Source organism: Schistocerca cancellata, chromosome 2, assembly GCF_023864275.1.
Source record: "Schistocerca cancellata isolate TAMUIC-IGC-003103 chromosome 2, iqSchCanc2.1, whole genome shotgun sequence".
NCBI lineage: Eukaryota > Metazoa > Arthropoda > Insecta > Orthoptera > Acrididae > Schistocerca > Schistocerca cancellata.
Window position 1 is genome coordinate 429295269 of NC_064627.1, and position 243793 is coordinate 429539061.

The 243793-nt window shown below is 40.5% G+C and overlaps 2 protein-coding genes and 1 non-coding gene across 4 annotated transcripts; 2 read left to right on the forward strand and 1 right to left on the reverse strand.

Annotated features, from left to right (window-relative positions):
* Positions 1-27946: 27946 nt before the first annotated feature.
* Positions 27947-94030, forward strand: LOC126161902 (uncharacterized). The gene is made up of 5 exons (XM_049918062.1): positions 27947-28044; positions 54328-54630; positions 82515-82706; positions 85885-86005; positions 93719-94030. Exons 2-5 carry the CDS (start codon positions 54335-54337, stop codon positions 93968-93970), a joined length of 861 nt encoding a protein of 286 aa, XP_049774019.1. The 5' UTR covers positions 27947-28044; positions 54328-54334; the 3' UTR covers positions 93971-94030.
* On the forward strand, positions 29044-29117 carry Trnat-ugu (transfer RNA threonine (anticodon UGU)). The gene has a single exon. It is a non-coding gene; the product is annotated as a tRNA-Thr (tRNA).
* Positions 94031-144307: 50277 nt separating the features above from the next.
* Positions 144308-236411, reverse strand: LOC126161899 (forkhead box protein K2). 2 transcript variants are annotated; one of them, XR_007534970.1, is made up of 11 exons: positions 236000-236411; positions 226009-226203; positions 207714-207878; positions 206798-206978; positions 204134-204280; positions 193903-194093; positions 186078-186262; positions 175269-175403; positions 147580-147700; positions 145423-146710; positions 144308-145328 (listed from the first exon to the last, which is right to left on the reverse strand). XR_007534970.1 is itself a non-coding variant. In XM_049918053.1 (10 exons), exons 1-10 carry the CDS (start codon positions 236356-236358, stop codon positions 146548-146550), a joined length of 1842 nt encoding a protein of 613 aa, XP_049774010.1. In that variant the 5' UTR covers positions 236359-236411; the 3' UTR covers positions 144308-146547. The 2 variants fall into 2 exon arrangements, 1 of the variants encoding a protein (XP_049774010.1); XM_049918053.1 differs by having other exon boundaries at positions 144308-146710.
* Between the last annotated feature and the right edge of the window lie 7382 nt (positions 236412-243793).

A 243793-nucleotide genomic window follows, 5' to 3' on the forward strand; every position in this document is an offset into this window, starting at 1 on the left:
ATGCGAAGCAAGAAGGCGCTCAATACATCAATGTAGGCCTGTGCTGCGATAGTGCCACGCAAAACAACAAGGGGTGCAAGCCCCGTCCATGAAAAACACGACCACTCCATAACACCACAGCCTCCGAATTTTACTGTTGGCACTACACACTCTGACAGAAGACGTTCACAGGGCATTCGCCATACCCACACCCTGTCATCGGATCACCACATTGTGTACCATGATTTGTCACTCCACACAACGTTTTTCAATTACATGCGTGATGTGAGGCTTATGAGCAGCCTCTCGACCATGAAATCCAACCTCACCTCCCGCTAACTGTTATAGTACTTGCAGTGGATCCTGATGCAATTTGGAATTCTTGTGTGATGGTCTGGATAGATGTCTGCCTATTACACATTACGACCCTCTTTAACTGTCGGCGGTCTCTGTCAGTCAACAGAGGAGGTCGGCCTTTACCCTTTTGTGCTGTACGTGTCCCTTCACGTTTCCACTTCACTATCACATCGGAAACAATGGACCTAAGGACAGGAGTGTGTAAATCTCGCGTACAGACATACGACACAAGTGACACCCAATTACCTAACCACGTTCGAAGTCCGTGAGTTCCTCGGAGCGCCCCATTCTGCTCTCTCATGATGTCTAATGACTACTGAGGTCGCTAATATGGAATAACTGGCAGTAGGTGGCAGCACAATGCACCTAATATGGAAAGCCTATGTTTTTGGGGGTGTCCGCATACTTTTGGTCACATAGTGTGTATTACTACACTACTGGTCATTAAAAATGCTACACCACGGCGATGACGTGCTGCAGACGCGAAATTTAACCGACAGGAAGGAGATGCTGTGATATGCAAATGATTAGCTTTCCAGAGCATTCACACAAGGTTGGCGCAGGTGGCGACACCTACAACGCGCTGACATGAAGTTTCCAACCGATTTCTCATACACAAACAGTAGTTGACCGGCGTTGTCTGGTGAAACGTTGTTGTGATGCCTCGTGTAAGCAGGAGAAATGCGTACCATCACGTTTCCGACTTTGATAAAAGTCGGATTGTAGCCGATCGCGATTGCGGTTTATCGTATCGCGACATTGCTGTTCGCATTTGTCGAGATCCAATGACTGTTAGCAGAATATGGAATCGATAGGTTCACGATGGTAATACGGAACGCCGTGCTGGATCCCAATGGCCTCGTATCACTAGCAGTCGAGATGACAGGCATCTTATCCGCATGGCTGTAACGGATCGTGCAGCCACGTCTCGATCCCTGAGTCAACAGATGGGGACGTTTGCAAGACAACAACCATCTGCACAAACAGCATCATGATGGTCACATCCGTGTCTGGTGACATCGTGGTGAACGCACATTGAAAGCGTATATTCGTCATCGTCATACTGGCGTATCACCCGGCGTGATGGTATGGGATGCCATTGGTTACACGTCTCGGTCAACTCTTGTTCGCATTGACGGCAATTTGAACAGTGGTCGTTACATTTCAGATGTGTTACGACCCGTGGCTCTACCCTTCATTCGATCCCCGCGAAACCCTACATTTAAGCAGGATAATGCACGACCGCATGTTTCAGGTCCTGTACGGGCCTTCCTGTATACGGAAATCTTCGACTGGTGTCCTGGCCAGCACATTCTCCAGATCTCTCCAATTGAAAACGTCTGGTCAATGGTGGCCGAGCAACAGGCTCGTCACAATACGCCAGTCACTACTCTTGATGAACTGTAGTATCGTGTTGAAGCTGCATGGGCAGCTGTTCCTGTACACGCTATCCAAGCTCTGTTTGATTCAATGCCCAGGCGTATCAAGTCCGTTACTGCGGCCAGAGGTGGTTGTTCTCGGTACTGTTTTCTCAGGATCTATGCACCCAAATTGCGTGAACATGTACTCACGTGTCAGTTCTCGTATAATATACTTGTTCAATGAATACCCGTTTTGCATTTCTTCTTGGTGTAGCAATTGTAATGGCCAGCAGTGTATCTGTGGAGAAAATTAAAACAAGAGATCTATTAGGAAACACTGACGAGTCCCAAAGACATGAAAGTCTAGTGACAGGGACCTGTGGTGCAGTTAATTCCGGATGAAATTCAACGTCCACTAGTATTGTTTCTTCAGAATCACTTTATAGTGTGTAACAATGCTCACGGTCAACATTCTGAGCTCTTACGAGGAGAACACGGCAAGTGCCCTAACCCAATTTCCCAGAAACTTTCCTCAGTGGGAGAGGGGTCAAAATAAGCGAGTACGTGACTCGGCTTATCCGTAGATACTCGACCGTTCCTCAATGAAACAAACGACGGTCAAAATTTTCGAGATATTTTATGTGCCTTTTACTGTGGGAAATCCTCTGCTGAACTACTGGCACAGTGGTTAGCGTCCCAGCTTTCTAATTTTGCTCCCCGTGTTCGAAACCCGATATTGCTTTTGTTTTTCAAATGGTTCAAATGGCTTTGAGCACTATGGGACTTAACTTCTGAGGTCATCAGTCCCCGAGAACTTAGATCTACTGAAACCTAACTAACCTAAGGTCATCACACACGACCATCCCCGAGTCAGGATTCGAACCTGCGACCGTAGCAGTCGCGCGGTTCCAGACTGAAGCGCCTAGAACCGCTCGGCCACCTCGGCCGGCTGTGTATATTATACAGCACTTAAATGTGCAGAGCGTGAAATATTTACATATGCAGCGCAAAATACAACCTCATGTCTGACAAAAACAAGAACTGTAGAAAATGGAAGAAACTGCTACACTGAAGAACCGATCAAAAAACCTAGTGTATTCCTATGTGCATTAACCTCTAACTACCACAATCCCTCCTGCAACATTCCAGAAGCGTGATGGAACTTTTTATTTTATACAAAGTCGCCCGCAGTTAACGTAGAATGATTAGACCATCGTTTAAAACACATGCAGATCTCGATCTACCACATCCTCATAAAGTCAGTCCCGTATCGGTCGACGTCCGCAGCTAGTGGTCGTGCGGTAGTGTTCTCGCTTCCCACGCCCGGGTTCCCGGGTTCGATTCCCGGCGGGGTCAGGGATTTTCTCTGCCTCGTGATAACTGGGTGTTGTGTGATGTCCTTAGCTTAGTTAGGTTTAAGTAGTTCTAAGTCCTAGGGGACTGATGAGCATAGATGTTAAGTCCCATAGTGGTCAGAGACATTTGAACCATATTTTTGTATCGGTCGAAAACGCCTACATATCACTACGTACCGCATCCCGGATGAGCTCAGTTCTGTTTTCTACACTGAGTGGTTATTGAAGACAGGCTGGCAATTTATATTGTCCTGTCTGTCACTTAACAGCGAGAGGGCTGACCATGTGGCTTGGTATCTCCGTGGTTTCGACTTACCACCGAGTCGAATCTGTAATTGGTGTCATGCGATTGCCTCTGTTGTTCTCAACTTTCTATACGAAGAACAAACACAGGTATGGAATTAGTGCGTGTCGTTGCTGTCCGAAGCCGCAGGACAAGAGCGAACAACATGTGTCTCCTCGGGCGCTAGTCGCGTGAGCCCGTTGAGAACGCGGATGTCGTTGAGTATGGCCCTCCTGTAACTATCAGTTCCATAATCTCTTGGGATACCGAGCAACGCGATCAGCAATCTCGTAGAACGATAAATCGCAGTATCGATAGGCCACGGTCCTAGCGCTGTCATATTCCAACATGTGCTTGGAGGGAGTTCTCCATCTTACGATGAAGCCACATTCCTACGAAGGAAGATAGACATACAAACCACTCTTTCCCGTTGCGACATCCCAAATCGACCCACGGCACTACACAAAGCTGTAGCCTGACAATACCTCTGTTACGACTTTACGACGTCTAGACTCGTGCGCAGGATGTAAAAAGAAATAACTGTGTAGGCTCTGGCAGTGAGTGAAAGATTCGATCACTCAGGAATAAACTATAAAAGCTGCAAGTGAGTGAGGCAGATGTGTCACTTACAAGATCCACAAGCGAGCATGAACAGTAGATGTTCGTGTTGTTTTTCAAGTGCTCTGTCATATCTCCCCGTTTTCATTCATCTGCATATGGTATACCAGAAGAGCCAATTTTCAGGCCCTGTGGCAGTGCTACAATGTATCAGCGGAATATCTCCAAAGGGTGAACCATTTTTAGTCTGATGTGCTTGACGTGCAAGTTAACCTAACAAGTTTAGCGCCTGCGCTGAGCGCAAGATGTCTATAACAGGTCAGAATGACAGACGATGACGAGGGTGAAACCCAGCTCGCGCTATTCGTCCAATAGACTCAGAGGGCCATAGACACGGGTTCCCAGGTAGATGCCGTGTTTTTTGACTTCCGCAAGGAGTTCGATACAGTTCCCCACAGTCGTTTAATGAACAAAGTAAGTGCATATGGACTATCAGACCAATTGTATGATTGGATTGAAGAGTTCCTAGATAACAGAACGCAGCATGTCATTCTCAACGGAGAAAAGTCTTCCGAAGTAAGAGTGATTTCAGGTGTGCCGCAGGGGAGTGTCGTAGGACCGTTGCTATTCACAATATACTTAAATGACCTTGTGGATGACATCGGAAGTTTACTGAGGCTTTTTCCGGATGATGCTGTGGTATATCGAGAGGTTGTAACAATGGAAAATTGTACTGAAATGCAGGAGGATCTGCAGCGAATTGACGCATGGTGCAGGGTATGGCAATTGAATCTCAATGTAGACCTGTGTAATGTGCTGCGAATACATAGAAAGATAGATCCCTTATCATTTAGCTACAAAATAGCAGGTCAGCAACTGGAAGCAGTTAATTCCATAAATTATCTGGGAGTACGCATTAGGAGTGATTTAAAATGGAGTGATCATACAAAGCTGATCGTTGGTAAAGCAGATGCCAGACTGAGATTCATTGGAAGAACCCTAAGGAAATGCAATGCGAAAACAAAGGAAGTAGGTTACAGTACGCTTGTTCGCCCACTGCTTGAATACTGCTCAGCAGTGTGGGATCCGTATCAGATGGGGTTGATGGAGGAGATAGGGAGGATGCAGCGGAGAGCGGCGCGCTTCGTTACAGGATCGTTTGGTAATCGCGAGGGCGTTACGGAGATGATAGATAAATTCCAGTGGAAGACTCTGCAGGAGAGACGCTCAGTAGCTCGGTACGGGCTTTTGTTGAAGTTTCGAGAACATACCTTCACCGAAGAGTCAAGCAGTATATTGCTCCCTCCTAAGTATATCTCGCGAAGAGACCATGAGGATAAAATCAGAGAGATTAGAGCCCACACTGAGGCATACCGACAATCCTTCTTTCCACGAACAATACGAGACTGGAATAGAAGGGAGAACCGATAGAGGTACTCAAGGTACCCTCCGCCACACACCGTCAGGTGGCTTGCGGAGTATGGATGTAGATGTAGATGTGGATGGAGATGATGGTGTCCTTAGGGCTGTCATCAGTGACGGGTGGCGCCCGTGAGACGTAAGACGAGAGGTGGACCGGGATCAAGCGAAGTGAGACAGAGGCAGACATTGCGTAAGCAGTGTCTCAACGACTTTCTCACGAAGGCCGCACGTGTGGCGTTGCGTGCGCTGTCCACATCTCTCTTCATTACGTGGCCCGATTAAAGACTCCTTTACAAGGACCACCAAACATTATCAGCCATCATGAAAGTGGGATGCTGATAAATATACAGCTAAGGTCGCACGTGTAACGATGTGCGTCCGATGGCGAGGTCCAACTAAAAACGCCCACAAAAACTTCGAAACGCGATCTCCAAAAGCAGCTTCTATCGTTGGTGCAGCACACATCTTCTCTATAAGCGTAAGATACAAGCGCAACCGAAGTCTATATCTGCACTACGCAGATCATAATACACAACTGACATACGTTGCTTCTTTTTCTGCGACTTTAATGGAGCATTTCGAGTTCCTCTTACATTCAAAACCCGCGATTAATGGCAGCTTACATGGAGAAACGTCCACGTTTCTTTCTATTTACAGTGACGTCATTATATATGGATCTTTCGGCCAGCTTTTTCAGTAGAATCAACAAGAAGTGATCCATTTTTGGTTTCCTCTTTCTTCGGAAGAGCTAATTCAGGCTCTTTTTCTGCGGCCGTGCTCCTTTCCTTTTTCCTCTATTTTACTATTTCCCATTCAGGTTAATCTAACAACTACGTTTCTTTTCTTGTCCAGTAATGTGTATGAGGAATCTCATATTGTTTGTTGTGGTCTCCAGTCCGAAGACCGGTTTGGTGTAGCTCTCTCTTTTGCGAGCCTCTTCATCTCCGAATAGCTACTGCAACTTCCATCCTTCTGAATCTACTTGCTGTACTCATCTCTTCGTCCCCTCTACGATTCTTACCCCCCACCCCCACCCTCTCTCCCACTTCCCTCCAATACTAAACTGGTGGTCCCTTGATGTCTCAGAATGTGTCCTATCAACCGGTCCCTTCTTTTGGTCAAGTTGTGCCACAAATTTCTTTTCCCCCTAATTCTGTTCAGTACCTTCGCAATCCTCTTCTGTAACGCCACATTTCGAAAGCTTCTATTCTCTTTTTGTCTGTACTCTTTATCGACATTGTTTCACTTCCACACATGGATACACTCCATGCAAATACCTTCAGAAAATACTTCCTAACACTTAAGTCTATATTCGACGTTAACAAACTTCTTTTCTTCAACAATGATTTTCTTGCCATTGTCACTCTACATTTTATATCCTCTCTACTTCGGCCGTCATCAGTTATTTTGCTGCTCAGGTAGCAAAACTCATCTACTACTTTAACTGTCTCGTTTCCTAAGCTGCTTACCTGAGCATCACCTGATGTTCGACTACATTGAGTTACCCTTGTATTGCTTTTGTGATGTTCATCTTATGTCGTCCTTACAGGACACTATCCATTTTGTTCAACTGCTCTTCCAAGTCCTTTGCTGTCTCTGGCACAATTGCAATGCCATCAGTAGATATTAAAGTTTTTATTTCTTCTTTATGAACTTTAATTACTACTCCAATGAAACTTCCTGGCAGATTAAAACTGTGTGGCCGCACCGAGACTCGAACTCGGGACCCTTGGCTTTCGCGAGCAAGTGCTCTATCAACTCCGCTGCAGAATGAAAATCTCATTCTGGAAACTACTTCAATGTTTTAAGTCCCATAGTGCTTAGAAGCATTTGAACCATTTTTTCCTACCTTTTTTCAGTTTCTTCTGTTTTAATCTACAGTTCATGACCAATACATTGTGGTCAGAGTCCACAGCTGGAAATGCCTTGTGTTAGCGGTGATGAATTATGATCTGTACAAAATTCTACCAGACAGCTTCCTCTTTCATTCCTTTCCCCCCAGGCCATATTCACCGACTATTTTTCCGTCTCGTCCATTTCCTACCATCGAATTCCAATCCTCATCACAACTTCAGTCTTCTCTAACTACCTGAATAATTTCTTTTATCTCATCATACGTTTCTTCACTCTCCTCGTCATCTACGGAGCAAGTTGGCATATAAACTTTTACTGCTGAGGCAGGAGTGGGCTCCGTGTCTGTCTTAGCAACGATAATGCTGCTCATAGAGGCTTACTCGCGCTCCTATTTTCTTATTCATTATTCAACCCACTCCTGCATTACCCCATGTGGCTTTGTATTTACAACTCTTTATTCACCTTACCAGAAGTCCTGTCCTCCTGCCACCGAACTTCACTAATTCACGCTGTATCTAACTTCAACCTATCCATTTCCCTTCTTTAATTTTCTAACCTATCTGCCCCATTAAGGGAGGTAACATTCCACGCTCAGATCCGTAGAATGCGAGTTTTGTTTCTCCTGGTGATGGCATCCTCTTGAGTAGTACCCACTAGGAGATCTGAATCGGCGACCATTTTGCATTCTGAATACTTTACCTAACTGGACACCATCATCATTTAACCATAAAGTAGACCTTTATGCCTTCGGGAAAAATTACGGCTGTAGTTTCCGTTTGTTTTCAGCCGTTCGCTGTACTGCCACAGCAAGGCCGTTTTAGGTTACAGGGCCAGGTCAGTAAATTATTTAGACTGTTGCCCCTGCAACTACTGAAAACGCTGTTGTCGTTCTTCAGCCTGTCTGGCCTCTCAACAGATACTTCTTTGTTGTGGTTACACCTACGGTACGGCTATCTATATCGCTGAGGCATGCAAGCCACCCCACCGATGGCAAGGTCCACGGTTAATGGGTGGGGCCTCTTGTACGTCCTACATATTCTCTAGCTCTTATTTTATCGACATTGAAGTCCGTTATTTATTTTTTGGCTCAAGTGGCTCTGAGCACTATGGGACTGAACATCTTAGGTCATCAGTCCCCTAGAAATTAGAACTACTTAAACCTAACTAACCTAAGGACATCACACACATCCATGCCCGAGGCAGGATTCGAACCTGCGACCGTAGCGATCGCGCGGTTCCAGACTGAAGCGCCTAGAACCACTCGGCCACTTCGGCCGGCATTTGTTTTTTGCTACTGCTCTTAAATAATAGAATGAAAATCTATTCACACGTTCTGACCTATTAGGCACGCATGCTGTCGCATGCATATCGATGTTAAACTATCAGAAAAGTGTTTCTTTGAGATATTGTCCAACGCGTGCGTCATATTGGCTTGAAGGTCGGTTATGTCGTCAAAGTGTGTACCCTTCATAAGAATTTCTGCACTTGTCTATTTGTGGTAGATTCGTATTGATAAAATCAAGTCTTGTCATCGCGATGTTTGTTCCAGAAAAGAATTGTTCACACTTCATATTTCAATCAAGTCGCGACAGCGTCCATGCGCCATTGTTTGTAACCTTCACACACACTTTTCTCTTCTACAACACATTCTGGAGAATGTTGCAAGAGACTATCGAGAGTGTTAATTCTTTTTATGCTGAATCCCCTAGACTATATGGCCTTCCGAAGATTCACAAGGAAAAGGTTCCTCTTAAGCGTGCTGTTAGTAACGTTGGTGCTCAGAGACATTCTGCAACAGAGCACCTTGCTACTCTGTTGAGCCCACTACTAGGAACTTTTCTTCCGGAGGATGCTAGTCTTTCTCTCAGCATTAGTAGGCCACTGTACATCAGTGTGTGCATCGCAATGAGAAATCGGAGGATTTCTTACGTCGGTTAAAGGGGCTGCGTTTCATCGACTCTGATATTTTAGTAAGTTCTGATGTGGTCCCTCTCCTCAATTGAAGGTCGGTACGTATTTCGCAGAAAGTACGGAAAGCTGGCTATAAGGTAGCCGAACTTATCGTAAAGGCCAAAAATCCACACACAATAGCAGAAACGTCGTTAATGTCTGCGCGTACAGAAATGGTAAAATAATTCTTGGTTGAGAAGCTGTTACTGAACCTTTAAAAATTCCTCACTCTGCTCACACAATCAGCCATACAACATCTTTCCTACATAAGGTATGCTGATGAGGATGTAATTGCAAGTAATTTCTTTTTTGTAAAGAACTGTCCGAACGAGCAACCGGTGAAGAAATACGTATTTCGTGTGACCAATGAACATTTAGTCCGTAACGAATTAAAGTAAGATGATTGCCTTAGTGTTTCTAGAGACGGAGCTTCTAATGCAGGCCGAATGAATGGATTCGCGGGTAAACTACGCAAAGTAGATCCTGATGTCCTTGCCTGTAATGGACTTAGTAATAAAAGTCCTCAACTTCATCACAACGTGACCCCTAAATATGTAGCTTTTTAAAGTTTTATGTCAAGAAATGGGATCACAGCATACTACAATTCTGCTACACACAGAAGTACTATGGTTACCTCGAGTAAAGTGTTGACGTCAATGTTCGAACTTAGAAATGAGATCTCCATTTTTTACTATTGAGGGGTATGAGTATGCTGATTTATGGATACAAACAATTAAAAATGGATCGTGTGAGGTGTTCTCACTATATGACCTCTTACTGACGATAATAAGGTGTTGATGGACTTAATTAAACATTTATTATTCGTTCAGCAGAATTTAAACAAATACGGGGTGTGATCAAAAAATACGGTGAATAATATTATTAACATTATTATTAGCAATAAAGTAATAAGTTTACATGGGATCTGATTTAACCTCCTTCAAAGTAATATCGTAATTATCCCAGTGTTGAAACCATGACTGCAAGCATTTCTGAAAGGCTTCTTTGCCGGCCGCGGTGGTCTCACAGTTCTAGGCGCGCAGTCCGGAACCGCGCGACTGCTACGGTCGCAGGTTCGAATCCTGCCTCGGGTATGGATGTGTGTGATGTCCTTGGTTTAAGTAGTTCTAAGTTCTAGGGGACTGATGACCACACCTGTTAAGTCCCATAGTGCTCAGAGCCATTTGAACCATTTTTTTGAAAGGCTTCTTTTGTATCGAAAAAAACAATGAGCGTGATGTTGATACTCGATTTTGATTGACATGTCTTTTTAAGGAGAGGAGATTTAGTCGTTTTCCATTGGGAACTCTGAATTTTCGTCTCAGCGTCCTACTCATAGAAATAAGTTTCATCTCCAGTTACAATTTTGGACATGAAGTCCGGATCTGAATGAAGACGATTCTTCAACTCCATGTAAACTGGCACAAGATTTTCTTTCTGTTCATTACACACGTCTGGGAACTAATTTTCCACTCGTCTCATCTGCAAATTATCAGTTAAAATCTTTGCACGGACTCGTACGAAGTGCTAAGTTCTTTGGTAAGCTCTCGAATAGTTTTCCGCTTGTTTCGACAAACAAATTTTGCTACTTCACACGTTTTCTTCTGTGTTTGAGGTTAATGCACATCCCGAACGTTGCTCATCTTCTACTGACTCATTTTCGCTTTTAAATCTCTCATATAACTTTTAAACAGTTTTCAAAGATACAGCGTTATTTTCATGCAATGATTTCAGCATTTCATGAGTTTCTTTGAAAATTTTTTGTAATATGAAACAGAATTTAATGTTCACACGTTGTTCGAAAACCATGATGCGTGACAGACACGGTAATCACAGCCTCACTCTCTGGACGTTGACTGAGAAGTCAGAAAGTGTTCCAACTTCACGCTGCATTTCTCAACGGATCAAGCAATCGGACAAACTACACACATCCAAAAAAGTTTTGCATCACCCCTGTTCCCAGAACTCCTGAAGATAGACGTTGACTGTGTATATTTTATCACAGATAGTCTCTTTGACTGTTCAGAGATTTCACTAAACCCGCCCAAAGATGTAAACAACCATGCATGAGCAGCGCCTATTAGGCGGAGGGGGTCCGACAGCCGATCAGTTCCAGTCATTCCACCAGGAAGGAGGTACACGGCTTGTGTTGTCGTTACTTCAACCATGCCTTGCCGGTCAATACTGCAGTTCGATCGCGTCCGCTTTGTTACTGTGTGCCAGGAAGGACTCTCGGCAAGAGAAGTGTCCAGGAGTCTCGGAGCGAACCGAAGCGATGTTTTCGAACATGGAAGAGATACAGAGAGACAGGAACTGTCGATGGCATGCCTCGCTCAGGCGGCCCAAGGGCTACTACTGCAGTGGATGACCGCTGCCTACGGATTATGGCTCGGAGGAACCCTGCCAGCAACGCCACCATGTTGAATAAAATTTTTCATGCAGCCACAAGACGTCGTGTTATGACTCAAACTGTGCACAATAGGCTGCATGTTGCGCATCTTCACTACCGACGTCTATGGCGAGGTCCATCTTTGCAAACACGACACCATGCAACGCGATACAGATGGGCCCAACAACATGGACCGCCCAGGATTGGCATCACGTCCATCTTTGCAAACACGACACCATGCAACGCGATACAGATGGGCCCAACAACATGGACCGCCCAGGATTGGCATCACGTTCTCTTCACCGATGAATGTCGCATATGCCTTCAACCAGAAAATCATCGGAGACGTGTTTGGAGGCAACCTGGTCAGGCTGAATGCCTTAAACACACTAGCCAGCGAGTGCAGCAAGGTGGAGGTTCCCTGCCGTTTTGGGGTGGCATTATGGGGAGCCGACGTTTGCCGCTGGTGGTCATAGAAGGCCCCATAACGGCTGTACGATACGTGAATGCCATCCTCCGACCGACAGAGCAACCATATTGGCTGTGTATTGGCGAGCATTCGTCTTCATGGACGACAATTCGCGCCCCCGTCGTGCACATCTTGTGAATGACTTTCTTCAGGATAACGACTTCGCTCAACTAGAGTGGCGAGCATGTTCTCCAGATATGAGCCCTATCGAACATGCCTAGAATAGATGGAAAAGGGCTTTTTACGAACGAGATGGCCCACCAACCACTCTGAGGGATCTACGCCGAATCGCCGTTGAGGAGTGGGACAATCTGGACCAACAGTGCCTTGATGAACTTGTGGATAGTATGCCACGACGAATACAGGCATCAATCAATGCAATGAGTGCAACGAATCAATGCAAGAGGACGTGCTACTGGGTATTAGAGGTACGGTGTGTACAGCAATCAAGACTACCAACTCTGAAGGTCTCGCTGTATTGTGGTACAACGTGCAATATATGGTTTTCATGAACAATAGAAAGGGCGGAAATGATATTTATGTTGATCTTTATTCCAATTTTCTGTACAGGTTCCGGAACTCTCGGAACCTATGTGATGCAAAACTTTTCTTGATGTGTGTACATCAAATGGTTGCAGCACATTCATCCTATTTTTTGATCACGTCGTCTGTTTTGGAGAAAGTGTTGAAGATTTTTACTGGGTTCGTGATTCATTTGTGGAATGCAAACATCGAACGAATAATTTAGGTATAGGCTAACAAGAGTAACTGTCAGGTTTGAAAGCAGGCAGAAAACTGAAATTTTGACTGGTTAACCATTTGTAACTTTCAGCGAAGGGCCATCAAATTTTGACTCAAAGCCGTGTTAACATTTGTTTATTTTCCTAAAAAATAGTGGATTTCACACAGTGTCACCTGCTAATATGTTGAGCAGACGTAATTGCGTCAGAATTCCGAAACAGTAGTTTACTAAGTTTATTACGTGAGGAACTGAGGACAAGCAAGGTGAATAGCTCATCCTCGGTACAAAAATAAACGTGTAATGCCTTCACGTATGATGATCCATCAGCTATCGATGCCCCTTAAAAACTGCAGTCTTTCATCGAAAAAACCTGCAGTTAGTAGAATAACGTAGTAGATAATGAAGTTTCGCATAATAACCGTGAGCTGTGTGACTGCTCAAGTTACGTGCTAGAGAAACCAAAACTGCAATTTAACCACAGCTACTCAGAGGAGATAGGAAGCTAGGGATCTTTGCTGATGGACAAACTTGTGGTTGGTACATAATTTTAATTTCAACCAAAGAACAAATTTCATTATTACAGATTACAGAATCAGAATAACAACATAAAAATTTAATTCTTTCCTTTCAAAACAGTATTTAAAAAATGGCTCTGAGCACTATGGGACTTAACTGCTGTGGTCATCAGTCCCCTAGAACTTAGAACTACTTAAACCTAACTTACCTAAGGACATCACACACATCCATGCCCGAGGTAGGATTCGAATCTGCGACCGTAGCTGTCGCGCGGTTCCAAACTGTAGCGCCTAGAACCGCTCGGCCACTGCGGCTGGCAGTATTTAAAGATAATAATTAGATCTGGTTGCAAAAGGATCACAGACAGTCACCACCATAAGCACACTGTTAAATTCGTTGCTTACATAACCAAAATTTACACAACACTAATGATTCACCTTGAGTTACTTGTGAAAAGATCTCGTCCGTCCCGGCGGACAGGCCGGATATTTAACTAAAGGGTGGAAGCGCGGCTTATACACGGTGGTACTCGGAACAAACGCGTAGAAAGCAACCGCCAAGCAATTTAGAAGATGATTACGCTGCAAGCCAGGGCAGAAAACACGCCGCACACACACACGATCTCAGCCTGCCATCAAGGCGACAAACCCCATCTGCCCCACATACCAGACCATTTCTGCAGCAGCAAATAATTCACGGGGTTGACAAATACAACTCATGATTCACCTTCATCAAGACCATGCAAGGCTTAGTACCTACGTGACTACCTGTAACATAACTGGAAACCAAACTGAGACATTTACCAAATAAAGGAACAATTAAAATTACACTGACTTAACAAAGCTCTGCCCTTCATATTAAAAGAAAGTCTTAAACCAAAACTGGGCGAAGAGCACACTAATTAACATGCTACATGAAATTAACACTGCAAGGAACCTTTAAAACATGCAGTAAAACTCTATTCCCTTTCGCATTTGCAGAAATAATCAGACTCCGCTCCGCGGGAACAACACTTGGAAGCCTTAGACTTCAAAAATGGTTCAAATGGCTCTGAGCACTGTGGGACTTAACTTCTGAGGTCATCAGTCCCCTAGAACTTAGAACTAATTAAACCTAACTAACTAAGGACATCACACACATCCATGCCCGAGGCAGGATTCGAACCTGCGACCGTAGCGGTCACGCGGTTCCAGACTGTAGCGCCTAGAACCGCACGGCCACTCCGGCCGGCGAAGCCTTAGACTTCGTAAGTTCAGTATAACACTCTCTTATTCAGAACCATCCTTGACTGATCTCCGGCAGATACAACATGCCACCATAAGTTTCACAAATCTTCATAGGTTAACAGCAGAATATGAATCATACGTAACTTAATACTTCCAGTTACGCGATGAGAAGACGTCCAGAATGAGATGACGGACCCGCCACCGTTTCGCACGCAAGATCAGGCGAGTGTCGATATCAGAGACGCAAGTGGGGCCTAAGTAGCGCCAGTCGCCAAGGCTCAAAACGTGTCTCCTCTTTGTATGCTATCATTAACCAAAATCTCTCTTCGATGTCTCTGCCTTCATCGTTAGCGCGTGCGATCGCAAATTGGCACGCTACATATATTCAGTTTTCCCGAAATTGGTGACAGATAGAGACCTCCAATTGAGTCTAGAGAAATATTTAATATGTTAGCTAAATTCCACATGCGGCAACATATGATTTAATATGCACCAAAGGCAACCTCATAGTGCCTCCTATTTTTCATTGCAAACTTTTTAGAATTTTGCGGAATGTCTTAGTTAAAAGCAAATATCACAATAACTGTGACTTAACCAAACGATGGGCTCGTTGTAATGCAGCTGACACATAAAGCTGTACGCAACGCAAAAATGATTCTTTTCACCGAATATTTTCCGTAAAATCGTCTGAAAAAGATTACAGGGCGCGCGTCTCGATTCCGCCAGCGCAGCGCGTAGCGTGTGTGTGTGTGTGTGTGTGTGTGTGTGTGTTTGTGTGTGTGTGTGTGTGTGTGTGTGTTTGTGTGTGTGCGTATGTATGTGTGTGTATTCCTAAGGGACCAAACTGCTGGGGTCATCTGCCCCTAGACTCACACACTACTCAAACTAACTTAAACTAACATATGCTAAGAACAACACACACATCTATGCCCGAGGGAGGACTCAAATCTCCGACAGGAGGGACCGCGGCAGCGCGTAGCCAACCGGCCGAAAGTGGGCAATGTTGGCCTCGTCTTCTGAACAAACGAATGAACTCTCGCATTAGTCATCGTATCCTGCGCAGACTCCAGCAGTTGCATGCAACGTCTTTAATTATTTGTTGGGCGTAGTTCAATCTCTGTCGCCCCCTACAGTTTTTGCTCGCTACAGCTCCCTCTAGCACCACAAAAGTTTTTCCCTGATATCTTAACACACAGCCTATCATGCTGTTTATTCTTCTTCTCAGTGTTTTCTATTTGCTCCTCTCTTCGCCGATTCTGCGGACAGCCTCCTCTTTCCTCACATTATCAATCCACCTAATTTTCAACATCCTTCTGTAGCACCATATCTCAAACACTTCGTTGTCCTCTTTTTCTGGTTTTCCTACAGTCCATAATCTAAGTTCTCAAATTAAGGTCGATATTCGATGTTAGTATACTTCTCTTGGCCAGTAATGCTCTCTTTGCCTGTGCTAATCTGCTTTTTATGTCCTCCTTGCTTCGTCCGTCATCCATTATTTTGCTCCGAAGATTGTGGAGTTCCTTAACTTGGTCCACTTCGTGGTCACTAAATTTTGATGCATTTATAGGTTATCCCATTTCTGCTGCCACTCATTGCTTTCGCCTTCCATCAATTTATTCTCAGTCCTTATTCTGTATCCATTAGACTGCTCATTCTATTCAGACGTCCTGTAATTATTCTTCATTTTCACTGAGGATAGCAATATAGTCAGCGAATCTTATCGTTGATATCCTTTCACCCTGACTTTTAATTCCACTCTTGAATCTTTCTTTTATTTCCGTCATTGTTTTTTCGGCGTATATATTGAAGAGTAGGGTCTGTCTATCATCCTTTTTATTCTGAGAACTTCGCCCCTGTCCCCTCTGGGTTCTTGCACACATTGTGTATTATGCTGTCCTTTCCTATAGCTTACTCCTATTTTTCTCACAATTTCTAACATCTTCCACAATTTTACATTGTTAACCGGGATTTCCAGGCCGATAAATCCTATGAAAGCGTCTTGATTTTTCCTCAGTCTTGCTTCGATTGGCATTAGCAATGCCAGAACAGCCTTCTTGGTTCCTTTACCTTTCCGAAAGGCCAAACAGATCCTCAATTTTCTTTTCCATTCTTCTGTATGTAATTCTTGTCAGCGACATGGATACATGAGACGTTAAGCTGATTGTGCGATAGTTTTCGCACTTACCTGCCCTTCCTGCCTTCAGGACTGTGTGGATGACGTTTTTGCGACGGTCTGATAGTATGTGGCCAGTCTCATAGATTCTACGCACCAATCTGATAGTCCTCTGGATGCCGCTTTCCCCTATTATTTCATAAATTCGGAAGAAGTAATGTTATCTATGACTTTCGCTTTATTTGATGGCAAGTCTTCCAATCTGTTACACTGTATGTATCATCTATGTCTTCCACATCGACTCTAATTTCTTGTGCTATTACGTCATTAGATAGTCCCTCCCCCTCGTACACGCCTTCAATGTACTCTTTCAGCCGGTCAGTTCTCTCCTCTGCGTTTAATTGTGCAATCCGTCTTGCACTCCTAATGCTGACACCTTTGCTTTTAATGTCATCGAAGGTTATGTTAAGTTTTCCATATGCTGAGCCAATGTAGAGGTGCGCAACCATTATGAGTATAATTATTAGAAACAATTTAAAAAGACTCTGTGATTGCTTAAACAGTCAGTGGTCTTTTCTGAATTTGTTTATTAACAGCCATGACGTGTTCCGGGTTTATCCCTCATCTGATTAACTTTTAAAATAGACAAAAGTAACAGCTGGTATTTTAGAAATTTTAAAGACACGCAGATTTCTTATAAAAGTGAGTTCTAAAGGAACAATATTAAAGAACAAACGGTTCTTTGATACAGAAGTACATGTCATTTAGATACAATACATGAGATTGTTGTAGACGTGGAATACTGTCATTGCTAATACGACCATAACTGTTGAAATACCATATAAGCAACGACTAGCTCACTGGTCACGCTAGTTGGCCTAACCGTGTCGATGCACGTTTAAAGAGCGCCACACGGATTCGTGGCCAATGTATTACAATTAAATTTTTAAGGCACAATTGCCTAAAGAGCGCTTCAGTATATAAAACATTTAAAAACTGTTTGCCCAAACACAGGTAAAAATCCTATCTTACTCATAAAAATTCAAGTGACATAAAAACAAGCGTATAAAAATCTTTTCAGGGCTTTTAGTTTGTGTACATATGTAAAATTTTCAAGAAATGAGCAACTGAAATATTTTACAGTGCAAACTGGCTATGTAACTTAACTACAAATATATTTTCATTTTTATTAAACTTCGCAAATGATTTTGCAATTTCAGTTTCAGAACATATTCATGGGTCATCACTTACCTGGCCTAGTGCAAAATAGGTGTAACATTAGATGAAGTTTAAATTTCATAAATGAAAGGTTGTCAATAGCTCAGATGATGGGATAAGCAGGAACGGGATACTATTTTTTTTCTATGGAAAAACATTTCGTTGAAAAGGCTAAAAAAACCGGTTACGACTGCTCGTTAATCGAAACGGTTGAGTTAGACCGGTTATTGACGTGTATTTCCATGTTTTCTGCTATATTCAAATTATTACTTTTATTTTCAGTGTGCAATGCTGAGAAACAATTTTCTGTGGAAGCTAACTGATGATTCTGTTCCCTTATGTGGTCCCCAGGGTATTACCATCACTAGTATATCCCTCTCCCTGTAACGTATTTTGAACTCCATTTCCGTTTGGCCGAAAGGCCACAGGATCCATATTCGATTCTGTATGCACCGGCATTAGAAAACTTCTTTTTTCGGGCTTCCAAATTATGTCGCAGATTCTGCGGATGAGCAACGACCCAAGAACTTTTACTTTGTAATAAAACTGAAAATGAAAATGTATTTTGTGATAAGCTACGAAGCCAATTTGCACTGTAAAACACTTCAGTTGGTCATTACTTGACAATACAATTTTGTTTACAAATAAAAAGCGTTGTAAAGATTTTTATACGCTTGTTTTTGTGTCGCTTGAATTTTTATAAGTAAGCTAGAACTTTGCCGTGAGTGGGCAAAAAGTTTTTAAGCGTTTTATATACTGACTCGCTCTTTTAGGCAACTGCGCTTTAAAAAATTAAATTTAATGCTTACGTTGGCCACAAATCTGAGTAGCGCTCTTTAAACGTGCGTCGACATGGTTAGGCCACCTAGCGTGACAGAACCTTCCTCCCGGCACGCATGGTGGCGCTGGCCATTGCTTTTATGGTATTTTAACAGCCAGGGTCAAACTGTGCAATTAATAGTGCATCTTGTTATTCTACATATTAGTAATGACAGTATTTGACACCTACAACAAACTCTTATGTATTTGTGTCTAAAATAGCTTGTATTTCTGTATCAAAAAAGTTTTGTTCTTGAATATTGTTCATTTAGAACTGACTTGCATACGAAATTTGCGTTTCTGTGAAGTTTCCCTCATCTACAACCGCCGTCACAAAGTTGAACCCTCAAAATCTCATTCCCGCCCCCACACGCTATAGATTCCGAAAATGCCTCCTCTATAACCACCACCTTACCGCTGATTGTAAGAATCCTCCCTCCTGCCCCCACTGTAAGCAATCCCACTTCCTTAAGCAATGTCTCAAGCTCGCCCCCCCCCTTTCCACCACATCCAACACCTGCAATAAACACCCACCATACTTAACTCTGCTAAGTGCGAGGCCAAACCACCAACCGTCAGACCTGAATAACCTGGCCACCCATCCACCCCAACAACTCCTTCCACCTGCCTCCCATTGGTGCATACATTATCTGTGTCCTCACCATCATCTTCCAATATATCCACCACTTCCAACAACCACACACCCTTCAGCCAATCTTCCTCACTGCCCGATCAGTATTCCACCTCAACACCCAAGCCACACACTCATGATACTAGGTCCACTTCATCTTCACCTGTCTCGACACACTTGTACAAATCTCTCCACCCCTAACCCTCACACCCCACTTGCTAACATTGCATCGTGTCATGACAGCACTGCAGCATGCTTTATAGCAACATCCGCTTTACCCACCAACAGGCCCCACTTTATGCATGCCCTGTCCCAACACAACATCGATACCTTCATCCTCAATGAAACTTTCCTCCATCCACACCACACGATCTGTACCTCTCCCTGTATCCTCTACTGCACTGATAACCCCCTCCTCTTTACCAGAGGTGGAGAAGCAATTGGCCATCACAGGAAAATCCCTTTTTGGTCACAACCTTTACTCAATGATCCTACTGAACACCTTATCCTCAGCCTCTTCTTCAAAACCCTAACTGTTACTGCTATCTACATCCAACCTAATAATCCTCTCCACTATCAATTCCTCACCCACATCGACCACATCTTTTCCACCTATATTATTACCACAGACCTCAACATCCATAATAGATCCCCTACAGAACTCCAGCCATGGTGTCAGTTTACAGACTTCCTCTAAGGTGACATTGTCCCCATCCTGCAGCACACACATCCTGACAGCAACACCACCCCAGATGTCGTCCTAGCATCTTTAAAACTCCTTGGAAGCCTCACTGCAGAAGTCCTTGATACAGATGGAAGTGATTGCCTGCCTGTACTCCTCACCATATCCTAGGCACTACCTCAATCCTCATGCAGCCCATCCCAGTCTTCATCCAAAAGTTGTCCACAACTACTCCCATGCCAATTGCAGTGCCTACCATGCAACCATAGATACCCAGATTGGAAACCACCCCTAACCTCCCAGCAACCCAATGATATGCCCCAAACCACAGTCTTCTTACAACAGGCCTTGTCAGATGCTATCTCCATGCTTATCCCTACTGAAACCATATATCATCATCACCCCACTCTCCCACCACAAGCTGTCCTTATTCTCTGTGGATCCTATAGTGCCGGCCGGGGTGGTCTAGCAGTTCCAGGAGCTACAGTCTGGACCCGCGCGACCGCTTCGGTCGCCAGTTCGAATCCTGCCTCTGGCATGGATGTGTGTGATCTCCTTAGGATAGTTAGGTTTAGGTAGTTCTAAGTTCTAGGGGACTGATGACCTTAGAAGTTAAGTCCCATAGTGCTCAGAGCCATTTGAACCATTTTTTTTATCATATCGTTAATATCGCTCCTTCCTCCGGACTCGTAATTGGGATACACTCACATATCACTGGCAACTATAGTGATACATCAGAAATTTGCTCTATGCCGAAAAACATCAGGACTGGCGCCAGACATGCACCAGACTCCATGCTACACGCTCATTAACTCATCCAAGTACTGGAAAGCATTCCGCTGACTTACCGGTACCCATCCCCTTCCCTCACTACCCAATCCTTCACAACAACCTTCCCTTACCAGACGACCTGAGCAAACCTAGTCACTTTGCATTCTATCTCCGACATCTTCTCTATTCCTGTCGGACATCACTTTGACTACTCCCAATTCCCTACTGTCCATGAATGCACAGATATCACAATCCCACCACTGTCTCCCAGCTTCCAGTACTTGAACAACATTCCAGAAATAGAAGTAATTACCCATATCACAACACAGGGCATAGAATATATTCTGCACAGAAAACGTAACACCTCGTGGTCACAAATGTACTACCTATCGCCATCTCAAAAAATGCCCAATCTCCTCTCTCATCACCCTTGCAACCCTGTATAACACTATTCTCTCCACAGACTACTATCCTGACCTGTGAAAAACCTACAAAATACTGCTTTTCCTCAAAACTAACAAGCTCCCCACTTATACCTCCTCGTACTGCCTCATCTGCCTCACCTCAGTGTTCAAGGGGGGGTTGGACGTCAAACGGGCCGACTTGGAGCAGGAGAGGCACCACAGGGCATTTTAATTTCCACTGTCAATACTTTTACATATAAATTCATAAATATTTGTAAGCATGACCAGGAAGGATTCAGGGTTCATACTCATAGCAGTGGAAGTTCAAAAATAACAAAATAAATTTTTACATGTCAAATTTCATCATTTTTTCACTCACTATTGGCTGCATTTGTTGATATAGATACACTTTTCTTCATAAGTAAGAGAGATTCTTCGATGAATTTTGCATAGCATACAAAACATACCTACAGCTGTATGAAACTCTAGAATTTATGCAATTTATGAAAAAAATGAATGAGCTGTTACATTTCAAAGTTCATGTTCAGAAAAAACTCAAATTTTATAGTTAATTATCTCAATTCTTACCACAGTTTTAATAGATTTGAAAAATTTTAATGTTTCATACACCTGTAAGTATGGTTTATATGCTGTGTAAAATTCATCGAAGAATCTTTCTTACTTATGAAGAAAAGTGTACCTGTAGCAACAAATTCAGTCAATTTTTAATATTTTTGAACTTCCACTACTATAAGTGCGAATCCTGACTCCTTCCTGATCAAGCTGACAAAGTTTTTTGAATTTATTTATAAAAGTATAGACAGTGGAAATTAAAATGTCCCATGGTGCCTCTCCTACTCCAGTATGGCCAATTTGACATCCTACTCCCCTTAACAAGGTTTTTGAATCCATCCTCCCTCATGGCATCACCGCCATCTTCATCAACATCATTTGCTTCCTGTTATGCAGTATGGCCTCTATCCCTCCTTCTGTGGTGATTATCAATTCCTGAATCTCAACCATTTCCTATCCCAACAGCTCAACAACCATAACTCTGTCATCTTTGTCTTCTTTGACCTAGAGAAAGTATATGACCGCCTATGGCATTCCAGTCCCCTTTTCAAACTCCAGACGTTACACTTCCTATCAACTATGTCTGCCTTATTGCATCCTTCCTATCCAGTCGCCCATCCTATGTCACTGTAAACAACATCAGTTCCTGTCCCTTTCACCCCACTGCAGGAGTGCGCCAAGATTTCGTTCTCTCCCCCCTTCTTTAACTCTTATACACTGCTGATCTGCCCAAACTAACTCCTCCTGTCCACCTCCGTCGGTATGCTGATGACACAGCTTTCCTCATCCTCTATTCTGTCCTCCAGAAATCCCAACAATCCCCTCCAAATCCGCCTCAATCAGTTTACCTCTGCTGTAACCAATGGCTCCTTAAGATTAACCACTCCAAAACTTAGGCAATAACTATAGGACACACTATCCACACCTTCCATGACTACTACCTCACCATTTATGACTGTCCCCTCCAGTTAACTAACACACTAAACTACCTTGGACTAACCTTTGATCAACACCTAAAATGTAAACCTCATCTACTAACCGTTCAAAAGGAAGCCCACAATAGACTAAAACAACTAAAACTACAAACTGGTCAAACATGGTGACAACGTCCCTCCACTGCCCTTCACATGTACACATCCTTGATCTGCCCCATCCTTTGCTGTGTAAATGCTGCATGGATCCCTCCCAAGTTCTATAAATCCCTCTAGATCCTCGAACGCCATGCTCTCTGCCTCGCTTTCCCCACCCGCTTACCTTCCCCCATGGGGATGCTTTACCAACTCATCAAATTCCCACCTCTTCTCACTCACATTGAACGCCTCCAAATAACCTACACCATCTGTAATCTCAACTCTGACCCCTCTCCTTCCAAATCCTAGTGTGCTGCTGTGCCTTTACCTACATATCCCACCAGTTCTTCATCTGCACACCCTCCTCATTCTCTCCTGGACCTTGAGCTCCACCCCACCTCCACTCCATCCTACCAACTCTAAACCCATCCTAAGCTATCCACCTCCCCTTCCCCCCTGCCCACTGTTCCCTCCTCCTCCTCCTCCTCTTCTCTTACAACCCCTCATCCTTTTCTCCTTTCCTGACGCCCCCCCACTCTGTTTTACTCACTAGTCTACAGCTCCTGTAACCAGAGCCTTTCATCTCTGTATTTGCTGCTACCAGTCCCCATAACTCTTGTCTTCTACTACAGTGTTCCAATCCCAACGATTATCAGATTCTCACTTCATTTTACATGCTGAATTACCCGCTTGATTTCCTCACATATTTTTCTCTGTCTCTTCATCTTTTCCTGCGATATTGGCTTGTACACCTGAACTGTTGTTGTTGATATTGGTTTACTGTTGATGAGAATAATTCTCTAAACTGATCACAGTAACTCACTCTCTGTCCTACACTTCTGTTCATGAGGCATGACGAATCCTACTCCAGTTAAAACATTTTCTGCTGCTGCTGATATTACCCTGCATTTGTCTGATCAGAAATTCTCATATTCTTTCCGTTTGAGTTCACTGAACCACACCCCATGTATATTGAGGCTTTGCATTTTCCTTTTGAGATATTCCGGCTTTCCTATCACATTCAGCTTTCTGTCAATCCATACTACGACTCATAGAATGTAACCCCTTCGTTGCTTACTCGATCGTTTCTCATGGTTACCTTTCCTTTGGCACTCCCCTTCCGGAAATCCTAAATGAGGCTAATCCGGCATCTTTTGCCAATAGGGAGATCATCATGACGTTACAGGTGACATGGCCTGTGGATACACATTAACTATTTTTAATGCAGTGATTTCCTTTGTCTTCTGCATCCTCATGCCATTGGTCATTGCTGATTCTTCTGCCTTTTAGGGACAGTTTCCTGCCTCAAGAATAAAGACCGATTAGCGGCAGTCCTTGGCCCGAACCTGTGCCGGCACGACTCCGCTCACCAGCATTCGTGGGATACTGTGCACAGGAAGTATAATCTCTTACCTGCTTTCCTAGCAAACGGCAACCAATATTTTTAGATAGCTGAGTTCTCTCTCAACACTCCTTGATAAAATTTTTCAACTTAAATTTTCGAACTGTTTTCATGTGTGCAGAGGTAACAGGCCATATTTTTCCTGGCATAGTGCCACTCGACGTGGCACAGACTCAGCGAGTCGTTGCAAGTCCCCTGCAGAAATAAGAGTGCTGTCTATCTGCACTTGGTATGGTCAAGCAAAAACTACGTCACACCATTTCATATTGGAATACTACTTTTTTGACAGGTTAAAATTGCTGGGGACTTCAACGCAAATGACATAATGATTCATTTTTGTAAAAATCCTGAGAATGGAGGTAGACATACAAATCACTACTTCCAAGTGAACCTTCTCATCTCTACTCATGGCACGACTTAAAGCTAATGCCCGACATATCTGTACGATGTCTAGCTATACATGATGATTCCGTGATGTTGCTATAAACTTTCAAGGATGATGGAGAACGGTGAATGTATCAATTTGGGGTAAGGGACCGTGGTCTGAAAACGACCAAGTCAAAAGTTATAACAAAAAGTCGTGCTGATACATCTGACACTGGACCTCTTTTACTGGAAGTCTTTGCTTTCCAGATTTTGGGAGGAGGTAGTATGCGCCAAAAGAAGAAAATTTTTTTAGTAAACATGTGTTCTAAAATGCATAACCTCAGAGTTATGAGCACTTGTTTAGAAGAGACGTGTTTCACAGTAGGAAAGATGAACAGGTGCTCATAGCTCTTAAGGTATGCACTTTGCAGCGAGTGTTTACTAGGCAGTTTTCACTTCTTTTGTTCCGTACTATCTTCTCCCAAAATATGGAAAGTAAAGAGATTGCAGTAGAAGAGATGTGTTTCACATAATCGAAGATGAACAAGTGCTCATAGCTCTAAAGGTATACATTTTAGTGCCCATGTTTACTATGCATTTTCTCTTGTTTTACTCCGTACTGCCACCTCTGAAAGTTGCTTACCCTACAGTCTTAGTAACACTAGTAACGGTTCATGTTTTCCACCGTCAAAGGTATCAGAACGATTTTCGCTTACAACTTTCGACTCAGTCGTTTCCTGACCAGAGTCCCTTACCTCAGACTGATACATTTACCATTCTTCATCATCCCTGAAAGTTTGTAACATCGTCACGGAATCATCCTGTGGCTGCTGGATCGGCATCAGTTGCGTATGCTTTCCTAGAGAGCGAAAAACAAGTTCATGTAGTGATCAACTGTAGAAGGTGCAGATGAGTGAGCCTAACGCGGCCTCCAAAAGTGAGCACGAATACACAGGTTGCTTTTCAAATTCTCTTGCATACTTCCACGTTTTCATTCATCCGTTTATTCATTCGTACGTTAATGTAATATAAAATTCTTGACTACACTTATTACTCCTTCTCCATTCTGGCCTATGGTTTAATTCCCTGATTTACGTACAAAAACCAAAGGAAAAAACCGCAACACAAAAAACTTATTGATGCTGAGCAATGAAATTTCGGGAATACATCTGTCTAGGTAACATATTTCAGTGATTAACATTCTAAGATCACAGGTTAATGTAAACGCAAGACAAACTATTGAAAATGTGAAATTCTGGAGCATTAATAACCGGTGTACGCGCCAGAACGTTGAATGAAAGCATGCAAACGTACATGCACTGTGTTGTGCAGGTGCTGGATGCCAGGTTTGTGGGATGGAGTTCCATGCCTGTGAAACGTCCCCTTAGAAAAATTTATACATGACTATGCTTGTACTGACACACAATATTTTTTAGCGCAACGCAATCTGACTTTCAGAAATCCCTACAAAGGAATGGCCCTGACTAACGTTAACCTGTACCTTTCACAAATCACTTACCTCACAAAAATCTTCGTTACTCGAACTACTGCAATACAGCGAGCGCCACTACTGCCAGCTAAATAAAAGAGTCAAACTACTGAAGGCACTAACTACTGATAGGCATAGTTAGCAAATGAAAGATTTTAATAGAGAACAAACAATGTATTTACCTTAATAGTCATCAAAAGTCATAATATATACAGCAGTTCATGATATCCAGTATTGAAAATTTCAAAACTCCGCCATCTCTCTCCCCACATCCACCACTGCTGGCGGCTCACCTCCAACTGCGCAACGCTACGCGCTGTTCACATCCAGCTGCCGCTGCCCAACACTACTGCTGTTTGTAGATGACGCTAGAGTTGTCGTCTGATGTCCCACGCGTGCTCGACTGGAGACAGATCTGGTGATGGAGCAAGACAAGCCAACATATCAACACTCTGTAGAGCATGCTGGGTATGTGAGCGAGCGTCATCGTGTTGGAAAACACCCTCTGTAATGCTGTTCATGAATGGCGGCACAACAGGTCGAATCACCATACAGACATACAAATTTGCAGTCAGGGTGCGGGGATAACCACGAGAGTACTCCGTTTGTCATACGAAATCGCACCCCAGGCCATAACTCCAAGTGTTGGTGCAATGTGTCTAGCACTCAGACAGGTTGGTTGCAGGCTTTCAATTAGCCACCTTGTAATCAACACATGGCCATCTGTGGCACCGAAGCAGAACCAGTTTTCATCATAAAACACAATAGACATCGACTCTGCCCTCCAATGAGCTATCGCTTGACACCACTGAAGACATACATGGCGATGATTTGGGGGTCAGTGGAATGCACAGTACAAGGTGTCTATTTCGGAGATGTCCTTGAAGTAACTGATTTTTCACAGCTCTTTGTTTCACTGCCGTGCCAACTGCTGCTCAAATTGCTGCCCTCGATGCAGTTCGATGCGCCAGTCATACGCTGAACACGGTGGTTGGTAGTGCAGGGGTCCGGTCTTCTTGCGTCAGTACATTTTCGTGACCACCACGGCCAGTAGTCATGTGCAGTGGTTACATTCCTACCAGATCTTTCTTCAGTATCGTAGATGGAACATCCAGTTTCTCGTAGCCCTTATTAAACGACCTCGTTCAAACTCAGTGAGGTGTTGCTAATGGCATCTTTGTCGCTTTAAAGGCATTCTCGATTAATACCAATTCACCACGTCCAGTCTCAAAGGTAATTAACGCTCACGACCTTCACAGCGTGTATTTAAAGCAAACCTGATTTACACCTCATAGTGGCGCTATTAGAACCACCGTTACGCGAAATTTCAACAGACATCATCTTTCAGATGAAAGTTCGCCCTGATAGCTGAGTGGTCAGCGCGGCGGTCTGTCTCGCCAAGGGGCCCGGGTTCGATTCCCGGCTGGTTCGGAGATTTTCTCCGCTCAGGAACTGGGTGTTGTGTTGTCCTCATTACCATTTCATCATCAGTGGAAGGCAACGGCAAACCACCACTGGAATCACTTCCCTAGACGCTCATGCGGTGGACCTCTCGGACGAGGCTTCCCCCATGACAAGACCTGCCGTAAGGCGGAACACAAAGTTAAAAAAGTTTCAGATGTAGAACGACGCCTACCAATTTTCGTTTATGTCGCATAACTCCCTCTTGGCGTTGCGATTTCCTTTCCATAAGTATATATACCTGTTTCTTTGTTTTCCCCCCAACACAGGTTCTGTTCTATGAATGCATTTTCTCTTACTGAACTTCTCCTTTAGTTACCGCCCACATCTTCGACCTGTGACTCATGAAGGTTGAAAGCGTTTCCACGCACGTTTTCAAGATAAATCTTTACCAATAGCTGTTAATGGCCTGAAAAAAAGTAGCTCCCTTATCACACGTTATATCACGCGATTTTTATCGGTGCGTAATAACACACGCTCTGGGAGAGGTCAGATATAACTGGATACGGAGATATATATTGACAGATACACGCACGCTCGAAATGTTGGCTGCGAGCTAGAGAACTGGTACCGTGTTCCCTCAGGTAAGACACAGAAATTTGAGATCAATTAATGTTTATACAACTTCTTAGAAGTATCCATTGCAGATTGCTGTCATTGGCTCCACAGTTTTCCTCACCTTTATTCTCAATTAAAATGTTATTTCGAAAACGCCTCACAGCATGACTGTTTCTGTGATCTGTCGGGACACTGATGTGGAGTGTTGCGAAGAGGTTCTCACGCTGTGTGCCAGCCATCTTCGTAAGCACAGCTTGCAAACTGGGCGTGTTTTGAAAGTCGCTGAGAATGTTATGTCCTCAACAGGAATTTTACTTTATCAATAATAACTCTATATTGCAAACCAAACTCCACTAATTTTTGCAAAACATGGATTAAATCATTTTCAGTTGCAGAGAATTTATTTTGGTAGTACCTTCTGTTGTGAGCAGGCGAAGCTACTTTCACCCGACCACAACTGTGGGATCTTTGATTGCTCGGTGAAGCAGCACATCAAACTAGAACACATGAAATATTAGTTCTCTTTATTACAAAAACGAATAACATGATTACATAAATGAATAACTTTGACACACTTCATTGCTACTGGATTGCTGGGTAATTTACAACTGACATGGACTAGCAAAGCATCACTTGACGTACATATTAACTAACTGTTCTCCTACAGTACAATGTTTCATCGTTAAATGAACAAGTCCATCAGAAATATTAGCTATCACGTTGTCCTATACTGTAATATTGACTCATTCAGAAGAATATCAAGATGGTATCTGTTCTTTCGGACATGTTCGAAAGAACAGATACCATCTTCATATAGTTCAGGCTAGCCGGCCATTGAACTTCTTATGTGCGGATGCACACGTGTTGCCCGAACTGTTATAGGACTCGGTAAGATTGTCTGCCGCGAGTAATGTGTGTAATGGGCACGGACACTACGAATGTAGTGTGTGGACATTAAGTTCGGAATGTGCGTCTCACGGAGAGCGTGCAAGGGATAAGTCCCTGCAGTCGCACTATCCTCTGTGTCCCCGGTGGCTCAGATGGATAGAGCGTCTGCCATGTAAGCAGGAGATCCCGGGTTCGAGTCCCGGTCAGGGCACACATTTTCAACTGTCCCCCTTGATGTATATCAACGCCTGTCGACAGCGTAGGGTCTTGATTTAATTATCATTTCATTCAGATGAGGTCGCGAACTGAGCAGAGGTCTGACTAACTCGACTTGCAGCGGCGCGGTTCCTTTCTGGGATTAAACCAGCACCTACCTGTGAACTCGTCGCAGCAGATTGCCGGTAGGAAAGCCGAGCAGGAACCTAGTGTGCTGCAACGAGCACCAGGCTGTATACGACGTAACTATTCCAAGAATCGGCAAAAGGTCTTAATTTTGAATGAAAGGTGGAAACACTGGCAATATCTTGGTACATTCTGAAGTAGAGAATTACACGTTCACTGCCAAGCCCGTGGTAATCCTAACACAGTCATGCACAATCCCTTTCATTCACGTTATCAAGATCATGGTAACGTATTTCCCGAAATATGAACAGCTACTGAGCACGGATTTTTCTTAAATGAAAATGCTCGCCATACTATTAAGTTTATCAGTGTCTAAAGCACTCCAGTTTTTAGTCACCATCCAGCTCAATATGCCACGCGGAATTACTGTCTTTTTTCATATACAAAATTTCTTAAAAATCCGTACTTTCTAAAAAAAAAAAACACGCCAGAATAGGTATGCCATCACTTTAAAGCACTTTTGAGGTATGTAGCACAACTAAAACCAGCAAACTATAACTTCCTTCGGAGCTCACACTACACACGACTGTACCATTGAAAGGCTGGGCAGCGACTACTTAGACTGCTGTAAGCATTCTATATCTCCAAGAGAAAAGACGCGCGTAGAATACTCCGTCCTGATCGGTCAGTTTTCTTTAAGGTCAATAGAAGAATATTATTCTCCCGCGTTAGTCCGCGCTTTTCATGACTAACCAGTCAACAAATAACACATTTTCGAATTGTACTTTTTCGCGAAATAAATATTTAACATTATGATATTTTATTTATACTTTACATTATTGAGTATTTTCATCTGCACTCGAATTAGCTTTCCTTTTACCATAAACTTACTTAACATATTATGATACAAAATTCCATGTCATCTGCATTCACACTTAAAAATTTCTCACGCTAGTTCGTACGGCGTCTGTCAATATAACAATGATCTACATATTTACTTTAGACCACATTCACGCATCATTCACACTACTAAAACATATACAGAACAGTAGAAACAAAAATAAACAAAAAAGCCTTCAAGAAACAAACAGAACAATTCACAAAAACACTCTGTTGACCTATTTCTTGAACGTCTCTGTCCGCTACTGCACTTTGGCGGGTGAAAATTAGAACTACGTACTCGACTAAACCCGCTCCAGACCATCTGTCAATACAATAGCATCTTGCATTTGGTTCTAAACTTTAGAGAGACGACAGAAGTGCAATATAATGACAGGTAGAAGTTGCTTCATGGTATTACTTCTAGCTTTCATGCCTGAAGCGATTGAGGGAAGCGTTGCAGCCCGGAATCAACATGGGTACGACCGGACACCATTAATCCGATACATAGCACAACTAAAAGACTAATGCATGACGCTAAAGTTTCTGCAGTGTCTTACTTCTTGTAGCCGAACAAGTCCCTTCTCTGACGTCACTTGCTGTAGTTCATCACAGACAGCGCCGAACAGTATGATGTTACAGTGCAAACACCTGTTAGCTACACAACTACTCACAGGAAATTTCTGTTACTTCAGAAAATCTGAACCCCTCTGTGTGACAACGTGGACAGCTTTTCTCATTGTTAAACAGAAAACATGGGTTGAGTCCACGTAACATCTGACAACTAAGCTGCGAAGGATAAGTCTGCAACCCGTCGTTAACGGTTGGCGAACCTCCAGTATTGGCATTCAGTAATTGCTTGTTTAGAGTATTAAGTAGCTTTTAATCAGCAGACCAATGACCAACATAATGATGAGGCTGCAAGACTAAGACGAGTTTTGTTTTGTCATATATGTTCCTCTACGTAACCCGCCAAGCGGGGTAGCGCCTTGGACAAGACACTCAACTCGTGCTCGTTAGGAGTAAGTTTCAAATTTCGACCAGCGATCCAGATTTAAGGTTGCTGTGGTCTCCGTAAGTCACTTGATTCGAAAATCGGGGTAGCTTTTTAAATAGGCTACAGCCGATTCACTGTCCCATCCTTGTCCAACGTGAACTTGTGCTTCGTTGCTGATGACATCGTCGTCATATGCATTTCTGACTGGCTGTTCTAGCTGGCTGTTGGTTCTGTTTATGCTGTAAAGCAGTCGATCGGTAATGTAGGTAATCATGTTGGCTGACGCCTCAGAAGCAATACTTGGTGACTGCCTTTGCAGTTTTCGCCACAAGTATTTCATTGTGGTTTCTCCAAGCGGTATAGAAACAAAAAAAATTTACAAGCTAAGAAGGACAGGAAAAAATGGCAGTTCGTGGCAGTATTGAACTGTGATCTTAGAGAGGGTACTTCAACTGTTTAGTGTTGAAAGAACTGTTGATCAAAAAGACGAAAAACGAATATTTAGCCACATGGTGTGTTTCTGAAGTGCACTGCACTAAGAAGTACAGGGTTATTACAAATGATTGAAGCGATTTCACAGCTCTAAAATAACTTTATTATTTGAGATATTTTCACAATGCTTTGCACACACATACAAAAACTCAAAAAGTTTTTTTAGGCATTCACAAATGTTCGATATGTGCCCCTTTAGTGATTAGGTAGACATCAAGCCGATAATCAAGTTCCTCCCACACTCGGCGCAGCATGTCCCCATCAATGAGTTCGAAAGCATCGTTGATGCGAGCTCGCAGTTCTGGCACGTTTCTTGGTAGAGGAGGTTTAAACACTGAATCTTTCACATAACCCCACAGAAAGACATCGCATGGGGTTAAGTCGGGAGAGCGTGAGGCCATGACATGAAATGCTGATCATGATCTCCACCACGACCGATCCATCGGTTTTCCAATCTCCTGTTTAAGAAATGCGGAACATCATGATGGAAGTGCGGTGGAGCACCATCCTGTTGAAAGATGAAGTCGGCGCTGTCGGTCTCCAGTTGTGGCATGAGCCAATTTTCCAGCATGTCCAGATACACGTGTTCAACCGTTTCTTCGCTCACTGCAGGCCGACCCGTTGATTTCCCCTTACAGAGGCATCCAGAAGCTTTAAACTGCGCATACAATCGCCGAATAGAGTTAGCAGTTGGTGGATCTTTGTTGAACTTCGTCCTGAAGTGTCGTTGCACTGTTATGACTGACTGATGTGAGTGCATTTCAAGCACGACATACGCTTTCTCGGCTCCTGTCGCCATTTTGTCTCACTGCGATCTCGAGCGCTCTGGCGGCAGAAACCTGAAGTGCGGCTTCAGCCGAACAAAACTTTATGAGTTTTTCTACGTATCTGTAGTGTGTCGTGACCATACGTCAATGAATGGAGCTACAGTGAATTTATGAAATCGCTTCAATCATTTGTAATAGCCCTGTATGTACGTTTGTTACAGCAGCTACGGTTTGCTGTGAAAATGATGTAGGGCTACAAAGCCACATGGGAAATGCTTCAAATGATCACCAAATTCTCGCTGAAAGATATTCCGGATATTTAACCGGTATTTCTTTCCTTGCAAGAACTAGCAAACGCAAGACATAAAAACCATCGTGTAATGCATTTACAAAAATCCAGAAATTCGCAGCCATTTTGCATTCTTAATAACCATCTCTGCTGTATTGTAGCCAACGACAGAAACTCGCAATAAAAAAAAAGAGAAACACGAAAATAAATCTTGCTTAATAAGTGTCACCATATTGCCCCTAAAACGTTGCGGTGAGATATCGTCGAACGACCTGTAGAAAATCCGGTGGTGACCCGTCGTACATAAACCAAACTCGTTGTCTACAAGGTAAAGTTCTCCCGTAGCGCAGGTAATTCATAGCGCAGAAATCGGTGACACATAGTACCTGCTAATCTATTTGGTGAATTGTATGGCCCTATGAGTCTGCCACCGACAATTCCTGCCAATACGTTAGCATAGACGAGGTCCTGATACCTCACCTCCATGATTGCTCGAGCATTTGCATCTGCCCACGGTTGTATATAGTGGTAATTTACTATACTACCTCTTGTGAATCCTGTCCCGTCTGTAATCAAAATGGAGGCTGTGAACTCCGAATCTTCCACTGCCCATATCTCAACAGGTATTGGTTTCTGGACAATTCATTACAGGAACTTGTCTTCTAGTTTTTACTGATAATGCGTCCTGTAGGAATACGTGACACATTTTTAAAACACTCATTGCAGGCTTGTAATGTACTCATTGTACTGGCTTGATAAACACAGCTTTGTGAGAGGTTGCAACGCTTTGTTGTTCCCCTATGTTTTATAAAAAAAAAAAAAATGGCTCTGAGCACTATGGGACTTAACTCCTGAGATCATCAGTCCCCTAGAACTTAGAACTGCTTAAACCTAACTAACCTAAGGACATCACACACGTCCATGCCCGAGGCAGGATTCGAACCTGCGACAGCAGCGGTCACGCGATTCCAGACTGAAGCGCCTAGAACCGCAAGGCCACACCGGTCGGCTATGTTTTGTAATCTCACCTACATACCTTTTATTAGACCGTCTTTTTGGTTTTTTCTGAGCTCTCTTGGAACCCAGCAAAGAACTTCCTTGGTCCAGATACCACCCATCTGCCTAGTCACATGTCCCTCTTACCTCCAGTTCTTTCTCATCACTGTCAAAAATACGTCTCCCAAGACAGTCTTTTCCCAGACTCATTTGTTTGTTTTCATATCTCTCCCATTAATGATTCTCTGTTTTAAATGTCTCACTACCATAAGTCAAAACTGATAATACACAGTGGCTGTAAACCTTTCCTTTCACACACATCTGAAACATTGTTCTGAAAACTGTATTTGCATATCAATTGTGTTCCATGCTAATCTTATGTTGATTTCTGTCCCTCTCCATCCACACACTGTCATCAATCACTCTAAATATATACCCTCATCCATTGATTCTATGACTTCACACTGTTAATTTGCATTTTGTTTCCTTTTCAGTACGATGGTTGTACCTTACCTTAGTGTTTTTGCAATTCACTTTTAATCTTTGCTGTAAACTTGCTCTAGTAAGTTCTTCCATTTCTTGTTGCAGTTCGACTGGACTAGAGGTAAATAGCACTGTATCATGCGCAAAACAAATCTGGTTCGCATATATTCCATTAATGTATAACCCTTCTTCGTTTTCCTAGTTGAAACTTTCTCCAAGTTTGCCAAGAATAGTTTTCATTGGAATCTCCGTGTTTGATTCGCCTTTCAGTTCCGAATTTCTCTGTCCTGGTGGAAAACTAATGGGTGCTGTAGCACTGATGTATGCATTCTTTCTCAAGAGTTGCCACTACAAGTATTTCTGAAACTTAACTAAAAAAATTAAAACTTTCGAATCCCAGACGAAGTGGTAACTCTTACACCATTCTATAGTTTTGTTCAGATCTTGTAAATGGTCGCCCGTGGTGTATCCACATCTAAAGCTTGCTTGCTACTTTGCCCGATCAGAAACATAAGTTTATGTCTGTGTAATTGGTGATACAGACATGAAGCTTGTAGAGCTATAGTTCTGTATCTCGTCTGTCTCCTTTCTTACGAAGCGTAATAATAACAAACTTCCAGTTTCGGAGAGTTGCCACCTTTCACAAACATACTGCAAATACTTTATCATGTTCCTTTCGTGTAAATTTTCCTCCAGCTTTATTCGTGTCTATTGAAACTTCGTAATATCCTGATATTTCTCTTTTATTCATCTAGTGTTTCATAATCAGAGCACTTAGCGACTTCCAACAAATTTTAAACATTATTTCTCAACTTTTTTCTCGCTTACATGCTTAAAGTGAAATATTTAAAACATGAACTCATTTGTAAAGTAACCAGACATTTGAAGCAGTTTCATACATGGCACTTTGAATCTTTAAAGAATCAGGGGCTTACTAGTCATCTCCAAGACATCTGCGAGTAGTCTTGTTTCACTCAGTTTATTCTGTGTTGTTCCTGTTATTGTTCGCTTGAAACTCTTGTCTTCTCTCAAACAGCTGTCACGTTCCATTTTAGTTTCCTATGTGAAAGATCTTTTGCCTTTGTAAAAGCACTTCTGTTAAATAATTGCCCCTTTTGTCTTATCTGTATAATCTATATTTTCTAAGACGCTGAACTTGTTTCTTCATTTTATGTAGTATATCTACCTTACTATTCACAGCTAAATTCTCATAATCTGACTTTTGCTTGATGAACCTCCTTTATTGCCTCTTTATCTGTTTATACACTGTAATTAAACTACTTTCAAATTTCAAGTGAATGCAGATACTAGCAATTTGAAAGTAGTTTAACATCGTCACATCATGCAGAAGTAACATTGTGAGGAACTTAAACTAGGAAATTTACTGTGTTTTTCCTTTGTACTAAAAACAAATACAAAGCTTGTGCTTATTCGCGACATTCTCGCCTGATGGAAACACGTAATGAATTTATCATCTTCGCCACGTGCCCAGTTGGTTTTTTTGAGTGCTTCGGCAATTTTCCACCAAACAAATTTCTTCTCTCTCGGCATTTTTACTGTGGAAGTCTTGGATCGCAAGAGCACCTGTCATATCAATACAGAGTAAAAACTATGTATATAGCATTTCAGAGCGTTTAGAGGAGATCAAAAGATATGCTTTTTGTATGCGACAAAAATGTCACAAGTTCACCGTTTCCCTGCTACGGATCTGTGAAGATTTTGATGCTAGTGATGTTCAGAAGCGATATTCAAACTGCCATGTATCTGATGATATTTTACAAAATAAATGAAGGAATCATGATGTGGCGGTCCTAAACTACTTTCAAATTTCAAGTGAATGCAGATACGTAAATTACAGAAGTAACAACAGATACAAAGGAAGAAAAAGCAGGTTCATCAAGTAGAAGTAAACACATCTGTTATGCTGATATAATGTATGAAGAACCTCATCATTTTCGTTATTTACGTTCACGACAGCTGCAATTACTTGACTGACGTAGCACTGTAAAATTAGAGATGTTCGATGATTAAAGAAAACTTTCATCCGGGATCACACAGACTACCCTCCAGCAAACTATACAGCAGACTTTATCAACTAGACTATTTGATAGGTCGTACATATGTTTTTCATTTCATTAATCATATTTTTATTGACATCATCTTCCTGGCGCGTACTTTAATAAAATACTTGAAGTGCTTCCATGTGTCACTGAAGAAATCAGAAACTGAGATATAGCAGCTACTGACTTGCGAAATAATCGCTAACGTAAATGTCTTCAGTTGCTACTAAATAGAGTGTAAGCTTTCCTCGCATTTGCTGGACGTCGGTAATTAGTGCTCTGTTTTTAAACTGCCTCCTCAGCTGCTATGGGAAGTCAGCGAAAAGCGTCAACCGACATACGTACAAAGTTTTGGAATAATTTTAATGAAAGCTGGAGCTGCAATTCAATGTCTAGTGCACTACTTACACGCGTTTCTCGCTTACCTACAAATTCGGACACCCAAATTCTTCTTTTCCTACACCATTCTGCTTACTTCATCTAATACATGGCACTCGCCGAGCAAAATAATCCTTTCTAAATATCGAAGATCTCCTTCCTGGCTCTAACTATACAGGATATCCCAGGAGGAATGATCAGTATTCAGAGATATGACAGCAACGCTAATTTCAAGCAAAATACTTATTACGGACATAGTCTCTATTCGGAACGTAAGATACAATACATTTAATGCACATTTCCAGAGGTTGAAAATACAGCTGCAGTTGTAAGGTTCCTTTATTTGGGCGTATAAGAGCCCGAAACCTGTAGTGTGTTAAATAAAAGAACCTCACAACTGTACCGGTATTTCTAATCTCTGGTATACTGCTCAGTTGCGGATGTTCCACCGACAGGATTGTTTGTAATGCACATTTGTTTCTGGGCAAGTGGCGTGCACACATGTGTCTTACATACCGAACCTCTTTGACGTTCTATTCTAGCCCAACTTACCTTGTTGCTTTCAACCTCACTGCTCGGGATACCTTTCTGCCATTATACTAGCCCGTTGAACACCCAGTTTTCCATGGTGCATTGTGAGTGACGTATTGCGTGGGACTGAGAATGTATCAGACAAAAGCATCGGTTAACTGTGTTTTTATACACACTGGCTAAAATGCCACACACCTACACTGACGAAGAATATACAGATACGGCGTACCTTTACTGCTTCTGCGATGGTAGTGCTCCTGCTGCTGCAGCGCTTTCCGACAAGTCGAATTCTCGATCATGTAGTGTTTACGAGAGTTTTCAGCACACTGCGTGGAACAGGTATTCTTCCGAGTTCCCACTTTCTTCCAACCGTGTAGTTCAACAACCAGTGCAGGAACAGCAACACATTGTTGAAGTGGCCAGCACAGTGCTACTACCACCACACGGCGGCGTTCTGCACGTGTCAGTGTTCCACCAACAAGTGTATGGCGAACATTACATGGGGAAAAGGTTCTTTTATTCGGGCATATAACAGCCCAAAACCGGTCGTGTGTTAAATAAAAGAACCTTGCAACTGTAGCGGTATTTTCAACCTGTGGTATAATGCTCAGATGTCGTTGTGCGAAGCCCTGTATCTACTCGTAGCCTCCTCTACTGCTACTGCGGTTCACTGTGCAGAGGCAGGACGGCAGCAGGTTCAGTGAATGTTCGAACTTACAAGCTTCACGATGTAATGCACGCTGCTGGGGTGGATGGCCGTTGAGGCTAAGCACTCGTTACCTAGCTACTTGTGGGACGATGGTTCAAAAATGGTTCAAATGGGTCTGAGAACTATGGGACTTAACATCTGAGGTCATCAGTCCCCTAGAACTTAGAACTACTTAAGCCTAACTAACCTAAGGACGTTACACACATCCATTCCCGAGGCAGGATTCGAACCTGTGACCGTAGCGGTCGCTCAGCTCCAGACTGTAGCGCCTAGAACCGCACGGCCACTACGGCCGGCAATCTCAAAATAGATCGAGGCACAGGCATATCTGTGAAGATTCTTCATAAGTTTCTGACAGCATCTGAAAAGTCTCAGTTGATGTTTTATTTATTATTGTTATTGCCATTACTTGCTTCTGCAGTGAAGAAAAAGTTGTGAGGATGAATATAGCAACTCAGACTCAGGCAGTACAGTACTTTATCACTGCACAGATACAGATCTAGTACGGGACCCTTCACAAAATCAACGTCATTCTCCAGGAAATAAGCATCAAGTGATCAAGCCATGTGGCATTTAGTTTTTTTTTTTTTTTTTTTTTTGTGGTTCTCTTGACAATACTGCAGCAGAAAACACAGAATCCGAAATCTGTTGAAGGAATGTTTCAGTCTCAAAACAAAACCTCCATCTTCATTTCAGTGTAGGAACAAGCAGACGGACAAAGAGAAACCTCACCAGTGATCTATATACTGGAGCAACACGAATCCCATGTAGAAACTGAGATTCTTGCCTCAGTGAATACCCTTGTTCCATGTCTCTAAGAGACTCGTTTTAAGGCCCCTGTGTTAACGAGTATTAGACTACACAGAAAGGCCGATCTTGATGAGGTGAAAGTTAAGGGGGAGTGGGCCAATTTGTCAACGATGAATTGCACTAACACTATCTAGCAAGCAGTGGCTATTACAGTTGTAATATATCCCACCATAAAACGACTAACATTCTACCAGAACTTTGGTAAGATTAACACAGGCTATGGTTCTCCGGATGATTTCTTACGGGGATGGTAATCTTGTTAGCTGCTCTCTCATCCAAAATGAAACGAACATTGCCTCCAGGGTTTGAAAGTGTTAGCAGCGGACTGAAAAAGCGTGACATTGATGGTTCAATTATATGCCACTCAAGTATCTGTTTTATTTCACTGCAAACTGCCACTTTCTTAGACCATGGGATGGAATCGCTACTGCAGCAGTATATCTCATGGGGGCAGATATTGGTATGATGATCCTAAGAACTACAGTGGGAGTGGAAATGACTCTGATTAATTTTAAACCGAAATATGTTTTTAATAGAATTCACGCAGTAGCTGACTACGCATGGTTTACCGTTCTGGTTTTACTCTGGATAAGTAAGGTGCACTGTTCGATAGCGATAGGTTGGGTGGTGTGTGACCACGTAAAAATGCAGTACAGTGCAACAAAAAAGGTCGCAGTGCATAGCAAGAAAAATCGGTCTTCATATTTAAAACAAATCAGATCGTAGACTCTAAAATAAATTATGTAATTAAGAATATAGCAGTGCACGGATGGCGTGGAATGATCAAATCACCAAATTCATGCTTCACTGTGGAAAGAAATAGCTAAAACGTAGAATGCATGTATATAGATAATTAGTGATACATAAAGGGAATAGCCAATGAACTTTTACTCATTGTATCTCCCCCCCCATGAACCATGGACCTTGCCGTTGGTGGGGAGGCTTGCGTGCCTCAGCGATACAGATAGCCGTACCGTAGGTACAACCACAACGGAGGGGTATCTGTTGAGAGGCCAGACAAACGTGTGGTTCCTGAAGAGGGGCAGCAGCCTTTTCAGTAGTTGCAAGGGCAACAGTCTGGATGATTGACTGATCTGGCCTTATAACAATAACCAAAACGGCCTTGCTGTGCTGGTACTGCGAACGGCTGAAAGCAAGGGGAAACTACGGTCGTAATTTTTCCCGAGGGCATGCAGCTTTACTGTATGATTAAATGATGATGGCGTCCTCTTGGGTAAAATATTCCGGAGGTAAAATAGTCCCCATTCGGATCTCCGGGCGGGGACTACTCAAAAGGTTGTCGTTATCAGGAGAAAGAAAACTGGCGTTCTACGGATCGGAGCGTGGAATGTCAGATCCCTTAATCGGGCAGGTAGGTTAGAAAATTTAAAAAGGGAAATGGATAGGTTAAAGTTAGATATAGTGGGAATTAGTGAAGTTCGGTGGCAGGAGGAACAAGACTTCTGGTCAGGTGACTACAGGGTTATAAACACAAAGTCAAACAGGGGTAATGCAGGAGTAGGTTTAATAATGAATAGGAAAATAGGAATGCGGGTAAGCTACTACAAACAGCATAGTGAACGCATTATTGTGGCCAATTAGATACGAAGCCCACACCTACTACAGTAGTACAAGTTTATATGCCAACTAGCTCTGCAGATGAAGAAGAAATTGAAGAAATGTATGATGAAATAAAAGAAATTATTCAGATAGTGAAGGGAGACGAAAATTTAATAGTCATGGGTGACTGGAATTCGAGTGTAGGAAAAGGGAGAGAAGGAAACGTAGTAGGTGAATATGGATTGGGGCTAAGAAATGAAAGAGGAAGCCGCCTGGTAGAATTTTGCACAGAGCACAACTTAATCATAGCTAACACTTGGTTTAAGAATCATGATAGAAGGTTGTATACATGGAAGAACCCTGGAGATACTAAAAGGTATCAAATAGATTATATAATGGTAAGACAGAGATTTAGGAACCAGGTTTTAAATTGTAAGACATTTCCAGGGGCAGATGTGGACTCTGACCACAATCTATTGGTTATGACCTGTAGATTAAGACTGAAGAAACTGCAAAAATGTGGGAATTTAAGGAGATGGGACCTGGATAAACTGAAAGAACCATAGGTTGTACAGAGTTTCAGGGAGAGCATAAGGGAACAACTGACAGGAATGGGGGAAAGAAATACAGTAGAAGAAGAATGGGTAGCTTTGAGGGATGAAGTAGTGAAGGCAGCAGAGGATCAAGTAGGTAAAAAGACGAGGGCTAGTAGAAATCCTGGGGTAACAGAAGAAATATTGAATTTAATTGATGAAAGGAGAGAATATAAAAATGCAGTAAATGAAGCAGGCAAAAAAGAATACAAACGTCTCAAAAATGAGATCGACAGGAAGTGCAAAATGGTTAAGCAGGGATGGCTAGAGGACAAATGTAAGGATGTAGAGGCTTATCTCACTAGGGGTAAGATAGATACTGCCTACAGGACAATTAAAGAAACCTTTGGAGATAAGAGAACCACTTGTATGAACATCAAGAGCTCAGATGGAAACCCAGTTCTAAGCAAAGAAGGGAAAGCAGAAAGGTGGAAGGAGTATATAGAGGGTCTATACAAGGGCGATGTACTTGAGGACAATATTATGGAAATGGAAGAGGATGTAGAAGAAGATGAAATGGGAGACACGATACTGCGTGAAGAGTTTGACAGAGCAGTGAAAGACCTGAGTCGAAACAAGGCCCCCGGAGTAGACAACATTCCATTAGAACTACTGACGGCCTTGGGAGAGCCAGTCCTGACAAAACTCTACCACCTAGTGAGCAAGATGTATGAAACAGGCGAAATACCCTCAGACTTCAAGAAGAATATAATAATTCCAATCCCAAAGAAAGCAGGTGTTGACAGATGTGAAAATTACCGAACAATCAGTTTAATAAGCCACAGCTGCAAAATACTAGCACGAATTCTTTACAGACGAATGGAAAAACTAGTAGAAGCCGACCTCGGTGAAGATCAGTCGATTCGGTAGAAATACTGGAACACGTGAGGCAATACTGACCTTACGACTTATCTTAGAAGAAAGATTAAGGAAAGGCAAACCTACGTTTCTAGCATTTGTAGACTTAGAGAAAGCTTTTGACAATGTTGACTGGAATACTCTCTTTCAAATTCTAAAGGTGGCAGGGGTTAAATACAGGGAGCGAAAGGCTATTTACAATTTGTACAGAAACCAGATGGCAGTTATAAGAGTCGAGGGACATGAAAGGGAAGCAGTGGTTGGGAAGGGAGTAAGACAGGGTTGTAGCCTCTCCCCGATGTTATTCAATCTGTGTATTGAGCAAGCAGTAAAGGAAACAAAAGAAAAATTCGGAGTAGGTATTAAAATCCATGGAGAAGAAATAAAAACTTTGAGGTTCGCCGATGACATTGTAATTCTTGTCAGAGACAGCAAAGGACTTGGAAGAGCAGTTGAACGGAATGGATGGTGTCTTGAAGGGAGGATATAAGATGAACATCAACAAAAGCAAAACGAGGATAATGGAATGTAGTCGAATTAAGTCGGGTGATGTTGAGGGTATTAGATTAGGAAATGAGACACTTAAAGTAGTAAAGGAATTTTGCTATTTGGGGAGCAAAATAACTGATGATGGTCGAAGTAGAGAGGATATAAAATGTAGACTGGCAATGGCAAGGAAAGAGTTTCTGAAGAAGAGAAATTTGTTAACATCGAGTATAGATTTAAGTGTCAGGAAGTCATTTCTGAAAGTATTTGTATGGAGTGTAGCCATGTATGGAAGCGAAACATGGACGGTAAATAGTTTGGACAAGAAGAGAATACAAGCTTTCGAAATGTGGTGCTACAGAAGAATGCTGAAGATTAGATGGGTAGATCACATAACTAATGAGGAAGTATTGAACAGGATTGGGAAGAAGAGAAGTTTGTGGCACAACTTGACCAGAAGAAGGGATCGGTTGGTAGGACATGTTCTGAGGCATCAAGGTATCACCAATTTACTATTGGAGGGCAGCGTGGAGGGTAAAAATCGTAGGGGGAGATCAAGAGATGAATACACTAATCAGATTCAGAAGGATGTAGGTTGCAGTAGGTACTGGGAGATGAAGAAGCTTGCACAGGATAGAGTAGCATGGAGAGCTGCATCAAACCAGTCTCAGGACTGAAGACCACAACAACAACATCTCACAAGTAATTGCTATTATCAGCAATTAGCTTAAAAGTGCAAGGATGAACGTCTTGCTTTTAAGAAGACAGACGAAAGAAAGACGAGTCTGAAGGACTCGAAACTACCTCTATTTTGTTTCGTAAAAAGGACGAACGAAAATATGTCACTGATATTACTACATCGAGATCAGAGAAGCTCTTCCTAATACTCAGTTTAATCACCAAAAAATAATACGTCACGTAGGGTAACATTTTCTCTTTACATTTATGTGTATGCTCTTCAAGCCACCTCTCAATGTATGGGGGAAGCTACTTTCTGTACCACTGTCACTTTCCCCCATTTCCTGTTCCAGCAGAGAACGGTCTGCTGGAAGGACGATTGTTGGTAAGCCTCCATGTTAGCTCGAATATCTCTGGTTTTACCTTCATCGTCTTTTCGCGAGATATATGTAGGTGGAAGCAACATATTGGTTGACTTTGCCAGGTGGGTGTGCTCTCGGAACTGTAACAACAAGTCACACCGAGATTCACAGTTCCTGTCTTGCAGCGTCTGCCACTGTCCCTGTGACGATTTCGCGCTTATTAAATGAGCCCGTGACGAAACGCGCTGTCCCCATCGTTACTTCACGTCCTGAGGACTCTTCCAGACAATCTCAGTTTGGCGCCTGCCTTAACTGCGATTAGTTTCATGTAGTCTGTCTACTTTACTCTAAATGACTCCGTATGTATACTCCCAGATATTTAATGGAAGTTGCCTCTGTTTCAGTGATTGCGCTGCAACTGTGCAATCACTATTGCCTATTTATGTGCCACACGCTGTATTTTTTTTTTTTCAAGGGTCAGCTGCCAATCCCTGCACTAAGCTTCTACCTTCTGCAGGTCTTCCTGCATTTTGCTACAGTTTTCTACTATTGCGACCTCTTTGTAAACATATAACAGTGTCGTCCGCTCTTGACGCTTCCGACGTTATCAACGATGTCATTTATGCAAAAAGGTGTGACAGCAGTGGATGGTCTCCCCGACCGCTGCAAATCGAGCAGCTCCGCCGAACCGCCTTCTAATGACCTCACCCTCTATGCCTAGCGACTAAGTGTAATTCTGTCGCTAGCAGATGATCCATAGACTTTGCACAAGCGTTTGTGAATATTCCTCACATTTCTTTTTCTGCAGTAACAAATTCAATGACGGCACGTTGGTTGTAACGTACATCACCTACAGACGCCATTTTGAAACTGTCCTACATCTACGCTATCTGTCGAACGTGACGGAAACTTGGCGCGCTCACTCAGGAGACTTCTAATAATACATACGTAACGTTTCGCATTCGTAGCATTGTTTTCGGCTGAAAAAAAAAAAGCTGTGCATTACTTTCTGCGCAACCCTCGTACGTGTGTGTGCGTGTGTGTGTGTGTGAATTCCTGAGGGACAAAACTGCTGAGTCATCGGTCCCTAGACTTAGAAACTACTTAAACTAACTTATGCTAAAAACAGCACACACACCCATTCTCTGGCGGAAGTGGCCGCGCAAACCGTGACATGGCGCCTCTAACCGCGCGGCCACTTCGCGCGGCCCTCGTACATGTGCTGACAAATAAAGTTCTGATCATGAGCCTACTGCGCATGCCGTGTCTATTCTCCCATTCTGTCCTATAATTCATTCCCTTTCAAAACATTCTAATAACAATGAAGAGGCTGTAATATGTGAACACTTGTAATATGTGAACACTTTTGCACGACATGATTTATTACACTTTAAATTCAAGTATCACGTCCCTACTTGTCTGACAGCACTAACTCTACAACTGCAGTTAACCGAGTCACGAGCTTATATGAGTTTACCATTGCCGATTCATTACTGTATGATCGCATTTTCATTACACAACAAATCCTCCGATACAGAATTTATCCTGAGCTTCAAAATTATTGTTTTTAACAACGATCACTTTGCTTACACTCATGTTATGGCACTAGCCGACTTCATGTAATATTTTCACAAAATATTCCACTTTTTGGCGGGAAGCGCAGACACTTAGCCTCTGTCTTGCAAGCGCGCTACAGCTCGACTGACTCACTCCTTTGCGCCATAAGATCTCCAGGCCCCATACTCTGCCTTCTAAAACTATGGGGCGCCCCCATCAGTGACGCTGCTGCGCTGGATCGAGGAAACGTAAAGATCGATTCGATACTTTAAGTATAGCGTCGATATCGGTACCCTTACAATGTCATTAAACGCTTCCAAAATAAACAAATGTAATTTAGAACGAGAAAATAGACAAAATTACACGATATTAGGCCGTTGGTGCACTCGGTGCTATGCATCATTTGAAAAGAGGCGAAACTACGACACGTCGGACTGCACTACACACTTTCCGCTAGCAACTGTCCTGTTTCTGCGTTGCTTGGAGCGCAAAAGACGAGCGCCTGTGTGTGCTGCTACGAGCAGTGCACTTTTGCGCGGTACCCGCAGTAGTTCAATGCGTGCAATTTCTTTCGCTGTTCACTAGAAAACTGGTTGAGATGTACTTGCATTCACTCACACCAGCAATTCCCGTCGGTTTCGAAATCGACTGTCGTTAACAAGGCATGAAACTCGCCTGCAGTCCTTGTTGGTTAGGATTGTTTTACGGCATCTGTTCCTTATCGTGTTACGTGGCTCAGAATGGTACAGCACTGCTTGTAGACACGTTGCACGGTCCTCGTTGACACACCAACAAATCGGGCACCTTGATGGTGTGGCCAGGGGCATATTCAAACAGGACTGCTCCTTTCTGTCACGTCTATCCATCTTAATGCTCTGATTCCATATAACCGCCTGGCGCACACACACACACACACACACACACACACACACACACACACGCACGCACACCCACACACGCTTCACTGCCATGACATATGTCAATGGTGTAGCGTCACATGACCACCTGATACAGGTTCTCCACCATATACAGCGCTCCCGAGCGATAAGTATGCTTTTTTAAAGGGTGACTAATACGAGAGGCGTTCAATAAGCAATGCAACACATTTTTTCTAGGCCAATTTCTGTTGAAAAAAAAGCGGAATTCGTTGTGGGACACCGTGGAGTATTTCCGCTCCAACCCCTATATCTCCATGAAGTTCCGATAGTTGGCGGTGTTATAGGTAACCTTCAAAATGGCGTCTGTAATTGATGCGCATACCAAGCGGAGAGCTGTCATTGAGTTTCTTTTGGCGGAAAACCAGTACATCGCAGATATTCAGAGGCGCTTGCAGCATATCTACAGAGACCTGGCATTGAACAAAAGCATGATGAGTCGTTGGGCGAGCCGGCCTGTGTGACCGAGCGGTTCTAGACGCTTCAGTCTGGAACCGCGCGACCGTTACGGTCACAGGTTCGAATCCTGCTTCGGACATGGATGTGTGTGATGTCCTTAGCTTAGTTAGGTTTAAGTAGTTCTAAGTTCTAGGGGACTGATGACCTCAGATGTTAAGTCCCATAGTGCTCAGAGCCATTTGAACCATTTCGTTGGGCGAGGAGTCTGTCATCATCGCAATAAGGTCGCACAAACCAACTCTCTCATTCGAGCTGATATACGGATCACAATCAAACACCTCGCTGCTCAGCTGGACGTCTCTGCCAAGTGCTGACACACTTGCCCACCAGTTGCGGTACTCGAAGTTTTGTGCCCACTGGGTTCCTTGTCGCTTAACGGAAGACCATAAAGAGCAATGAACGACCACCTGTGCGGAATTGCTTGTGCGTTACAATGCTGATCGTGACAATTTTCTGTCGAACATCGCCACAGGCAGTGAAACATGGTTTCATCACTTCGAACCGGAAACAAAAAATGGCAATCCACAGAGTGGCGCCACATCATCTCGCCTCTGAAGAAAAATTTCAACGCCGCATCCTCAGTCGGTAAAGTTATGGTGACGGTCTTCTGGGATTCTGAAGGGGTTTAATGTCCTCGTGGTGCAATGATCAACCCTGAAGTACGAGGGTCACTCCAAAAGAATGCACACTATTTTTGTAAAAATACAGCTTTCATTCTGCGGGTGTGAAAGTCTTACAGTGTATAGATACATCCTTCCCGCTTGTTTTCAAACTTAGTTCAACCTGTACCCGTGAATGGCGCTGTCTCAGCATGTCTTCAAGATGGCTGCTACACTTGACGTTCGTCAGAAGCAACGTGCTGTCATAGGATTCCTGTGCTGTGAAAACGAGACAGTGGGAAACATCCAAAAGAGGTTGAAAAAGGTGTATGGAGATGCTGCTGTCGATCGCAGTACAGTTAGTCGGTGCGCAAGCAGGTTACGTGATGAAAGCGGGCACGGTAATATTGAGGATTGTCCTCGCAGCGGCAGGCCTCGTATTGCACACACTCCAGACAATGTGCAGAGAGTTAACGAATTGGTGACTGCTGACAGACACATGACAGTGAACGAATTGTCACGCTACGTTGGGATAGGGGAAGGAAGTGTTTGCAGAATACTGAAAGTGTTGGCGTTAAAAAAGGTTTGTGCCAGGTGGGTTCCCAGGATGTTGACAGTGGCTCACAAAGAAACAAGAAAACGATATGCAGCGAACTTTTGGAACAGTACGAGAATGGTGGAGATGAATTTCTTGGAAGAATTGTGACAGGTGATGAAACATGGCTCCATCATTTTTCACCAGAGACGAAGAGGCAATCAACGGAGTGGCATCATGCAAATTCACCCAAGAAAAAAAAAATTCAAAACCACACCTTCTGCTGGAAAAGTTATGGCTACGGTATTTTTCGATTCCGAAGGACTCTTGCTTGTGAACATCATGTCAAGTGGAACCACCATAAATTCTGATGCATACGTGACGACACTGAAGAAACTTCAAGCTCGACTGAGTCGTGTTCGACCACATCGGCAGAAGCAGGATGTTTTTCTGTTGCACGACAATGCACAGCCACATGTCAGTCAAGAAACCATGGAAGCTATCACAAAACTCGGATGGACAACACTGAAACACCCGCCTTACAGTCCTGACCTCGCTCCATGTGACTATCATCTCTTTGGGAAACTGAAAGACTCTCTTCGTGGAACAAGGTTTGAAGATGGCTCCAACTGTTTGGTCCAGAAGTTTACCGTGCTGGTATACAGGCGCTGGTTCCAAGATGGCGTAAGGCAGTTAAGAGGGATGGAAATTATGTGGAGAAATGAAAATATTGTTCCTAAAGGATGTATCTACATACTGTAAAACTTTCAAACATGTAGAATAAAAGATGAATTTAAAAAAAATAGTGTGCATTTCTTTTGGAGTGACCCTCGTATATGGTGCTACCGTCAGCACATCGAAGAAGGACTTCAGCGTTTTCGTCATCACAAAAATAGAATTGAACGTCTCGGCGTTCATAAAAACATGAGGCCTCAAACAAGTCTGCACCCCCGAGAGGAGCTCACACAACTTCGTTGGCTGTTCTTATTCATCCGCCCTACAGCGTGGATCTCACACCTTCTGACTTCCATCTGTTTGGCCCAATGGAGGATGCGGGGAAGCAGTATGTGGATAATGGGGACGTTGTTGATGCAGCAAGACGTTGGCTCCGACGTCGACCAGTAGAGTGGTACCATGCGGACATCAGGCCCTCCCAGTGTAGTCGCAGTGAACGGAGATCCTCTTGAAAAATAGGGTTTTTTAGCCGAAAGAGTGGGAATAATATGACGTAGTGGAATCCTAAACAAACCAACCTGCTTTCAGAAGAAAATGTGTTGCATCATTCATTGAACGCCCCTCGCATGTTACCCGGCGAGCTGGGGTTGTCAGAATGCTAGAAGGTCTTTGGAGAATAGTTGCTTATTTAACAAATTCTACACTGCTGTCTCTAATCGTTGACTGTGTAGGTGAACTGGCGATTTTCTAGAAATTTAAAGAGTAATTAGGCAATAGTAAACATCTGAGAGGCATACTGTCGCCTCTGTAGTTTCCTGTGAGCGGATCAGGATGGGAGTTAGACGCTAAATCCAGTAATGAGGTGGCTCGTCCAACTCGAAGCTGGAAATTCTTTGCAGATAAGGGAACTCGGTGGGACAAAGGACGTATACTTCTGATGAAATAACTGACACGAAACACGAGGTAGGATAAGACCACTGTCGAACCCTAAGAGGCACAAACACATTGAATGTAAGTTGTGCAATCCTGCTTGTACCCTGTGCAGCTAAGTGCCACGAGAAACTAAGTCCCATCCCGAGGGCAGAGTAACAAGGTCCAGCGTCTGAGGCTGGAATCCCCCAGTAACACCAGCGGCCCTGCTTATATAGGCTCGTCTGATGCAACCCCCGCGATCACGCGCTTCTCCCGTGTCCTGTCGTCCTTCTAGAACATTCTGTCGTAGCTGGTCACGTAGCTCCACCGTCCCTTCCACAAAAACGCAACCTCTCGTGCTTCGCAGCGTCCTGGCTGACGTTAGGTTTCTTCCCTACAGGTTCATCTTATGCAATGTTATGCATTTCTACTCACATCCGCGATCCATTCACGACAATACATCTAGCATCATTTTAACACCATATCTTATAGATTAGGTTATACTTGCTTATAGTACTGGTGTATTAACGTTGCCAAATATATAAAAAAACTGCCTCCCCCCTCCCTGGAGATAAGTTTTACATCTGCTAACATATATTTCAAGTAGAAATTGAAACTAAAAAATAACTTCATTGAGTCATTGAGTGCACCAACGCAGGCGCTCCTGTCTGTGGCTCTGAGCACTATGGGACTTAACAGCTGTGGTCATCAGTCCCCTAGAACTTAGAACTACTTAAACCTAACTAACATAAGGACATCACACACATCCATGCCCGAGGCAGGATTCGAACCTGCGACCGTAGCGGTTACGCGGTTCCAGACAGAGCTCCTGTCTGTGATGCAGCGTCAAGGATAACCACAGCCATGGTCTCCGAGCTGATAGTTCATGCTGCTGCAAACGTCGTCGAACTGTTCGTGCAGATGGTTGTTGTTTTGCAAACGTCCCCATCTGTTGACTCAGGGATCGACACGTGGCTGCAGGATCCGTTACAGCCATGCGGATAAGATAACTGTCATCTCGACTGCTAGTGATACGAGGTCGTTAGGATCCAGCACGGCGTCCCGTATTATCATCCTGAACCCACCGATTCCATATTCTGCTAACAGTCATTGCATCTCGACCAATGCGAGCAGGAATGTCGCGATACGATAAACCGCAATCGCGATAGGCTACAATTCGACCTTTATCAAAGTCTGAAACGTGATGGTACGCGTTTCTCCTCCTTACACGAGGCATCACAACTACTTTTCACCAGGCAACGCCGGTGAATTGCTGTTTGTGTATGAGAAATCGGTTGGAAAATTTCGCCATGTCAGCACGTTGTAGGTGTCGCCACCGGCGCCAACCTTGTATGGTTCTGAGCACTATGCGACTTAACTTCTGAGGTCATCAGTCGCCTAGAACTTAGAACTAATTAAACCTAACTAACCTAAGGACATCACACACATCCATGCCCGAGGCAGGATTCGAACCTGGGACCGTAGCGGTCGCTCGGCTCCAGACTGCAGCGCCCAGAACCTCACGGCTACTCCGGCCGGCGCCAACCTTGTATGAATGCTCTGGAAAGCTAATCATTTGCATAACACAGCATCTTCTTCCTGTCGGTTAAATTTCGCGTCTGTAGCACGTCATCTTCGTGGTGTAGCAATTTTAATGGCCAGTTGCGTATTTCATTCTCTTTCCAAGCGGCTAGCAGCGAGTTATAGCTAGACAGCAAAAATCTCGCTCCCACATGCTGCACTGTTGCCGTCCTTTGCGACAACTGAATTATTCAACTGCCAGTTTTTTTTTTCTTTTTTTTGTTGTACCAGTATAAGTGTGAATGTGTAACTGTAAGTGCTCAAGTACGATTAAAAATAAAAAAAAGATGCCAGGTGACAGCAATAAATGTGAAGCGCTTCACAAGCGGGCTAGACATTTGAAGACACAAGAACGGACTGCAGGAACATGTTGCGTCGGCAAGAGAACTGTAAAGAGAATTATAAACGAAAGTGTCAGAGCTGCAGGAACCATACAAAAAGTTGGTTTCATGTCACCTAAAAAGCATCGAAATTGCAAGGCTGGTTTTAACAACGATGTTTTTAAGTGCTCTATGTGAATGATGAATGCCCTGCATCGCAAAAACGTGTTACAATTATGTCGGAAGAGATTAGCTTCAAAGATAAGCGCTTTGTCAATGTAAAGAATTTTAAAAGACGTTGGTTGGTGATATGCGTATTAGGAAGAGAGTTTTTAGTTCAAAGAAATGACATAGGTGCAGCTCAAACTACATCACATATAAAGATTCACAAGTTCAACAGTGTATTATTTTGATGAAACATGGGACAATTAGAATCATTCCAGGAAGATCTGCTGGAAAATGACTGATGCTACTGGTGGTTTTAAAGTTTTCATGGGAATAGGTTCTCAGATAACTATTCTGCATGCTGACTCTTCTTCTGGTTTTGTTTCTGGGAGTATGAGTAAACTTGTATTTACGTGTAAGAAAAACAGCAGAAAAGGACGCTGTCAGTTTCGTGGCGTGATTCACAATTCTTGTCATACCTTGCGTCGGTCATTGCCAGTTATAATTCAACTGTCACAGAGAAAACACCAAGTATAAACACCAGAAAAGCGGCAAGTTTTCCCTGGCTTAAAAAATAAATTCATTAAGCACAGTATAAATCAGATTCCTGCTGGTCTCCTGTAGCTCGTTAACTTATACAAGTCACATGACTTACTGTCAGTGTAGCCCTATGGAATTAATTTTGGCAAAGGATAAGGCTACTTGGTACAAAAAAAGTTCAAGATAACATTCACTGAATCACTTGTGCATGAGGCAATAGACAACATCCTACCTGTAGCATAGGCGCAGTCTGTGCGGCATGCTGAAAAGAACAATTTGACTGGGAGGTGATGATGGCTAAAAGCCATTAACCTATCATCGTAAATTTATAATCAGATTGTTCGGAAACAGACTCAAGTAGAAAAGACGGTGGTATTACGAAGCAGACTTTTGAACAAAGTAATGATATTTCTTACTTTGAAAGACACGTGGTTTAAAAAATGTGTTTGTCAACATATCAGTTACATACATAATAATGAGGACATCCTAGCCTTTTTGATTATGACTTTGTATCCTTTCAATTATGCAGACTATAATGTTCAACATATTTCCCAAGGAGAAGTTAAGCTTCTCCCACCATGTTGTATGCTCTAATAACACGCGAGAATGCAGCTGGATAAATTCGTCAAAAGTCCGATATTTCCACATGTAAACCCTGTCATTTTCAAGGCACGAACTGGATAATGCCCTAAAATGACAGTAACTGTTACTGGTCGAGGTATTGGTGGTTTTCGATTTTATCGTTCATCGTTCCCTGGAGTTATTCACAGATGATAGTTAATTGCTTGCTTGTTCAATGGATTATAAATGCGCTCTGTCACTTTAATGTCGAAAGAGTTAGTTTATACTCATAATGCACGGCAACAGCGAAAAATAGTCTTTTCATTAGTCTTTCCTACCACTAATTTTTTTTACGCTCAGTGATTACACTTAACTACAGTCAAATGCATCGACACACACACCTTATACACATTTTAAAAAATTCTATTGAGTAGAAGCAGATGTCAAGCAAATATAATGATTTCGGTTTGTGCTTGAAGTTAATTTTGTTGTGTATTAAATTTTTACTTATAATACACTTCAAATCGCAATAAATGATAATTATGACAAACAGTTTCAGCGATCTTGTCGTTAGACAATTGTCATTTAAAGAAAAATTGTACTTCACATCTTCACAAAGCTGTGTCAGTTGTTCTCGCCTCCCAACGTCACGCAGAATAAATCTGTGGAGCAGTGGACACAACATCATTTCTCTCATGACGACTAATCGAAATTGGTTTTAATATTTGTTATTCCCCTCATAGATTTCAACGTATAATACGATATAACGTAGGCAGCAATGCAGTTCGGCAAGGTGGACTTCGTTTGCCCGCTCTCTGCTACCGTGCATGCGCAGTTCTTATCTCTCCACTGCTCCGCCTCTATGCACGGAATCCCCGTCTTATGCGACGTGAGCTAAAGTAACATTTCAGTGAAAGGGAAAGCCGTCCATACGGCCAACAAAAGAGCGCCTGTTTGGCATACGGGCATAGTGCTGAATGTATTTAAAAAAGTGCCTGTGATTTAAACAAATTATTCTCGCTTACGTCTCATATTTTTTATCAACCCAAGACCTTTTTGAACGTCTGTCATGGTTGTTGTTGTTGTGGTCTTCAGTCCTGAGACTGGTTTGATGCAGCTCTCCATGCTACTCTACCCTGTGCAAGGTTCTTCATTTCCCAGTACCCACTGCAACCTACATCCTTCTGAATCTATTTAGTGTATTCCTCTCTTGGTCTCCCTCTACGGTTTTTACCCTCCACGCTGCCCTCCAATACTAAATTGGTGATCCCTTGATGCCTCAGAATATGCCCTACCAACCGATCCCTTCTTCTAGTCAAGTTGTGCCACAAACTCCTCTTCTCCCCAATTCTATTCAATACCTCCTCATTAGTTGTGTGATCTACCCACCTAATCTTCAGCATTCTTCTGTAGCACCACATTTCAAAAGCTTCTATTCTCTTCCCGTCTAAACTATTTATCGTCCACGTTTCACTTCCATACAGCGCTACATTCCATACAAATACTTTCAGAAAAGACTTCCTGACACTTAAATCTATACTCGATATTAACAAATTTCTCTTCTTCAGAAACACTTTCCTTGCCATTGCCAGTCTACATTTTATATCTTCTCTACCTCGACCATCATCAGTTATTTTGCTCCCCAAATAGCAAAACTCATTTACTACTTTAAGCGTCTCATTTCCTAAACTAATACACGCAGCATCACCCGATTTAATTCGACTACATTCCACTATTCTCGTTTTGCTTTTGTTGATGTTCGTCTTATATCCTCCTTTCAAGACACGGTCCATTCGGTTCACCTGCTCTTCCAGGTCCTTTGCTGTCTCTGACAGAATTACTATGTCACCGGCGAACCTCAAAGTTTTTATTTCTTCTCCATGGATTTTAATTCCAACTCCGAATTTTTCTTTTGTTTCCTTTACTGCTTGCTCAATATACAGATTGAATAACATCGGGGGGTAGGCTACAACCCTGTCTCACTCCCTTCACAACCACTGCTTCCCTTTCATGTCCCTCGACTCTTATAACTGCCATCTGGTTTCTGTACAAATTGTACATAGCCTTTCGCTCCCTGTATTTTACCCCTGCCACCTTCAGAATTTGAAAGAGAGTATTCCAGTCAACATTGTCAAAAGCTTTCTCTAAGCCTACAAATGCTAGAAACGTAGGTTTGCCTTTCCCTAATCTATTTTCTAAGATAAGTCGTAAGGTCAGAATTGCCTCTCGTGTACCAACATGTATGTGTCATGGTAGTGCAGTAAAAAGGAGGAGGAGCCAGTTACGGATACGAAGCGTGTGTTCTGCTGCAGGTGAAACATGAAGTACTTGACAGTGACGTGCGTACTGGCGGCGCTGGCGGCGGCGTGCAGCATTAGCGCCGCCAGCGCACCCCCGCGGCGGCCCTCGCTGACCGTCAGCAACGCCATTCTGCGCTCTCTGGCCCGCCTGCCCAGGGCCGAGGCGGTGCGTCGTTTCCGCAGCCTCGTGCTTGGACACCAGCGCAACGCTATCGATGACGCCATCATCCAGCTGCTCGAAGAGCTCAGGTCCATCATCCCCGAGCCTGTATCCATTTCTCACGTCGACGTCGATCTCCAGTCGTCTATCTTGGAGTAAGTGCAGTTTACCGTTTTGTGTGTTCTGTGGATTATATACGCACCAAGTTGTCACGATGTGAAATGTGTCAATAGGTTTACAGGTAAAAAACATTTTCTCTGTGGAAATACGACTACGTACTGGCCATTCACGTAACTTGATTTTTTTAAAATCTTGTCTACAACAAAATTTGCTAAGTGTTCCCACGCCATATACACACACTGAAGTGACAAAATTCATGGGATACCTCCTAATATCCTGTCGCACTTCCTTTTGCATGGCATAGTGCAGAAACTCGACATGGCGTGTACCAGGTGTACCGGTATGAAATGAGCGTTAAGATACAAATGTGTCGATAGGGAACACTTGTTGTGAACGAGCCTTAATTTTTTTTTTTTTTGGTTGGTATGTCAAAGATATTTAGAATACATCAAGTCGTGGAACAAACAACATCATATGTTTTCATCATGTTAACAATGTCGAATTTTGTACCAGAAAGTGATGATTTGTGGAAAGCATTAATTTTTTTGTTTTAATTTGAAAAAAAGTGCTGCAGAGTCGCGTCGAATGCTTGTCGAGGTATATGGTGATCATGCTCTATCAGAAGCAACATGCAAAAGATGGTTTCAACGGTTCAGAAATAATGATTTTGATGTAAGAAATGAAGAACGTAGAAGACCACCAAAAAAGTTCGAAGACGCCGAATTGCAAGCAATATTGGATGAAGATGATACTTTGAGTCAGAAGCAAATGGCAGCAATGCTAAATGTTGCACAATAAACAATTTCTGACCGTTTGAAAGCTATAGGAAAGATCCAAAAGTGTGGAAAATGGGTGCTACGTGAATTGAATGAAAGACAGATGGCAAACCGAAAAACCATTTGTCAAATTTTGCTTCAAAGACATGAAAGGAAATTAATTTTGCATCGAATTGTTACTGGCGATGAAAAATGGATTTATTTTAAGAATCCTAAACGAGAAAAATCATGGATTAATCCAGGAAACCATCGACATCGACTGCAAAATCAGATGGATTCGGCAAGAAGACAATGCTGTGTTTGGTGGGATCAGAAAGGTGTGGTGTATCATTAGCGTCTAAAACCTGGTGAAACTGTGAATACTAATCGCTAAAGACAACAAATGATCAATTTGAACTACACATTGATCGAAAAAAGACCAGAATGGGCCAGAAGACATGGCAAAGTAATTTTCTTACACGACAATGCACCTACACACAAATCAAAACTGGTTCAGGATACAATTAAAACACTTGACTGGTAGCTGCTACCCCACCCGCCGTATTCACCAGACTTGGCCCCTTCCGACTACCATTTGTTTTCATCAATGGGACACTCATTGGCTGGGAACACTTCGATTCCTACGAAGAAGTCGAAAATTGGGTGTTTGATTGGTTTGCTTCAAAAGACGATCATTTCTATTGGCATGGTGTCCACAAATTGCCAGAAAGGTGGTCAAATGTATAGAAAGCAATGGTCAGTACTTTGAATAAAATGTTTTTACTTTTCAATTCAAAATTAGTGTTTCATTTTCACAAAAAAAAAACGCTCATTTCATACCGGTACACCTGGTACTTAATAGATCAAAGACCCCTGCAGAAATATTGAGCTTTGCTGTCTATAGAGCTGTCCATAATTGCAGAGGTGTTGCTGTTGCAGGATTTTGTGCACGAAATGATCTCTCGATTATGTCCCGTAAATATTTGATGGGATTCATGACGGGCGATCTGAGTGGCAAAATCATCTGCTCGAACTGTCCAGAATGTTCTTCAAACCAATCACAAACGTGTGGCCCGCTGACATGGCGCATTGCCATCCATGAAAATTCCATTGTCGTTTGGGAACATGAAGTCCATAAATGGTTGAAAATGGTCTCCAGGTAGACAAATATAGTCATTCCCAGTCAATGATCGGTTCGTTTGGACCAGGGGACGCAATCTGTTCCCTAAAAACAGGGCCCAAACCATTATGGAGCCACAACCAGCTTACACAGTGCCTTGTTTACAACTTTGGTCCATGGCTTTGTGGAGTCTGTGCCACGCTCAAAACATACCATCAGTTCTTACCAAGTGAAATCGGGACTCATTTGACCAGGCTGTCGTCTAGGGTCCAACCGATATGATCATGAGCGCTGGAGAGACCTGCAGGCGCTGTCACGCTATTAGCAAAGGCTCTCATGTCGGTCGTCTGCTGCTATAGCCCATTAACGCCAAAATTTGCCGCACTGCTGTAATGGATACGGTCATCGTACGTCCCACATTGATTTCTGCGGTTATTTCACGCAGTGCTGTTGTCTGTTAGCACTGACAACTCTACGCAATCGCCGCTGCTCTCTGTCGTTAAGTGAAAGCCGTTGACTACTGTGTTGTCCGTGGTGAGATGTAATCCCTGAAATTTCGTACTATCGGCACACACTTGACACAATGGATCTCGGAATACTGAATTCCCTAACGATTTCCGAAATGGAGTACCCCATGCGTCTAGCCCCAACTAACATTCTGCGTTGAAAGTTCCCGTTGTGCGACCATAATCACGTCCAAAACCTTTTCAAATGAATCATCTGAGTGCAAATGTTATCTCCACTAAGTACTGCCCTTTTACACCTTGTGTACACAATACTACAGTCATCCGTATATGTGCATATCACTATCCTATGACATTTGTCACGTCAGTGTAATACCAACTCAGGAATTCATGTATGGGATATGAGTTGTCAAGTACAAATGATTTTATTTTGTACAACTTCGTAACACACAATGGAGGTGGCCAAACGTCTGTATTGCTGCATACTTTGCTACTTTCTGGGCAAGAGTAAGAATAAGATTAAATATAGTGGAGAATTTTTTTGTTCCTAGTGTTATACTAATGAATATTACTATTATATTGAAATTTCACAGCAAAAATCATAAGAGAGCAAATGCACCGCGAAACTGTAGTTGATATGCCTATATCTTTAAACGGCTGCCTACATGACGTTCGCAAATGATCAACTGATATTATTCTCACAGCAAGTTTATGTACAATGAATAATTTGTATGTCTACGGAATTGCACCAGCAAATTATTCCTTATGGCCTCACTGAATGGAAGTATGCAAAATAACCTAATTTTCTAATTCCTTCATCACCAAAATCAACAATTACAAGTGCAGAACATTTTGGTGAACTCAAGCATTTGAGAAGATCTAGACTATGGGATTTCCAATTAAAGTTGGGATCAATAATCAGTTTTATATATATTCCCTTTTCCAAGGATGTATTGGCACTGATGACTATACACTCGCTGACAAAATTACTGAAGCATCCAGGAGGGGAGGAAGGAACAAGACGAAACTTCATACGCTGAGATCGTAGTGACGTTATTTCAGTGATTACAGTATCGAGTCAAATTTACAAAGAACGTGGCAAGACAAGCCCACTTATCCGTATGATGTTGCACCCACTCTGATTGCTGATTCAGTTGGGAAGGATGTCATTAACCCGCTGCATCCTCTCCTGAGGCAGTTTGAAGCACAACTGTTGTAATTAGTCCTTATAATCGTGGATACTTGCATTGTGATTGTGACGGATGGGCGTTGATGACCACGCTGTTTAGCGCCCGAAAACCTCAAACCACACACACACACACATTGTGACGGAGTTCATGTCAGAAATGGTCCCACATGTGTTATGTCAGGGCAGCTCTGAGGATCTTCCTGGCCCTGGGAGTACCTCAACATCATGCAGGCAGTTCCTTCAGACACGTGTCATGTAAGGACGAGCATTCTCACGTTGGAAAATGGCAACACGAAACAGTCACCTGAGAGGTAACAATTGAAGACACACGATGTTCGTGACGTACGAACTCCCTCAGTCACTACAGTGACCTAAAGTCGTAAGTAACGGCTCCACACACCATGATGCCAAGATTAAAAGTGTTGTGCCTCTCAAAAACATTAGAAGTATGGCGCCTCACCCTAAGTCGCCGCCACACTCGCCAACAATGACCATATGGGTAGTGTAGAACCGTAATTCATTGATGAACATAATGCAATGTCATTCATCAGCAGACCTTGCTCCCTAGTTGCAGCACCACTCCAAACGCAATCTCCTTTTGGACTGTAGTACATCTACATCTACATCTACATCCATACTCCGCAAGCCACCTGACGGTGTGTGGCGGAGGGTACCTTGAGTACCTCTATCGGTTCTCCCAACTATTCGCCCGCATCTCGTGGTCGTGCGGTAGCGTTCTCGCTTCCCACGCCCGGGTTCCCGGGTTCGATTCCCGGCGGGGTCAAGGATTTTCTCTGCCTCGTGATGGCTGCGTGTTGTGTGCTGTCCTTAGGTTAGTTAGGTTTAAGTAGTTCTAAGTTCTAGGGGACTTATGACCACAGCAGTTGAGTCCCATAGTGCTCAGAGCCATTTGAACCATTTTTTTTTTCTCCCTTCTATTCCAGTCTCGTATTGTTCGTGTACCCTAGTCCTTCTGCTGCTAGTCTTTGACAGATGTTGTGAGATAACACAAAATGTTGCAGAGCATCCATTACTTGTTCTTGGATGGCAGGGCAGTTGTGGAGGGATTACAATGTGCTTGGCGCGCACAGAAAGTAATCGACCAGAAAGTTGACAACGATTATGCCTGCCCTCACGTTCCCATTCAGTTGAACATTGGGCCACTAACACAACCAATGTCCCACAAATCTGGATATTATACGATTCAACTAGCCAGCCAGATGGAAACCCACAATGAGGACCCTTTCAAACTCTGTAGGGTGCTGATAACGCCATCTCACATGAGTAGATCGCATCTCCGTGTCATTTACAGTGATCACTCCCCGTATGCACCCTACGAGGCCAAGGAATAACATAACACACGAGCAACGTTAATGCATTCTGGTAGTCATTCTTCTACCTGTCTCAAAGAACTGCAACTGTTAATCATTTACATATCTACTGGTGGCGTGTATATGGACGAAGTTAAAATTACACTCAAATCCGACCATTTCTTCCAGGTGATTCACTTTTTTTGTCAAGCGGGTGTTTTTCCTAAGTCAAATGATATGCCATTTACCAAGAACCGATAAATAATAATTCAAAATTTTTCATTTACTGCTCATTCTGTTGTCAAATCTCAACTTGCTTCATTATGAGCTTGCATCCTTGAAACCCACCTGGGCATTCTACACACACACACACACACACACACACACACACACACACGTACGTTCAGTGTTTCTACACTTTCAAAAAGAATGAAAGTAGCACACAAACGCCTGCTTCAGAACTTACATTTGCGTGTCATAAGTAATCCCGTTCGCGACTGGACGTCGAACTTGTTGCTGAAGGGAACATAATGTGATATTTTAATGTAGTCTTGCAGATACACGAGTTCACAGTACGCGTGAGAGGCGTGATAGTCGCTAGTGTTGTTGTTTATTTATGAGGATAGCGTTAGCTGCTATCTGACTTCCCACAGGCGACACGATCGTCTAGAATAAAAATTTACCAATCAAAATTGTAGTCATCAACTCTCAGAAAGACCTTGATGAATTATCCGATTGGTGCCAAGATTGGCAACTAGCTCCTGTCATAGAGAAACGTAAAGTTGGGAACTTTACAAATTGTGAAACTGTAGTTGCCTTGTAGCAGGCGATTAAGGAGTTTAGTTGCAGTCAACCTTCTCACAAAAATATCTGGAAGAAACGAAATGTGGTGATGTGAAGTGTAATGGTCGCATAATATCAGCTGTCGGTAAAGCAAATGGCTATAATTGGAAGCAGCCACAGTTTGCCTGCAAAAAGACTTCGGTTGCAGACCACTTTGATGGATTATACTATAACACCGAAGCAACCTACATCTCCAGAATGAGATTTTCACTCTGCAGCGGAGTGTGCGCTGATATGAAACTTCCTGGCAGATTAAAACTGTGTGCCCGACCGAGACTCGAACTCGGGACCTTTGCCTTTCGCGGGCAAGTGCTCTACCAACTGAGCTACCGAAGCACGACTCACGTCCGGTACTCACAGCTTTACTTCTGCCAGTACCTCGCCTCCTACCTTCCAAACTTTACAGAAGCTCTCCTGCTCCTGGTTCGCAGGAGAGCTTCTGTAAAGTTTGGAAGGTAGGAGGCGAGGTACTGGCAGAAGTAAAGCTGTGAGTACCGGACGTGAGTCGTGCTTCGGTAGCTCAGTTGGTAGAGCACTTGCCCGCGAAAGGCAAAGGTCCCGAGTTCGAGTCTCGGTCGGGCACACAGTTTTAAACTGCCAGGAAGTTTCAACCTACATCTCGTTTGCCTAACAGGAGAAATCGAGCTTAAGCTTATACAGAGATGACAGCACGAATGAATATAATTTCTTTGACTCGCCAGAGAGCGTAACAAACAGATTCCAGATGACAATGGAGCATGTTGTTCGATTTTATACATGGAGGTAAGAATAAGGGGAGATGGCGCTACGTATCCCAGCCGTACTACGTTTTGAAGCCATGGGGGCGTGGCTCGCTGCCATGACACTCTGACCAAAACATTGCCAGTGTGCTATAGCGCTGCGTGTATTACAGTCGCTAATTGCACCATATACGCATGTAACGTCATCAGATTGGTTGTTTCGAAGTTTTTGTTTAAAATAAAATCTCGTAAAGGCGAAATTCCGCATTTCTTCTGATTAAAAATAGTTTTTAATGTAACATTACGAATAGCTAGCCTTCAATGTAAACGATACAATTTTGTTAATTCAGGAATAAACGTGTATCACAAACTAAATAATAGAAACAGAAAACTAAGTTAGCTATACCCTCCCTCCAAAGCCCCATAAATACATCTTGTTTGTAATATGTACTGGGACATTTCAGTTACGTTACACTACTGGGAAACACTGTTCATTACCACCAATATTTACTGAAATACGGTACATAGAATGGCAAATCTACACAGTGTCCTGTTTAGGCCTATACTTTACGCCAGTTAATGTAGTGTAAGCTTTTAATTTGGTACATGATGAAGACAAAGTGAGTTACTCAACACTTCGGTTATCGACGATACGTACGTATTATACTGAAACGTGAACTTGAAAACTAAGAATTTAATTCTTTGAATTAACATACCTTTTGCAAATGTTTTGGGTGTGTAGGGAAAACTGATGGTACAGCATTTTCTCGGAGCCTTACTGTTGAAAGGGAAGTTCGGTCTATGTCCTCTTCTCGGAAATGCTGAGAACATATAGTGCTCCATTTAGACGCACGCCAATTCTTCCTCCTCACGGCATTCTCCCACAGAGCTTTCCGACTTTCATTTTTAGGAAATCTAAAATCATACAGGAGAAAAACACGCTATAGTACAAGTACCGATGTAGCACTCGTTCATTCACAATGAAGTTGTAAAATCACACTTAACGAGACAACTTACACATGAAATGTTATTCCCTTCGATTTCGCATTACAATCAGAACGATTCGTACATCCGAACACGACACAAGTCACCATAATAGCGCAAAATCCTTCCAAAAGCGAGCGACAAGCCTATGCACACAAGCTTACAGCAGCAATGTTTTGGTAGGATTGAGATGGCTACCATCGGCTTCACATAGCTTCACAGCTGTGACGTCACGGTGTCTCCCTCTATTCTTACCTCCATGATTTCATACATGTTAGAATGTGACCATACTTCATCGGAATAAATTCTTAACACACTTGAGGATAACTGCTAAGTCACAACTGAATGTGTAAATAAAAGTACAATGCAATTGAGAACTAGACAATCTGATTTAAATAAAAATACTGAAATCCCCATCTGTCCATAGACCATATATAACATAGACCGCACATGTCCCCATTCTGCCACGTTAACGCTTGAAACCAACATCTGTTACGTGACTCGAGGCAGAAAGCTGAGTTCCTGTCATTACGTCCTGTGTGAAGTGGAGCTGACAGTTACAGTTTCCCTCATTTATAGCTAAAATCAAGCATTGATTTTGACAATTCGACGAACTGTAGTACGAAATCTTACGTATGTAGTAGTGCAGTTAACCAAATTTCTCTGAAATTCCTGATAAAAAAGCAGTGGTGATCATTTTTACATGTGGTCAAGTTGAGACGTATTGACAGTTATTTTAAAAAGCGACAGAATGACTGTTCTTTTGTGAATACTTTTCTTTCGCGGTGAATTCTTGTAGTTCACCACTTCCACGGGAGTAGAAGACAAAATAATAATTTCGAACGCAGCATTAGTTTTCTAGCGATTCCACAATGAAATGATTCAGTAACCTCTGTAAGAAAGGAAATTCGTTTACGTACATAATGTCAGGTAATTACACAAAATAAGCACATATGCTTTCTGACTTTTGCTTAATCCAGTACACATACCGAAACGGTATCAAGATAGGAAGCGTAATATATTACAAAACGTTGATTATACTGGTGTAGTGAGTTAGATATTATCGATATGTCATCTCACAAGCTTAGTCACTCATCAAGTTTTACATCCAAGGACCAACATCCTTCCTAACTTTCAACTTGCGGAAATACCTCCGCAAGTATTTTAAAGTAATTCACTTAAACAACTGAGAGTTTCGTCACATTACCTAATCTGTAGGATACAAAAAAGACTTATCTGAGCATATGTGAAGGTCTTTACTTCTGCATCTAGTAAAAAGCACAACATTTGATCTGTAACATGGAAAAAATATCATAAATTGTGCACTCTAAATGAGTAATGACATACTCGGCTCCGTGTCTCGAGTCACTTGAGTTAGATATTGGTTTCAGTAAAATGACGTAATGCGCAGTCTACGCTATCTATGGCCTATGTATCTGTCAGACACTTGAAGAAACAGCCGAGCGACCGCTATGGTCGCAGGTTCGAATCCTTCCTCGGGCATGGATGTGTGTGATGTCCTTGGGTTAGTTAGGTTTAAGCATTTCTAAGTTCCAGGCGACTGGTGACCTCAGATATAAAGTCCCATAGTGCTTAGAGCCATTTGAACCAAACAACCGAGCAAATAGGCGCAGTGGTCAGCATAATGTACTCGCATTCAGGAGGACGACTGTTGCGATCTACGTCCGGCCAACCTGATTTAGGTTTTCCTTGATTCGCCTAAATCGTTCCAGGCAAATGCCGAGATAGTATCTTTGAAAGGACACGGCTGATTTCCATCCCCACCCTTGAAACATTCCGAGCGTGTGCTCCGTCTCTAATGACTTCGTTGTCGATTGGACGCTAATCCCTAATCTTTCTTCCTCGAAGAAGAAAGATTAATATCGCGTGGTAATATTACAAGAATATTTTCTTGCTCACTACATATAATTCAAGTAGATATCACGAAGATAACGTAACGTAACATAACATAACAGATGCCAAAGGTCCATAAGTTATTATTGATACCATCTAAATTGGAAAAAAACCTTGATTTGTCGTTCATTAAGAATATCCACATTACAATGATTTCTTGACTGTAGACCAAGATGTAGAATTGCTTCTCTTTGCATTCAAATGCTGGTGCAGTGAGCCTGGTTTAGATTTTTCAGCTGTTTAGCTAAATCACTTCACAAGCTGCGACAGTGTCGCGAATAAAACAGTGATCCATATTTAGAATACATTTCCTTTTAATTTATGTCTATGGTCACAAACTTTTCGTTTACACATTACTGGCTTCGGCCTATAATGACCATCTTCAGATCTGTGTTTTAGGACACTGTTTTTATAAAACGCAGATCTGAAGATGGTCATTATAGACCGAAACTGGTGATATGTGAACAAAACGTTTGTGACCATAGACGTAAATTAAAGGAAATTTAAATAACTTCACGCAATTCTTTCACCTCTCATTGAAAACCATGCTGGACTTACATTTATCTGCTGTGTGTTAACATCATCTGTGACTGCATTTTTCTGCAGCATATTTTTGTTTGTAACTTTTACACTAATTCCCCTCTGCCCTAGATAGTCATTACACTTACACCGCCGGCCGAAGTGGCCGTGCGGTTAAAGGCGCTGCAGTCTGGAACCGCAAGCCCGCTACGGTCGCAGGTTCGAATCCTGCCTCGGGCATGGATGTTTGTGATGTCCTTAGGTTAGTTAGGTTTAACAAGTTCTAGGGGACTAATGACCTTAGCAATTGCGTCCCATAGTGCTCAGAGCCATTTTGAACACTCACACCTTGCATAGCGGTAATAAGAACATAAGTTGTTGTAGCTAATCAGTCAAGCTCCAGAACTTTATAAAGTAAGTACATGACTTTTTTAATAAAAATATCTACACTGCTTGTTTTATTTCTTTATTTACAATCAAGTTTCTGGTACTGCCAACATCATATCCGCTGAGATTAAATTTTACCGCCATGTAATATCTTTGGTGTATATCAATGTCGCTAAGTGCAATTTTCACACTAATTGACAGTATTTCTGTGTCACTCTTCGCACAGCGTTTTGCGAATAAAGTTGTTCGGTATTTATGTGCATTGTCTGTATTGTCAAACCACATCCCAACAGGTTATGCGCCCACAACATGCGAACGGCAATACGACTTTTTTCGATTAGACAAAAACTTAAATCCATGAGCTTAAAAGAGCGGGAATTATTTACTTGGTTTCACGATGAATATGGCGCATGTGACTGCTGCATACGGAGTTCGACTAGAAGCGCTTTCAGGAGATAATTACGACACATGGAGAATACAGTCCGAAGCACTATTCATCGAAAACGACACTTGGGATACGTATCTAGAGATATATTGCAACCTGCGATGTCTACTGAAGCTAAAGTGCTCACTGCTGCAGAAGCTGCATACAGTGCATGGTCAGTGGTTAAAACTGCAGTCTACCAGAACTACGGTTGGATAATTTTGGTGCACTACATAAATGACGCAATAAATAGTAGAGTTACCAGTAGTATTGGTAACACCGGTAGGTAAAGAAACATAAAAGAATGTGTAAGACAGAAACTGGGACGTCTCATGTCTACGTAAATAAGAGCTAAAAGTCCCTCCCGGAAATAGTAAAGTGTCGCAGAAATAGTTAATGGATTCCTTTGTTGTTGTTGTAGCTTTTGTGGTGTCTCAGCTTGTCTGCATGGAAATTCTTGCCCTAACAGGAAAATGTTCAAATGCGTGTGAAATCTTATGGGACTTAACTGCTAAGGTCATCAGTCCCTAAGCTTACACACTACTTAACCTAAATTATGCTAAGGACAAACACACACACCCATGCCCGAGGGAGGACTCGAACCTCCGCCGGTACCAGCCGCACAGTCCATGACTGCAGCGCCTAGACCGCTCGGCTAATCCCGCGCGGCTCCCTAACAGGACCTGTTTACGAAAATAGTCCAAAATAACACTGAACGCATTCTTCCTGATGGTCCTAACGAGGCATCCCATGCTACCTTTCCTGGAAATCTTGACGTCCTGCTTTCAACATATGTCTCAGAAACGCTAAAAGTTCTCACCACTGAAAGTCTTCGTCATGTATGTGCACGCTATCGAAAACACCATTAATCATAAAAGCATTCTTGTTGTTTGGAAAGAGAGCACTGTCTAAGCACAGACGGGAAAATCAGAACAATTATGCAAACAGCATTCGAAGCACTGTTCTGCAGAAGAGAAAAATTGCTGGAATTTTCGATGTCCTACAGCTTTTGGTCTGGAGATGTCCTAATGCCACAATAGCGGATGAGGGACAGCATCCCGCCAGAGATGGATGGTCTGCTTCAACTTGTCTTGAAACATTTGAACAAAGATGAAGACATCACGTTACTCTCAGAACTTTCCATAGACACCTTGGCCCTATTTTTTTCGAACCAGTTCGGAGAGGTTCCTATGACCCAGCACAAACGATGTCTTGCGAATCAATGGAATATTCTGTTTGGCTCTTACTGAATTTACCCATCAAATTACTGATGCTGCCGGTGTAGAAGCACTGTCCGCCCTTTTTTCCTGCAGACGAGACTTTCAGTGTCAAAACTATTTTGTACAGATTGCCATATTGCACTGGCAGTTAAACCTTGCGAAAGAGGTCTACAGATCATGAAATAAAGGGAGACACTTCGTCAATTACACTGCTCTGTCACTGACGACGGAAGCTTGAATAATTCAGTATGAGACTGATCTCCAATCCTGCTATATATCACAACATACTGTGTTGATGTAGTAAAGACGCAATTCATATCCTGCACCATACAAAATCATCACTTCTGCATCCTGCATATAGGTAGCGACCACCAGACACTCGTAAGTATACTGCGAAGAGAGATAGGATAAGCACATGGATCGTATATAGTCCTCGCAGCACCAGATATTTCCTACAAGGTCGGTAGGTCATCCACTGCAGCCGACGGTCACAAGTCATCTGCCCCCGCACACATACTGCCCTGATGTGTCACCAGAGCACCCTCAGTAGAATGAGACCACTCTCTGAACTGCTGTATAAAGGCTGGGTCAGTTTCCCTTGGCACAAAGGCGTTACTGTTTCTGACCCTGACCTGCTTGCTTTCTTGCTTTCTACACCTATTTCCAGATTCCAGGATTACAAAAACACATTTATTTTCACATGTTTTGCCAGAATATCATACCATCTGCGCGATACTTCTCGAAATCAAGCACATAGCAGTATGCTACTGGTCACTTGCACAGTATAGTTCCAACGATGCAGACTGGAAATTATTTCTCTGGAAAGCCAAAACTTTAGCGAGGTGCAGCACTGGGTAACTAGGAACCTATCCCATCTGTGAAGATCTTTACATGAAAACTCAAAAGAATAGAGGAAACTGATATTTCCATTCACGAATACCGACGTTGGTGATGTAACAGATTCCAAATCATTCCTATAATTTACAAAATCAACTAAGGTGTTTCTCATGTCTAGAGAACCAGCAAACATGACGTTACACTCTTTTTCCACCTGCTAGGTGCATACATCACAAGCAATGTTCTCTCAACCAAATAAAGGTGGGAAATGTGCAGAAGCAGTCAATCAGACAATTTACATGGGAAGGAAAATTGTCCTGTGCAAACACACATCCATATTGAATGTTCTCAAATTTCCATAGAGAACACATGTGTCCAACACATAGTGAGTACTGATTCACCATTCAGCCGTCTAGAGGGCGACAGGGTTAAGTCAGCTAGATTCCTGTACCCCAACCGGTCTTTCCATTCGGATGGCTCCTACCGTTAGCTGGAAACATGAATCATTCTCGCCACAGTCTACCGCCATCACGTACTCCCCGCACACCAGACAGAATCGTCCTAGGAAACCAGCCACATATATTTTATCACTGTAGTTACAATTAAATATTACGATCTCAGTCTATATTGGACAACATTCAACAATGAGCGAGGTATCGGAAATAACCCCTGCTGATGGCAGTAGCTCTGTAAATAGAAATATATATATCATTCTTATCAATAGACATACTTTTCCAAGTAAAAAAAATTCTTTCATTCTCTTTGCAGCTACCACAGTATTCCACATCAAATCCATACCTTCCTTATGACTGGTCATAGTCTTTTCTTTGCACATGATGGCACACACACACACACACACACACACACACACACACACACACACACACATGCTTTATAAAATACTTCGTCGGTAACTGACACACACACGCATGCTTTATAAAATACTTCGTCGGTAACTGATTGCAAGGCAATAAGAAACAATACTGACCGAAAATCAGCGATGGGTAGACATACGTCATAAGTTTTTCTTGTGAGTGGTACCATAGTGTCTTAGAAAGGGAAACATAATGGTCTTATAAGCCGCCAGATGTTAAAAACTACTATGTTACTGTCACAAGCGGTCTTGGTGCTACAAGTGCTCACAAGTATCACTAACGATACCCATGACAAAAACTATACAAGCCTTATAAATCGAGATATGGCATTATCTCCTAATGAAGAGGTTTCTCCAGAAAAATACCGCGACACTGAATACAGACGGTGATCGCCAAAGTATATATCAACAGACCAACAGTGCAGTTACACATCGCTGACGGTGTAAGCTCGTAATAAAATAATCGAATTTAGAAAGTGATTTGGCTAAGGAACGCGGTGAGAAGTTGATATTTGCAACTCCCTCACGGCACCGCTAGATATTTCTCCAGTATTTGTATCACATTTTGTCTCCACGTCAGAGGATCTGCAATACATCCACTGGGTTGTATGTGATGGTTGATTGAGAATGACCACATACAGTAGACAGTGTGCTGATTGAGGTTGTAAGGAATGTACACTAGCTTTTTCAGATCTCTAGTGCTACACTTTCCGGTAGAAATGCTGTCTGTGATTTGGAATCAAGTCTTCCATTCATCCACATACCTGCATTGGATCCTATGGAAAAGTCTTTTAATGATTACAGCCACTAGTGGATCAGTTTCTGGCACTATCATGTCTCGAAACGAGTCACCTTTTTCGAACCTATCTGCTACAGTAAAATTGTAGATAGTCCCTATGCACCTTGCTACTGCCCCTCAGACTCTGCACTGCCATCCCTGCAGTTCTGTGCATGTGATCATTCCAGTTTAAGTCGGAGCTGAGCAGAAGTCGGAGAAAGCTATATCAACCACATTCTGCAGTCCATGTAGAAACAGGCTAAGCTGAGTTAGTCAACAGCACCATGTTTTGACCATTTGATGGAAATGGGAACATGTTGTCGTAGGTCTGCCAACTGTGCACGATGTGTAGCTTAGGCGCCAAATGAAGCCCGCACCTGGAGCACAAGGTAGTGTAAAGACAGGACAAACAATTATGGTGGTGTTTCTTATCGGGAAAACTAGGAAGCCTCAATATCATACAGGTACTGCAGTCCGAAACAGATTCACATCCCTCAGGGTACATTCACGTCTACCATCCCAACATGCTATCATCGTTATTCTGTACCATCCAACAGAGAAAAATTACGAACTATAAAAGCTCCGCTAACTTCATCCAATAGAGAACTTGATAAGGTTTTTACCGCACCTCTGTCCGCAGCTCGTGGTCGTGCGGTAGCGCTCTCGCTTCCCGCGCCCGGGTTTTTTTCAGTATTTGTACTATACTGTCTAGGAGATAAGCTTTACTTAGTGGAAAGTGCCAACTACTCATAATTACTATTATTATTTTTAAATGATTTCCTTTACTTTGTGCCTATAACATTCTATCGTTTACTCACACTCTCCTTTCTGCTTCTCTTATATAATATGACAAAATTTTCTCTCTTCTTCAATTTAGGTATAATCTGTAGTATATGTAAAAAATTTTCTTCCACTTCTGCTCCATCTATCATGGTGATGTTTCCCTCATACTGTCCCACCTAACAGTGTAAACCAGAGGAAGAGATCAAACCAGAATACACAATGTGCCTGTGGCATCACAAGTGCATCACATACAGAAACATAAACTCAAAATCAACGCATCGATGCTAAATATAAACTGTTATGCCTGTCCTGCAATGTCTACCCCCCCCCCCCCCAAAAAAAGGTGACAAATGGCCATGTAAAAGAGTTTAAGGAACAAAAATAAGAGAAAAACGAAAAAGGAAAATATAAAAACGAAAAACTATAAAATGACAGTAATATTAACCAACACTAGGAATATAACAGGTTAATAGAATAAAATTTCTTTTTTTTTTTAAATGTATCGTTGGTTCCCGGGTTCGATTCCCGGCGGGGTCAGGGATTTTCTCTGCTTCGTGATGACTGGGTGTTGTGTGCTGTCCTTAGGCTAGTTAGGTTTAAGTAGTTCGAAGTTCTAGGGGACTGATGACCATAGATGTTAAGTCCCATAGTGCTCAGAGCCATTTGAACCTTTTTTTTTACCGCACCTCTTTCTCTCTCTCTCTCTCTCTTCCGATATATCAGAAACAAGCACCGTCTGCATGCCAGCATCGAGCACATGCGGCAATGCTATTAAATATACAGGTATCGATCCATTGGAGCAGGCAGCCAGTAATCGAAGTCGCTTGCACAGACCGGTTAAGGTGTCAACGGCCGTACGCTAGGAGGAGGAGGATGACCATACCCCACAGACTATACCGTCAGTCCACTGTTTCGGTGATAGCCATCCCCAGAAGCTGTTGCCCCTCCACCAAGACTCTTTCTTCACCTCAAACAAGCGATGTCAGTCAATCATTATGTGGTAATCAACAGCGTACCAGTGGATGGATAGGATGGAAACGACATCGTCGATGTACTGTAATAATAAGCATCACAGTTGATAGTGCGAACAATTTTAGCAATTTTACAGTAATTTCAACACCGACCAATGACGCGACAGCATGCTTCCCAGTTTCAGTATCATTGCTAAACTGCCCCTTCTTTTACTTTGCGAATACCACTGCGAATGTAGATAGATGACTGTGCAGTACGTCCATTCATTGTTAATTCTCGAACATATATATCATCATAGTACAGCAGACAGCGATCAACATATTTCTAACACGTCGAGCATAGTGCGTAATGTACGATCTTTCTCTATGTGGATGGGAGTCACAGGGCATTCTCCCAATCTTAGGATGGTGTCTGAAAGATCCCCTCGCTCTGTCTTGGACCAACACGCCCTGCAGCACCGTTACTAATTTAACCTGCAGCTGATCAGAAGTAGACCATTACATTCCATGTCTCGTGATTAATAAGGATCTTGCAGAGTCCGTACCCATCCAAGTGCACAAGATTTCTCCAGATGCGCCGACGTCGAGGGGTATCGGTGTATAGTAGTAGATTTGAAAGTATTGTCATGTAATAGGACACCATTAAGAAGAACAAGAATGGGTGGTTTTTTATGCACGATGGAGCTCCAGATGGATGGAGTTCGAAGCATTTTACGTAAATCACCTACGCTGTATACTAAGTTTTATGTATACTGTTTACACTGCATCTCTAAGTATATTTTTAAGGTCTTGCCAAAGAACTTGATCTTTAATTGTATACACAGAACCATACCAGTATATTACACATATTAAATTCCTACTAAATTACAATGAACCATGAAATTTTAGAGATATTTGGTGATGCGAACGTAATTCATCGGCAGTCAGTGTTAAGGCCAATCGTTTCAAAAGTAAAGCATACAAAATTTTTGAAAAGAGAGTCAAACGTTCTGTGTAATGATTTGTCTAAAAGTATGAAATAAAAAAAGAAATTGGGACGTTTGGTGCACCTCATTTTCTGTTCATAATTTCGAGCATCATTCAAAGGCACGTAGAACGTTTCTCTGATCTACTTATTTCCTTTGCACAAATCATTTCATAATATATTTGACTGATTTCTTTCATTTTTATTTTCAAGTATTATTCAGAAAGAATGATCTTACGGACTCCTCGTTTGCCTTCCTAACATACTTGATACGAAGGAAGCCTTTTTGACATTTAAATACCGCACCAATGTATCTTTTTGTGTGCAAAAGCCGCGCGGGATTCACCGAGCGGTCTGAGGCGCTGCAGTCATGGACTGTGCGGCTGATCCCAGCGGAGGTTCGAGTCCTCCCTCGGGCATGGATGTGTGTGTGTTTGTCCTTAGGATAATTTAGGTTAAGTAGTGTGTAAGCTTAGGGATTGATGACCTTAGCAGTTAAGTCCCATAAGATTTCACATACATTTGAACATTTTTTTGTGTGCAAAATAGCTAGGCCTCGAACAGATGAAATTTTTGACACTTCATTTACATAGCTTGGCAGCAGCTTTTCGTGAAATATTTCAATGTTTCCTCAACTCATTAATTAAGGTTTCGTTAATTACCCTGATTACGTTTATGCAGTTAAATATTTTCATGAAAAACTACACCTCACGTTGGTCACTTTGATACCTCGTATACCTTTTTCTCTTCCTTTGTTTAGCTACGAAAATTCGGAAAAACCTCATGGTGTAATTTATAAGAAATCTTGTTTTCGCTCTGCTCACGCGTTTACAAAAACGTATCGAGTGTTAATCATACGATAAAATAATCCTTTCTGCGTGCTGTCATTTACAAAAATCGTCGTTTCGTTATCTTAAACCGTTTATGAGATACGACGATTTGTACGACTACTTGGTTCTCGAAGCGTAGGAAAGCTTCGGACGCTCCGCGAGCGACCCGTCCGTGGATATAACAATCAATATCTCAAGAATGAAAAGAGATATCATTCCGGTCTCAACTTTAAATACAATTTAGATATATTGGTTACATTCCATACGCAATAACGTATGGCCTTAACGGAATGTGATTTTACCTCTGCAAAATTCTTCAAATTTAGTGCAGTCATGTACTCAATTTCGTGCGGCACAGTCACTATGACGAATAACGAAAACAAAAATCAGACCTTTATCGTTTAAAGACAGTAAGCTATAAGATGCAGAAGAGTCAATTTTTTTTCCGAACAGTTTTTTTTTATCGGATGATAAGTACACTCCTGGAAATGGAAAAAAGAACACATTGACACCGGTGTGTCAGACCCACCATACTTGCTCCGGACACTGCGAGAGGGCTGTACAAGCAATGATCACACGCACGGCACAGCGGACACACCAGGCACCGCGGTGTTGGCCGTCGAATGGCGCTAGCTGCGCAGCATTTGTGCACCGCCGCCGTCAGTGTCAGCCAGTTTGCCGTGGCATACGGAGCTCCATCGCAGTCTTTAACACTGGTAGCATGCCGCGACAGCGTGGACGTGAACCGTATGTGCAGTTGACGGACTTTGAGCGAGGGCGTATAGTGGGCATGCGGGAGGCCGGGTGGACGTACCGCCGAATTGCTCAACACGTGGGGCGTGAGGTCTCCACAGTACATCGATGTTGTCGCCAGTGGTCGGCGGAAGGTGCACGTGCCCGTCGACCTGGGACCGGACCGCAGCGACGCACGGATGCACGCCAAGACCGTAGGATCCTACGCAGTGCCGTAGGGGACCGCACCGCCACTTCCCAGCAAATTAGGGACACTGTTGCTCCTGGGGTATCGGCGAGGACCATTCGCAACCGTCTCCATGAAGCTGGGCTACGGTCCCGCACACCGTTAGGCCGTCTTCCGCACACGCCCCAACATCGTGCAGCCCGCCTCCAGTGGTGTCGCGACAGGCGTGAATGGAGGGACGAATGGAGACGTGTCGTCTTCAGCGATGAGAGTCGCTTCTGCCTTGGTGCCAGTGATGGTCGTATGCGTGTTTGGCGCCGTGCAGGTGAGCGCCACAATCAGGACTGCATACGACCGAGGCACACAGGGCCAACACCCGGCATCATGGTGTGGGGAGCGATCTCCTACACTGGCCGTACACCACTGGTGATCGTCGAGGGGACACTGAATAGTGCACGGTACATCCAAACCGTCATCTAACCCATCGTTCTACCATTCCTAGACCGGCAAGGGAACTTGCTGTTCCAACAGGACAATGCACGTCCGCATGTATCCCGTGCCACCCAACGTGCTCTAGAAGGTGTAAGTCAACTACCCTGGCCAGCAAGATCTCCGGATCTGTCCCCCATTGAGCATGTTTGGGACTGGATGAAGCGTCGTCTCACGCGGTCTGCACGTCCAGCACGAACGCTGGTCCAACTGAGGCGCCAGGTGGAAATGGCATGGCAAGCCGTTCCACAGGACTACATCCAGCATCTCTACGATCGTCTCCATGGGAGAATAGCAGCCTGCATTGCTGCGAAAGGTGGATATACACTGTACTAGTGCCGACATTGTGCATGCTCTGTTGCCTGTGTCTATGTGCCTGTGGTTCTGTCAGTGTGATCATGTGATGTATCTGACCCCAGGAATGTGTCAATAAAGTTTCTCCTTCCTGGGACAATGAATTCACGGTGTTCTTATTTCAATTTCCAGGAGTGTATTTCATAGTTGCCGTCGCATCCACTCCACTGCTTCGCGAGAAGACACGTGGCTGTCGCTCTCTTTCGCGCATGCTGCAGCAGCGACAAGATACAAACACGTTTGAATTCAAATGTCGCCAGTTGCAGCGGGTGACAGGCAGCGACACAGATGTCGCTCACGTAGGACACTTCGGTAATTGGACGAGCGGTTGTATTTTGTCGCCTGAAGCTGTCAGTCGCTTCTGTCGCTTACGTAGGACGCGGCCTAACATATAAACGGTCACGACATTTCGCCTCGATTTTGTTGCCTCTTGCGTCAGCATCGCGCCAAGCGGCCAATAAGTAAAACTGTTGAATTCAGCACGATCGTGAAGGCGAAAGAGAATAGTTCCTGTTTATTTTGATTTTTACAAATGGGAGCGTAGCGTAGCGCAATAAATTGCAACGACAACAAGAAGGATATATTACATTTGTCTTTTTTTTTTTTTAGGTTTCCTAAGGAACCTGGAAGGTATACACCATCATGTTACTAAATTGTATCGTCAGGATTCGCTTGCGCCGGAGGTTCGAGTCCTCCCTCGGGCATGGGTGTGTGTGTGTTGTTCTTAGCATTAAGTTAGTGTGTAAGTCTAGCAACCGATGACCTCAGCAGTTTGGTCCCTTAGGAATTCACCCACTTTTGTACATTTTTTATTCGCTTGCAAACTACATGTATAACGATGATTGACGTTTCGTTTTAGGACGGCTGAAAAGCGGCGCCTATGCTGCTGCCAGCCCGCCCCGTATGGGGTACTGAAATACAATAAGGGAAAAAAAACGTTTTAGGAGCAGAAAATGGCTAGTGATTACCAGACAATAAGATCTTATGAAAAAGACCATGTTTACCTTGATAATAATTTCAAGTTTTGTTCGCTACACGCCGAACAAAGCCAGTTCATGAATGCAGACAATAATAAACTCGTCTGGAATGCAGTAACCACACTATTTGACATCCCAAATAAGCCACCTGAGCTGACGATGAAGAGGAAACTGCCATAAAGGTTCGACACTCCGTGTAAAGCTGTAAAATACTTCTATGACGCAGAAGCAGCCAGTTCAACTTTCCATATATCAGTACCAGGTTCATCTGAATCGTCAACACAGACCTGCTTTGACGATGAAGTGGTAGAATTAAGTGCAGTTATTCGTGGCTACAAAAAGCGTGTGATGTATCGAAATGTGCAGGTCGCTAGACTTCGTGCAAAACTATTACGGAACAAGGAAACTGCCTATCATTCTCAGTACAGATAGCAACAGCAACTGTATCAGAATTATCAAGAGAAGAAGGACAAACAAATTTTGAAGACTATAGGATCCCGGTATATAAAAAAAGACACCCTTAAGCCAGATAAGCTGTGAGATGGAAAGACTACAATAAGCTGTTTGCGCTCTTATTATTATATTACAGCACTCAGGCATACATATTTTGTCAGAATATTTTATGTTTCTCTCACTGTATACATTAAAGAGGTATGTGGAAGGCATACAAATAAAATGTGGGATAAGTGAAATGTGTTCCACCTTTTAAAGCAGAAGGTACAGCATTTCTCAGATACTGATAAACTAGTGCAAATGTCATTGGATGAAAAGTCTCTAATGGAAAATATAACATATGACAACACTTCTGACAGTTTTATTGGCTTTGAGGACTTGGGGATTACACTCACAGTATATTTCTCCCACTATGTGGCAGTTGCTTGTCCCACTTTGAATAATATAAAGATGAAGATCGTACTTGTGGCAACAGGCGACAATGACTAATAAACAGTAGGCCTACGGAACGACAAATGGTGTGTCGATCCCTTTTGCACGTAGAGGTACCTGACTGTACTTCTTACGTGTGAATCTGTGTTAATAATCCATTGATATCAACATGGTAAGCTGCAGTTCTATCCAATGTCACAAGTGTTTCTTCACGAACTTGCCACTGGATTCATGATTTTTATCCGCACTTGCGCTAATTTTAGAATCATTTTTAGAAACATCTATGTCTTCTGATATTACACGAACTCTTGGAGGCAAGAAAATATTCAAAATATTTCGTATATGATAGGAAAGAGATGCAACATAGGTTCTCCTTTCTCACCGCTTGGAGCGCTAGTGTCGCTCCAGCTGTCAAACGGTAACAACTAACAACTTTTGGGTCTAGTGCAGCAGGGGATACAACCCGTCGGCTTTGAACAATGACGTCATTCCTTAGTCATAGATCGCAATGTCTTCACTTCGAGGCATAGATAATAAAGCAGTTCTGGTTCTAATAAGCACTATCATTAAAATAATTGAATGTTAATCTAAAAGCGATCGCTTGATATTCGGTACATCATTAAACGTGTGATTTAATTAACTTAATTGTTTGTTTTTTATTCGGCCGGTACTTAATATTTTTCGTAATGATATTTAGGTAATGTGGATTGTGTTTTTTGGCTTTTTTAAAAAAAAAAATCTCACAAGATAGAATAAACTGATCCTACTTTATTAAGAAATCAATAAAAAAACTAAACTAAAACATAACAGCTTTTGCTGTTATGTTTCAATTTCTATGCTTCCACAAAGACTTGCAAAAGACTAAATTAAAAAATGGGAATTTTAATTTATCAAACTTGTTTTCAAACCATTTTCCCGAAGCAGAATATTATTTATGGAATATATTATGTTCTTCACTGACAGCAAGTGGATCGAGTACATTTTTCTAGTGTGTCAGTACATTAATTTTTCATTTGTTAGTCCTCAATTTTTCATTTATTAGTCGTGTACTTTAGTTTCAAGTATTTACACAATGTTTTTTCGAATCTCGATCTGACTATAGAAGTGTTGTGAATAGCAGTGCTACTGATTACATAACTCTTTCCATAAATTGTATGAGAGAGTTATCACTATAGCTGCATAATATATTTGTCGTCGTGCGAGGTGGCGCAGTGGTTAGCTCGCTGGACTCGTTCGGAAGGACAGCGGTTCAAACCCGCTTGCGGCCATCCAGATTTAGGTATTCTGTGAATTCCCTAAATCGCTTCAAGCAAATGGTTCCTTTGAAAGGGCATGGCCGATTTCCTTCCGCATTCTTCCCTAATCCGAGCTTTATTTCTAATAACCTCATTGTCGACGGGACGTTAAACACTAATCTCCTCAACTTCTTAATGTATTTGTCCTGAACATTTAAATTAAAATGTTAATTAATATTATGGTACGTCACCCTGTTTAGAAGACAGACTTTAATCATCTCTGTAATTGCTTCATAAATGACTCAAATTCATCAGCTAGAGCCCAGCGGATACTGACTGTTTCTATGAACTTCCAATCAGTTCTGCTTCTACATAACAAGCTTCAAAACGTTGATCACTGCAAAACTGGAGGGTTTATTTTGTATTACTGCTTAATATAAATGGCAGCTCCAGCCTCAGACTCGCTTCTCAGGGTAGTTCATGGTCCCTGAATAACCATAAATTCTAACGTAAAGTTTTTGCTCAACGCAGGCAAAGTAAAGCGAAACAAAACTGGACAACTACACTTATAATTAGATGAGTCGCAGCCATAATGCAATACATTGCTGCTAACCAGCCAGGCAGCCTTATTGCAAGCTTGAATCGCATGCGAACCATTAGTTTTCCTGAGAGTAACAAGCAATCAGTGATCGATCGCTGTGATTGGGCCATACATGTGCGATCTATGAAGCGATCAGTCACCCATGTAATGGATTGCAGCGATTCATTACTCTTGTGTGGGGCCCTTAAAGTTTGACATGTTGTTTGATCGTTTAATCCTCCCACAAACGATCTAACTTTTTTGTCAAATTTGCTCTTATCTAGCCAGGTATCTGTCAAACAAGCCATTATCATTCGATTTAACCACACTTTTGAACCAAACACCATTTCTGTATGCTGTATTTTGGCACTAGTGGAAATGGCTATATATGCAGATTGTGGAAGTAGGGTACTAAGGTGTGCTAGAAACAATACTGAATAATGTCTAACATGATCATACATTAATCATTTAATACACTGAGCAAAATTACAGAGCTTTCACACAATAACAACGTAAAGAATGCATTGATTGTCTCTGTTTTTTCGCCTCCAAAGATCCTCTCCCTGGGATGTCAGGGGAGTTTCGACCTCTTGATGTTCTCACAGAGCCCCTGTGGGGTGTACAGAGCACTGTGTGCTGCATTGACAGCAAGCGATAGGCGAGATCATCAGACCAACCATGCCACGGCTCGCGCATGAGCAAGACATTGTCAGGCTGTTTCTCATTGAGGCGTTTGTTGGATGGCTACTGTACAGTGGTTGTGAGCTCATTTCAGGCCTCCAGTGTGTGTAGGTATTTGTTGTCTGTCACGGATGGGGGAGGATCATGCTTGAGAACGATGTACGTATGTTATTGCACAAGGTGTTGAGGCAGCCCTCTGAAGTGACTGTAATGTGGTCAGTGGCGATGGCCTGTGCAGGTGATGGAGACAGTAGTTCCTTGAGCAGCTGAGGAGGTGATGTTGGTGCCAGGGGAGAGGTTGTTGGCATCAGCTTAATCTGTTTGCCCGCGTTGGAACTGGGTGGTCCAATGTCCATCTTTGAGGGTCGTAGTGTGGTTGTCCTGCAGAACCAACACAGATCTGAGCCTCATAAATGACATTGTTGTTGGTATGTCGTGCACTAGTACACTGAATGTTTGTTCACCATGGGAGAGCATTTTGCAAGGTCCTGTTTATGGTGGCTGGATGTATGGTGTCATCACATATCATTACGAATTCACACTGGCAAAGGTCCTTATGAACGAAGACTTTTGGCTGCATGTTTGGTGATGGTGGCAGCATGAACATGTTCTGAATATGTGTATGAAATCAGTCCACTAATGTCAGCAGGGCAGTGTGCATTGTGGAACGTAGGCTGTACAAAGTCCACAGAAAGTGATAGGGTTTTGCCATACAGGATCTCAGCAGGTGACAAATCAATGTTATCATCATACGACACAAAGGAGCACCCATCGAAGTGCCTCAGACTATGATCCACCATGACACATCAGAGCTGCCTTTGTACTCCTATGTCATTGCTTAGCAGATGGTAAGATATGATGCACATGTGACAGAGGCCACACAGGCAACACTGGGCTGTGAAGAGCAACAACTCGAACTGCCAGCCCTGGTCCACGGTGATCTGCTCTGGGATTCTGAAGCACTTGATCCACATTTCTATAAACATGCGCACCGTCATTTCTGCTGTAATATCGCAGATGAGTACTGTCTTGGCCAATCTCGATGTTCGATCGATGGTTGAAAGCACATATTGGAAGCTCTCCAATCAAGGAAGATGTCCTACAATGTTGATAAGTATTTGTTTGAAATGTGCTTCAGTTTCGGACAGTGTCTCAGTTGTGGCAGGGCATGTCAGCCAGTTTTGCTTCATCGATAGGCTAGGCAGCCCTGTGCGGTCTTGCTTAACCCCATGCCACACAAACCTGTCCATTACCAGGTGTAGTGTTTTCTCACTCCTGGGTGGCTCAAGTTGTGTACTCTGTTGAACACTTCCCATTGCATGCTGAGTGGCTCAATGGGGCGTATTCTCCCTGGGGACACATCGCACAGCAGTAGTCATTCAGTATTCAATAATGTTTGGCGTTCAGTCTGAAGACTGGTCATCCAATCTGTCATTGGGCTGCTTTGTGGTCATAAGTTCATGGTCGTATTGTAACGAAATTGCACCAAGAGGTAATCTGCAATTCCGTTGACTGTCCCTTGAACGTAGCAGATGTCAGTAGTGTTCTGCAAAATGAGGTCGAGGTGGAGGAAATGGTACCAGCTAACTTCTTGAGGTGGGTTCTTGATTGTGTCCACAAGTGTCTTATGTTGGGTGTAAACCATAACATTGTGACCTTCTTCCTCTCAACAAGAATGTTTGATCACAGTGTAGATCACAAATAGGTCACAATCAAGGACAGACCACATAAACTGGGGAGGCGTGAGCTGCTTGGAGAAGAATCTAAGCAGCTGTCGTATGTCATCAACGATTTGCTGCAGTACAGTCGCCACTGTGGTGTTGCTAGTGTCTGTGTAAGGATGGTTCATACAGCTGGGTCAGGATCAGCAAGGGTGAAAACATTAACTAGCGATCTTTTTTGAGGTCTGGAATGCCTCTTGCTTGCTTGCCGTCCATTCGACCATTTTCTTGCTGTGTTTGTCCTTTCCAGCCAGCACATCTCTCAGTGGTGGCTATGAAGCTGCCACATTTGGTAAGTTTTGGCAATAAAGTTTAGTGTGCCAAGGAAATGACACAAGTAACTGTACATCTCCAGTAGAGGCAAGTTCTGGACCATAAGTACGCACTCCGCTGTGGGGTGGATGCCACCCGGGATGTGGCTCAGGAATATGACCTCAAGTTGTTTAAATTGGGATTTAGCTTCATGGAGGGCAGCTAAGACCAGCTCTAAATGAACAGAGTGGTCTTCGATGTTACATAGCTGCTGAAGGTGTGTAGCAGTGGGAGAGGCAGAATAAGAGCTCCTTGATGAATTGCTGCCATGTTTACAGTGCAAAGCTGTATGGCACATGCAGGTACTCAAATAGACCAAATGGGGTAATGATGACACGTTTCAGTGTTGTCTGGGTGCATTAGAATCTACAGATATACCGATTTACAGTAGATGACACTGAACACTATGGTGCCCATGAGTGTATGAGTCAAGTCTTGCATGTTAGGAATTGGGTAACTGTAATGGATTGTCTTGGAATTAAGAACCCTTTAATCAAGACAGAGTCTCATGGTACAGTCTTTTTTCAGGACAAGTGTGATGCTAAAGGCCCATGAACTGTCCGATGGTAGCACAATTCCCACTTGAAGTAGTTCATCAATAGTGTTCTTAATCATCTGCAGATCTGCTGGACAGAAGCCCACAAAAATGATCACATTTGTTTGTCAAATTTACTCTTAGCTAGCCATTGACCTGTCAAAGAAGCACGTACCAACAAACTTTGTCAATTTAACCTCACTTTTGAAGCAGACACTATTTGTATATACCGTATTTTGATACTTGTGGGAATGGCTACAAATGAAGTTAAAGCATTTCTATCATTGACTTTGGCACTGTGTTTACTGGTCCAGGGAATGGTTTCAAATAAGAGAGAAATATACACATGCAATCCTGTTAAAGGAATTGTTACATTCAAAACCTGATTATGATTACATCAACCTTCTATGAATTGACAGTGAAACAGACAAACAGAACAAGTTATTAGAAACTTATTTAGAATTATTTCACCCTCACATTAAAAAAGAAGATAAGTAGTGAACATTTGTTTTCTACCTGCCCCCTTCCCCCAGTGACAGTTCATTAAAATACTACAACATGGGAACATAATTTATAGCTTGCATCTGCCTCTGAAACAGTCATTCTCAAAGTGGGCTTTGTTTGCTGCACTGGTTCAAAATTCCATGGAAGAATCAGAGATCTTTGACTTATTTTTATTTTATAGCACTCTTCGTTGTACGTTGTGTGCAGAATATTGATTCCTTCTTAATCTCCTACTGCATAATAAATGGCTAGTAAAGATGTGTCACTTCTACCAGTCTGGTAACTGCCAGTGCTCTTTTATTTTTATCCTTGATTGTATTTTCCATAGTTGTAGAAAACTCACGATACAATGAGATAAATTGTCATGAAATTGTTTTTCAATAAACATATGTGGTGAAATGTCAACACAACCAACCTCTGCCACCTTCTCAAACTTTTCCCCATTCAAAATTTCTGTCAGATATGCTCTATGTTTTGACAGAAATGTCAAACAGCACCATACATGGTCAAATATTTTGCAAACAAAACAAAATTTGACAAACTGTTTGATCGAATACTTCTGTGTTATAAAGCAGTTCAGTTATCAGTGTCAGTTTCAATAAAATCTATGCAACTGAACATTGTTTTATACGTCCTAAGTTTTGACATGATTATGGCAGTAGCCAAAATGTCATTACAAGTAAATATACATATGATCTAGAAAGCCTTATTTACAAAGAACTCCACAATAATTGTTATACTCATTCATTTTGCCTATTGATGAGCATATGGTTGAGTTAATTATGTCTGGCACTGGTAATGACTTATTGCTGTAATGTGAATGGCTTTTCTTTTTTTTTCAGACTGACAGGTGCTTTCGATAACGTGACAATAAATGGTCTCACGTCGTATGTCATCAACAGTGTAAACAATGACCTGGACAACCTGCAGGCCAACTTCTCAGTAGGTATCCCAGAGATCAACTTCGCAGGGCAGTACAATCTTGAAGGGTCAGCTGGAAGCATCGTTGGCCTCTACGGTGAAGGGCCTTTCACGTAAGTTCACCATCTTAGCACGCTACTGTGCTCTTTGTTTAGAGTAATGTACAACAGGTGTAGATTAAGGTACATATTTGGAGCAATTTTGCTCTGTTTTTAAAAATGAGGTTGAACAGAATACTGTGCATCTGAAACAGTCACTCTCAAAGTGGGCTTTGTTTGCTGAGCTGGTTCAAATGTTTTATTGCAACTTCCATCATGAATCTCTTCTGAAGATTCTGCATACACCATGTCCATTCTTTCATCAACAGTCTATTACCATGTTAGCTAAAACATAATTGTGAACAACGTGTAATGAAAAACATATACACTCACAGCTAACAGGTTTCAATCCATACTAGGGGTTAAGATCTTACTGTACTGGTTTATTAATGCAGCTTTATGCTTTCTTTTCATTTTATGCAAACATAATGTTATACCCACGGTTAGCCATAATGTACTACATGTTACTGCCCAGTAATATTTATATATATTACTGGGTATTAATATATGTTAAACTGGCATTTTGTCAACCACAGAACAAGTGAATAGGGAAATACAGGTATGACAAAAGGCTGAAAGAGGTTTTTGAGGGTGGTAGACGCCCTGTAACCAGACTTCATGGCTGACTGTTGAAGCATAGGCTTATCCTGTAACCACATTAAGTCTTCACATTGCAAATAAAGTATTAATACTTGAAATGGACTTTAGTTCTCTTTATCGACCACACCACACTATTACCATTTGCGAAGGGGTCATTTATCTGCACTTACAATACAAGAACATGGACAAGTTAGTTACTGAGGAGTACAGGCTGCCTACCTGCCAGGAAAAAATTTTGTCTGCTCTTTAAATAAACACGTGATTTCCGTACTGACAATGGGAATTAGTGCATAGACCAACAGATGTTTTTTTTTATTAATTTCTGCATGCTAATTACTAACATATCACATGGCACTGTTCCTAACAAGTGGAGTGTTCCAATTCCTACTGAAGGTAACTAGCAGCCTGCCTTCCTAAATGCCATTCATTAATTTCTAGTGGCTTATAATGGGTCATCGTACAAGGGGCATTCAATAAGTAATGCAACAAATTTTTTCCTTCATCAACTTCAGTTGAAAAAATGAGGAATTTGTGTGGGATATCACAGAATATTCCCACTTCAGCCCCTGTAGTTTTATGAAGTCCCAATAGATCGTGGCACAATATGTAGCCTTCAAAGTGGCATCTGTAATGGAGGTGCATTCCAGGCAGAGGCCTGTCATTGAGTTTCTTTTGGCAGAAAATCAGAGCGAGTCAGGTGAGGTATCTGTCATCATTGCAACAAGGTTGTGCAGAACTGTTGGATCTCCCGCATGTCAGCCAGTTGCATACGGCTGTGATTCTTGCAACATTGGAATGTGTGGACACTCTCATACAAGGGGATTGACAGATCACAATCAAACATCTTGCTGCTCTGTTGGACATCTCTGTTGGTAGTGCTGACACACTCGTCTACCAGTTGGGATACTCAAGGGCGTGTGCCAGCTGGGTTTCTAGTTGCCTTACAGAACGAAATAGAGCAGTGAAGGGCCATTTGTGCAGAACTGTTTGCATGTCACAAAGCTGATTGTGGCAAATTTTTGTCAAACATCGTCACAGGCACTGAAACGTAGATTTATCACTTCAAACTGGAAACAAAATGGTGATCCATGGAGTGGCACCATACCACCTGTCCTCAAAATAAAACGTTCGAAGCTACAGCCTCAGCCTGTAAAGTCATGCCAATGTTCGGACCCTCTCAGCCTGTAAAGTCATGGCGATGGTCCTCTGGAACTATGAAGGGGTTATTCTATTTGATGTCCTTCATCAGGATGCAATGATCAAAACTGAAGTGTATTTACAAGAGTTGTCCAAGAAGCAATGCACCACATTTTTTTCTCAGCCGAAAACAATGCTACGAATGCAACACATTACATATGTATTATTTGAAGTGACGGGAATGTGGGCATACAGCCTCTCCCAGTAAAGTGGCATAAGGCTGTCACATGGAATAGAAATTATGTTGAAAAATAGGGTTTTGTAGCCAAAGGAGTGGGGAGTAATGTGGTGTAGTGGAATCCTCAACAAAACCAACCTGCTTGCAGAAAAAAACTGTTGCATTACTTATTGAATGCCCCTTGTACAACACATTTTCAGTCACGACTTTTCTTGGGCTTCTACGGGCCTCAGAAATCAGTTTAATCCCTGTGTCAAAGTATGTTTGCTATGTAAGTGTCCTAGGGACTGAGCTCACTTGGGATCTTTCCTCTTCTGATACTCTTATAGAAGTAATGATTCTATGCAGTGAGCTTTTACAGCTGTCTGACATTTCAAAGATGACAATGATCAGCATTGCCAAAGGCTAGATAGTATTCTTTAACTGCTGTTCTTATGTGACATCCTACTTTTTTGTCTTTCTGAAAGCTTTTTGAAATACTTCCACATTGTCACTTACTAAAAAAAACATGTTTACAAAGTATTGTACCAGATATAGTTTGGACGAAAAACTTTCTTACAGACAGAACTCAACAGGTCTTCCTTAATAAGGACACACATGAAAGGAGTGTGGCATCATGTGTATCACAAAGCAAGTCTGATAGGACTGCTGCCATAACCAAAATACATAGTGAATATGCACAGCATTTTTAGAGATGGATCAGGAATGTCTGTGAACTGTATTGAGTTCATTTTGCTACCCCAATTAACATTGTATCGAAAAATGCATGGCACATGAAGACTGTTGGTCAGATCAAATCTGGACACAGTTCCTTATTTTTCACATATTCTGCCCAGTACAGAACATGTTTTAACTTATGTAGATGGCAACTTCACACAACTGCAGCTTGACATCCACTGCAAAATGTGTACTTGTTATGCGATCTTCTCTACCTCAAGATTTCCACTGTACCCCATATTTGCCTTTGCTTTTAGATCATCTTGTATGGGGAAACAGTCAGTGGAGATGTAAACCACAGCAGTACCAGTGATCAGATAATCAGACGTATCCCTCACTTGCAAAACAGGTATCAAAGAAAATGTTGAACAACGAAAATCCAGATCCTTTTAAAAAACCTGCACTTTGTGTTTTTGTAATATGTAACAGTTGTATATCCACTGTTCTGTCAATTTCTACTAAGTTAACACTGTTTCAATATCACCTGACTAATGTTTTCAGATTGCTGGTGCAGGATTTCCAAACATCTGGCACGGTGCACATTGGCACTGCAGATGGTTCCAGCAACTCTGCTGTATCAATCACAGCGATGGAAGTAAGCTTCTCTGTTGCAGTCTTCCGGGTAAGTCCTGAAGAACATCAACTATTTTTATACAGCAGAGAAGACTGCTACATTATGACTGCTCCTGTAATTCATGTAGTTCAATGGTTGCAGTTTCTCACATGCCCACATCTGTAAAAACGTATACTGAATCATAACACCTCTGTGATGGCATTGGTGAACTTGTCATTTAGCGCCATAAGACACTAATCACTAACCATCTCTGAGATGATAAACACAAAGGGTCGAACAGGTGGTGGAGCAGTCATAGTGTCAGCTTTTAGGTATTAAGCATGAGAGGGTAACAGGTGGAAGATGTCAAAGTTGATTATGACTCAGTTCCAAAGGTATCTTATGCTTTTTTTTTCTCTAATTCACCTTAAGACTGAAATGTCCCTCTTCTTTGGAGGGTCAAAGAAGAAGCTCGCAGTCATGATCCACATGAGCCAAATGACACATGTGTGATTCTGCTCTTGACATAATTACTCCACAGCCACTAAAGCAAACATTTATTAGGTGCTCATGGGTTTTCCTCCCCTATCATTACACCCATTAAATTGTTTTAATTAGGTTCACAAGCCTTGTTTTTACTAATTCAACCAATAATTTGAGTTCTGTTGGTACCAGCCCTCAGAAATCCCTCTTGTGATCATTGGATGGAGAGGTCAGAGATTGTTGTCATCAGTGCTTAACCACCGATTGGTGATCCTTCAGTTCACGTGATAGCATGTAAAAGGACAATAGTCTACATTACTTTTCATAGAAACAACTCAGATTATTCTCTCTCCCCAGATAAACTTATTCCCAAGGTACACTTATCGCAATAACAATGTTCCTGACCAAGTGCCTGTGTGACATGTGCCTCTCACAAGAAACCCCTTGGGTGCAAGGTCACAAGTTCAAATTTTTCCTCTTCAAATCCTGGTTGATAATAGCTGAAAACAATTTCCTTACTGAACTATGGAATAGGTTTGTTTATCTCATCTACAAATTTTTGGCCCAATTCCGCAGTTTGCTGTGCATCATCAAGTTAATGCTTTAAAATTTTGTTATCTTACATCTTCCAGTTCTTTAGCACTGTTTGAAGTTATGCAACCATCCACTGCCAGCACTGAAAGCATCGTAATCTATGTCATACACAATTTGCTGTGCATAATGTAGTAGGTCACTGTCATGGACATTCTGTAAATTGTATTGAGCATCCTTGAAACATGCAAACACCAGTTTTTGTAACAAGTGTGCATTGTCCTCCCTTCAATATCTGTAGATTTTCTTATGCACTACACAGTCGTATTAATGTGGACTTATTCAAAATTTGTTCATAACGATTTTTTTACTATGCTGCAGATGATTTTCCACATATACAGGGTGTTACAAAAAGGTACGGCCAAACTTTCAGGAAACATTCCTCACACACAAAGAAAGAAAATATGTTATGTGGACATGTGTCCAGAAACGCTTACTTTCCATGTTAGAGCTCATTTTATTACTTCTCTTCAAATCACATTAATCATGGAATGGAAACACACAGCAACAGAATGTACCAGCGTGACTTCAAACACTTCATTACAGGAAATGTTCAAAACGTCCTCCATTAGTGAGGATACATGCATCCACTCTCCGTTGCATGCAATCCCTGATGCGCTGATGCAGTCCTGGAGAATGACGTATTGTATCACAGCCGTCCACAATACGAGCACGAAGAGTCTCTACATTTGGTACCGGGGTTGCGTAGACAAGAGCTTTCAAATGCCCCCATAAATGAAAGTCAAGAGGGTTGAGGTCAGGAGAGCGTGGAGGCCATGGAATTGGTCCGCCTCTACCAATCCATCAATCACCGAATCTGTTGCTGAGAAGCGTACCAACACTTCGACTGAAATGTGCAGGAGCTCCATCGTGCATGAACCACATGTTGTGTCGTACTTGTAAAGCCACATGTTCTAGCAGCACAGGTAGAGTATCCCGTATGAAATCATGATAACGTGCTCCATTGAGCGTAGGTGGAAGAACAAACTAAAATGAGCTTTAACATGGAAATTAAGCGTTTCCGGACACATGTCCACATAACATCTTTTCTTTATTTGTGTGTGAGGAATGATTCCTGAAAGTTTGGCCGTACCTTTTTGTAACACCCTGTATAATTATGTTTAGTACCTGCTTCTTTGACAACAATGTCCTTTACTTCATTTCAGTGGCGACACAATTTGTGGCTTCCTGTTCAACAAGGATGATGGCCTACATGGCTTGACACCTGTTTCAGTATTACTTTAAATTGTTAAGCACATATCATCATTACTGTACTCCTCATGTACATTTTCTGCGCAGTTGAATATGTATGACACCACACATTCCACTGACTCATCTCGCAAAAATGGTATTATTTCACCTTAGACTTCTTTTTCACTCTGCAAAATTCCTTGAGTTCCATTCTGAAGAAAAGTCAACTTTGGCAAATGTTACTGTAGATACAATGCAATATTTGCTTTGTTTATTGTTGCCATTGCTCTGCTTTGTATCAACACTAGTAGCACTGTGGCACTGTTGCGAGTTACTCATTGAATACCGTATTTACTCGAATCTAAGGCGCACTCGAATCTAAGCCGCACCCGAAAAATGAGACTCGAAATCGAGGAAAAAAATTTTCCCGAATCTAAGCCGCACCTGAAATTTGAGGCTCGAAATTCAAGGGGAGAGAAAAGTTTCAGGCCGCACCTCCAAATCAAAACAAAGTTGGTCCATTGTAATACGAGACACAATTTAGGTCGAATGAATGACGATACAGCTACAGGAGTTTGGTTCGAGTCGTAAGCTTAACAGTTAAGTTTTACCAGGTAGCCATTGCTATACGTCAGGCGCTCCGTCCGTATTTATACGGGTACCCTTCCTTTTCACGTGCTTCGTCTGGTTTGAATCGATTGCTTATTTTGCTTTGATCTGATAAGTGCCGTTTTCTTTGTTATAGGTGTTAACGTCACTCTGAGCTGAAAATGCATTACTGTACTGTGTCATGCATTGTTTGTCTCATTCTGATAGTGCGTGTTTACGGCCTGTCGCTGCGCGCGGCATGGCTTGCTTTTATGCGCGCTACCTCCGCTTACAATTAAAAAAAAAGAAGAGAGAGGAATCGTCTCACTAGCGAAACAATGGCAAGAGACTGCTATTTGTTGTTACTTACACTGCTTTCTTTGATAATGATCAACAAGAACCAAATAATAGACTGCATATGATAGAAGATGTTCTGAACGAGAGTTAGGCGAAAATTTTTCTCCGTTTGAAAATCTTTGCGGCCGCTTCTCTAGTACGTCAAATTCTGCACAGGAATTAGTCATCTTAGATTTAAAAATCTAATCAGTTGCCGTGCTTAATTTCTGACTGTATCACTATTAGGCATAAGAAAAATACGAATGTACACGATACGTATATTCTTCCGCGTTTGCTGTTGTCTCACCCTAGTTTCGTAGTTTATTAGGCAGATAGGATTTAAATGAAATAGCAGCAAACACGAAAGAATACGTGGCATAATGTTTACATTCATATTATTCTTATGGTGAAGAGAATACTGCATGTGATTCACATTTCGTCAGGTTCCTATTAGCAACCACCTCTTCTCACAGGTAGTAAAAAATTCAACACGTAGAGTTGGCCATATTGACAAACATCCCAAACAGTCTGGCCAGTCGGATTTTCGTAGTACATTGAAATTATGCTACATTCGAAGATGAACAATACGGAATTTGTATTTACTTCGTTGGATAATGTACGAAAATGCAGTGGTCGAAACTCGGGGCGGAGAAAAAAGCTCGTCTTCCACTTTTTTTTTTAATTTATTTACTGACGCAGAGATTTTGGCGCCAGTATTTATCTCTGTGCCTACAAAGCATCCCCTTGTAGCGCTACATATATTCGACGGCAGAAGTTAGTTGTGGCGGCACCTACCAACATTTTTCAGAACTTCCGCTTGCTTTGCACTCGATTCTAAGCCGCAGGCGGTTTTTTGGATTACAAAAACCGGAAAAAAAGTGCGGCTTAGATTCGAGTAAATACGGTAAGCAGTTCAACTGTGCTCCATAGCTTCATGCTGTGCTCACTATTTTATACCTCCAGTCCCACCCCCTGTTGCTATCAGTTGCCAATATTGTGGCTGCACAGCAGACATCATTTGGAGTGCTGAATGCTGTAAACATCATTGGCCTGTTTGCAACCTCACACTCCAGGGGATCCTTGCCAATTTTGAGACTTCCTATTTTCAAGCATCTTTCTCACTACATATACTGTCATGAATAAAGCTACTGGAACTGAACTGTTTATAAGTAATACTGAGTTTATTATATCTCTGATCCATCAAAATGCACCCTACATCAATCTAAAAACTAACTTAGTTACATCAGCACACACACTACTTGTACTTTCATGCAAGTTAGCAAGTTCCCCACACAGCTGCTCTAAACAAAAGCATACTGATTCGTGTGACACAAGTTTACTCAAAATGAATACTTAATGACACTATTTGTGACAGACGGGATGCAGCCCAACTCATACATACTCACACGATGATGTCACTCTAGAGACTGCTTACTGATGTGGCACCCCCACACCATCTTTGCTCATCCATCCAGCAGAGACGGGTAAAGGTAAGATTTGACATGGAGCAGCAGTATTGATAACTGTTCCCTTACAGGACTGATGACAGCTTTACCTTTCATCAAGTTAGTTTCTTCCATCAGACTTCCACAGCTAAAAGTGCTCATATAAGTCTACCACCAGACGTTTCTTGCAGTTATGCTAAAATATCAACACTCTTCTGATGTCTGTTCCACATTAGCTGCCCACAACAACAAATGAAACCACTAATTTCTGAGCAACCACACACTTTTGTCTCTGAATTCATGACTCCAGAACAAATTCCTACAACTAGAATGGGTTACCTTTGGAGACCTGCAAGTCTGATTCACATACTTACTTAAGCTCATGGGCTGGCTGATCACGTGATGTGACAGTAGCACTCTTAGCGCATAAAATCATAACTGTGGCATCCGTGACATTAATGTTTTTAGGACAACACCCTGACATGAATGGCACCTCTTTCCCAACACACCATGCCAACAAATTATGCTTCAAAACTCATGTTTTTGAGAGTACTTTCATTTTATGCTCACCCACCTTCAGATGTTCATATTTATTTACTTGTTGTTCCTTTAATTACAACATTTTACAATAGGTCTCTTAAAAAGTTCCATTGCAAAATTATGCAATGTTGTTGGCACAGAAAAGATGTTTATGACATCTGCAGGTGGGGTGCCAAGGATCATGAAATCTAATTGTTGAAAAATGAACACCTGTAAAACAACCGGTTGCAGGTAATTCATTATAAATTATCTTCAGTCTCAACAGTTGCGATGTCTAACATGTCCACAATGGGCGTGAATTATTTACTAACGTTAATACAAGAAAGAATATCAAAACAAAATATGGCAATGAGATAGGCCATCCCAATTAACAAACAATTAGCAGTAACATTGTGATTTCTGACCACAGGAAGGTAACTGGAAGTTTTGACATTTAATGTGTTAATAACCATAAACACTATTGAAAAACATTTTTAAATACTTATCCAAAAATGCTTTTGATGATTGTTCTCACAGGTGTGGGTCTTTCTGTAACACTAAAAAAATTATGCCATCATCTCTTTGCTCATTTTAAAAAGTTTATAAGTCTAAACTGCTTGAACTTAACTTATATTTGCTGCAGCTTATGGAAACCAAACTGGAAAAATTCAAAGAACGGAATGGAAAGACCTGAAAATGCATCACAGGCCTTGCTTTCCCACGCATTTTTCCAAGGTCTGAACTGAAATCAAATCATGGGCTGGATCCAGCCTGAAGGCCACTGGTTGCACACCCATGGTTTAAAATGAAGCCGTTTAGTCAATAAGCACTGCAATTACAGTGTGATTAGCTTTTGCCTCCAAAGTGAACTTTCCTATCAATGCTGCTGCTACTTATACTAGTTAGAAATGTCTGTGTTGTGTTGCAGGTGTGGATCCATGGGTGGGAGGGGGGGTCAAGACTCTGCCCCCTTCCCAAACAACAAATTTTTTAGCTAACTTTTGGAGAATGCAGCACCTAGAGAACTAAGAATCTCAAAAATGACAAGGAATTCTAAAAAATTACAAGCTTCATTTAATACAAGGTACTTTTCAGTTGAATTCCTAAGGGTTAGCCTACATGAATTGGTTTGTGACCCCACTGGGAGTAGGAAATATTCCAGCCAGGAAAATTTCACAAACTAATCTCCAGTATTTATATGGGATCAACAGATAACTTGCAGTCCTGTACATGTGACTCTAGTGTATATCACGATGCTACAATTAGTTTCAGCATAAACAATCATCTCCCTCTGCTCCACCTAAAGAAAGAGCAAATAGAACAGTTAATAAATGGTATGACAAAAAATGCCCTTAACCATGTACATGAAAGTGTTTTACACAGTACTCCATTAAAATTGCAACACTTGGTAGGATAACCAACAACAAAATTTTATTTCTCATGCACATACAGTATAGTGCTGTGCTAAGAACAAACAGTTTAATTTTGTAAGTGATTTGGGAGTATACAGAAGTCAGCTGAGCTAGAATCACAAATAGAAGCATTTCATTCCATGCTGCTTCAACTCTATCCCAGAGTTCATCAATCATAGTGGCAGGTGAGTTAGTCTCTCGGCAATCTGTGACCAGATGTTTGCAGTGGGTGAGCGATCTGGACAATGTGTTGGTCAGGCCAACAAATGAACACCCTTTGTATTGAAGCCTGTCACAACATCAAAAGCAACATCCAGTCTGCATAATCTTGTTGAAGGATAATGCCATGGAGGCTTCAAAATTGGGCATAGCCAGCAGGCTCAACACATCAGAAATGTAACAGCTGCTGTCCAAATTACTGGATGTGCAAACCACAGGTGATTGTGTTGTGCACTCAGTGATACCCCCCACCATCATCACGAGCAGACCTCATATCACTATGATGAATGCAGTCTGGCAATGTTTGATGTCCTCAGAGCCTCTGCACAAGGATATGTTGTATGGGATGCTCTATGCAGAACTTGGAATTGTCAGAAAAGACAGTGTAGTACCACTCCTGTGTCTAGTATCATCGCTGGGTGCACTTCTGTTGATGTGCCTCTCTCTGACTTATCTAGCTGTACATTAAGCCCTTATCCTGACAGAAGGTACATGATATGGTCGTACAATCTTACATGGATGATTGAGCAATGTTATCGTTCTCTCATTGATCGGTGCCCCTGAAACCTTTTATAGGGTTAAGTACAGCCTTCCTGAACCCATCATATGATGGCTGTGAGACCCCAAGCAATGCGAGTAGTAATGTTGCAGGGCAATAAACTAAACTACAGTCTTGATGAGCCACGATCCTAGCACCATCAGATTCATTAGCATGCTGGCAGACATTTTTCCTTCTTACATCTGGAATTACACAATCTTCTCACAAACAACTTTTAAATGTAACACCTGGATGAGAAACCTGCTCCATAATCTTTCCTTACAAGTAGAATATAGATGGCATTGCTCTCACTTACTTTGTGCAGTTACACTGAAATGCTAATGATTTGCATATCCAAGTATGTAGCATACTTCATGCCATTTTGACAAGCTTTGTTTCTCAGTGTACACATAGTAAGAAGAGGGAAGGACATGTCTTATGTGTGTATTTTGGTATGCAGGTGAATTTTGAAAACCTGAATGGTGGCGGTTTGATGGGTGATCTGCTCAACGAGCTCATCAGCGACCTGGCACCAGAGTTCATCGCACTGAACCAGGAGCAGCTGGGCGATCTGGTGGAGCAGATCGTGCGTGACCTGGTCAACCCCTACCTGGGCACGTGCACGCTGCAGGAGCTGCTCGACTTCCTGGGCTATGAGGGCCGCAGAACGCCCAGGGCCGACTCCACCTGCATCCTCTACCAGCTACCCTAGTCACCTCCATTTTTATTGTACATATGCTAAGAAAGAATAAACATTTCATTTACCAAATCATTCAACTTTTCTTCTTTTTTTGTTCATTTGATTCTCTTAGTTGCTAACTAATAGAGACTCTAACACCGAAGCTACTACATCCACAAGGGATAGTCAGAAAGGTTAATTATCACCTTGAAAAAGTTGTGCAACAACTATGAAACTTGATGCTGCTATTAGTCCTTCTCTATACTCACCTTTCAATGTTACATATTTTTCTCAATGACAGCTGACTTGCCAGATACCTTGGTTATAGATGCAATATTTTGATCATTCAGGAAACCTTGACAATTACCTTCTCACCATTTTGGAAATGCATGCCATGCAGTGGTTTTTTCCCCCAAGTAAAGAGGAAGAAGTTAGTACCCAAGAAAAGAAAAAAGAGTTAGTGGGTTACAGGCCAAGAGAACTGAGTGTGGGTCAAAATTTGGTAACATGTATGACTGTCTCCAGTGCAGAACGAACTGGAGTGTTGTCATGGAATAAATACAGCCCCTTGGAGAGCTTCCCTCGATACTTCATATTGACTTTACCAGTAACCTCATCAGAAGATTTCAGTAGTATGCTCCTCTCATGGTTTCACCCTTACCAGCATAATTTATTAGCACCACACCATGACAGTAACAAAAAAAGTTGTCTGATGACAGTTGAGCCTCCAATGTTGAATTCACATCCATGTTCCTTTGTCTTGGGGCCATTGTGGTACACACAGCACTTGTTCATGGTATATAGGTGATTCAAGAATCAATCCGTATTGATCTGATACATCTACATTTCTTCTGCGGCTTAGCAGGTTTTTGGGAAGGATGTGAGCTGTCACTCAAAATTTCATGCAAAATGTTGAGAACAGATCCATCGTTGGTTTACATTTTTCCACTATTACCTCGGTAACACAATTTTCATATTTTCCACTATCATCTCAACAGTGATACGCCAGTCTTCAAACAACAGGGCTTCCACTTCTCTTATGATTCATGGTTCTTCATGGAGAGGTGGTCTACCCGTTTTTTTGAGCACAGTGGAAGTGTCTGTATCACCGATCCACTGTGTTATATGATGGTGCCTAGTTGCCACACACTTCCACCATCTCAGCATGGATTGTTGCAGAAGTTTCCCCTTCAAATGCAGAAAACATATTACTGTACAATATTCCACTTCATCAATGGGCTGCACCAATTTGTTCAAGCTCCCCTGATTGTGTGGTGTGGCACTATAGCCCACAGATTTCATTGTGTACCATGACTGCAGTGATGTATCTGTAATCAAACAAAAACTACATTAATTAATTTTAGTTTTTTAGGTGATAATTAAACCTTTATGACTACTCCTCATACACTGCTTTCCAGAGAAAAATAACAAACGTTGCAATAATTTGGGAAACTAAAGCAATTAACACAAAAGTTAAGCACAATGCTGGTGCAGTAGTGCTGCACAAAAATATTGTATGCAAACCAGGAGCACAACTATCTGCTTACTTTCAACGTACTGTAAAGAAAAGCCATTTTAAGATAGAACAAGGCCCATAGCACTGATGAAATTCAGGGCCCATATTCAATAGTACATACTCATATTTTGTTTTAAGTGTTATTTTAATAGATATAATGTGTGAACGTGATGTCTAATAACATTTTATTTTACTAATTTAAGCACTAACAGATTCTATGCCCTTTAATTTTTGACACAATCATCTAACCAAAATAAGAAATATACCTGTGAACTAATGACCTTCATTAGCTCCATTCACGTTACACAGAGATGATAAAAGTTATGGGATCTCCTAATACTGTGACGGACCTCCTTCTGCCCAGCACAGTGCAGCAGCTCAACATGGCAGGGACTCAGCTAGTCTTTGGAAGTCCTGATGTCCCTATAGCTCTCCATAACTGCAAATGTGTTGCGGTGCAGGATGTAGTGCACATACTGACCTCTCAGTATGTCCCACAAATGTTCAATGGGATTCATGTTGGGTGACCTGGATGCTCAAATCATTCCCCTGAATCCTCTAGAATGTTCTTCAAACTAGTTGCAAATAACTGTGGCCCAGTGACGTCCTGTATTGTCATCCATAAAAATACCATCATTGTTTGGGAATAAATGGTTGAAATAAATGGAAATAAAATGGAATAAATGGCTGAAAATGGTCTCCAAGTAGCCAAACGTAATCATTTCCAGTCAATGGTTCTTTATTTGTGTCCCATATCAGTAAGCAAATCATGTGACTGTGCAGTAATGTGTCATGACTGTCAGGTTGTCTAAACAGTCGCTGTCTCTGTTTGATGCCAGGTCATTCCCAATCAGTTCTGCTCATAAACCACAGTGTGGGTTGTATAGGCATTTATTCCTGAATTACACTCCACATGGCCAGAAAGAATACAAAAAAATGCTTATTCATAAGAAAACCAATACAGAGAGAGACATCTACATTCATCTATAGATTTAATCATTAGTCATCTTTTTTTAGACTATACAAGCACAGAAGAACATTTATAAAAGGGAAAAGAAAAGAATATGTTGGATACCCATCTGTGCAAACTGTCATGTGTCTCAGCACTCTTATAAAAAGGAATAAGCCATCCCTTCCACACAATATTATGAGGCGCATTCAATAACTAATGCAATATATTTTTTGTCAGCCAATTGTGGGTGAAAGAAATGTGAATGTGTTGTGGGTCATAGAGGAATATTCCTGCTTCAACCCCTTTAGTTTCATGACTTTCCGGTTGGTGATGGCACTGTACGTAACCTTCAAAATGGCATCTGTAATGGAGATGCATTCCAAGCAGAGCTCTGTTATTGAGATCCTTTTAGTGGGAACCAGAGCATCGTAGATATTCATAGGTCATTGCAGAATATCTATGAAGACCTGTCAGTGAACTGGAACATGGTGAGTTGTTGGGCAAGGTGTCTATCATCACGGCAATAAGGTCACACAAACCTGAGTGATCTCGTACATGCCTGCCAGCTGCACATAGCTGTGACAACTGCAGTACTGGAACATGCAAGTACTCTTGTTCAAGGTGATTGACAGATCACAATCAAACATCTCACTGTTCATGGATGAGGCCACACACAAGTATGCGCACCCAAGAGGAGCTCACAAAACTTCACTGAGCTGTTCTTAGTCATCCACCTTACAGACTGGATCTCACACCTTCTGACTTCCATTTGTTTGGCCCAATGAAGGATGTACTCCACAGGAAGCAGTATGTAGATGGTGGGGAGGTTATTTATGCAGCAAGACATTGGCTGTGACATCAACTAGTAGAAAGGTACCACGAGGGCCTACAGACTCTCCCAGTAAGGTGGCATAAGGCTGTCACATTGAATGGAGATTTTTTTGAAAAACAAGGTTTCTTAGCCAAAAGAGTGGGGAATAATATGGTGTATTGGAATCCTGAAAAAAAAAGAAGAGAGAGAGTAATGTTTAACGTTTTTAAGACATGTTGAATATGGCCTCAAGTCATTCTTAGGACAACTGATACATTGTGGAAGATTATGATGATGACAGACAGTTAAACATCAAAGCATGCTTGAAAACTTTACTGAAATGTGTTTAAACACACTAGAGAAACGTACTATAAAAGTTCACCTTTTCTTAACTTATGGTAGGGAGATTATTGTTTAACATACCACCAATGATGAGACCATTAATGACAGAATAAAGCAGGGGTTGAGGAAGGATGGGGAAGAAAATTGGCTGTGAACTTTTAAAGGAGCTACCCTGACATTTGCCTTACATGATTTAGGAAAAGTCAGACAGAGGTGGTCGGACTGTCAAACGTTCCTTCTCCTGAAGTTCACAGAACATGAAGACAGTTTGTGGTCACAGCTTCGGTACTAAGAAAGATCAGCCAAGAATTATACTGCACAACAATGGCACATATTTTCAGCTACACATTTGAATAACTAGGACCACTGCAATCACAATGCATCTACCATCTCCCTTTCTGGAACCACCATATTGTCAGGTAAGGGAATGAATAGCAGTGCCCCCCACCCCCTACAAACAACTACACTGGAGTGCATATCAGTTTAACGGTGTTCTCTTCATGGATGGTCCTCAGTTTAGTTTGCGAGGTAACTCTAGACTTTTTTTTTTATTTGATGAGCAGTGTAACTGTGATATTCATTAAACTGTATAAAATGGTTGCCTTTGGACCAGGTAGTGTCCATTAGAGAGATGGCACTTCTTAAAGTGGATGCACACCTGTCCATGGCTTTTCTTCTGGCTGTGCTGCACAGCTCTGTACAGATGACATTCTCATTTCTTCTATATGTCCTTACACTGATGGAATGAGCAATGACTTCATCCTACAGGGGAATGACTGTTGACCACAAGGTATCTGTGTCATCTGACATGTTTCAACAGTTACTGTTCAGCACACTGACTGACCAGCTGCATCTCTTGCTCTAAATCCCATAGAGTATCTACACCTACAACTACATTTATATCCATACATTGTAGACCACTGTGAAGTGCTCATCACAGGGTACTTTTCATTGTATCACATTCCATCCATATATGAAATGTAATGTGTTTAATCTTGTGATCAGTTTAGTCTTAAGATTTCTAAGTTTTTTCTGCATGATTGATATAACATTTACTTTTGAGTGTTGAACTAATTTGTTGATTCCATTTTTGAGTGCAATATTTCTAAGACTGACCCAGTCATCTTTTTCAGGTGCTGCAAGCTGGTTGTTATGTGAGCTTGCTGCCTGATCTCCAGTACTCAAGTAGGAGTTCAGGCAATGAATGCACATAATATTACACCTTGCAACACCTGCAGAGGATGGCAGGGTCAGTCTTCAAAGGACCGTACATAAAAATAGATCAACAGCTCAAGTGAGCATCCAAAAGCACACCATTATTCTATGCTTGCCTTTGCAGCTACTTTGAACGTAATACACAGGAGGCTGCAGAATTGTCCTATATCCTTCACTTAATACTGGTTCTTGAAACTTTGTGAGAGGGTACTTGGGAAGTTCTCAGTAGGCATGTTTCTGATCACAGGCTGCCTTCCTCGATTTTTGACCTGTTGAGACCACTTTTATAAGGCAGTGTTTATGTACAATAAAGCTTATAAACATCATTATTAACAGCACCCAACATCAGTGGATGTGCTCTATTTTCAAGCCTTTGGTGAGACAGGGTTGGTCTGAGGTCTCTCTCATTAGGCCTCCAGACTTGATTTTAAGCCTTGTCAGAGTGTTATCAAGCCATTGGAAAGTAAGTAGGACATAAGACCTACATTATATTCCATAGTATGGTTTAGTGACATACAGTTTCTTACATACTGTACCACATAACATGCTGGCACATTGGACAAAAAATTATCACCCCAGGAGACATCACACTAATACTGTGTAATACAGCATTGATAATGGTTTACCAAATTATGAGGATATTGGTTCCTATGTTTCACCTGTTATTAAAAATAGTCCCAAATATTATCCATGAGATGAGATTAGGTAATTTAGTGTATCATTCAAGGTGTGGTAAGAAGTCTGAGAGTTCGTCAAACCAGGAACGTATGTATGCAGCCCTGTGAGCACTACTGCTGTGTGATAGCCCTTTTACAAAATCAATTGCACAATTGATCACTCCACAGATGGAATGACACAACTTATTTAAAAACAGAAACAAATGATTCTTTAGCAAGGATCTTCTCTTCCTCATTTTTCTTCTGTCTTAGCCTCGGCATACATGCACACAGTATTTTCTCATGCTTGCACATTTTATGACAATATGTGCTTTAAACTTGGAAATGTTCTTGTTTGAAAGAGGTTATCATTTCTCCCTTGTCCTAACCCACATTCCTCTGTGTCAGAATTTGTCAGACAAGGCAACATGGAAGTTTGGTAAGAAGATGCAACTGATTGGCTGCAACTGTAGCAGCCTATATGCAAATTTGCATGACCACTCATAGAATCTGCCTTCATGATTTATGAAGTCTGATTACAGTTTCTTGAACACATTTTTATACACATCACCATTGGTGACACAAATCTTTATTACCAATACATAGTCTATCTTCACCCCATTAATGACTGACCAGGAAAACCAGCTACGTCAATCATTTCATTTTCTTTGACAAAACATCTTGTCATCCTAGACAATAATAATAATAACAACCCTGCTCTCATCAATCCCACTGTAAAACTATTACTATTATTATTATTATTATTATAAACATTCATGGTTGCCTGAATGAGTGGGTGCTAGTCATGGCACATCATAAAACCGGCTCTGGCTTAAAGCACAACCTCCACATACTGCAGGTTAAATGCCGTATTGGGGTTTCGGTGTATTCAATGTCCTGCATCACTTGGAATGAGGTAGAATCGTAGCCTCTCTAATGACATTACACACACCCAGTTGGCTAATGGCCAGTTTCTGTGTTGTTTGTCCCACTGCAAGAGTGCTGCTTTATATGCCACAGTGAGATACACAAACCCAAATGTCCATTGCTTACAGTTCCTTTCACTATGTTTGCTTGGAAACTGGTTGAGATGGACCTGCATTCACTGACAGCAGCAATTTTGTATCAGGTTTGAAACTGACTGTCACTTGTGATGAAGCAAGCTGGGATCTCTTTACTTCTTCTCTTGTTTTGCCATCTGCCTCCTTAAATTCATTTTATTCTCATTTTTGCCTAATTACCATTAACATGCATGAGTATAATCTGCATTTCCATAAAATAGAAAGGTTGGCCCTTATTCTTAAGGAAGATAACACCAGGTCTAATTTTATGCTTAGTTTTTTATATGTAATTAATTTCCTAATTTATTTTGACTATTCCAATACATGTTTTTGTTATAGGGTGAAATCAGTAGTTGTTCTGTGACTTAGATTCTATTGTTGACTTATATATAAATTCTGTACTAATTGTAAACATTTGGGAGAAGAACTACTAGGATTCTTAAAGTATTTATTTGTCTCTTTTTTAAAACATATTAGCAAAGCTAACACATAATTAATTCCAAAATAATTACCAGGTTTGTCAAAAGTATTTCATTATTTAAACAAATAATTTGGCCTAACCTTTGTAGTAGAAGCATCTATTAAAAAGAAGGAATTTTTTTATGTATTCAGTTAACTGAATGAGTTATGTTTTAATTTCTGCAATTTAAACATCCAACATGTACAGTTTCATTGCCTATTATTGTGAGGATATATATAAAGGACTGATATTTGATCCCAAGACAGTCAGTCCATGGCCGATTTTCACACATGAAATGCGTATTGGCTAGACTAACAATGATGCATTAACTTAACCATGGAATAAGTGCAACACAAATAGACTGTGTGTTAGAACAGTTAATGACAATGTCTGTTTAATTTATTTGAAAAATAGTGTCACATGTACCATATTATTCTGCAGGAACTGTGTGATTAGGTTTTTACTGCTCATTTACCAGTGGTGAACTGGCCATATAATTGTGTAATATTGGGGGATTGTGAACAGTGAAAGTAAAGAATTGTGAAACACAATTGTGCAACTGCTGGCTACATCATTTACAGTATTCAGTGCTGAACTTCTACGCTCTATTTTTCAGCCAGTATAACTATGCAGTACGTCAACTCTGAGAACTATCAACGAAGAAATAAACAGGCAAACGCACAGGCTGATGAGACTTGACACTTATCACCAATACCTATAGGTTAGGATCATCCTACGACCACTGTTCTTGTGTCGTGTTATGTGGCTGCGAGTGCTACACCATTCCTTGCATACACATCTTTCAGTACAAGTTTATACACCAGCAAATGAAGCAACCTCATTAACATAGCCACCATGAGCTGTCCAAACATGAGAGCTCATTTATGCCATTCTGTCACTTTTTCAGCTTGACCCATTATAATGGATGGATTCTGTAGAACTGCCTGGCACACACTCACCATTTCACTGCCATGACTGAAGTCATTGGGTGTAAGTTCTATTTGAACAACAGCACTCCAAAGTGACCAGTGTACCCTAGAAGAGGAAAATTAATATTTCGTCCAGTGAACTTAAATTAACATAACAGAGCTATACAGGTAACAGATCATTTAGGTCATAAAATGACTTTCCTAGCTTTCTTTGTCGGCTAATACATCAAATTGTCCTTCTCCATAGCTAAGCAAACAGCACACTGGGCTGCTGTGTGGAGCATCCAGATTCGCTTCGTGGTTCTACTGGGGATTTTTCCTTGGTAGGAGGATCAGAATGAGGTGCAGTTAATCTCATGAGGACAAATGAGGATCAATTGGAAGCAGTGGCTCCAAGATGACACTGGCTGGGAAAGCAGAGTGCTGATACTATGCCCCTCCATAAGGCATCCAAATTGTGCATAAGGCAGAGGATGTCACAGGCAGTTATCATCATCTAAATTCAATAAATCACACAATGTATTCTGTGAAGCCAAAAAATGCTTTAGGAAGTTTCTATAGCTGTCATTCATTACCAGTGTATAAGAAGACTGGATAGAGAATTTGACTGCAGCAACAGCATTAACACTGTAACTCTCCTCCTCAATGTTGAAGAAAAGTGGCATTTAATTTTGCTATAATTGCAGTTTACTGAAATAGCGCGAGTTTCTTGAAATATATTCATGTTCAAGCTGGCTCTGAGAACTGAGTTTCTTGCTGTGGAGTGGTGCACGTATTCATGCTACCTTTTGCCTGATGGTGCTGCTTTTCTTGTTTCTCACCATGTGGCGTGTTGTATGCAAACATCTTAGACAACTATTTTAATATACTGAGCTTTTATTTGAAAGTGGTGCAAGTCCATTTTTTAAATAAAAAGAGAGATCACATAAAACAGTTTTACACTAATCACAAATTATGTGGTATCTCATTTGTTATGACTACTCTCTCATTGAAAGCTCACACCAAATTTTATTCACAGCTGTTTGTTGTGCCTGGCTGATAGGTTATACACCACACATTAGTGTTTTGATGGTAGCATAATTTGTAGAGTTGAGTGTGAGCCACAAATGGTAAATGCACCTGCTGGGAGGGTCTAGTGAGAGCCACTGATGATACATGTCAGTGTGAACATCTCAGAGTTATTTAAGAGAAGTAGATGAAAGAAATTTAGAACCTAACTTAAAGGATTGATGCTCTCAATGATTGTTGTTTTGTTGTTACTTCAAGTTTTTGCTAAGAAGTCCTGTATTTTAATTGTTTTGCACACAACAGGTGCCTTTTTAAATAAATTTCAGCAGCCAAATTCAGTAATTCTTCCATTTATTCATAAATTTTTGCACCACCACACCACCCAGATCATTCACCTACTCCATAACGGCTAAGTTCAACTCAGTGCTACATGTGCTCTCTGCTCAGTCTTGCACCAGATCTTATACAGACACATGACAATTGCTAACTGCTTTCATATTGTTACAGTTTTAATTTATTTTGATTTATAGTGAGGAAATTTTCTTTTATAAAGCTTTAAATGTGTCAATTTATTCTGCAGAAACAAATATGAAATACGTATTTTTGTTAAACACAAAACATTCCTGCACGAAGTTTTGTAAAACATTTCATTTCAATAACCAATTTACAGACAAGTATATTTCAGAATATACATCAGAATATACAAGCAGACATTTGCTTGTGTCTGTGTATGTGCGGATGGATGTGTGTGTGTGTGTGTGTGTGTGTGTGCGAGTGTATACCTGTCCTTTTTTCCCCCTAAGGTAAGTCCTTCCGCTCCCGCGATTGGAATGACTCCTTACCCTCTCCCTTAAAACCCACATCCTTTCGTCTTTCCCTCTCCTTCCCTCTTTCCTGACGAAGCAACCGTTTGTTGCGAAAGCTTGAATTTTGTGTGTATGTTCGTGTGTCTATCGACCTGCCAGCGCTTTTGTTTGGTAAGTCTCATCATCTTTCTTTTTAGATATATTTTTCCCACACATCTATGGATATGTGTGTGTGTGTGCGAGTGTATACCCGTCCTTTTTCCCCCATAAGGTAAGTCTTTCCGCTCCCGGGACTGGAATGACTCCTTACCCTCTTCCTTAAAACCCACATCCTTTCGTCTTTCCCTCTCCTTCCCTCTTTCCTGATGAGGCAACAGTTTGTTGCGAAAGCTTGAATTTTGTGTGTATGTTTGTGTTCGTTTGCGTGTCTGTCGACCTGCCAGCACTTTCATTTGGTAAGTCACATCATCTTTGTTTTTAGGTATATTTTTCCTTCATGGAATGTTTCCTTCTATTATAACTATATATATATATATATATATATATATATATATATATATATATATATATATATAATTTTTTTTTTTTTTTTTTTTTTACCATTATCATACACGTGCATACTGTACAAGGTATAAGAACAGACTGAATTAACATGGCGGCTCAGATGAGTGACCTAAGTCCCAAAGATTAATGTTGTTTCTGGTCGATATGACCTATCGATGCCACAAGTGCTTTTTAGTAACTTCGGTTGAAACATTCTATGTACTTAATACAAAATTTGCCTTGCATGAATAGATCTTTATCTTCCCGTACTTAAAATTATTCAGATGACTGAATGGAAATATGTATGCACAAAGTCTCAGCTTGTACAAAATCATAATTTTTCCTATGATATAAGATGATGAACTTTCCTACTGCAGGTCATGAATTGCAAGTGTTGTTAAACAGTGATTAATATATGTAACAGACTCAAATATTATTGTAAATATACAATAACATAATAAAAATTGCAATATGAGATGTACTCTAATTAAAACATGAATCGCCTACTCTTATATGAAAATTTCAGACTTTTATGATACTACACATCTCACAGCCAACTTGACAACATTATGTCAAAAATGTAATAGAGCAAGTTGCCACAAATTGGCATTTTTTTCCAGTTTTTTTGTTGCTTGATGAAGCTTAATAATGTGTAAGGTAGACTAAATAGGAATGAAGGGAGGTTGTGCTTCATAATTGAGTACCATTCTGACAGGGAATATGGTATTCTTCTCCTCATAAATTGTTAGGCAATTAAATTTGCCTGTCTTATACTCACACTTTTTAAAGAAAAGTTTATAAATGTCACACATATCAACAAAGTGGGAAAAGATAGGTTGTAACTTAATGTGTCATCTTTACAGTAATTAAAGATGACTCCTTGCACTGTGTAGTTTTAACCTCCCACAAATCATCATTAAATTTCTCTTAGTCTCTTCATTATTTTCAAAAGCATCAAGAGGCATAAGATACACAAAAGAAAAACTTTTCACTTATCTTCATTTTCTCTTCTTGTTGGCTCCAAGTCTTGCATCTAGGGATACATTCTCGTGGCTGAAATTTCGATTTAACATTGTGGGTTCCTGATAACCAAATAACTGATGAAGATTTTGCCTGTATATTTCCTGAATTTTATTCTTTGTCACATTATTATATATCCCACCATTTTTACAATTTCCCCTTAATATTCCAAATTACACTGTTAGTCTCAATCACATAAGTACATCTGTCTCCATCACAGGCATGTCCACTACAACTTACATTCTGCGATACTCACAATATTCCAAAGAGTTTACAAAGCAAAAGAGTTTACAAACTTTCTTGACAAAAGAAGAAGCTTCGCTAAAATATATCATTATTTTGTAAATGAGTCCAGTAATAAATTTTATAATTATCGTCAGATTGTAAATTAATAACAGGAATTTGAAGTATACCAGAAATTTCATAATTTCAAACATTTTTAAAAGAAGAGTAATTTTAACTGTATGTACATAGTACTACCAAATTAAGTTCTTTTTTATATTTTAGCCTGAAATATAATACATTGTATACAAAATCATATGAAATTCTCTTACTGAAATAGCCGAGAATGTTCTCCTATACCAGATTCGGGATTAATCCTGGTATTGGCTACTTTTACATATGAAAAAAAGGTTATGTTAGAAAAGGGTGTCCCTTTACAAGCGTAATTAAAGATGACTCCTTCCAGCAGTATGGGTCAAAAGTGGTAGAACTGCTAGGTGGTATTATGACAAAGTGAAAGGCATCTGAACCATAAAATACAGAAACAACATCAAAGCATCATTAAATCATTGCCTAAAATGAACTTAATAACTAAGAAACTTATAATCTCATGTTTAGGCACTTGAATTAAGGGTATATCCAGTGAGGGGGGGGGGGGTGAGAGGGCAGACCCCCCACCCCCCGTCCTGCCCCCATCCCTAGAATAAGAATCTCCATCATTCAAACTGGCAATCAGCCTGCCAGACAGGTAGACAAATTCACTAGCAGTTGAAGGAAGCTACAACATCTAGTTGCTGCCCTGTTCTCTCAACCCGTGCTGCCCCCCCCCCCCCCCCCCCCTCAAGCCTTGGGTAATCTTCTGATTTGAACAATGACCTGCTGCCTTTTCATGATTTTGCAAATGTCTGCCAGTGGCAGAAAAGAGAGGACACTCTAACAACCTACTACAGTCATTTGGCCTCTAACAATACTCTACACAAAATATTAAATACAGTAATCCTACCATCCTATTTATGTAAGAACAGTTTTTATTTATCAAAAGAGGCTATTTCTGTGACAAGCTGAAAATTTTCTCCATTAGCAAGCACACTACATAGAATATACTGCACATGAGAATTAAGATAATTTAAAACTTAATGCACTGATCAGGCAGAACATTATGACCACCGACCTACTATTGATATAAACCTGTCCAGGTGATTGCATTGTCACCTGGCAAGGAATGATTGCTACTCAGACACATACACAGTGCCTGCAGTATCAGTGAGCGCACTGTCCATGTGTATAATGGGGAAGGTGCACATTCTATCTGAGTTTAATTGTGGTCAGATTGTGATCACCTGGAGGCTTGACACGAGCATTTCGGGAACTGCACAACTTGTCAGATGTTTGAAGAGTGCTGCAGTGAGTGTCTTCAACACATGGCAAAACCAAGGAGAAACCATGTCCAGATGTCATGGAGCCCTCATTACAGATGTCGGATTTCATAGGCTGGGCATATTGGTAAAACAGGATAGACAGCCAACTGTGACAGAACTAACATCAGACTTTAATGCTGGGCTGTGTACAAATGTGTCTGAACACATGCTGCACGGAACACTCCTAATGATGGGCCTCCACAACCGATGATCCATGCATGTGCCAATGTTAACATGACATTGAAAACTATGACTGAAATGGGCACATAACCATCAGAACTGGACGTTGGTGCAGCGGCAGAGCACTGCATGGCCTGATAAATCCTAATACCTTCTTCATTGTGCTGATGGGATGGCATTAATCTGTTGACTTCCAGGGGATAGCTGCTTGACACCTGTATTGTGGGATGGAGACAAGCTGGTGGTGACTGCAGTATGCTCTGGGGAACATCCACGTGGTCATTCATGGGTCCAGTGGAGCTTTTGCTAGGCACAGTGACTTCCAAGAAGTATTGTACACTGGTTGCAGGCCATGTACAACCCTTCATGACGATATTTCCTGACAGCAGTGGCAGTTTTCAGTGCAATAATGTGCTATGTCACAAGGACAGGAGTGTGATGGAGTGGTTCGAGGAACACAGTGGTGAGTTCCAGTTGGTGCGCTGACTCCCCAACTCACAAGATCTGAAACCGATCGAACACATCTGGATTGTGGTTGAACATGGTGTCACAGCTCATTGTCTCCCTTCCGGGAATTTATGGGAATTAGGTGACACGTGTGCACATGTGGGGCCAACTCCTTCCAGCGAGCTACCAAGGCCTCATTACTTCCATGCCATGATGCGTCGCTACTGTTATGCATGCCAAAGGTGGACATACTGGCTGTTAGGTAGGTGGTCATAATATTCTGGCTGATCAATGTATAACATTATGCATCTGCATAAGGACAGGGTTTAGATGCAGATATGGTCCAAGGGTATACTTTCCAAGAGGAAAACATTCCACATGGGAAAAATATATCTAAAAACAAATATGATTTGACTTACCAAACAAAAGCGCTGGCAGGTCGATAGACACACAAACAAACACAAACATACACACAAAATTCAAGCTTTCGCGACCAACCGTTGCTTCATCAGAAAAGAGGAAAGGAGAGGGAAAGACGAAAGGATGTGGGTTTTAAGGGAGAGGGTAAGGAGTCATTCCAATCCCGAAGCGGGAAGACTTACCTTAGGGGGAAAAAAGGACAGGTATACACTCGCACACACACACATATCCATCCGCACATACACAGACACAAGCAGACAATGTCACATCATATATATATATATATATATATATATATATATATATATATATATATATAACGGTTGCCTCGTCAGGAAAGAGGGAAGGAGAAGGAAAGACAAAAGGATATGGGTTTTAAGGAAGAGGGTAAGGAGTCATTCCAATCCCGGGAGCGGAAAGACTTACCTTAGGGGGAAAAAAGGACAGGTATACACTCGCACACACACACATATCCATCCGCATATATATATATATATATATATATATATATATATATATATATATAATAGAGGGAAACATTCCACGTGGGAAAAATATATTTAAAAAGAAAGATGATGAGACTTACCAAACAAAAGCGCTGGCAGGTCGATAGACACACAAACATACACACAAAATTCTAGCTTTCGCAACCAACGGTTGCCTCGTCAGGAAAGAGGGAAGGAGAAGGAAAGACAAAAGGATATGGGTTTTAAGGAAGAGGGTAAGGAGTCATTCCAATCCCGGGAGCGGAAAGACTTACCTTAGGGGGAAAAAAGGACAGGTATACACTCGCACACACACACATATCCATCCGCATATACACAGACACAAGCAGACATTTGTAAAGGCAAAGAGAAACTATACATACAAACTATATATACAAGCTTTCGCAACCAACGGCTGCCCCGTCAGGAAAGAGGGAAGGAGAGGGAAAGACGAAAGGATTTGGGTTTCAAGGGAGAGGGCAAGGAGCCACCCCAATCCCCGGAGCGGAAAGACCCACCCTAGGGGGAAAAAAGGACGGGCACACACTCGCACACACACACACACATCCATCCACACATACACAGACACAAGCAGACATATACAGACTTTGCCTCTGTATATGTCTGCTTGTGTCTGTGTATGTGTGGATGGATGTGTGTGCGAGTGTGTGCCCGTCCTTTTTTTCCCCCTAGGGTGGGTCTTTCCGCTCCCGGGATTGGAGTGGCTCCTTGCCCTCTCCCTTGAAACCCAAATCCTTTCGTCTTTCCCTCTTTCCTGACGGGGCAGCCGTTGGTTGTGAAAGCTGGAATTTTGTGTGTGTGTTTGTGTGTCTATCGACGTGCCAGCGCTTTCGTTTGGTGGGTCGCATCATCTTTGTTTTTAGATATGTTTTTACCACGTGGAATGTTTCCCTCTATTAAAGAAAATATTAACATACAATGAACATTCTATCAATAACTAACTGAAATAAATTTGTTATCAACATACTATGGGAACTGAACTTGCAGGTGCACAAAACAAATACAAGAGTTGGAACTTAAATAGTGACAACTATTTATTCACAACCAATACAAAAGAGTGACATGTTTGCACCTGTTACTGTCCTTCAAAGTAGTCACCAGCATTGTGTAGAGCCCATGGCCAGTGATGTGGAAGGCATAGTATACTGTTAGCAGAGCCTGTTCTGTTGATGGTGCAAATGGAGCGATCTACTGACTGTCGAATCTCTTGAACAGTTCTTAAGCGAATGTCATGAAGTGGTTCCTTCATCTTTGGAATCAAATCAAAGTCACAAGGACTTAAGTCCGGGGAGTATGGTGGATGGTACAGTATTTCCCGTACTTCCCAGTCCCATCGACTGAACAGAGCAGCTACAGCTTGCGCTGTATGTGCCTGCGCATTGTCATGCAAAATGATGGGTGGTTGCACAGAGTGTCACTGCTTCTTTTGCAAAGCTGGTCACAGCTGATGCTCCAAAAATGAACAGTAATACCATGCAGTGATGGTCTGCTGTGGAGGAATGTAATGCATTAGGATAACACTATCACAATTGTACACAAGAATCACCATAACTTTCACCATACTGAGGCTCTGATGCACTTTCGACTTACGCGGCGATCCATAATGACGCCATTTGTTGGATAGGTGTTTCAGTTTTGGCTCGTACGATGTGGTCCATGTCTCATCCAGTGTTATGAGATGGCTTAAGAAAGCCTCTCCTTCGCACTCATAGCATTCCAAGTGCATCTGAGCAGCGTCATCATGCATCCATTTCTGCATTTCCGTCAAGTCATGCAGAACCCATTGTGATGGAATATTTTGCATGCCCAGCTGTTCCTTCAGGATGCAAAGCACAGTTGTATGTGCTAATCTGGTTTTGTGCATGAGCTCACGAATCATACGGCATCAATCACCGTCCATTAATACTGCAACAGCATGCTCTTCTTCTTCAGAGACGCTAGGATGACCTGCCCGATGCATGTCTGCCACACACAAATATTGCCTTTAAATATGTCTCCTTGTGTCCGTATATGTGTGGATGGATATATATATGTGTGTGTGTGTGTGTGTGTGTGTGTGTGTGTGTGTGTGTGTGTGTGTGTGTATATATATATATATATACCTGTCCTTTTTTCCCCCTAAGGTAAGTCTTTCCGCTCCCGGAATTGGAATGACTCCTTACCCTTTCCCTTAAAACCCACATCCTTTCATCTTTCCCTCTCCTTCCCTCTTTCCTGACGAAGCAACTGTTGGTTGCGAAAGCTTGAAATTTTGTGTGTGTGTGTTTTTTATTGTGCCTATCTACCAGCGCTTTCCCATTTGATAAGTCTTGGAATCTTTGTTTTTAATACATTTTTGTGTAAAGAGAATGACAACTCAGCTGCAAACCCAAATACTTTAAAACCTCATATTGGGGAATCCAGTTAACCATATATTTACACTCTAGAATTGCTAGCAAAAGCATAAACCAGACTGACTAAGCTGTTAATGAGAATATGAGAGAACCCTAAGAATTTAATTGCAGCACAGTGGTGTGTGCTTAGTGAAGAGAACATTTCATTTCAGAAGTTGTGTTTGCAGTCAACATTATTCCGCTATTGTTTCTATATTACAAGGCTCACTGGCATGATTTCTATCAAAATTATGCAGAACAGAACAGTTTACACACTATGTACACATGATGTGCAGGTGTGTGTGTGTGTGTGTGTGTGTGTGTGTGTGTGTGTGTGTGTGTGTGTGTGTGTGTGTGGCTACCTATTTGCATTTGCAGATTCGTAACTAGCACAATGGCTTAAAGTGGATAACAGCATAAAGTACTAATCTTTGACATTAATCAATGGAAAAAGTAAAATTCTTTGTCTTCTATATTACAGATGCTGATGTTTCAATTTCAAAAATTTGTCTATAAATTAGGAGATTCCCAGAAGATAAGTTCTCAGTGTATAGGGTACTTCAAAATAGATATAACAATTACAAATGATTATAACTATGTAATTCATAGTGATACACCAGTAAAGAGAATCTAAAAGAAAGTTCATAATTTTATTGATGAATAGGCAAAGTGAAAAGTTATGTGCCACGAGTGAAATTAGCAGATCCCATACAAAAGGTATTTTGTGTGTTAGAATTTAACGATTATCATTACATCATCACAATGCAGTGAAAATATTGTCAGAAACACAATTAAGCCCCTCCAAATGCCAAATATTCAGTTGTTTGAACATAGTCCACAGAAGTTGACACTCAAGACTATTGGGGAGCTAGAAACGGCACAAAAAAGGGTTTAGCATCTTCTCAAAATAACCTGGAAATGTAACCGCACATAATACAAATTTTACATGAATTGAAACAGGAAGACTATGTCAAATGTTAAAACTGTGTTACAGCAATGCTGGAAGCCACTGTGGAATAGACATTTGCTGTGTATCTATTTTTAATGACAAGGTAATCTTCTACGTGATGGTAAGGTCAGATGATACAACATTTGATATGGTGCACAGAAAAGTCTTTGTGTGTAATTGCACATCCACATGACTCACCAAAAGTTAATGTGTTCTGTACAGTGTCAACACAAAAACTGTATGCTTCATTTTTCTACATTAAGGTTGGTGATTTGGCAAACATTTACTAGGATATGCTTGGGCAATGGATGATACCACAACTTGATACGGATTCCATGGACAACATTTTTAGCAAGATGGAGAACCCCAAATTGGTGTATGGAGGTTCAGAAATTTTTAAATCAACATCTTCCAAACCTTTTGATCAGTCATACTGGAAATGGTGACACTGTGTCCTGCTCTTGGCCACATAGATCTCTGGCCTGGCACCCACTGATTTCTTTTTTCATGGGATTATGTGAAAGAATTTGTGTGTAGGCCTCCTGTCCCACAAATCAATTTCAGAATTCAGCTTGTGCATTTCTAAAGTGTTCACTCTGGTGAATCCACATATGATTCAGAATCTATTATGTAAATGGATTATTGCTTGTCTGTACAACCAAAGAGAGTTCTATAGAACACCTAGAAAATACGCAAAAAGAAACTTGCTTTTATGTTGTCTGTAATTCTTACTGATGTATTACTACACATTAAACAGTAATAGCCATGTGCAATTGCTATATTAGATCTGAATTGTTTTGTACATTTTTTGATGATTTTTAAACAATGTATGCACTAGCCATGATTAATTATGCTCTGTGCAAAATTCTACATGTCAGCCTTCAATTTGATTTCTTTCCTTAGTTCATGTTCTCCTATAATTTTTCCTTCTCTTCCTTTTCCTGCCATTGAATTGCAAAGCACCATCGCAATCCAATTTTCGCCTGCCTTAATGATTCGAATAATTTCTTTTTCTCATTATACATTCTTACAATCTCTTTACCACCTGCAGAACTAGAAAAGCTTTATTCTTGCACTACTGTGGTGACTATTGGGTTTTTTCCCATCTTGTCTGTGATAATCCATTCACTGTAACTCCACCACTTTCTTGTTTTCTTATTCATTATTAGATCTGCTCCTGCATTACAGATATTTGATTTTCTGTTGATAACAATGTACTCACCTGTGCATAACTGTTGTTCTTCCTGTGACTGTGTTTCACTTATTCACACTATATCTCACTTCAGTGAAACCATTTCTCTTTTTAAATTATCTAATGTACCCACAAAACTAAGAGCTCTAACATTTCATGCTCCAACTCATATAACACCAATTTCATTTTTCCTACTGGCAAAATTCTGTCAATGGCCTTACCGCAGTGGTAACACCGGTTTCCGTCAGATCAACAAAGTTAAGCACTGTTGGGCTGGGCTAGCACTTGGATGGGTAACTGTTCAGGTCTGCCAAGCACTGTTGTCAAGCAGCATGCATTCAGATCGTATGAGTGCAACTGAGGAGCTATTTGACTGAGACGTAGTAGCTCTGGTCACGAAAACTGACAATAGCCAGGAGGGGGATGTGATGACCGCTTGCCCTTCCATACTTGCATCCATTGATGTCTATTGGCTGAGAGTGACACTGTGGTCGGTCAGTACTGTTGGGCCTTCTGAGGCCTGTTCGGACAGAGATATTGGTAAAATTTTCCTGAGTAGTCCCATTCTGGAGATCTGAATGGGGGACTGTTTTACCTCTGGAATATTTTACCCAAGATGACGAAATCATGATACAATCATACACCACAGCTGCATGTCCTTGGAGAAATGTAGAGGTTGTAGTTTCTCCCTGCTTGTAGCTGTTCGCAGTGCCAACATAAAGCCATGTCGGCTAATGTTTCAAGGCTAGACCAGTCACTCATCTAGATGGACGACCTTGCAACTATTTAACAGGCTGCTACCCTTCTTCAGGAACCATATGTCAGTCTGGCCGCTCTACAGGTATCCTCCATTACGATTGCACCTACTGTACAGCTATCAGCATCAGTGAGCATGCAAGACACCCCATCTCAGTATGGTCCATGGTTCGTGGGAAGCCTCTTACAATCTTTCATTCGGTAAGCTATTTATTTTCTATCCTTCTCTGTATAGGCAGAACACAGTTTCTGGTCACTCACACTGACAATAACGCAGAGATTGATGGAGTTCTCAAGGTCAATGAGAGCAGAATTCATGAAGTGAACGGCTAACCAAAAGAAAAGTCAAGAGTGAAGCGAGGTTTTCTTAAGCATGTAACAACAGTTCAGCTGCAATCTCAAACATCTTCTGTCCCCTTTTGCCAATACAATGCCTTGGGTCCACTCGCTGTTCTGGATGAAAGTACGAAACACAATGTGGGATCCCTCACAGTAATACGGCTGTATGAAAATGCAGTGGACCCGTGGAATCAAGCACAGAAGATCAGACAAGGTGTGGTGTCTGCTTGTGTGTAAAATTTCCACTGGACTTTGTCCATATATGATGGTGGATTGGTAGGTGGTGAGGAAGATGATGAGTGCTACTCCCAAGTCTGTGTTTTTAAGGCCTTGACCAACTGCTAAGCATCTGAAGTGGACAAAGGATGGAAAGGGGCAGTGGCCAGCTCCTTAATGCAGTTGCATTGACAAAAATCCTGGAACGCAGATGCAGTGAAATGAGGGCTGTTGTTGAAAACCAGGGTGGAAGGTGTCCCCTCTAATTGTACAGCAAAATCAGCAAGCACTCTTTGCCAGCATGATCAGGACAAAGCCAAGGGTTGAAATGCTGTGGTGGGGCTGACTGAATGTAGGCACAGGGCTGGCAGTTCTGGGTGGTGCGTTATATGGTGGCGTCAATACCAGGCCAGTAAACATGATGCTGCAGCATTGGCTTCATCCTGTGCAATCCCCAACGAGGAGGAGCTCCAGTATGGGGGGTGGGGTATAGGAGGAGCCGCCACCAGGCATTCAGAATTGTCCATCAATGTAACACCATCAGTGACATTAAGCCTGAGTTGTAATGAAAAACTGGAGCTTCATTAGGGGTTAATGTCATTAGGCAGGTGCTCTGGCCAACCCACTGTACAGCAAACATCAGCCTGTGGAACAATGGAACATGGCCTGTTTCTGCAGCCACTTCAGACACCTTAATAGGGAATTCTTGGAGGCTGTGTTGCTGATTGGCATCTAAAACAATTCACAGACCTTTGTGCCTGTCAAACTCTGCATCCGGGCCACAGGACAAGTGGGAAAGTGTGTCTGCATTTGAGTGCAGCATGGTGAAGCAATAATGGATCTAATATGTATAGTTACTCAGGAACAATGCCCACTGTTGCAGATAATGTATCATGAAGTTTTAAATGGGGGCTGCATAGCGGGGTTTGTGACCGTTGATCATGTGAAACTTAGTACCCCAGAAATATACATGAAACTTCCTGACTCAGGAAATGATAGTCTGTGTATCTTTCTTAATTTGTGAATAATTCCTCAGTGCCACAGAGAATGCTTTAGCATCAAATACAATGAGCTACTCCATACCATCTGCATATTTGTGGGATAGCATGGCACCAATATGAAGCATCAGTGTCAAGTGTTAAGATTTGAGGGAATGGAGAGTTGCTAAACAAGGCGATGACCTAAGGTACTTTTCAAGCTGCACTAGAGCTTTCTGGCATGCCTCTGACTACACAAATTTAACACTTTTTCTCCCCCACAAATGATTTATTGGGTGGGAATTCTGAGCTGCACTGGGAATAAATTTTGCATAATAATTGACTTCTCCTAGGAATGGCTGAAGTTCTTTGCAGCTGGTAAGTTAGTAATTATGTTCACATGATCTTGTTGCTATGAGAGCGAGCTCTTCTTTATGTAAGACATATTCCAAGCACTTTACGCTTGGCATAAAGAAACTACATTTGCTGAAGCAACAGCTTGGTGCTGCTCATACAACATGTATAGGTTATGCAGGTGCTGCTCCCACAAGCAAGTAATCTAAATAATTAACACAGTTCAGGACACCTTGGATAAGTTGCTCAATGTATATCTGATTTATCACGGGTACATTTGTGACTCCAAAAGGCAACCTGTTATAACAAAACATGCTGAATAGCATATTAACCACAAATAAATGTTTCATCATATCATCAACAGGCAACTGAAAGTAGGCATCAGAGAGGTCTATCTCTGAAAAATAGACCTTTAAAAACAATGTTTCCTCACTCGGTTTTGCAACAATTCCTCCAGCCTAGCAATTGGATGAAGATCGACATTTGCTCCCACATTAACAGCGTACTTAAAATCACCACAAATTCAAGATAATCCATTTTGTTTCTACATCTACATAGATACTCCGCAAGCTAGTGTACGGCGTGCGGCAGAGGGTACCATGTACCACTATTCATCATTTCCTTTCCTGTTCCACTCGCAAATAGAGCGAGGGAAAAATGACCACCTATATTCCTCCGTATGAGTCCTAATTTCTCGTATCTTAATTTTGTGGTCCTTATGTGTATGTTGGTGGCAGTAGAATCATTCAAGTCAGCTTCAAATACTGGTTCTCTAAATTTTCTCAATAGTGTTTCTTGAAAAGAATGCTGCCTTCTCTCAAGGGATTCCCATTTGAGTTCCCAAAGCACCTCCATAATATTTACATGTTGTTTGAACCTACCGGTAAACAAATCTAGCAGCCTCTGAATTGCTTTGATGTCTTCCTTCAATCTGACAACAATCGAGCAGTACTCAAGAACAGGTCACACCAGCAACCCATATGTAGTTTCCTTTACAGGTGAACCACTCTTTCTTAAAATTCTCCAAATAAACCAAAGTCTACCATTCACCTTGCCTACCACAGTTCTCACAAGCTCGTTCCATCGTATACTGCTTTGGAACGTTATGTCCATATATTTAAATGACTTGACTGTAGCAAGCAGGATACTAGCAGTACTGTATCTGAACATTACAGGTTTGATCTTCCTACTCATCCGCGTTAACTTACATTTTTCCACTATTAGGGCTAGCTGCCATTCATCACACCAACTGGAAATTTTGTCTACGTCGTATCTTCCTTCAGTCTCTCAACTTCGACACCTTACCATGCACTATGGCATCATCAGCAAACAACCGCAGATTGCTGCCCACCTTATCTTCAAATCATTTATGTATATAGAGAAGAACAGTGGTTCTATCACACTTCCCTGGGGCATTCCTGACCATATCCTTGTCTCTGATGAACACTTGCCACTGGGGACAACATACTGGGTTCTATTATTTCAGCAGTCTTCAAGAGACTCACATATCTGTGAACTTATTCCATACACTCGTACTTTCATTAACAGCCTGCAGTGGGGCACTGTGTCAAATGCTTTTCAGAAATTTAGAAATATGGAATCTGTCTGTTGCCCTTCATCCATAGTTTGCAGTATATCTTGTGAGAAAAGGACAAGCTGAGTTTTGCACGAGTGATGCTTTCTAGAACCGTGCTGATTCCTGGCTATAAGCTTGGCGGTCTAAAGAACATTTTTTTATATTCAAACTGAGAATATGTTCACAGATTCTGCACCAAACAGAAGTTAGGGATATTGGTCTGTAATTTTGTGGGACCATTCTTTTACCATTCTTATAAACTGGAGTCACCTGTGCCTTTTTCCAGTCACTTGAGACTTTGTGCTTAGCGAGAGATTCACGATAAATGCAAAACAGTTAAGGAACCAATGCCGTAGAGTAGTCTTTGTAAAATCAAACTGGGATTCCATCTGTACCTAGTGATTTTTTACTTTCAAATCTTTCAATTGTTTCTCTATCCAGGGATGCTCATTACTATGCCATCCAAATGGGAGTCTGTCTAATGGTCAAATGACAGTATGTTTGTGCAATTCTCCTGAGTGAATGATTTCTTGAACATGAAATTTAAAACTTCAGCTTTCGTATTGCTACATTCAACTGCCATACCAGACTGCTCAACAAGGGCCTGAGTAGAAGCCTTAGACCCACTTAGTCATTTTACATAAGACCAGAATTTCCTCGGGTACTCTGCCAGATATTTTGCTAAGATGTGATGGCGGTACTTGTATGCTTCGGGCATAGATCTTTCCACAGACGCCCGAATTTCTACTAACTTTTACTTGTTGTCATTTGTACATTCTATTTTGAACCAAGTGTGCAACAGCCTCTGCTTCCTCAGTATTCTCCGAACTTTGCTATAAAACCATGGTAGGTCTATTCCATCCTTTATCAACTTAATAGGCACATGACTCTCCAGACCGTGATTTACAATCTGATTTAACTTTGCCCATAACTCTCCTACATCCATCTTACTGGAGCTAAGGGATGCCAATTCACTGTCTAAGAGAGATGCATTCTGTTTATATGCTCTATCCAGAAGAAACACTCCCCTAGCCTTCTTGAATGATTTATAAACTTTTGTAATCACAGTTGCTATAATGACATTGCAATCGCTAATCCCCATTTCTATACTGACATTGTCGATAAGGTCTGGCCTTAGCTACAAGGTCTAAGATATTTGCATTGTGTGTTGGCTGCTGAGCTAGCTGCTCAAGACAGTTTTCAAAAAACATGACAAAAGTATTTCGCATGACTGTCTGTCTGTACCCCCTGCAACAAATCCATAGACATCCCAGGTGATACTCTGTAGGATAAAATCTTCTCGGTTCTCAAGCCACATCACTTCCAATAAAATTCTTGAGCTTCCGATTGCTATCTCCGCCATCATCACCAGGAGTAAAGCTACTGACTGCTGGGACTGGCTCTATTTTCCACTTACACACCTATGATTATGGTGGCTGGCACCAATTAGAGAGGGCTGAAATGATGCGTGTGCAGAAGGCAAGTTGGGCAGCTCCTAGCAGCTCCGGCCCACCGTGGGACCAAGTGATGTCAGGTGGTGCAAGTGACTGGCGCCACATTTGGAAATGCTGCTCTCACCCCCCTACAAGCGTTAAGCATCCGCCATTGGTTCCTTTCGGATCCAAAGCCTGCCCCCATGTCCTACTTAGTGTGCAGCCCTGGTCTCTGTTGAAATTTTTGCTGTTCGTTCTTATCTTGGCTGCCTCTTTTATGCAGACACGTGGGCCAAGACTTTAGTGTTCTCAGACAGTATTTTGTGTCTGTTTTCAAGGCAATGCTCAGCTAAAGCTGACTTGTCATGCTCCCTTTGCGTAATATGTCTCTTGTGTTCGGTGTAACGCTCTGCAACTGTGTACATTGTCTGGCTTACATGATGCTATCACACTCACTAGAGACGCCATACACACAGGGCACATGAAGAGCTGTGTCACGTTTAACAGGGCACAACATATTTTGTATCTTGGAGCGGGCCGGAACACTGGTCTCAGTTCATATCTCTGCAGTAAATATCCTAACTTCCTGTTCATTGCCCCACAGTATGGCAGGAAAGCCACCGGCTTGGCTTCTTCTGCCGATTCACAAGGTGTCCTTCTTCGGTGACTCCTGAAAGCATTTGCAATTTCTCTTTTGCTGTAGCCATTCTCCCTGAACATGTGCCTCAAGTGCTGCAATTCAGACTGTAGGTGGTTGTCATCATAAAAAACTTTGGCTCCATATATTAACGTGTTTAGGACTACTTTCTTGTGTACTGGATAGTGAAAACTACTGGTATTCAAACATTGACCAGTGTGTGTTGTTTTCCTGTACACTGAATGACCAAGCCAGCCTCCTGCCTTCCACTCAACTGAAACATGTAAGAATGGTAGCTTGCCATCCTTCTCCATCTCGATGGTAAAATTTAATGTTGGACACTGTTCACGAGATCCATGAAATGCTGCAGTGTATTTCCACTGTGAGGCCAAATCGATGTACCTAAGGAAGAAAGATGGATACAACACCGCAGAGTTCAGAGCCTTCTCCTCAAAGTGCTCCATGAAGAAATCGCGACGGCAGGAGACAGTGGTGACCCCATTGCTGTGCCAACCATCATTTCATAATATTTGTCATGGTACAAGAAATACGTTGTCATTAGATCATGATGGAATAACTTGACAATTCCGGGTGAAAACTGCTGGGCCAAAAGATCCAGTGTGTCTTGTACTGGCACCCTCATAAAAAGTGACACAATGCCTAGAATAACCAATACATCAATTCGGCCCAACAATTAACTTGCTTTCACCTATGCCTCTTATACATGACCAGATAACTTCACTGTCACACTTAATCTTGACCTCACTAGAGACAATATTTTTGTCGAATGCAATGAATGCTCTATGGCCTCTAATCAGTATTTCCTATAATGTTCAATGACTCATTAAATATCTCAGGGCTTTCCACTTCGGATTTCAGCCAGTTCTTGGGCCCAAGAATAATTTGAGTGCGAGAACTTTCGTGGAGGGCAGTAAATTTGGGAACCTTACTACGAATACTTTGACAGTTTGCTGATACAATTATGACAGTCGAAGCATCTTTATTTGAATGCTGTTTGACTTCCCTTGCTGCATATCGACTGGCGAGTGTTCGTCAGAGCACCTCAAACTACTGCCTAGCCCAAAAAGACTTGAAGTGTACTCCACAAGTACTCTGCTACTTGAGTAGCTGTTTCCTTTGTATGCTGCACCCCTGACCTATCAAGGAGAGTCCTACAAATCTCCACATAATGACGCAGGTCTAGAAATGTGCAGAACCCATGCGACAGGCGTCGTTGGTATTGACGTGAGCCACAACACGCAGATAACTGTTGTATTGCTTGATAGCCGCAGGCAAGACCATCTCCACATCTTGGGTGAGGCCCCCTGGCATACATACCGAGCTTGAATTGGCTTTCTTTCCAGTCCTGAATGCTATCTGCCTAAGGGGCTCCATAACGCCCCTAACACCGGAGCTCTCAATAACTAGTAAACCCCTGCCCACGTCTGCCTGCTTAGACCCTTCTGAAGAAGCGGCCACCTTTCCACTCACAGGGTGAATGTGTAAGGCCAGTCTCCACAACGGCCCTCCACCTTGACTGACGTGAATGCATTACCACCCACCACTCATCCTGCTGTGGGGGCAGATCCACCTCATTGGGTGCACTAGGAGGTGCCTCAAAAGCAGAGTCCATGGAAAAAACAAGCAACACCTGAGGTGTCCCATGCAATGCGCCATATTCTCCGCCACTGCTACACCCCAAGGCAGCAGCCTGAAGGTGACTGACCATAGCCAAAAGTGCATTCAGCTGTTTGCGAACTGTGGCCAGCTCCTCCTACATCTGCACACAGCATGCACACATCCTAGCCATACTAGCAAGACTAATTGAAGAAGTAAAGTACAAAAGCAGACAGAATTCCAAATATGCAACTTGCTACGTTCCTGATGGTTCACCAATAAATGCTGATGCGTTAATGGGCTACGTAGCTGGCTGTTCAGTAAGCAACTAATGCACTATAGACCAAATGAATTTACACTTACAAAAATTGGAGATTAAACATCTTAAAATGAAGAAGCATGCATGAAATTTTATAAACATACTACAATGGAAACACAGAAAAAGATAAACACTTAACTTACTGCTCTGTAGCCGTAATCAGCTGAGAGCTGCATTACTGTGACAAAGGAATAGCCCACTGGCTAGACAATACGGGGGTTATCACTCCTTTACTTTGCAACCTATCTAATGCTCATGGATGGCAAAAGGCACTGGATGATCTCTACAAAACATAAACACTGCTGACTGCTTTAAGCATATGTGGGCGTGGAACCCTGCCGCACAACCTAATGTACATCAAACAGCTGCTTGAAACTCCACTCAAAAATTACGGAGCTGCGTGAATGGTGTCACAGCTGAAACTAGATTCAGTTGGTTCTGAATTTGAAAACCAAATAGCAAGAAAGCATCTAAGCAGAAACTTTTAGTTGTTGTCGTCCTTGTGTTGACAACTGGCAACCAGTATGTGTCCTCCTCAATCACAGATATGGCCTTGCCTGCATCCAAATGGAAATATGCCAGCACTCCATTAACATCCAGTTGCAATATGAGCCTCTTATCTTGTCTGCTGCCGCTATCGGCACCAGCAAGATAGCACGCAGCACTGACAGTTGCATCTGTGGTAACACTAAAAACTTTTCTGGCAGTGGCAGACTTTTTTAAGCTCCATACTGGAAAGCCGTAATTTTTCCCAAGGGCATGCAGCTTTACTGTATGGTTAAATGATGATGGCGTCCTCCTGGGTAAAATATTCCGGTGGTAAAATAGTCCCATTCGGATCTCTCGGCGGTGACTGCTCATGAGGACGTTGTTATCAAGAGAAAGAAAACTGGCATTCTACGGATCGGAGTGTGGAATGTCAGATCCCTTAATCAGGCAGGTAGGTTAGAAAATTTAAAAAGGGAAATGGATAGGTTAAAGTTAGATATAGTGGGAATTAGTGAAGTTCAGTGGCAGGAGGAACAAGACTTTTGGACAGGTGACTACAGGGTTATAAATACAAAATCAAATAGGGGTAATGCAGGAGTAGGTTTAATAATGAATAAAAAGATAGGTGTGCGGGTAAGCTACTACAAACAGCATAGTGAACGCCTTATTGTGGCCAAGGTAGATACGAAGCTCACGCCTACCACAGTAGTACAAGTATATATGCCAACTAGCTCTGCAGATGATGAAGAAATTGAAGAAATGTATGATGTGATAAAAGAAATTACTCAGAAAGTGAAGGGAGACAAAAATTTAATAGTAATGGGTGACTGGAATTCGAGAGTAGGAAAAGAGAGAGAAGGAAACATAGTAGGTGAATACAGATTGGGGGTAAGAAATGAAAGAGGAAGCCTCCTGGTAGAATTTTGCACAGAGCATAACTTAATCATAGCTAACACTTGGTTCAAGAATCATAAAAGAAGATACTAGATACTAGAGGGTGTCAGATAGATTATATAATGGTAAGACAGAGATTTAGGAACCAGGTTTTAAATTGTAAGACATCTCCAGGGGCAGATGTGTACTCTGACCACAATCTATCGATTATAAACTGTAGATTAAAACTGAAGAAACTGCAAAAAGGTGGGAATTTAAGGAGATAGGACCTGGATAAACTGAAAGAACCAGAGGTTGTACAGAGTTTCAGGGAGAGCATAAGGGAACAATTGAAAGGAAGGGGGGAAAGAAATACAGTAGAAGAAGAATGGGTAGCTCTGAGGGATGAAGTAGTGAAGGCAGCAGAGGATCAAGTAAGTAAAAAGACGATGGCTAGTAGAAATCCTTGGGTAACAGAAGAAATACTGATGAAAGGAGAAAATATAAAAATGCAGTAAATGAAGCAGGCAAAAAGGAATACAAACGTCTCAAAAATGAGATCAACAGGAAGTGCAAAATGGTTAAGCAGGGATGGCTAGAGGACAAATGTAAGGATGTAGAGGCTTATCTCACTAGGGGTAAGGTAGATACTGCCTACAGGAAAATTAAAGAGACCTTTGGTGAAAAGAGAACCACTTGTATGAATATCAAGAGCTCAGATGGAAACCCAGTTCTAAGCAAAGAAGGGAAAGCAAAAAGGTGGAAGGAGTATATAGAGGGTCTATACAAGGGCGATGTTCTTGAGGACAATATTATGGACATGGAAGAGGATGTAGATGAAGATGAGATGGGAAATATGATACTGCGTGAAGAGTTTGACAGAGCACTGAAAGACCTAAGTAGAAACAAGGCCCTGGGAGTAGATAACATTCCATTAGAACTACTGATAGCCTTGGGAGAGCCAGTCCTGACAAAACTCTACCATCTGGTGAGCAAGATGTATGAGACAGGCGAAATACCATCAGACTTCAAGAAGAATGTAATAATTCCAATCCTAAAGAAAGCAGGTGTTGACAGATGTGAAAATTTAATAAGTGATGGCTGCAAAATACTAACGCGAATTCTTTACAGACGAATGGAAAAACTGGTAGAAGCCGACCTCTGGAAAGATCAGTTTGGATTCTGTAGAAATGTTGGAACACATGAGGCAATACTGACTCTACGACTTATCTTAGAAAACAGATTAAGGAAAGGCAAACCTACGTTTCTAGTATTTGTAGACTTAGAGAAAGCTTTTGACAATGTTGACTGGAATACTCACTTTCAAATTCTGAAGGTGGCAGGGGTAAAATACAGGGAGCAAAAGGCTATTTACAGAAACCAGATGGCAGTTATAAGAGTCAAGGGGTATGAAAGGGAAGCAGCAGTTGGAAAGGGAGTGAGACAGGGTTGTAGCCTCTCCCCGATGTTATTCAATCTGTATATTGAGCAAGCAGTAAAGGAAACAAAAGAAAAATTCGGAGTAGGTATTAAAATCCATGGAGAAGAAATAAAAGCTTTGAGGTTCACCGATGACATCGTAATTCCGTCAGAGACAGAAAAGGACTTGGAATGAACATCAACAAAAGCAAAACGAGGATAATGGACTGTAGTCGAATTAAGTCGGGTGATGCTGAGGGAATTAGATTAGGAAATGAGACACTTAAAGTAGTAAAGGAGTTTTGCTATTTGGGGAGCAAAATAACTGATGCTGGTCAAAGTAGAGGATATAAAATGTAGACTGGCAACGGCAAGGAAAAGCGTTTCTGAAGAAGAGAAATTTGTTAACATCGAGTATAGATTTATGTGTCAGGAAGTCGTTTCTGAAAGTATTTGTATGGAGTGTAGCCATGTATGGAAGTGACAAGTGGACAAGAAGAGAATAGAAGCTTTCGAAATGTGGTGCTACAGAAGAATGCTGAGGATTAGATGGGTAGATCACATAACTAATGAGAAGGTATTGAATAGAATTGGGGAGAAGAGGAGTTTGTGGCACAACTTGACAAGAAGAAGGGACCGGTTGGTAGGACATGTTCTGATGCACCAAGGGATCACAAATTTAGTACTGGAGGGCAGCGTGGAGGGTAAAAATCATTGAGGGAAACCAAGAGATGAATACACTAAGCAGATTCAGAAGGATGTAGGTTGCAGTGAGTACTGGGAGATCAAGAAGCTTACACAGGGTAGAGTACATTGGAGAGCTGCATCAAACCAGTCTCAGGACTGAAGACCACAACAACAACAACAACTGAGACTTAATTAGATATGCCTCTTACACAGTGAAAAATGCTAATTATGATATCAGTAACATTCACTACTGACAGATGTTAAGAACATGTTACGTTGTTGTTGTTGTTGTTGTTGTCTTCAGTCCAGAGAGTGATTTGATGCATCTCTCCAAGCTACTCTATACTGTGCAAGGTTCTTCATCTCTGAGTAACTACTGCAACCTACATCCTTCTGAATCTGCTTAGTGTATTCATCTCTTGGTCTCCCTCTACGATTTTTATCCCACAAGCTTACCTCCAGTACTAAACTGGTAATCCCTTGATGTCTCAGAATGTGTCCTACCAACTGATCCCTTTCTTTACTCAGGTTGTACCATTCATTTCTCTTCTCCTCAAATCTATTCAGTATCTCCTCACTAATTATGTTATCTACCCATCTAACCTTCAGCATTCTTCTGTAGCACCACATTTCACAAGCTTCTTTTCTCTCCTTGTCTAAACCATTTATTGTCAACGTTTCACTTTCATATATGACTACACTCCATACAAATACTTTCAGGAAGGACTGCCTGGCACTTAAATGTGTACTCGATGTTAACAAATTTACGTTCTTCAGAAACGCTTTTCTTGCCATTGCCAGTCTACATTTTATATCCTCTCTACTTCGACCATCATCAATTATTTTACTCCCCAAATAGCAAAACTCCCTTACTACTTTAAGTTTCTCATTTTCTAATCTAATTCCCTCAGCATCACCCGACTTAATTCGACTACATTCCATTATCCTCGTTTTGCTTTTGTTGACGCTCATCTTACATCCTCCCTTCAAGACACTGTCCATTCCTTTCAACTGCTCTTCCAAGTCCTTTGCTGTCTCTGATAGAATTACAATGTCATCGGCGAACCTCAAAGTTTTTATTTCTTCTCCATGGATTTTAATACCTACTCCGAATTTTTCTTTTGTTTCCTTTACTGCTTGCTCAATATACAGATTGAATAACATCGGGGAGAGACTACAAACCTGTCTCACTCCCTTCCCAACCACTGCTTCCCTTTCATGCCCCTCGACTCTTATAACTGCCATCTGGTTTCTGTACAAATTGAAAATAGCTTTTCAGTCCCTGTATTTTACCCCTGGCACCTTCAGAATTTGAAAGAGTATTCCAGTCAACATTGTCAAAAGCTTTCTCTAAGTCTACAAATGCTAGAAACGTAGGTTTGCCTTTCCTTAACCCATCTTCTAAGGTAAGTCGTAGGGTCAGTACTACCTCAAGTGTTCCAACATTTCTATGAAATCCGAACTGATCTTCCCCAAGGTTGGCTTCCACCAGTTTTTTCCATTTGTCTGAAAAAGAATTCGCGTATTTTGCAGCCATGACTTATTAAACTGATAGTTCGGTAATTTTCATACCTGTCAACGTCTGCTTTCTTTGGGATTGGAATTATTATATTCTTCTTGAAGTCTGAGGTTATTTCGCCTGTCTCATACATCTTGCTCACCAGATAGTAGAGTTTCGTCATAGCTGGCCCTCCCAAGGCTATCAGTATTTCTAATGGAATGTTGTCTACTCCCGGGGCCTTGTTTCAACTTAGGTCTTTCAGTGCTCCGTCAAACTCTTCACGCAGTATCATATCTCCTATTTCATCTTCACTTCAATACTCTTCCATTTCCATAACATTGTCCTCACGTACACTGCCCCTGTATAGACCCTCTATATACTACTTCCACCTTTCTGCTTTCCCTTCTTTGCTTAGAACTGGTTTTCCATCTGAGCTCTCGATATTCATACAAGTGGTTCTCTTTTCTCCAAAGGTCTCTTTAATTCTCCTGTACACAGTATCTATCTTACCCCTAGTGATATATGCCTCTACATCCTTACATTTGTCCTCAATTCATCCCTGCTTAGCCATTTTGCACTTCCTGCCGATCTCATTTTTGAGACTTTCGTATTCCCTTTTGTCTGCTTCATTTACTGCATTTTTATATTTTCTCCTTTCATCAATTAAATTCAATATCTCATTTGTTACCCAGGGATTTCAACTAGCCCCCAACTTTTTACCTACTTGATCCTCTGCTGCCTTCACTATTTAATCTCTCAAAGCTACCCATTCTTCTTCTACCATATTTCTTTTTCCTGTTCCTGTCAATCGTTCCCTATTGCTCTCTCTGAAACTCTCTGTAACCTCTGGTTCTTTCAGTTTGTTCCACCTTGGCTTACTAAAGGAATAAAAATATCTTGTAACCACAAAAGGGAATTGTATCTAACAAGAAAGAGTAATGACCCAGAAACAGCCAAATATTATAAAAACTACTTGTGCTACATTAAGAAAGGTTATTAAAAAGTCCAGAAGCATGTGCATCATGTCTGAGATTAATACCTCTGATAACAAAATGAAAACAATTTGGAATATTATTACAAGGGAGACGGGGCAACCGAGAGTACAGGATGACGGCATCACCATCAAAGCGAATGGAAACTTGATAAACAACATTTTGAATAATCATTTTTTAAATGTTGTAAAGAAAATAGGATCTAAACGTTCATTAGAAGAAGCAAGGCAGTTAATGGAAGAGGCCTTACATACACCATTTGATGCAATTGAAATTCCACCCACTTCTCATTCTGAAATTAGGAAGATAATAAACTCTCTCAAGAATAAAAATTCACATGGAATTGATGGCATTTCCAGCAGGATAATAAAAGCTTGTTCCCAAGAAATAAGTGGGATTCTTAGCCACATATGTAATAGATCTCTGAAGCAGTGTATTTTCCCAGATAGACTGAAGTATGCCATTGTTAAACCACTGCATAAAAAAGGGGATCCGTCTGATGTCAACAACTACCGCCCAATCTCTCTTCTGACTGCCTTATCCAAAATTCTTGAAAAAGTTATGTGTTGTAGAGTAGCTTCACACCTTTGTAAAAATAAAGTTTTAACAAAATGTCAGTTTGGTTTCCTGAAGGGTTTTTCAACGGAAAATGCTATATATACTTTCACTAATGAAATATTAAATGCTCTGAGTAACCAGAAGTCACCCACTGGGATTTTTTGTGATCTATCAAAGGCTTTTGATTGTGTAAATCATGGAATACCTCTAGATAAGCTCAAGTACTGTGGTATGAATGAGACAGTGCTCAAATGGTTTAAATCATACCTAACTGGAAGAGTGCAGAAAGTTGAAGTAAGCCGTTCACATAACATGCAAAAAAACTGGTGATTTCTCAAACTGGGGAACAATCAAGAATGGGGCGGCGCAAGGTTCGGTCTTGGGTCCTCTGCTGTTCTTCATATATATTAATGACTTGCCATTCTATATTCACAAAGATGCAAAGCTGGTACTTTTTGCTGATGATACAAGTATAGCTATCACACCCAACAGACAAGAATTAACTGGTGAAATTGTAAACAATGTTTTTCAGAAAATCATTAAGTGGTTCTCTGCAAATGGGATCTCATTAAACTTTGACAAAACAACTGTATATACAGTTCCACACAGTAAATGGAATGACACCATTAATAAATATAGACTTCGATCAGAAACTGGTAGCTAAGGTAGAATATTCAAAATTTCTAGGTGTATGCATTGATGAGGGGTTGAACCAGAAAAAACACACTGAGGATCTGCTGAAACATTTGAGTTCAGCTACTTATGCTATCAGGGTCATTGAAAATTTTGGCGATATACATCTGAGTAAATTAGCTCACCATGCCTATTTTCATTCTCTGCTTTTGTATGGCATCATATTCTAGGGTAACTCATCATTGAGTAAAAGAGTGTTCATTGCACAAAAGCGTGTAATCAGAATAATTGCTGGAGCTCATCCAAGATCACCCTGAAGACACTTATTTAAAGAGCTAGAGATCTTCACTGTAGCCTCACAATATATATATTCACTTATGAAATTTGTTATTAACAATCCGAATGAATTCCAATGTAATAGCAACGTACATGGCTACAACAATAGGGAGAAAGGATGATCTTCACTACTCAAGGTTAAATCTAACTTTGGCTCAGAAAGAGGTAAATTATGCTGCCACAAATGTCTTTGGTCCCTTACCTAATAGCATCAAAAGACTGACAGATAGCCATATAGCATTTAAAAGGAAATTAAAAGAATTTCTTAATGGCAACTTCTTCTACTCATTAGATGAATTTTTGGATGTAGTAAGTGGGTAATTTCCCCAATCCCAACAAAAATAAATAAATAAATAAAATAAAAAATACTAAGTGTCATGTAATATTTTGTGTAATGTAATATCTTGTATAGACACCTTTTATTAACCTGACATGTTCCACATCATTACGAAGTGTCATATTCATGATCTATGGAACAAGTACTAATCTAATCTCTAACCATGTTCCATCTCCTTTAATTCCCACCTCTTTGCAGTTTTGCTATACACTTGATAAACAATAGATTGTGGTCAGAGTCCACATCTGCCCCTGGAAATGTCTTACAATTTAAAACCTGGCTCCCAAATCTCAGTCTTACCATTATATAATCTATCTGAAACCTTCCACTGTCTCCAGGCCTCTTCCACATATACAACCTTCTTCCATGATTCTTAAACCAAGTGTTAGCTATGATTAAGCTATGCTCTGTGCAAAATTCTACCAGGAGGCTTCCTCTTTCATTCCTTATCCCCATTCGACATTCACCGACTACTTTTCTTTCTCTTCCCTTTCCTACAATCGAATTCCACTCCCCCATGACTATTAAATTTTCATGTCCCTTCACTATCTGAATAATTTCTATTATCTCATCATACATTTCATCAATCTCTTCATCATCTGAGGAGCTAGTTGGCATATAAACTTGTACTACTGTGGTAGGTGTGAGCTTCGTGTCTATCTTGGCTGTAATAATGCATTCACTATGCTGTTCATAGTAGCTCCTATTTTTTTTATTCATTATTAAACATACTCCTGCATTACCTCTATTTGATTTTGTATTTATAACCCTTTATTCACCTGACCAAAAGTCTTGTTCCTCCTGCCACCGAACTTCACTAATTTCCATTATATCTAGCTTTAACCTATCCATTTCCCTTTTTAAATTTTCTGACCTACCTGTCTGATAAAGGAATCTGACATTCCACACTCCGATCCATAGAATGCCAGTTTTTTTCTCCTGATAATGACATCCTCCTGAGTAGTCCCCACTCGAAGATCCGAATGGGGTACTATTTTGCCTCCAAGATATTTTACCCAAGAGGAGACCATCATCATTTAACCATACAGTAAGGCACAGACATTACAGTATAAAATATCGTGGAATGTTTCCCTCTATTATATTCAGTATAAAATATTTCTTATTTCTGTAAGTAATTGTGCTTTCATGGTTAAGTGGATGTTTATTCCCATCCCTCTCCCCCCCCCCCCCCCCCCCCCTCCCCTGTCACAACCCATTTTTCAAGTATACCTTTGCATAGGGTTACACTGAAATATCTAAATAAAATTATTCCAATGCTTAATCAGGATCTTCCAAAAGCTAACTACATCTAATTTATGTAGCAGCAGTTATATCTAGGTTTCAAAACAATGTAAAACGCTATCAGTTGCCATGTAGCATCTCTGACAACGAGAAGTATTTCTCAAACGAGTTCAAAATACAAGGGAAGGGTTTCAAGGTGACATGTTTCACATAAAATAGACACATCGATAACAGTGGACAATCATAATGGCACAAGAAAACATAACAACTTCCATACAGAGAAAATACTGAGTGCACTCTGGATAGGAACACAAACCAAAACACTGGAACTTGGCATTCTGTAGCCATCTATCGCTCAGTCATCTATATAGTAAGTGGTTTTTGTCTCTTACCACGCCTTTTTCTTCTTATTATTTTTTTTTCCCCTCAGACTTTTCCATTATCACATTAATGGAGACTCAGGAATTTTAGTGTATCTGGTAACAGATGGTTTCATGTAAACACAAATTATTTGTTTCCCCCCTTGAAATGCGACAAAAACTATGACAAACTCTTTGCAGTCTCCGTTTTCATAATATGTGATGTTCACAATAACCCAAGATACACTCTTCACACAAGTTCATTGATGAAGCCTTCTTTCTCATAAGCTGTACATTATTAATAGCTATGAAGCCTTAATCACTACCTTAGTTCCACAAAGGTTTTTCCAAAAATTTCTTATTATTAGAATAAGTTTCATTAATGGTACTCTCATGCAGTTTATTATTTATTTGCAGTTGCACAGATACCGAAGTAGTAATCCAAATCCCAAGGAAGGCAAGTCCCTACAGATGTGAATATTACTGAACTTTCAGATTAATAGGTCATGGCTGCAAATACCACCACAAATAATCTGTAGAAGAATGAAACAACTGATGGAAGCCAACCAGGAGCACAATCACCTTCGGTTCTGAAGACATGTACAAACAGGCAAGGCAATACTGACCCAACTAATTACCTTAGAAGGTAGACTGAAGAAAGCAAACCAACTTCTAAAGCGTAAGTGGAGTTAGAAAGGTCTTTTGCCTATGTTAACAGAATTATACCCTATGAAATTCAGATGCTCTCTGGAATTCAGAAGTTACTAGTCATAATACAGAGGGAGCAAAAGGTTATTTATAACCTGTACAGAAACTATACTACAGTTACGAGTTGAAGGAAATAAAAAGGGAGACAGTAATAAGGAAGGGAGTGAGACAGGGTAGTAGCCTACCTTTCACATTCTTTAACCTGTAAACTGAACAAGTAGTAATAGAAACTATGGAGAAAATTGGAAATGGGATCAAAGTTCAAGGAAATTAAATAAAAAGTTTGAGGTTTGGCAACGATATTGTAATTCTATTAGTGATAGCAAAGGACTTGTGAGAGTACAGAATGGAGTGTGTCCTGAAAAAAGGTTGCAAGATGAATATCAATAAAAGTAAAACAAGTATAATGGAATGTAGTCAATTAAATCAGACACAGCTATGGGAATTAGATTAGGACATGGGACAATGTAAGTAGTAGATAAGTTTTGCTATTTGGGCATCAGAATAACTAATGATGTCCAAAAGTAGAGAGGATATATCAACAGCAGACTGGTAATGGCAAGAAAAACTTTTCTGAGACAGAAGGTACGTATCAGAAGTATAGCCATCTGCAGAAGTAAAACAGCATGCACACTCTTTAACGTGCTGACTGCTGCCACACGCTTAGTGATAGGCCAGGCATGAGGTGTTAGCCATGAGGCTCACCTGTGGCTGCCACCAACCACACAGCAGTCAATGTGTTAAACTACTCTTCTGAAAAATACTCACCTCTTGGTTCACTACAACAGCTGCTGATTTCGTAGTAGAGGATATTCAACACTTTTATGTTCTCTTGATTGCACCTATGCCCAGACAAATATGCTCATGACATACCTCTGAGATATACTTTTCATTTCTTATATATTAAATCATAAACTATGACTGAATAAATCTGCTGTCAACTTTTTAGAAGATATTTATTTCAAACTTCCAAATAACACAAAAAATAAAATTTAAAAGCTATTTCAATTTAAGTATCTTCAGTCAATATTATGTATTTTTTGTCTATCACTGACAGTTTTCAGAGATCTTCTTCACTTTAAAAAAGCACTGATACAAGTCCACAAGGGCATAATAATACACAATACTTGAAGCAAAGTCATTGGATATTGGAAATATATATGGCAGAAGTACTTTTCCTCATTTTTAGTGACGTAGGAAACTGCTGTTCCTTCTTTTAGACATGTGAAGATTCTTGAGAAATTTTCTTTTTAATGTCCTCAATATAATAGTGAAATTGCCATATATTTTTCTTTAGAACTTCTACATATGACAGTTTATTATTTGTGTCCATTCCTTGAGAAGAGTTATGGTACTGACCCAACTGACAACAACAATATTACAATCGGAACGGAATCGGTAGTTTGAAGAAGTAACAAATCCAAAAACCCCATCTGTAGGAAAAATCAAAAACCTTATCCTGTTCTTATTTGTAATTTAGTCTTAACCAAAGAATTATACAAGATTGTTTACATTAACCAGCCATCTCAGTGGCATGGAAAGATGAAATGTTTTGTCCAGAAAGATACATCAGTAAATTAAAGACTGAGGATTTGTTTCCTTCTTCAAACTGATTATGTATTAGGCATTAAAACTTCTTATTACAACATCGGATATAATTATATTTTCACAAAACTTTCATAATACAACATCTACAGGAAATGTCTATACTATTCAAAGGTTTTGAAACCATTATCTATGAAATTTATTTTAAATATAATTACTGTCCTTCACTTGCACTGTTTTTGGCCTCATCAGTGCCTCCTCATAAAACAGACTATACTCATGTCATGTACAACCTGGATCTACCTGTCTGGCATTGGATTTTTTCCAATGTATGCCAAACTCAGCTGTGGTTAGATAACCTTAGGTAAGAAGTGTTCTACCGGCCTGTACTTGGATATTGAAGGACTTTTCCAGGAACTTCGCACCCTCCACCCACCCCACCCCAAACAGAGGTCACCAGTTCTTAAAATCCAGGATACTTTCAGCAGAGATCTGAGTAATAATGAATCCTGTCTTCATTAATGTGTTCATCAATAAAAGCACATATGCCATTCAGTATTGCAATGGCCATGCTTGCTCCTATTATTCAGTGTCTTTCAATAAATGATAAACAAAAATGCTATATCATTTGACTGATGCTTTATTTGTGATTGCTTCCATATTTGTGATATTTGATCAATCAGGCCTAGTGAGAATGTGTGTGCTTGATTTTTTTTGAACGTATGTCAAGCAAAGTTCCTTCTCATCTAAACTTCAGTAAATATATTTTTACAACAGCAAACATCACAATTCTTTGTCTTACACAGTGTTGTTACACCTGTCCTAATACTCTTATACTTGTCACCACAAAGTCGTTTGCTTTTCTAAATTTCACAGCTGTATGTTTCTTGACAACAAATACCTTTCTCCTTTTTTACTGTAGTAGTTAATATCAGTTTCAGAGGTGGATGAAGACCTTTTTGCAATAACTTCAACACCAAACAATTGAAATGTACGCCTACAACAAAAAACACGAAACCACATTAGAAATGCCAAACTAACATGATTTTGAAACATCTAGAATAATTACTGTATCAATAACTATTATTCATTACCTTTAATGAAGAATATCTAAACTCTGACATCAAACATTAAACACACAAAAATATTCTATGGACTGAAACCACGAGGCAACCATGCATTCAACATCAACCAGGCTCTTATAACTCGGTGCATACACACAATTTGGTAGCCTTCAGGCATAAATCTCTAATTTACTGGTGTAAGATGTTCTAATGTCTTTGGGAGCAAAGAGTTTTGTACTGAACTTATCTGGTACAGACCGACTCTACTGGGCAAAGGAGCATCTTCCTCTTAATAATTCAAGCTTTTCATCAAGAATGACATGTGCAAAAAGAAAGTAGTCATGCTGACAGTTGGCACAAATTGTTGAAACATACCTCAGCTAGGTGTAAAATGACCTTTCTTCGTTTTTTGCAATCTTACCTCTTAGTTATCGAACCTTATGACTTGGAAAATAAATCTGAACCTTTAGAGACTCACAGAGAAGAAAGTACGGATGGAGGAGACACTATACCACACACATCGGATTAATTGTATATGATGCTATCAATGTACTGACTGGAGCATTTCACAGTAAGTCTATTACTCGGTCACCAAACAAAGATTCTGAGGTTCCTAAAATTCAGTTTACATTTTTGACTACCTGTCACATCTGCAAGCTTGACAAGTAGATTTGGTTAAACAGTTTTCCTTTAATCATTAGAATCTTCAAATAATATCTCGTGTCAATTTTCGGACTTGCAAACAAACATACAGACTATTTCTCTGATATCTTATGCAGTGTATAAATAAAATACTTCTTTTCTTGATGCCATTTCTGACCAGTTATGATTGAGAAATGCAAAAATTACAGTTATTGTGATTACCAACCAAACTGGACCAAAGCTGATTGTATCGTATACTTTGATGTAGCCTCACTAGAAATACTATCAATCTTAAGAATTTACACAAAATTTGTTAGAAATTAATCAAATCTTTAAAAATGCAAATTACTCACAAAAAAATAGTCATGCTGTATCTCACACATAAAAGGACATAGTAGGACAACATATGTTTGATCTTCGAAGGACAGAAAGTAATAATGTGTCACCGTTAGTAAACTATAAGGACGGGTGGTTGGGAACTCACACCTCTGCCCACACCCCATTTATTCAAGAAAAGAAAGAAAGAGAACAGCTCTCAGACATCTGATTAACCATGTTACGCATGAGACTCAGCATATGATATACCACTAAAAAGTGTCTCTTCACACACAAACCAATGCTAGAACTTGGAAAGTCCTGAACAGAATACAAACAGTGTAAGACATAAAAGTAATCACCCACTGAATACTCCAGGTGTTGCGCAGTCAATGGGCATGTATACAATATTTAAATTAGTGCTGAGGTTGTCCTTCAGAGCTGACAGACTCATTAGAGGGAGGGGGCAAATTGAAACATGCACAAACTTATTCCAGTGGAATATTACCACTAAAGTTAGCTCAATAGAACCAATTGTGCCAACGATCCATGCTGTCTTGGTGAATCAGTGCCAATTCCAATGTTATTGATAATTACACAGATACTATACACAAAAGGAACAAAATTTTCTGTATGTAAATCATGCCAAAATTCTTTTACAGACCACTGTATTTGTCCATATACAGAGGAAGAATTGCACTCAATATGTACTGCACAACAATGCTCTCAATACAACTTTCTGACATCTCTGTCTGACCTACTATGGCTGATGATTCTTCCCAGCTGTAATTTACTTATACATTACTGTGATGTTGATATGAACTCAGGGTTTTGCCAGAACTTCCCAAAAGTTATAGCTTTTCCTGAAAATGAAATAAATAAGTAACATGCAGTCTGCAGCCTAGTGCAACACAGTAGGTTTGATACTACTACGATACCCTGTTTATCGGTTTCACTGATTATTTGTTCAAGCAGCTTTTCATCTGTCTTCAAGAGGCTAAGGAGACATTCCAGACTTTTCATTTCAGAAAAATATGGTATGTTCACTGTGAAACAAATTCAGAGCCACCACACCAGTAGACCACACAAGGATCAAATCATGAACATGTAAATCAGAACAAATGAAAAGCTAGCAAAGGTAAAAGTTTTAGATTTTATTTCAGTTCCATGTCCCATCTGCAAATTTATTGGTTTACTTGCTAAGGCCCTTAGTGAGATTAAAGGTTAGATAATGTTCAAATTTCCCCACTACAAGTGTATTATTTCCATCATTTTCTGCTTAAATATTTGTCACGGTATGCAAAAATTATTGCTATTACTGGTGGAGGTGCAGACTGTCATCCAATAGGCTGGAATAAAAAGGATGTGTGGAGAGTTAATAATAATAATAATAATAATTATTATTATTATTATTATTATGTGTGACAGGGCCCCATTGGATCTAAAGTCACTTTATTATTAAATTTACAATGTTTCCATACAGCTCTCAGCTTTTATTTGTAAATTCTCTTTCTTCAATATATTTTGTTCATGTTTTCCTTGAAGTTTCATTCTCCAACTGCACCTCTTACCTGTCAATTTTTTGATTCTACAAGTTTTGTCCAAAACTTCCAAGGAACTTATCGGAGCTCTTTCTAGATCTTTTTTGACTTGATGAAACAGTTTTGTCATTCAGTGTGTGTTAAAATTTAGTGGGTAAGTCTTGCTGCTGGGAGACTAAAGCTGTGTCCGCAAATATTGAATTTACTGCTTCAGGATCGAATATTTTTGATGATGTCTGATGTGTTACTCTCTAACCGTCTTCTGTTCTGTATGGGCTGAGAATCTCTCATAATTCTGTACTCCTCTTTCAGGATGTTTCCCATGTCATCCTTATGTGAAGTGTGATAGTTTTGCTGATATACAGGGCTTCTGGTTTGATAACTGTGTTGAATGCCTGATGTTTGTATGTGTAGAGACATTTTTTGCTGCAAATTACAAATTCTTCTGCAGGCCCTCTCGAGTTTCTTAGGCAAATCATCTGCATGTCCCCCTCCCCCTTTCCCTTCCCTCACAAACAAACGTTTTCATGTATGCAGAGCATTTTCACATTCTGAACTGCACCACAAAGATTGATTGTTCTTCTGGAATGGATTAATTTTTAGCCTTTTACCGTTTTTTGTTGCAATTTTTCCCAAGTGTGTGCTGTTTTTTGCCCTATTCCTCTTTTAAATTGGTGTGTAATTTAATTTTTTTGCATCAAATTTCAATCTCTTTATTAAATTATTATTACCACATATGTTGTGTTGCCCACTTCCGTAGCAGAGTGCTCAATGCGACACACCATCATATGGAGGACTTGCATACTGCATGGGATTTTTTCCTTGGTGGTAGGAATGGACTGGAGCGGACTCAGCCTTGTGATGCCAATTTAGGAGATCTCTGATTAACAGGTGGAAGCTCCAAAGTCGGAACATTGACAACACTCAGGAGGGCGGTGTGCTGACTCATGCCCCTCTGTATGGCATCTGATGATGATAAAGTTGTTTGTCAACTAGTGCATGGCCTTCAGAGATTGATCATGAGGTTTCCTTTTTTTGTGTTTGTCATGATGCTGCCATCACTACCATTAAACATTTTTGTAATCTAAACCATTTCTCATATTGTTCAGCTACAGAAGGAAAATGACTGTTTTTAAAAGTAAAGGCAGGAAAATTATGATGAGTAGTATGCCAGAACTTGACCCCAGGTTATCCTAATGAATAATTATTATTAAACTGGTGCTACTCTGGACTAAACTCACACTGGAGAAAATTGGTTGGATAATAGTAAATAAGACAGTTGTATTGTTCATTGTGTCTGTCACATAGAAATTGAAAACAAGATTCATGAGGATACCACAGACATGTTCAAGAGTTAATGTCATTGTTGTTAAGAAAATATTATATTCTGTTATGGAAATTCAATAGTCTGCACACTTTATCATTGTTTATTACAATAAGGGATGTATGTTTGCCAAATTTTTCAAATAATAGTTTAGCCTGATGAGCACTGAATTTATAGAATTTGTGTTGCTGGGGATAATCCAATGATAAGTAAATATGTTTTGGAACAAAAGAAATGAAGTATCACTCCATGGAATATTATTGCTTGCAGATGCCAACCAGCTCCAATACACAGTTGTGCCAAAGAACAGTAGCTGCTGGTCATGTTTTAGCAGACATTGGGGATGATACCAGTCTTGCAGTGAACTCTTCACACAATAAACAGGATTTGGCTGCTAAATCACAAACCACTGTGACACAAATTGTATTGTTATGTACACTGAAGTGCCAAAGAAACTGGTATAGGCATGCGGATTGAAATCAAGGATATAAGAGCAGCCAGAATATGGCCCTACAGTCAGCAATGCCTGTATAAGCTAACATGTGTGTGGCACAGTTTACTGCTGGTTTGATGGCAGGTTATCAAGATTTAAGTGAGTCTGAATGTGGTGATATAGTCAGTGCACGAGCAATGGGGCACAGCGTGTCCAAGGTAGCGATGAAGAGGGGATTTTCCCGTAAGACCATTACACGAGTGTACTGTGAACATCAGGTATCTGGTAAAACATCAAATCTCCAACTTCGCTGCAGCCGGAAAAAGATCCTGTAAGAATGGGACCAACTACAACTGAAGAGAATTGCTTAATGTCACAGAAGTGCAACCCTCCTGCAAATTGCTTCAGATTTCAATGCTGGGCCATCAAAAAGTTACAGTGTGTGAACCATTCAACGAAACATCATCAATATGGGCTTTCGAGGCTGAAGGCCCACTCGTGTACCCTTGATGACTGCATGACACAAGCTTTATGCCTCACCTGGGTTCATGAACACCGACATTAGACTGTTGATGACTGGACACATGTTGCCTGGTCGGACGGGTCTCATTTCAAATTGTATCGAGCAGATGGACGTGTACAGCCACAGACACATTCTCATAAATCCATGGACCCTGTAAGTTGGCAAGAGACTGTTCAAGCCGGTGGAGGCTCTGTAATGGTGTGGGCTGTGTGCAACTGGACCCTTGATATGTCTAGATACGACTATGACGGGTGACATGTATGTAAGCGTCCTGATTGATCACCTGAATCCATTCATGTACCTTGTGCATTCCGATAAACTTGAGCAATTCCAGCAGGACAATGCGACACCCCACACATCTAGAATTGCTACAGAGTGGCTCCAGGAACACTCTTCTGAGTTTAAACACTTACGCTGGCCAACGAACTCCCCAGACATGAACATTATTAAGGATATTTGGGATACATTGCAACGTGCTGTTCAGAAGAGATCTCCACCCCCTCTTACTCTTATGGATTTATGGGCAGCCTTGAAGGATTCATGGTGTCAGTTCTCTCGTGCACTACTTCAGACATCAGACATCAGTCCAGTCCATGCCACATCGTGTTACGACACTTCTGCGTGCTAGCACGGGCCCTACACGATATTAGGAAGGTGTACCAGTTTCTTTGACTATTCAGTGTAAATAACATCTGTATATTTCTTTAGTTTACTAATTTTGAGTTGCAAGAAGGCAATCTGTGTTAATAGAGTAGAGAAGATAAACTTCTTTGCCAAAGTTGCTAATAATAACCTTTATTCTCAATAACCAGTTTCAGTAATAAATGTTACCATCTTCTGATCTGGAAAGCATTTATACAGTGTAACTATATGCAAAGCAGTTGTAGTCTACAGTATCAGGTACAATATAAAAGAAAAACCAGAAATACTATATTAGCTGCATGAATGTATAAATGCTTTCCAGATCTGAAAATGGCAACACTGATTACTGAAACCAGTTATTGAGAGTAAAGATTATTATTAGTGATCTTGGCAAAGAAGTTTATCTTCTCTAATCTGTTATCGCAGATCACCCCCTGCAGCTCAAAATGAGTAACCTGAAGGTTACTAGGCCATGACAGGTGCTAAGGGAAGCACACAACTTCACACTGCAGAAGAAAATTATAAAATTCCGCTCTCAAATTCTTTTCAACAAGAAGTGTCTGCCGCTAATACAGTATTTCTGGTTTGTATTTCATATTGTACCTGATACTGCTTATTATAAATGCTTTGTATGTAGTTACAAAATATAAGTGCTTCCCAGATCTGAAGATGCTGACATTGACTACCAAAACCAGTACCGTGTTTACTCGAATCTAAGCCGCACCTGAAAAATTAGACTCTAAATCAAGGAAAAAAATTTTTCCTGAATCTAAGCCGCACCTGAAATTTGAGACTTGAAATTCAAGGGGAGAGAAAAGTTTTAGGCTGAACTTCCAAATCGAAACAAAGTTAGTCCATTGTGATATAAGACACAATTTAGGTCGAATGAATGATGATACAGATACAGTAGTTTGGTTCGAGTCGTAAGCTTAGCAGTTAAGCTTTACCAAGTAGCCATTGCTATGCGTCAGGTGCTCCGTCCGTTTTTATTCGGGTACCCTTTGTTTTTCATGTGCTTCCTCTGGTTTGAATTGATTGCTTATTTTTCTTTGATCTAATAAGTGCCATTCTCTTTGTTATAGGTGTTTACGTCACTCTAAGCTGAAAATGTGTTACTGTACTGTGTCACGCATTGTTTGTCGCATTCTGGTAATGTGTGTTCACGATCTGTCACCGCTCGCGGCATGGCTTGCTTTTGTGTGCACTGCCGCTGCTTACAATTTTTTTTAAAAAAAAAAAAAGAGAGAGAGAGAGAGGAATCGTCTCATTAGCGCTACAATGGCAAGAGACTGCTATTTGTTGTTATTTACACTGCTGCTTTCTAATCAACGAGAACCAAATAATAAACTGCATATGATAGAAGATGTTCTGAACGAGAATTTACTGAAAATTTTTCTCTGTTGAAAATCTTTGCAGACGCCTCTTTACTACATTAGTTTCTGCACAGAAATTAGAGTCATCTTAGATTTAAAAATCTACTCAATTGCCGTGCTTCATTTCTGACTGTATCACTATTAGGCATAAGAATAATACGAATATAAACATGACATGATATGTGTATTCTTCCGCATTTGCTGTTGTCTCACTCTAGTTTCGTAGTTTATTAGGCAGACAGGATTTAAATGAGATAGCAGCAAATACGAAGGAATACATGGCAAAATGTTTATATCTGTATTATTCTTATGGTGAAGAGAATACTGCATGTGATTCACAATTCATAAAAGTTTCCATTAGCAACCACCTCTTCTCACAAGTAGGAAAAAATTCAGAACGTATATTGACAAACATTGCAAACAGTCTTGCCAGTCGGATTTTCGTAGTACATTGAAAAGCTGCTACATTCAAAGATGAATAATACGGAATTTGTATTTACTTCATTGGATAATGTATGAAAATGCAGTGGTCGAAATTCGGGGCGAAGAAAAAAGCTCGTCTTCCACCTTTTTTTAAATTTATTTACTGACGCAGAGAATTTGGCGCCAGAATTTATCTTTGTGCCTGCAAAGCATGCCTGTGTAGCGCTACATATATTCGATGGCAGAAGTTAGTTGTGGCGGCACCTACCAACATATTTCAGAACTTCCGCTTACTTTGCACTCGATTCTAAGCCGCAGGCGGTGTTTTGGATTACAAAAACCGGAAAAAAGTGTGGCTTGGATTCGAGTAAATACGGTAACCAAGATTAAACGTTATTATTAGTGATATTGGCAAAGATGTTTATCTTCTCTAATATATTAATTTACAAATTAAAATCTTTATGAGACACTAGGAAAGTGTATTTGGGTTTCTTCAGGTGCATTAATTGTTTACAAATCTCCCGAAAATGAAGGTGTGTAGACGTTCAGTAGAAGAACCTACTGCTATTCTCAAGGTACACTGTAATACTGAAATACCGGGTTGTTCATTAACTCCTACATATACATACTGTACTCCATATGTACAAGGATCTTCTCATACCATATTTCTCAAGTGAACATAATATCTAACCTAAACTTCATAATATATAACTGTATGACAACTACCAGGTATACATAAAAAAAGACTTGCATCAGTCAATAGAGAATTTGCAAAATGAGAATAAATTGTGACAGTTCACAGGAGATGTCATACCAGATATCAACCAACAGGTCTAATAACCAAAAAATTTACTAGTAAGAAAATGGACCATGAGAGCTGGGATGACTCTCCTCTTGTACAACTTTCATTAGTTACCTACCAAAATTCCAAGTGAATTTTTCTCCAAGATCATACCAGCTGCAAGATATAATTCCTGTCACATGTTTTGGAGTTGTGTAGAAAAAGTTAGAATACAAATAAATAATTTAAGAGTACAAGAGACCATTCAGTGAATAGGAGAAGCTGAGCGGTCAACAGGCGCACAAAAAAAGAAAGAAAATTTGGTAGGTTTCGGAAAAATTCTGTAATAAGCCACAGGACACGAAAACACAAACACACACACACACACACACACACACACACACACACACACACACACACACACACCTGTGCAGTCACACTCTGCCAGCTGAACACACATTTTTCATCTTGCATATGACAGCTACATTGTACACTGACAACATCCGTTTAAAACTACACAATAATGTACTGTGACTCTTAAGAGCTTTTTGCAGTCAGATTCTTAAATCATGTAGATATGTTTCAATAATTCCATACTGAACACACAAATTATCTAGGATTTAGCTACCTGCCTGCTGTCTCTTAAGCTTTATAAAAGGAACCCTTAACAGTTTCGTACAGTAATATGCTAATGATTTCAATTAACAAACAAACAAACTGAATGTGCAATTCAGCAAAGGCATCCATGCAGACTAAACGTGAACACATCCATTATTAGCTCACAGCACAAATCACTTTGAAAATTCCGAACTGATATATACATTGAATCTAATTCATGACATACAGGACTGTGTCAATCTTGTTTTAATATTATCAATCTATCTTTTTCTAACTATTATTAATGTTAGAACTTTGTACATGGCATTTTCTTTTGGTAGTTGCATACAATTTTTTCTAAGGAAACTTGGCAAATGTTGCTTTAACATTACTGAAGCAATAAAGACAATTTATCCTCAGAGCTTACCGAGCGACATGGCGCAGTGGTTAGCACACTGGCTCACATTTGGGAGGACATCAGTTCAAATCTTCGTCCAGCCATTCTGATTTAGGTTTTCTGTGATTTCCCTGAATCGCTTCAGGCAAATGCAGGGATGATTTCTTTGACACGACATGGCTGATTACCTTTGCCATCCTACCCTCATTCGATGGGATCAATGACCTCGCTGTTTGGTCCCCTCTCCCACATTAATCAACCTCAGAGGTTATAGTTAGATGACTCTTTTGGTAAATCTGCTTTCAATTGAGACAAATGAAAACTGCAATCTACGGAGAGCGTATGCTCGACTGAACGAGTGTGGCAAGTTAAAACCAGGATTCAAAACCTGTCTATTGCAAGCCATGGGCTGTGTGCCATTCAAGCAATACTTCCCAACTCTGCAATGGGTCTTCCACAATACTCTTGAAACTAATACTTTTGAGAGAAAGTTATAGTGGTGAGGTTGGCTTATTAACAGCCTCTGTTGTTATTAACTAGTCAACTAAATCTCATTTCCCTCACAGCATGAAATCAGTATACATAGTTGGTGTTCCAGTCACAAACAGAAACTAAGCTGACAAATTATGGGCTGCATACATAAGTTAAAAAATTGTTCTGGCTTCCAAACATTGATAAAAAAAAAAAGAGGTTAAAAGTTAGCCAGTGTAAATGTAGCCATGCCAGTACCCTGCCCTGAAAGCCTCTACAGTGAATTATACTCTCACTCTCCATGCTGAATAAAACAAAGCAGCTGTTTAAATACCAAGTTTCTAGAGGGTCGTCCACTAATGTAGGAAGAAGAGAGTGAGAAGAGGCATAAATTTGAAATAAGAGATTAAAAGTGGAGCGGAAAATTAAAAAGCCATTTTAATAGCATATGCAAATTTTTCTGACACAAAATATTCCAAAGAAGAAGACACAAGGAGATGATGATAATCATTAACTGTGAGCCATTAACATCTGATATCAGTATGTGTGTTTAAGTAACAATTGATCATCATTTTCTGTAGTGATATAATTAATGTAAAACTTACCTTTGGGAAAGTTTGGGAGTACCAAAAATGCCACGCTATTTCACAGTTTTCCTCATGCACTATGTTTGCTGAATAACTTGACTACATCATAATAGAGTAGGGGCACAATACATTTGTTAGGATATGGTGTGTACAGCAATGAGTCTTCAAAGCAATCTTCTCAGCACTGCCGACTGTTTTTAGTTTTATTTCTGGATACTTTTTACTTGAGAGAGAGACAGAGAGATTAATGTAATTCTTGTCAAACAATAGCACTCAGAAACAGAACAAGAATATGTGACTACAGGTGTGTTGTCTAAGTTACTGTTCCATTATTTTAAAGGACTTTTATTATTAAAATAAACAACAGCTGTTGAAAGTGTCTATCTACAATGATATATACAGAATACGGGACCTGCATTCAGGATGAATATTCTACAATTATTTTAAGCATTTAGTAAATTTTCTGTGTGGTGTAATGACATGTATATTCCACGCCACAAGCAGCTACTGAATGCATGTAAAAATATACATAGAATTCAGAATTTATAACAAGGACTGAAACTAATGAGCACAAGAAACAATCACACTTTTCAAAATAATCTCTTCACTAGTGTACCAATCACAGAAATAAGAAACAATGAAGACACTATAAATCTATACATGTTACCATATATATATTCATAAGTAAATAATGGTATCTCATTTTTCACTCTTTACCTAACAAAAGAATCATAACATTTACAACGTTGTACAAGCAAATCTACATTATTTGACAAAATATGACACAAAAGTTATTCTTCCCCACAACAAGTTGTGTTAACAAGACCTGGTGTCCTAAAAGCATTTCATCTAACATTGTACTTTAATATTTTCTTTCCAACAATAAAGCGCCACAGGTTTTATTTCAGTATTTGGTAGATGTAACATAGTATCAGTTAATTCTGAACTTCCAAAATATATGTACATCAAATTGTTATGATAGGGGAAGGAACCACAATGTAGAACAATTTCCTTCAGTATGGACCTTCGAACTGCACAGCATGAAAGCAATGAGACATCACAGCTTCAACAGCACACTAGCACCATGTGATGAAACAACAGTTATTGCATTGCTTAGTGTAGTCACCATTAACAAGTTTAAGGCAGAACTGAGAAATTGTTAACAATGGTATCATTATTATTAAAGGTGTCACATCTACTAATACATCTGAATACAGTAAAAAACAAAACTGGTATAGGCTTTTATTTTTAAAGAAACTATTTCTTCTCATAATGCATATATTTAGCCATTTATAAAAATTTTCCACTTCCAATAACTATTAATCTGGTGATTATGTATGAGGCTGCAGTCTGTAAACATTAAATGTATACAAATGTTATATTTTCTTTTCCTACATTTTGCATTGTGGAACATTATAAATAAGCAAGATAAACTTCCACATACCTGTCTACAGTTCTTGCTGTAGTTCATATTTGCATAACGATTGAGAAATTTCTGTAACAGAAACTTTAAATTGAAAAATAAGTATAACTAAAAGCTCTCACATGGATGCTGAACTATTTCAGTTCAATGAAAATCACTGAAATGTGTCTCGTATAAAATTCACTCAAAACTAACTGCAACTAAATAATTTTATGATCATTAGTTGAGAATTTTTACTCTACGTCCTTACCGTAAGTTAAAACTAGTTCCAACGATCACATTATTCTAACACGTAATGCCCAAGTTCATTCACAGTTGAGTCTTGGATTGAATATTCTGCTGAATTTCATTTTGAATGATTAAATATTTTAAGGCAAGGTTTTTTCAGCACTTGTGAATGCTTCAGGTGTTTACTTCATACCAAAAAGCATTTTATCATGGCGTTTTGTTCTCAGTGATAAGTTTTTTTTATATTTAAGATTATAATATTTTTATAGTGTAAACTATTCACATGAAAAACATCAGACATTTCATTTTCTGTTACAAGAAAAGTCAAATATACCCACTGCACTCACATTTTCAAAAAAGAACTAAAAAATTACTGTAGGATTCATTCAGATTTGTACTGGTGTTACTTGCATTTTGTTCCTGGAAATACAAGTACAATAAGGATTTCTTCATAATCAATGAAGTGACTGAGTTGCAACTTAAAACTTTTACTTAAGAACAGGAACCAAAGAAGGTAAAGAATTCTGTGCTAGCCTTTACCAGTACCTCTTTTCCTTGTATAACACAAACAAGCAAAATACTGATTCATAATAACATTGGCCTCACCTGCGGCCAATAACAGGTTTCTGCTACAAAAATTAAACTCCTTGTACTTTGTGACAATTAATCCACTGTTTACACTATTGATGTCACACAATCCTAATAAACTAGGTATAAAATGAATGAAGAGGGAAGGATAGGACAGGGAAGGAACAACTGCTGACATTTAAAAATAAGCTGAGTTAAGAAAGGATTTAAAATTGATGTAACAGTCAGTCATGATAACAGTGTTCACTATTAAATGAGAACTACACTTGGTACCGTATGAAGTGGACTAGAACATGCTGTTCTTCACCACACAAACGTCTCAAACATTCATCATTTATCTCCTGAGACATCTTGACTGTTCTCAATCCTCATCTTCTTTTTACTTTCTTCTTCTAGTGTTGTGTCAGCCTCCTCAACCACCTCAAGTTCCCTCTTAACAGTTGTTTGCTGGGGAGATTGTTCAGCTGAGGTGGTAGTTGTGACGTATGAGTTACTGTAAGTTACAAAATAAAATCCGCATTACAACATCAATCAATCAAGTTATATAAGCAAGAAATGCAACATGAAGTACAATTACCACTGCATAAATTGCTTTGGAAACACAGAGGTCTGGAAGGCAAAATGGTGAACTCTAACGTAGGTAAGTTGGCCTAACTACAAGTTTTGTGCTTTGATTATAAATTAACTTGTCCAATAATTAAAGCCTTCATGACATTTCTGCTGACGATACATTACAGGTTATCGATTTTTAATGCAGCATGATATCTGTTGACAGACAAGATGTTTTCACTAAAATAGTGTTTCTGTAATTCCAAGCTTCCCCCTTTGTTATATATTTCTTCTCTACATGCATTCTTCCTTGCCTTATCTTCATTATGCTTTTAACACCTTCTGTTTGCATTGCTACAACAGGTCTGGCACCCCCATTAAAAAAAAAAAAAAAAAAAAAAAAAAAAAAAAAAAAAAAAAAAAAAAAACTTAATTCAGAAAACAAGCTAAACCAGTAAAGTTCACAACTTATAAATAATTATCTATGGCACAGCATTAATTTGAACATACACTGTACAGTTATTTGTCATAGGTGTTTTAGCTAACAAATTTTGTTTCAAGTCTCTCTTTTCAGTGTATATGTTGTACTCAATTTCCAGTCGCAATTTTGTTATAATCCACAAGGTAAGAGCAAAATCGATGAGATTCTAAGAAAAGTGTAGGTTACACGAGAATTAATACTACAAATTTCCACTGCAGTCACCGTGTCCCTTGCAGGCAACAATAAAGCAGTTATATTTCAGTTCTATCAAACAGAAAATGAATTAATTTGTGATATGTGAACATTTGTTGTAAATAATTTCATATACCCACCTGTAATTAGAGTATGCAGCCTGCACAATGACAGGAGCTGGCGTAAAAGTAGCTGGGGACAAAGAGCGTTCCTCAGCTATACTCACAAGGGTGGTAGTGCTGTTTGGCATTAGGTACTTCTCTGTAAATCAAAATTAAATTGTTACTATTTAGAATTTAAGCAAACTACACATTATCTTATACAATTATTGCACACAATGATGATAAATCAAATACTTAAAAGTTTTCAAACTAGTCAATGATGAAAGAAAATATAAGAAATAGAACACTTTTTTTAAATTTTCGAATTCTCTAAGTAGTTTCACAAGCAGAGCACGTAGTAGGATCATCCACACCAAGTTTTTGGAAAAAATACCAAATTAAAATCCTAAGCAAAATTACAAAATCTCCTATGTCAAAAACAGTACCAAGATATGTAATAAAAGTATCATCTATTTTAATGATCATCTTAGCATAGCAATGTGAGAACAGCCCCTATCCAGCAGTGGATCAGTGCTCCTCATTTCACATATCCTCATTCTTTTTATATTCTCATCAAAAAGGTAATAACATTCTGAATAGTGGGTGCACATACTGAATTTTGTTAGTACAAAATTTTAACCACTGAGATAATAACTGAACAGGAAAACTTCGTGCATGTTGACAGCTTTTTGTAGTATAATTTTTACACTTGGGAAGACACACTAAACTCAAGAAAACCTACATAGTGGCAGACTAAGTCCAAATGTGCGTATGATATAAAAATATCAGGTGAACAGGAAATATTGATGATAAATTATCTTTAATACCACATGGTATTTATATGAATGGCCAAAAGAAGACCCAAACCAACAAATTTACTGAGATCATAATATACTGTGGGAGAAAGGGGGGGGGGGAGATGGGGAGGAGGGGGTAGAGGGTAGATCAGAGGGAAAGGGAGAGCTATCTCTTACTCTCAGATTTCTTCAATTCATGTGGAACTACTGTTTTCACAGAGCCCATCATTAATCCTATAACACAGCAGTAACCTGCTCTCCAAGCCTGGCTACTGTCAACAAAGCAACGTAGTACAGACACTGTGTTTCTGTACAGACTTCTTTGCACATTCATCTGAAATTGTCTGTATGCCGTATGTATTTACAATTTAAAAATCTACAGATACCTTTGCTCATTTTAAAACTTAAGATCAGCACTGAAGCACACACACTCACTCACTCACTCACTCACATTGCCCTGAAGTGATACAGTATTGCACAAATGTAAAAAATTTCATTACTTAAAAAAATATGTTTCCTGATATCACCAGATAATCTGGAAGTCACAGACACAAAATTAATTAAAACAACAGCCATAGGTTTAAACTTCAGATAAACTGCACAACAAGCAGACAGTATGAGTACTAATCCACAATCTCCATGCTGCAGCATGGAATTCTCTTCAGAAAAAGAACAAATCCCTGCATTTACTCCAGTTTGACCTTTGAATGAACTACAGACTTTCACATCCCACTTCTTATCTGACATTATAGGATAATCATTAATCAATTGTCTCCACTTAATTTGTGTTTTCAAAACACACTGTAATATGTGTCAGACCATAAATAGTTTACTAAAATGTCAACACTACACACTGTATTTCAGCATTCCTTCACTTCATGGGCCATTATAAGACTACATACCAACTATGTAGGCTGTGTCAGAACTGTTGATAAAACTTTAGCTTCATAAGGGATATGATTGCTGCACAAACTGACTAAGACATACGTACTGATGTAGTTTTCTCTAATTATTATTTACACAACTCAAAGATGGAAAGGACAATCATTGTTTACATAACTCAAGAGTGTAAAGAACACTTTTTGTAAAAGTGGAGTAGCTAAAAAGTAGGTAAAGTAATTCACTGCAAAGTGCCGATACTGATTTAAATACACACAGTCATCTATAGTCACTCATGGATGACCCTGTCCTCATCTTCGAATACATCTATTACTGGAAAGAGAGTTAACAGTCTTCAGTTGGACTATGGAATCCTCCAGTAACATTTCCTACCTCAAACTGTGATCAATGTTTGTGTTTCTTTCCTCTATCTTTAAAAGTATTAATCAGGATGACGATGTTTGGTATGTGGGGGCGCTCAACTGCGCTGTTATCAGCATCCGTACAAATTCCCAACCATTACTCAGCCCAATTTCGCCACTGTCATGAATGGTGATGAAATGATGAGGACAACACAAACACCCACTCATCTCGAGGCAGGGGAAAATCCCTGACCCGCCGGGAATTGAACCCGGTATACCGGGATCAGGAAGCGAGAACAAGACCTCGAGATGCAGACTAGTATTAATCAGTTGCACACCAAGTGGCCCCGAATACAATATGCCTCAGGATATATTTGAATATGTCAACTAGTCCCTTAATTACTTGACCAGCAGTAAATGTCACTCTGAATAATCTGACTGTGCCACTTATACAAAGTACAGAAATATCCATTTTCTTACTCATTTCTCAAAAAGAAAGGTATGTCCAGAGCTCTGGGGTGCTGAATAATATTGATTATCTCTTCTTCTATCTGAATTACATGAACTGTCATTGTTGATGCCTCGTACGCTACTAAACTGTTCCTTAGCAGCAAATTCAACATTATCTGCATTTAAAATGTTCTCCACTCTTCATTTAAAAAATATGGGGAACTGATGGTGAAAGCCTCTTTTGTTTTGCAGCTGATTCATGGCTGACTATGTAGTAAAGTCATCTTGTCTGTTACTTTTAGTCTGGATGGTTCTACAGTATTCTTATACTCACTTGGTCTCTGTTCGATTTTATAGTCCCTTAATCCTAGAAGGGTGCATCAGGATCAGCCTGACCATTCAGCATTGAGTGAGACCTAGTAGAGGACTAATGTTCTTAGTTTTGGAACATTGCTGTTTAATTAATGTGACAGACAGATTTTTTTTAAGGGTCCCTGTGACCCGGGAGTACACACGGTGTAACTGTTCTGTCACTAAGTGTGAAAAATGTTTATGTGGAAACAGCACGTTGAAGTGACATTTTACTAACGGTAGATGCTATACGGGAAGCATTTTTAGACGAACTCAGTCTTGAAAGTGACAAACGATTTCCCTGATGAAAGTGAACCTGAAACTGATGCTCCTGCAGTGGTTACAGACAGTGGTAAAACTTATGAGCCTGACAAATGTTCAGACAGTGTTGAAGAAAATACAATTGTCCACTGCAAGAATGGTCATTGTTGCAATACAGCTGTTCCTAATAGAAGAGGCGAGGCAGTTGTCAATAACATTGTACTCCATATTCCACGAGTGTGGAAATAATTTATTAATGGATTTATAAGTAATCTGGAACATTTCAAAATATTTGTGTAATACATGCATTTAATTAAATGAATAGCATCTTCATGAAATTAAACTGCTAATAAAGTCTTTAAATCTGGATCACATTCAAGTTGTATCACTGAAAAGCTTCCACGACAGTTTTTCACTAGTCTCGAATTTTGGATGCATTAATATTAATAGGCACTGAAAAAGTATGTGACGGAAGTGAAATAAAAAGTGTTTAATATCTGAGAGTCCAATATCATTATAAAATATTCTACATCCAGATAATTTCTCCAACAAATAACTGATGGCCACAGTGACACTGGTGTACAGTTCATTGACAATTTCAGAGGTGTACTTTATTTGGGTTAATTGCACTGAGATGCTCTCTAAATAGGAGCTGTAGTAGTTCCTGCAGCAATTTTTTGCACATCTACTTGATCTGGAGCACATAAACCCTAGAATTTCCTGGTAAACATTCAGTGTGTTCTATCCAAGAACAGTGAATTACTGTAAAATGGTGATTTAAAAAGGAGGACTTCTGTTCTTTGTTATGATTTGCTTAGCAAATCTCCTGGCATGGTATTGTCATGAGTGTTGTCCAAAAACATGGTTATTACACGAATGAGATGGAACTGTTCGGGAATAATGGAGGAAATGCTTTAGAGTGAACTAAAGTTCTCAATAATAAGTGGTTCATAGTTAGGTCAACGTGTAGCCCTGCCTATGTAAAACACTGAGTCACACTGCTTTTACTGGGTATGTGATTAACTAAGGCATCTCAATGGAATACGGGATCAACATCAAAGTTTGGCAAACTTCTTTACCTACAGCACAATGCTCGCAATTACAAGCAACCTCTAATGAAGTCTATTCTTCATAAATCGGTCAAGGATTTCTATAGTATTCTGACGAAAAGTCATTAGAAAAACCATTCGAAATTTGCATTATTCTCTTCAAAATTTACTGGAGATTTTAACAGGGATGTAAAGGATATAAATATTCATTGACAGAAAGTTTTCATTCCATCAGTAGAATTTTGCACTTTTGCACATCCAAGCAGCTATTTCTTCAAGTCCCGATCTGCACACTGAATAAACTTCAGTATAACGGCTCGCACGTTCAGGATACCTGTGCATCTTGACAAAATTATATCATGCAGCTTATCAAACAACAAAATTCTTGTATGTGGAAATATCATGAGTGAAATACAAGCCATAGAACAAAATAATTATTTATCTATTTGTATGCACGATATACAGTACTCTCAGAGCTGACTGACTCCACTTTAATGGCAATATGCTTTAATACAAACACAAAATCTTTTGTACTGAATGAAACCAAATTAATTCAGCATTATGCCATGCCTTCTTCTTCCTGCCTTTTTCCGTTTCTCTATAGAGTCTCTCAGGGGATCAGCAACAGTTTCGGCACATCACAAAAAATTCTTAACAATAAGATATATTTACACTCCTATGGCTTATTACTTTTTCCCAAAACTTGGCCAGCTTCAATGCATTTTCTGTTCCTTGATGAACATATTCTGTGCAGGAGGCTGGTCACAGTCAACATTAAAGCATATGATGAACAGCCTGGTCTTCTACACAGTCACCCTGAATATCATCTTTATCAGTGCAGCCCCATCTTGTTAAGTTAATGTTTGATAGGCCAACTCCAAATCTCAGTCTACTCAGGGACTTCTAAGGTATCCACTCCTCATCATGCCCAGGAGGTAGAGTTTCTGAAACTCTTTTCCAGCCAAGGGGAAGGTAGATCATAGTCCTCCAAAATTACAATCTAACTCTTATGGCAGTGTTTCTAAGTGTGGTCTATGTTCTAAGAAAACATCTCTTTGACTCCAGTCATTCTGGGTGCAATCTGTGCCCATACAGAGGATGCGTTCTCTCCTGATCAACCGCATTACTAGACTGGCACAGCCACTACAATAAACTAACCCTGATGGAGAGTTTACTGGAAGGAGGAATTTCACACTTTTTGCCAAACAATCCATTTTCTTGTGCAATAACTGCAGTAGCACAAATTTCGGATGGATGGATGTGTGTGTGTGTGTGTGTGTGTGTGTGTGTGTGTGTGTGTGTGTGTGTGTGTGTGTGTGCGCGCGCGAGTGTATACCTGTCCTTTTTTCCCCCTAAGGTAAGTCTTTCCACTCCCGGGATTGGAATGACTCCTTACCCTCTCCCTTAAAACCCACATCCTTCCCTCTTTCCTGACGAAGCAACCGGTTGTTGCGAAAGCTTGAATTTTGTGTGTATGTTTGTGTGTCTATCGACCTGCCAGTGCTTTTGTTTGGTAAGTCTCATCATCTTTCTTTTTAGATATACTTTTCCCCACGTGGAATGTTTCCCTCTATTATATTCATATCATTAATTTCACAAGTATTTGTACACATATTCTACCTGTATTTCTTGCAAATTTCGCCCTGCAGTCTCATTTTCATGCATCTCAATGTTAATGATGTTTTAACTCCTGAAATGTGTTTGTACAATGTTTACTTTGCAGGTACATTCAGTAGTATATGTAAATCTTGTTCGCAAAATGTGTTGTGAACACAGTAGTAGAGAAGTAATAAATTAAAACGTCATGCTTCAGGCGGCAGTTTTAATGCATGAATAGCAAATATTTCTTAAGAGACAAACTTTTTCCTATCATAAATAAGAAAAATGGTGGCCACAGGTGTAAGAAGTTTGAAACCATTTATTATGGCAAATCTATTTCAGTCACTGTGTAACCATCTTCAGCACAAATATTTTAGTCTTGAAGACTCAGTTCAAAATTTGTTTGTTAGCTGCTATGTTCTTTCGTATTGACGCCATGTTGAAATTGTAATATGTGCTATTACTCCACGAGTCTTCAAGATTTAAATACTTGCAATGAAGATGGTCACACAGTAACTGAAATTGATTTGCTTTAATGAATGATTTCAAACCTCTTATGACTGAGACTGCCATTTTTCTTGTTACAATACTAAAATTGCAGTCACTGAGCACATGGTTCCCAATGGAGTCCAACCTCAAGCTTTTTTCCTTTCATCATTGTGTAGGGGTTGTCAGCAAGGAAAGTTTCATAAAGGGTTAAAGTTATTTGTAATGTTTGCTGTGAATCACTACTTGCTCTCATTGTCAAATACTGGATGAATACCATACGGGTATTCGCACACCAATGCGTACATTGTCTTTTAATTCACACACTGAGCTCTTTGATATGTATATAGTTCTTACCCCCACAGCACATAATTCCCAACAGTAACAGTTCAATCAAGTTTAGTTGAAATCTGTTCAGTGGGTTAGTAGGAGGAGACGTGGAACATACACATGTACATTTTTATAACACATATCAAATGTTCAACAATAATTAGATGCCAAATTTGATGTAACTTTTCAGTTTAATTTGGCATTTTTTGCCAATTTTGTTGTTATTCTTTGATAATTCTGGTGTTTTTACAAAATTCAAAAAAATAAAAATATGGCACAGCACTGAAACATCTGAGTCAAAACAAGGCTTCTAAAATAGGTAGGTGTTGACAGGTGTGAAGAGTATTGAACTACATGCTTAATAAGTCATGGTTGCAAAAATAATGACAGAAATTATTTAGAGAAGACAGGAAAATCTCCTGAAAGCCAACCTTGAGAAGGATCACTCTTGTTTCCAGAGAAATGTTAGGAGCATGTGAGGCAATACTGATTCAACAACTTATCTTAGAAGTAGGGTGAAGAAATACAAATCTACATTTATAGCGTTTGTAGATTTAGAGAAAGTTTTTGATGATGCTGACTGTACTGCACTCTCTGACATTTTGAAGATAGCAGGGATAAAATACAGTGTGCAAAAGGTTACTTACAACTTGTACAGAAACCAGAATGCAGTAATGTGGATCAAAGGATCTGAAAGGAAACAGTAGTTGAGATGTGACATGGACATGATTGTAGCCAGTCCCCGAAGCTGTTCAACCAGTACATTCAAGCAAGGTGTAAAGGAAACCAAGGAGAAATTTGTAATGAGAATTAAAGTTCAGGGAGAAGAAATAAAAACTTTGAGGTTTTCTGATCGCATTGTAATTCTGTCAGGGTCAGCAAAGGACTTGGAAGATCAATTGAATGGTGAATAGTGTCTGAGAAAAGAGGTTGCAAGGTGAACATCAACAAATATGAACACAGGCAACAGAATGTAGTCAAATTAAATCAGATGATGATGAGAGGATTAGATTAAGAAATAAAAAGCTGAAAGTAATATATGAGATTAGTTATTTGGACGGTGAAATAACATAGAATATAAAATGAAGACTGGCAACAGCAAAGAAAGTATTTTTGAAGGAATTTGTTAACATCTAATGTAAAATTAAATGCTATGAAGTCTTTTCTTACGGCATCTGTCTGGAGCATAACCTTGTACGGAACTGAAATGTGGACGATAAACAGCTCAGACAAAAAGAGATTAAATGCTTTTGAAATAGAGTGCTATAGAAAAATGCTGAAGATTAGGTAAGTAGGTCAAATAACTAATGAGCAGGAAAAGAATTTAATTTGAAGGAAAAGAAATTTATGGCAAAATTGACTAAAAGAAGAGATTGGTTAATAGAACAAATCCTGAGGCCTCAGGAAATAATCATTGAGGCAATGGAGGGAAGGGCATGCCTAAATACAGTAAGATGGTTGCAGTAGTTATTCAGACATAAAGAGATTTGCACAGGATAGACTAGCAAGGAGAGCAGCATCAAGCAAGTCTTTGGACTGAAGAACACAAAAACAGTAACTGATACAATCTCCTTCATATTTTATTACATACACTCCTGGAAATGGAAAAAAGAACACATTGACACCGGTGTGTCAGACCCACCATACTTGCTCCGGACACTGCGAGAGGGCTGTACAAGCAATGATCACACGCACGGCACAGCGGACACACCAGGAACCGCGGTGTTGGCCGTCGAATGGCGCTAGCTGCGCAGCATTTGTGCACCGCCGCCGTTCAGTGTCAGCCAGTTTGCCGTGGCATACGGAGCTCCATCGCAGTCTTTAACACTGGTAGCATGCCGCGACAGTGTGGACGTGAACCGTATGTGCAGTTGACGGACTTTGAGCGAGGGCGTATAGTGGGCATGCGGGAGGCCGGGTGGACGTACCGCCGAATTGCTCAACACGTGGGGCGTGAGGTCTCCACAGTACATCGATGTTGTCGCCAGTGGTCGGCGGAAGGTGCACGTGCCCGTCGACCTGGGACCGGACCACAGCGACACACAGATGCACGCCAAGACCGTAGGATCCTACGCAGTGCCGTAGGGGACCGCAGCGCCACTTCCCAGCAAATTAGGGACACTGTTGCTCCTGGGGTATCGGCGAGGACCATTCGCAACCGTCTCCATGAAGCTGGGCTACGGTCCCGCACACCGTTAGGCCGTCTTCCGCCCACGCCCCAACATCGTGCAGCCCGCCTCCAGTGGTGTCGCGACAGGCGTGAATGGAGGGACGAATGGAGACGTGTCGTCTTCAGCGATGAGAATCGCTTCTGCCTTGGTGCCAATGATGGTCGTATGCGTGTTTGGCGCCGTGCAGGTGAGCGCCACAATCAGGACTACATACGACCGAGGCACACAGGGCCAACACCCGGCATCATGGTGTGGGGAGCGATCTCCTACACTGGCCGTACACCACTGGTGATCGTCGAGGGGACACTGAATAGTGCACGGTACATCCAAACCGTCATTGAACCCATCGTTCTACCATTCCTAGACCGGCAAGGGAACTTGCTGTTCCAACAGGACAATGCACGTCCGCATGTATCCCGTGCCACCCAACGTGCTCTAGAAGGTGTAAGTCAACTACCCTGGCCAGCAAGATCTCCGGATCTGTCCCCCATTGAGCATGTTTGGGACTGGATGAAGCGTCGTCTCACGCGGTCTGCACGTCCAGCACGAACGCTGGTCCAACTGAGGCGCCAGGTGGAAATGGCATGGCAAGCCGTTCCACAGGACTACATCCAGCATCTCTACGATCGTCTCCATGGGAGAATAGCAGCCTGCATTGCTGCGAAAGGTGGATATACACTGTACTAGTGCTGACATTGTGCATGCTCTGTTGCCTGTGTCTATGTGCCTGTGGTTCTGTCAGTGTGATCATGTGATGTATCTGACCCCAGGAATGTGTCAATAAAGTTTCCCCTTCCTGGGACAATGAATTCACGGTGTTCTTATTTCAATTTCCAGGAGTGTATTTAATTCTCATGTAACATTTACCATTAACATTACTCCAAAATCAACACTTATATGAAAATTCTCAGTGTTAAACATATATAAACATTTAAAAGGTAAACTATGTGTGACTTCTACATTTTTCCTCACTTGAACTCTAAGTCTTCTTTCATGCACAACGTACTTTGATGAGATTTTTTAGATTTTTGAAGTCTATAAATTATTTTCATTGCAGTTGCTGAATTTTTACTAGTGAAACAGCTGCAAGGAAAAGATCTGTATGATAAGCACTGTAGTTAACAAGTGACATACACTTGTCATTTTGACAATATGAAAGTCAAAAACTGTTCAAGCAGAACAAGTGAGACATTACCTAATCCAAACCATTCCAGAACTTTTGACACATTGTATATATGACTCACTCTATTGTACTCATTAGAAAATGGTAATGTTAAAGATCACTCAAAAAAGAGTAGTAAGTGAGAGGGAAGGGATAGAAAAATAAAACAAAAATAAATAAAACATTTTATGTCCAGCCGTGTGTTGAAAAATCATGTTGCTTACTCCTATGGTTTAGTTTCTGTATTACTGTGCAAATGTAGAATTATATTACATTCATCTTGACAAATGATAATCCGAGGTACTGTGTATTCAAATAATAATTAAAATAAAATAAACTATATCTATCTGGATTCCCTTTGTGATATACAAGGCCTGTAGTCTAAAACTATTTTCACTCACATTAAATTGTACATGTGAGGAAGAATAGTGCCAAATGTCAGTTAAGTGGGGAAGCTTTTAACAGTAACATGTAAGGTAATCAAATTAAGCACTTAAAAAGATGTGTACCATCTGCACATATGACAGATCATAAACACCATTTGAGATCGAATCTTTTGAAAATTATTGACTGTGTGCAAACAATCTTAACTGGTAGATGTGCCCTTTAACAACTAAATAGTCAATAATTTTGCAGCAGAATTAACCTTTCACTCTGCAGAAGAGTGTGCACAGATATGAAACTTCTTGCTTAACTGGGACTAAAGCCTATATCTAATCTTACCAGCTGATTTACCCCAGCATGACACTCAATCTACACTCACAGATTCAACTTCTTGGCTGTGGTCATAGCTCCATGACATGGTTCCTTTCAGGAATGCTAGTCCTTTTAGGTATACACAGAAAAGCTTATATGAAGAACAGAAAATATGAGAAAAGTACTTGCACAAATTAAGCTACAAGGATGGGTCACGAGTCGTACCTGAATAATATGAGGAAAGTACTGCCACAAATGAAGCTACGAGGATGGGTCATGAGTCGTACCTGAATAACTCAGTCAAGACGAGCATTGCCCACAAAAGGCAAGATTTCAGGTTCAGGTCCCAGTATGGCACACAGTTTTAATGTTTCAGTAATTCTGAATTCTTCTGTAAGAGCATACATATTTTCTTTGCAAGATACAGCAGTTTTTGATGAGTTAAAGCTGATTATCTGAGTCAGCTACATTTCACAAGTGAGACAGAAATAAATAATTTTTCAGTTCTGTGATTGTGAAGAGTATAGTTTGAGCAATTAACATTCAACAAGTCCTCTCTTCTCTTGAAACACAATTATACCTTCAACTATCTGCAAACATTCTTTGATAAATCCATCTTCACCTAATAACTTAGAAAACTTTGTGGTGTTTCTACTTATGTGGCTTTGACAGTGCTATGGGGCTGAATTCTTCACTTTTTAAAAACATTTACTGCTGGATATTCAAGTCGTAACTTTTGTAGCCTATTTAAAATGTTTGGAGTCTATCAAAATTTTAGATGCCTGTATATCTCTCTTTATAGTGTCCCTTCCATGTAGCAAAGTAGATTGGTTCACAGCAAGCATAATGGGAAATATTTATTAAAATAAAATTTCTCCGCTTAATTGTCTTGAAACTGATGACACTAGGCCACCAGAAAAAATAAGAGCAACAGCATACAAGCCAATATTTTAAAAAGTGGAGCACTGTCTTGCACTAAATGTCTAGCGGGTCATTCCATGTCAAATCACGCAGGTTATGTCAGCCATCATCTCAGATTTTCATGGAACTTTGCACATTTGCTTATATTTATAAGAACTTGTGCAAAATAATTTTGGTCTCAGACCGAAAATTTTTTTATAACTGATTTTAAATGTTATGACATTCTGGTAACTGAACTCTGCAAGAATGTAAATGCAAAATGGTACTTATGTACATAAATGGCGTAACTCAGGTGTTAATGAAGCTTTCAATTTGGATTTTTTTGTTCATACCGTAAGAGAAGCACATCCTTAACAGACGTAATTATTTAAGCAGCTAAGTTACAAAGGATAGTACAAAAAATTTAATGTGTGTCACTTTCCAATTTCTGGCAAAAGTACAGACACATTGGAAAATGTTTATATCACATTTCTCCAACCCGGTGGGGATTTATTACTGGTCTTAAAATAATTCCCAAGACAGTACACATTGTAATAAAATAAAATTATTAATGGGTTTTCTACAAATGGACACACAAATAAATCTGAAATCACAGTACTTTGGTTATAATAATAATAATAATAATAATAATAATAGTAATAATAATTCTAAAAAGATTATCGATACCTGACACACACTGCTTCAGATTTTCACGAAACTTTTTCTACTTTTTACTTTCTGCATGGCAATAGTCAACGCAAAATCTCGCCACATACTTAATGTGGTTTGAAGGGAATAAATGGAAATTTTCTACACACGTAAATGCCAGAACTGAAGTTTGTCATTAGGACTGCATTACTATTATTATTACAGGATTAATCAATACAAAGATCAATTAATAACAACATCTTGTTATATTCCTGTTATCCTCCACCAAGCCTCTTTATCCAGCGCATCTTCCTTGTTGATGCTGCAATGTTCCATTACTCCATTTATATGGTCTGTCCAAGAACGTCATGGGCTTCAGCACTTACATCTGCCGGGTGGTTTCCATTCATAGACCTTCTTTGGCCACTGATAATCTGGCATTTGGAAAGTATCTATTTTCAACACATCACTGTCATTATTTCCCCAGATGTATCTTTATTGGAAAAAATTAATAACTATTCTTGACTTGTGGGAATATAGAAAATCATCTTAAGCTGTTGTAGTCCAAACAATGATTTTCAAATATGTAAAACACTTTCTGACAACTGAGACAAGGCTTATTTTTATCAAAACTCTGATATTATTAAAAAAAAAAAAAAAGGAGAAGAAGTTTTGACAGAAATTGGATGTTCATTTAACATACATCAAATCACTGTTCAGAAGGTCATTCAAATTAGATTATGTAAACCACGACCTACAGCACGACTTCCTCATGAAAGTACAGAACCAAAAGTTATTAATTTAACTGAAACATTTTCATTACACAGATTAACTTTATTTAGTGTGTCAAATTAGAATCTTTAAACAATTACTCAAGCCACACTAATGTTAATTTAAAATGTACATGTTCAGCAGTGAAGATCCATGAAACTATCAATGAAGCTTCTTAAGAGCATCTCTGTTTTTAATCCATTGCGACAAATTATATTCTGTTAACTTTGTAACTTTTTCATTAAAGTAATACATTCTGCCTATTGATGTTGATTTAGGTACACCAACATCACATAAAATGTTTTCCAAAGGCACAAAACAAGAATCTTCCTTCTTAGACCAAAATAATAACACTGTTGGTATAGGTGGGTGGAGAAAAAGTAGTTCAACTTCTCCTTCTTCATCACAGACATTTCTGACGAAGGCAAAGTACCGCCTGTTGTCATATACAGCTGCTACAAAAGAATTTATTCGAGGACAAATGCATGTCCATTATGGAACATTTTCACTGACTGAAAAAAATCAAGGAAGCTTTTTAGAAGTATTTACTCTCCTAATCTCTAAAGAATCACTGGAAAGTGGTTTATAATGGTGAAAACTCCTGGTACCAGATATTGTGCGGATTGTTGTAAATCTCTTTGAGGTTCCTGTGTAGGAAATCTACAATGACTTTCTCTAAGAAGTGAAAAAAACATTTGTCAATATTATCTTTGCAGAAACCATAAAAAAACAGATGCAGCTGTTATTTGCACATCATCCGCTAGTTGAAGACTAGCTCTTCTCAATATATTTTTTATAGTTCCTCCTAAACGATCGTACACAGATTTACTATAGCTATTAGCAAAAAAGGAATGCTTATCATCAATAGAAAAACTGTTTTTCTGCTCACACAAAATTTTAAAGCTTTTTCTATTCTTATATTGTGCAGTAAAATCAGCACTTTCTTCACTTGTGGGTAATGCTCTGCCAGCCATTTAACCATTTATTTCTGGATGTTACAAACCCAACATGTTCCACAACATCACTTATAAAGCAGTGGTTCACTATTACCAATTTACTTTCCTCATTTATTACATAACCACACATGGGATGGACTGTACTGTTGCTCTTTGTCCAGTGGTAACTCTGAATTTAATTCTAAATTACAAAACTGTAGTTTTCAGCAAAGTCCATTAACAGAATTGCTTTTCAGGGGTTATATTTTCTTTTAATTTTTTCAATGATTTTGTCTGATACTTAGATATAAATTAGTGTGGTCTAAGTACCTGTAATTTTGTAAGCAAAGTCTAAGCATTCACCAACAGTTGCAGACTGCTTTACCAACTCTGCCCGAAGATCTGTGTTTATCCATTAGCTGAATTCAATTTCATCATCAGCGTCTTTGTAAGCTAATTTCTGTTTTAATGATTCTGCCAGGGTCACCGCTGGGACAATTATCACAGTGCTTCTGCATACTGTCTTAGTTTTCAGAGTCACATACAAGAAATTTTATAAGTTCTTTGTATGTTTCTTCAATGTGTTCCACATCCAAAAGCAGTTTTACATTTTGGTGGATCAAATCTCATTATCTTCACTAAGTTCTTCAATCTTTTTTTACTAAGCTATAGGTTGTCAAATGTCATGGTGTTTTTAGTAATTTTCCAACAGTGCATGAATTCACATTTTCCATTGCAATTAACTGGGCACTAATTCACTCAAAACATACTTTATACAAGTGGAATGATAAGGCCAAACCACAAACAAATATGCACTGCCTCACAGAAAGACAAAGAGAAACTGAGGCCAAATAGACTAACTGTTGCAAGGCACTTATTCCCCACAATGAATTTCAGCAATTGTTGCATTGTTTTCATGCCTATAAAGGTTTCAAACAAGTTACTGCTGTAAAACACTTTTTTATCACTGTGAGCAGATGACTGGCTGAACACGTAAATCATATATATTATAGTCTTTAAAGAATAGCTGAATCAGTCAAATGAAAGGAAATAAATTTTCACACTAAAAGTTAACCTGCCTGCCTAGAATGAGTTATACTTAAATATGCTAATTTGGTATTCTTGCATCTGAGGTGGTGAGACAGTGAGTGAATGAACTTACTTAAAATGACCCTTTCCATCACAGCAAAAAGTATTTTGATTTCAGATGGGTGTGTCAATTAACAGAAGCTCCATTAAAATTTATTTTATTAGAAAGCTTACAACCTAAGGGATTATTTAAGACCAAAATCAGGTTCCAAGCAGGTTTGAGAAACATGATCTAAGCATTTTTCCACATCCTCAATTTTTCTGAAATAAAAAAAATGGCATACATCAATTTTTTTTTAAATTTTCTTTGTAACTTTACTGCCTCAATAATTGGATATCTGTTAATTATATGCCTTAACTTCTGGAAAAAAATCCAGACCAAAAGCTTCATGAACACCTCAGTCATGGGAATTTATGTAGGTAATTACCATTTTGCAGTGACATGCCTACAGAGCCCAGTTATCAGAATATCGCTACATTTAAAATTCGATATGAAATAAAGTTGTAGTCTGAGACCAAAAAGATATTTCAGAAGTTCCTCTGTTATTAGTAAAAGCATAAGTGCAATGTTTTGTGAAAATCTGAGATGGAGGGTTACAAATCTTTGAATTATTGCATGTTTTGATGTGGAATGACCCTAGCAACAGTTAAACACTGAATTGCAGTTTAGTTCCACAATACCTCTTGCACTGTCACTTCGCCTACATTTATTCACAGCAACACTTTGCATGAATGCACATCCCATATAAATAAATTAAGAATAAATAAATTTTACTGGTTAATTTTTCCTTCAGAATCTAAGAAACAATATTTTCGCATTCATACATTATCACTCATTTAATTTTGAACTTTTTCAAAAATGTGTTCTAAATGATTAATGGAAAATCTCATATTAAGATGTGAAACAAACACTAACAAAGAGATAGAGGGGCTGGCCAATACTTACCTCAGCTCAGTACAACCGATAGATTCACAAAACATAACAGAAAATTTACATTCCTAGCTTTCGGAGCTTTGTTCCTTCATCAGGGAGGAGAGAGGGGGGAAAAAGGGGAAGAAGGGAAAGTGGATTCATTACTCACAACCCAGGTTATGAAGCAACAGGGAAAGGTAAACAGGGAGGGTAGCAAGGATGGAGGCATGGTTGTCAGAGGGAAGCCAAAGATATTCTACTGTTAAGTACTGTGCCAGCTTCAAACCAAAGAGGATGCATACAGAAGTAAAGAGTTATATAGTATAAAGATAAACACAACTATGTAGGATGAAAAGATGTGTGAATGGCTAAAGAGGAAAGGGAAAAAAGAGAAGACTGAAGAGTAAATGGGAGTGAGGTTGGTTAACGTAGGTTCAGTCCAGGGGGATAGCGGGATGAAAGGATGTGTTTGAGCGCAAGTTCCCATCTCCGCAGTTCCGAGGGACTGGTGTTGGGTGGGAGAAGCCAAATGGCACGTATGTTGTAGCAGGTTCCTAGGTCCCTAGAATTATGCTGGACGGCATGCTCTGCTACTGGGTACTGGACATCTCCTAGGCGGACAGTTCTTCTGTGCCCGTTCATGCGCTCAGCCAGTTAAGTTGTCGTCATACCGATGTAAAAGACTGTGCAGTGCAGGCATGTTAGCTGATAAATAACATGTGTTGTTTCACATGTGGCCCTGCCTTGAATTGTGTATGTTTTACCAGTAGCGGGACTGGAGTAGGTGGTTGTGGGGGAATGCAAGGGGCAGGTTTTGCAGCGGGGTCAGTTACAGGGGTAGGAACCGCTGGGTAGAGAAGGTGGTCTGGGAATATTGTAGGGTTTCACAAGGATGTTACGGAGGTTAGGGGGACGACGAAAGGCAACTCTGGGTGGTGTGGGGAGAATATTGTCAATACATTCCTCCCCGTCCAACAACAATGTTCCTACCCCCAGACCACACAGAAGCATCCCCCTTGTCACCCAATATTATCCTGGCCTCGAATACATAAACAAATTACTGCGTGAGGGTTATGACTTTCTCAAGTCAAGCCCTGAAATGAGATCATCCCTTGACAATATGCTTCTGTGTGGTCTGGGGGTAGGAACATTGTTGTTGGACGGGGAGGAATGTATTGACAATTTTCTCCCCACACCACCCAGAGTTGCCTTTCATCATCCCCCTAACCTCCGTAACATCCTTGTGAAACCCTACAATATTCCCAGACCACCTTCACTACCCAGCAGTTCCTACCCCTGTAACCAACCCCGCTGCAAAACCTGCCCCTTGCATCCCCCCACAACCACCTACTCCAGTCCCGCTACTGGTAAAACATACACAATTCAAGGCAGGGCCACATGTGAAACAACACATGTTATTTATCAGCTAACATGCCTGCACTGCACAGTCTTTTACATCGGTATGACGACAACAAAACTGGCTGAGTGCATGAACGGGCACAGACGAACTGTCCGCCTAGGAGATGTCCAGTACCCAGTAGCAGAGCATGCCGTCCAGCATAATTCTAGGGACCTAGGAACCTGCTACAACATACGTGCCATTTGGCTTCTCCCACCCAACACCAGTCCCTCGGAACTGCGGAGATGGGAACTTGCGCTCAAACACATCCTTTCATCCCGCCATCCCCCTGGACTGAACCTACGTTAACCAACCTCACTCCCATTTACTCTTCAGTCTTCTCTTTTTTCCCTTTCCTCTTTAGCCATTCACACGTCTTTTCATCCTACATAGTTGTGTTTATCTTTATACTACATAACTCTTTACTTCTGTATGCATCCTCTTTGGTTTGAAGCTGGCACAGTACTTAACAGTAGAATATCTTTGGCTTCCCTCTGACAACCATGCCTCCATCCTTGCTACCCTCCCTGTTTACCTTTCCCTGTTGCTTCATAACCTGGGTTGTGAGTAATGAATCCACTTTCCCTTCTTCCCTTTCTTCCCCCCTCTCTCCTCCCTGGTGAAGGAACAAAGCTCCGAAAGCTAGGAATGTAAATTTTCTGTTATGTTTTGTGAATCTATCGGCTGTACTGAGCTAAGTACGGGCCAGCCCCTTTATCTCTTTGTTAGTATTTGTTTCACATCTAAAAATGTGTTCCTCAGGTAGGGTAAGTTTCCAAGTATTTCTTAGTAAACTTTTTTTTCAAGTTCTGTCTGACAAAATCTGTAACATTTGTTACTCAAATTTGAGGTAACAAAATGTACTAATTCAGGTTTGAAGGTGGCTGTACCTAGTCATGTGCCCAAGATAGTTGCAAATCAATATCTCATTAATTACACCACCACTGACAATGGTGCATATGCTAGGACTGCACGCATATAGCGAGAGAAAATAACCATTTCAAATGAAGAACTCTGAAAATTGTTTAAGCGAAATCAGAATCATGGTTTCAACGCTACTCTCCCTAATTCAAGACCAGTGCCTCAGTGACTCCACTTGGTAAATTTGTTCCTAAGGCAAGGAACAGTTTGGTTTGTTTTTTTGTCTTAAAATAAATAAATAAATAAACCTGCTGTGAATGTAACTAGTTACTGAAATTTTTATTTTCAATTGACAGTTTGGTTTATCTCGAATAATAATAATTTAACACACTTCACTTAGTACTAAGCAATGTGAGAAAGACTCTGTTAGCAGAAAACATAGTATGTTTATAACAGGTTGTACGGTATCAGGAAAAGTAGTGGGTTGTGTCTGACCTACAAGGAGCAGCAGCTTCCTGTATGTGAAAGAAACACATATGAGGAGTCACTGACAATATATTAGTACAAGCAAAACCTGTCTACTAACTGTCTGAATCTAAAGTTACAATGATCAGTTTAAGGCTTGTGTGTTCATGACACTGAGGAGTGACTCAGACTATTGATTCTGGACATTATGCCTGTCTACTGCAGCAAATATATCTTATGTGCCTTAAGCAGTGAACAAAATCTGCTTTGGTGCAAATGTGCGTACTGATTCATTGAAGCAATAACAAAATGCATAGAAGTGTTACTTGTCCTTTAGTACAGTATTTTGCAGAAACTTCACCTCGTACACATCTTGTTGTGATCTTCAGCCAGCGGACTGGTTTGACGCAGCTCTACCTGATACTCTATCTTGTATGAGCCTCTTTGTCTCCCAATAACTACTGCATCTTTCTGAATCTGCTTACTGTATACATCTCTTGTTCCCTCTCTACAATTTTTACCATCCACAATTCCCTCCCATACCAAACTGGTGATCCCTTGATGTCTCAGAATATGACCTATCAACCGATCCCTTCCTTGTCTTCCCAATTCTCTGCAGTACCTCCTCATTAGTTACGTGACTGATCCATCTAATCTGCAGCACTCTTCTGTAGCATCACATTTCAAAAGCTTCTATTCTTTCCTTGTCTACACTATCATCCACGTTTCATTTCCATACATGGCTACAGTCCATACAAATACTTTCAGAAAGCTACCCTCGATGATAACAAATTTATATTCTTCAGAAATGCTGTTCTTCCTATTTTCAGACTACATTTGATATCCTCTCTACTTCAGGCAACATCAGTTATTCTGCCACCCTCATAGCAAAATTCATCTACTACTTTAAGTGTCTTTTTTCCTAATCGAATTCTCTTAGCATCGCCTGATTTAATTCGATTACATTCCTTTAGCATTGTTTTCCTTTTGTTGATGTTCATCTTATATCTTCCTTTCAAGACACTGTCCATTCCATTCAACTGCTCTTTCAAGTTCTTTGCTGTCTCTGACAGAATTACAATGCCATCAGTAAACCTTAAAGTTTTTATTTCTTCTTCCTGAACTTTAATTCCTACACTGATTTTTGTTTTGTTTTTGTTTCCTTTACTGCTTGTTCCATGTACAGATTGAATAACATCAGAGATGTACAACCCTGTCTCACTCCCTTCTAAATCGCTGCTTCCCTTCCATGCCCCCTCTACTCTTATAACTGCCGTCTGGTTTATGTACAAGTTATAAATAGCCTTTTGCTCCCTGTAATTTCCCCCTGCTACCTCCAGACTTTCAAAGAGAGTAATCCAGTCAACATTATCAAAAGCTTTCTCTAAGTCTGCAAATGCTATAAATGTATGTTTGCCTTTCCTTAACCTATCTTCTAAGATAAGTCATAGGGTCAGTATTGACCTGCGTGTGCCCACGTTTCTCTGGAATTCAAACTGATCTTCCCTAATGTCAGCTTCTACCAGTTTTTCCTTTCTTCTGCAAGGAATTTGTGTTAGTATTTTGCCACTATGACTTATTAAACTGACTGTTCGGTAATTTTCACACCTGTCAGCAACTGCTTTATTTGGAATTGGAATTACTACATTCTTCTTGAAGTCTGACATTATTTCATCCGTCTCATACGCCTTGCGCACCAAATGGAAGAGTTGTGTCATGGCTTGCTCTCCCAAGGCTATCAGTATTACTGACAGATCATCATATATTCCTGAGGCCTTGTTTTGGCTTAGATCTTTCAGAGTTTTGTCAAATTCTGCAAGCAGCATCATATCTCCCATCTCAACTCCATATATGACCACTTCCTTTTTTATAATATTGCTTTCAATTCACCTCCCTTGTATACGGACCCTCTATGTATGCCTTCCACCTTTCAAACTTCCCTTCTTTGCTTAGGACTGGTTACCACCTGAACTCGATATTCATACATCTGGTTCTCTTTTCCCCAAAGGTCTCTTTAATTCTCCTGTAGGCATATCTATCTTTCCCCTACTTAAATATACTTATATATCTGCACATCTGTCCTCTAGCCATTCCTGTTTAGCAATTTTGCATTTCCTGTCAATCTCATTTTCTAAATGTTTGTATTCCATTTCGCCTGCTTCATTTGCAGCATTTTTAAATTTTCTGCTTTCATCAATTAAATTCAATATCTCTTGTGTTATCCAAGGATTTTGCTAGGCCATATATATTTACCTACTTGATCCTCTGCTGCCTTCACTATTTCATCTCTTAAAAGTACCCACTCGTCTTCTACTGTGTTCTTTCCTCCTGTTCTAGTCAACCTTTGTGTAATCCTCCCTCAGAAGCTCCCAAGAACCTCCTGTTCTTTCACCTTATCCAGGTTCCATCACCTTGATTTCCTACCTTGTACCAATTTCTTCACTTTTAATCTGCAGTTCATAACCAATAAATTGTGGTCAGAGTCCACATCTGCCCCTGGATATGTCTTACAATTTAAAATCGGGTTGCTAAATCTATGTCTAACAATTACACAATCAATCAGAAACCTTCCGGTGTCTCCAGGTCTCTTCCAAATACACAACCTTATAAAATGATTCTTAAACCAAGTGTTAGCGATGATTAAATGATTTTCTGTGCAAAATTCTACCATGCAGCTTCTTCTTTCATTCCATTCCTCCAGTCCATATTCACCTACTATTTTTCCTTCTCTTCCTTTTCCTACTATCAAATTCCAGTCCCCATCAAGATTAAATTTTTGTCTTCTTTAACTATCTGAATAATTTTGTTTACCTCATCATACATTTCTTCAACTTCCTCATCATCTACAGAGCTAGTTGCCATGTAAACTTGTACTATTGTGTTAGGCATGGGCTTCGTGTGTATCTTGGCTACAATGATGCATTCACTATGGTGTTCATAGTGGCTTACCCCCACTCCAATTTTCTTAGTCATTATTAAACCTACTCCTGCAATACGCCTACTTATAACCCTTTATTCACCTGAACAGAAGTCCTGTTCCTCGTAACTAACTTCACTAAGTCCCACTATATCCAACTTTAAATTTTCTAACCGACCTGCCCATTAAGGGATCTAACACTCCATGCTCTGATCTGTAGAATGCCAGTTTTGTTTTTCCTGATGACAACATCCTCCTGAGCAATCCCCACCCGGAAATCCGAAAGGGGGGCTATTTTACCTCCGGAACATTTTACTCAAGAGGACACCATCATCATTTACCCACACAGTAGAGCTGCATGTCCTTGGGAAAAATTACAGCTTTAGCTTCCCCTTGCTTTCAGCTGTTCTCAGTATCAGCAGAGCAAGGCCATTTTGGTTGATGTTATATGGCCAGATCAGTCAATCTGAGGCACGCAAGCCACCCCACAGACGGCAAGATCCATGGTTCATACAAAAGCAACAATTAAAGAGTCTTCCATAGCCTTTGCTGGAGTGTACTGACCAGAATGTGGAAGTATGTCTGGTGGCCATTCTCTACCTGTTAATAAAATGCAGTTGTCCAGCTTTCAGTATAACTACTATTTCAAAACACTAACCATGGCCATAAATTTATTTTGCTTTTCTTTTGACCACCTTGTATCAGATTATGCCTTCTGATTTGCACATCAAAACTACCCCTTCCTTCTCACAACTGACTTCTTCCTAAATCCTCCCCCCCCCCCCCCCCGCCCCCATAGAATTTTTTTGCTTTTTCCAGAACTCTGTATGTGCCATGTGGCAATAAGATACTTCTGGCAAAACATAAAAACCCTTCCTTGTACAAAAAGCAAAATACAGTTTTGTGATAAAATTTCAAAAAAATCAAGGCATTTCTTTGGGATCATTAAACACACGGGCCATCCTGAAAGTAACACACATTTTGATCTATCGCGGCACTGGGTGGAGCTACAGCCACCATCTTGGTGTCATAACATTCCTACACTCAGTGCACATCCAGTGGTAGTAAAGTGTGGTCCTTGTCTCTGATACTTTACTTTCTGTGACTTGTGAAGATTATTTTGGGAACAAGTTTCTGTTGGCAAAAAACTACAAACCAACTGAATTTTATAGCGACCTTTGTGATGTGTACAGAAAAGGAATATTGAATGAAAGCCGAGTGAGGCAATGGTGCTCTGATTTTAAAAATGGCCATACCAATATTCATGATAAGAACCGCAGTTGTAGGCCTAGCCTGCGACTGATGAAATTGTGATGAAAATCAACAGCAACATTCATGAAAATTGTCATTTCATGATTACGTTTTGCAACATTTTTCCCAAGTTTCAAGGACTTTGATGCATGAAATTGTGGTGAAGAATCTTGGTTACCAAAATTTCTGTGCTAGTTGGGTTCCCACAAGCCTAACAGAAGACCACAAAAAACAGGGGCAGCCTGCAACACTGACCTTCCTCAAAGATTGTGAAAAAAATGGTAACTAAGTTATCGACTGTTTCCTAACTGGGGATGAGACTTGGATGAAGAATGTTAACTGTGAAAGAAAAAGGCAGATTATGGAATGGGGTCACACAAATTCTACCAAGAAACCAAGGAAGTGTTTGCAAATATTGTCAGCAACAAATATCATGACTACTTTGTTCTGTGACTCTAAGGGAGGAATTTATGTTCATTTCTTCGAATGTGGCACAACGATTAACTCAGAGAGGTATTGTCAAACACTGACAAAGGTAAGGTGGGTGATGCAAAACAAGCATCAGGGAAAACTTAGCGGAAAATTTTGTTTTTTCATGATAACGCATGTCCACACACAGCCAAATGTACTTGAGAGCTCCTACGGAGTATGGATAGGAGGTGTCTGATCATCCACCATACAGCCCGGATTTGGCACCAAGCAGCTACCACCTTTTCTCAGCAATGAAGACATGACTCACTATACAACACTTTGATACTGACACCAAACTGCATGCTGGTGTAAACCAGGGGTTGCAATAGCACGCGGCAGATTTCTAGAGATGGTACTGAAAACATTTGATAACATACAATAAGTGCCTCAGTCTGAGTGGTGATTATGTAGAAAAATAGGTCAAGAATGTCCATTTAAAATGTAAATAATAAAATTTGTTTTTATCAAATCGTTAATTTTTTATTTCAAAACATCTGTTGCTTTCTGGATAGCCCTCATATTTTGTTATTGCCCATTATCTGGTTAACAGGAAGCTCGCATTAAATTTGGACATCATTCCCGTCTACTGCATTTGACATCAAAACTCACTCTTGGACATTATCCACAAATCTAGCTTTAAGAAACTGCACTTTTTTGGATAAAGGAAGTTACTGGTAAAAACTGGAAAATTGTGAGTAGTTTCAGTACAATGTCATTATTTTGTCAAAATCAAATAATGGAAACTCCAGGTAGGAATATGAACAATGAAGGAAAAGACAGATTGCTACTTACCGTAAAGAAGACATGTCAAGTTGCAGACAGACACAATTAAAAGCTTTCAGCCACAGGCTTCGTCAGTAACACACACACACACACACACACACAAAAAGCAAGCAAGCAAGCACACCTCACGCACACACTACTGCCAACTAAAGCAAGGGATAGTAGTGTATGGGTGGGGAGAGAGACAAACTCTGTCTGATGAAGTGTGCAAGGACTAGACTGCTGACAGGCGCAGTGTCAGGAGGTTGTAGGGCAACAAGGAGGGAAAAAATGGAATAAAAAAGGAGAGAAGCAAGGAAAGACAGACAGATGCATTGGCAGAGGGCTGCAAATAAACAGGGTGGGAGATGAGAACGGAGAGGAGATGATATGACAGAGTGGGTGGAAATGGTGGATGGAGGGTGCAGTGACAGTATGTTCCATAGGTTGAGGCCAGGATAATTATGGAAGCGGACAACGTGTATTAAGGTAAGTCCTATCAGCGCAGTTCAGAAGAGTTGATGGTGGAGAGAAGACTCCTGTTGGCTCGGGTAGTGAAGCAGCCATTGAAAGCAAGTGTGTGATGTTCAGTTGTGTGTTGTGCCACAGGATGGTCTACTTGCTCTTGGTCACAGTTTGACAATGGGCGTTCATCGTGATGGACAACTGATTGGTAGTTACACCAATATAAAAAGATGTGTGATGATTGCAGCAGAGCTGGTAAATGACATGGCTGCTTTCACAGGTGACACGGCCCCTGATGGTGTAGGATTTACTTGTGACAGGACTGAATTTGGAATTGCTGGGTGAATGGATAGGGCAGTTTTGCATCTGGGGCTACCACAAGGAGTTGATAGTTGTGGCAAAGAGTTAGGAATAGGAGTGGCATAGGAATGGACTAGGATGTTATGAAGCTGGGTGGGTGATGGAATACCACTTTAGGAGGGGTGAGAAGTATTTCAAGTAGGATGTCCCTATCTCGAGTAGGATGTCCCTCATTTCAGAGCACGATGGTAGGTAATCAGAGCCCTGGTGAAGTATGTGGTTCAGTTGTTCAGTCCGAGATGGTACTGGGTGATGAAGGGGACACTCCTTAGTGGCTGGTTCTTGGAGTTGGTAGGAGGATTGAGGGTGCAAGGAGAAATGGCGTGGGAGATCTGTTTGCAGACTAGGTAGGGGGTAGTGTCTGTCCGTGAAGGCCTTGGTGAGACCCTCAGCATACTGAGCAAGGGCATTTTTGTCACTGCAGATACACGGTCGCCAGGTGGCCACACTATATGGGAGGGATTGCTGGTGTGAAGGGGATCTCCTCCGCATTCTCATCTCCCACCATGTTTATCTGCAGCCTTCTGCCAATGCATCTGCCTGCCTTCCCTGCTCTTCTCCTTCTTTGCTCGTTTTTTTCTCCGCCTCCCTGCTCTACATCTTCCTGATGCTGCACCTGTTGGCAGTCTAGTCCCTGCACACTCCACCAGATAGAGTTCGTCTCTCCCCCCACCCATACACTACTATCCCTTCCCCTTCCCGCCCCCTAAAGAAAGCTGCTTGCCTCCCACATGATGTTGCATTCCAGCCCCAGATGCTGGAGCTGGAGGTTGTGTGTGCATGGGGTGTGCTTGTTTGTGTGTGTGTGTGTGTGTGTGTGTGTGTGTGTGTGTGTGTGTGTTTTTTTTGCTGATGAAGCCTGTGGCTGAAAGCCTTACGTGTATTTTTATTTTTTCAAAAAGTAGATTTGTCACAGAATATCATGAAAGTTGGATGAAGTACTTCAGCTTCCAACAAAAGAATGGATACCAGTTATGCATATACATACTCACTAACTGAAATCATATAAAAACCACAGACATTACATCCTCGGGCTTCACAACTATTTATGCACTCCTCTTGCCAGGAATGAGAAGACTCAGAACATCTAAAAGGAAGTTATGTGGAATCTGGATGACGGGAAAATGTCATTCCAAACAGATGAGGAAGCACACAATATGCAAGCAATTTAGAGGCAGCTCTTAAAGTTGGGTACTCAATATGTATATTCTTCCACTACTGTCTGTTCTAGCTGCAATAGTTCAGCAATTAGTAAATAGATATTCTTTTCTGTCAATATTCATGTTGGAAAAGCACTCTGAACTTTCCACAAATAATTTCTTGTAGTTACAAATACATTTACTTTTACTGCCAATCCAACAATCAACTTTCAAATACAAGTGTTTTGTTACAGCTTTCACACTATACTTAACAACCAACAATAATAATTTTAAGGGAAGAAATGGGTATTTAAATTCATTCCAGTAGCATAGTAAATTGTTTTCAATGAAACAATATTCTATACATTACATGAACTAATTATATGGATTATTACTCTTTTTCTTCATTTAAAGATGTCTTTCAGATACAAATTTCCTTTTTTTTCTCTATTTATAAAAAGACAGTTTAATAATTACATTACACTATAAATGTGTAAACATAAATGAAAGTGTTCCACCCAAATGTTTGAAAGGAACATAGAAGAAAATTTATTATTATTATTATGAGTCCCACAGCATATGTGCTTTAAATAAGATATGGCCAAACAGAATCGTATCTCAGAATATGAATAAAGAATGACATCTACTGAGGCCTTCAGTTACTATTGCTCTGCCATAGTAATTTCCTCACACATTTCACATTAGGTCTACCCATATTTACACAGTACAGTTCAGTTATTGAAAGCTTATTAATGTTAGCCAATATCTACTTCATGGTTTTTCATTTGACAGTTGGATGTTTCAAAACAAGAGATCTTCACTGGAATTTTTGCTTTCATAGATCTCAGATGAGACTGTCTGAGGAGGAAGAAAGCTGCCAATTGATCACAGTGCTGCACTTTGTCAGAAAGATATGCATCAAATTCACCAAAAATAAATGACACCAAATGTTTAACAGGACGAATAGGGCAGAAAATACTTAAACAATATTGTATGACTCCTCGTTATTCTAGTGCATGCAAATAAAAACAAAAATAAGAGAGGCAGACAAGATTTGTTTAACCCCGCTGTGTATGATTACTACTTCTGTGTGTCTTTCAGATGATGAATTATTCTTTTATGTGAATTATACATTCTTTTCTTTCACATCCACATTGCATAACTTAAAAATATCACGTTCTACAAGAATTTATACTGTTGTTGGTACACAGTGGGTCTTGCATGGTATTACTATGTCCTACTGTCAACAGATTCAGCACCAATTTTGGGGGGGAATTGGACATTACTTAAGCACTACATCAATACTACACATATACCATGCAAGATGATGAACTCTTAGAGCATTTTAACATATTTCTGTTTCTCCACTGTTGACAACGACACTCTTTCAATTTGGCATTTAGTCAATATGTAAATGAAATGACCATGAATTTTCATATGTGGTTTGTAACACCAATGTTAACACCATTGCCCACTGTATCTTGTGGACTTCGATACCTCTCAACTGTTACAAAAATTTATGCAATACCGCTCATCCACTCACATCATTATTTCAAGCTAAATTAAAATGAGGTGTATAAAGGATACAAGTTTATAAATGCTTTCCCAAAGTCTGTCGTTATACATTATTCATATAAATGTCTTAGGAGAACAACTGGAGTTATTTTCTAACACACTTATTCATGTCATGCAAAAGCTGCAGTTCCTCCAAAATAAAAAATATAAATATAATTCAAAATTACAAGAAAATTGATTTAACTTTGCTACTGTGTTGAAAGAGTATGTGTACCTTCTCTAGTAACTTCTCCACTCACTCCATTGGTAACCACAGCAATCTGCTGTGCTGGCAACATGATCCGTGATTTTCCCATTACTGTGACTTGCTGTGGTTGCCCAGTAACACTGCTTGTCACAAAAGTGACACCTGTTAACACAGTCATACTTGCATTATTTTACATGTACTCCCAAAAATACACATAGGAAATTAAACTTCTCACAAATCACAACCATTCTCGAAAGTCACAGAGTTTACAGAAATAAACTTGACCAACATAATTTACAAGGATGAATCAAATAGAAACAGGATTTTATTTAAAAAAATCCATTTATTGAAAAGTACAAGGTAGTTACAATTCATTTCTCCACATAGTTTGCCACTTTAGAAACACATTTTTCCCAGTGAAAAGGAAGGTTTTTTTTTATCACAGCACCATAGAATGAAGCTGGTTGCACCAGGAGCCAACTGGGCACAAATTCCTTGAAATCTTCGTCATCTTCACATCAGTGCCCTCCCAGACATTTAAACAGTCCAGAAAAATGAAATCACAGGGTGATAGGTCTGGGTCCTACGGAGGATTATCAAGTTGAGTCTTGCCTGCCATTGTTGCAGAGAACGATGTGTCAAATTGGTTGGTCTTGTCTTTTGGAGCGATACACATCCCTCACCTCCTTCAACAACTCGCAGTAGTGTGCTGCACAGACTTTGTGTTGCTCATGCAAAAAATCAATGAGCAAAAAGTCTCACTAGTTGAGAAAAAATGGTTGAAAAAAAAAAACTTTGCCAGGTGACAGTCGAGTCTTGGCTTTCACTGGGGCTCACTAGCCTTTCCTCTGCCACTCCTTCTGGCTTCTTTAGATGCGGGAGTGTAGTAGTGGACACTACAATTCACTGCAGGTGAAGATCCAACTCAAAAATGCATCAACTTCTTTTGCAACCTTTGCTCTAAGCCTCTGCCAGACTTCCAAACATCTCAACTTCTGATTTTCGGTCATAAGATGAGGGACTCATCTCAAACACACTTTGCGGAACGGTATGTCATTTGCAATGATTGCTTGACAGTTCCCATACCTTATTCCGACCTGTTCTGCAATATCTGATACTCTCGCCCGTCGACTGCCTTCAACAACATCTCGAACCACATGCATGTTTTCGTCTGTAATGCTGGTCTGAGGGCCAGTTATCATGTTGCTGATCTTCCACATGTTTTCATCCTTCCTTGAATTCTTTATGCCAGACAAATGCATGTGTCCTTGACAATGTTTGATCACCGACTGCACAGTCAATCTCTGGAACATTACTGTTGCATGGTCTCCTTCACAAGCAAGAAATTTTATAATTGTGTGTTGCACCGTGGAGAGGTGCACCTGTGCATTACTGACAGAGCGGTTGGAAGTACATAACGGCTGGTTCTCCCAACTACTAATGGCCCCGTCCTAGCAACAATTGATGCTCAGGAACAAGAATCCTGTTACATTTGATTCACCTTCGTATTTACAAACAAACTTCATTACTATTAATCAATGAATGAATGAAACTATAATACAAAGTCTATTTAGATTGCAACATTATAAGTGATTCATTCTGTGGAAATCCCAAACTTTAAAAAAACATGAACTTGTTTGGAAGTGCCAAAACTGTCACCATCAAGAAAAAATATTAATGAAGAGTTAAAACTTACATATGTATAGCTAGCTGTCTTTTTGTTCTGCCTCTCTGCAACTCAACATCACCTCTACATGGTGAGTAGCGATTTATCCTTTTCATAATACGGTCATTATTCAGTCCTGAATTTTCTACTGCTTGATACTATCTATTAAAGGTAGTATAACTCTTAGTACAATAGCAAACCACAGGTAAAAATCACACAAACACATGGCTAAAACCTTGACAGCTAAATGGTTCAAATGGCTCTGAGCATTATGGGACTTAACATCTGAGGTCATCAGCTCCTAGAACTTAGAATTACTTAAACCTAACCAACCTAAAGACATCACACACATCCATGCCCATGGCAGGATTTGAACCTGTGACCGACCTTGACAATCTTGATTAAAATTACCAAAACGAATTTCAAATATTTCAAATATTTCAAATGTGATTATTAGTAAACTGAAAAATATTATCCGAAAGAACATTGTTGAAGAGTTTATATGATTTTTTTTAATGTGAATTTGCAGAACATTTCTAAAAGCATAGCACAAAACACAGATCTATTTAATATCATGTAGTATCATAATTCTGGGTACAAACCAACTGAATCGTGTAAAAGCTTACTTTTAAAAAATTCCCAGTCTGTACATTCCAAGATGTTTGTAACAGTTGTCATTGCAGTGGCTTTCAGTTCTAAGAGTTATTTGATGCAGCATTAATTTATCCTGTGCATGGCTCTTGAGTTCTGCATTAATTACTGCAACCTACATTCACTAGAACCTGCTTATAGAAGACAACGGTTGTTTTCCATCTACAATTTTTACCACCACCCTTCCCTCCATTATGAAACTGCTCATTCCCTGGTGCCTGAGGATGTGAGTTATCATCTGATTGCTTCTTTTAGTCTACTTATGCAATAAATTTCTTCTTTCTTCCAACCAATTCAGTATCTCCCTGTACTTTCATTAATAATTTGATCTACACATCAATTCTTCAGCATCTCCTACAGTAACATGTTTCAAAGGCTTCTATTCTCTACTTGTCTGAACTGCTAACTGTCCACATTTCACATCTACAAGGCTATAGTCCAGACAAATAACTTACGAAAAAGACTTCCTAAGAATTAAATTTATATTGGTTGTTGACAAATTTCCCTTGTGTTTTACACTCTCTCTACTTCAATCATCATCAGTCCCAAAAACCAAAACTTACCAACTGCTTTTGGTATCTCATTTCCTATTCTAATTCCCTCAGCAGTGCCCAATTTAATTTGCTACAGTCCATTACTCTTGTTTTACACTCATTGCTATTCATCTAATAACTTCTTTTCAAGACACTACCCACACTCTCTTCAACTGATTGTAGAAGTACAATACTGTGGCACCTTTGTTGTTCAGAAGTACAGTGCAATATTCCTTTATACAAGCAGGCATGACGACGTATGGAAGTTTGGGTCTGGCCACGATGCATGCTTGGATAGCCTAAAGGTAAAGTGACCACTAGGGATAAGTGGGAAATCCGTGTTTGCGTCGTGGTCAGGCACAAATTTTCACTGTCGTCATTCCATTGTACAATTGACGCTTGTCCATATTCGCAACTGTGAATACATTTCATGTATCTTAGCAGTTCTTCACAGTTTGACAGAATTACAATGTTTTGATAAACTTTAAGGTTTTTAGAATGAGATTTTCACTCTGCAGCGGAGTGTGCGCTGATATGAAACTTCCTGGCAGATTAAAACTGTGTGCCCGACCGAGACTCGAACTCGGGACCTTTGCCTTTCGCGGGCAAGTGCTCTACCATCTGAGCTACTGAAGCACGACTCATGCCCGGTACTGACAGCTTTACTTCTGCCAGTACCTCGTCTCCTACCTTCCAAACTTTACAGGTTCGCAGGAGAGCTTCTGTAAAGTTTGGAAGGTAGGAGACGAGGTACTGGCAGAAGTAAAGCTGTGAGTACTGGGCGTGAGTCGTGCTTCGGTAGCTCAGATGGCAGAGCACTTGCCCGCAAAAGGCAAAGGTCCCGAGTTCGAGTCTCGGTCGGGCACACAGTTTTAATCTGCCAGGAAGTTTCATTTAAGGTTTTTGTCTCTTTTCCCTTAACTTTAATTCCCCTGTTCAAACTTCACTTCATATATTTCAATGATGGCTCAATATACAAATTAAATTACATGTGGGATTGGCTACTGCCCCATCTCACTTCTCAACTACTCCCTTCCTTCCATCCACTCATAACTGCAGCCTGGTATTTGTAAAAGCTGTAGCTCACTCACAACTCTCTGTATTTAAACCCTGCTACCCTGATAATGTCAAATAGTATTTTCCAGTTAACATTGCCAAAAGCTTTTTCTAAATTTACTAATGCTGTGAACATAGATTTACCTTACTTCTATCAATCACCTAGAATAACTCATAGGGTCAAGTATTGCCTCATCTGTTCCTGAATTTCTCCAGAACCTGAACTTATCTTCTCTGACATTGGCTTCAGTTTTTCCATTCTACTATAAACAGTGTCATAATTTTGCAACTATTAATTATGAAACTCATGGGTCAGTAATATTCACACCTTTCAGGCACCTGTCTTCTTCAAACTGTGATTATTACATTATTCTTGAAGTCTGCGGGCATTATTCCTGTCTCGCATATCTTGTATACCACGTGGAACAGTTTCATCAAGGTTGATTCTCCCAAGGATCTCAATAATTCTGAAATGTCTACTTGTTTTGATTTAGGTCTTTCAATTGTCCATCAAATTCTACCATAGTACTGTAACAGCCACCTCATCTATCTATTTCGTGTCCCCCCTCCCCCAAATTCCATAATACAGTGTGTATCAAAAGGAATCATCCGATTTAATCAAACTCATAATTACTATGTTATTTGAGATACGTGCATGCTCAACATACTGTTGGAAAGAGCAAACTCTCGAGTTTTACGTGGTTCCCACTAGGTAGCAGCAGTGTGCACCCACTTCAGTTCTAGTAAAAATGGTGTTGGGACAACAGAAAGCATTCTGTGTTCTACGTTTTGCGCAGTGCAGCTCAGTAATATCTCTTCAGCATGACTTTCATACTAGGTATGGTGTGGATCTTCCTGCAGCACAGAGCATTAGACGATGGCATGAACAATTCCGAAAAATAGGTTGGTTGTGTAAAGACAAATCACCACGTTGTCCCCGAGTCTCTGACACAGACGTCAAATGGATCCGCCATAGCTTCACAAGGAGTCCGCAGAAATCCACTCGCTATGCAGCTCAACATGCCCCAGATGTCCACCTAGCATGTGTTGCACCGCCACACTGGCATCTGGAAGGGCAGGACTTTTTATATCAAAGGATTACTGAACAATGGATTGATCACACTGGACCTGGCTGAATGTGATTATTTCTTGTGGAGGTTTATAAAACACTCTGTTTTTGTGCCTCCATTACCAACAACAATGAATTAACTGAGACATCACATAACAGCAGCTGTAAAAGCTATTAACTCAAGACATGTTCACTGCAGTGTGGGAACAATTTTTGAATACCGCATTGACATATGCCGTGCATCTCAATGGGGGCATGAAAAGGAGTGGAAATTTTTTTGAGTTTCTCAGCAAAAAAAAAAACCTCTGTGCGTGTTTATTAGTTTCTGAAATACAGAAGTGCCAAACTGGATGGTTCTTTTTGGTACACCCTGTACTGCCTTCAAGTTTGTTTCCTTTGTAATAATCATAATGGTAAAATTACATAAACGAGGGGTTACAAGGAGTATTACAACAGTCATTCTCATCCTTCACTATCCACAACTGGAATGATAGGCAGGAAGAAAAATGATTCTCCACAACACGCCATATTACAGGTGGCTGACTTTAGAATGGATGATGAATGAATGTAAGTACACAAAACCGCACAAAGCTCAACCTTCTCCAATTACCTTCAGTCCTGGACTTTCTGTGAATGGCTTATCTTCTAATAAGTGATACAAACTCAAATAACTAGCTTATCTATTGATAGCAAAGCCTTTCTCTTAAAATTAGATACTGGATTTCTTAACAGATTACTTCATTCCACATCTCAATAAAACTGCATTAAAATAAACAAATTAATGGAAAATTTTTAATAACCAATTTGTGCTCCATAAATAGTCAAGCAGGAAAATAATTACTATTTCGGGAATCCAAACTGTACAGATATTGGGGATAATTTCTACGATGGAAGAGAAATGCAGTGGCAAATGTAAATACTAAAAGGGAGCACACAATGAGTGAAGAAATTAGCATTTTTACCACTCCCAATTAATAAGTCAACTAACAAAGATAACTACACTATGTTTCTCTTGTCAGTTTTGAGGAACACAAATGAACAGTAATGATGATTTTTAAAGAATATCTAGAGACAAGGGATTTTTTTCATTAAATGGAGGTTTAGCTCAAGCACACTAAAGAAGTGACTCAGAACCTGACACAGGTAGAGAATGCATTTTTTAACCATAAATTAAATTAAAATTTGCCCTTCAAGAATCTTAATAATCTGCTGTGACAACACCTTTGTTAGCAGACATTATAACCTGTGGCCAGATGGACCAGCATAGTGCTAAGGAAATTCAGCTCATAGGATTACTTATTTATTCGTATGTCATTAGCCAACATTTGTTGTGATAGACAATTTTATAATTCAGATTCTACATCACATTTAATAGTTTACTATCTTATTGTCAGAATTTGATTAGTAACTGTCAAACTGATATGGTCCACTGAACATTATATAAGCACCATGAGAGTTGCCCCACATTTTTATTGCACACTACTGATGAGACTGAAAGAAGGCATAGTAAGATGGCAGTAGTTGTGGTTTGCTAGCTTTTTTTTAATTTGCTTAACAAAGACTGCTCTAGATAGTTTGGCATGTAACTGTTCACTTCGGTGTGGCTGTTCCAAGTCAGCTTGGGAACCAAGCAGATTCCAAGGAGTCTATTAGAGTCAGATTCATTTACTTTTTCATTTAGCTAGTGCAGGAACAAATACACAGTTTCAGTCTTGCTATTGTCTAAGATGTGCTTGTTACTGGGGGACCATATGGTAGACTTTTCAAGCATTGCCTTTTTTTTCCGTACATTGTCTAAGTTGTTGTCCACAGTAATCAGGGTAGTGTTATCAGCATGCACTGTGGACTTGTGAAGCATGAGAGTGTACAAGTCATTATGTACACCAGGAAAAGGAAGGGTCCAAGCACCAAGCCTGATACCTCTAATAACTGAGAGTGCATTTGATTAACTGTTATTTACCATAACCATCTGTGTCCTGTTAGTCACATATGATCTAATCAGTGGCAACACTTTATTCTTGATACCATAACTCTGGCATATTTATGAGTATTTCATGTGACACAATGTCTAATGCTTTGTTCAGCTGTAGTAGTAAGAGACAAGTGAAGAAATTGATCTCAAAACCATCAAGAATATCTGCAACAAAAGTTTCTACTGCTGTTTACTGTAGATGAACCTGCCCTAAAACCAAAAAGCAAAGTGGAAATCAGACTGTGTTCTTCAAAATACTGGCAAAGCTGTAATTTAGTATGATGTCTATTACCTAGGATATTATAGGTACGAGGGAGATTGGATGGTGACTTTTTGGAATAACAATAGTAGCCTTCAAGCTCACGGGATACTGCCAAGGCGGCAGGATGCAAGACATCTGCCTGTTACAGTAGCGAGTGGAGTTACCACATGCTGCGCTGACTCGGCCCCTCTACGTATCCAAAAGTGGCACCTTGTCATAACAAAACCACGACAAGGAAGTATAAATACTAGTCACTCAGGCCTAACAGTTTCTGTCATTGTCTGCTGGCTATACTGACGATTACTACACGAAAGCTGATGACGCAATGTAGGTCGCCTCTTATCTTCAACTAACCACTGCATCTGCCAGCTGTTGATTTATGGGCTGCTCCTAGGTCCTACATCTGAAGAGGCACCATCCCACTGGGCTTTCCCCTCAACTATCAACAACAGGCTTGCGAACATCTCCAAGGGGTCCTGGATTCACAGCTTGCACCTGGGTGCATCCCACACCTACTCCAGGTTATTGGCTGTCCAGTGCTTCTTTGCCCTGTTGGCGGCAGAATGCCTGAGGTAGCAATGTGTTCACAAGACTGCCTTATGTAGTGAATCCGTTGTGGCTGCCTAGCTGCATGTTGGTGATAGTGCATGTTATGCTAACATGGGCTCTGCTAACCTGGGGTTGAAATACATCATTCAGATGCCAAAAGCTGCTACCGTATGAGTTCTTGCTGAATTGAGTACATTATATCATCGAAGTTCTGATTCCACAGCTACCTGGGAACTTGTGCTCCGTACTGGTCACCATACTCACAATCCTGGGTTATCACTTGACATTTTACAATGTCAATGACAATTGGACCATCTGACACTTATGGGGCTGCCATCCTGCAATAACTGCTGCCAGAAGTGTCTTTGCAGATTCACACCATAACAATACAAATTAACATTAAACTTTAAGAACACTCATTCATTATTTAAAAAATCAAAGGAGTTTTTGTTTTTGCTCCCTAGTATAGTGTTGATGCCAGCAAGAAATCGGCTATCTGCAATGAAAGCAGAAAACTAGTCTCCAACAGTGTGTCCCTGCACAGCTGCAGCAAAACTAGTGGGGTTTGTGGTAATGACTGCTGCTGCTGCTGCTGCTGCTGCTGCTGCTGCTAATACTACAACTACTACAACTACACCACTCTTTTTTCTTGCTTCACCCATATTTGCATCTATGTTGCTCAGAAAAGTTTTGAAGATTTCTGCCATCATGCATGCCTTACTGCTTAAGTCTCATGCGCATGGCAATGCCTCTACACTCTAGAACAACAGGGAGTTTTACATTTCAAAATTATTAATGGCAGAAGTTTTTCATCGTCATCATCACTGCTCATAAAGGGCAGTGCCAAAGCTTGTCCTCATTTTTTGACCACTGCGACAATTTTCCCTCCATAAATTATAATTTAGATCAGTTCCATCAGTGTCAAAAATGTTCCTTGGTTCATAACTTTGAATCAACTGCGGCAAACTACTTTTACTATTATTATTTTTTATTCCAACAGTCGACGCTTTCCAACCCCACAGTCTCAGGCTCTACACTTAACCGTACCAGAAGACATTATGAATTTTTTATAACAACATAGACAGCAACTCAGTGCAAAAAAAATCTTCAAAACCACTCTTCAGGACATCTACGGCAGTGCATCTCTGGTTATTGGAATGTTGCCTACTCTCATTCCTTGAAAGCATTTTAAAGGATTGTTTCGAAGAATTCCAAAGTTTATGTACAGATGGTTTTCCTCTTCAAACCAGAACCTTGCACCTACCCATTCAGGAGAGTTGCTTTATCTTTCAGTACTCCAAACAAAGAAGATGGTGCCAATCACATTTCTTAGCAATATCAGTAAGTTCATAGTCTTACTGTCAACGTCTATTAAATTTTAAGTTTTACTCTTTCACAGGCCACATTAAAGTTTTATTAACAGCACATAATTTGACAGGACTATACAAAAAGTGTGGTTGTTTCAGTGCTCAGAATGTAAGTTTAATATGTCAGGTCACACAAAGTCGCAGATCAGGTTCAACTTGATAATATCAATTTACCATTGAATTCTATTCTATTTCAGTGGCTTGAAGGAGGATGAAAAATTATCACAAAAAAGATGATGATGACGGAAAACTCACAAACTCCATGTTAGGATTTGTGTCTAACTACATCCACACAGCCTGGCTGGCCCATCAGTACCGACCAACAACCGTGTCATCTTCCACCAATGGCATCACTGGATGCAGTAAGGAGTAGTGTGCGGTCAGCACACCACCATCCCAGCCACTGTCAGTCATTGTGACCTGGAGTCTTTGCTACTTGATCAAGTAGCTCTTCAACTGCCGTCACAAGGCTGAGTGCGCCCTGTTTCGGTCCTCCCAGCATGAAACCTGGGGGTTTTCCACGAATAAAACTCGTGACCTCAACATGGCTGTCAGCTGCATTGACAATTAAGTTACGGATGCAGATTGGATTTGTGTCTAAACCAGGTGTTATTTTATAGAATCTTTCATGTTTGTTCCTCAGAAGAACGTTACTACTTTCAACAAAGTTCATTAAAAATGAATTTAAGTAACACTGTTTGCATGGAATTTCACTAGCACCTATGAAAATATTCATTAAAAGTGGAAATTTATTAAATGCAGATCTTAATATGAGGTTATAATCTAATAAAGAAGATGTCTAAATTCTGCTCAGTCATCATCTGCTTTTGACTAACAGTTGGTGTTACCAGGTAAAGCAGAAATAGTTTGAAAGACAATGAAAAACAACTCAATTCTAATAGCATGGAATGTAGAAAATGTGACTACAGGCACAATATCAGCATATTCTCCTTAATAAGGTAGTCAAGAGACCAGAAACAACATTCTGCTGTCGTTTTGAACAATACAAGGGCATGAAGTACTCTGACGATAAATTATACATTCAGTCTGTCGAAAGGCAGCATACGCTTCACCGCAGGACAACTTTTTTTTTACAGCATAAGGTAGCTGTGTGAAGGAACAAGAAGGAGAAAGTAAAGAGAGTAGGACAAACACAACATGGGTTGCTGCATCTGACGAATTTCTCCAAATGAACTGCTTTGAAAATGAACTTTAACAAGAGAATTTTCACTTTCAAATAACAGTTCCATCCACTGTAGTTGCATAAATATTATTAAATTTAAACTGACAGAGTTATGATTACAAAATTTTCTGTCTATTGAAATATGCCATTGTGGAAGATAGATGCAAATAGTATTTTACAAAGTAATATTATGACTTCTTCTTCTTCTTCTTTAAAGAAACATCATTCCAAACTGTCAGTGAGCAGCACTTGTTAAATAGTAATCTGACACTGAACAAAAACTTTCACAATGTATGAAAACCTAATCTTAATTTTGGTAATAATGAGCAGTGACACCTGCAGCAACTATTAAAACACAGTTATCGAGAATTTTGTTTACTTATGCTTATACTCTAAGAGTCTAGGAGGCCCACAAAATTCTTTATAATTTGAGGACAAATGTTCTGAGAGAACTAATGTTTGAATAAGATCCTCAACAAACTGTTTTATTACTTAGTTCATGCCGTTATCTACAGAATAAATGCATACCAGAGTTTCCAGGAGAACCAGGAGCTGACTGGCTGGTCTTGACCTCTAGGTGTGAGCTATGGACTGCCGGTGATGGGACAGAGCATTCAGGATACTGTTCTGGTGCTGGTGAGCCTTCTCGAGAAAGGGACTCTGGTGTCATCAATCCACTTACACCAACATGACTTGGAGAAGCAGGAGCACTCCTGGAAATTTTAGGATAAACTTTGATTTAAAAATTATTGCTAAGTCTATGTAGATTACACCCATGTGTGCTAGACTTAATACAATAATTACATATAAGGCTTTTGCAGATCCATTTATCACCATATAGCACTACTTCTAAATCACAAAATGCTATGAATCAATTCATAATGAAGGGAATAACAATAAGGAGTTGTTCTGTTATTGACAGGCACAGAAACAAGACAGTGAATTTTGCTACACTTTCAGACAAGACCTTCCTCAGAACTAACACACACACACACACACACACACACACACACACACACACACACAAAAGGCAACATTCTTGGTACTATTCACATGGCTATTGGCCACTAAATGCCTCATGTATAACCTGATTTGTTACTTTCACTCTTTTCTTTATTTATATTCCACCAAGGACTTCCATTATCATACTTAAATCAATTCAGTATGATCAAACACTTACATAAAACTTTGGGATTTAAAAATCTCAGAATAAACATATGGTTTGAGTACCAAAAAAGACGTCATACTATTTTAAGCTCACTGGTAACTCTTCTACAGAGAAAGTGTCATGAGAATAGTTTACTTTTTTCAACTTTCTGCTCCAACTGCCACTATTGCAGTAAAGTCTTACCCATGATTTATAAAAATACAGTTCCTATGTATTACTGTGTATAACTAAGTGAGGCTTACCCAAAATTACCAACATATAATAACCACAGAAATGTCGAAGAAACAGGGTCAAAACTTCAAACAATGTTATGACAGAAAAAAAAAAATTTTGTTTCAATCCTGAATGTGATTTGTGAGGTAAAACCAATGTGAAATTACAACACAGTTATTTACCAAAAACTAAAGCAGAATTGATGAGTTCTCAATTTTTTCTTAAGTCTTACTTCATTATGCTAAAATAAATATGATTTCACAAGCTATAACACAACACTATTCTCTCTGCATATGTAGAATATTCTCTTTTTATGTCTCAACAGCAAAACTTCAAAAATTAAAAAAACTTTCTGATGAGAAGTTAGAAAAAAACAGTTGTTCTGAAAACTAATTTAAAAAATTATACATTTGTCTGATAAATGACAAAGAATTGAAGCACTAATTGGATTTCAAACATATCTATTATTTACAACTAATTCATTCACAGATGACAATTTTTTTTCCTTTTTTCAAATGAATAATGTTTAGAACAAATATTTGAATTTGTTATTTACAAATAATGAATAATAATTTTTATCTCTATTTGTTATACATCATTTGAATAAGTTTTGCCCGACCCTGTCACTCAGATACTGCTTGTATAATACATTACAAAATATAACCATATAGCGGAGGTGTTGAGTCGGGATAGGCACAATAAAAAGATTCACACAATCGTAGCTTTTGGCCATTAAGGCCTTTGTCAGCAGTAGACACACACACACACACACACACACACACACACACACACACACACACTCTGTCCAAAGAAAGAAACAGAATACTTTGTGGTAGTACTCCTTTGCTCTAACTGTCTCCGTTCAACACCACTTGCTCATGTTACTGTTTCTCTCAGCAACCAGCAGTGTTAAGCCTTGATTTAGCTGCAGCCACAGTCTGCTCCTGGTTCTCTCTCTCTCAACAAACTGATACATACAGAATGATGTCCCTCTTGACTGTTTACGTAATATTTGTTGTGTTTATTATAAGTGGCTCTTACACAACACAACAACAATAAAACAGCACACTACAACAATAAAACAGCTGTCACCACAGTGAACTAACAGGAAAATCAAATCAAAATATTCAATATGAAAGCGGAAATCTTGTGACAGACACGTAATGGTAAATGGCAGTTTTAGGTTGCGCACTGTGTGTTACATTGTCCGTCAATAGCACAACACTCCCTCACCTTACCTTGTTAAACCTCAATACTCAAACATATATATCTGCTTATTTTGTCCTGTACTGGAACTATGCTGTTTTCCCAGTTGACTGCACTTTTATGTTTGCAACAGTGTTCCTGAAAAACCTGTTTATTCAATCAAAACAGTTTAAATAGTCCAATCTTAATAATTACGTAGGTGGATCATCTGGACCAACTGCCATCAATTTTCCATCTTCACTACCACTTCCATGACTATCTTGTTGCTTCCACAGCACTTAAAGAGATAGGGTCATCAGCTGCTAAATATCTTATTATCAAGACAAAACTCTTTATTTTGTTTGATTATTATTTTTTATGTCAAAACAGCCGTATTTATAGTTTTTTTACTAGCAGCAATAGATAACAAAGCACACAAAAGATTCATCCTAAGGTACATCGATCGTTGCCATGCTATGTGCCTGAAGAAGAAGCCTTTCTGCTTTGAAACTGATTGAAATTAGTGAAGAAAAGAATAAATACAACTGGGTAGATATATGAAATAATAATAACTAAATTATTTCCATTCTCCATAATAAGAGCTTCAATGACAGGTGCCCCAAAGAAGTGTGATACAACCACTGTCATTCTCTATATACTATCTGACAGACAGGGTGAGTAGCAATTTATGCCTCTTCGCTGATGATACTGGATGTAAGGGGACGGTGTCATAATTGAGTGACAGTAGAGTGATGCCAGAGGACTTAGACAGAATTTACAGCTGATGTGACGAATGTCAGCTTGCTATCAATTTAAATTAATGTGGCCGAGTAGAGAAAACAACCTTGTAACGTTAAAGTACAGCATTAGTAATGTGCTGCTTGACACAGTCACTATAATTATAAACCTGGATGTAATGTTGCAAGGGTGATGTGAACTGGAATGAGACCATTGGTTTGGTAGTATGGAAGGTGAATGGTCAACTTTGTTTCATTGGGAGAGTTTTCGGAAAGTGTAACTCACCTATAAAGGAGAAAGCATATAGAATACTAGTACGACCAATTCTTCACTACTTGGAGTGTTTGGGATCCCCACCAGGAGAGATTACAGGACGACATCAAAGCAATTCGAAGATGTTCTGCAAGATTTGTTAGCAGTAAGTTTGATAAGCACACAGGTTTTACAGAGATGTTTCTTGAACTCAAACCGGAATCCCTGGAGGGAAGACAACATTCTTTTCACGAGGCTCTATTAACAAGTTTAGAGAACTGACATTTGAGGCCAACTGCAGAATGATTCTACTGTCACCAAAGTACATTTTGTGTAAGGAAGGTGAAGATTAGGCAAATTAGGGCTCACATGGAGGCATAAAGGCAATCATTTCTCTCTTACTCTATTTATGAGAGGGAAAGCAAAGGAGATGATTAGAATGGTATGTGGTACCCTCTGCCATGCACCATACAGTGGCTTGTAGAGTATCCATGTAGATGTACATGTAATGTACTGATTGGTATGGTATCTTTAATAGCTGCAGACTGAGGTAGCAGTACTTGTATAAATTATTTGCTGAAAACATCCCCATAATACCACCACCACTGTTTCAATGCTCCCTTGCACAGCTGTTAAAGATTGTTCTTTCACAGAAAGTTGCCACAGTAACTCTGTATTTGTTATTTCATTGGTAAGTATGCAGATACAGTTCATAGGTTTTGTGGTTAAATTTTTCATAAATTTAACTGGTGTGTGTGAGTTTTGCTGTCATATCATCAACTCTACAGCACTTTTGAAATTAGAATTACTGTGGCTGTTTCTTACATTGTGGCCATGGCAGTGTAAGTTTGAGTGTCTGTATTTACATACTGCTCCATCCAGTGATTTCCACGATTGGTTTTCATTTTTCTTTGTGTGTGGGTCCACAGTTATGGGGATTTTCTTAAAATGAATCATTTTCCCTGAAGAGAAAAGTATTATTTACATGTAACAACTGATCAATTTCATCTACATCATTTTCAAAAGAAGCATTACTCTCACAAATATATGATAAAGCATGTTGACCTAAAGGCTGTGTAGAGTGTTCCTTAGATATTAGCAACATATGTTGTACTCCACATATATCTGAGTTCTTATATGAAACAGCAAAAATAGTAAGTACAAGAACAATATTATAAAACATAGTACTGTATGTCGTTCCAATATACATGGTGGTTTTACTTCGTTTCACATACGAATTTAGGTACAAGAGGAAACTACAATAAGTTTTTAATGTCTGATGAACACTATGACAACTGTTAAATACACATACTTGTTCAATACATTCGTGTATATGATGGTTCACTTTACAGTGACAAATTGGTCAAAAAGTGACAACTGTGATGTACAAGTAATCCTGTCAAAACTAAGCTGCCCTGCCCAAAAAAAGTTTTTATATAATACTTTTTTATTACGGAATTTTTTAAACTTTTTCTTAACATCTTCTCTTCATTATCAAGTCCACAGACCTATTTTGGGATGATCATATTTTGTTGTGTTCCGATAGACTTTAGCACCAGACAGATTTAAATTATACTATGTTTTCTTAACACCACTGTCACTTGAAAAGTTAATGCTACAGTATTTTAATTGGAGAAATATTATTTGAGCTCCTTGGTTGATGATGAACTCAGTTGTCTGAAAGACAGGGTGATATATGCCTCATAGGTATTAGGTTCAACTATTGAACAGCATATAATCTTCACATTCAGACTGATCTCAATGTTACAATTTCATTTCACAATATGTAAAGTGTCCAAAGATGGATCATTCTCTTCTTAAAAATATATGAACAACAGTGTCATGTGTCCAGTAACGTCCAATAGTCTGTACCAACTTCCGTGTTGTGACCAGCAGTATGTGTGCTATAGTATCTCAGTGACTGACTGTTCTAAACCAAGGGAGGAACTAAGATTGTCCACAAATAGCATAGCCTTCAGTCACACCTGGTTGACATTTTACTTGAGAAATTGGCCATGTACTAATCTTCACAGAACAACCAGTTTGACAGGTGTAACACTAGAAGGAGTCAAATTACAATGTGTCAGACAATATCATACTCATCTCCGAATGATACTCTCCCAATTTCTGTAAGGAAGTATCAATGTTTGTTTATTTATTTATTTATTTTTATTGACCAACCCAAAAAGCTGGTTTGTGGGCACTCATGTCAACAAATTTATATCCTTTACCAATGTTAGTGTCCCTATACTGCTGATGTGGGTTTTTGCACAATGCCATTATTGATTTCTTAACTCTTGCCGCTTCAAGACACCAAGGAATACACTTCTGTGTATACATTCTAAGACTAGCTATGATCATCTACTGAAGTCTCATCTCTACACACAATGTACCAAAGTAATGGGATATATCTCCTTTATCTTTATCAATATACTAGACATATGTACAAACAAACTAATAATTCCTATTACTTACATCACTAATCATGTACATATTTATCTAACACCAAATAGAAGCAAATACTATGGGTTTAGCTACGAATTATTTTTACTTCCCTTCCCCTTTTGTGAGCTGTGAATTAAGGATTCTTGATCCAACAGCTGGCTGTATTTTAATGTGTACACAACAACTACTCTCATCTTTGGTGGAAACACACTTCACACATCAATATTGCCTTAGTTGAATACAAATCAGTGATTCACTTGTATAAACAGTTTTTATGTAGCCAAATATGCTGCATCATGTAGATTTCCATAAAATGTAAGCTCTCACAACCACAAACATTACAATTATTAAAATTTTCCATTCTATTATATCATGGTCAAACAGATTTTCTTCATATACGTTTCACCCTCACCTGCAGATGATATCTTCTGGGGGTTATGGCTTCAATTCACTGCACATAATGGCTTACTGCTGACTGAAGTGAAATTTCCACTGAGGAACGTCTGCACAGGAGCGCACATGTTTTTAAACTTCAAGAACAGATGACAGCTTTCAACTGTTGTGCACTACTGCTACTGTCCTTCAGTGTTGACTAGTGCACAATCTCTTTGTTGCGTGTTTTCTAAGATCTGACCTACACACCCACAAATATTTTTTTATGAAAGATAAAAAGATCTGGGTATTCACAGACTGACCATTGTTACAGTTACATCTCAGTGATAGTTGTTATGTACTTTTTATATCTGAAGACTTACATCTCAGTGATAGTTGTTATGTCCTTTTTATATCTGAAGACAAGTACCCACTGAGATCCACATTCTTGTCCAAGCAACTCAGGCTTGTAGACTTTTCTCACTCAGCCCACAAAAATTTCACAATCCCATGTTGTTGCTGCTTCTGCTGATGCTGCTATGGATAGCGATTTGAATCGCCATATAAGAAATGCCCCATGTACCTTGGTAGTTGATATGACAACCGTAGTACACAAATTCACAAGCAAAGGTCATGAATTTTGAAGACTTGGCAAGCAGTAGAAAAAGCAGAATCTTATGGCAGGATACCGTGTAGCTGTGAGCAGGCGTAGAGGACTCAGCTGAGAATGATGCATGCGACAGGTGAGACTGTGAGTGGGGAAGTAAGTCTTTCCCCTCACTCCAGTTGTCTGTGTTATTGGGAGTCAAAAACGTAATGTGTGACCACTGACACCATTGTCAGCCTTGTTTTGTTTCATTGTTCGCATCTGATGCAGTCCTGCTTTCTTTTACTTTTTATGCACAGCACCAATGACAAAGAGGAGGTTACTAGCGAAACATGTATGCAGGCATCACATACACAATGCACGCAAGACACGGATTGGAACACCCTACTATTGGAGATGCTAAGCAAAAAAATATTTCCTATGAAAAAAAAAAAAATTAAATAGTTGCATAATCAATGCTAATATTAATAAATTATTGCTACAGCAGCTACTGATACCAAGCACACACAAATGGAGAATATGACTGAAGTTATTTCAGAAGCGTCAGTGAACTGAAGAGTGAGAATTTAATATATTTACATTGCTCGAACTTTATCAAGTCAGTCACAGTTACAATGCACAACTTAATTGTATTCATAAAAATGTTTTTAGAAGAACATGTACTCTTCTGCCTACATCACATCACAATGAATACACTATTACACTGTCACACTTCTGTCAGGTGCATTTTTCTGTACATGGATAAAAGTGGGAAACTGAATAGGAGAGCTTGAAGGCAAGTGTCAGAAGGGAAAAATATGAGGACTAGCTGTAGCAAATCACACTTTACAGTCAGGAAACCACAACATCCAATCTGATGATACCTGTAGCTGGGATCTGATTGTGCTAGCATGTCAAAAGTGTTCGATATTACACTTTTGTGTGGATGGACTTCACTACAAAATTTCGCTTCAGCAATAGCTAATTTCTGTATGCAGTAAATAAATCATGACCCTCCCACCCTTAGCCCCTGGTGATGTCTTCTGCAGTTAGTGACAAAACTTCAGATTTATCAAGAAAATATGTCTGGCTGCAGCACAACAGCCTAGAGAATTTTAATAATTGTACAATGCACACTTTCCTTAGACATCATAAAATTACTTGAGAACTTTAAAAAAAATCTGCATGACTCATATTCAACACCTGCTACTAAAAAATTTCAAGGTTCTACAAGGTGTAGTATCATAGCTTGTAAAATATCAAGGAAGTTACGAGCCTCACTAATCTTTCACACCAACTTCGTGGAGAATCCCTTTCTATCAATTATACTGCTAATTCAGATACATCAGATCAGAAATAGATAAAGCAAAGCAAGAACATTGTCTGCTACATACCTTGAAGACAGACCGAAGGGTGCTCGAAAGCAGGATACCCCCCTCTGTTTTCTTCTGCGAAATGCTTGTTCAATCAGTTTTGCTTCAGACTGTGGATCAATGCGCCAGAAAGAACCTTTCCCCGGTTCTTCTTGCGAACGTGGAACTTTAATAAAATATCGGTTGAGTGAGAGATTGTGTCTGATGGAGTTCTGTTAACAAGCAAAATAACTGTATGTACATTCTTATCCTATCACCGCAGGAAGTGTAACTGAAATCTCTTACAGTATAATAAGACTACCTCATCTACCCAGAAGAATATTAAATCTTATCTAACACACATTGGATAAGAAGGTTAAATGCTAACAATTCTATACAATGTTGCTACTCACCAGATACCGGAAATACCGAGTCGCAAATAGGCAACAAAAAAAGACTCTCCACAATTATAGCTTTGGCCGTTAAGGTTTTCGTCAACAATAGACTGGCGCGCGCGCACACACACACACACACACACACACACACACACACACACACACACCAGCAGTCTCAGGCAACTGAAACCACACTTGTTACCATTCCATCCTGGATTTTTCATTGTTAACAATTCTATACAGTGTGATTCCATAAAAAGATGCAAAACTAAATGGAGATTAGGAACATCCTGCTCAACATTTTGAGGTAAGGAATGTGGTTTCTGTGAAGTTACGTCACAAAATGTGGGTTTAAAGAACTTTACTAGAACTGGGGCCTATTTATCTATTGGTCGATTAAAACAGTAGCAAGTCAATCAGTAATACTTGCATGGATGGTTCAATTGAAAAATTCCTTTCTAAATAGGCAGATGTCCCTATTAAAAAGGCACCTTTTTAAACCATAAGCTGCACGTAGATATTTCACTGTCAGGCTGCTAGTGGTTTTTTCAATTTCCTGAGAGTAGCACAAAACGCTTCAGAGTTGATCATTCCATCACGAGGGAGGACACCAATCACAATAACCCCTCCAGAGTCCCAGAAGAATGTCACCACGAATTTACTGACTGAAGGTGCATCTTCAAACTTTTTCTTCGGAGGATTGGTGGCATGGCCCCACTCCATGGATTGCCATTTTATGTCCAATTCAAAGTGATGAATCCATGTTTCATCGCCTGTGACAATTTTCGCCAAAAAATTGTCATGATCAGCCTTGTAACATGCAAGAAATTCTCCACAGTTTGTCCTTCATTGGTCTTTATGTTCTTCTGTCAGATGGGTAAGGAATCCAGTGGGCACACACCTTTGAGTACCCCAATTCCTGGACAAGTGTGTCAGCACTATCGATCAAGCACCTCGAATAAGGGTGGCTGTGCATTCCAACACTGCAGGAGTCACAGGTTTATGTGGACATCCCGCACGCAGGAGAGCAAGACAGATTTGTGCGGCCTAGTTGCGACGATGACAGCTGCCTCCCCCGATGACTCACCATGCTTTTGTTCACTGCCAGGTCTCCGAAGACATTCTGCAAGCACCTATGCATGTCTGCGATGTTCTGGTTTTCCGCCAAAAGAAACTCAATGATGGCTCTCTGCTTGGAACGACCCTCCATTATAGACACCTTTTTGAACGCTACGTATAGTGTTGCAGCCTATCAGAACTTCAGGAAACTATATGTGTGGAAGCAGAAATATTTCATGGGGAATATTCCATTATATCCTGCAACAATTCCAAATCTTTTCAACCAAAACTGACCAAGGAAAAAACATGCTGCACTACTTATTGAATGCCCCTCGTATTTGCACATATAGCAGCAGAAACACAAGTATACTTACATATTACGAGGGTTGCCCAGAAAGTAATTCACCACTTTTTTTTCTTCAATTCTTTATTGAACGTAATGAGAATTACACACAAGAAAGAATGGTGTTTTATCTACACACCCTATTTTTCCACATAACCTCCATGCTGTTCTATGGCCTTCCTCTAGCATCAAACAAGGGCATATATGCCATGTCGGAACTAATCCTTGTCCTGGTGGCAGAGCCAGTGCTTCACTATTTGAAGTTCCTTTGCTGATTGGCAGGTGCAGTGCCAATTGCCAAGTCGTAATGCGCCTGACATCGCGAATGACAACATCAGCTTGACGCAACATGTCAGGTATGGCAGCCGTGGATGGTCTCCCCAGCAAATCGTGGAGATCTGCCAAATCGCCTTCTGATGACCTCACCCTCCGTCAACAGCATGCCCCATATACTTTGCACAAGCATTTTTCCCTGCAGTGAGAAATTAAATGATGGCAGGTTGCATCACCCACAGATACCATTTTGAAACTGTCCTGCAGCTATGCTATCTGTCGGAAGTGACGGAAACTTGGCATGCTCACTCAGGAGACTTCAAATAACACATAGGTAACATTTCGCATTCGTAGAATTGTTTTCGGCTGAGAAAAAAAAAAAAAATGTGGTGCCTTACTTCCTGGGCAACCCTTGTATAAATGTGCATGTTAGTGAACTAATCAGAATTCAGTAGATCTCATTTAGTTCTATGTCACAATTATTTTATCTTCAGAGGCCACATAATGTGAACAAAAAGAAGGTCTAGCTATGGAGAACTGCCTATCAGGAACGAACGTAAATATATTTTTGGATTGGGGTGAAAACAAATATTTTGAACATTCTGATGACCTGAACAAAATGTCATATACTACCACCGTTATGCAGATGATACACTTGTCTTGCACAATGGCACTCTTGATGAGGCTAACAAATGTTGCCAACAATTTAATACATTTCATAACAGTATAAAGACAACAGAAGAATTAATTTTTTGGACCTGAAGTCAAAAGAGAATGGGATGTCCACTTGTTCAATGTATTCCAAAAAACCCACTACATCTGATTGCACAATTCACAACCGTTCCTACCATCCTCAGTCCATAAAGAGATGTTACACACAGGACAATCAAAATCCTTTAAGTGTGGTGAATATTAAGACTGAATTACACACACTGAAAACGGTAGCATCAAGCTATGGCTTTGACCCAACACCAGTTATGAGGTTGTACACCAAAAAGCAGCAGAGGGATACTCTAGGAAGAGAGTGAAAGAAGAAAGACAGACCTATAACATTACCATACTGTGGTCACATAAGTCGCTTTTGTTTCAAAAAATTAGGCTGTAAATTGGCTTCTGGGCAGAGAACACTGTAGGATAGTAGATAAGATCCATGCATATAACAGCTCAAGAGTATATAAAATAACATGTAGTGACTGTGATAAATTTTATGTTGGGCACACATAGAGAAACTTCAAAATGAGGGTTACAGAACACTTTACTGTTAGTCAATACAATACCTCAACACCTAGCGTTCATTTGGAGATTGCAAGCAATTTTTTAATGACACTGTAAAAACATCACAATTCCTCAAAAGGCAGAAGAAAGTAGATCACTAAACACCCTAGAACAAGTTGAGATACATACCCATGTGACATACTGTATTTATTCGAATCTAAGATGCACTTTTTTTTCCAGTTTTTGTAATAAAAACAAAAAAACCGCCTGCGGCTTAGAATCGAGTGCAAAGCGGAAGTTCTGAAAAATGTTGGTAGGTGCCGCCACAACTAACTTCTGTTGTCGAATGTATGTAGCGCTTTGCAGGCACAAACATAAATACTGGCACCAAAACCTCTGCGTCAGTAAATAAATTAAAAAAAAGTGGAATACGAACTTTCTTTCTCCGCCCTGAGTTTCCACCACTGCATTTTCATACATTATCCAACGAAGTAAATACAAATTCTGTATTGTTCATCTTCGAATGTTGCAGCATTTCCATGTACTACGAAAATCAGACTGGCAAGACTGTTTGAGATGTTTGTCAATATGGCCAACCCTGCGTTCTGAATTTTTTCCTACCTGTGAGAAGAGATGGTTGCTAATAGGAACTTTTATGAATTGCGAATCACATGCAGTATTCTCTTAACCATAATAATAAAATGAATATAAACATTTTGCCATGTATTCTTTCGTGTTTGCTGCTATCTCATTTAAATTTTGTCTGCCTAATATACTACGAAACTAGAGTGAGACAACAGCAAATGCGGAAGAATATACATATCATGTCATGTTTATATTCGTATTATACTTATGCTGAATAGTGATACAATCAAAAATCAAGCACGGCAATTGATCAGATTTTTAAATCTAAGATGACTCTAATTTCTGTGCAGAATGTAATGTACTAAAGAGGCATCTGCAAAGATTTTCATACGCAGTCTATTATTTGGTTCTTGTTGATAATTATCAAAGAAAGAAGCAGTGTAAGTAACAACAAATAGCAGTCTCTTACCATTGTTTCGCTAATGAGACTAAAAAAAAAAAAAAAAAAAAAGAAAGAAAGCTGCGGTAGTGCGCACGAAAGCAAGCAGGTCGTAAACACTCATTATCAGAATGCGACAAACAATGCATGACACAGTACAGTAATGCATTTTCAGCTTTGAGTGACGTAAACACCTCTAACAAAGAGAATGGCACTTATCAGATCAAAGAAAAATAAGCAATCAATTCAAACCAGACGAAGCACATGAAAAAGGAAGGGTACCCTTATAAATACAGACGGAGCACCTGACGCATAGCAACGGCTACCTGGTAAAGCTTAACTGCTAAGCTTACGACTTGAACCAAACTACTGTAGCTTTATTGTCATTCATTCGACCTAAATTGTCTCTCATATTACAATGGACCAACTTTGTTTCGATTTGGAGGTGCGGCCTAAAACTTTTCTCTCCCCTTGAATTTCAAGTCTCATTTTTCAGGTGCGGTTTAGATTCAAGTGCGGCTTAAATTCAAGTAAATACGGTAACACCTGGACAACATCTTTCACGAACAAACTGAGTTATGAAATCAGATGTATATCCAGAATATTAACTGTGTTTTAACCAAACAGGTTCAGTTTAGAGTTCGCCCCATTTCCTGCATGTTAAATTGACTAATCTGACCTGATATGTTGGATCATCATTATATCCGGGTCAGAGCTCACAACCTCATTATATGGTACACACACATTTTTCATCACATCCGTCTTATTCAATATGTTGTTCATGACAGTTTATATCAGTTTTTATCTTTATGTATATTCTACTCTTATATACTAATTGTCCAAGCATGATATTTAATCCATCACAGCTATATCTTGATACAATCTCAGGAATAACAAGAAATGCTGCAATACAAACACACTAACCTATCAGTCAGTTTCATGTTTGCATTCTATGACAAGAGCATCCAATGTGGCCAAAAAAAGTCACTGTTTGAACATCTGATGGCTGTAACATGTATGCACGTAATCTTTGTATTGTGAGTTACGACAGATGTTCTATCTTACTGTAAACGCACAAAGACTTATTATAATTAGATTTTACATATCCAGAAGTTTTTGATCTTTTCTACATCAGAATTGATTTTGACATCATGGATAATCTATAACTGACATAAATATCATTTGCTATAGTCATCCATAATGCACAAGCAAACTTTATGTCTAGTGTTTTGCATACAAATGTTGTTATGTAGTAAAAATTGATAGCATACAATTGTTGTTCTGATGAAATCTAGCAATGTCAAGCAATGTGGAATATCAACATGGCCACACTGGTGGAAGCCTGAGAATACTTTGTCAGCAGTATCGCCAGGAAAGTTTACATCCACCTATAATTTTTTGTTTGTCCTCTGTGTCAGATGTCTGTCAGATGCCACTGACGATTCACTCTATGCCCGATTACCAGTCTTGCAATTAAATACTTTACATGCAGCTCATGATGTTAAAAATATGTATTTTAACAAATACTTACAATTGTGGAGCACCAAGCACAAAAGACTTTTGCAGACATCTGTATTCATGAGGTGTGGTCCACAAAACAGTTTTTTCTTGATTTAAATTATCTACCACTGCAAGGCATACTACAGGAAAGACATTCCACCTCTTTGTCACATAATACAACAAACAATAATCTGCCAACAGACTTTTCATAATAGATGGCACATTAGTCACAACTGGTACGTGTTATGATGGTGCAGCACCACTAAAATGCCAAACATGCATTTTGTTTATGGAAAGGACCACAATAATATCTTAACAAATAAAATTATATACACAGAGGTATAGGTATCGCAGACCTCAAAAGATTTCAGTTGTTGATTATTACAAGGGCTATTCAGAAAGTAGGGAACAATTTGGCACTAAAAAAAACGTACAAGAAATACATTTTATTATATACATCTAAAGCGGCGACTGACACACTACTTTTCCACATAGTACCAAACACACTGATGCAGTTATCATAGCGGCGGACAAGCTTTGAAAGACCTTCGTCGTAAAATTCGGCCGCCTGAGACTTCAGCCAGTGAATCACGCCCACCTAGAGTTCCATTTCATCAACAAACCTCTGCGTTGCAAGCCAGTTCTTCACCTTGGGAAACAAGTAGAAGTCGCTTGGTGCAAGACAGAGGCTGTAGGGCGGATGAGGGAAAATTTCCCATGTGAATGAATTAAGGAGTTCTTTATTGCAGTTTGCTGTGTGACGTCGAGCATTGTCGTGCAAAAACGAGATTTTGGATGTCAGCTTTCCTCGGCATTTGTTTTGAACTGATCTTCTAAGACTGTGCAAAGTTTGACAGTACCGGGCAGAATTTATGGTTTTTGTGTGCCCCCACTCCACGGACTGTAATTTTGTCTTGCAACTGACGTGTTTCATCCAAGTCTCGTCACCGGTTACGATTCAATCCAGTATGAATCACCATGTCTGTGGTAGCCCTCCAGAAATGTCAACATTGCCTCCATTTGCTGTTCTTTATGGTGCTCTGTAAGCATCATGCAAAAAATTTGTGGCAGCCTAGCTTTTAAAAAAGTCCATGAAACTTGTGGAAAAGGAAGCAAAAGCTTTGTTATAGTGAAGCAACCGTTTTCACAAATCATTTCATCAACTTTAATGACAAGATCATCAGTCACAATGCTCGGGCGCCCACTCTCCTCTTCATCATGAACATTGGTTTGGCCATTTTTAAACCAAACGCACCATTTTCAGGAGGAACATTCGCTCATTACATTGATTCTGTACACTTCGCACAGTTCGCGATAAATGTCTATAGATTTTAGGTTTTTTTTTTACCAACAAAAACTGTATCACAGACTGCACCTCACAACTGGCAGGATTTTCTATTCCAGCATATGTTTCAAATTTGAATATTGAAAAAACCAGACACGCAGAGACATTCCCACTATCACGGATGGATGCCGACTGAGCTGCCGAGCATGCACATACGCGATTGGCGTGCACCTAGCGGCATCAGACAGAAACATTCCTTACTTTCTGAATAGCCCTCATAACTGCAGGGTACTGATTTAATTTCGTTGCCAGTGGTTTGTAGAAAGGGAGATGGCACCCAGCAGCATCTGAGAGGTGTTCCATAAAGTTCAAGTCAGTTGAACTTGGTGTTCAAGACATCAACATGAGTTCACTATCACACTTCTCAAATTACTGTAACACAATTCTGGCCTTGTAATATGGTGAGTCTTCGAGTTAGAAGATGTCATCACAACCGGGAAAAAGACATGAAGCATGAAGGGATGCAGGTGGTCTGCATAACATTCATGTAGTTCACAGCTGTCAAGGTGTCTTTGATTACCATGCCAAGTCACACAGAAGCATAAGGTGTATGTCCTCCATAGCACAATACTGCACTTTCCAGCTTACGTCCGGTGACACAAAAGTTATATGTTATGTTCACTCAAGAATATGGTGTACCCACGCTGAGTAGAACAACACCACTTTTAGTGGAGACTATTTCCCCAAATATGATAACATTAATGAAGACATACTATTACTAATAACTTTATTTACGATGAAGTTTTCAGTATTTCAGTATTCAATTTGGGTTAAACAATCTTTAACGTTTCTCAGCCAAGAACTCTCTTTATACCAACTGAACTGATAAAAATATAATTGCAAGCTCTATTTGGCCTATTCAATGATTAAAATTCTTCAAAATAAGCTCAAAGGTTGACCCATAACACTTTTCACTGACCACAACTAATGACATTTGTACGACACAATAAAGCAGAAAAAAATGTCAACTATAACATCTAGATTGCACTGTCAAGTTTATTAAGGATATGAAATATCTTGAGACACATAGTATGTGACAGCTGACACACAATCTTGCACTAGTGCAGTTACAAAAGAAACTAGATTTTGTAGTACTTGTTCTTTCTCAACAGGGAGACCATGCCCTATTATGCCTACATCTCTGACATCTAAAAATGAACCACTTCTGAATACTTGTCTGTTTGTGAAAGCAGAGATTTTCCAGTATGAGTCAGAGTAAATTGATCACGGACAGTCATAGCAGGCTTGGTATGACAGCTTTGCGGACCTACCTCAATCAGTAACATACTGTGATTTTGTAAATGTTTCTCTGGCAATGCCTCATTGTTGTCTCAGCTCTGTAGATGACTTGTTTCCACCTGCAGCCATTAGCACTCCACAGCTGACTGCTGGCAACAGCGCTGCGAGCTGTCAGGGATCTACTTACACCATCTTGACTACAGTTTTGTGCAAGAACAATGTATAGATGTCTCACTATGTGTCTGTCGACAAGTGTTGCCCTTTTTTTGTCAGTTCAAAGAAATGCTTTCATAGAAGCAGTAGCAAACTTAAAAGCTGTTGTTGCAACTGACTGAGCCATTATGCACTTCGCTGTCATGAAATTTTGCGTATACTCATTAGGTTTTGATGTTTTCTGTAATTCTGTCACAAATAAGTGATGTTTGCTGAGCGAGTAAGAAATTTTTAAAACTGTGGAGAAAGAATAGAATTTTTCTGAATTGGAGGGAGAAATATCTGAGTGGTAACAGTCTCGAAAAATAGGTGAAGGGTTTTTCCTGAACGGTATAACAATGGCTCAATGAACTGTTCCTAGTGCAACTATCAGCAACAGACTTGTAGGACAACATTTTTCTGATAAAATTCCTGCAACTGAGTTGAAACAGTACACAATGTCATTTTGCAAAATTTGTTTTGAAAACTAAAGTCTATTGGCAAAGCAATCTGAAAAGAATCAAGCTGGTGTTGCTCTGATTGCAACATGTTTCTCTATGTTTCAGGTTTTTCCATACACAAGCCACTTATGTGAGAAATCACACAAGAACTCATTCTGCATGACTTTTATTTTTTTAATGGTAGGAGTTCTTTCTGGCATCATCATTGTAAAATTTGTTATGTATCACTTAACTAAAATAAAGATGAAAAAGCATTTTTTAAATGTGTACTGCCCTTTAAGATATCTCAGACAAAGATGTGCCAATAACATTTCAAATAATGGCATAAATAGCTGCTTTTCTGTGCTTGAAATTTTTCTAAATAGCTGGACTTCAAAGTGTTAAAGACCTAAACACTACAACCTGGTTGCTTGTCAGACTTTATGCAGTAGATGAGACCATGGATTTGCAAATTATAACTGGAAAACCTAATGGAACATGGTTCTTAACAGATATTTTTTTTTTTATGACCTACAATGTGCAATAAAGTATTCATAGGTCCCAACACCATGACTGCCCTCTCACAGGACATCTGAGGTGTGAAATGCATTTGATGATGATATAAATGGCTCTCTTGCCAGTAGCTCAGCCAACTGAGTGAAGCCCACTGTCATCAAAACAAACTCTCCCGCCAGAAAAGTAAACAAGTGACCTTGAGGCATAACATGCACACAGTTGTATTCAAACACTGACTAGGTAGTCTGCCTGCACAAGTGCTAGTGCTTCCAACCAATAAGCCAGTCCCTGCATGTCATGGATATTGAGCGCCTTTTACCCCACGTTCTGACAATTGAGGAAGAACAGTAATGATACCAATATTCCTTGTGTTGTACAGAGGGTCCATGATTATTTCTTTGACCTTTAAAATATACACCTGTATTTAACAAGATATTGTGCTTTTTACCACAATCCAACAGCACACTTGAAGCAATTTCTATGGCATAAATTTGTACTTTTTAGATTACTTTGCAGAGTAGAAGTAAAGCAATAAAAAATAACAAAAGCAGTACTATTACAATAGAAAAGTGTTGCAATGAATACTAATATCACTGGAGTCACACTGTAAACACACACACACACACACACACACACACACACACACACACACACACACACACACACACACACTAATAATAACCTGAGATTTTATTATATAAGTGAGCATTAAGACATAATGAAAATACTCACTTGCCAACCCTTGTCAGCTGTGCGATAATAAGGATAGTTTTTGGTAATATACGAATATATACCACTAAGTGTTAGTTGCTTGTCTGGTGCTGAAGCAATGGCTTGTACAATTAGCTGGGCATATGAATATGGTGGTTTTGTATCATCCTAGAAAACAACACAAAAACTGTAAATTACACTCTGGACACATTTACTATGTAACACATAATCTACAAAACTGCAAGGATGTTTCACTTTATCAAATAAATGTTATAGTTTCATTAAAATGAAAGTAAGACTTAAGTCACTGGAAGAACAAGCACTGCGTAAGCTATTTATAACGATACATAGTGAAATGAATTTTACATTTAAAAGTAATAAATAAGATAATGTGAATACTTAAAATACGGGTACATGAAATAGTATATTACTGTTATACATACACTATATCTAAAGTTATCTATTTGCACTTTAGTATTAAATTAAGATATTTATTGAAACATATATGCTTATGGACTGCAAGAAGGCAAGCCAACTTTTTAATTTATTTTTTTAAAATTAGTTATACCAAACAAAGTATGAGCTGCTTCCACTCAGCAGCTGTGAAGTTTACAGTATCTTTTGTACAGCAAACATTTAGCTATGCTTTCATGAGAAATCATTTGCTAGCTTAATATCAACAAATGTATTCCTGCCTTCGCGAATGAGTAACGAAAAGGACATTCTTTATTGAAAGTTATGTACAGATTTTCTTTCTTTTAAGTACATACTTCTACTTCTACTGTTACAACACTGAAAATAATTTACTTGAAACTATAATGTTACACATACCAGTGACCTGATGAATAGCAGATAAAAATTACATATGTTTGTGTGTACCATGATGAAACTGAGAGGTGGAAAAATCACTTCTAATTATGATCGAATTAAAAAAAAAAACTATATATGGCCTTCTATTGAAAATGTTCTGTGTGAGCTGTCCGAGATAAACTCATGAACCACCTTAACAGTTTCAATGCACTGTCTAATAATAATAATAATAATAATAATAATAATAATAATAATAATAACCTTGAGTATACATACATGTACCATATAAGAACGTATGCCTTGCTGAACCCAGTCTGCAGGAATACTACAAGATGTCATAGCATTTGGAGGAACATTTTAAACTGATTCGCAGCTTGCTGCACTCAAGGTGCTATACAAGGAACTAGCAGAAGAAAACTGCTGACATTTTCTTTTGGTGTAAAGGTCTAAAGGCATCTTTACTATCATATTTAGTTACATGACTCTACAGAAAATGTTCAATTTACAGCTCCTGGATTGATCATCAGATCTTTACAGCTCCTGGATTGATTACCAGATCACATTATGTAAATACATATTCACATGGTATATAAACTTATAAAAAGGGACTTAAGATTCTGAATAAGTAAATCCTGGAGTTCACACTTGCTGTCGTTAGATATAGAGGAGAGCAACAATTTCCAACGAGAGGTCACACTTTGGTTCCTGGTAGGGGGGTTTGGACACGTTACTGTCATCCATCTAAAACAAACTCTGTTGCGTATATGCAACTTTCGAACGAGGTCTCCACAGGAAGAATGTCAGTGTGGATTACTTTCCAGCAACAACTATCAGACAGTGATGAGCTGCTGTCTCGAAGAAACATTGTGAGAGTTACGCAACATTACCCAGTGGCAGATCCAAAATACATAAACCATTTAGTTATACTTTTAATTGTTTACAGCTCTCTTCTCTACAATTTGTTTATGGAATTTTAACTTCGCCCAAATTTTGCTTTAAACCCTTCAGACCAATATAAATACTCATTTGATAATAAACAACACTTAGAGGAGCTTAAGATATAGCAACTGTAATGCAACATTCACTTAACCAAGTGTCAAGGGATGCCGATGACAAAAATGAACTGGGAGACATTAGCATGGCGTAAATCTGCAGCTAACTAAAAGAAAAACAACAAATAGCTATAAAAACTATGATATACTTCTGATTCCTTACAATAATCACTCTTCTTCCTCTGCTGCTTCTTCTTGTTCTTCTTCTTTTTCTATTGTTGTTATTTCTACCATTACTACTACTACTGCTGGCAATACTAGTAGCACCCACATAGTCTTCTGTACCTCTAACAGAAAAATACATTCAGAAATGAATTGTTCAGAGATTTACTATTGCAGAACAGGAAATCAGATGGAATTTCTAACTTCGATCTTCTGGCTTTCCATAATGACCCATCTTCTTCCAGTCAGCTGACAAAATTCCACATATTGCTCTGAATTTCAAAGATATAATACATGTAGTGTACTTATTTGTATTTTACTATAAAAATAAAATTTTACAACCTATACTATGGACATAGACAAGCTCCAGATAAATCTCTCACCCCTCTCTAAACACTGCTAAAGTAAACACTTCATAAGCTGGTTGTTATCTTAATTCACAGAGTTTGCTAACCTAGTGTATTTTATTCACTTACTTTCTCAACAGACACTTGAAACACTAAATTTATGTCAAAGTTACAAGCTGAACAGACAAAGATAACGAAAAAGCTATTAAAATAGAAGATGAAGGAGAGCAGTTTAAGAATTGTTATTTGCTATGTAGATGTAATTTTGCTTCCCTTCCTGTTCAATATATCAAAAAGAATCTTAAATATTTAACCTTTGGTGGACTGCAAGGTTCGACCACAGTTGGTGGAGGACATGTAGTTGTGCCATTGTGACCACCTTGTCTGTACACTTTGTGGCCATTGCCCATGGTGTCCACACCAGAACTGTGTTGATTTTCTGGGCTTGATGTCAAGGCTGCAAGACCACTATGACTAGAGGAACCATTGTCTGGCCTGAAAGAAAGATTATGCATAATCATACTATGAAGAAAAGCTATAACCAAAGTTAGTAATGGGTAAATCATTTATATGTTTCAATTGATGTGTCTTTATTCCCAGAGGATACTGAAGATAATGGGAACCCCTGCCTGTATTTACCAATTAAAACTGACCACAAAACGTCTACACTAATAAGATACAAATCAATGTCACTGAAGGAAGTACAAAAAACAGTTTCATAAAGCAATCTCAATTCAATCAAGATTCTATTCTACAAAGTCCTCATTCCTCCGTTGCCGTGTGTTTTTTTCTTTTTCTTTTTTTTTTTTTTCTTCCTGAAATTTGTCATTTCATTCTCAGTAGGAATTCCTAAATCTTGTGGAATTATTGCCGCCTAATCACTCAAAAACATTCACTGTACAACTCTCAGTCCAATATTTCACTATTTATATTTACTCTAAAATCTGAACATTTCAATATTAGCAAAAATGCTTATCAGTGAGCAGAACATATCACGGTGACTCTGTAACAGATCATTCCTATATTAACTACATGTCCTGGCAAATATATCATTGATAAGAAAAAAAGAAGACATACAAAATGCATTATTCATGGGCCATTGTCTGCACATCGTTGACATTTGGAGTCAGGACTTCATCTATCTTTGGTTCCTTGTATTTCATTACAATAATATGTTATGATCAGTATGCCCTAAATAAGCAGTCTGTAATTGTGCTTCTGCATTATTACCTATCATCACAGCTTGATGTAGCGACAGTGACCGTATTAACAACTGAATGTGGGCCACTACTAGCAACAGCAGCTGCTGCATACGCCGCCACCATCTGAAGATCTGCACTAATATTGCGTTTTCCATGGCTTCCTCGGGGACTAGCTGGGCACGAGTTGGCAGCACTAAAATAAAAATATTAACCATTATGCATTACTTGCACAATTTACAAGGACAATCACAGTAACAATAAGCTAATGTTTTCTAATTATTTCGATAGTTATTTGTGTGTGTGTGTGTGTGTGTGTGTGTGTGTGTGTGTGTGTGTGAGGGGAGGCGGGGGGGGGGGGGGGGGGGACGTAACTGCAAGGTCGTCTGTCCCTTGTTCCCAGTAGAACAATTACCCAAGGGAAAGAAGAAAACTAAAACGACGTACGGCACAATAACAGGAGAAAGGAAGAACCAGAAGAACAACAAATACTACAATGGACAAAACAGGACAAGAAAACAACCGAGAGACGCAAGATACAGGGAGAAGAGACTAAAAACAAGAAAGCAAATTACCGTGGCTGGCTGACCAAGAGAATAAAAAAGGAGAAGCCAGCCAGTCTACAAAACATTAAAACCTCCACCCTAGGGTGGAGGACACAGAGGGACAAAGGACATGCACTAAAACTCAGATCAAATGATAAAACCCACCCTCACGAATAAAACATAAAACTAAAGCTGCTGTTGAGGCATTGTCACCCAGCACTGAAAGTAGGGTGCTGGGAAAGTTAAAAGTTCGCCGCAGAGTGGCTAAAAGTGGGCAGTCCAGCAAGAGGTGGGCAACTATCATTTGGGAGCCACAGCGACACTGCAGTGGGTCCTCACGACAGAGGAGGTAACCGTGTGTGAGCCACATATGGCCAATGCGGAGCCGACAAAGGTCAACCGATTCCCTGCGAGAAGCCCGCAGGGAAGACTTCCACACATTCACAGTCACCTTAATGACACCCAGTTTGTTGTGCATACTGTTATGCCACTCTGTCTCCCAAAGTCGAAAAACCTTGTGGCGTAAGACAGAATGCAGGTCAGTTTCAGATATGCCCATCCACAGGAGCGGTTTCGGCCTAGCCTGTTTGGCCAGCCTGTCAGCAAGCTCATTACCTGGGATTCCGACGTGTCCTGGGATCCACACAAACACCACAGAACGACTGGACCGTTCCGGGGCAGAGATGGACTCCTGCATGTTCGCTACCAAAGGATGGTGAGGGTAGCACTGGTCGAAAGCTTGTAAGCTGCTCAAGGAGTCAGAACAAAGAAGAAACGACTCACCAGAACAGGAATGGATGTACTGAAGAGCATGAGATACGGCCACCAGCTTTGCAGTGAATACACTGCGGCCAATGGGCCACGAATGCTGTTCAATATGGCCTCTGTGGACATAGGCGAAGTCAACTTTACCATCAGTCATCAGTGTAAACAACTTCAGAGCCCCGGAACATGTCAACAATAGAGAGGAAGTGACAGCGGAGAGCGGCGGGGTTAACGGAGTCCTGAAGGTCATGCAAAAGGTCCAGACGAAGCTTCAGCCGAGGTGTACACCATGGAGGTGTACGTGAATGGACCTCAAGTAGAGGTAGTAAAGGGAAGGACTCCAGCTCGGAGAAAAGGGATCGCACGCGAATCGTAATCGTGAGTGCTGACCTGGGCCACCAATGCAGGAGAGGAACAGAGGCAGGTGGGAAAAGGAGACTGTAATTTGGATGCTCAGGAGAACTACGAATGTGTGCAACGTAACTGGCAAGCAGTTGTGTATGTTGGATCTGAAATGGAGGGATCTCTGGCCTCCACCAGGACACTGGTCACCGCACTCATTCTAAAAGTTCCTGTCGCTAGGCGAATGCCACAGTGGTGCACTGGGTTGAGTAAACGCAACACTGAGCGCGAACCATAAACCAGATTCCCATAGTCAAGGCGGGATTGAACAAGGGTTCTGTAGAGCTGCAGCAGCATAGAGTGATCTGCACCCCAGTTGGTGTTGCTCAGGCAGCGGAGAGCATTGAGGTACTGCCAAGCACGCCTACTTAAGCTGACGAATGTGAGGTATCCAAGTCAATCGGGCATCGAAAACTAGTCCTAAGAACCAATACGTCTCCATTACAGTGAGTGGATCATCATTAAGATAAAGTTCAGGTTCCGGATGAAAAGTACAACGCCGACAGAAGTGCACGACACACGACATTGCAGCTGAAAACTGGAAGCTGTGGGCTAGAGCCCATGACTGCGCCTCGTGAATGGCTCCCTGTAGGAGCCGCTCAACAACACCAGTATTGGAGGAGCAATATGAAGTGCAGAAGTCATCCACATACAGAGAAGGGGACACCGACGTCCCTACAGCTGCTGCTAGGCCGTTAATGACCACTAAAAATAGAGATACACTCAATACAGAGCCCTGCAGAACGCCATTCTCCTGAATACAGGGGGAACTACGGGAGGCACCGACTTGGACAGAGCGACAAAAAGCTTTGGATAAAAATTGGGAGTGGGCCCCGGACACCCCACTCATATGCTGTGGCAAAGGATACGATGTCGCCAGGTTGTGGCATTTGCTTTACTTAAGTCAAGAAAGACGGCAACCAGGTCTTGGCATTTGGAAAAGGCTGTTCGGATGGTAAACTTGAGGGACACAAGATTATAAGTGCTAGAGCGACCCTGGTGGAAGCCGCTCTGACCTGAAGCCAGTAGGCCATGTGACTCCAGGACCCGACCCAACTCAACCCAACCGCTGACACACCATATGTTCCAGCAGCTTACAGAGAACGTTGGTGAGGCTGATGGGCCAACAGCTATCCACATCAAGCGCATTTTTACAAGGTTTTAACACCGGAATGATGGTGCTTTCCTACCATTGCGATGCAAAGACACCATCATACCAGATCCAGTTGAAGATCACAAAGAGATATTGCTTGTAATCAGACGAGAGATGTTTAATCATCTGACTGTGGATCTGATCCGGCCCAGGAGCTGTGTTGGGGTAATGTGCAAGGGCGCTGAGGAGCTCCCACTCTGTAAATGGGACATTATAGGGTTCACTGTGGCATGTAGTGAACGAGAGGACTTTCCTTTCCATCCGCTGTTTGAGGGTGCAAAAGGCCGGGGAGTAGTTCTCCAATGCAGAGGCTCAAGCATAGTGCTCGGCAATCGCGTTTGCATCGGTAGAGAGTACACCATTGGTGTTAACACCAGGAAAACCTGTTGGGATCTGTTACCCAAAAAGATGGCTGATCTTCGTCCAGACTTGGGAAGGTGATGTATGGCACCCAATGGTCGACACGTACCTCTCCCAACACTCCTGTTTCCGTCATTTTACAAGCAGGCGAACGCGGGCATGGAGCCGCTTAAAGGCTATTAGGTGCTCTAGGGAAGGGTGCCGCCTAAGTCGCTGTAGAGCTCGCTGACGCTCTTTAATTGCCTCAGCGACTTCCGCCGACTACCAAGGGTCTATCTTTTGCTGGGGGCACCCTAGAGAACAAAGGATTGCATTTTCCACTGCAGAAATATAGTGACCTGCTCCATCACAACATTGATGGCACCACGTGGGGGAGATTCAACGGTGACAGCAGAGATGAAGGCTGCCTTGTTTAAAGCCCAACTGGCCCCAGTATTAAAGAGGCAGAGGTGAGTTGGGACAGTAAATTTTCGACATCTTTGCCTTGGCCAGCCTGCATGACTGCTACCCCACAAGGGGTTATGGGCATTAAAATCTCCCAAAAGTAGGAAAGGTTTAGAGAGTCGATCAATCAGTGCAGCCAATATGCGCAGGGTACTGCACCATCTGGAGGGAGATATATACATTGCAGACAGTTATTTTCTGAATCGTTCGTATCCTGACAGCCACAGCTTCAAGAGGAGTTTCAAGGGGCACAGGTTCACTACATACTGAGTTCAGGACATAAACATAAACTCCACCTGACACACACATTATATTTGCTATGGTTCTTGTAATATCCCTGTAGCTGCAAAGGCATGGGTCTGAATTGCCGGGAACCAGGTTTCCTGGAGCGCAATGCAGAAAGCAGGTGTAAAGCTTAACAGTTGCCGTAGCTCAGACAGGTGGTGGATAAAACTGCCGCAATTCCAATGGAGGATGATGTGATCGTGAGACTGGGAAGGCGTGAAACACTTGATGAGGCAGCGTACACCTCAGAGTCACCTGCTGCCACGACTTATTTCCTCAACAGGCTATATCCATTGCGTCTGAGGGCCTGACAAGATCTAGGTCCACAGTGGATGCTAGGATCTTCACCTCATCCTCAGACACAGACACAGAGCTTGTAGGCAATGGTGGTGTGGGTGCCACCGCAAATTCCTTGGTCTTGGGGATCTTCCTTCTGGATTTCTCTCACTGATCCTTGGGTTTCTCTGGCTGGGAGGGTTTCACTGATTCAGTCTCCAGGACTGAAGATGATGGTGAAGCCCTACGAACAGTTGCTTTTGGGCTCTTCAGCCACTGGCGGGTTTCACTTTTCCCTCTAGCAGAAACCTGGGAAGGGAGTGATCCAAGGGACTGGAACTGGAACCTGCAGACTGATGGGGCTACACCTGCTTTCATAGCGGCAGCATAAGAGGAGGTCGTAGCCACAGGATGAAGATGCTCAAATTTCCTCTTGGCCTCAGTGTAGGTCAGTCACTCCAGGGTCTTGTATTTCATGACTTTCCTTTCTCGCTGTAAAATCCTGCATTCTGGTGAGGAAGGGAATGATGCTCTCTGCAGCTGACAGCGATGGGAGGCGGGGCACATGGAATATAGGAATGGGATGGATGTCCACTATCCCGACATGTGCTGCTGGAAGTACAGTGGGAAGACATATGGGTGAACTTCCAGCACTTAAAAGCACTGCATTTGGGGAGGGATATATGGCTTACTATCACAGCGGTAGACCAATACCTTGACCTTCTTGGGTAATGTGTCACCCTCGAAGGCCAAGATGAAGGCACCAGTGGAAACCTGATTATCCCTCGGACCCGCCAGAAGAAATGAACTCCTCGCCGCTCTAAGTTGGTGCGCAACTCTTAGTCAGACTGCAAAAGAAGGTCCCTGTGGAATATAATACCCTGGATCACATTTAAGCTCTTATGAGTTGTGATGGTAACGGAAACATCCACCAGCTTGTCACAAGTGAGTAATGCCTGTGACTGGGCATAGGATGTCGTTTTTATCAAGACTGACCCTGACCGCATTTTGGACAAGCCCTCCACCTCCCCAAACTTGTCCTCTAAATGCTGTACAAAAAAACTGAGGCTTCATCGAGACAAAGGAGTCCCCATCATCTCTCACACATACGAAGTACTGGGGTGAATAAGGTTCACTGCCATCCTTAGTCTGGCATCCTCCCACGGTGTGGCCAGGGAGGGGTATGATTTAGGATCATACTTGCTTGCATTGTACTGAGACTTGGGATGCTTAGAGACTGCTGGCAGTTGATCACCAGCAAGTGATGACGTGGTAAGCTTCATCACGTGTCACTGGCCCTGATGCCACCCACTTCAACCAGGGTCCTTCCCCATGGGCGCAACCTAGCCGCAGCAAAGACCACCTGGCAGGATGGCCATTGCCGGGAGTCCCGATGCTCCAGGGTGACGGGCATCTAATTCTTGGCATACGTGAGGAGTTAACGATGCAGGCATCAGCAGAGCGATACCTGTATAGTCAGGGGGCTTCAACCAACAGGGTACATGGTAGCCCCACCACAATGGACTGTCTACCATGCTGGATGTGAGGTGCAAAGAATTCCATGGTCATCATTGGCACAGAACATAACACTGTATAGTGGGTGGAGGAAAATGCACCAAGGAGGGTGTCCTCTCTCAAGAGATGGAGGATGAGTGGGACTGCAATGCCACAATGAGAAAGTGGGCTAAAGATCTCAATGTGCGATGGACGCAATGCATGATGTAAGGCACTCTTTCCCCAATTGGCTCGCTCTTCGGGAAAATTTTGGAAAATGGAGATCAAACCCTACGGGGGGCCATCACAAAGGCCAAAAGGTGTGAGACTCCTTTTAGTCGCCTCTTACAACAGGCAGGGACACCTCGGGCCTATTCTAACCCCCAGGCCCACAGGGGAGAGGTGGGGGTGGGTGGTAGTGATCTGAGATGAGGGGCGCTCAACATCATGGTCACCAGCGCCCTGACGAAAAGTCAGCTTGCCAATCTCATGGGTGGGGACGAAGGCCATCCCCACACACGGAGCAGGTTATAATGTATTAAAGTCTGCCTCCTTTCTCCACCAATTTAGGGATGAGGCCTGACAATTCACAAAATTTCACCACTCTACACGGGAATCAGTATCTGTGAGGATGGTGGGCAGATGTCCATCAAGACTGAGGGCTGCCCTAATGTCAGTATATAGGACAAATGTTGCCAAAATATCCTTAACTGAAAGTGGCATGCCACAAACTTCACAGGTTGGTGGATGCTCCCGCCAGAGGAGGAAGCCATGTGTTAAAGGGCTATGTCCGATGCACAGTCTTGTAAGCAGAATCCCCTTCAAACAGTGAGTCTGACATGCAAGTCTGCAAAGCCTTTGTGGTTGATTCGAGTGACCGCAGTTCGTTTTCTGTCATCTGTAACCATTCAGTCTCCCACTGACAAGTGATGCGTCTGTCAGAAAATGAGATGATGGCGTGCAATGGGATGGGACTTTATTGGACAGGACCTTCCCGATATGCTTCCTCGGTGGCTTTGTCGGCCATGTTGTTTCCCTGTATCCTCATGTGGCCAGGTACCCAGTAAACGATCACCTCCCTGCCATAGTGTTGGAGCTGCTGTTAAGGAGTCATGGATGAGCTGAATCACCTGGTCTACTGGACACATTTGGTGAAGTGCTTGCAGTGCACTAAGTGAGTCGGAACAGACAAGAAATCTTGTACAGTGATATCTTGGATCCTCTCCAGTGCCATCAGAATGCTATATAATTCCACATCATCATTTGTAAATTGTTCGGGAAGAAGTGCTTTAAAAACTCTATCTGGTAAAAAAAAAAAAAAACAGAACAACTGAGGACATTCTCTTGCCGGGATCCATCTGCATAAACAACAATAAAACTGTGGTATGTACTTAAAATAGACAAAAACAAAGTTGTAAAAACACAATCTGGAGTACAAGTTTTCTTATACTGTGTCAAGCTTAATATCACTCTGGGCCTCTGAAGACACCAATGCAGCAATGCGTTCCATCCCTGGCTGCGTATTTTGATGCCTGATAGATCCAGATCCTTGAGACAGTCTCTAGAAAGCATCCTAAATGGCTTGGTCACATGACACCAATTCCTGAACAGCCGTTCAAAGGTGGGTTGGATCACTGCATTAAATGCCAATGAACTAATTCCTGAACAGCCATTCAAAGGTAGGTTGGAACACTGCATTAAATGCCAATGACTGAGGTGACACAGAGATTTTCAGTGCCTGATGAGCCAAAAGGATACAACAACAAATCCAGAGTGGTGGTTCACCAGCATCTGCACACAGATTCGGAACTGGGCTGATCCGAAAGGCTCCAGTCGATATTCGAATGCTCTCATGGTTTATAGCATCTAACATCTTGAGGTAGGAAGTGCAGGTTGATCCATAGGCCACGCTGCCACAATCTAAATGTGATCAAAAACATGTCCTATAAAACTGCAGGAGGCAGGACTTGTCAGCTCTTCAGTTTTTCGGCTAAGGCATTTCAAAATATTCAATGACTGGAAGCCCTTTGTTCGTAGGTCTTTCACATGTGGGAGCCAAGTTGACTTCAAGTCAAATAACAAACACAAAAAGCACACAGTTTCTTGAAAACATAAAATATTGTCTCGTCATTGTGAGCACTGGTTGATTAAAACATTGACAAGCATGGTTAAAATTTACACATGTAGTCTCCTCGGGTGAGGAGCAAAAACCAGTTGTCCTGGCCCAAGTTTCCAGCCTCCTAACGGTCAATTGTAGGTACCTCGACATTGTTATAATATAAGAGGAAGAGTAAAAGATTTGCAAAGTCATCCACAAACAAAGAGCATTTGACAGGGCTCCTGACTGCAGAGGAAATGCCACTGATAGCGATGGCAAACAATGTGACAATGAGGACACTACCTTGGGGGACCCCATTCTCTTGAACATAGCAGTCAGACATTGCATCGCCAACACGGTATTGAAAATGCCGGCCGATCCTCAAGACAGGATTGGATAAGAAGTGGCAGGCATCCACGTAGTCCCAATTCATGAAGTTGACAAAGAATGCTGTACCTCTAAGTAGAGTCATTCTGAGGTCAAAAAACACACAAACCAAAAGGTTTTGACATAAGGAGGACTACTGCAATGCCGTATCCAGTAGAATTAAGTTGTCAAGGGTGGAATGGTAGCACCTGAAACCACATTGGGAGCAGCTCAGGTGCCCTCGGGATTCAAGCAGCCAGAGGAGGCGGCAGTTGACCATTCATTCAAGAGTCTTACCCACACAACTGCTGAGGGCTACACTCCGGTAACTGTTGAGGGCGCTACAGTCCTTGCCTGGTTTCCAGAATAGAATTAATATTGCCTCCTTCCAAGTTGTGGAGTACTGTTCATCAAACAGACCTGACTGAAACAAGAGAGGAGCCGTCCCTTCGTTTCAGGGCACAAATGACGAAGTGTGGAATAACTGATCTCAGAGCAGTGTCTCTGGCTGCAGACAAAGCTGATTCCAGTTCCCACAGGGAGAACAGAAGGTTTGTAGACTTCCTCGTTATGGGAGAAGAAACTGAGGTCCTCATCTCTGCACTTCTATGGAACACCTGAAAAGCAGGGGCTTATCTGGAAGACATCGTGACAGTAAAAAAGTGTTTCTGCTAAAACCCGAGCTACGCCTTCTGGCGTGTCCACCAAGACACCCCGTAAAGGGACATGTACTGCCCTTGCCTGAAATCCATCTTACTAAGTCCCAAACTCATGCAGTGGAAATGGAACGATTAATGGAAGTCATGAATTCCCTCCAGGAATCCCTCTTTCATTCTTTTATCACTCGCTCATGTGTACTCTTGCAGATCTGAAGGCATGAAGGTTTTCTGTAGTTGGACGGTGTTTTAAAGTTTCGCAGAGCTGTTCATCTAGCTCCGATTGCCAATTGACAGTCATTATTCCACCAAGGCACAGGCTGTCGTTTGAGGTGGTTACTAGACCATGGTATGGACTCTGCGGCAACCCTTTGGATCTCACAAGTTACATGGGCACAATCATTTTTTTCAAAAATAGCCTGTCAACTATACTGCAACCATTTTGCCCTTTGTATCATCCATCTGCGTTGTCTCCTGTCGGTCACCACCCTAGTCGGCAGACGGATCCACACTGGGGAGTGGTCCCTAGAATGTAAATCTGTAGCCACTTCCCATTGAACTGAGTCTGCATTAGCTGGGGAACAAAAACGAAGGTCAATGGCTGAAAAAGACCCTGTAGCTGTGGAAAAGTGTGCCCTCTGACCCGCATTCGGAAGGCAGATATTCTCAGAATGGACGAGTCACTCGATCATCCGACCCCCAGAGTAAGTGGCAGCCAAGCCCCACAGCACATTGTGTGCACTGATGTACCCACTAGGAGGAATGGGCATGGGAGTGGCCGGAAGAGTTCTGTCAATGCATCTGCATTGAAAGCATCATTAGGTGGAAGATACAAAGAACACACTGTGATATTAAAGGGCGCTAGGACTTTCACGGCAATTGCTTGTATGGTCATGGTAAGAGTGACAGGAGATGAGTGGCCTCTGTCATCAATGGAAACAGCCATTCCACCTTTAGCCCTGTCTTCAGTAATATCATCCTTTCTGTATGGGTGGTGACCCCGTAATGCAGGTGTGTCGGTGACTTTAAGATGCGTTTCTTGTAAACAGATGCAGAACTGTTTCTCCTGGACCAGGAGATGTAATTCTCGTAAATGTGAGCGATATCCACTTAAATTCCACTGCAACACAGGGGTCCCTGTGGAAGCCATCGTTTAGCAAAGATTGTTCGTGTTTTTCTCCCTCTGAGGTGGTGACTTACTGGGGAGGTCGGGAATGTTAGCTGGTCCCCAGCCTTCTGGTTCCTCTGACTGGAAGTCCATACTCTCAAGAGCATAGTCCCAATCAGGGAGAGAGAGAGTACTTGCCGATCCGAAGGTTTAACTACCACTTTCTTGGTCTTGGAACTACTTTTCAAAGGATGTTTTTCTTTACTTTTTGGAGAAGGTGGTTGCCTGGGTTGCAAAGTCGGCTTAGTTGGCTTTGATGGTGGGCAGTGATACGTGGCTTAGGTAGTAAGCCCACTGCTGACAGCTTCCGAATGACTTCTGTTTCAAGCAGAGCATCCCCTCCCCCCCCCCCCCCCAGCAGGTACACCGACAAGTGCATGTGCTCGTATTTGAGTCTTTGGTCTGAGTTTGTGTGGAGGCATCACACTTGGCAATTGACATCTTAACGCAAATGCACAACAAGTAGCAAAAACCAGAGGTTGCATAGCTTTGAAAGCTTTTTTAGCTTCCCCATAGGGTATACATCCCTACTTTCAACTCCCGAATTTTTCTTTCCTCGATGTAAACCTCACACTTGCTGTTCCACACTATGTGATCCTCGGAGCAGTTTACACATTTCAGAGGAAGTGTACAAGAATTGCCCAATCGTGAGCTGGTCTCCACAATTGCCCCACGCTGCCCTCCCATTACATCCCATAGTGGTATGACCAAATCTTTGACATTTGAAGCATCACACTGGGTTAGGAATAAACAGGAGAAACTTAAGATGGATATAGCCTGCAAGGATATGTTAATGTAATTCTGGAGTACTAACTGTTAGAATAAGGTTGCCAATTTTTCCAATTTGCCATTGACTCTCCTCATGTAGTTCTGCACTTCCTTGATGCCCATATTTTTCCATTCTTCACGTGACTTTACGGGTCCACCTTCATTATATTGGAGGAGGTAACCACACACTTACTAAAGTTAAGGGTGTTATGCAACTCAGCCTTGACTGGGTATTCATCTAAGGCCTTACAGTCCAGAAGTTTAGATATTGAATTAGCAGTTTGAACTAGAAGTGTTATATTACGAAGCAGCATGAAAGCACTACATCTTCAGGCAACAAGTGGCCCACTGGGACCATCCAACCGCCATGTCATCCTCATTTGAGGATGCGGATAGGAGGGGCGTGGGGTCAGCACACGGCTCTCCTGGTCATTATGATGGTTTTCTGTGACCGGCGCCACTACTATTCGGTCAAGTAGTTCCTCAATTAGCATCATGAGGCTGAGTGCACCCCGAAAAATGGCAACAGCGCATGGCGGCTCGGAGGGTCACCCATACAAGTGCCGGCTACGCCCAACAGCACTTAACTTCAATGATCTGACGGGAACCAGTGTATCCACTGCGGCAAGGCCGTTGCCTGCATTACAAAGTCATTTGACACTTTTTAGAGATCCAGCAATACCCTCCAATGTCCAGTGAATATAAAAAGGAAGACCTTCTCAAAGGCTCCCCCTGTTTGCTTGATTACAATGAAAGTGTTATGGCACACTAATGCCCTGTTACTATGTTTCTGAGACTTCTTTTCAGGAGAACTGATCAACCGAGCCCTCTTTAATGAGACACCCATCCCTTCAGGAGTAGTAGTTTGATGAGACCATTCCATAGGGATCCCACGAGACCCTAGGGAAACAACCATCAAACGAGGCAGAGCCCTGCATGCCTGAGCAAGCCATATACAACTGTAGGGTGGCAGGTGCCCCACAAAACATTCCACCGCTGCACCACACAGTGGTTGCTGAAGCATGTCCAGAGCTTACGGCGACAGAAAGCTGGTGGCACTTACCAGTCCCTTGCTCAGGAACCCTGGGATCGCCAAGATCATACTCAGCAAATGAATGAACCATTGAGTGGTATAAGGAGATGTCACCAATAGTGATGAGTGCAGACAGTTGGTTGGTTCAATGGGGAGGGGGTGGGAGATGGTCTATAAGAGCCTGAACAACAAGGTCATCAGTCTCTCAATCAAAGAGTGGAGCATCCAGAAGTAGGGACATCCACCAAAAATGTTTTCTGATCTAGTCTGAAGATTCATAACTGTTAACGTAAGAAGGCTAGAAATGTAATGGACATCTTTTACAGTGAATAATAAAAGTAAGATGAAGGGAACAGAGAAGTCAGCAGATGGGCTCTGCACACGATGTGAAACGCCCCACCCATAGCTCTCCCACTCCCACTATTTAACGTTGTGTGCCACCTAGAACAGGAAACAAGGCGCAGCAGAAACAAGGCAAACAGAATCTAAAAGCAATTAAAACAGTGTATAAGAAGGATGAAAGAGTAGTCTGGTCAAAAAGGTAGGATCGGGGAACCCCAAGACCTAGTATACAGCGAGAGAAGCCCCTTTGCTGACCATCCTGCCCCTGCTCCATAGATAGATTAGAACTTTACAACTGAGAATAAAAACCCCTTTCACTGAAGAAACTGAGAACAAAGTCAACTATCCAATGAACTAAAATGACAGAACGAATCCAGAAGTCCATACTTAGCATGGAGGACCAAAAGGAGGGGCAGTCCACCACGATATGAGCTACTGTCTGTTGGGTTCAATAACCATACTGTGGAGGTGGCTTGTAACACAAAATAAAACTATGGGTCCTACAGCTACACAAATAATCAGCAGGCCACTGTATGATGTATAGTGGAGGGTACCCTGAACCACTACTCGCCATTTTCTTTCCTGTTCCAGTCGCAAATAGAGGGAGAGAAAAACGATTATTCATGTGTCACCATACAAGCCCTAATTTCTCATATCTTATCTTTGTGGTCCTTATATGAAATGTACGTTGGAGACAGTACAATTCCTCTGCAGTCGGCTTCAAATGCCGGTTCTCTAAATTTTCTAAACAGTGTTCCTCAAAAAGAATGTCTTCTTCCTCACATAGATTCCCATTTGAGTTCACGAAGCATCTCTGTAACACTTGTATGTTGTTCAGACCTACCAGTAACAAATCTAGCAGCCCATCTCTGAATTGCTTTGATGTCTTCACGTAATTCGGCCTGGTATGGATCCCAAACACTCTAGCAGCACTCAAGAATTGGTCATACTAGTGTCCTATATGTGGTCTCCTTTACAGGTGAACCACATGTCCCCAAAATTTTCTCAATAAACCTAACTTGACCATTCACCTTCCCTACTACAATATGATATGACCAATGCAGAGAGGACATAGGACTGTGGATTCCTTCCGGGAGAAGCAGAAGGAAGAGTACCATGTCGCAGTAGTTTGCTTGATTGTGCGGGGCGATTCTGCACCTGGGACTGACAAAGCGACCGGGAAGAGAGTAAGAGCTCCTGTAGACAAACAGTCAGCTAGTTCATTCCCCAGGATACCCATGACTTGGGACCCAGAGAGAGATAACTGAGCAGGCAGCATTACGATGATCAATGAGAAGGTCTTGAATGACAGAGATCAAAGAGTGGCAAGAGCAGCATCAGTTAATAACCTGGAGACTGCTCACTAAGTCTGCACATAATAAAACACAGTCAAGGGAGGCCCTTCTGATAAAATGGAGGACTCTGTTACTGGCTGTCAGCACTGCTGTAAACACACTACATGTTCCCAACAGTGAGTGGTGTTCCATACCAGTAGGAGATACAAAAGCATATCCTATCTGATACACAGTTTTTGAGTGATAGGTGTAAAAGATGGAGGCACACTGGAACTCTTTAAGAACTGCACATAACAGACGCCAAAAGGACATGGGGTGACAGAGATTTTAGGTCCTTGCAAGATATCAGCCCTTTACTGGGGCCTGGGCAACATTCAAGGGGGAGTGCGTGATTTCCGCACGGGGAGCACAGTCCGCAGAGAGGAAACAGATATCTTGGCATTCCCGCCCAAGGGCTGATGTCATGAGGACACCACCACTCACATGCAAAGGCGATAGGACATGTGCGAACATCCAGGAACTGTTGAATGGTGACTGCATAGCAGACCACGATCTGGTACTGTCGAATATGACCACCAAAGATCCCCACTTTGGCAAGGAGACTGTCAAAGCTGAAGGAGCCACTAAACCGTAAACCTGACCACCATAATCCAGTCAGGATGAAACTGGGGCCACGTACACAGGTAAGAGCAGCACGACATGCACCCCAAAATGTGTGGGTGAGAAAGCGGACAGCATTACACTTCTGCATGCATTTAGTCTTCAAATGGTAAATATGGGGCAGCTATGTCAGCTTTATATTAAAAAACAGGCCCAAGAAACGGGACTGTGCTACAACGGCCACATGCTGGATACCTAAGTAGGGTTCTGGGTTGGCAAGGAAGGTAATGCAATGGCGGCAACGCATGACCCTCGTTTTTGTAGGAAAGAATTGGACAGCACGGGAAAGAGCCTTTGCAGAGGTCCACTGGACCAGCAGAAGCTGCTGAGTAGGATCTGTACCAAGTGCAAAAATCATCAACAACAATGCAAGGGTGGCCCATCAGAGGTCACTAGCCCACTGATGGTAATGAGGAATAGAATGACACTCAACACTGAGCCCTATGAGATGCCATTCTCTTAGACTTGTGTGGAGCTGAATGAAGTGCCGATTTGAACCTAGGACAACCAGATGGATACAAACTGACAAATAAAAATCAGTAGGGTGCCCCAGCGTGGAGGGTAAATTAAATGTGATGACTCCAAGCCATGTTGTGTTCCTTACGCAGGACAATAAAGACTAAACTTAGATGTTGGCATTTAGAAAGACTGTCGGAATGCTACTTCCAACCTAAGCAGAGTGTCAGTTGAGAATCGTCTCTTCCTAAAACCACACTGATAAGGGTACAAGCCAGGGTAATTGCCCGGTAACAGTTGAGAGACATTTGATTCTTGCTTGTCTTGAGGACTGGGACACCTACACTATCTTGCCATTGTGAGAGGAAGGCACTTTGAAGCCACATATGGTTGAACACTCTGAGGAGATGTTGCCTTTCGAAAACACTGAAATGTGGGATTATCTGATTGTGAATTTAATCAGGACCTGGGACTGAGTCATGGGATGAGGCAAGAGCCTGAAGTAATTCCCAGTCAGTGAAGGGTTCATTATAGGAGTCAGCTTGGTGGGGAGTGAAACATAAGGGGATGTTTTCAACTTGCCATTTCTGCAGTAGAAAGTAGCTGGACAGGTAGAAGATGCCAATGCTGTTGCAAAGTGGGTTGCAAGGCATTCTACAAGAACCAAGAAATTGGTACAAAAACCATGCTGTACAACAAGACCTCGAACAGCTACTGATCACTGGCCACCCACAAGACCATGGAGTTTGGCCCACACCTGAGATGAAGACGAGGCATACCCACAGAGGAGACATAGCAACCCCAGCATCCCTTCTTACTGTTTTTGATTAGATAGTGAGCCATAGCACAAAGTCGCTTAAAAGCGATAAAGTTACTCTGTGAAGGATGTCATTTGAATCGTTGCAGGGCTTGTCGGCTATCTTGAATAACTATTGCAATATCTTTGGTCCACCACAGCACTGGAAGGTGAGGGCAGACCTGTACAAAGGGGAAGAGCAGTTCCAGCAGCATGGATCATAACCTTGCACAATCTCAGTCTGTCTGGCAATGTCAAGGAAATCAAAGAATCACTGGAAAGTGATCATAGTCATAAAGGTCATTGCACAGTGTCCAATATAGTGAAGCCATAAGATTGGGGGTTGAGACTGTTCGACTGATAGCTGAATAGTCGCCACAGGCGGTATTGAAGTGGGACGGAGAACCGTCACTCAGTATGCACAGATCATGGTCTGTGAGAAGCTAGTCAATTAGAAGGCCCCTACCAGACAAAGTGTTAGTCCCCCACAGGGGGCAGTGTGTGTATAAGCCCCCAATAAGGAGAAAAGGAGGACAAACTGTTGATTAATATGGTCAATTCAACAACAACAAAATAGTGGCCTGGCTGAAGATAGGTAAACATTGTAAACGGTAATTGCTGAGATTGTTTGCACCCACACCACGACGTTATGACAGAACACATGATAACCATGGATTGTTGGAGAATGGTCATCAGTGAAGTGTGTTTCTCGGAGAGCAATGAAAACTGCAGAGGAAGGGAAATAATGTGTTGTAGTTCCGGCAAATGACAGTAGTACTCACTGCAATTCTACTGGATGGTCATGTGATTGGTGGCCAGGTTAGGTGTGAAGGGGTCAAGAGGAATGGTCATGCCATAGGACCACTGCCTGTCACCCCTGGAGATAGCACCACTTCCATGAACACTGGCTCAAGAGTCTGACTGCATAAGGGGGGGGCGGGGGGATTTGGTGCCTCCAGTGGCACAGCAGGAGCCTTGTCCCAATTCTTATTCTTCCTCCTCTTTTTCTTCTTGACATTTGGTAGACAAGATTCATTCAAGGGGCTACCTGCATTGAGCACAGTGGGAATGAAGAGAGGACAGCCCTGGGACCTACAAGCCATGGCTCCTTCAGACAGTGTCTGGCATCAGACCTCTGTTCAGGGGGTTGCCAGGGACATGGATCCTGAGAGGAAGTCCTGTCACCATAAGGTGCTGAAGAAGGAGAATGCTTCTCCCGCTGGGAGCAGGAAATGCCCCAAAGAAGGTACCATGAGAACCACATGAGACAAGAGTTATGGAGATCTGGTTCGAGGAAGGTATAGTGGAAGGGGGGAGGGGGGCTGTGCCTCAGAATATGGCACGCAGTCAATAGATTTGTATTCCTGGACTGGATCTCCTGTTCTTTCTTGACACTGGCGAATGTGGAGGGTGATGTTCCATACAGTTGACACACAAAGATGGATGTTCACAATGACAACCTTCATAGACTGATTGTTCACAGATGCCATATTTTGGGTCTGCCGTGCATTGGGATGACATATGCCCAAAGCATAAACATCAAAGCTCCTCATAGGTGATGACACATACAGTGTCTTATCACATGTGTTCACCATGACCTTAACTTTCTCTGGGAGGCATTCCCTTCAAAGGCTAACTGGGTGGGGATGCTCAAGAGTAGGTGCAGGAAGTGGTTTGTATTTTTGATATGGGAGGCTAGGCTGCAAGCAACTCCTTGAACCAATGACACAGAGATTGGAGGAGAAAACCACAGCTGCTTGCAAGAATGAGGGCACAGAAAATACAAAAAGTATTGCACATTCAATTTTTATCCAAGAATTCTAATATTTTATTCCTCTTTGATGTAAATATCTACAAAGAAGATTGTTTTTTACCCAACAGTTTTTTATACTAAGTAAAAAGTTTGGGGGGGGGGGGGGGGGGGTAGGAGAGGAGGAAGGGAGATTATGGTTTAACATACAATGTTCTGTACAAAACGAACCATCCCGAATTCACTTTAATCCATTGACAGAAACTACATAACATCTAAATCTGGACAGCCAGATGAAGATATGACCCATGTTCTTCCTGATTAAGAGTCCAGTACCTTAATCACTTTGCCACCTGAACTCAGCAGCTAAGTAAAATTCCTATTGCTTTCTCCGTGTAGACTGTAAGCAAAGAACTTGCACTGGTGAATGAGATCACTGATTTTTGAACATACAGTTTTTTCAAGTTAGTCACGAGAGGTGAGGGACATAGGTTTGCCAATGTGGTATGATCAGCTACAGCTGAACCCTTTCCCTCTTTGAAGGCAAACCATTAAAAGTAGATAACTCTTAGCAATTCTACAATTAAAGTACATTACAAGGAGCTGACAATAATGTGTTTTGCTGCCTATTTTAACCATCACTGATCTATCATTAAGAAAGGGGAGTGATGATGTATGGGGGTATAGGAGGAAAGTAGGTTGTGGATGCACAAACCTGGTACAAAACAAAATATTTTATATTATTTGACACCAGTTTGTAACAACAGACACCATTTTGGGTCTAAGTAATCACTTTACACCGCTGCAAAATACTGAAAAATTATAAGGAACATTGAAGATTTCCTTGAATCTGCTACTGGCAGAGCAACTACTTCACCCATCTCAAACAAATCACGTCTGTTCTGAGAAATTATTTTTGAGGCTCTATAACTGAGAATGTAAATAACACTAGAAAGAAATAATTATAAGTGAAACAGGAGACGGTATCAACAGGAATGTATCTTAAAGCCATACAAAGACAACAGACACCAGCAAATACTTAAATATCACAATATTAACAACAAAATCAGTTTGTATGAAATGAATTTTCACTGTTTATGCAAGTCTGTACAACTTATTTTAACATTTGGTTTGTTAAAACATTAACGGTAAAAATTAGTGACAAAAAGGGAACACCAAGCTGCAACTAGTCTTACTAATGTTCCCATTCTTACCTAATAGTGCCTGTTGGAGAAGGGAATGGGCTGCTGAAACTTGCATCCGGATCTGGTATATTTATTCTAAGTGGTGGTAGGGGAGCACGTGGTTTTGTTGGAGACAGTTGCCGTACAGCTACTGGAGGATCTGCTTCATCAACAAGTGACTGGAAAAACAACCTTATATTTGTGCTTGGAAACCGGAAAGTACACCTGCAAATAATATCACCCAGTTAGAAAACTAATAGCATGTCACTGTGGCACAAAAAATGTATTACTAGAAAAAAAGAAGACGAAATTTATGAATCCTTATTTGTTTTTAAAGGAATTTAAATCAAGAATTTTAATATCCATTTATCACTAAATAGGCTATGTCTACACACTAAAGAACAGTAAAAGCAATTAAATAAGTACAGCCAATATTCTGCATGTCATAGATATCTCTCATATTGTAAAATTGGTTGTCTGAAAGCCAAAAATGTTGTCCCACTTCTGATATCAGGCTTGTAAATTTCTTCCCTTGTGACACATTCTGTAATGTTGTTCCTGATATAGAGAATAAAGAAATAACTACAATGATGCACAGCTGGTAGTACCCTGACCTCAGTAGTACAAGGATGACAGTGTTCCTCAGGACAAGGAGTAACATACAGGGTGTCCACACAAAACCATCTCAATTTCCAAATGCAAACTATGAGACAGTCTGGAGCATCACATAAAGCAAATCAAAAAGTTTTGTGTAGATTATTTTCTAAACAATTCCTATTGTTCGGTGTCACCCATTGATGTCCACAAAAACTCCCAAAGTCATTTGCAAAGGGAGCCACAATTGAGACAGTTAAGGCTTGATATCACAAGTGTGGGAGTGTGATAAACAGTCACTTTCTGGCAGAAAGTGCACATCTAATGAAACTGTACAGGAGCACAGAGAGACCTTGTAACAAAGCCCATCAAAGTCAGTTCAACAGCCTCTGTCACCCCAGACATGTTTATGCACACATAGGTTGGGATAACAGCACCATTCAGACATTTTAAGGTTCATGAAAGAAGCCTATATAGAAGTGTCTTAATTTTTTGTACAAAACTATGAGTTATTATATGATGCAACCAACTGTGAATATCAATGCCTCATAGTGTTGTGGTGGTTGTTGGTAGTTTTTATTACTATTATTATTATTATTATTATTATTGCATTTGCAAATTGAGGAAGTTTCCTGTGGACAACCTGCATTACATAGAAAAACAATTTTTTCTTTTTAAAATGGTTATTATGTGAGGATACTGTCCCAACACCAATAAACCAAGGAAATATGTGACTGGAACAGCCTTAAATAGATCGCACAGAAAAATTTATTACTAACCACACCTCTCAGTTTTTATACTAGAGAAGCTATTACGCTTTCATAGGAAACAGACTACAAGAACATCAGTCATGTAAGATACAAATAACTATATAAAGGCAAAAATGCACTGACACTAATAAATAAATCAGAACATGCTTTTCTTGTACTTGTGCTTAACTTTCAACTGTACATACAAAAGAGCACTTAAACATTCATTCAAAACTGCTGAGTATATTATTCACAACGGACAGTCCTGAAATAAAACCAAGTACTGGAAGTTATCATATGTACCTTCCACAACCTTTATGCATCTTTTTAATATACTAATATTCCAACATCACTAACAACAGCACAAATTATAGATTAAAACTACAGCACTTGATAACCTCCATAAACCCATCTTTGTGCAACTAAGCAGAATTGCATCTTCAAACAAATGTACTGTAATCCAACATTTGAATGAATAATCAAAACTAATAAATTGCACTTTCCAACCTATTTAACAAATTGTAGTTTTGGAAAATATAATAAATTATTTAAATCAGAGATAACATAATTTATATAGTCAATGCCTATCACTCCAGATGATTCAGAGTTTATGAGGGATACCTCAACATCAAGTGTAATCCCTACTATAGCTAACTTAATTGCTTTACTCACTGATGAGAATGTTGTTGCAGTTTAGAAATTAGACCCAGGAAACTGACATGGCTCATACCACCACAAAGATGGAACTTCTTAAAAGCAACCCAGGAAACTGGCATGGCTCATACCATCACAAAGATGGAACTTCTTAAAAGCAATTGATACAATTTACAAGATCATATTCAACTTAGCAAGCTTAGTTCTTTGTATGTTCCGTATTCTTTCGTAGAGCAATGGATGACACACTGTAGCATGTAATAGAAAGAAATGCTCACAAAAAGCAGTTCTGTACATCTTGCTATGCAAAATAGTATTCCATTAATAAAACTTGGGTTTATTATCAATTAGATGCTTGGAATATACAAATATATGTACTGTTTAGCAGATTTGAAACAGGACAGCCAACAAAATTATCTGTGGGTTTGAACTGAAGATTTCTAGGATAGACAAAAATAGAAAGCACTACAACGAATTTATATTTATTTTATGGAAAATGTTGATATAAATGTGTGCACAATGCTCTAATCATGGTATAAGTTATGGCACCTATGCTCTCTTTCATATTTATGCCTATTGTTCCTGCATGAGGAAAATCACTAAAGCATAGTTCATTATAATCAACATCACACACCCGTAAGAACAATAGGTGTTTTTAATGTTCAACACCAGGGTGCTATAAATGTCAGTCACAATAAAATTACAGTGTCAACAAGACAGAAGATCTATTAACTGATTAGGCACAGCAGGGCAACAAGAGGAAGAAACTTACCACATGAACTGAATTGATTATAAGGCACATAGTAACATTCTTGTATTTTTTGTGGTTTATGCACAATAAATGTAAATAATATGCATCAAAATTTTCATCAGAAGTCTGTCTGTTATCTAATACACCTTTCTTCTGAATATATGTTGCAGTTTTAGATTTCATAACAAATAGTGCATTAAGTATGGCATGAATGCAAACACTGGGCTACGCTATAGAGCAATCTGTTACCACAGCTATTTCACACTGTAATCTGTTGGCTTAGCTAACATGAAAGCCAAGTAGCCACTCTCCTAACTAATCTACACCTCAGGCTACACTATACATCAATCTGTTACTAAATCCAAGATTATGAACAGAGAGTGGGGCAGGGGGAACAGGAGGGGGAGGTCAAGGAGGGAGGGAGGGCACTTTCACACTGTCTCAATCGAATTTCTGCTACAGAATTCCAACTGTTTATAAGTCTGTTGTTGTTATTTATTTATCAGCTTTCGTAGAAGCTACTTGGTCATGAAATAAATAAATACACAGTTTACAGAAGGCCGACTTAAAAATTTATAAGCAAATGAATTGCAGAATTAATCAAACACAAGACAGTGCATACATAAATAACAAATTCCAGGAACTCCTGTACAGAATGAAAGTAGTGTGCTACAAGGCAGCTTTTCAACTTTGATACGGATCCTTAAGAGTTTATCACATTTCTTTTATAGTTGAGGAGGAAGCCCAATTGAAATGGAAACCTGCTCTCTGACTGACCACCTTTGGACAATAAAATTTATCTTTTGCAAGCATTGATGTCAGAAACTATATGCACAGTCTTTTGTTGCATGTAAATGTTAATATGTCCCTTGAAAGCAATGTTTTGATACTACAGGTAACTCATTACCTACATAATTAATATTACATTTCACATCTTTCACACCAACATTTGTATCACCTGCAAAGAGAAACATTTTTGAGACATCTGTAATGTTGACTGGCAGATCACCGATATACACCAAGAAAAGCTACAGGCCCAGAAGAGAACCCTGTGGCAACCTCCACTTTACATTACCCTAGTCACATTCAGACCTCTTTCTTGTTTGTTAACACTGGAGGACAACCTTCTGCTTTCTACTTCCCAGATATGAAGTGGTGTTGTTGGCTTTTTACACAATCTCATAAAGTCCCAACATACTCAAAAGTATTGCATGGACCACACTATCAAAGAAAATGCCTACTGCCTCCAGTACTTTGCTTAGTCCTGATAGTGCCTCATATACAAAACAACAAATTGGACTTCCTGTGGATACTCCGTTACTGAAACCCAACTGCAAGCCTGACAGTAAATTGTGTGTACCGAGATGTACCAGTACTCTCGTATAAACTGTTTTGTCAAACAATTTTGAAAATAGCTACTGAGAGCAAGGAAATTGTCACTAATTATCTACAATACCTCTTTCACCCTTTTTATAAAATTGTTTTACTAATGAGAGTGTCAGTCCATCATGAAACTGACTCTCCTAAAAGACACACTGCACAGTAAGTAATCTGTGCACTAATCTTTGTGATCCTACTTGAAGTTTCATCATACCCATAGTAGTTACATACTAGGTGCTCCACAGCCTGTAAGCACTGTATTTGTTAAAAAGATCTTACTGTATTCCATGAGCTCCATTTAAAATATTTAGTTGCCAGATCAGTAGTCTGGCATGTAGTCTTCAATTAAATATTTTAATGGGTTAAAGTGTGGTATTAGACCAGCCCCTGAAATCTTAGTTGTGATGACAGACTGATCCGTTGCACAACCCAAGGTCTAGATTAGGTTGGAAGGTAACACGGAAATACGGAAGCGTCCGATCCCACCCATCGGCTTTGACCCATGACGTCACAAATATGGCGGAAACGACCAAAAAAGACAATTCCAATATGGCGGATATAAAATCGTTGCATACGTATCATAAAGATGAAAATACATAGAAAAACAACACACACACAGGTTTCACAAAAAGCCTAATGACTCTAACGGGACAAGCGTAGGAAACTGGGGGTTTTTGGGTGGGGAGAAACTAAATATAAACAAATTAAGCCACCCACCGCCATACAAAACCACGCAAGACGACGAAAAAAATCGACATCACAAAACTCACCAAATACCAAAAAACACATTATTATCTGGAATCGGACACTTCCCTTGACCTATATAGATCTACAGTAGCTCCCGATCCCATAAATTGGGATCTAACACTTCCCTTGACCTAAATAGCTCAACAGCAACTCCCGATCCCATCTCCCAATACAAAAATCAAAATACACCGCAAAACATTGCGAACAAACACTTCCCTTGACCTACATATATCTACAGCAGCTCCTGATCCCATAAATTGGGATCGAACACTTCCCTTGACCTATATAGCTCAACAGCAGCTCCCGATCCCATCTCCCATTACAAAAATCAACATACTCCACCAAACATTGAGATTGAACACTTCCCTCCAACTATATAGCTCAACAGCAGCTCCCAATCCCATAACTTAGGATCGACCACTACCCTTGACCTATGTAACTCAAAAACATCTCCCAATACGAATACCAATACCAACCTCCACAGCCACAAATTTCAATGAAACACTTCCCTATACCCCAATACACAACACATACGCCAAAAACAAAAAAAAATGAGAACTTACCACAAGAATGTTCCAGCCCCACAAACTAGATTGGCCACCACAATCACACACACACACACACACACACACACACACACACACGCGCGCGCGCGCGCGCGCAAACCAACGAAAAAATACTGAACCAAAAGAAAAACCCAACCCACCCACACCTCAACCCCCCCCCCGGCCAACCCCAAAATAAAAAACCCACAAACAAAAAGCAAATGCAACATAAAAAACATCTCAATCACACACTACAACTCAACAAAAACTTCAACAAAATTGATCCTCCACAACTATAACAAAAAAACAAACACACTCCCACTCCCCCCCCCCCCCCACCTTAACAAACACTATACAACAAAATAAACCACCCACCCCACCCTGAACCACAGCCACCCACCCACCTACCCAGCCCACCCTAACTAACCACTTTCGGCCTATACATTTTACCCACAGCCCTTAAGAAAACCCGAACAATACAATAGCCCTCTGCGACACTCTTCCGCCAACAGTACTCATCTAAATGAGACTGAAGGTTGGAAGAGCGCCTCTTCCCCCTCCCAAGAACTGACTTAACTGCCCCCCACATCCCCTCTATTGTATTAGTACAAGCCCCTGTCTCATAATTCTTAAACTCTAAACTATGGTTCACTACTAAATGATTGAATCCCCTCTCACCCAACCCCCTATAAGAAGAAAAAGCATCAGAAAATATTGTGGACCCGGCTCTATATATTCCTCAATTAACCCCACTAATTCAGCCTTCGACCTCCCTTCCACAACCCTAAAAACACATTCGGAACCCCCACCCCCCGGAACAACAGCCCCCCACACCCAAAGACCAGCCACAGACTTCCCCCTCCCATACTTCCTTTTCCCAAACTGTGACTCGTCCACCTCCACAACCACCCCATGCCCCCCCCCCCCCCCCAACTTACCCCTGTACTTAATAAATTCCAAACACACTTCACGATAAAAGGAATACCAATCTAAAACAGTCCTCTCACTCACACCAGTCTCACGCGCACAAAAACTCTGTGGGGATCTATAACAAAAATAATATGTAACAAGCACAATCTCACACATGCCCAATCTAGACTTCTCAAACCAGGTACCGCGCCGTATGGAACGCCATATGTCATCTTTGTGACAGCGCCACGTGTAACCGTCCCTGGTCCGAGAGGCCGGAACTTTAACCAATTTCATTGGTTCACAGCACTCACCGCACTTCACGACCTCAGCAATTAAGCCAAATAGATGAAGGAATTTAATCAGCTCTAAAGCTGTGTCCCCCATCATAGCCCTCAACCGAGAACTATTAATCTGGTCTTTCATATCCATTCCTGAACAAAAAACCACAACCGAATACACTTAATAACAAACCCACCCGACGTACAGCAATCATCATTACATTAACCATCACACAAAACCGTTAACTCACTGACACAAATTCCGCTTCAAAAAGACGCACGCAGCACTCACCACTGAGCAACAGCAAACTGAGCCCAACACACCAAACAGACGAAAACCATGAACATACCACCAGAGGGCACAACAAACAACAACACGACATCTACAAACACGCCACACTCACAAACCAAACTCCGCGCCGTAATGACGTCACACACCACAACACCCTTACGTCACGGGTCAAAGCTGACGCGTGAGATCGGATGTTTCTGTTGACCCGGTAACACATTTGGTTGAGAGTTGGTGAAGCCAATGAATGGGAAAGCACTCTGTTTGTGGTAACAAATCACCCACTGGCAAAATCTAGTGTTCATGTTTGCACAATATCGAAAAATGCAAAGGGGGAGGGGGTGTTCAATATGTAAATTTTATCTTTTAAATGCAACTGGATTTACAATGAGATGTCTTTTAACAGATGTAATAATTGATTTGGCAAAAGTTATGTACTGAACCCTCCCACCTCCTTGTGTTTTTCAACACATTGGGGATGTAAACATTATGCTTTTCTACTGGTCAAGTTGTTACCAAAACCAAATTTTCTGCTTTGAGATTCACTGGCATTGCCAGCTCACAAAAAAATTGTCACCTTCTAACCTATCCTAGTCCTCGTGCTGAGTTACATATCAGTCTATCACCACAACCAAGATTTCGGGAAGGTGTTGGGGTAGTACAATACAAAACTTTAGCCATTGGTTGTGATACGTGATGTAGTTGTCTCAGAACCCCAGCTTTTGAGAGTTCTGCATACTTACCTATACCAATTAAATTTCAACTGAACTTTCTGACTACAGAAAAGAGGAGATTATTACATATTTTTTACAGCATTGGTGAATCATTAATAGCCTCTCTTTCACACAAAAAATGTGTAATATGTTTTGCATGCACATGGTGCTCCAATGTCTTTTCCACAACTGATTGTCTAGTTCTAATTTTGCTCAAGAGAGCTTTTTATTCTCTGGGTATAATGCACGGTTTTAACATGTCCAATGACATTCTTCAGCACTTTGCAGTATACCTTGTAGTGAATTTCTGTAATCGGGCTCTGACTACCCTCCGTACTGTAATACAGCTCCTTGTTTCCTCTTATGCGGCATTCTAATCCTCTTAGTTATCTAAATAGATTGCTTACTAGTACTGCATATCTGCCTGCAATTTTTTAATAGGAATTGCCTTCTCAAGCAACATAGGTCCGACAAATTTGGCCTTCAAAATTTGTTTTATAATTACATCAGCATCACAAGAGGACTCATACCGGTACATCTTTTTCTTGCTACCGTGGAATGACTTTGCCTTCATTCCTCTCAACACTGTCTGTGCTTATCCTGTCAGGTCATTACTAATTTTTTTCACAGTGTGCCTTTAAACTACAGAACAACCAATGAAGATACTGTCTATGATCACACAGTGGTTTCCCTAACTCTAGTTGGAATATAATGCCTGCACCAGGTTGTAAGGTTATCTGGATAATCAAAGTTTATATTGAAATCCCCACAAAATTAATTTTATGCCTTGTTTTAAAAAGTGAGCCAAGCACTGTGTCAAGCCTGGAGAGGGAAGTCTTGTAGTCTAAACTGGGAGACCTGTAAAGGCCTACAATTAAAAGTTTTTTCACTGAAAATTCAATCTCTCTTGCTTAACCTCCAAACATTTGGCTTTTACAATGTTTCAATATAAATAATTCTTTTGAATGAAACCTTACATTTGGCATGACTGGCCACTCCTCCCCTCTGCAACAAAATCCTGGTACAGAAATTAGACAAGATGTATCCCTCCAAAGAACGAATTAGTATTCACAATATAGATGATGCTCTGATATACAAATCAGCAATTCATCTACTTTATTATTATTATTTCATCAATGTTTAATAAAATACTTCCTACAACTGTTACAACACAGATGTTTTGGGTAAGGAACAATAAAGCAGAAAGTTTTCTGCGTGTTGTCAATAACTAGTTCAGTCTTATGTGACAACATAGGAGATGTCAAATCTCATACTTCAACATAGCTTAGATCCACCACAGAAACAAATCCAGAGCAACAAATGTTCCATATAAACCACACATTAAAAACTCAACAGTTACACAATGGTTCTGGTTGTTTACAACTATTGTTACAAAGGTCTCAAAAACTTTATATGTGTATACTTCATAAATTGACTTCTTGGGGGCTTCCGTAATTTCAAACTGGTGTCAATGGTCATAAAATCTTAACTGGAACTAATAATGCCAAGGCATTTGTATTGATCTGCATCGTAGTACAATCACAAAAGAATGTGTGCATGGTGACCTTTTCCAGATATTCCAATGTGGGGAAAAACTTAAGGACTTAGTACATTTTGAAATAGAGGCCTAACAATGTATAAGTTATACCTGTTTACTTTTAACTAAATAAAGTGATAGAAACAATGAAAGTTAAGTCTACCAATTGGATAGACTACTGTGCATGGCAAGGAGGGGAAAGGGTGATTTAACAGGTTTCAATTAAAACTGATCCGTTTGAACCGTAAATATCATTAACAACAGAAGAAAAATAAATGTATAAATATTTTATTGGCTATGACTTATATCTCATAAGAAAAATCTTTGATGCAATCTGTGTTTATTTTCATAGCAGATTTTTTGGAAGGCCAATAACATTTGGCGAAATACTGTTATTATCCCTATTTTGAAGAGCCTCGTTAATTTCTTAGAACTTATGCACGGTTAAACTTGGATATTTCACGTGGATTCTTTCATTCATTTCAACCGTTTATCAATTTTCTAAACCCATCAACAATTTTCTTAAATCCAGTTGAAAATATATTCCATGTGTGTATTCGGTGGCGATATAAACGCAATACGGATAAAAATAGGAATAGCCAATAGTTGATGTTTAACCGGCAATGAAAATCAATTCCTACGCACGATGTCAACAATTCGCTTCAGTGGTATAAATAGCTACCAAAAGATGTCAGGAGCTGTAATAAACAAACAAATCAAATTACAGCAAAACTTCAGCAAAACATGTTATACACGACCGGTTACAGAAATTGAAGACAGTCAATGTCCTTCGAAACATTACACAAATATTTTCATCAGACACGACACGACCCCCACTTTAACCCATGTTGTTTACACATGCCTTTACTTACGCTTTAGGTAGCTGCAACGAAGGCGCTCCTTTCCTTTGAAAAACGCCATCCACAAAAACGCCGTTCTTCCCACTGCAGGACATATAAAAATGAGGATGTTCGAAGAAAATCTCTATATGTTTTCTAGAAATAAAACTTGAATGTCCCATGTTTACATCGACCTCGCCTCGCGAACTGTTCCGACCAATAGTAATCCTCTTCTGTCGCACCATATATTCGAATTCCCTCCCTTCTAATCGAGCAATTGCTGTTCCTTTGCTTTCTGAACTCCATTGCAGCTTCGAAGGGCTAGCTGGTGCCGATTTTAGGGCTAAAAGAGCCCAAGCATCGCTCTCCTGTGTCCGTGAATGTGCAGACATCACTCGGTGAATATGGCTTCCTGGCAGCCGATCTAAGTATCTCTGCGATCTGGATCGTGTGCCTGTTGTTTACCCACAATCCAGACGTGGGTGGCAGAGACCACGTGATGGCCTGGACAGAAGATTTGAACAACTAAATGTAAAGTCTATGGACAAGGAGGAATACAGAATGTGCAGCCAGAGAGGAGAAAAAAGAAAACCTTGGGAACAAGATTCATTATTAAGAGCTGGAAGGGAAAAATACGGAAAATGGGCATTGAAGTTTATAATATAACGAATGTATACTGTTTTGAAGCTTTAACGAAATGTGTTGTACCTGACCTTGTGTTTTGTTTACGTCTGTTAGTTTCTATGAGCCATGAGCACTATAGTGTTTGTTTATTTTTCACTTGATGTACTGCCGATGGAAATAATGAAATAACTGACGCTCTAGTGAAAGCGTGTATCGTGGATGTGCGTTGTTGGGATTAATTGATTTCTACGGGCTATGCTCTTAAGTAAACAAGTGTACTGTATTCAAATATTGACTCAGTTTACATTATTGTTGTTTGGAGGTCGTTCATTTGTTTGTATTGTGGGATTTGAAGTGACTTCTGATTGTCAGTATTATCGAAATCTATGGAAAAAGAAACTTCGCTTCATGACACCTTCTTCAAGAAACACGTATTACAAGAGAGACCTTCCATGCTCCATGCGTTTGTTTATTAGAGCTTGCAACGCAAGAAAGACGTTAGTTGACTATTGCCCAACGCGCGGTGTGCCTGTGATATATTAAAGACACTAATTTTCATGTTATGTAAATAGCGTTTTAGAGCAACAAATGTAATATGCCTAACCAATTTTTGTGCAAGATTCAGATGGGTATTCATGTTATGTAATATTTATCCTTATCAATTCCTTGGCACTTCCCATTATCCAATACTTTTAAGGTAACAGACTTTGGTATCGTTCATAAGGTTTCATACTGAGGTGGCCCGAAGTGTGATGGTGTTGGACCCCTTTCAAAATTTTGGTTGTGTTGACAAATTGATGTTTAGCATAGTTTGAAGTCTCGATTAGGTTGAAAGGTCATAGTTTGGTTGTGAGTTGACAAAGCCAACGAATGTGAATTCAAAAGAAAGTAGGCCTATGTGGCATCAAGCTGACTTGTAGCACCATATTTAATGTACCTTTAACCAAAACTTAAAAACTGCAAGGTAAAGTGGGAAACGAGTGTTAAGTAATGGATAAATCTCCAACGAATATTTTAATACATATTCCATATGTCATACATAAGGTACGAAACTGCAAGGGGAACCACTATGTAATTTTTTGCCAAAACTGAATTTTATCATATAATCCCATTCTTGCACATCTAGACATTCATTTTGCACTTAATGAAGTTGCATTACATTATATTAGTATGTGTTCAATAGATCATGAATACAACATTTCGTAATGATGTGTCAGTTTTAATACATATTCCATATGTCATACATAATGTACGAAACTGCAAGGGGAACCACTATGTAATTTTTTGCCAAAACTGAATTTTATCATATAATCCCATTCTTGCACATCTAGACATTCATTTTGCACTTAATGAAGTTGCATTACATTATATTAGTATGTGTTCAATAGATCATGAATACAACATTTCGTAATGATGTGGGATGTGTCAGTTTAACATAAGTTTTCTTTACACTTGTTTTTTTAGTCTCTACTTCATATCTAGAAATTTATCTATTGAGTAGAATGAGTTGTCATTCAGAAATTCTTTTAATTTGTTTTTAAATGTTGGTTAGTTATCTGTTAGAGGGCCACTACATATGTGGCTGAGAATCATACTTAGCTGTTGGGAACAAGTTTTTAGTACTCAGGGAAATGCCGTAAATTCCATGTAAGCTTTCACTTTTGAGTGAATTTATTATTTTGGTAATTTCTGTAGGAGAGGTAGGCTGAATTTCCGTTTTATCAAATTGTATAGGCATTGCCTCTTCCATACACATTCTTGCATTTTCTAATGAATAGCTGGATCCTATTTTCTGTACAACACTTAAAAATGGTTATTAAAAAATATTTTCCACTTCTGACATTTTGTTAACAAACTTTTCATTTAGTTTATAACAACAAAAATAATCAGTTATTGATAATATAACGTAAATGGACAGATAAAAATATCTACTCACTAAGTGGGGGCAGGGGAACACACTCATAAAAGGATTGAAATTTTACAATCTTTTGGGGCCAGTGGCTCCATCTTCTTGTGGAAGAGTAGAAAGAGGAAAGAAGAGGGGTGAAGAGAAAGGACTAGAGTTTAGAAAAGTCACCAGAACCCCAGGTCAGAGAAGACTTAGCAGATGGGATGAGAAGGAAATACTGATTGTTGGGGACTGAGAGCTTAAAAGAGAAGGAAAGACCGATTGTTAGGAACTGCACTGTATGAGATTTGAAAACCTGAGAGCTTAAAGGTGGAAGACCTTTAAGCTCTCAGGTTTACATCCAGTGCAGTTCCCAACAATCAGTCTTTTTCGTCTCATCCCGTGTGGTACGTCTCCTCTGACCCGGGGCTATGGGTGACTTTTCTAAACTGTACCCCATTCCTTAAACCTCTCCAGTCATTTTCCTTCACACCTCTTCCTTCCCCTTCAAAGTTAAATCTGTTTGTGTGTGTGTTCCAGTGCCACGGCTCGGTGAGTAGATTTTTATGTGTCCATTTTTATTGAGTTTGATAGAAATACAGTCTTCTTGTACTCTTGGTTGCCCTGTTTCCCTTTTAACAATATCCCAAATTGTTTTAATTTTATTATCAGATGTGCAAATCTCAGACATAATGCACATACTTCTGAACTTTTTAACAGCTTTTCATAATACAGAGCAGTTTTTATAATGTTTGACTGTTTCTGCATCGTTACTCCTTCTGACTACAAGATACATTTCTCTTCTCTGTTTACAATATTTTTTATCTCTGTAATAATCCGTCTGTTTTTAGATGGTTCCTACAATCATGGTGCACTGTTTCCTGAAGATAACTGTTTTCAAATACCCTCACAAAGGTATTATCATGAAATAGGTCAAATTTTAAATTGGTGTCAGTTCCCTGTGCACCTTATCCCAATCTTAACTGTTGCAAGCTTTCCCTAGAATTTTCAGTTGTTAAATTATTATCTGGATGCACTATTTTGGGGGGACTGTTTTGCATTACTGTATGGAGCTGTGTCATATAATGTAACAAGGTGTACATCATGATTAGACAGGCCATTCTTAAAAGGAAAAGTTTTTATTTTATTAAATTTATCTTGGTTCATAAAAACATTGTACATCTGTGTGGTGCTTCCCTGTACTACCCGAGTAGGAAAATCAATAACTAATGTCAAATTGAAAGAAACAAGTAATACTTCAAGATAAGCTTTCTGCCAGACTCTTTCAGAAAATCTACATTGAAATCCCTCTCTCTGACAGATAGAACAACAAAGAACTCAAGTTTTTCAGAAATAATTGAAAATTTTCCAGTAGGAATCTATAAACAGCTACAATAATAGAAGTACCATTATTTAGTTTAGGCTTACACACACACACACACACACTTGTGCACATTATTCTCTACGTTGCCCTGTACAATTTTTTTTTAGTTTCTTAAGTTCTCACACCATGATAAATTTTAACAAACATGAAAACTACTACTCTGCCCATGGTGTCTCTACTTACATGTGCGAAAAGCTTATTTACACTTTCATTTACCTTTTCCGTATCTGTGACTATATGATGTTCAGACAGGTGTAGTACATCTGTTCCATTCTCAATTTCTATATCTTCTAAACAAACAAGAAGCTCATCTACTTTGTTTTTTTAATCCACTGATATTCTGATGTAGTATATTAACATTTTTTCACTGTGCTTTTATGAGAATATTGTGACATACTAACTTTATTTTTCACTATACTCTTGTGTCTTGTGATATTTTCAACATCTGTATTACCTGTCTGTCTCAGCTTCTCTTTAAGCTTAATTTCAATCAATGTTGAATAATTAGACACTGATCTTAGCCCGAAAAAAAGTATTCCCATGAATTTCAGTGCCTCTTCTTAAAGAATTTGATATCATCCAAGCCAATTCACCATTCCCTTTCCTACTGAGATGCAGGCCACCTACCAATAGTATCAACAGGAACCAAACCTACACCTGACAAAGTAACCGCACCAAGCTGCCGATCTAATTCCATATTGACCCTCCTGACAGAGCTGCTCGATTGGGACTGATCATACCACATGAAAGTAGGAACTAGGCCAACATTTGTATGGTTCTGCTGTAAATATATTCCACATTAATTGAGGGTGGGAGTAATTGAAATCACATGCTACTTTGTATAGCGTTTTTATTTGAATACCCTGTTAATTTTGGGGATACTCAGTTGATCCACAATGCATTAGAGAAATTGAATGTGAAATGTGCTTGAAATTTAATAGCTTTGTTCTAACTGCGAGGTTTTAATTGCTTCCAAATACTGGTAACATTTACAAGACTATATCTACATGCATACTCTGCAAGGCACCACACAGTGTGTGGCAGATGTACCCTTCATGCTCATTATGGATATATCTTATTCCTGGAAGTCATTGCCATGACTGCTCTCTCTTAAAATATCTTCTGTATTGTTTGTGAGAATTGGGGATCAAATTCTGGCACAAACTTCAGGTGTTAAATTTTTGACAAACATGTTACGTGTCCACAGTTAAGTTAATCTTTTTTTTTTATTATTTTACTAAAAATATCTTTTCTATCCACAATTAAGTTAATCTGGGTTGTGAACCTGCTCAAATTTTATAACTCTCTTGATGTCCTTTATTTACACAAACAGGACATAGTCCTCACTTGCTATTTTGCTGTAAATTATTTTGCTAGATATACTTACACTTCAGATTGGCTGCAGTGTTTTCTGTTTCATAACTGTTGCATTATTTCTTTGATAACATCCAGGAAAGATAGTCAGGAATAGAAATACATTGTATAAGCTAATCCTGTCTCGAATAGTCTGCTTGCTAAAAGTACTGCAACAGTTGTACTGATTGATAACAAGTATTTCTATCTTTCAAAACTACAGTGTTCTTCTGGTACCAAAGGGAAAGAGAAAAATAGAGGGGCATCTATGAATCACAAAGTCTGTCAGGAGCTGAACTTTTCTCCGTTGTTTCTGTACTTACATTAATGTCATGTCCTCCTTAGTCAATGTTAACTTAAGAATATTATAAACATATAAAAAATGTCAACAAGAGCTCTTCTCTTATGGTGTCATGCCATCTTGGCCTATAAATTGTCACCCTGTTCCTCTACCAAATGCAATGACATTTTATGATTATTGTGTGATATAAGCAACTATCATATATTATATATAGTCTTCCCATTTTAATTAGAAAAGCTCACTATTTTCATTCATTCATACAGCAGAACAATGGCTGTATATAAAAACAGCTTTTTCTCACATATTTACATCCAGTAACTGCAGCCACTTCAACTTCAAAGGTGTGTCATCTGCAGAATATTAAGACTTACCATGATATTTTTGTTTAAGGTGTCTCTAAGTATTCCATAGTCACAGTATCCATGAACTCTGCAGTCACTAGTGAGAGATGCTCAGAGTCCCAATTACTACAGTAGAGCATCGCATTTGGCATGATATGACTCATCGGTAAGTTGCGTCTAGTTCTCACATTCCTCTTCAGATGGAACTCTAGCTCAACTGAGGGGCCTGTGACACCTGGACAATGTTTTGAAACTGAGCTCCATATTGCATCTGGTTAAGGTGTCGTACACAGTCATTAATCCAGCACAAGGAAGATTGGATCATGTTCCTTATTCCTCCATTTCAGTAAATCCTCTGGCACATCCCATGTCGTAGGGGTGGACACTGCACACACAAATAAACTAGAGAGACAAGAGTGGCTAAGTTCAGGTGGGGATGAACTCTCATAGGGTACAATGCAGAGCACATGTCCGGTATGACGGTGAAGATATCAATGACATCAACAGCAGAGGAGGTGTTACCTTAACTTTTCCCGGGGAATCGAATGTTCAAATAACTTACGGGTTTGCTGCTGGGTGACGTCGTTGAACACCGCCGATATTTCGACAGGGGCACACCCTGCCATTCTCAAGGCGCAATCAAAAAACAGAGGGACAGAATTAGTGCTACCTCACCTGTTGATTAATAGTAACTATTGATATTTCTGATGTTGGTTATCTTTGGTTGTTTTGACACTTCTGTGTATGGTGTCTTCCTTGTTTCTCCTCTGTGAACCGAGGTATTAAATTTGCTTGCACATTTTTTTCTTCCTTGCATTTGTGCCTTGAGAATGGCAGGGTGTGCTCCTGTCGAAATATCGGCGGTGTTCGACGACGTCACCCGGCAGCAAACCCATAAGTTATTTGAACAGCAGAGGAGGTGAATTGTGGTATGGTGGAGTCAGTAGAAAAGACAGCACTCTATTTAGGGTTAGTGCAAACTGGTTCTCAGAATAAGGAGCTCCCCCTGCAAATTTCCAGTCGCCTTCACAGAGAGCAGGTGAATGGGTAGAGGATCACAGTGTCTGATCCAGAGTAGGTGCTGAACATGGCTGACTGCTCTTTTTGCATGTGTAGAAATAAGTAGGAAGGTATTGTATTTCATTAGATACGCATGGTATAGACATTTATGTAAAATATTCTGGAGCTGAATTTCCCTTTACATGGATCTCATGGATGGGAATAAATTAAGGCCACATGCTGTGAGTGAAGAAATAGAGTAAAAGGAGGCAAGGGAGGTGTATAACACTTCAGACATGGAATATTCCAGCACTTCAACAGCAAGGCAAATTAGAAACGTCTATACATGAAATGGACGAAAACAAATTGGACATACATGCTATGAACAAACTAAGAAAGTGGGTTGAGAGCAGAGAGGTAGACAGTAGAAATTATACGTTTTACTATTCTGGTCAAGAGTCACAGTACTAATAGACAAGAGTCTGAAAGGAAAGGTTTTGGAAGTAAGATGTATAAATGTCAGATTGATGATGATAAGACTGAAAGCAACAGGAAGAGACTTGGTACTTATCCAAGCATACCTGCCAACATCCTGACAAAGAACTGAAAGGTACTGTGAGAAAGTTATCCAGTAGCAGCTTGTGTCCTCGCATAGGATAGAGGAAGCTTGTTACAGTTAAAGGGGGCTCCAGATCAGTCTGCAATTTCAGGTCATTTAGGAGCAAATGCAGAAACACAAACTTCCAATGATGGCAGATGATTGCTCGGATCTGCAGTAAACACTGTTCATAAGGCACCTATGAGAACTGCAGATTTTGTGATTCGATAAAGCTGCTTGTAGGAGACTCAGGGGTCTGAAGTACCCCTGTTTGTTGTATTCAGATGAGCTACAACATTAGAAGAAATGATCAGTTCAACTGTTGACACAACAGAAGTT

Coding starts and splice junctions, on each gene's coding strand:
- LOC126161902 (XM_049918062.1), top strand. CDS start 54,335: ATGAAGTACTTGACAGTGACGTGCGTACTGGCGGCGCTGGCGGCGGCG. Junction 82,707..85,884: donor TACGGTGAAGGGCCTTTCAC/GTAAGTTCACCA, acceptor TAATGTTTTCAG/ATTGCTGGTGCAGGATTTCC. Junction 86,006..93,718: donor TCTCTGTTGCAGTCTTCCGG/GTAAGTCCTGAA, acceptor TTTGGTATGCAG/GTGAATTTTGAAAACCTGAA.
- LOC126161899 (XM_049918053.1), bottom strand. CDS start 236,358: ATGTCTGCACATTCACGGACACAGGAGAGCGATGCTTGGGCTCTTTTA. Junction 204,281..206,797: donor AACCTTGCAGTCCACCAAAG/GTTAAATATTTA, acceptor GTTGTTTTCTAG/GATGATACAAAACCACCATA. Junction 147,701..175,268: donor TGGAGAAGTTACTAGAGAAG/GTACACATACTC, acceptor TTTGATTTACAG/AGAAGTACCTAATGCCAAAC.